General features: G+C 40.4%; 3 protein-coding genes across 8 annotated transcripts; 2 read left to right on the plus strand and 1 right to left on the minus strand.

The window, feature by feature from the left end:
• Window positions 1-2,195: 2,195 nt before the first annotated feature.
• LOC119739940 (probable indole-3-acetic acid-amido synthetase GH3.8) lies at window positions 2,196-13,112 on the minus strand. Of its 4 annotated transcripts, XR_005272638.1 has the most exons (8): window positions 12,734-13,112; window positions 10,102-11,127; window positions 9,409-9,544; window positions 5,734-5,898; window positions 4,567-4,715; window positions 3,874-3,959; window positions 2,987-3,394; window positions 2,815-2,847 (listed from the first exon to the last, which is right to left on the minus strand). XR_005272638.1 is itself a non-coding variant. In XM_038215082.1 (7 exons), the coding sequence occupies exons 1-7, from the start codon at window positions 12,852-12,854 to the stop codon at window positions 3,176-3,178; spliced, it is 1,902 nt and encodes a 633-aa protein (XP_038071010.1). In that variant the 5' UTR covers window positions 12,855-13,112; the 3' UTR covers window positions 2,196-3,175. The 4 variants fall into 4 exon arrangements, 3 of the variants coding, with proteins under 3 accessions (XP_038071010.1, XP_038071012.1, XP_038071011.1); XM_038215082.1 differs by having other exon boundaries at window positions 2,196-3,394; XM_038215084.1 differs by lacking the exon at window positions 12,734-13,112 and adding an exon at window positions 12,649-12,685 and having other exon boundaries at window positions 2,196-3,394.
• Window positions 13,113-63,115: 50,003 nt separating this feature from the next.
• LOC119739737 (TBC1 domain family member 14-like) lies at window positions 63,116-96,180 on the plus strand. The gene is given in 12 exon segments (XM_038214776.1): window positions 63,116-63,528; window positions 63,531-64,879; window positions 79,871-80,149; window positions 82,542-82,624; window positions 84,579-84,696; window positions 85,986-86,173; window positions 87,283-87,368; window positions 87,653-87,724; window positions 88,694-88,822; window positions 89,681-89,790; window positions 90,675-90,778; window positions 91,872-96,180. Coding segments are annotated over 12 exon segments (2,757 nt in total). The 5' UTR covers window positions 63,116-63,477; the 3' UTR covers window positions 92,060-96,180.
• A 2,348-nt stretch (window positions 96,181-98,528) lies between these two features.
• On the plus strand, window positions 98,529-225,373 carry LOC119739790. Of its 3 annotated transcripts, none has more exons than XM_038214864.1 (42): window positions 98,529-98,874; window positions 115,150-115,634; window positions 138,594-140,079; window positions 142,020-142,210; window positions 145,719-146,618; window positions 150,224-150,479; window positions 153,753-153,964; window positions 157,971-158,213; window positions 158,939-159,466; window positions 162,834-163,640; window positions 188,045-188,345; window positions 194,218-194,483; window positions 195,435-195,577; window positions 197,514-197,769; window positions 199,224-199,381; window positions 200,525-201,230; window positions 201,770-201,922; window positions 202,361-202,589; window positions 203,306-203,518; window positions 204,788-204,937; window positions 205,618-205,829; window positions 208,358-208,480; window positions 208,655-208,759; window positions 209,523-209,630; window positions 210,068-210,184; window positions 210,535-210,693; window positions 211,570-211,705; window positions 212,394-212,547; window positions 212,930-213,081; window positions 213,998-214,135; window positions 214,325-214,478; window positions 215,281-215,405; window positions 215,810-215,973; window positions 216,638-216,896; window positions 217,926-218,128; window positions 218,612-218,737; window positions 219,289-219,495; window positions 220,334-220,480; window positions 222,558-222,704; window positions 223,428-223,631; window positions 224,244-224,403; window positions 225,063-225,373. In XM_038214864.1, the coding sequence occupies exons 2-42, from the start codon at window positions 115,230-115,232 to the stop codon at window positions 225,239-225,241; spliced, it is 11,082 nt and encodes a 3,693-aa protein (XP_038070792.1). In that variant the 5' UTR covers window positions 98,529-98,874; window positions 115,150-115,229; the 3' UTR covers window positions 225,242-225,373. The 3 variants fall into 3 exon arrangements, with proteins under 3 accessions (XP_038070792.1, XP_038070793.1, XP_038070794.1); XM_038214865.1 differs by having other exon boundaries at window positions 197,535-197,769; XM_038214866.1 differs by lacking the exon at window positions 220,334-220,480.
• The last annotated feature ends 227 nt before the right edge of the window (window positions 225,374-225,600 follow it).

A 225,600-nucleotide genomic window follows, 5' to 3' on the forward strand; every position in this document is an offset into this window, starting at 1 on the left:
GGATTTGGGTTCAAACCAGCGTGGCTGGTGGCAATGCTATTGTTCAGGTTATTGAATAGGATTAAAGTAGGGATTATTGCAGTTCAGAGATTTATGGTTACGCCACATTGTTGCTGATTTGTGGAAACCACATGAAAAGGCCTCAGGTCCAACACATACAGCAGAGTCAGATTCATAACTACACATAACTTTCTTCCCAGTTCTGTTTTGTCAAAGGCATATTTTCTCAGTAAAAGTTTGCACAACAAACCCCAAAACAAACCCTCCCCGCCTTTTCTGATGTGCCGCTTATAACTCCCGCCCAAAAAATCATTTTCCATTTACTCTTTGTAAAATTTCCTACATGAACTGACCAGTAATTGCCATGGCAACTGCCGCATTAACCCTGACGAAAAAATTGTACGCGAATGAACTTTTCAAAATACTTGATTTAATGGACCATTGTAACCTATTAATAAAGCTTGACTCACATGTTTGTAATTTCGACAGGTCGAAAGGGCAGTCAATATGACCCTATCATTCTGATTAATGACACCTCGACAAACACCATAATTAGTGTCACCGCGGTGCCGCGGTATACTGATGTTTGTTGACCGAAATTGAGAAATTTGAAAAGCATTTTGATTAATGTTCTGATATCAACAGGACATAAAGTAAGTAATCACTTTTCAAAAAAGTTGGAGCGTCCAGGGAATTCTTTTGTGGTCGTAAGGTTGTTGCTTTGTATAATTCATTTAAAATATTTACGAGGGGGAACTTTTGTTATATATCAAACAATATATTTTTCTTTTTTCTCTTTAATTAGAAAATCCAGGACGCAGGAAGGCCAGCTATTTCTTGAAAAAGATAACAGATTTTTTTGGGCAAAATATAAATGCGGAACCAAAGCTAAGTAATGCTCAGTTAACTTGCAGTTTATAAATTAGAACTATTTGGCGGGAGAAATATCGTCATAATATCTCAGCGTGCGGTAATTTGTGGCAATAGGGGTATCACTCTACCGCCCTCATGCGACGGGCGCTGTGTCAATAGTCGGCAATGCATGCAGTGACATTTTTAACAAACAGCATGCGAAGGGGGCACATAAGAGTGTAAAAAAGTTATTCCGTTGATTTGATTGCAATTGGCATTATTTCTGTTACAGTTTCTTCACTTGACAACATGCTTTTATACCCACACCCCATGGTTATTCGGGTTGAAACTTAATGCGTACTCGAAATAGCGCCCTCATAATATTGCACTTGAGGGGTTGTGAAAAAGGAGGGTCCGGTTGTTCACCGGACTTTTTGTCTTTATACAGAAATTGGATAAATTGTGGCCAAAAAGTCGCTCTATATTACAATAGAGTGGATTGATCGTTTTCTTTTTAAATGGCGATAGGCTTCGGGACAACTTTTAGGGGAGATCGTATTTCAAAATCTCTAACCAAGTCACTGGTTTACAACATTGATTGAACAAAAAGTTATGATTTTCAAAACATTAAACTGAATGTTGCAGTACACCAAAATCCGTTTGAACAAGCACCATAATATACTTTAATCCAGTTGACCACTACCTATTACAAACGTTTACTTACGTAAATAAAGAAGCGCCTGACATTAAAGTCGTTTGTAAAAATATTATCGCGGGCTTAATCATTGATCGTGTGCAAAGACAATTAATATGGGTTATCATTCTTCTTCCCAACCTCAGGTAATGGCCATTTTTGTTTTCTGTTCATGACATTTTTGATTTGGTTAAAATAAAGTCGGTGTGTACGTGCTTTCTGGGTGTGACACCTTGACAAATAGTTCAGTTGAATTGATTACTTTCTAGCATTACACTGTTATGAGCTTTCCAATGAGACATCGCATGAAAAAAATCAACCCACGACAAGTAATCAATTAATTAATTTCAACTTTGAATTGAGAGCGGGACGCTCCTAATTCGTTCTTAAAGGGAAAATACAACATTTGCAAACATCAAAAAACGAAATGATCAAATTATAACGAAATATCTTACTGGATTGTTAGTGAATGACATTCAAAAGCATTCTGTAAAATCGTGGCTCCTGGTGTGCTGACATTTTCAAGAAAACTTGTATTTTTCCAACGCTGGTCGGCCGACCATCGTTGGAGAAATCTGGCTTTTTTTCAAAAATTGCTCCTAATTTTTTATATTCAGTTATTCCACATTTTCTTTGCAATTGATTTCACACCTGTGAAGGGGTACAATCCTGCTAGACTGATTCTCTGACCTTACAATTCCCCAAAGTCTGTAAATTGCTCCGTTTCATCTTAAGTGGGGTCAGGGAGCCAGACTACAAGAACAAAATTGGTTTACTTGCTTTTCCCAGCATTTACAAGCCCAAAAGATGAAACAAGTCAGTTTAACAATATTTTCTATAGCATACTAATCCTCCAAATCCATTTATTTCTGAAAATTAGAGCAAAACCAAATGTTGTATATCTCCTTTAATAGTGTGCACAATTTCTGAACTGGAGCGCGCAATTTACAGCCACCTTTTTAAAACAGTAAGCCTGCAAAAATTAAACAAGCAAATGTATTTGTTGCTGGACATTATATTCCTTTAAACTTCGTTCGGAAAAGAAAATCGAAATTTTGAAAAAGCATGCACGTAGGCCCATATACCAACTTTAAATTGCCTCAAGGCCCAATTTTCTAGTTTAATCTCAATTAAGAGTTGAGAGAATACCATGCATCGTCAGTCACAGATTTTGCTCTTTGTGCAATTTCTTCAACACAAAGTCGTCATTAAATCTGGGTGAAAGATCTACAATCGACAAGACAATGAGTCCTATTAATTAATTTTGTAAGTATTCTTTCAATTATTATATGTACATGTACCTTGACTTAAACATTTACTTTGTCTCATTGTTCATAATTGTTTGCACTGATTTTAGTTTGACTTTGAAATACTTTTTTATTTATTGACGACTGAATCAATATTACGAAGACTTTGTGAGGCGTGTTTTCTCTGCAATACCTTGACTTAAACATTTACTTTGTCTCATTGTTCATAATTGTTTGCACTGATTTTAGTTTGACTTTGAAATACTTTTTTATTTATTGACGGTTGAATCAATATTACGAAGACTTTGTAAGTCGTGTTTTCTTCGCAATTACAGATTAAGTAAACCAAATTTTTGCTTTGTTTAACGATAATTTGAGCTGATTACATAATGTGGGACATCATCAGTTCCAGGACGTCTGTATCGCGGAGTTTCCGTGGTGACTTAAATTGATTGACAGAGGCTGATGAGTTTGCCACGATGAATTCCTTCAGCTTGTCGAACGAGCCTGGCTTCACCTGGTGCACATGCGCCATGGCGAGGGTCGCGCTGTTGCGGAGGTAGTTGTAAAAATGGTGATGTCTCCGCAAAACTTGGTCAAACTGCAATAAAGACAAAGTAATTCAGAAATGACATTTTGTGATTTATAAGTCGATTGAGAAGACACCCTTGTCAAAGAAATGAACTCAACAAAAATGAGGATAAGCAGAGGTGAAACCTTCAAAGCACAAAAACACAACCATCACCCTAAAAACAGATTGGTTGAAAATAACCAATATACGTGTCCAACCAAACCGAGATTGGTTGGACACATATCTACCAATCCAACCAATTATATTGGTTATTTCAACCAATCTGTTTTAGGTGCACGTAGACCCAGAGCACTGGCAGATTTAGGAAGTCATCGTGAGCAGGGCCTGAGTTTCAAAGCTGGGCCCGAGTTTCAAAGCTAAAAGTAGTTAGTCAAATGGTGTGCAAAACTTGTATAATCTGCAGTGCTGTAGCTATTATAAAAGCTATACTCGTTTGCGTTCGTCAAATCCGCTCGACGCCAATTTAGAACTTTATAATGAAACTATACCTTTGGTGCCCATTCCGTTGTGTTCTCAAGTGGTGAAACGTTTTCCACTTCTATAAACACGAGATAGAAGATTTCGTAGCTGTCACCTGTGGGGAGAACAACGCAAACCCTTCTAGTTTAGGTAATCTCGTCCCCTTGTAACAAACTTTTCGGTTCTGCTAATTTGCACTCTTTATGGAAACGGAAGTGCATTTGTGGCCTATTTCTTTTGCATTGATATACAACATTACACGAAGATCTACTTCAATCAGAGTTCGACATGAATGTTGATGAGATTCGAAATTATTTTTACGATAATAATACCGAGTGAGATAAAATGAGATGTGGCTGTTGTTTTTTATCACCAACAAAGGTACAGTTGTATTTCTCAATTTGAAGACTTTCCCGGATTTGAGATTTAAACTAAAACTTTATAGGCTCCAAGCGTTCAGCCTGCAAATAAACTTTGTCATGAATGGCTGTAAAGAGTGACCAAACAAAATGTCAATTACTGGCCTATCAATAAATACGACTGCCCATCCAATCCAAGACGTCAGTTCTTCATCTAAACGGTTAATTGCGCAGATGTGATTGTAAATCGCACCAATTTGTTTTTCTTTTTCTGTTTATCTGCCTGCATAATATAGCGCGTTGGGAAAACAGGATTCGATAACCAACTTTCGCTACTTTATAAGGGAGCAGTTAAATGTATACCTCCTTTGGTATCAGAAAGCAGTGGACTTTCTGCACACGTCCAATTGACAAGTCTGGCTCCTGGAAGCTGGGACATGAATTCCTGCACCACCGTCTGCATGGTGACCGCCGTTACCTTCTCACTGCGAAGATTCAGCAACTCCGCTTTCCTGCGGGTAGGATGGGCAAGAAAAGGTTCATTAAAGGGAATGTACATCATTGGCTTTTGCTGTAATTTTCAGAAATGAACTATTTGAGAGGTTAGTATAATAGATCAAATATTGTTACACTGACATGTTTGAAGTTTTGTGTTCGAAAAGGTTGGAAAAACCAAGAGAAACAAAAATGTTCAAGAAGTTTGGTTCCCTGACTCCACAAAAGATAAAATGGATCAATTTATAGATGATGGAAAATTGTAAGGCAAGGGAACCAATCTAGCTGGCCTGCACCCGTTCATGAACATGTAACCAATAGCAAACAAAATTTGGACTGAAAAAAATGGTAAATTTGGAGCAGTAGTTGAAAAAGTTAGGTTTTTCCAACGCTAGTCGGCCGACCACCGTTGGAAATGTTAACAAAAATACCATTTTCTTGAAAATGACTTCACACCAGGTGCCATAATTTTAGAAGATGCTTGAGACTGTCATTTACCAACATCCTAGTAAGGTATTTCGTAAAAACTTGGTAGTTTTATTTTTCGATGTTTGCAAATGTTGTATATTCCCTTTAATTTTGACTGCGAGAGGGAATTGTCACCGCTTGAGGGCAGCAGGCATGTTTGCCTCACTTCATCAAGTATTGTCGGACATCTAGTAGTATAGTACAAGTTTCGAGAAAAACGGAGTTTGACGAATTCATTAATCATGCTGTAACGAGTCACTGAATTTTGTGATCTAAGTCACGAAATTCAGTGACCTTTGATTCATGGAGTCTTCTGACGAGGGACTTGAGTCGAGTCAATTACTTACAATGACTCGAGTCGAGTCGAATCAGTTTCACGTTGGGACTCAGTCGAGTTGGGACTCGAGCCATTGTCTCGAGTCGTTACAACTCTGCCATGTAGACCTCGCGTAGTTCTAACGAAAATCATCTCGGGAATACTCTGATTTATCCCGTAATAAATGTTCTTAAGATATTGACAAATTGCCACCTGCAGTTCGTGGTCTTATTATAGTTTGCATCACCCACCTGTATTCGAACTTAATGACCGGGCATTTCTCGTGGATGCCCACAACCTTGACCACGTCGCCATTCCGGTAGCGGTACAAGCCACAGCGAGTCGTGAGTACGAGTTCGTACGTCTGCCCAACTTCCACCTCGTCGATCAGCAAAGTTTGTGGGTTTTCGTCTTTGCTAACGTAACAAAAATAAAACAGCAAGTACGATGATATTATACAAATAATGAATGTTTATGAGTGCAATGGTAAGAATAATTTCATGAGGTGACGGATGAAATGTTCCATTCCACGAGGCGAAGCCGAGTGGAATGGAACATTTCATCTGTCACCGAATGAAATTATTCTTACCATTGCACGAACGTGAAACATTCATTATTTGTTTTATATAACACCTGAATAAATCCTCGTCATCTGATTGGTTGACTTTTAATAGCCAATTTATTCAAGTTCAAAATTGTTTACAAGTTTGACAAGTTCAGAGTTATCATATTTAATTTATGCAAACTGTTCAACAATTTAAAACTTGTCCATAAGTTTAGAACTTAAACAGTTCAATAAGTCCAGAACTTTTATTGCCAATTTAAACACCACAGCGCCACCTTTGGCAACATGTGCAGTGACAGTGCAATGGTACTTCTAATCACAGTGCAATGGTACTTCCATTGCACTGTGCGCTGCGCGCCACGTGCGCGCCGTGCATTGGTACGAATAACATAGATATAGAACTTAAAAAACTAGAACTTAAAAAACTAGATCGGACGCGCGTATGATATGCGCGTTTTCGACAGGACGCTGCCATTGGTCACGTGAATAGGGTCAAAAATTTAAACACGCATTTCTTCGGCATGACGATCACTTGTACTCCATCACTGCTTGCAAATGGTGGCAATCTGTGCGGCAGCAAAGTTCAACTAAGACGGAGAAAGGGACCCGGAGGACAGTCTCTCAAGAAGTTAACATCATGTGTGAGTAACTTAATACACAGAATTTATCTCTTGAGAGTGCATTTCGAACAAGACAGCTTTTATAAAAATTAACTTAATATAGGCTACGCCTACGTTACGCAATGCCAAATGGGCATAAATCACAGGAATGGGTGTGGAGAAAAATCCCAATGTGTGATCCAAAGGATCCTCCGAATTTTGTAATAATCGCGCAGGGCCTACTTAAAAATATTTTCAGTGCATTGTTTTAAAAGTTAAGATGGTACTCCTGATCCTGAACATCGAATAACAATTATTTCTGGCCTAACATCACCCTCCCCTCTCCTGCTTTTCAATAATAGTCCGACTCCGCGGGGGTACGAGGATTGGGAGTCACTTTTTGTTGTGGGATGTGGGTGATTAAAGAAAATGCACCATTCTCCTAGTTTGAACACATCAATGAGAAATATTCCAAATGGCAGCAAATGGAATCCAACAAAGCACGATCGTCTTTGCAGCGACCATTTCCCTGCAGAGTGCTTCAAGGGGGAATGGGGGGAAAACACGTCTGCGTGTCGATGCCGTACCGTCAATCTTTGAAGACTACCCGACTCATTTGAAGCCTGTAAGTATTACAATGAGCCTTGGGGCCAGGATAGGCTATCGATAATTACTGTCATGTATTTAAAGGCCTAGCATGTGCTTTATTTGTTTTATTTCGTAGGAAGACTACAGTCTCGTGTATGGACTTCAGCACGAGAGAGAAAAGCTGCCAACGGCAAGGAAAGAACCGACCCAAGCCCCCGTCGAAGATATTGCTTCAGTGCATGGCTGTACCGGCAAAACAAACATCAGCGATAGAGCATGCATACAGTCTACCACCAGAAATGGATCTACCCTCGGAAGTAGCAGGAAGGCTATATAATCCAAGCTTGAACAGGAAAACAGACAACTCCGGCAGGAAAATCGACGATCATGTCGAAAAAGATCTTATCCGTCAGAGAGGTGGTAAAAGGCCTGTAAGAGGAGCAACTTGTTACTCCAGAGACGGCCGACCAGATGGAAACACAGTTTCCTATCCTGCAATTGGAAGTCACTTTGCTGGAGCTGGGAAAACTGCGCCTTGCTCAACGAATCACAATCATAGTGATGAAGAAGTTTGCACTGCTCGACATACAAAAGCGTACGTCTTCGTCAGAAAGAAGATTGCACTGCCGACTGTGCGTACAGTGAGGAGATAGCTGGCCACGCATGCATAACTGGGCCTCGTGCGTGGACCATAGCTAAAATTTAACAAGTTTCGCTTAGTATTTCGTTATCGTCTTATTGTTGCTCCTCAGAAATTGAAAGATTGAATAGCCCTCTGTTTGCGTTCATGCATATGAGGAAGATATATTGGATTACTTATTCTGGTTCATAAATTTATGGGAAGCAATACTCACCTGCTGGTAGTTGCATAGGCTAGACCTTCACATAAATATTCGGATGGTGACAACCAAATGTATTTTTTTCATGAGCAATGATATTCTTGACATCTTGATTAAATGGTTGATATGGATATGGAACTGCCATTTCATCAGATTATTTATTAGCTAACGAGTAAGTTTTCACTGTATATAAATTGTTTATTACCTAAAAGTTATTTAAGTATTAGTTTGTTCAGTACTCACAACAGATGGCCAGAGACTTGTTTTTGTAGTCATCCATTCATTTCAAATGTAATGTTCCTATTGAGGTTAGCAGTATTAATTGATGGCCCATTGAAAATCATCTGTCAGGTGACATGGCTACCATCTGTAAATAAAGCTATAATTATTATTAAAGCAACGCAATATTTCGAGTGCCCGTTTTTATCGTTGCTCATTTACAAAACGATTTTCTGTTATTTCATTTTGATGTTGGTAAAATTAAAAGTTTATGTTTTGTCTGATAGGCAAGTAACGGTTGAGTTTTATTGCACATTTTAAAAAAGAGGGGGAAATCTCATGAAACAGGTTGACATTTAACTACGCTTTTGACATTTGTGTGAACACAATGTGGCTACTTTTCGGTACAAATTAGTATTCTTGGCTGAAAATCAATTACCTTCAACACAGTCGCCAATTTGGCCCCAAATAAGACACAGAGGCAAACTCGTGTGTAACTTTTCAAAGGAATATGAAATGTCACATTGTCAAAAATCGTCGTTAAAAATGTCAACCTGTTGTTAAGAACTTCAACGCATAGCTGAATTCAGGTGTGGGTGTTGCCGATATTTTTTCCGTCCAGCATTCACCAGCTGCCCTTTGCGCATGGCCCTATTCACGTGACTTTGCAGCGCGTCCATGAAGAACCCAGAAGTTTGGTGCACAGTGAATGGCGCGTTCAAACGCGCGTCCGATCTAGTTACATTAAGTTCTATATCTATGACGAATAATTCAATGACATGTGATCAACGATCCACCAATCAGATGACGGGGATTTATTCAGGTGTTGTATAAAGATTTTTAGAAAGCAGAAACCTTCAAAAGACAAGATGACAGTTTCAATGGGAAAACGACAAATAACCGACGATTCCAGAGACTTTGGCGGATCTTTTGTGGGATAAAAAAACTATATATGTATTTTTCCTTTTTTTAAGGGGGGGGGGGAGGGGAATGCTATTTCCTGGCTTACTTCTCGAGAAACATGAATAGTGAGTGCCAAGGCCCCCGAACGAAACATTTTTCGATGTTGTTACTGTTTTTGAAGTTTTGTATGAACTGAAAATGGAACTGACTTACCAGTTTTCCTCGCGAATGAACTCGTATATATTTTCGTTGACGAGCAGGCTATACTTCGCTTGCGGATCAGTCGGCCACAAATTCATTCCAATGCAGGTCTCCGTACACATGTATATTCCTTGGTAAATTGGCGTTCCTGCAAATGGAACACAAAGGATACCAATCACGAAACTCTGTGGTGAAGCCATTGTAACAGCCTGCCATACATTTTGTCTCCGTGACAAAAAGGGAAAGACTTATGCACCTATCAAGGGTTAGTGTTCCCCCCGGCTGCCCCACCAAAGACGTGGGGATTGTCACTTTTGAAGTGACAAAATGCCTACTATTCCCCTCGGGCAAAATTTGTAACTGTCTCCGACATATACGTTGGGCGGGGTAGTGATTGCCTTTTCATGTAGTACGCCAACTGTAACAATGTTTTGGAGTGACCAAAATCCCCACCCCTGGGGCATGAAAACGTGATGTAACCGGGGAGAGTGGAATTTATTAGTTTAAAATGTGGCACTCAACATCGGACCTGGGGCAGCAGGGGGCATCTGTTTGAATTAGGCGCATTACTAAATCTTTGCAAATTTAAAATGAATGTCAGTACTTCAAATTAATGGGGGGGGGGGGGGGCGGGGGAATGTGCAACCGACACTGATTGCTTTCATGATAATTGCTTGCCGTTATTATCGACGAGATGTTGAATACCTTTCGTGTAGGTCTTGTCCAGTTTAGTTCGAAATCCACCCATTTCAACGGAGAATATGTGCTTGAAGTTGGGCCACATCCTCGAAACGATCCCGACAAATCCCTTGGAAAACTCGGCGCGGAGTTCCCCAGCTCTCTCGGGATTTGGAGAAAGAGCGGCATTCAAATCACGCCGAATCTCGTCCGATATCGCGAGCTCCGGGTTAAGTCTCCCCTTGGTGATGTCATCGAGCAGGGTCTGCCAGTTGTCCTCGATCAGTTTCATTGCTCTGTACACCAGCGCCGTGAAAGGGGCGAGGAACGTCCCGATATGTCTATCCCGGAGGGCAAAGAGGAGGTGGACGTAGTTTGCCTCAAAGTCGGTGGAGATCTGGAATCCAGCAGGCGGTGTGTTACTCATGTCCAGGGTAAACTGGTCACTGGGCGAGACAAAGAACAGCGGCGAGACGACACGACCAGATTTGGTCTGATTCAGGGTAGGTTTGCAGTACAAGGTGCACCTGCGCTGCAGGGGACTCGGCCGGCCGAAGGCTTCATTGGCCGGGAAGACTACCTCCGACAACGAGAACCAAATCACGTTTGTTCGTGATGCCACGATCGGGATCAGCTTACCGACTCCGGTTGTACCGGAGGTGATACCAAATCTGACGACCTCCTCCCCGACACACACGCCTCGCTCCCCGTCAGCCAGCCTCTGCATGTACTCCCTGTAATCCTCGTAGGAAGTCAGGGGATGTTTCCTCTGAAGTTCGGCGACATTCTCTATGTCTCCCAGGCGGAACTTCAGTCCGTACTCGGTCTCGGCGTCTCGGGCGATGAGTTGACGCAGAAATGTCTCCTGGGCACGCTGCGGGCTTCTCCACTCTCGTCTCAGCTTGGCTTTGATGAATGGGTAGCGCAAGGAGTAGACTTGGTTGCTCACGTAGCATCTCAGGAGCGACGGCAGAGTGTGGTCTGGAGAACACGGGATGATGCTCATGTGGAAAGCAAACACGGAGGCCAACAGGAGGAGACTTGCTACCAGTCCTGGTCGAAAGAAAATGGCGGAATTCATGAGGAATACAAGACTGCGTCCTACGAAAGCGGTCGTGTTAGTGTGTTAAGAGCTGCCAGATGCAGCTAGTTATTCAGATGCAACTTCAAATCGGCAATCCCGACAATAAAATATGGATACAACTAATATAATACTGGCGTACATTATATATGACATTCTCATTGAAAATAATGAGAATGACAGCCATCATAATTATCTCTAAAAAATTAAGACACTGAATATATTTTATTTTAAACTTTGAACTTAACCCGCAAAACATACTCCGCAAAACTGACCCAATGCCAGTAGGCAAGCAACATCCACGTGGGACAACATAGGCAACATGTCCACAGTCTTCAAACTGACACTTTTTTTCTCCGGAGTAGAAAATCATTCATTCAATTGCATTAATGTGTGTTGTCATTTCCCCAGCTACATTTCGTATAAAATCACAAAGAGATAACCGTGAAGTTTCCAGGGTTCGAAACTATCGGTAGCCCGCTTGCCCCGCTAGCCAAATGCTAGTCAAAACAGCGGCGGGCTAGTCAAACTTGTCCTTAACTAGCCCGGCTGGCGAGTGAAAAATTATTGGGATACGGCAAAGATGAACGTACAGGAAAAAAATTAATCATTAAATTCAGAAAGAAAACCCCATCAATTTGTGTCTAATTTTATCAACTGTTTTAAAGGGTTAAATTATTAGATCTGTTAATCAAAAACACTGACAAAATTGCCTCAGAATTGAGCCTGAGAATACGCCATTTTGTATTTGAGATAAGAAAAAAATGCAGGCTAGTGAAAATGCCCGCGGGCTAGTTAAGAGTCCGTTTCTAGCCCGGCTGGCTAGTGAACAAAAAAAGTTAAGGTCGAACCGTGCCGTTAACCGTTCGAATCTCTTGACATCATGTTCAACTTTGAGCCTGCAGGGTTCAATGACAATTTAACAATTAGGTCAGTTTGTTTTCAGATACAAAAAAAATATGAAGTAGATCAGGGTTCGGAATACTTCAAAGTATATGCCGCTGAAAAGGTCACGAAGTGTAGACATGGCTGGCTACATGTTTAGTTAGAACTTTAAGTCTGTATGTGCCTTTGTATACAAAACGTTTCGAAGGACATTTTCATTTGCAGATTTATTGGTTTATCGATCATAAACAACGGGCGTTATCACTGGACCCGATAAACAATGGGATAGTTTTCGTATCATCAGTTGTCGAATTTTCTATGAAATGACTGTCCAGTAATATACATGTATGTAAATACTATATTATGGACAATTGGTTTGGTTAAAATACTTCTTGAGATGGATTTTGTTTGGTCAAAACTTGTCTGTATCTTTTGAATAATCTGTTGCGGGTTTCAACCTTTCCAGACAACTTCCTGTTTTGGTTTTAGAAACAAAAACAAAGTTTAACTGTGAAATAAAAGAATCGTAACATCAGATGGTTTGGGTCCAGCATTCTGCACAGTTTAGGCCCAAGTTATAAACGATTTTCATCACTTCTAAAACCAACCTTAAAGTTAAACTTATCATAGCTACAGCCGACAAGCCGTATAGCCGTATACACAATGGTCTATAATGTCTCTCTATACACTTACCCAACAGACAGCTTCTCATATACAGACCCATGTTGGCGGAGTCGACCAACAAGCGGATCAGCCAAGCACCTACAAATGCCAGCACGGTGCCTGCCAGTCTGAATCTACCGCCCCACTCCATTGTTACGTAACGGTCGCGTCAAACTTAAAAACTTCTGAACATTAAATGCACCGATCGCTAATGAGTTCGAGGAGCCGCGAGCAAATGGTGAGCTGTGTACTTTGTATTTGATAAAGTTCGTTGGTCCAATATTAATTTATGCACGCATGCGAACTGTGGGAGTCAACATGGCGATGGGCTTCACGACCGCTTTTAAAGGGGTGATCTAAAATTTGATTTTTATTCCCCAAAATGTCATCGGCTAACCCTTCCCCCCCAAAAAATACGATCCAATCTATTTTATTGATATTTTGACTGACAGCATTTTTAATTAAGACTATTTTTAATGCAGTATTTTTAATTTGATGTGTGTCTCAAACACCTTGGAGAGTTCTGAGTATTTTGGAAGTGGGTGATTTTAACTTATTTTTCTTCAAACCTTAGACTCATCTCGCCTCGAGTCAGCGCCTGTTCAAAGTTACTCCCGTTGTTCAGTAATACCCTGTAAGTCGAAGAAAAGAACATTGCATGTCTTTATGCAGCAGTAAATTAGTTGCCATGAACCAATGGTAAAATCCCCCCCCCCTCGGTCAAAAAAGTGTTAAAGTGTGTTCAAGTCAGTGGAACTAGGACTTTACAAAATATCAACTACAATGAATATATGAAATCTGCTCAAAATCGTAAAGTTTAAAAGCTCCAGGACATATGGAACAAAACAGTACTGAATTTTAACTAAAACATATTTTTTGACATAAATGCTTGAAATTTAACCTTTCTAAAACGTGTTTTAACAACCTAACAGATACGTTACCACTATTTTATTTATAGAAAAGTTGTCTTTGAAACAAAAACTGGGAAGGCTTAAGTCAATATGAATTTCGGAGCTACACATTGTGAAAGACGGACTAAAAATAGAGGGATTTGAGTGACAGTATTTGACAGGTACATTGGAAATCATCGTGTTTTTTCTAGATTGTGAAAACAAGGCGCATAAATTGTCTGTCTCGATTTGCTATGCACATAATTTCAGTTGCTACATCTATCACTTTGCATGTTGCAATTTCGCATTTATTTGCCATAAACTAATAATTAGTCATTATCATTTCGATGAACAGGTAATTACACAAATATTCCCATGAGATTGAGATAGTGAGATCCACAATGCCAGGCTGCTTTGGTAACATCTGGCAAATCAGATTTATAATTAAAACACCATATACGGGATGACGTAGTAAGCAGCACTTACACAAAACTTTATAGCAGCTGCTGTAATCAACTTATATTAAAATGATGTTGTTGAAAACACCACGCGCTTCATACACCAAAGTTGTTGTCAAAATATAAAAATGTGTAAACCCTGTAAACGAACAAAGTTGGGGGTGGGGGTTCCCATGGGCATCGCCTGCCCCTCCCCCCCCCCAACACTTTACGACTATTTCTCCTGCATTTTAATTTGAAAACTTAATTTAGGAAGTATGGTATCCATTCTATTATTTTGGCCAAATTTACATCTTTCAAAACATTAGTCAGCGTGGGGGGGGGGGGGGGGGAGGGGTCCCGCTACTGATCTTGTTTATTTTTTATAGGCTGGAGACTGGTTTTTCACTATCAAAGAATCATTTTCCAAATCGCTCCGTTTCGTAATCTAAAAGTGCCAAACATATTTATCAGCAGAATGTTAGGTCCCGTATTAAACGCTATTTACATATAATTTATATATCTACATAAATTACCCACGCGCAGTGACGTTTTGTCAATTATATTCAAGTTTTAAAGCCAATTACCGCTAACCGAATTCATTTCAGTAATATTGGAGGTAAACTGGCACCGATAATTTATTAATATTTTTTTTTGTTTTTTAATGATTTATTAATATACCTCCAGAAATTTAATCTAACGTTAGGCGGCCAGCTTTAAAGTGGAAAACTCTGAATTGTTTTCAAAGAATCGCCATTATATTAAACAGTAGAGATGTAAGAGGCGCAATAGTCATTTTTAAAGTTGTTTGATATTTGAAAAAAGTGCAAAATGGTCGCAGGGGGTTGATGCTTCGCAGACGAAATGTAGCGCTCTCTGACGATCTTACTCCAACCACACTCCAATCTGCGAAGCAATCAACATTTACATTACAATACTACGCTATTTACATATAATTTACATATCTACATAAATTTCCTAATAATTAACCCTACACCCAACTAACCTAACTAACTAGGCCTACACTACTGGATTCGAACCCGCGCTGGTGACCTGATGGGCTGGCCACTGTCCTGGACTTATACTACTATAGAAAATTGGCCTGATAAATATGACATGGCCCTCATTTTGAAATTTGGCTAAAACACGGCAAAATTGTAATTCAACGTGCCCATATTGCCGTGCGAAAACAGTCTGAATACTCAAAATACACAATTTCTGAATTAAAAACGAGAAAGAGTTTTTTTCGTTGCGCAATAGTCAAAATGTTAGCGATGAATAGTCAAAATGTTAACGATGGTCGCAAAAATCGGCTGCGGACGAATCGCAAGTACGAATTCGATTTGGTGTAATCCGAATGTTGTTTAGATTTTTAAGGATCGAGATTATTGCAGTCGATTGAAATTTGGCGTCATTGAAAATGAGCATTAAGTTGACATTTGTGAACAAGGATGCACTCTCACACAATCACGAGAAATCCCGTCGACCGTGAAACGTGATTGTAGAATATAACTGCTGCGACCGTTTCGTCAAATTTTGCCACATTGAAAATTGTCGTCTTATATTTCAGGCATTGGCTATTTGATAAAATCCAAGATATGTGTGAAATTTTCAGTCCTAATTAAACCTCGCGCCAAAATGTTAACAATAAAATAATCAAAATGTTAACAGTGAATGTAAAAATCGGCTACGGACGAATCGCATGTACGAATTTGATTTGGCGTAATCCGAATGTTGTTTTGATTTTGAAGGATCGAGATTATTGCAGTCGATTGAAATTTGGCGTCATTGAAAATGAGCATTAAGTTGACATTTGTGAACAAGGATGCACTCTCACACAATCACGAGAAATCCCGTCGACCGTGAAACGTGATTTTAGAATATAACTGCTGCGACCGTTTCGTCAAATTTTGCCACATTGAAAATTGTCGTCTTATATTTCAGGCATTGGCTATTTGATAAAATCCAAGATTTGTGTGAAATTTTCAGTCCTAATTAAACCTTGCGCCAAAATGTTAACAGTGAATGCAAATATCGGCTACGGACGAATCGCATGTACGAATTTGATTTGACGAAATCCGAATGTTGTTTTGATTTTTAAGGTTAGAGATTATTGCAGTCAATTGAAATTTGGCGTCATTGAAAATGAGCATTAAGTTGATATTTGTGAACAAGGATGCACTCTCACACAATCACGAGAAATCCCGTCGACCGTGGAACGTGATTTTAGAATATAACTGTTGCGACCGTTTCGTCAAATTTTGCCACATTGAAAATTGTCGTCTTATATTTCAGGCATTGGCTATTTGATAAAATCCAAGATTTGTGTGAAATTTTCAGTCCTAATTAAACCTCGCGCCAAAATGTTAACAATAAAATAATCAAAATGTTAACACTGAATGCAAAAATCGGCTACGGACGAATCGCATGTACGAATTTGATTTGACGAAATCCGAATGTTGTTTTGATTTTGAAGGATCGAGATTATTGCAGTCGATTGAAATTTGGCGTCATTGAAAATGAGCATTAAGTTGACATTTGTGAACAAGGATGCACTCTCACACAATCACGAGAAATCCCGTCGACCGTGAAACGTGATTTTAGAATATAACTGCTGCGACCGTTTCGTCAAATTTTGCCACATTGAAAATTGTCGTCTTATATTTCAGGCATTGGCTATTTGATAAAATCCAAGATTTGTGTGAAATTTTCAGTCCTAACTAAACCCCGCGCCAAAATGTTAACAATAAAATACTCAAAATGTTAACAGTGATTGCAAAAATCGGCTACGGACGAATCGCATGTACGAATTCGATTTGACGTAATCCGAATGATGTTTAGATTTTAAGGGATCGAGATTATTGCAGTCGATTGAAATTGGCGTCATTGAAAATGAGCAGTAAGTTGACATTTTGTGAACAAGGATGCACTCTCATACAATCACGAGAAATCCTGTCAATGGGAACGTTATTTTATAATATATTGAAGTTGCGAACGTTTTCGTTATAGTTTGCTACATTAAAAATTGTCGTCTTACGTTTCAGGCATTGCATATCTAATAAAATCCAAGGCTTGTGTGAAATTTTCAGTTAGTAACAAAACCTCGCGCCAACACGAAATCTCGGAAAGTAACGCGCTACGCGTAATTTCAAATTGAGGGGCATGCGCTTGCGTGCCATTAAATATAGGCCCGAAATTGCCTAGGCCGGCTAAATAATATTTTTTGATGTGTAGCCGAGCATTTTGTGGGCCATGAACTTGAGGATTTGCAATTAAGGGTGCAAGCCGTGAACGGGACTGCCTAATCGTATTTCTGTGAAATTTGGATGGAATTTGGCCTTAAATTCCTGTAGTGTGCAATGTAGCGTACATATAGGCATTATTTTACAACATTGGGATGGCCTCAAGGACCGCTTTTATAGGGGTTATCTTCGCATGGATTTTCCCCAAATGTCATAGGTACCCCCATAAACAAACAGAAAATAAAGAACATTGCATGTCTTCATGCAGCAGTAAATTAGTTGCCATGAACCAATGATACAATCCCCAGCCCCCCCCCCCCCGGTCAAAAATGGTGCTCCATTCTTTCGGCTATTTTCAGGGGGGGGGGGGTGTCTTACTTTCAGAAAACGGGGACGGGGTAAAATAAAGGGAGTTCGGGGATTGAGTCCAAAGTCGGGGAGGGGGTGGGTTTGAGTCCATAGTTGGGGGTGGGGTTCCCATGGGCATCGCCTGCCCCCCCCCTCCCGCCCCCCGCCCTCCCCCACCCAACACTTTACGACGATTTCTCCTGCATTTTAATTGGAAAACTTAATTTAGGAAGTATGGTATCCATTCTATTATTTTGGCCAAATGTACATCTTTCGAAACATTAGTCAGCAAGGGGGGGGGGGGGGGTCCCGCTACTGATCTTGTTTATTTTTTATAGGCTGGAGACTGGTTTTTCACTCTCAAAGAATCATTTTCCCAATCGCTCCGTATCGTAATCTAAAAGTGCCAAACATATTTATCAGCAGAATGTTAGGTCCCGTATTAAACGCTATTTACATATAATTTACATATCTACATAAATTACCCACGCGCAGTGACGTTTTGTCAATTAAATTCAATTTTTAAAGCCAATTACCGCTAACCGAATTCATTTCAGTAATATTGGAGGTAAACTGGCACCGATAATTTACTCATTTTTTTTTTGTTTTTAATCATTTATTAATATACCTCCAGAAATTTAATCTAACGTTAGGCGGCCAGCTTTAAAGTGGAAAACTCTGAATTATTTTCAAAGAATCGCCATGATATTAAACAGTAGAGATGTAAGAGGCGCAATAGTCATTTTTAAAGTTGTTTGATATTTGAAAAAAGTGCAAAATGGGTGCAGGGGGTTGATGCTTCGCAGATGAAATGTAGCTGCTCTCTGACGATCTTACTCCAACCACACTCCAATCTGCGAAGCAATCAACATTTACATTACAATACTACGCTATTTACATATAATTTACATATCTACATAAATTACCTAATAATTAACCCTACACCCAACTAACCTAACTAACTAGGCCTACACTACTGGATTCGAACCCGCGCTGGTGACCTGATGGGCTGGCCACTGTCCTGGACTTATACTACTATAGAAAATTGGGCCTGATAAATATGACATGGCCCTCATTTTGAAATTTGGCTGAAACACGGCAAAAATTGTAATTCAACGTGCCCATATTGCTGTGCGAAAACAGTCTGACTACTCAAAATACACAATTTCTGAATTAAAAACGAGAAAGAGTTTTTTTCGTTGCGCAATAGTCAAAAATGTTAGCGATGAATAGTCAAAATGTTAACAATGATCGCAAAAATCGGCTGCGGACGAATGGCAAGTACGAATTTGATTTGACGTAATCCGAATGATGTTTTGATTTTTAAGGATCCAGATTATTACAGTCGAATGAAATTTGGCGTTATTAAAAAATGAGCATCACGTTTAAATTTGTGAACAAGGATGCACTCTCACACAATCACGAGAAATCCCGTCGACCGTGGAACGTGATTTTAGAATATAACTGTTGCGACCGTTTCGTCAAATTTTGCCACATTGAAAATTGTCGTCTTACATTTCAGGCATTGGCTATTTAATAAAATCCAAGATTTGTGTGAAATTTTCAGTCCTAACCAAATCTTGCGCCAAAATGTTAACAATAAAATACTTAAAATGTTAACAATGATCGTAAAAATCGGCTACGGACGAATCGCAAGTACGAATTCGATTTGGCGTTATCCGAATGTTGTTTTGATTTTTAAGGATCGAGATTATTGCAGTCGATTGAAATTTGGCGTCATTGAAAATGAGCATTAAGTTGACATTTGTGAACAAGGATGCACTCTCACACAATCACGAGAAATCCCGTCGACCGTGGAACGTGATTTCAGAATATAACTGTTGCGACCGTTTTCGTCAAAATCTACCACATTGAAAATTGTCGTCTTATATTTCAGGCATTGGCTATTTGATAAAATCCAAGATTTGTGTGAAATTTTCAGTCCTAATTAAACCTCGCGCCAAAATGTTAACAATAAAATACTCAAAATGTTCACAGTGAATGCAAAAATGGGCTACGGACGAATCGCATGTACGAATTTGATTTGACGTAATCCGAATGATGTTTTGATTTTTAAGGATCCAGATTATTACAGTCGAATGAAATTTGGCGTCATTGAAAATGAGCATTACGTTTCAATTTGTGAACAAGGATGCACTCTCACACAATCACGAGAAATCCCGTCGACCGTGGAACGTGATTTTAGAATATAACTGTTGCGACCGTTTCGTCAAATTTTGCCACATTGAAAATTGTCGTCTTACATTTCAGGCATTGGCTATTTAATAAAATCCAAGATTTGTGTGAAATTTTCAGTCCTAACCAAATCTTGCGCCAAAATGTTAACAATAAAATACTTAAAATGTTAACAATGATCGTAAAAATCGGCTACGGACGAATCGCAAGTTCGAATTCGATTTGGCGTAATCCGAATGTTGTTTTGATTTTTAAGGATCGAGATTATTGCAGTCGATTGAAATTTGGCGTCATTGAAAATGAGCATTAAGTTGACATTTGTGAACAAGCATGCACTCTCACACAATCACGAGAAATCCCGTCGACCGTGGAACGTGATTTCAGAATATAACTGCTGCGACCGTTTTCGTCAAAATCTGCCACATTGAAAATTGTCGTCTTATATTTCAGGCATTGGCTATTTGATAAAATCCACGATTTGTGTGAAATTTTCAGTCCTAATTAAACCTCGCGCCAAAATGTTAACAATAAAATACTCAAAATGTTCACAGTGAATGCAAAAATGGGCTATGGACGAATCGCATGTACGAATTTGATTTGGCGTAATCCGAATGTTGTTTTGATTTTGAAGGATCGAGATTATTGCAGTCGATTGAAATTTGGCGTCATTGAAATTGAGCATTAAGTTGACATTTGTGAACAAGGATGCACTCTCACACAATCACGAGAAATCCCGTCGACCGTGGAACGTGATTTCAGAATATAACTGTTGCGACCGTTTTCGTCAAAATCTGTCACATTGAAAATTGTCGTCTTACGTTTCAGGCATTGGCTATTTGATAAAATCCACGATTTGTGTGAAATTTTCAGTCCTAATTAAACCTCGCGCCAAAATGTTAACAATAAAATACTTAAAATGTTCACAGTGAATGGAAAAATGGGCTACGGACGAATCGCATGTACGAATTTGATTTGACGTAATCCGAATGATGTTTTGATTTTTAAGGATCCAGATTATTACAGTCGAATGAAATTTGGCGTCATTGAACATGAGCATTACGTTTAAATTTGTGAACAAGGATGCACTCTCACACAATCACGAGAAATCCCGTCGACCGTGGAACGTGATTTTAGAATATAACTGTTGCGACCGTTTCGTCAAATTTTGCCACATTGAAAATTGTCGTGTTATATTTGAGGCATTGGCTATTTGATAAAATCCAAGATTTATGTGAAATTTTCAGTCCTGACGAAATCTTGCGCCAAAATGTTAACAATAAAATACTCAAAATGTTAACAATGATCGTAAAAATCGGCTACGGACGAATCGCAAGTACGAATTCAATTTGGCGTAATCCGAATGTTGTTTTGATTTTTAAGGATCCAGATTATTGCAGTCGATTGAAATTTGGCGTCATTGAAAATGAGCAGTAAGTTGACATTTTGTGAACAAGGATGCACTCTCATACAATCACGAGAAATCCCGTCAATGGGAACGTGATTTTATAATATATTGAAGTTGCGAACGTTTTCGTTATAGTTTGCTACATTAAAAATTGTCGTCTTACGTTTCAGGCATTGGATATCTAATAAAATCCAAGGCTTGTGTGAAATTTTCAGTTAGTAACAAAACCTCGCGCCAACACGAAATCTCGGAAAGTAACGCGCTACGCGTAATTTCAAATTGAGGGGCATGCGCATGCGTGCCATTAAATATAGGCCCGAAATTGCCAAGGCCGGCTAAATAATATTTTTTGATGTGTAGCCGAGCATTTTGTGGGCCATGAACTTGAGGATTTGCAATTAAGGGTGCAAGCCGTGAACGGGACTGCCTAATCGTATTTCTGTGAAATTTGGATGGAATTTGGCCTTAAATTCCTGTAGTGTGCAATGTAGCGTACATATAGGCATGATTTTACAACATTGGGATGGCCTGACCGCTTTTATAGGGGTTATCTTCGCATGGATTTTCCCCAAATGTCATAGGTACCCCCCATAAACAAACAGAAAATAAAGAACATTACATGTCTTTATGCAGCAGTAAATTAGTTGCCATGAACCAATGATAAAATCCCCAGCCTCCCCCCCCCCGGTCAAAAATGCTGCTCCATTCTTTCGGCTATTTTCAGGGGGGGGGGGTGTCTTACTTTCAGAAAAGGGGGACGGGGTGAAATAAAGGGAGTTGGGGGATTGAGTCAAAAGTCGGGGAGGGGGTGGGTTTGAGTCCATAGTTGGGGGTGGGGTTCCCATGGGCATCGCCTGCCACCCCCTGCCCCCCTCCCTCCCCCACCCAACACTTTACGACGATTTCTCCTGCATTTTAATTGGAAAACTTAATTTAGGAATTATGGTATCCATTCTATTATTTTGGCCAAATGTACATCTTTCGAAACATTAGTCAGCAAGGGGGGGGGGGGGGGTTCCCGCTACTGATCTTGTTTATTTTTTATAGGCTGGAGACTGGTTTTTCACTCTCAAAGAATCATTTTCCCAATCGCTCCGTATCGTAATCTAAAAGTGCCAAACATATTTATCAGCAGAATGTTAGGTCCCGTATTAAACGCTATTTACATATAATTTACATATCTACATAAATTACCCACGCGCAGTGACGTTTTGTCAATTAAATTCAATTTTTAAAGCCAATTACCGCTAACCGAATTCATTTTAGTAATATTGGAGGTAAACTGGCACCGATAATTTATTCATATTTTATTTGGTTTTTAATGATTTATTAATATACCTCCAGAAATTTAATCTAACGTTAGGCGGCCAGCTTTAAAGTGGAAAACTCTGAATTATTTTCAAAGAATCGCCATGATATTAAACAGTAGAGATGTAAGAGGCGCAATAGTCATTTTTAAAGTTGTTTGATATTTGAAAAAAAGTGCAAAATGGGTGCAGGGGGTTGATGCTTCGCAGATGAAATGTAGCTGCTCTCTGACGATCTTACTCCAACCACACTCCAACCACACTCCAATCTGCGAAGCAATCAACATTTACATTACAATACTACGCTATTTACATATAATTTACATATCTACATAATTTACCTAATAATTAACCCTACACCCAACTAACCTAACTAACTAGGCCTACACTACTGGATTCGAACCCGCGCTGGTGACCTGATGGGCTGGCCACTGTCCTGGACTTATACTACTATAGAAAATTGGGCCTGATAAATATGACATGGCCCTCATTTTGAAATTTGGCTGAAACACGGCAAAAATTGTAATTCAACGTGCCCATATTGCTGTGCGAAAACAGTCTGAATACTCAAAATACACAATTTCTGAATTAAAAACGAGAAAGAGTTTTTTTCGTTGCGCAATAGTCTAAAATGTTAGCGATGAATAGTCAAAATGTTAACAATGATCGCAAAAATCGGCTGCGGACGAATGGCAAGTACGAATTTGATTTGACGTAATCCGAATGATGTTTTGATTTTTAAGGATCGGATTATTACAGTCGAATGAAATTTGGCGTCATTGAAAAATGAGCATCACGTTTAAATTTGTGAACAAGGATGCACTCTCACACAATCACGAGAAATCCCGTCGACCGTGGAACGTGATTTTAGAATATAACTGTTGCGACCGTTTCGTCAAATTTTGCCACATTGAAAATTGTCGTCTTACATTTCAGGCATTGGCTATTTAATAAAATCCAAGATTTGTGTGAAATTTTCAGTCCTAACCAAATCTTGCGCCAAAATGTTAACAATAAAATACTTAAAATGTTAACAATGATCGTAAAAATCGGCTACGGACGAATCGCATGTACGAATTCGATTTGGCGTTATCCGAATGTTGTTTTGATTTTTCAGGATCGAGATTATTGCAGTCGATTGAAATTTGGCATCATTGAAAATGAGCATTAAGTTGACATTTGTGAACAAGGATGCACTCTCACACAATCACGAGAAATCCCGTCGACCGTGGAACGTGATTTCAGAATATAACTGTTGCGACCGTTTTCGTCAAAATCTACCACATTGAAAATTGTCGTCTTATATTTCAGGCATTGGCTATTTGATAAAATCCAAGATTTGTGTGAAATTTTCAGTCCTAATTAAACCTCGCGCCAAAATGTTAACAATAAAATACTCAAAATGTTCACAGTGAATGCAAAAATGGGATACGGACGAATCGCATGTACGAATTTGATTTGACGTAATCCGAATGATGTTTTGATTTTTAAGGATCCAGATTATTACAGTCGAATGAAATTTGGCGTCATTGAAAATGAGCATTACGTTTCAATTTGTGAACAAGGATGCACTCTCACACAATCACGAGAAATCCCGTCGACCGTGGAACGTGATTTTAGAATATAACTGTTGCGACCGTTTCGTCAAATTGTGCCACATTGAAAATTGTCGTCTTACATTTCTGGCATTGGCTATTTAATAAAATCCAAGATTTGTGTGAAATTTTCAGTCCTAACCAAATCTTGCGCCAAAATGTTAACAATAAAATACTTAAAATGTTAACAATGATCGTAACAATCGGCTACGGACGAATCGCAAGTACGAATTCGATTTGGAGTAATCCGAATGTTGTTTTGATTTTTAAGGATCGAGATTATTGCAGTCGATTGAAATTTGGCGTCATTGAAAATGAGCATTAAGTTGACATTTGTGAACAAGGATGCACTCTCACACAATCACGAGAAATCCCGTCGACCGTGGAACGTGATTTCAGAATATAACTGTTGCGACCGTTTTCGTCAAAATCTGCCACATTGAAAATTGTCGTCTTATATTTCAGGCATTGGCTATTTGATAAAATCCAAGATTTGTGTGAAATTTTCAGTCCTAATTAAACCTCGCGCCAAAATGTTAACAATAAAATACTCAAAATGTTCACAGTGAATGCAAAAATGGGCTACGGACGAATCGCATGTACGAATTTGATTTGACGTAATCCGAATGATGTTTTGATTTTTAAGGATCCAGATTATTACAGTCGAATGAAATTTGGCGTCATTGAAAATGAGCATTACGTTTAAATTTGTGAACAAGGATGCACTCTCACACAATCACGAGAAATCCCGTCGACCGTGGAACGAAATTTTAGAATATAACTGTTGCGACCGTTTCGTCAAATTTTGCCACATTGAAAATTGTCGTCTTACATTTCAGGCATTGGCTATTTAATAAATTCCAAGATTTGTGTGAAATTTTCAGTCCTAACCAAATCTTGCGCCAAAATGTTAACAATAAAATACTTAAAATGTTAACAATGATCGTACAAATCGGCTACGGACGAATCGCAAGTACGAATTCGATTTGGCGTAATCCGAATGTTGTTTTGATTTTTAAGGATCGAGATTATTGCAGTCGATTGAAATTTGGCGTCATTGAAAATGAGCATTAAGTTGACATTTGTGAACAAGGATGCACTCTCACACAATCACGAGAAATCCCGTCGACCGTGGAACGTGATTTCAGAATATAACTGTTGCGACCGTTTTCGGCAAAATCTGCCACATTGAAAATTGTCGTGTTATATTTCAGGCATTGGCTATTTGATAAAATCCAAGATTTGTGTGAAATTTTCAGTCCTAACTAAACCTCGCGCCAAAATGTTAACAATAAAATACTCAAAATGTTAACAGTGATTGCAAAAATCGGCTACGGACGAATCGCATGTACGAATTCAATTTGACGTAATCCGAATGATGTTTAGATTTTGAGGGATCCAGATTATTGCAGTCGATTGAAATTTGGCGTCATTAATAATGAGCAGTAAGTTGACATTTTGTGAACAAGGATGCACTCTCATACAATCACGAGAAATCCGTCAATGGGAACGTGATTTTATAATATATTGAAGTTGCGAACGTTTTCGTTATAGTTTGCTACATTAAAAATTGTCGTCTTACGTTTCAGGCATTGGATATCTAATAAAATCCAAGGCTTGTGTGAAATTTTCAGTTAGTAACAAAACCTCGCGCCAACACGAAATCTCGGAAAGTAACGCGCTACGCGTAATTTCAAATTGAGGGGCATGCGCATGCGTGCCATTAAATATAGGCCCGAAATTGCCTACGCCGGCTAAATAATATTTTTTGATATGTAGCCGAGCATTTTGTCGGCCATGAACTTGAGGATTTATAATTCAGGGTGCAAGCCGTGAACGGGACTGCCTAATCGTATTTCTGTGAAATTTGGATGGAATTTGGCCTTAAATTCCTGTAGTGTGCAATGTAGCGTACATATAGGAATTATTTTACAACATTGGGATGGCCTCAAGGACCGCTTTTATAGGGGTTATCTTCGCATGGATTTTCCCCAAATGTCATAGGTAACCCCCATAAACAAACAGAAAATAAAGAACATTGCATGTCTTCATGCAGCAGTAAATTAGTTGCCATGAACCAATGATAAAATCCCCAGCCCCCCCCCCCCCGGTCAAAAATGCTGCTCCATTCTTTCGGCTATTTTCAGGGGGGGGGGGTCTTACTTTCAGAAAACGGGGACGGGGTGAAATAAAGGGAGTTGGGGGATTGAGTCCATAGTTGGGGAGGGGGTGGGTTTGAGTCCAAAGTTGGGGGTGGGGTTCCCATGGGCATCGCCTGCCCCCCCCCCGCCCCCCGCCCTCCCCCACCCAACACTTTACGACGATTTCTCCTGCATTTTAATTGGAAAAACTTAATTTAGGAATTATGGTATCCATTCTATTATTTTGGCCAAATTTACATCTTTCGAAACATTAGTCAGCAAGAGGGGGGGGGGGGGTCCGCTACTGATCTTGTTTATTTTTTATAGGCTGGAGACTGGTTTTTCACTCTCAAAGAATCATTTTCCCAATCGCTCCGTATCGTAATCTAAAAGTGCCAAACATATTTATCAGCAGAATGTTAGGTCCCGTATTAAACGCTATTTACACATAATTTACATATCTACATAAATTACCCACGCGCCGTGAAGTTTTGTCAATTATATTCAATTTTTAAAGCCAATTACCGCTAACCGAATTCATTTGAGTAATATTGGAGGTAAACTGGCACCGATAATTTATTCATATATTTTTTTGTTTTTAATGATTTATTAATATACCTCCAGAAATTTAATCTAACGTTAGGCGGCCAGCTTTAAAGTGGAAAACTCTGAATTATTTTCAAAGAATCGCCATGATATTAAACAGTAGAGATGTAAGAGGCGCAATAGTCATTTTTAAAGTTGTTTGATATTTGAAAAAAGTGCAAAATAGGTGCAGGGGTTGATGCTTCGCAGATGAAATGTAGCTGCTCTCTGACGATCTTACTCCAACCACACTCCAATCTGCGAAGCAATCAACATTTACATTACAATACTACGCTATTTACATATAATTTACATATCTACATAAATTACCTAATAATTAACCCTACACCCAACTAACCTAACTAACTAGGCCTACACTACTGGATTCGAACCCGCGCTGGTGACCTGATGGGCTGGCCACTGTCCTGGACTTATACTACTATAGAAAATTGGGCCTGATAAATATGACATGGCCCTCATTTTGAAATTTGGCTGAAACACGGCAAAAATTGTAATTCAACGTGCCCATATTGCTGTGCGAAAACAGTCTGACTACTCAAAATACACAATTTCTGAATTAAAAACGAGAAAGAGTTTTTTTCGTTGCGCAATAGTCAAAAATGTTAGCGATGAATAGTCAAAATGTTAACAATGATCGCAAAAATCGGCTGCGGACGAATGGCAAGTACGAATTTGATTTGACGTAATCCGAATGATGTTTTGATTTTTAAGGATCCAGATTATTACAGTCGAATGAAATTTGGCGTTATTGAAAAATGAGCATCACGTTTAAATTTGTGAACAAGGATGCACTCTCACACAATCACGAGAAATCCCGTCGACCGTGGAACGTGATTTTAGAATATAACTGTTGCGACCGTTTCGTCAAATTTTGCCACATTGAAAATTGTCGTCTTACATTTCAGGCATTGGCTATTTAATAAAATCCAAGATTTGTGTGAAATTTTCAGTCCTAACCAAATCTTGCGCCAAAATGTTAACAATAAAATACTTAAAATGTTAACAATGATCGTAAAAATCGGCTACGGACGAATCGCAAGTACGAATTCGATTTGGCGTTATCCGAATGTTGTTTTGATTTTTAAGGATCGAGATTATTGCAGTCGATTGAAATTTGGCGTCATTGAAAATGAGCATTAAGTTGACATTTGTGAACAAGGATGCACTCTCACACAATCACGAGAAATCCCGTCGACCGTGGAACGTGATTTCAGAATATAACTGTTGCGACCGTTTTCGTCAAAATCTGCCACATTGAAAATTGTCGTCTTATATTTCAGGCATTGGCTATTTGATAAAATCCAAGATTTGTGTGAAATTTTCAGTCCTAATTAAACCTCGCGCCAAAATGTTAACAATAAAATACTCAAAATGTTCACAGTGAATGGAAAAATGGGCTACGGACGAATCGCATGTACGAATTTGATTTGACGTAATCCGAATGATGTTTTGATTTTTAAGGATCCAGATTATTACAGTCGAATGAAATTTGGCGTCATTGAAAATGAGCATTACGTTTAAATTTGTGAACAAGGATGCACTCTCACACAATCACGACAAACCCGTCGACCGTGGAACGTGATTTTAGAATATAACTGTTGCGACCGTTTCGTCAAATTTTGCCACATTGAAAATTGTCGTCTTACATTTCAGGCATTGGCTATTTAATAAAATCCAAGATTTGTGTGAAATTTTCAGTCCTAACCAAATCTTGCGCCAAAATGTTAACAATAAAATACTTAAAATGTTAACAATGATCGTAAAAATCGGCTACGGACGAATCGCAAGTTCGAATTCGATTTGGCGTAATCCGAATGTTGTTTTGATTTTTAAGGATCGAGATTATTGCAGTCGATTGAAATTTGGCGTCATTGAAAATGAGCATTAAGTTGACATTTGTGAACAAGGATGCACTCTCACACAATCACGAGAAATCCCGTCGACCGTGGAACGTGATTTCAGAATATAACTGTTGCGACCGTTTTCGTCAATATCTGCCACATTGAAAATTGTCGTCTTATATTTCAGGCATTGGCTATTTGATAAAATCCAAGATTTGTGTGAAATTTTCAGTCCTAACTAAACCTCGCGCCAAAATGTTAACAATAAAATACTTAAAATGTTAACAATGATCGTAAAAATCGGCTACGGACGAATCGCAAGTACGAATTCGATTTGGCGTAATCCGAATGTTGTTTTGATTTTTAAGGATCGAGATTATTGCAGTCGATTGAAATTTGGCGTCATTGAAAATGAGCATTAAGTTGACATTTGTGAACAAGGATGCACTCTCACACAATCACGAGAAATCCCGTCGACCGTGGAACGTGATTTTAGAATATAACTGTTGCGACCGTTTCGTCAAATTTTGCCACATTGAAAATTGTCGTCTTACATTTCAGGCATTGGCTATTTGATAAAATCCAAGATTTGTGTGAAATTTTCAGTCCTAATTAAACCTCGCGCCAAAATGTTAACAATAAAATACTCAAAATGTTCACAGTGAATGCAAAAATGGGCTACGGACGAATCGCATGTACGAATTTGATTTGACGTAATCCGAATGATGTTTTGATTTTTAAGGATCCAGATTATTACAGTCGAATGAAATTTGGCGTCATTGAAAATGAGCATTACGTTTAAATTTGTGAACAAGGATGCACTCTCACACAATCACGAGAAATCCCGTCGACCGTGGAACGTGATTTTAGAATATAACTGTTGCGACCGTTTCGTCAAATTTTGCCACATTGAAAATTGTCGTCTTACATTTCAGGCATTGGCTATTTAATAAATTCCAAGATTTGTGTGAAATTTTCAGTCCTAACCAAATCTTGCGCCAAAATGTTAACAATAAAATACTTAAAATGTTAACAATGATCGTACAAATCGGCTACGGACGAATCGCAAGTACGAATTCGATTTGGCGTAATCCGAATGTTGTTTTGATTTTTAAGGATCGAGATTATTGCAGTCGATTGAAATTTGGCGTCATTGAAAATGAGCATTAAGTTGACATTTGTGAACAAGGATGCACTCTCACACAATCACGAGAAATCCCGTCGACCGTGGAACGTGATTTCAGAATATAACTGTTGCGACCGTTTTCGGCAAAATCTGCCACATTGAAAATTGTCGTCTTATATTTCAGGCATTGGCTATTTGATAAAATCCAAGATTTGTGTGAAATTTTCAGTCCTAACTAAACCTCGCGCCAAAATGTTAACAATAAAATACTCAAAATGTTAACAGTGATTGCAAAAATCGGCTACGGACGAATCGCATGTACGAATTCAATTTGACGTAATCCGAATGATGTTTAGATTTTTAGGGATCCAGATTATTGCAGTCGATTGAAATTTGGCGTCATTAATAATGAGCAGTAAGTTGACATTTTGTGAACAAGGATGCACTCTCATACAATCACGAGAAATCCGTCAATGGGAACGTGATTTTATAATATATTGAAGTTGCGAACGTTTTCGTTATAGTTTGCTACATTAAAAATTGTCGTCTTACGTTTCAGGCATTGGATATCTAATAAAATCCAAGGCTTGTGTGAAATTTTCAGTTAGTAACAAAACCTCGCGCCAACACGAAATCTCGGAAAGTAACGCGCTACGCGTAATTTCAAATTGAGGGGCATGCGCATGCGTGCCATTAAATATAGGCCCGAAATTGCCTACGCCGGCTAAATAATATTTTTTGATATGTAGCCGAGCATTTTGTCGGCCATGAACTTGAGGATTTATAATTCAGGGTGCAAGCCGTGAACGGGACTGCCTAATCGTATTTCTGTGAAATTTGGATGGAATTTGGCCTTAAATTCCTGTAGTGTGCAATGTAGCGTACATATAGGAATTATTTTACAACATTGGGATGGCCTCAAGGACCGCTTTTATAGGGGTTATCTTCGCATGGATTTTCCCCAAATGTCATAGGTAACCCCCATAAACAAACAGAAAATAAAGAACATTGCATGTCTTCATGCAGCAGTAAATTAGTTGCCATGAACCAATGATAAAATCCCCAGCCCCCCCCCCCCCGGTCAAAAATGCTGCTCCATTCTTTCGGCTATTTTCAGGGGGGGGGGGTCTTACTTTCAGAAAACGGGGACGGGGTGAAATAAAGGGAGTTGGGGGATTGAGTCCATAGTTGGGGAGGGGTGGGTTTGAGTCCAAAGTTGGGGGTGGGGTTCCCATGGGCATCGCCTGCCCCCCCCCCCCCCCCCCCCGCCCTCCCCCACCCAACACTTTACGACGATTTCTCCTGCATTTTAATTGGAAAAACTTAATTTAGGAATTATGGTATCCATTCTATTATTTTGGCCAAATTTACATCTTTCGAAACATTAGTCAGCAAGAGGGGGGGGGGGGGTCCGCTACTGATCTTGTTTATTTTTTATAGGCTGGAGACTGGTTTTTCACTCTCAAAGAATCATTTTCCCAATCGCTCCGTATCGTAATCTAAAAGTGCCAAACATATTTATCAGCAGAATGTTAGGTCCCGTATTAAACGCTATTTACACATAATTTACATATCTACATAAATTACCCACGCGCCGTGAAGTTTTGTCAATTATATTCAATTTTTAAAGCCAATTACCGCTAACCGAATTCATTTGAGTAATATTGGAGGTAAACTGGCACCGATAATTTATTCATATATTTTTTGTTTTTAATGATTTATTAATATACCTCCAGAAATTTAATCTAACGTTAGGCGGCCAGCTTTAAAGTGGAAAACTCTGAATTATTTTCAAAGAATCGCCATGATATTAAACAGTAGAGATGTAAGAGGCGCAATAGTCATTTTTAAAGTTGTTTGATATTTGAAAAAAGTGCAAAATGGGTGCAGGGGGTTGATGCTTCGCAGATGAAATGTAGCTGCTCTCTGACGATCTTACTCCAACCACACTCCAATCTGCGAAGCAATCAACATTTACATTACAATACTACGCTATTTACATATAATTTACATATCTACATAAATTACCTAATAATTAACCCTACACCCAACTAACCTAACTAACTAGGCCTACACTACTGGATTCGAACCCGCGCTGGTGACCTGATGGGCTGGCCACTGTCCTGGACTTATACTACTATAGAAAATTGGGCCTGATAAATATGACATGGCCCTCATTTTGAAATTTGGCTGAAACACGGCAAAAATTGTAATTCAACGTGCCCATATTGCTGTGCGAAAACAGTCTGACTACTCAAAATACACAATTTCTGAATTAAAAACGAGAAAGAGTTTTTTTCGTTGCGCAATAGTCAAAAATGTTAGCGATGAATAGTCAAAATGTTAACAATGATCGCAAAAATCGGCTGCGGACGAATGGCAAGTACGAATTTGATTTGACGTAATCCGAATGATGTTTTGATTTTTAAGGATCCAGATTATTACAGTCGAATGAAATTTGGCGTCATTGAAAAATGAGCATCACGTTTAAATTTGTGAACAAGGATGCACTCTCACACAATCACGAGAAATCCCGTCGACCGTGGAACGTGATTTTAGAATATAACTGTTGCGACCGTTTCGTCAAATTTTGCCACATTGAAAATTGTCGTCTTACATTTCAGGCATTGGCTATTTAATAAAATCCAAGATTTGTGTGAAATTTTCAGTCCTAACCAAATCTTGCGCCAAAATGTTAACAATAAAATACTTAAAATGTTAACAATGATCGTAAAAATCGGCTACGGACGAATCGCAAGTACGAATTCGATTTGGCGTTATCCGAATGTTGTTTTGATTTTTAAGGATCGAGATTATTGCAGTCGATTGAAATTTGGCGTCATTGAAAATGAGCATTAAGTTGACATTTGTGAACAAGGATGCACTCTCACACAATCACGAGAAATCCCGTCGACCGTGGAACGTGATTTCAGAATATAACTGTTGCGACCGTTTTCGTCAAAATCTGCCACATTGAAAATTGTCGTCTTATATTTCAGGCATTGGCTATTTGATAAAATCCAAGATTTGTGTGAAATTTTCAGTCCTAACTAAACCTCGCGCCAAAATGTTAACAATAAAATACTTAAAATGTTAACAATGATCGTAAAAATCGGCTACGGACGAATCGCAAGTACGAATTCGATTTGGCGTAATCCGAATGTTGTTTTGATTTTTAAGGATCGAGATTATTGCAGTCGATTGAAATTTGGCGTCATTGAAAATGAGCATTAAGTTGACATTTGTAAACAAGGATGCACTCTCACACAATCACGAGAAATCCCGTCGACCGTGGAACGTGATTTTAGAATATAACTGTTGCGACCGTTTCGTCAAATTTTGCCACATTGAAAATTGTCGTCTTACATTTCAGGCATTGGCTATTTGATAAAATCCAAGATTTGTGTGAAATTTTCAGTCCTAATTAAACCTCGCGCCAAAATGTTAACAATAAAATACTAAAATGTTCACAGTGAATGCAAAAATGGGCTACGGACGAATCGCATGTACGAATTTGATTTGACGTAATCCGAATGATGTTTTGATTTTTAAGGATCCAGATTATTACAGTCGAATGAAATTTGGCGTCATTGAAAATGAGCATTACGTTTAAATTTGTGAACAAGGATGCACTCTCACACAATCACGAGAAATCCCGTCGACCGTGGAACGTGATTTTAGAATATAACTGTTGCGACCGTTTCGTCAAATTTTGCCACATTGAAAATTGTCGTCTTACATTTCAGGCATTGGCTATTTAATAAATTCCAAGATTTGTGTGAAATTTTCAGTCCTAACCAAATCTTGCGCCAAAATGTTAACAATAAAATACTTAAAATGTTAACAATGATCGTACAAATCGGCTACGGACGAATCGCAAGTACGAATTCGATTTGGCGTAATCCGAATGTTGTTTTGATTTTTAAGGATCGAGATTATTGCAGTCGATTGAAATTTGGCGTCATTGAAAATGAGCATTAAGTTGACATTTGTGAACAAGGATGCACTCTCACACAATCACGAGAAATCCCGGCGACCGTGGAACGTGATTTCAGAATATAACTGTTGCGACCGTTTTCGTCAAAATCTGCCACATTGAAAATTGTCGTCTTATATTTCAGGCATTGGCTATTTGATAAAATCCAAGATTTGTGTGAAATTTTCAGTCCTAACTAAACCTCGCGCCAAAATGTTAACAATAAAATACTCAAAATGTTAACAGTGATTGCAAAAATCGGCTACGGACGAATCGCATGTACGAATTCAATTTGACGTAATCCGAATGATGTTTAGATTTTTAGGGATCCAGATTATTGCAGTCGATTGAAATTTGGCGTCATTAATAATGAGCAGTAAGTTGACATTTTGTGAACAAGGATGCACTCTCATACAATCACGAGAAATCCGTCAATGGGAACGTGATTTTATAATATATTGAAGTTGCGAACGTTTTCGTTATAGTTTGCTACATTAAAAATTGTCGTCTTACGTTTCAGGCATTGGATATCTAATAAAATCCAAGGCTTGTGTGAAATTTTCAGTTAGTAACAAAACCTCGCGCCAACACGAAATCTCGGAAAGTAACGCGCTACGCGTAATTTCAAATTGAGGGGCATGCGCATGCGTGCCATTAAATATAGGCCCGAAATTGCCTACGCCGGCTAAATAATATTTTTGATATGTAGCCGAGCATTTTGTCGGCCATGAACTTGAGGATTTATAATTCAGGGTGCAAGCCGTGAACGGGACTGCCTAATCGTATTTCTGTGAAATTTGGATGGAATTTGGCCTTAAATTCCTGTAGTGTGCAATGTAGCGTACATATAGGAATTATTTTACAACATTGGGATGGCCTCAAGGACCGCTTTTATAGGGGTTATCTTCGCATGGATTTTCCCCAAAGGTCATAGGTAACCCCCATAAACAAACAGAAAATAAAGAACATTGCATGTCTTCATGCAGCAGTAAATTAGTTGCCATGAACCAATGATAAATCCCCAGCCCCCCCCCCGGTCAAAAATGCTGCTCCATTCTTTCGGCTATTTTCAGGGGGGGGGGTCTTACTTTCAGAAAACGGGGACGGGGTGAAATAAAGGGAGTTGGGGGATTGAGTCCATAGTTGGGGAGGGGGTGGGTTTGAGTCCAAAGTTGGGGGTGGGGTTCCCATGGGCATCGCCTGCCCCCCCCCCCCCCCCCGCCCCCCGCCCTCCCCCACCCAACACTTTACGACGATTTCTCCTGCATTTTAATTGGAAAAACTTAATTTAGGAATTATTGTATCCATTCTATTATTTTGGCCAAATTTAAATCTTTCGAAACATTAGTCAGCAAGGGGGGGGGGGTCCTGCTACTGATCTTGTTTATTTTTTATAGGCTGGAGACTGGTTTTTCACTCTCAAAGAATCATTTTCCAATCGCTCCGTATCGTAATCTAAAAGTGCCAAACATATTTATCAGCAGAATGTTAGGTCCCGTATTAAACGCTATTTACACATAATTTACATATCTACATAAATTACCCACGCGCCGTGAAGTTTTGTCAATTATATTCAATTTTTAAAGCCAATTACCGCTAACCGAATTCATTTAGTAATATTGGAGGTAAACTGGCACCGATAATTTATTCATATATTTTTTTGTTTTTAATGATTTATTAATATACCTCCAGAAATTTAATCTAACGTTAGGCGGCCAGCTTTAAAGTGGAAAACTCTGAATTATTTTCAAAGAATCGCCATGATATTAAACAGTAGAGATGTAAGAGGCGCAATAGTCATTTTTAAAGTTGTTTGATATTTGAAAAAAGTGCAAAATGGGTGCAGGGGGTTGATGCTTCGCAGATGAAATGTAGCTGCTCTCTGACGATCTTACTCCAACCACACTCCAATCTGCGAAGCAATCAACATTTACATTACAATACTACGCTATTTACATATAATTTACATATCTACATAAATTACCTAATAATTAACCCACACCCAACTAACCTAACTAACTAGGCCTACACTACTGGATTCGAACCCGCGCTGGTGACCTGATGGGCTGGCCACTGTCCTGGACTTATACTACTATAGAAAATTGGGCCTGATAAATATGACATGGCCCTCATTTTGAAATTTGGCTGAAACACGGCAAAAATTGTAATTCAACGTGCCCATATTGCTGTGCGAAAACAGTCTGACTACTCAAAATACACAATTTCTGAATTAAAAACGAGAAAGAGTTTTTTTCGTTGCGCAATAGTCAAAAATGTTAGCGATGAATAGTCAAAATGTTAACAATGATCGCAAAAATCGGCTGCGGACGAATGGCAAGTACGAATTTGATTTGACGTAATCCGAATGATGTTTTGATTTTTAAGGATCCAGATTATTACAGTCGAATGAAATTTGGCGTCATTGAAAAATGAGCATCACGTTTAAATTTGTGAACAAGGATGCACTCTCACACAATCACGAGAAATCCCGTCGACCGTGGAACGTGATTTTAGAATATAACTGTTGCGACCGTTTCGTCAAATTTTGCCACATTGAAAATTGTCGTCTTACATTTCAGGCATTGGCTATTTAATAAAATCCAAGATTTGTGTGAAATTTTCAGTCCTAACCAAATCTTGCGCCAAAATATTAACAATAAAATACTTAAAATGTTAACAATGATCGTAAAAATCGGCTACGGACGAATCGCAAGTACGAATTCGATTTGGCGTTATCCGAATGTTGTTTTGATTTTTAAGGATCGAGATTATTGCAGTCGATTGAAATTTGGCGTCATTGAAAATGAGCATTAAGTTGACATTTGTGAACAAGGATGCACTCTCACACAATCACGAGAAATCCCGTCGACCGTGGAACGTGATTTCAGAATATAACTGTTGCGACCGTTTTCGTCAAAATCTGCCACATTGAAAATTGTCGTCTTATATTTTGCCACATTGAAAATTGTCGTCTTACATTTCAGGCATTGGCTATTTAATAAAATCCAAGATTTGTGTGAAATTTTCAGTCCTAACCAAATCTTGCGCCAAAATGTTAACAATAAAATACTTAAAATGTTCACAGTGAATGCAAAAATGGGCTACTGACGAATCGCATGTACGAATTTGATTTGACGTAATCCGAATGATGTTTTGATTTTTAAGGATCCAGATTATTACAGTCGAATGAAATTTGGCGTCATTGAAAATGAGCATTACGTTTAAATTTGTGAACAAGGATGCACTCTCACACAATCACGAGAAATCCCGTCGACCGTGGAACGTGATTTTAGAATATAACTGTTGCGACCGTTTCGTCAAAATCTGCCACATTGAAAATTGTCGTCTTATATTTCAGGCATTGGCTATTTAATAAAATCCAAGATTTGTGTGAAATTTTCAGTCCTAACCAAATCTTGCGCCAAAATGTTAACAATAAAATACTTAAAATGTTAACAATGATCGTAAAAATCGGCTACGGACGAATCGCATGTACGAATTTGATTTGACGTAATCCGAATGATGTTTTGATTTTTAAGGATCCAGATTATTACAGTCGAATGAAATTTGGCGTCATTGAAAATGAGCATTACGTTTAAATTTGTGAACAAGGATGCACTCTCACACAATCACAAGAAATCCCGTCGACCGTGGAACGTGATTTCAGAATATAACTGTTGCGACCGTTTTCGTCAAAATCTGCCACATTGAAAATTGTCGTCTTATATTTCAGGCATTGGCTATTTGATAAAATCCAAGATTTGTGTGAAATTTTCAGTCCTAATTAAACCTCGCGCCAAAATGTTAACAATAAAATACTCAAAATGTTCACAGTGAATGCAAAAATGGGCTACGGACGAATCGCAAGTACGAATTCAATTTGACGTAATCCGAATGATGTTTAGATTTTTAGGGATCCAGATTATTGCAGTCGATTGAATTTTGGCGTCATTAATAATGAGCAGTAAGTTGACATTTTGTGAACAAGGATGCACTCTCATACAATCACGAGAAATCCCGTCAATGGGAACGTGATTTTATAATATATTGAAGTTGCGAACGTTTTCGTTATAGTTTGCTACATTAAAAATTGTCGTCTTACGTTTCAGGCATTGGATATCTAATAAAATCCAAGGCTTGTGTGAAATTTTCAGTTAGTAACAAAACCTCGCGCCAACACGAAATCTCGGAAAGTAACGCGCTACGCGTAATTTCAAATTGAGGGGCATTTGCATGCGTGCCATTAAATATAGGCCCGAAATTGCCTACGCCGGCTAAATAATTTTTTGATATGTAGCCGAGCATTTTGTCGGCCATGAACTTGAGGATTTATAATTCAGGGTGCAAGCCGTGAACGGGACTGCCTAATCGTATTTCTGTGAAATTTGGATGGAATTTGGCCTTAAATTCCTGTAGTGTGCAATGTAGCGTACATATAGGCATTATTTTACAACATTGGGATGGCCTCAAGGACCGCTTTTATAGGGGTTATCTTCGCATGGATTTTCCCCAAGGGTCATAGGTAACCCCCATAAACAAACAGAAAATAAAGAACATTGCATGTCTTCATGCAGCAGTAAATTAGTTGCCATGAACCAATGATAAATCCCCAGCCCCCCCCCCCCGGTCAAAAATGCTGCTCCATTCTTTCGGCTATTTTCAGGGGGGGGGGGTCTTAATTTCAGAAAACGGGGACGGGGTGAAATAAAGGGAGTTGGGGGATTGAGTCCATAGTTGGGGAGGGGGTGGGTTTGAGTCCAAAGTTGGGGGTGGGGTTCCCATGGGCATCGCCTGCCCCCCCCCCCGCCCCCCGCCCTCCCCCACCCAACACTTTACGACGATTTCTCCTGCATTTTATTTGGAAAAACTTAATTTAGGAATTATTGTATCCATTCTATTATTTTGGCCAAATTTACATCTTTCGAAACATTAGTCAGCAAGGGGGGGGGGGGGTCCTGCTACTGATCTTGTTTATTTTTTATAGGCTGGAGACTGGTTTTTCACTCTCAAAGAATCATTTTCCCAATCGCTCCGTATCGTAATCTAAAAGTGCCAAACATATTTATCAGCAGAATGTTAGGTCCCGTATTAAACGCTATTTACACATAATTTACATATCTACATAAATTACCCACGCGCCGTGAAGTTTTGTCAATTATATTCAATTTTTAAAGCCAATTACCGCTAACCGAATTCATTTGAGTAATATTGGAGGTAAACTGGCACCGATAATTTATTCACATATTTTTTTGTTTTTAATGATTTATTAATATACCTCCAGAAATTTAATCTAACGTTTGGCGGCCAGCTTTAAAGTGGAAAACTCTGAATTATTTTCAAAGAATCGCCATGATATTAAACAGTAGAGATGTAAGAGGCGCAATAGTCATTTTTAAAGTTGTTTGATATTTGAAAAAAGTGCAAAATGGGTGCAGGGGGTTGATGCTTCGCAGATGAAATGTAGCTGCTCTCTGACGATCTTACTCCAACCACACTCCAATCTGCGAAGCAATCAACATTTACATTACAATACTACGCTATTTACATATAATTTACATATCTACATAAATTACCTAATAATTAACCCTACACCCAACTAACCTAACTAACTAGGCCTACACTACTGGATTCGAACCCGCGCTGGTGACCTGATGGGCTGGCCACTGTCCTGGACTTATACTACTATAGAAAATTGGGCCTGATAAATATGACATGCCCTCATTTTGAAATTTGGCTGAAACACGGCAAAAATTGTAATTCAACGTGCCCATATTGCTGTGCGAAAACAGTCTGACTACTCAAAATACACAATTTCTGAATTAAAAACGAGAAAGAGTTTTTTTCGTTGCGCAATAGTCAAAAATGTTAGCGATGAATAGTCAAAATGTTAACAATGATCGCAAAAATCGGCTGCGGACGAATGGCAAGTACGAATTTGATTTGACGTAATCCGAATGATGTTTTGATTTTTAAGGATCCAGATTATTACAGTCGAATGAAATTTGGCGTCATTGAAAAATGAGCATCACGTTTAAATTTGTGAACAAGGATGCACTCTCACACAATCACGAGAAATCCCGTCGACCGTGGAACGTGATTTTAGAATATAACTGTTGCAACCGTTTCGTCAAATTTTGCCACATTGAAAATTGTCGTCTTATATTTCAGGCATTGGCTATTTGATAAAATCCAAGATTTGTGTGAAATTTTCAGTCCTTATTAAACCTCGCGCCAAAATGTTAACAATAAAATACTCAAAATGTTAACAGTGAATGCAAAAATGGGCTACGGACGAATCGCATGTACGAATTTGATTTGACGTAATCCGAATGATGTTTTGATTTTTAAGGATCCAGATTATTACAGTCGAATGAAATTTGGCGTCATTGAAAATGAGCATTAAGTTGACATTTGTGAACAAGGTTGCACTCTCACACAATCACGAGAAATCCCGTCGACCCTGGAACGTGATTTCAGAATATAACTGTTGCGACCGTTTTCGTCAAAATCTGCCACATTGAAAATTGTCGTCTTATATTTCAGGCATTGGCTATTTGATAAAATCCAAGATTTGTGTGAAATTTTCAGTCCTTATTAAACCTCGCGCCAAAATGTTAACAATAAAATACTCAAAATGTTAACAGTGAATGCAAAAATGGGCTACGGACGAATCGCATGTACGAATTTGATTTGACGTAATCCGAATGATGTTTTGATTTTTAAGGATCCAGATTATTGCAGTCGAATGAAATTTGGCGTCATTGAAAATGAGCATTACGTTTAAATTTGTGAACAAGGATGCACTCTCACACAATCACGAGAAATCCCGTCGACCGTGGAACGTGATTTTAGAATATAACTGTTGCGACCGTTTCGTCAAATTTTGCCACATTGAAAATTGTCGTCTTACATTTCAGGCATTGGCTATTTAATAAAATCCAAGATTTGTGTGAAATTTTCAGTCCTAACCAAATCTTGCGCCAAAATGTTAACAATAAAATACTTAAAATGTTAACAATGATCGTAGAAATCGGCTACGGACGAATCGCAAGTACGAATTCGATTTGGCGTCATCCGAATGTTGTTTTGATTTTTAGGGATCGAGATTATTGCAGTCGATTGAAATTTGGCGTCATTGAAAATGAGCATTAAGTTGACATTTGTGAACAAGGATGCACTCTCACACAATCACGAGAAATCCCGTCGACCGTGGAACGTGATTTCAGAATATAACTGTTGCGACCGTTTTCGTCAAAATCTGCCACATTGAAAATTGTCGTCTTATATTTTGCCACATTGAAAATTGTCGTCTTACATTTCAGGCATTGGCTATTTAATAAAATCCAAGATTTGTGTGAAATTTTCAGTCCTAACCAAATCTTGCGCCAAAATGTTAACAATAAAATACTTAAAATGTTCACAGTGAATGCAAAAATGGGCTACTGACGAATCGCATGTACGAATTTGATTTGACGTAATCCGAATGATGTTTTGATTTTTAAGGATCCAGATTATTACAGTCGAATGAAATTTGGCGTCATTGAAAATGAGCATTACGTTTAAATTTGTGAACAAGGATGCACTCTCACACAATCACGAGAAATCCCGTCGACCGTGGAACGTGATTTTAGAATATAACTGTTGCGACCGTTTCGTCAAAATCTGCCACATTGAAAATTGTCGTCTTATATTTCAGGCATTGGCTATTTAATAAAATCCAAGATTTGTGTGAAATTTTCAGTCCTAACCAAATCTTGCGCCAAAATGTTAACAATAAAATACTTAAAATGTTAACAATGATCGTAAAAATCGGCTACGGACGAATCGCATGTACGAATTGATTTGACGTAATCCGAATGATGTTTTGATTTTTAAGGATCCAGATTATTACAGTCGAATGAAATTTGGCGTCATTGAAAATGAGCATTACGTTTAAATTTGTGAACAAGGATGCACTCTCACACAATCACGAGAAATCCCGTCGACCGTGGAACGTGATTTCAGAATATAACTGTTGCGACCGTTTTCGTCAAAATCTGCCACATTGAAAATTGTCGTCTTATATTTCAGGCATTGGCTATTTGATAAAATCCAAGATTTGTGTGAAATTTTCAGTCCTAATTAAACCTCGCGCCAAAATGTTAACAATAAAATACTCAAAATGTTCACAGTGAATGCAAAAATGGGCTACGGACGAATCGCAAGTACGAATTCAATTTGACGTAATCCGAATGATGTTTAGATTTTTAGGGATCCAGATTATTGCAGTCGATTGAATTTGGCGTCATTAATAATGAGCAGTAAGTTGACATTTTGTGAACAAGGATGCACTCTCATACAATCACGAGAAATCCCGTCAATGGGAACGTGATTTTATAATATATTGAAGTTGCGAACGTTTTCGTTATAGTTTGCTACATTAAAAATTGTCGTCTTACGTTTCAGGCATTGGATATCTAATAAAATCCAAGGCTTGTGTGAAATTTTCAGTTAGTAACAAAACCTCGCGCCAACACGAAATCTCGGAAAGTAACGCGCTACGCGTAATTTCAAATTGAGGGGCATTTGCATGCGTGCCATTAAATATAGGCCCGAAATTGCCTACGCCGGCTAAATAATATTTTTTGATATGTAGCCGAGCATTTTGTCGGCCATGAACTTGAGGATTTATAATTCAGGGTGCAAGCCGTGAACGGGACTGCCTAATCGTATTTCTGTGAAATTTGGATGGAATTTGGCCTTAAATTCCTGTAGTGTGCAATGTAGCGTACATATAGGCATTATTTTACAACATTGGGATGGCCTCAAGGACCGCTTTTATAGGGGTTATCTTCGCATGGATTTTCCCCAAGGGTCATAGGTAACCCCCATAAACAAACAGAAAATAAAGAACATTGCATGTCTTCATGCAGCAGTAAATTAGTTGCCATGAACCAATGATAAATCCCCAGCCCCCCCCCCCGGTCAAAAATGCTGCTCCATTCTTTCGGCTATTTTCAGGGGGGGGGGGGTCTTAATTTCAGAAAACGGGGACGGGGTGAAATAAAGGGAGTTGGGGGATTGAGTCCATAGTTGGGGAGGGGGTGGGTTTGAGTCCAAAGTTGGGGGTGGGGTTCCCATGGGCATCGCCTGCCCCCCCCCCGCCCCCGCCCTCCCCCACCCAACACTTTACGACGATTTCTCCTGCATTTTAATTGGAAAAACTTAATTTAGGAATTATTGTATCCATTCTATTATTTTGGCCAAATTTACATCTTTCGAAACATTAGTCAGCAAGGGGGGGGGGGTCCTGCTACTGATCTTGTTTATTTTTTATAGGCTGGAGACTGGTTTTTCACTCTCAAAGAATCATTTTCCCAATCGCTCCGTATCGTAATCTAAAAGTGCCAAACATATTTATCAGCAGAATGTTAGGTCCCGTATTAAACGCTATTTACACATAATTTACATATCTACATAAATTACCCACGCGCCGTGAAGTTTTGTCAATTATATTCAATTTTTAAAGCCAATTACCGCTAACCGAATTCATTTGAGTAATATTGGAGGTAAACTGGCACCGATAATTTATTCACATATTTTTTTGTTTTTAATGATTTATTAATATACCTCCAGAAATTTAATCTAACGTTTGGCGGCCAGCTTTAAAGTGGAAAACTCTGAATTATTTTCAAAGAATCGCCATGATATTAAACAGTAGAGATGTAAGAGGCGCAATAGTCATTTTTAAAGTTGTTTGATATTTGAAAAAAGTGCAAAATGGGTGCAGGGGGTTGATGCTTCGCAGATGAAATGTAGCTGCTCTCTGACGATCTTACTCCAACCACACTCCAATCTGCGAAGCAATCAACATTTACATTACAATACTACGCTATTTACATATAATTTACATATCTACATAAATTACCTAATAATTAACCCTACACCCAACTAACCTAACTAACTAGGCCTACACTACTGGATTCGAACCCGCGCTGGTGACCTGATGGGCTGGCCACTGTCCTGGACTTATACTACTATAGAAAATTGGGCCTGATAAATATGACATGGCCCTCATTTTGAAATTTGGCTGAAACACGGCAAAAATTGTAATTCAACGTGCCCATATTGCTGTGCGAAAACAGTCTGACTACTCAAAATACACAATTTCTGAATTAAAAACGAGAAAGAGTTTTTTTCGTTGCGCAATAGTCAAAAATGTTAGCGATGAATAGTCAAAATGTTAACAATGATCGCAAAAATCGGCTGCGGACGAATGGCAAGTACGAATTTGATTTGACGTAATCCGAATGATGTTTTGATTTTTAAGGATCCAGATTATTACAGTCGAATGAAATTTGGCGTCATTGAAAATGAGCATCACGTTTAAATTTGTGAACAAGGATGCACTCTCACACAATCACGAGAAATCCCGTCGACCGTGGAACGTGATTTTAGAATATAACTGTTGCAACCGTTTCGTCAAATTTTGCCACATTGAAAATTGTCGTCTTACATTTCAGGCATTGGCTATTTAATAAAATCCAAGATTTGTGTGAAATTTTCAGTCCTAACCAAATCTTGCGCCAAAATGTTAACAATAAAATACTTAAAATGTTAACAATGATCGTAAAAATCGGCTACGGACGAATCGCAAGTACGAATTCGATTTGGCGTTATCCGAATGTTGTTTTGATTTTTAAGGATCGAGATTATTGCAGTCGATTGAAATTTGGCGTCATTGAAAATGAGCATTAAGTTGACATTTGTGAACAAGGATGCACTCTCACACAATCACGAGAAATCCCGTCGACCGTGGAACGTGATTTCAGAATATAACTGTTGCGACCGTTTTCGTCAAAATCTGCCACATTGAAAATTGTCGTCTTATATTTCAGGCATTGGCTATTTGATAAAATCCAAGATTTGTGTGAAATTTTCAGTCCTAATTAAACCTCGCGCCAAAATGTTAACAATAAAATACTCAAAATGTTCACAGTGAATGCAAAAATGGGCTACGGACGAATCGCATGTACGAATTTGATTTGACGTAATCCGAATGATGTTTTGATTTTTAAGGATCCAGATTATTACAGTCGAATGAAATTTGGCGTCATTGAAAATGAGCATTACGTTTAAATTTGTGAACAAGGATGCACTCTCACACAATCACGAGAAATCCCGTCGACCGTGGAACGTGATTTTAGAATATAACTGTTGCGACCGTTTCGTCAAAATCTGCCACATTGAAAATTGTCGTCTTATATTTCAGGCATTGGCTATTTAATAAAATCCAAGATTTGTGTGAAATTTTCAGTCCTAACCAAATCTTGCGCCAAAATGTTAACAATAAAATACTTAAAATGTTAACAATGATCGTAAAAATCGGCTACGGACGAATCGCATGTACGAATTTGATTTGACGTAATCCGAATGATGTTTTGATTTTTAAGGATCCAGATTATTACAGTCGAATGAAATTTGGCGTCATTGAAAATGAGCATTACGTTTAAATTTGTGAACAAGGATGCACTCTCACACAATCACGAGAAATCCCGTCGACCGTGGAACGTGATTTCAGAATATAACTGTTGCGACCGTTTTCGTCAAAATCTGCCACATTGAAAATTGTCGTCTTATATTTCAGGCATTGGCTATTTGATAAAATCCAAGATTTGTGTGAAATTTTCAGTCCTAATTAAACCTCGCGCCAAAATGTTAACAATAAAATACTCAAAATGTTCACAGTGAATGCAAAAATGGGCTACGGACGAATCGCAAGTACGAATTCAATTTGACGTAATCCGAATGATGTTTAGATTTTTAGGGATCCAGATTATTGCAGTCGATTAAATTTGGCGTCATTAATAATGAGCAGTAAGTTGACATTTTGTGAACAAGGATGCACTCTCATACAATCACGAGAAATCCCGTCAATGGGAACGTGATTTTATAATATATTGAAGTTGCGAACGTTTTCGTTATAGTTTGCTACATTAAAAATTGTCGTCTTACGTTTCAGGCATTGGATATCTAATAAAATCCAAGGCTTGTGTGAAATTTTCAGTTAGTAACAAAACCTCGCGCCAACACGAAATCTCGGAAAGTAACGCGCTACGCGTAATTTCAAATTGAGGGGCATTTGCATGCGTGCCATTAAATATAGGCCCGAAATTGCCTACGCCGGCTAAATAATATTTTTTGATATGTAGCCGAGCATTTTGTCGGCCATGAACTTGAGGATTTATAATTCAGGGTGCAAGCCGTGAACGGGACTGCCTAATCGTATTTCTGTGAAATTTGGATGGAATTTGGCCTTAAATTCCTGTAGTGTGCAATGTAGCGTACATATAGGCATTATTTTACAACATTGGGATGGCCTCAAGGACCGCTTTTATAGGGGTTATCTTCGCATGGATTTTCCCCAAGGGTCATAGGTAACCCCCATAAACAAACAGAAAATAAAGAACATTGCATGTCTTCATGCAGCAGTAAATTAGTTGCCATGAACCAATGATAAATCCCCAGCCCCCCCCCCCCGGTCAAAAATGCTGCTCCATTCTTTCGGCTATTTTCAGGGGGGGGGGTCTTAATTTCAGAAAACGGGGACGGGGTGAAATAAAGGGAGTTGGGGGATTGAGTCCATAGTTGGGGAGGGGGTGGGTTTGAGTCCAAAGTTGGGGGTGGGGTTCCCATGGGCATCGCCTGCCCCCCCCCCCCCCCCCGCCCCCGCCCTCCCCCACCCAACACTTTACGACGATTTCTCCTGCATTTTAATTGGAAAAACTTAATTTAGGAATTATTGTATCCATTCTATTATTTTGGCCAAATTTACATCTTTCGAAACATTAGTCAGCAAGGGGGGGGGGGGTCCTGCTACTGATCTTGTTTATTTTTTATAGGCTGGAGACTGGTTTTTCACTCTCAAAGAATCATTTTCCCAATCGCTCCGTATCGTAATCTAAAAGTGCCAAACATATTTATCAGCAGAATGTTAGGTCCCGTATTAAACGCTATTTACACATAATTTACATATCTACATAAATTACCCACGCGCCGTGAAGTTTTGTCAATTATATTCAATTTTTAAAGCCAATTACCGCTAACCGAATTCATTTGAGTAATATTGGAGGTAAACTGGCACCGATAATTTATTCACATATTTTTTTGTTTTTAATGATTTATTAATATACCTCCAGAAATTTAATCTTACGTTTGGCGGCCAGCTTTAAAGTGGAAAACTCTGAATTATTTTCAAAGAATCGCCATGATATTAAACAGTAGAGATGTAAGAGGCGCAATAGTCATTTTTAAAGTTGTTTGATATTTGAAAAAAGTGCAAAATGGGTGCAGGGGGTTGATGCTTCGCAGATGAAATGTAGCTGCTCTCTGACGATCTTACTCCAACCACACTCCAATCTGCGAAGCAATCAACATTTACATTACAATACTACGCTATTTACATATAATTTACATATCTACATAAATTACCTAATAATTAACCCTACACCCAACTAACCTAACTAACTAGGCCTACACTACTGGATTCGAACCCGCGCTGGTGACCTGATGGGCTGGCCACTGTCCTGGACTTATACTACTATAGAAAATTGGGCCTGATAAATATGACATGGCCCTCATTTTGAAATTTGGCTGAAACACGGCAAAAATTGTAATTCAACGTGCCCATATTGCTGTGCGAAAACAGTCTGACTACTCAAAATACACAATTTCTGAATTAAAAACGAGAAAGAGTTTTTTTCGTTGCGCAATAGTCAAAAATGTTAGCGATGAATAGTCAAAATGTTAACAATGATCGGACGAATGGCAAGTACGAATTTGATTTGACGTAATCCGAATGATGTTTTGATTTTTAAGGATCCAGATTATTACAGTCGAATGAAATTTGGCGTCATTGAAAAATGAGCATCACGTTTAAATTTGTGAACAAGGATGCACTCTCACACAATCACGAGAAATCCCGTCGACCGTGGAACGTGATTTTAGAATATAACTGTTGCAACCGTTTCGTCAAATTTTGCCACATTGAAAATTGTCGTCTTATATTTCAGGCATTGGCTATTTGATAAAATCCAAGATTTGTGTGAAATTTTCAGTCCTTATTAAACCTCGCGCCAAAATGTTAACAATAAAATACTCAAAATGTTAACAGTGAATGCAAAAATGGGCTACGGACGAATCGCATGTACGAATTTGATTTGACGTAATCCGAATGATGTTTTGATTTTTAAGGATCCAGATTATTACAGTCGAATGAAATTTGGCGTCATTGAAAATGAGCATTAAGTTGACATTTGTGAACAAGGTTGCACTCTCACACAATCACGAGAAATCCCGTCGACCCTGGAACGTGATTTCAGAATATAACTGTTGCGACCGTTTTCGTCAAAATCTGCCACATTGAAAATTGTCGTCTTATATTTCAGGCATTGGCTATTTGATAAAATCCAAGATTTGTGTGAAATTTTCAGTCCTTATTAAACCTCGCGCCAAAATGTTAACAATAAAATACTCAAAATGTTAACAGTGAATGCAAAAATGGGCTACGGACGAATCGCATGTACGAATTTGATTTGACGTAATCCGAATGATGTTTTGATTTTTAAGGATCCAGATTATTGCAGTCGAATGAAATTTGGCGTCATTGAAAATGAGCATTACGTTTAAATTTGTGAACAAGGATGCACTCTCACACAATCACGAGAAATCCCGTCGACCGTGGAACGTGATTTTAGAATATAACTGTTGCGACCGTTTCGTCAAATTTTGCCACATTGAAAATTGTCGTCTTACATTTCAGGCATTGGCTATTTAATAAAATCCAAGATTTGTGTGAAATTTTCAGTCCTAACCAAATCTTGCGCCAAAATGTTAACAATAAAATACTTAAAATGTTAACAATGATCGTAGAAATCGGCTACGGACGAATCGCAAGTACGAATTCGATTTGGCGTCATCCGAATGTTGTTTTGATTTTTAGGGATCGAGATTATTGCAGTCGATTGAAATTTGGCGTCATTGAAAATGAGCATTAAGTTGACATTTGTGAACAAGGATGCACTCTCACACAATCACGAGAAATCCCGTCGACCGTGGAACGTGATTTCAGAATATAACTGTTGCGACCGTTTTCGTCAAAATCTGCCACATTGAAAATTGTCGTCTTATATTTTGCCACATTGAAAATTGTCGTCTTACATTTCAGGCATTGGCTATTTAATAAAATCCAAGATTTGTGTGAAATTTTCAGTCCTAACCAAATCTTGCGCCAAAATGTTAACAATAAAATACTTAAAATGTTCACAGTGAATGCAAAAATGGGCTACTGACGAATCGCATGTACGAATTTGATTTGACGTAATCCGAATGATGTTTTGATTTTTAAGGATCCAGATTATTACAGTCGAATGAAATTTGGCGTCATTGAAAATGAGCATTACGTTTAAATTTGTGAACAAGGATGCACTCTCACACAATCACGAGAAATCCCGTCGACCGTGGAACGTGATTTTAGAATATAACTGTTGCGACCGTTTCGTCAAAATCTGCCACATTGAAAATTGTCGTCTTATATTTCAGGCATTGGCTATTTAATAAAATCCAAGATTTGTGTGAAATTTTCAGTCCTAACCAAATCTTGCGCCAAAATGTTAACAATAAAATACTTAAAATGTTAACAATGATCGTAAAAATCGGCTACGGACGAATCGCATGTACGAATTTGATTTGACGTAATCCGAATGATGTTTTGATTTTTAAGGATCCAGATTATTACAGTCGAATGAAATTTGGCGTCATTGAAAATGAGCATTACGTTTAAATTTGTGAACAAGGATGCACTCTCACACAATCACGAGAAATCCCGTCGACCGTGGAACGTGATTTCAGAATATAACTGTTGCGACCGTTTTCGTCAAAATCTGCCACATTGAAAATTGTCGTCTTATATTTCAGGCATTGGCTATTTGATAAAATCCAAGATTTGTGTGAAATTTTCAGTCCTAATTAAACCTCGCGCCAAAATGTTAACAATAAAATACTCAAAATGTTCACAGTGAATGCAAAAATGGGCTACGGACGAATCGCAAGTACGAATTCAATTTGACGTAATCCGAATGATGTTTAGATTTTTAGGGATCCAGATTATTGCAGTCGATTGAATTTTGGCGTCATTAATAATGAGCAGTAAGTTGACATTTTGTGAACAAGGATGCACTCTCATACAATCACGAGAAATCCCGTCAATGGGAACGTGATTTTATAATATATTGAAGTTGCGAACGTTTTCGTTATAGTTTGCTACATTAAAAATTGTCGTCTTACGTTTCAGGCATTGGATATCTAATAAAATCCAAGACTTGTGTGAAATTTTCAGTTAGTAACAAAACCTCGCGCCAACACGAAATCTCGGAAAGTAACGCGCTACGCGTAATTTCAAATTGAGGGGCATTTGCATGCGTGCCATTAAATATAGGCCCGAAATTGCCTACGCCGGCTAAATAATATTTTTTGATATGTAGCCGAGCATTTTGTCGGCCATGAACTTGAGGATTTATAATTCAGGGTGCAAGCCGTGAACGGGACTGCCTAATCGTATTTCTGTGAAATTTGGATGGAATTTGGCCTTAAATTCCTGTAGTGTGCAATGTAGCGTACATATAGGCATTATTTTACAACATTGGGATGGCCTCAAGGACCGCTTTTATAGGGGTTATCTTCGCATGGATTTTCCCCAAGGGTCATAGGTAACCCCCATAAACAAACAGAAAATAAAGAACATTGCATGTCTTCATGCAGCAGTAAATTAGTTGCCATGAACCAATGATAAATCCCCAGCCCCCCCCCCCCGGTCAAAAATGCTGCTCCATTCTTTCGGCTATTTTCAGGGGGGGGGGTCTTAATTTCAGAAAACGGGGACGGGGTGAAATAAAGGGAGTTGGGGGATTGAGTCCATAGTTGGGGAGGGGGTGGGTTTGAGTCCAAAGTTGGGGGTGGGGTTCCCATGGGCATCGCCTGCCCCCCCCCCCCGCCCCCCCGCCCTCCCCCACCCAACACTTTACGACGATTTCTCCTGCATTTTAATTGGAAAAACTTAATTTAGGAGTTATTGTATCCATTCTATTATTTTGGCCAAATTTACATCTTTCGAAACATTAGTCAGCAAGGGGGGGGGGTCCTGCTACTGATCTTGTTTATTTTTTATAGGCTGGAGACTGGTTTTTCACTCTCAAAGAATCATTTTCCCAATCGCTCCGTATCGTAATCTAAAAGTGCCAAACATATTTATCAGCAGAATGTTAGGTCCCGTATTAAACGCTATTTACACATAATTTACATATCTACATAAATTACCCACGCGCCGTGAAGTTTTGTCAATTATATTCAATTTTTAAAGCCAATTACCGCTAACCGAATTCATTTGAGTAATATTGGAGGTAAACTGGCACCGATAATTTATTCACATATTTTTTTGTTTTTAATGATTTATTAATATACCTCCAGAAATTTAATCTTACGTTTGGCGGCCAGCTTTAAAGTGGAAAACTCTGAATTATTTTCAAAGAATCGCCATGATATTAAACAGAAGAGATGTAAGAGGCGCAATAGTCATTTTTAAAGTTGTTTGATATTTGAAAAAAGTGCAAAATGGGTGCAGGGGGTTGATGCTTCGCAGATGAAATGTAGCTGCTCTCTGACGATCTTACTCCAACCACACTCCAATCTGCGAAGCAATCAACATTTACATTACAATACTACGCTATTTACATATAATTTACATATCTACATAAATTACCTAATAATTAACCCTACACCCAACTAACCTAACTAACTAGGCCTACACTACTGGATTCGAACCCGCGCTGGTGACCTGATGGGCTGGCCACTGTCCTGGACTTATACTACTATAGAAAATTGGGCCTGATAAATATGACATGGCCCTCATTTTGAAATTTGGCTGAAACACGGCAAAAATTGTAATTCAACGTGCCCATATTGCTGTGCGAAAACAGTCTGACTACTCAAAATACACAATTTCTGAATTAAAAACGAGAAAGAGTTTTTTTCGTTGCGCAATAGTCAAAAATGTTAGCGATGAATAGTCAAAATGTTAACAATGATCGCAAAAATCGGCTGCGGACGAATGGCAAGTACGAATTTGATTTGACGTAATCCGAATGATGTTTTGATTTTTAAGGATCCAGATTATTACAGTCGAATGAAATTTGGCGTCATTGAAAATGAGCATCACGTTTAAATTTGTGAACAAGGATGCACTCTCACACAATCACGAGAAATCCCGTCGACCGTGGAACGTGATTTTAGAATATAACTGTTGCAACCGTTTCGTCAAATTTTGCCACATTGAAAATTGTCGTCTTACATTTCAGGCATTGGCTATTTAATAAAATCCAAGATTTGTGTGAAATTTTCAGTCCTAACCAAATCTTGCGCCAAAATGTTAACAATAAAATACTTAAAATGTTAACAATGATCGTAAAAATCGGCTACGGACGAATCGCAAGTACGAATTCGATTTGGCGTTATCCGAATGTTGTTTTGATTTTTAAGGATCGAGATTATTGCAGTCGATTGAAATTTGGCGTCATTGAAAATGAGCATTAAGTTGACATTTGTGAACAAGGATGCACTCTCACACAATCACGAGAAATCCCGTCGACCGTGGAACGTGATTTCAGAATATAACTGTTGCGACCGTTTTCGTCAAAATCTGCCACATTGAAAATTGTCGTCTTATATTTCAGGCATTGGCTATTTGATAAAATCCAAGATTTGTGTGAAATTTTCAGTCCTAATTAAACCTCGCGCCAAAATGTTAACAATAAAATACTCAAAATGTTCACAGTGAATGCAAAAATGGGCTACGGACGAATCGCATGTACGAATTTGATTTGACGTAATCCGAATGATGTTTTGATTTTTAAGGATCCAGATTATTACAGTCGAATGAAATTTGGCGTCATTGAAAATGAGCATTACGTTTAAATTTGTGAACAAGGATGCACTCTCACACAATCACGAGAAATCCCGTCGACCGTGGAACGTGATTTTAGAATATAACTGTTGCGACCGTTTCGTCAAAATCTGCCACATTGAAAATTGTCGTCTTATATTTCAGGCATTGGCTATTTAATAAAATCCAAGATTTGTGTGAAATTTTCAGTCCTAACCAAATCTTGCGCCAAAATGTTAACAATAAAATACTTAAAATGTTAACAATGATCGTAAAAATCGGCTACGGACGAATCGCATGTACGAATTTGATTTGACGTAATCCGAATGATGTTTTGATTTTTAAGGATCCAGATTATTACAGTCGAATGAAATTTGGCGTCATTGAAAATGAGCATTACGTTTAAATTTGTGAACAAGGATGCACTCTCACACAATCACGAGAAATCCCGTCGACCGTGGAACGTGATTTCAGAATATAACTGTTGCGACCGTTTTCGTCAAAATCTGCCACATTGAAAATTGTCGTCTTATATTTCAGGCATTGGCTATTTGATAAAATCCAAGATTTGTGTGAAATTTTCAGTCCTAATTAAACCTCGCGCCAAAATGTTAACAATAAAATACTCAAAATGTTCACAGTGAATGCAAAAATGGGCTACGGACGAATCGCAAGTACGAATTCAATTTGACGTAATCCGAATGATGTTTAGATTTTTAGGGATCCAGATTATTGCAGTCGATTGAATTTTGGCGTCATTAATAATGAGCAGTAAGTTGACATTTTGTGAACAAGGATGCACTCTCATACAATCACGAGAAATCCCGTCAATGGGAACGTGATTTTATAATATATTGAAGTTGCGAACGTTTTCGTTATAGTTTGCTACATTAAAAATTGTCGTCTTACGTTTCAGGCATTGGATATCTAATAAAATCCAAGGCTTGTGTGAAATTTTCAGTTAGTAACAAAACCTCGCGCCAACACGAAATCTCGGAAAGTAACGCGCTACGCGTAATTTCAAATTGAGGGGCATTTGCATGCGTGCCATTAAATATAGGCCCGAAATTGCCTACGCCGGCTAAATAATATTTTTTGATATGTAGCCGAGCATTTTGTCGGCCATGAACTTGAGGATTTATAATTCAGGGTGCAAGCCGTGAACGGGACTGCCTAATCGTATTTCTGTGAAATTTGGATGGAATTTGGCCTTAAATTCCTGTAGTGTGCAATGTAGCGTACATATAGGCATTATTTTACAACATTGGGATGGCCTCAAGGACCGCTTTTATAGGGGTTATCTTCGCATGGATTTTCCCCAAGGGTCATAGGTAACCCCCATAAACAAACAGAAAATAAAGAACATTGCATGTCTTCATGCAGCAGTAAATTAGTTGCCATGAACCAATGATAAATCCCCACCCCCCCCCCCCCGGTCAAAAATGCTGCTCCATTCTTTCGGCTATTTTCAGGGGGGGGGGGGGGGTCTTAATTTCAGAAAACGGGGACGGGGTGAAATAAAGGGAGTTGGGGGATTGAGTCCATAGTTGGGGAGGGGGTGGGTTTGAGTCCAAAGTTGGGGGTGGGGTTCCCATGGGCATCGCCTGCCCCCCCCCCCCCCGCCCCCCGCCCTCCCCCACCCAACACTTTACGACGATTTCTCCTGCATTTTAATTGGAAAAACTTAATTTAGGAGTTATTGTATCCATTCTATTATTTTGGCCAAATTTACATCTTTCGAAACATTAGTCAGCAAGGGGGGGGGGGTCCTGCTACTGATCTTGTTTATTTTTTATAGGCTGGAGACTGGTTTTTCACTCTCAAAGAATCATTTTCCCAATCGCTCCGTATCGTAATCTAAAAGTGCCAAACATATTTATCAGCAGAATGTTAGGTCCCGTATTAAACGCTATTTACACATAATTTACATATCTACATAAATTACCCACGCGCCGTGAAGTTTTGTCAATTATATTCAATTTTTAAAGCCAATTACCGCTAACCGAATTCATTTGAGTAATATTGGAGGTAAACTGGCACCGATAATTTATTCACATATTTTTTTGTTTTTAATGATTTATTAATATACCTCCAGAAATTTAATCTAACGTTTGGCGGCCAGCTTTAAAGTGGAAAACTCTGAATTATTTTCAAAGAATCGCCATGATATTAAACAGTAGAGATGTAAGAGGCGCAATAGTCATTTTTAAAGTTGTTTGATATTTGAAAAAAGTGCAAAATGGGTGCAGGGGGTTGATGCTTCGCAGATGAAATGTAGCTGCTCTCTGACGATCTTACTCCAACCACACTCCAATCTGCGAAGCAATCAACATTTACATTACAATACTACGCTATTTACATATAATTTACATATCTACATAAATTACCTAATAATTAACCCTACACCCAACTAACCTAACTAACTAGGCCTACACTACTGGATTCGAACCCGCGCTGGTGACCTGATGGGCTGGCCACTGTCCTGGACTTATACTACTATAGAAAATTGGGCCTGATAAATATGACATGGCCCTCATTTTGAAATTTGGCTGAAACACGGCAAAAATTGTAATTCAACGTGCCCATATTGCTGTGCGAAAACAGTCTGACTACTCAAAATACACAATTTCTGAATTAAAAACGAGAAAGAGTTTTTTTCGTTGCGCAATAGTCAAAAATGTTAGCGATGAATAGTCAAAATGTTAACAATGATCGCAAAAATCGGCTGCGGACGAATGGCAAGTACGAATTTGATTTGACGTAATCCGAATGATGTTTTGATTTTTAAGGATCCAGATTATTACAGTCGAATGAAATTTGGCGTCATTGAAAATGAGCATCACGTTTAAATTTGTGAACAAGGATGCACTCTCACACAATCACGAGAAATCCCGTCGACCGTGGAACGTGATTTTAGAATATAACTGTTGCAACCGTTTCGTCAAATTTTGCCAGATTGAAAATTGTCGTCTTACATTTCAGGCATTGGCTATTTAATAAAATCCAAGATTTGTGTGAAATTTTCAGTCCTAACCAAATCTTGCGCCAAAATGTTAACAATAAAATACTTAAAATGTTAACAATGATCGTAAAAATCGGCTACGGACGAATCGCAAGTACGAATTCGATTTGGCGTTATCCGAATGTTGTTTTGATTTTTAAGGATCGAGATTATTGCAGTCGATTGAAATTTGGCGTCATTGAAAATGAGCATTAAGTTGACATTTGTGAACAAGGATGCACTCTCACACAATCACGAGAAATCCCGTCGACCGTGGAACGTGATTTCAGAATATAACTGTTGCGACCGTTTTCGTCAAAATCTGCCACATTGAAAATTGTCGTCTTATATTTCAGGCATTGGCTATTTGATAAAATCCAAGATTTGTGTGAAATTTTCAGTCCTAATTAAACCTCGCGCCAAAATGTTAACAATAAAATACTCAAAATGTTCACAGTGAATGCAAAAATGGGCTACTGACGAATCGCATGTACGAATTTGATTTGACGTAATCCGAATGATGTTTTGATTTTTAAGGATCCAGATTATTACAGTCGAATGAAATTTGGCGTCATTGAAAATGAGCATTACGTTTAAATTTGTGAACAAGGATGCACTCTCACACAATCACGAGAAATCCCGTCGACCGTGGAACGTGATTTTAGAATATAACTGTTGCGACCGTTTCGTCAAAATCTGCCACATTGAAAATTGTCGTCTTATATTTCAGGCATTGGCTATTTAATAAAATCCAAGATTTGTGTGAAATTTTCAGTCCTAACCAAATCTTGCGCCAAAATGTTAACAATAAAATACTTAAAATGTTAACAATGATCGTAAAAATCGGCTACGGACGAATCGCATGTACGAATTTGATTTGACGTAATCCGAATGATGTTTTGATTTTTAAGGATCCAGATTATTACAGTCGAATGAAATTTGGCGTCATTGAAAATGAGCATTACGTTTAAATTTGTGAACAAGGATGCACTCTCACACAATCACGAGAAATCCCGTCGACCGTGGAACGTGATTTCAGAATATAACTGTTGCGACCGTTTTCGTCAAAATCTGCCACATTGAAAATTGTCGTCTTATATTTCAGGCATTGGCTATTTGATAAAATCCAAGATTTGTGTGAAATTTTCAGTCCTAATTAAACCTCGCGCCAAAATGTTAACAATAAAATACTCAAAATGTTCACAGTGAATGCAAAAATGGGCTACGGACGAATCGCAAGTACGAATTCAATTTGACGTAATCCGAATGATGTTTAGATTTTTAGGGATCCAGATTATTGCAGTCGATTGAATTTTGGCGTCATTAATAATGAGCAGTAAGTTGACATTTTGTGAACAAGGATGCACTCTCATACAATCACGAGAAATCCCGTCAATGGGAACGTGATTTTATAATATATTGAAGTTGCGAACGTTTTCGTTATAGTTTGCTACATTAAAAATTGTCGTCTTACGTTTCAGGCATTGGATATCTAATAAAATCCAAGGCTTGTGTGAAATTTTCAGTTAGTAACAAAACCTCGCGCCAACACGAAATCTCGGAAAGTAACGCGCTACGCGTAATTTCAAATTGAGGGGCATTTGCATGCGTGCCATTAAATATAGGCCCGAAATTGCCTACGCCGGCTAAATAATATTTTTTGATATGTAGCCGAGCATTTTGTCGGCCATGAACTTGAGGATTTATAATTCAGGGTGCAAGCCGTGAACGGGACTGCCTAATCGTATTTCTGTGAAATTTGGATGGAATTTGGCCTTAAATTCCTGTAGTGTGCAATGTAGCGTACATATAGGCATTATTTTACAACATTGGGATGGCCTCAAGGACCGCTTTTATAGGGGTTATCTTCGCATGGATTTTCCCCAAGGGTCATAGGTAACCCCCATAAACAAACAGAAAATAAAGAACATTGCATGTCTTCATGCAGCAGTAAATTAGTTGCCATGAACCAATGATAAATCCCCAGCCCCCCCCCCCGGTCAAAAATGCTGCTCCATTCTTTCGGCTATTTTCAGGGGGGGGGGGTCTTAATTTCAGAAAACGGGGACGGGGTGAAATAAAGGGAGTTGGGGGATTGAGTCCATAGTTGGGGAGGGGGTGGGTTTGAGTCCAAAGTTGGGGGTGGGGTTCCCATGGGCATCGCCTGCCCCCCCCCCCGCCCCCCGCCCTCCCCCACCCAACACTTTACGACGATTTCTCCTGCATTTTAATTGGAAAAACTTAATTTAGGAATTATTGTATCCATTCTATTATTTTGGCCAAATTTACATCTTTCGAAACATTAGTCAGCAAGGGGGGGGGGTCCTGCTACTGATCTTGTTTATTTTTTATAGGCTGGAGACTGGTTTTTCACTCTCAAAGAATCATTTTCCCAATCGCTCCGTATCGTAATCTAAAAGTGCCAAACATATTTATCAGCAGAATGTTAGGTCCCGTATTAAACGCTATTTACACATAATTTACATATCTACATAAATTACCCACGCGCCGTGAAGTTTTGTCAATTATATTCAATTTTTAAAGCCAATTACCGCTAACCGAATTCATTTGAGTAATATTGGAGGTAAACTGGCACCGATAATTTATTCACATATTTTTTTGTTTTTAATGATTTATTAATATACCTCCAGAAATTTAATCTTACGTTTGGCGGCCAGCTTTAAAGTGGAAAACTCTGAATTATTTTCAAAGAATCGCCATGATATTAAACAGAAGAGATGTAAGAGGCGCAATAGTCATTTTTAAAGTTGTTTGATATTTGAAAAAAGTGCAAAATGGGTGCAGGGGGTTGATGCTTCGCAGATGAAATGTAGCTGCTCTCTGACGATCTTACTCCAACCACACTCCAATCTGCGAAGCAATCAACATTTACATTACAATACTACGCTATTTACATATAATTTACATATCTACATAAATTACCTAATAATTAACCCTACACCCAACTAACCTAACTAACTAGGCCTACACTACTGGATTCGAACCCGCGCTGGTGACCTGATGGGCTGGCCACTGTCCTGGACTTATACTACTATAGAAAATTGGGCCTGATAAATATGACATGGCCCTCATTTTGAAATTTGGCTGAAACACGGCAAAAATTGTAATTCAACGTGCCCATATTGCTGTGCGAAAACAGTCTGACTACTCAAAATACACAATTTCTGAATTAAAAACGAGAAAGAGTTTTTTTCGTTGCGCAATAGTCAAAAATGTTAGCGATGAATAGTCAAAATGTTAACAATGATCGCAAAAATCGGCTGCGGACGAATGGCAAGTACGAATTTGATTTGACGTAATCCGAATGATGTTTTGATTTTTAAGGATCCAGATTATTACAGTCGAATGAAATTTGGCGTCATTGAAAAATGAGCATCACGTTTAAATTTGTGAACAAGGATGCACTCTCACACAATCACGAGAAATCCCGTCGACCGTGGAACGTGACTTTAGAATATAACTGTTGCAACCGTTTCGTCAAATTTTGCCACATTGAAAATTGTCGTCTTACATTTCAGGCATTGGCTATTTAATAAAATCCAAGATTTGTGTGAAATTTTCAGTCCTAACCAAATCTTGCGCCAAAATGTTAACAATAAAATACTTAAAATGTTAACAATGATCGTAAAAATCGGCTACGGACGAATCGCAAGTACGAATTCGATTTGGCGTTATCCGAATGTTGTTTTGATTTTTAGGGATCGAGATTATTGCAGTCGATTGAAATTTGGCGTCATTGAAAATGAGCATTAAGTTGACATTTGTGAACAAGGATGCACTCTCACACAATCACGAGAAATCCCGTCGACCGTGGAACGTGATTTCAGAATATAACTGTTGCGACCGTTTTCGTCAAAATCTGCCACATTGAAAATTGTCGTCTTATATTTCAGGCATTGGCTATTTGATAAAATCCAAGATTTGTGTGAAATTTTCAGTCCTTATTAAACCTCGCGCCAAAATGTTAACAATAAAATACTCAAAATGTTAACAGTGAATGCAAAAATGGGCTACGGACGAATCGCATGTACGAATTTGATTTGACGTAATCCGAATGATGTTTTGATTTTTAAGGATCCAGATTATTACAGTCGAATGAAATTTGGCGTCATTGAAAATGAGCATTACGTTTAAATTTGTGAACAAGGATGCACTCTCACACAATCACGAGAAATCCCGTCGACCGTGGAACGTGATTTTAGAATATAACTGTTGCGACCGTTTCGTCAAATTTTGCCACATTGAAAATTGTCGTCTTACATTTCAGGCATTGGCTATTTAATAAAATCCAAGATTTGTGTGAAATTTTCAGTCCTAACCAAATCTTGCGCCAAAATGTTAACAATAAAATACTTAAAATGTTAACAATGATCGTAAAAATCGCAAGTACGAATTCGATTTGGCGTAATCAAAATGTTGTTTTGATTTTTAAGGATCGAGATTATTGCAGTCGATTGAAATTTGGCGTCATTGAAAATGAGCATTAAGTTGACATTTGTGAACAAGGATGCACTCTCACACAATCACGAGAAATCCCGTCGACCGTGGAACGTGATTTCAGAATATAACTGTTGCGACCGTTTTCGTCAATATCTGCCACATTGAAAATTGTCGTCTTATATTTCAGGCATTGGCTATTTGATAAAATCCAAGATTTGTGTGAAATTTTCAGTCCTAATTAAACCTCACGCCAAAATGTTAACAATAAAATACTCAAAATGTTAACAGTGATTGCAAAAATGGGCTACGGACGAATCGCAAGTACGAATTCAATTTGACGTAATCCGAATGATGTTTAGATTTTTAGGGATCCAGATTATTGCAGTCGATTAAATTTTGGCGTCATTAATAATGAGCAGTAAGTTGACATTTTGTGAACAAGGATGCACTCTCATACAATCACGAGAAATCCCGTCAATGGGAACGTGATTTTATAATATATTGAAGTTGCGAACGTTTTCGTTATAGTTTGCTACATTAAAAATTGTCGTCTTACGTTTCAGGCATTGGATATCTAATAAAATCCAAGGCTTGTGTGAAATTTTCAGTTAGTAACAAAACCTCGCGCCAACACGAAATCTCGGAAAGTAACGCGCTACGCGTAATTTCAAATTGAGGGGCATGCGCATGCGTGCCATTAAATATAGGCCCGAAATTGCCTACGCCGGCTAAATAATATTTTTTGATATGTAGCCGAGCATTTTGTCGGCCATGAACTTGAGGATTTGTAATTCAGGATGCAAGCCCTGAAGGGTGCACTGAACCAATTAAATCCGCAATGAAAACAGTGTCAAATTTACAAAGTTCAGGGCCAAATAACATGCTAGCCGACATCACTGGGGTTTTTCAAACAAATATTCAATCATTGTCTCGTCCTTCATCTTTTTATTTCTTTTCAATTATGGGTAGTCTAGCCAATTACATTTTTAATATTCACACCAAAACAAAATCACCTCCCGAAAAGTGATAGTTCCCAAGCCTGCATGTAGCCATTTTACAAGTGGTATCCTTCCACTTTCTTAGGCAAATAGGACCCCGTTTTCAACCGTAATTTTATCAAGTCTGCCCTCAGATGGAAGCCCCCAAAACCAGGGAGTCGATCCTTGGCCATATTTACACAATTCCACCGTTTCTAAAGCCAAACGGTCTCCGTTTTCAAAAGAAATTGTGGGGGTACCTTTCATGCTAATGAGCTGGCGTATAAATTCTCACTTGAATAAGTTCACTGTACCCTGAACGGGACTACTAAATCGTAGTTCTGTGAAATCTGAAGTCCATCGCCATTTTGAACGATTCCTACGCTCCATTGTCAGTTAGAGCTCTGTTTTGACCCAATTTCTTCCAAATGTCACAGAAATTCAAGCCCACGGTCCTGTGCATGGTTTCCATCCGTCTTCTTTACAAACCCTAAAGTTTATTGCCCACAAAATGCTCCAAAACGGAAGAATTTGAGGGCATGCAAATCGTGATTTGGCCGGCGTAGGCAATTTCGGGCCAGTCCGGACCCTTAATTTAGCCCACGTATAGTACGTTGTTATAAATTTCCGAAAGGTAGGCCTGTATACGAGTTCGAATACACAAATAAAATCTACACCGTTTTGGAGACGAATTGGGTTACTGATTTTCCCTATTGTTTTTCTAGACAGCTACCTCACATTATGTTTCCGTACTACTATTCCAATTTAATAAAACTTCCAGGTTTCTAGTCTTATAATTTTGTAAATCTGACTTTATGTAGCTTCCGCGTGAGCCTACTGCGGTGTATGTTGGCTCCCAGCCGGGCGGTATCATAGAATTTAAAACCTAAGTTTCCTTTTTTTTAGCGCGGCTCTTTTGAGTTTACATATTATGTTGAAGTTTTCATCACCATAAAAACATTAACCTTGCTTCAATGCAGTGGAAGTTTTACTGTACTTTTCTGCACGTATAAAGATGAAGTGATGGTAACTGGATGTTGTTTGTAATATTCCGTTTCCTGCATATGGGCGTCGTCAGGATTATTTCTAGAGGGGGCAAAACATATTTTTTTCCCAAAAATTCCTGTATTTCTCAACATATTCTCGATTTCTCAGTTTAAGAGGGGGCAGGGACATTTTGCCCCCCCCCAAACTCATTAAATTTACACCACTATGACTTCGCGCATCTTTTTTTTTTTTTTGCTCCCCCGTTGGCCCCCTCCCCCCTCGCGACACCCATGGTTATCTGTATTGGAAGTAATAATCCCTTGATTTTATGACCGCAAAATCTTGTCTGGTTTCTTGTTATGTTCCTGGTCGCCATATATTCAGTCAAAAACTTTTTTCAAAAGAAAACGAAGATTCAGGAATGATCGTTTTGGTAAATCACACTAAAAAAAATACTTGATTGTTATGTTAAACAATGGATAACAAAACAAACAAACAAATAAATTAACTTTAAAAAAATAAAGGACGAAAAACAATCGAAGCAGGAAATACAAAAACATGGAGCTTTAACAAAGTTAAAGGTCAGAGTTCGTAACTTATACTTTTCAGCTTTTCATCTTTATTTTTCAACTTAACTACTCCAAATCTGCCCACGATAGTTTATTAAAATAGGCGTTCTTGCGGGACTCATTTGCAAAAAAGTTAGTACCCGTGTTTTTTTTACTTATAACTCATCATCCTGAACTAACTCCCTTACAGCATGGAGGAAGGAATTAATTCCTTCCTCCATGCTTACAGTAAATTCCCCAGTTTCACCCACTTCCTTCCACCTTACACCCCTCCATGTCACCCCGCCCCCGTGTTTTTTCCTTTTCGAAGATTAGACATGAAACGCCCTCTGCACTTTCAGCTGGTGTCCACACGCGCCACTTTGCAATGGAGCTAGCTGTGCGTAGTACCAGCTATTCCCATTGAAAATGGCAGGTCTGATGTGGAGCGAATGGAGGGGGAGTTGCGGTAAGAAAGACATCGGAAATTGTGGGGTTTTTGGGTGGGATTACGAAAGCACTTGGTGATGGCGATCGAGAAGTATTTCGTCTGTTCTAAACCCTCATTCTGGGCTGTGGAATGGGTCGTTTCATGTGATTTGGCGAGTAAACAACACTTGGGTGGCAGTCGTGCGCCGCCACAGGCTGTATTGCCAGCTGTGCTGTGTGTTTTTATGTAGGCCTAGGGGTCTAACGTTATGACATTGACAGCAATTCATGAATGCGGAAGTCTATGTAACTGATGAAGCGAACTTTGAAGCTTCTACTAATTTCCAGCCATGGACTCCCAAGCTGGGACATTAGCTGGCAACATTTGCAACAACCCGCCACATTTACCGCAGTCGGTGCGCGTCACGGCAGGGAACAGCGGCAGCGAATTCAGGGAGGTCTTCATCTCATCGTCGGAGATCACTAACCAGTCCGCAGGCATGGGTGTTGCAGCAGAGCCACCACAATTTACAACGGTTGCCAGGTCCCAGGAACAACAAAATGACGGCCAAAGAGTTAACGGTGTCGGCGAAGGACCGATTTCTAGAACCGCTGTGCGTTGTTCGGGAAACGAGTCCGTTGCAGCCTCAAATGAGACACCTGGCCTGTCAGATGGCCAAAGAATCACAACTAGGATGGAGGATGTTTCACTTGATTCACCGACGACAGTTGAGAATCTTCTGACGAGTGCATCCTCAGACACAACGACGAACAAATCTGACACAACGTCATCATCATCAAGCAATCCTTTACAGGGACCGGTCAAATTATGCAATAGAACTAGTAGCAGTTTAGGTAATTTAGTCATTACAGAAAACAATGGCAACCAAGCCATCCACAGTTCTTGTGATGCAATAGGGAGTGATCTTGCCACGGCCTCACCACAGGATGCAATAAGATTAGAACCAGATTTACTGAGGCAATGCGGCGAACGCATGCCAGGGGATGGACAGGAGCATCCGTCGGACTCGAACCCGAACCAAAGCTGCGGGACGACGAGTATCGCATCTGCTCAGTCCGGGGAGTCTTCTCTGGAACAGCCTGCAGTTTTGGACGTCACCAGTAGCGAGGAGCTCATTCTGAGCGACATCGAGCTGTCTGGGGAGAGTCCCGCGTCCCCTGCAACTATTGACGTCATAAACCTGGGCTCCCAGTCGCCCATTGGGTCCAAGCTGAGGAGACCGAGGTCCCTCGAGGGTTGCCTAGATCTGGATGACAGACCTTCCAAGTGGACAACCCCAAACAAATCCCAGTCTCTCAGAACCACACCCTCAACGAGCACTCCCCGGTTCCTCGAGGAACTGAATGAAGCAGGAACCGCTGTCATTGAACTGCAGGAGCCAACCTTGGAACCATTGCAAGATGGTCAGTCGGACTCCAGAAACCCCCGCCTCTCCGGCATTCTGCAGCATGAGCTCAGGTCGAGGGCGTCCTTCACGAGCGTTTCGAGCCTGAGCACGGACTACTCATCTTCTCTCGCTACCGACGACCTCAGCGAGAACAGAGACAGCCTGGAGCCGGGCTTTGTTGAAGTGAACTTGCACAGTCAGTTGAGTGGAGGGGACCACTGGGCCTACACAACCCAAGGAGCAAAGCCTAAAAAGAAGGGCTTGGCTGGATTCCTAGCAAGGTTAGTCACTCACAACATCACCTTGTCTGAACATATGAGAGCAAGTATGTTGCATCCTAATGCCACCGAGAGTTTGCCATGGAGAGTCCATTGTTTTTAGTTAACGGTCGACAAAACATGGCCCATTTGAATGAGTGTCAGTGGACAACTTGAGCTAATTTTTTTAAGGATTGGGGCATAGCATTCTGTCGCCTTACAAAAAGCAGAATATTGATACAAAGACAAGAAAACTAACAATTTCAATTAGCCTGCTCTGTGAATTTGCCGACCTTCTTCCACAAAGCACTGGGAAAAATGAGCTCTCCGAGGCAAACTCTTGGTGCACACTACATTGTGAATCACCCAAATTGTCACTCAATTTAACCCTTACCCTACTAGACCCTCCAACGCATGCCAATTGTGCCTCAAGAAAATCTCCTATGTTTTTTGCATGGCCCTCCAATACCTGCCATGTCATTTCAAGGGTAACTGGACAGGCACTCCAATACATGCCACAGAGAACAATGAGAGTCCTCTGATAACAATCAAGTGCCCCCAGCTGGTCAGTATCAGGCACCCTCCAGGGCCTCCAACTCCTGCCAATTGGAGCCTTCACTGTTAAGACTTGTTATCTGCCAAATAACTGCAGCTGGAGGGCATTGGCATAACCAACTGACATGCAGTAAACTACCCTCAGAGAGTAAGGGTTAATGAAAAAACAAAGAGGTCTATTCAGATAAGGCCGAGTAAACAAAAACAAATTTGTCCTGACTTTTTCAAAAAATGAGGGAGGCAGCCTCCCCTTCCCCTTTTTTGCACCCTAAGATGGCGGAATTATCAAGATGGCGGATTAATTTGTTTCATTTTCTTGGCTCTTTCGTTGATACAAAATTTTGTCCAAAGGAGGCGCCACCCTTTCTACATGGCTGCAATTTTGTTTGAAGCAAATGACAAGACAATAGGTACATACTAACAAAATTTGCAAAATACTTTGCAAATGTATGAATAAGAAAAAAAGGGGGTAAAAACATGAAACTGGTGAGCAGGAGAAATGAAGTGGGCGGGGGCAAGAAACTGGTTTATTTTTTTACTGGGCCTAAGGCCAAAAAAAAAAATCTCCGGTTTCTGGTATGGAGCTTGCCCAAAAAGTGGTGCGGTGACGCGGCTTTTTTTTTTTTTTTTACCTGTTTTTTTTGCTTCAAATGTCGGCTGATGACTGCAAATGGTGCCCGACTAAACAAATATATGGGAGTCCAGAGAGGCCCCATAAAGCTTATTCTCGACCATAACCCAATCTAAAAACACGTTAAAATTGTGCAGCAGCAGGATTCCAGTCAAACCAGTGAGTTTAGCGGTTTTGAGACATCATCTTTCATTGAAAAAAAAAACTTTTTCATTTTGTCGACGCGCATGGCTACGGCGACGCGCGCGCATACCAGAAACCGGAGACTTTTTTTGGGGGCCTAATGAGACAAAACAATACATATTCTCTCTATCCGATCTTCGCCATTTTTGTTCATTTATTTTGATACTAGTACTTGTGATTCTTTATTGAAAAAAAAGTACCACACAAGTGTTTGAATTATGTACATTTATAAGTAATTTATGCTTGTGGTTCCTGCCTTCGAAAACATAACCTGCAATAGTCAAAGGGCCTACATGTATCGGTACCTACTTGTGAACATGTACATGTAGGCTCATTGGTGTGTGTAAATATACATTTATACAATGTAAAGAATGTAGGTTTAGATTCATCTCCCCATCAAAGGAAATGGATTATCAAGAGCACCACTTCTGCCAATCAGTCACTGTATAGAGCGATCACTTCTCCATCCTGTCATGAGGCACTTTACATCGTACATGTACCATTGTTTAAGTCGTTGGAACTTTAGGGGAATTCCCAGTCCACAATCTGACTTCCTCTGCACTACCGGTAGTTCATGTATACAAGTTTTTGTATGCCTGTTAAAGTTTTAATAACTCCCTCTGAGGCATTCTTGCTAGATAACCTCAATCCTGCAAAATCCTCCAACTGCCTCCATGTAAAAATACAAATTTGTAGCATACAGCCTCAATCCTGCAAAATGCTCTGTTATTTCTTGAATGTGGTCCTTGGAGGGGTGACCACTGCCTGCAAAATTGTGGTCCTTGGAGGGGTGACCATGACTGCTTCAATCCTGCAAAATCCTCTAGCAATCACTGTCAATATGTTGAGGCAGAGCCAGTGACACAGTGAAGCAGAGCAAAGGATTTCAAGAACAATACATGTAGGCCTAAATTTATGCACAACTGAGCGTAAACAACATAGGTCCGGCCCAAGACGTTGACACAGTGCATCCTCCGAAATCAGCCACACATTTTTGTCGTAAAGCCTCAATCCTGCAAATTCCTCCACTTATCTTGGCGGATTTGAGAAGGTTGGGTTAAATGTGGCTGTCAATAAGTGTGTTCAAAATCTGAACTTCTTATTTCCAAGATTTTTGTTTTACATGGTAAATCAGCTTGCTGTACATGTACAATATATGTAAAGGGTTTGAGTTTTATAGTCATACACAATTGCCAATCAATGCATTAGGTGGAAAACCTTTGGAAAAATGTAAAATAACCCCCCCCCCCAGCCCAACCTTTCACAATGCCCATTTCACAATTCACAATGCCCATTTCAGACGTGCCAGAACAGAAGTTTTTGATATTGACACATGGCGTTAATGTATTTGTAATTCCTAGACTATTTACGATCTTCGTTTCCTGGTTTGGGCCCCATGCCTTGCTCGTTACTGCTCCCAGCAGGCTCCGCCGTGACCTGCAGTTGAACCAGAAACAAATAAATAACCAATGTGATTATAGGCTGAATCGCAAGCAAGAAGGTGACGTCAAACAAACATGTACATGTATGGACCCAACTGTACTGTACACAGCGAACACCATCCAATTAATAAGTGAAAGGGGGGGGGGGTGTACATGTACATGTACTACATGTATACATCGTGTACAATTTAGGGTGTTATGATACTTTGTACGTACATGCTTTGTGTTTCATTATAATTTACATCATACATGTACATTACATGTACATGTAGGTAGGGGAAAGATTTCCATATATACGAAGTTCACTAATTTTCCTCTGTATTGACTAACAAGCCCCCAGATAGCAATTTCATGTCATCAAAGTCAATTTGAGCAGTGAGAAAATACAAGCATTTTCTTAGAAAACACTTAGAATTTTTCAGTCCAATCTCATAGGGTTTGTACACAGGGTGTTGAGTGAACTTCGTATATGGAAATCTTTCCTAGGTACATACAAGTGTAGGGCTATAGTTTTAATACTTGGCAGTGAATTTGCTCTTTTCACACTTCCGCCATGGGCATGCAGCGCCTCAATCTGGCAACTTTACACAATAAATATAGCCGGTTCAGTGATTCCCGTGTCGGGTTCAGATCACTGAACCAGCTAGTTTTATTGTGTAAAGTTGCCAGATCGAGGCTGTGCATGCCCAATGGCGGAGCCTGAAAAGAGCGAATTTAACTCACATGTTGTGAAAGACAGACAGAATGAGTTTTTTCAGGCATTATAAGTAGGGCTCGCGCACTCGCTGTTTGCTGCCGGTGATCACTATGTGTACAAAACGAATGCGCGCAACATACACACGCCCGGTGATTTTGTTTCAAAAAGTCGGATGTTTTCATTCCCCATTTATCAGTTAAAATTTTGAAATATTCCTCGTAATTTATAAAGATAGTTCAATGATGTAATAAACTTACATATTTTCCCATTGTGATTGTGATTTGAGTCGAAATTACACTTATTTTTGCTGTTTGAAAAGTCTCATTTTAACTCCGAGTACGAAAAATGCTGCGCGCATGACATGTTACGTTCACGGGCCATGCGGCACGCACAGACCGGTCCATGCGTTCAAGATCCACGGCAAGAATTGTCTGCCCTGGTGACTGTGTTTAACTCGGTCTCGACGGTAGTGTAGCATAGCAGACGTCAAGAAACCATACGTCAGTCGAAAGCTTATTGAAAATGCCATTCAACCATCCACGTTCCATGATAATCGGCCTATGCGTTGCAAAGTTATGATTCTTTTTGTTTTTCCCAAAACTTTTTCGTAACGAAATACATTGAAAATAATAGTGGAACCTTGAAAATTGTAATTAGTGATATCGAAGCTTGAACTGCTTTTTTTAAAACCTTCAAAATATGATTGTATTTTAGAGTTATAGACACATTTGTGTCGCGATGGATTTTCATCATGGCGCCTTCTGTTTGACAGCGCGCGTCGTGTAAGCATCACATTTTCGTTCCCGGCACGCGATAATGTAAGCGCAACAGAAAATTATCACGTTTGAGATCGAGTGCAGCCAAAACATTGTCACGTGATGCGTATTACTGTCGCGTAAAGCATATTCTACACTGGTTCCCTTCATGGCCCGTACGGTCAGAATATATTAGTGGATACCAGTGTAAGTCCTTCGTTTTCGGGAACCGTCCAGACTCCATCGCACGTGGTGTAAACGAAATGGAACTCGGAGTGTTTTTGCTACCGCAGCACCGGCGATCATTTCACTTTTTGCCCACATCGTAGTTCCTCGATCTTAATAATCGATCTCTCCTTGTATCTCAGGTAGCATATATCTAATAACTTTGTGGCCGTTTTAGAGAGTGAAATCTGATGTTTTTAAAGTTTGTTGGGTGGCTATAGCATGTACGATTTTTGTGCACAAATGTGATGGGCACTGACATGACTGATGTAACGTTAGGCCATTGGAATTACGCAGGAAAATCATTACGCACAGCGCATACTTTTTTTTACTAAATTACTAGGCTTATGAGATTTGCACCAAAATGGGATAAAATAACCCAAATATGAGAGAAACTTCATTTTATAACCTAAATGGGATACCCAAGTTTTATATCTTTGTTTAAATTGGGGGATTTTGGGCATTGAGAATTGGACTTCGGCTTGGGCCAGTTTACACGTTTACGCATGCCAGACTGAAATTTCTCCATTTTGGCCAAAAATTTGCCAAAAAAAGTAGGTTTTTTTTTTAGATTTTAGATTTTTTTGTGGTCTTTTTTGAGTCCACATGCTGTATCTACACACAATCCTTGTGTCATCCAAATTTGGTGAAAATATGTTGTAGTGAATGGAAGTTTTGTTACTTTTAGTGCTTTTTGGGTAGGACTTAGTCATTTTTCAACCTTGCCGTTCATGATTTTTAGTGTAAAAGTACATTTTTAACATTCATTTTATTGCATATCAAGTTTTTTATCAACTCAAAACCAACTGAAACCAATAGTATTTGTGATAAACAATGGACAAAAACAAGTTAAAGTTTACCAAAGTGTTTATTTACACCATAACAGATGTTCAAATATGCCTTTTTATTCAATTTCACAAAAATTCACCATTTTCGTACACATTTCCTATACAAAATAACGTCATTTGATCGACATATATTTGGCCATAACTTTAGATTGCATGGGTCAATTTTTGCAATTTTACCATCATTTGTTTTCTTTTTGGGTGGGCTTTACAATGAAAGCAATCTCTTAAACAAATACAACCATTTAAAAAAAAGTTCTTAATCATGGTTTGGATTTAGTGACAGTTCATCTTGAAGTTGTGAAAATCACATTCAAAATCCAAAATATACGTTTGAGTTCACACAATGCAGTGTGGCTAACATCAGACAGTGTGTGAATGAATACAACGAGTGTGTAAAACTAACATTGCATGTTAAAATGCTTCCATAACTGCCACACATCTTAAATTCACTTCACGATACAAATCGTCGTGACTCGTGATACACGTACAGTACAGTGTAATAAAATTTAATGTATCATGAAAAAGTAGTATTGTTACAGTGTTATCGCAGCTATGCATGATTGGTGGAATGGATATCAAGCATGATTGTGAAGAGGTACAATGTACTGTATTATAATGGGCATAAGTCCTTTTAAAGGGAATGTACAACATTTGCTTTTGCTGCAATTTTCAGAAATAAATGGATTTGGAGGATTAGTATGTTATAGCAAATATTGTTACACTGACTTGCTTCACGTTTTGGGTTGGAAGATGCTGGGAAATACTTGTAAGAAAACCAACCGTGTTCTTGTAGTCTGGCTCCCTGACCCCACTTAAGATGAAACGGAGCAATTTTTTTTATTATAGACTCTGGGGAATTGTTAGGTCAGAGAATCAGTCCAGCAGGCTTGTACCCCTTCACAGGTGTGTAATCAATTGCAAAGAAAATGCGGAATGACTAAAATGTGAAAAATTAGGAGCAGTGTTAAAAAAAAGCCAGTTTTCTCCAACGCTGGTTGGCCGACCAGCGTTGGAAAAATACAAGTTTTCTTGAAAATGTCAGCACACCAGGAGCCACGATTTTACAGGATACTTTAGACTGTCATTCCCTAACAATCAGTAAGGTATTTCGTGATAATTTGATAATTTTGTTTTTTGATGTTTGCAAATGTTGTATCTTCCCTTTAACTGCCTGAACACTAATCCCACTGTCTGCGTTATAAAGATGTGGAACTAAACACCGTCGATATATCAATATTATTCGATAATCGATATTGTTTTGATATCGATATCGCTGATAGTAATTTTTGAATCATATCGAAAAATCGAACATTTCGATACTGAGGAATGATATTATCGTCAAAATAGATTATCGTCAAAATAAATCTCCTGTTTGTGCTGTTACTTTGTGTTTATCGTTTGCTGTACAATGATATAAAACCCAGCCGCAACTTGTTCTTGGACAGAAAATAAAAACATCGCGAATTCCAAGCGGCGTCGCTTTGTGCTCTGCGTTTACTGGAATTGCGGTGACGGTCTCCCTCAATGTAAAACCTGAAAAGAAACTGCTCGTTTTGGACATTTGTTTAAAAACGTTTGAGCAATATGCTCCAGAGAAAGCCATGGAAAATTGGGACTTAAAGGGAAAATACAACATTTGCAAACATCACAAAATAAACTAGCAAATTATTTTGAAATACCTTGCTGGACTGTTAGTGAATGACAGTCTAAATCATCCTGTAAAATCATGGCACTTGGTATACTGTCTTTTTTAAGAAAAGTGGTATTTTCGTATCAATTTCCAACGCTGGTCGGCCGACCAGCGTTGGAAAAAACTGGCTTTTTTCAAATACTGGCACCAATTGACCATATTTAGTTAGTCCGCATTTGTTTGCAATCAATTTCACACCTATGAACGGGTACAAGCCAGCTAGACTGGTTCCTGACCTTATAATTCCCTAACATCTATGAATTGCTCCGTTTCATCTTAAATGGAGTCGAGTCCTGAGCCAGACTACAGGAAAATAATTGTTTTTCTTGGTTTTTATAGCATCTATGAACCCAAAATGTCAAAAAAGTTAATGTAACAATATTTGCTATATATTACCAACCCCCAACTCCATCCATTTCTGAAAATTACAGCAAAAGCAAATGATGTATATTCCCTTTAATATTCTTGTTTTTATTTAATCAAGTGTCGTCTTTATGGTCTTAAACTTTGACTTGGGGATGATTGATACATGTATAGGCCCCCATCGAATAAATTATTCTGATATATCAGTTAGTGAAAATTTTGAAATCAATGGTGCTTATCTGGAACGTATTGTGGTTTGCATATTTACAAAATCCGTCTATTGTATTATTTTTCCGTATAATCTTAAATAAATATGTATGCATATTTATGCTGTACCAGCCCATGCTTGTGGTCTGCATTTGTTCAAAGCAAGGCCATATGCTAAGAAACAGCCATGAGAATACATTATCACAGAGATAAAAATATTGATAGCAAAGCTGATAATGATATCATGGACGACTACCAAAAAACCCCCAGTCTGCTTAGTGATTTGGCACTTGTGCACGTGTACATGTATACATGCACATGGGCAATTCCACGCAAAAGGGGACATTTTGTCATAGTACCGGTAGGCCAGCCAAATGTGGAAAAGTTCACGTGAGAATAATTTCACGGCATTTTTGGGTAATAGCTGGCATCCATGCTAGATCATTTCTTTGAACCATAACAAACAAGATGTGGGTGGATGCCACCGTTAAATTTGACCCTAAATATAGCTAATTTACATAAATCTTTAATACAGTGTATCTGCCGTGTAATATATTTGACTCTTATTTGGGTGTACATGTAGGCCTATCTTTCATTTTTTGATTTTTTGAAAATTTTATTTTGGTGATTCTACTTACACATCCTTACTTCAATAACATTTTTTTAATGCATATAAGCGACTGAATATCGTTTCGGTTTGCGGTAACACCATGTGGTAATAACTACTGCTTAGAAGATATTAGTTCTGAAAAGAACTTGTCCTGCTTATTATCAACTTTGCTAAGTAGTTTTTTTGTTCTGATAAGAACAGTCTCCTGACGATGACTAGAGCAGGCTAGTTGAAACGTTGAGACCAAAGACAAGTTTGTTTAGAACTTACAGCAGGACTGTTCTTATCAGAACAAAAAAACTACTTAGCAAAGTTGATAATAAGCAGGACAAGTTCTTTTCAGAACTGAATATCTTCTAAGCAGTAGTTATTACCACATGGTGTTACCGCAAACCGAAACGATACCGATACCCCACCATGCAAAGCCTCAAATCTTATAGCGACTGAATAATTATGAGGATATAGTAACAATCCAAAATGGCTCCTATTTTACCCAAAAGTTGCGCGCATTTTACTTTGACTCCAGATATCATCATGTAGTCTTGCCAAACATCATCATTGTTGGGCTTCAAATTCACCAAGTTGCTTACTGGCACAGTTACCCTATTAAACCTTATGGAAAATCATGTGTACAATGGTAACATTGTGATATACTCATAAACGTAACTCATAAACAATAAGTTTTTCAAAATATGAAAGGGAACATAAAAGGTAATACATTTTATTTTCAATTTGATTTTTCTGAAAGAAAAGTTCTTTTCGTTTACAAATTACCCGGTAGGAATAACAATGATGTCTGTTAGTACGGAATGACAAAAGGTCCGCTTTTGCGTGGAATTGCATGTATTGTTGAGCAACAACCCTTTTACTTCCCACACTGTAAATCACACCATGTTATTTATTTTACACCGCTGTAAGCCTTTTTTTGTACTTTAATATTATTTTTAGATGTCATACATGCCACTAAATTCCAAGGTTGATGTGATTTTCTGATGTTTTCACTCCACCCCACATGGAGAGATTCGATGATAGCTCAGTGACCAAGGTTAAGGTCATAAGTGTCCAGATGGTGTTGTTAAATTTTTGATGTTGGAAAGTTTTTTTTTATCGGCTTTCCCTGGATAAAAGTTACAATGTTCCAAGTTCCATCTGACATTATGAACCGTATCGGTACATGTTGTTTTGCACTATTGAATAATCATGACTTTGTTACCCTCAAATGCAAACATTAGGCCTGGGCGACTAGTGAATTTCAATAGTCGCGACTAGTTGTGATAAATAGTCATGACTAGTAACACATTATTTATTTATCAAGTAGGCCTAAAACCTCCAATCAGTCAAGCAATACATCTAACATATCAACGTGTAGGTCTTCGCATATGTGCAATGAGCACGCGGGGCAGAAAAAACAACAAGGAGGTCAGTTTGATGTGATCAGACGGTTCCGTAATGTTTAGGGGTATTTTGACAGAATTGATTATTATAAAATCGTGTAAAGTCATAAAGCCTTTGATACGCTTGCAAAGTAATAACGGAATCACATGTCATGTGAGTAAGTTACGTCATTTATTGTAGGGATAAACCCCGATTTATTCAGTTGTGAGTGTTCACATACACTACCTCTGAAATTGGCATTCAAGTTCTGTCATTGTTACTATTAAATCCTTCTTTGAAATATCACTATTGGGCCGTCTTTTTATTACTTGGATCATACATTTTCAGGTGTGGGTGACTTGTGAATTTCGTTTGTCACGACTAATTTCAGTAGTCCCGACTAGTCACGGTACGCGACTAGTCGACTATTCAGAAATTGATAGTCGCGACTACCAATGCTTTTCAGTATTGTTGACTAGTTGCACCATGGTCGCACAGACCTAGCATTCTGTGTCAAGTTGTCCTTTCACTAGTTTCAGTCAAAATCAAGTGACTGTTTTGATTGAACAGTTAAGAATTCCCAGCCTACAAAAAGTAGGATTGACTGGCTGTGACTGGTTATGGAACTTGAGGGAGCTTTGCTTTGACTGTGAGTGATTGATAAGCCAGCTGTTCTCTCAACTTGACTGCTCTGTCCATTCATGGTCTGTTGACTGAGTTTGACTAGTCACAGTGCTTGCTTGACATGCCCACATACATGTACACATACATACATACCGGTACATACCTTTTGTACCGTCACATTTTCAGAGAAATTGGATCAACTTCCCAAGCGATCAACACCAAAAATGAATCCCTGGAGAGAAAAATATTCACATGTACCGGTACATGTTCAGGTACATAAACATGTACACGGATGTGATACAGAATCACATGATCTGCCCACAACCATTGAAACCTCACCCAGTGATACCATACCACATGTGGTGTACTAGATCATTTGTAAACCAGGAAGTTAAGTTCGGACTCGGAGGGCCTGATGTTTTGGATTCTAGACTCAGGATCACTTACAAAACAAGCACTAAAAGAACCCACGGTACATGTATGCATACATTTACATGTACATGTACATGTACACGTATGTAGTTCATATGAGCGTTTCATACATACTTCATGTGTTCATGTATTTCAATGCGAAATGAATTTGTTAGGGCAATGGCTCACTGCACAATGAAGTTTCAGTTGTTGACGACATGAAATTCACTTCGCTTTTGCTTTCTCATGAAGTCTGAATAGGCTATACATATTTCAAGTACTGTGTAAGAAATTGTACACCTTTTTTTATACAGTGTGTACATTGTATCTTGAATTAACCCTGCCCTAACCTTGTTAACTCCATCCAAATTTGGGGGAATTTTGGCAGAGGAGCCATGAGTACCAAGTCCATCAAAATCCACCTAGTGGTGGATTTGTGGTGGGTTGTGGCAGATTTGGTCCTGAAGCATTAAGCAGAGTCAGTTGTGGATTTTGGCAGACTTGGTACTGATCTTAGTAAAACTCAGTGGGGAGTTAGGTTAAAGTTGCAATTGTAATCATGCTGTCTTAAAACATGCCAATAACATGAATAACATACATAAAACGCCGATAGTGTTTGGCTCAGCGGAAGATACTGTGTATAATTTCTTCGTAATAATGAAGTTTCGGCAATCCTCATCTTTAGGACACCTCTATTTTTACGAGTTCTGTTCAAAACTGACTTTTGCAGATGACTGTCCAGTACCAAAGTGACTTTTGCAGGCTAAAGCAGTTTTTTTTCTTCAGATAAACTCATGTTAGTTGTAATTATGAAAGCACTTTCAAAGAAAATGTGACTTTCCTACCTTTTTTTGTAGTTCGCCATCTTGCTTTTTAAATATATTTTCTGTTTGTCATCGTCGTCTTTAACCCCTCATAAATCAAAGCCCTGCCCTTTATCTACAAAACTCAACCTGTTGACATTCAAGAAGGTGTCATTACCAACTGTTCAAACGTGTCAAGAAATATCAGAACGTCACTTTTGAGTGTCATTTAGTCAGCTGTTTTGGCGAGTCTTTTAACCTTATATAGGAACGGGGTCTTTAAGGTAAGGATTACCGAAGATTCTTTATTCGTGTACTACAACTGTGTCATTGTGTTTAAAGGGAATATACATCATTTGCTTTTGCTGTAATTTTCAGAAATGGATGGAATTGGGGGGTTGGAAATATATAGCAAATATAATTACACTGACTTTTTTGAGGTTTGGGTTCGAAAATGCTATAAAAACCAAGAAAAACAATCATTTTCCTGTAGTCTGGCTCCCTGACTCCATATAAGAAGAAACAGAGCAGTTTACATACATTGGGGAATTGTGAGGTCAGGGAACCAGTCTAGCTGGCTTGTACCCGTTCATAGGTGTGTAATCGATTGCAAACAAGTGCGATGGTCAATTGGGGCCAGTATTTGAAGAAAAAAAATCCAGTTTTTTCCAACGCTGGTCAGCCGACCAGCGTTGGAAATTGATGAAAAAATACCACTTTTCTTGAAAATGACAGTATACCAGGTGCCATGATTTTACAGGATGCTTTACACTGTCATTCACTAACAGTCCAGCAAGGTTTTTCAAAATGATTTGGTAGTTTTATTTTTTGATGTTTGCAAATGTTGTATATTCCCTTTAAGGTAAGGATTACTGAAGATTCTTTATTCGTGTACTACAACTGTGTCTTTGTGTTTAAAAATTGGAATCGCCAATCCATTGGTTATACAGCTGTGAACGATGTGCCAGACTTTGTTGGACGCATGACTCACTTCCATGACCCTGTGGTGGGTTCCATTGTATTCAGAGGGAAGTTTGCTGTTGAAGACCAAATCATTCAGGATTTCTGTGACGTCACAAAACTTTGCTGTTGGAGTACACATAATCCTCTCCCAATCCCATTGTGATGTACACATTGTTGAAGTTCTCTGAAAGTACGGTACAATTGTATGTGGGCACAGATTTAGAGACTTTACAAAACGTGCATGCGCTGTCGTGGGTTTAGTACATGTATGTTTGAAGCCAGTTTGCATTTATAGTACTTTCTGTTCAACAATAGAGTTAGGTGAGTGTTGGTACTGTACCGGTAAGAGTATTGTAAATGATATTGCAGTCATTCAGTCATACTGTATGTTTTCAATGACAGAACTTTTGTGTAAAAAAAAAAAGAAGGCAGTTTTAACTAGTTTGCACCGGGGTTGTTTTGACAAGAACGGAACGAGGCACGGGATAACTTTTCATTCGACCTCAAGCCAGGCAGGTTGAAGCCATCACCCTCGGGCAGCACACTCAAATATTCAGTTTCGCTCGCTGTGAGCCGGTTGCTGACAGATATTTCCGGCCTCGCTCCCTGCGTGTTTATCCGTCATCTGTACTGAATACTGCAAAACCTTTGTGTGGATAAAAGTCATCCAGCGCAAACTGGCTACAAAAATTAAATATTGTATGGTCAGTCATACTTGAGTTTTTATACAAGATTGCGTGTAATACTGGAGTTACGGCATCTTACACTGATAAGCATATTGCTTTTACATGTGCACATGTAAGAACTACATTGCTTGTTTGTCAGTCTTGAAAAAAAAGGATAGAAACTGTAAGGACATTCTACGGTACTTGTACATGATTTGGATACGTGTCCGTGCACACATACCCGTACGTTAGCACTGTCCATTTTTGAATAATTAAGCATTTGATTACTCGAAACTGTGTTTGACCGAAAATTCTGATATATTTGACACTTCCAGTAACATCACAGCCGTGTGTGTATTGTGCGTAGGTTTTTTGCTTTGAAGCGCCAAAAAGCGGCAAAAAGCTATCCGAATATTCTGTTGATGATCAAATATTTGAGTTTGGGACAGCCCTAAAAGTATGTACTTGTACATCTTACTCTTACTGTAGTAGTGTAAGTTGTAAGACGATACATGCATGCATCACTGTACGTGCAGCATGTACAAATACAGTAGTACTGTGAAGTTGTGAACAAATATGGTAAAAATATGCAGTCCATCATGCTTTGCCCTTTAAAAGGACTTCGTACTGTATACATACATGTACATTGTAATACATGTATGTACACATACATGGGTCTATAACATGTATGTACACATACAATTAAAAACATACACAATATATTTATTGGGCCAACAAAAAGAAATTTGTGTTTTTACGGTAACCCGACCTACATGAAACTGGATTTTTTAAGTCCAGATGCGACCTAAAACTTCTTATCATTTTGCCATGTTTGGCAAAAACGTTATAAAGAAAGCATACTTTTTAAAATACAAAAGCCACCCCTCAGACTGTTAGTGTGCTTTTGGTTAAATAGACAATTAAACAAGTTAATTTAACGGAACAATGTTAAGGGAAACATAAAGTAACCACAGTAAGTATAAAATATCAACAAACATAACAAACTTGCAAAATAAATATAATCCAACCATGTATATGTACTCTACCTGGAATTTTTTTAGGACGTTACTGTAAACACCTTTTTTTTCGCGGCCTTATGTGATACTCATTGACTTTTGCTCTAGGGGGTAATTTACAAAATGTACCTGTATTATACATTGACAACTCATGTACATGTACAGGTACATGTATGCATTGTGTTCAGTTTTCATTATACAAATTGGCCGCAGGTGGAAATATACGTAAGCATCTTCAAAGTGTAACCATTATTGTACTAAGTACAGCAATTGAATTGCAAGTTGGAACGGAAAAGGGACAGATAGGCCTACACCGAATAGAAGGGACGGGTATCTGATTTACTGGAACCCTACAATGTGCATAATCCACCAACCCTTCCTCACTGGCTGACAAATACAGCTACGCCATCAAAATCAATCAAGTGACTGCTTTTTATTTGTTAAGAATTCCTTTGTTAATTTGACATAGCCATGCTTTGACTGGAGGTGATTGATATGCCAGCTCTACTTTACCTCTTATGTCTGTTGATGGAATTTGACTAGTCACAGTGTTTACACGAATGCAGTCTTACTGCTTTTTATACTGGCCTGTATACAAATGTATGGCAAGGGAATTGGACGAAACTATTGAAGGGGGGGGGGGGGGACATGCCCTAGGGCCCCCCCTGGAAACTTCATTGATTAACTACCTTTACATTTTTGCTAAGAACCATCCTGAATCCTATAAAAAACCAAAATAGTGCAGAAAACCAGTTGTAATTTTCCAAAAACTTTAAGGACATCAATCCCTAAATTCAAAGGGGCTGGGCTTTCCCCTTCTCAATCCTGTTAAATCCTCTTCTGGTGAACTTTGAAAGGCTTGGGAGAGTTAGCGTTTAATAAGCTTCATATGCCAATCTCACTTCTCCAAATTAAAGCAATATTTTGGGTTACATGTATTTGTCCTCCAACAGAAACCTTTTCCCCTGGAAGACGTCGGCCAAGTCATCCGTGGACCAAGTGGACGGCCCGCCGGCCAGCTCCGGATGGAAGCTCTTCAATCGCAGCCCAGCCAAGCACGCCGCCCAGCACCCCGCCCAGCACCCCGCCCAGCACCCCGACCCCTATGACAGCAACTACCCGCCCAAGGGCAAGACGCACCCGCCCACGCTGTCCCTGAACTGGAAGAAGAAGCAGGCTGGGATGCGACCGGCGACCTCCACCACAGCGCTAATCCTGGAGAACAGGCCTCAGTAAGTATAAATGGAGGGCTATAGACCTTTATCATGCTGCCACCATTTCAGTCATGTTCCCTGTATCAAATAACAGTACTGATTGATAATGTTTTTTGCGCAAAAGGAACCAGACTATTTTTCCTTGCAACCTCGCTTTGGTTACGTTGATTTGAATGGGGGAAAACCAAGATGGCCGCAACATGATAATGGTCTATATAACTGCAGTCTTGCTGAGTCATTTTTTTTCCTGGGTACCTCAACTATACTTGGATATAAAGTTGCATAGCAGGACCGTCAAGGCTTTGCTGACTGAGTCCTTTGAAATATGCATGTTTGGACACACAGCTGGCACAGAATTGTTTGCAACAGGACTCGTACTCAAGGTGGAGTCCTTTTGCTACTTGTCGTAAATTTTCACCTATGTAGAGTGGAACGCCGCTATAACGAACATCGTGGGATCCACAGAAATTGTTTGTAATAGCGATCGTTCGGTATAGCGATTTTAAGCCGATACTAACCAGCTTGTAGTTTTCACATATTAGTAGGTCTTCTTTTGACCATTGTTATAGTGGAGTGGCATATGCAAATCACGCACTGAGTTGCCAAACTTGTCCATTCATCTTTCTAATTCCGTAAGCAGAACTTCACCCTGTATGTCCTGGTAGTTACTGAAAGACGACTTTGAACACATGCAACTTTTGAATCATGTAATCACACAGTTTTTGAGCTTATATGGACGCTTTTCCTTTCTATTCCTTGGGGAAGTATTAGCCACTTGTCGCTCTTCTGTTGTCATTTTTCATCCAAATATGTGATGCGATCAAGCTAAAATGAGTCGTTTGTTGGGAACTCTCATTTGGAGATTCAGGCCCAAAAAGGGCCACTTTATCACATCACTTCATCACATCTCTTGGTGTTCAGACTTCCATAATTTTTGAACTAAAGTTGGTATCAGCATGCAGTTTTCACATCAACAATGCTGAGATTGTGCTCTTTTCAAAACTGTAGAATAAAAAAAATTAACCAGGGTCGACAAACGACTCATTTAGCTTGAATGCATCACATATGTTTGTATGTTTTGTACACAAAAATGGAGAGCCAATGATGATGTTCGGTATAGCCGAATGTTCAGTATAGCGATGTTCGGTATAGCGACGTTCCACTGTACTCCGTTAATTTCCTACCGATAATAAAAAGTCTACATGTTTGGACCACTTTGTCTAGTTTCTTAGGTTTAATTCCTACCATACCAGTTCAGACACTTATTTATGCCCAGATTGGTTCCTTCAGCCATATTCTCTAAAAAAATCCAAGTGCAGACACTGGTAAAAATTACCTATTCTGCTTTCACCATTAGTCCAGTGCGAACACGGCTTTTGTTATTACCAAGAGGAAGATGTGGAGTACATAAATTTAATTGAATCAACCAGCAATTGGTTGTGCTTCAATATAATATTTATGGCTGTCTCACTCGCCCATACTTTATTCATAACACAGTTGGTATGTGCAGGTACACGTACAATACATGGATTATGTTATGCATGAAGTGATACAGACCGGTGTACACGTAGTGTGGGATTTGATTGCTGTACATGTATGCGTGACTGGGAACTGTCACAAAATGTAACACAGCTCATTCCATAATTGTGAAGTTAACCATATGTGACCAGCTCTGGTAAAAGGTGATGTCTGCGATGAACAATTTTTAAAGGGAAAATACAACATTTGCAATCATCAAAAAATAAAACTACCAAATCATTTTGAAATACCTTGCTGGACTGTTAGTGAATGACAGTGTAAAGCATCCTGTAAAATCATGGCACCTGGTATACTGTCATTTTCAAGAAAAGTGGTATTTTTGTATCAATTTCCAACGCTGGTCGGCCGACCAGCGTTGGAAAAAACTGGCTTTTTTTTCAAATACTGGCCCCAATTGACCATCGCACTTGTTTGCAGTCGATTACACACCTATGAACGGGTACAAGCCAGCTAGACTGGTTCCCTGACCTTACAATTCCCCAATGTATGTAAACTGCTCTGTTTCTTCTTATATGGAGTCAGGGAACCAGACTACAGGCAAATGATTGTTTTTCTTGGTTTTTATAGCATTTTCGAACCCAAAACCTCAAAAAAGTCAGTGTAACTATATTTGCTATATACTTCCAACCCCCCAATTCCATCCATTTCTGAAAATTACAGCAAAAGCAAATGATGTATATTCCCTTTAAATGTATGAAAACTATTTGACATCCCTTTTTGGTTAATTTTATGGAAAAGTGCACTTCTTGAATGAACATGTTAACAACTACAATATTGTGCCTGGAGCAGGGAGATTTTGCATTTCATTTCATGCTTGATTTCATTCATAAAATGTTCAATTCATTTTTTTTTTTCATAATGTCTTTTCCAGACACCTCCCGGCCAAGAATCCTGACGAAGAACAAAAGCACAAAGAGCAATATGAAGAGATGGTCAAAGGAGCCAAGCAGAAAGGTATGATGAATCCTCGTTCTGTAAATTTAGGGTCCAATGTGCGACCTTTTTCCTGTCCCTGTTACCTTGGTACTTGGTCATTTGTCATTCAAGTATCATTAAGAATGACTTCAAATGATTATTTTAATTTGTTGGGTAGGTAGTTTACTATTCATAATCACTCATTAAAGCTATAGTCCATCATTTGCAGCCATCCAAAAAGTAACTGGCGTAATTATTGTTGAAAAACAAACTTGGTTGAAAGATAGTACGGGAACTAAACTCCCTGTGAAATTATTCTTTCTGGGAAGGTGTCATTTTGAAGTAATCAACGAAAGAAGGCATTTCCAATGGTGCCTCTTAAGAAGCACCGTAGGAAAATTTAAATTAGTAGTTCGTTTTTTTATTCAACGCAGCACGCACAAGTATTGGAATGACGCACACGCGCGCGCGGTTGTTGTAATTCGTTGGATCAGTGCGCGACGTCGCGTATAGCTGCAATTCAAAACAATTCAAAACATGATTCAGTAACTTTTGATTTGAAATTGAGATCTTAGAATGCTGTTTTTCTCGGAATGTACAGCTGGAGCTTAGCTGAAACTTCATCAGGTTAGTTGCTCAGTATCCTTCATTAGATTTTGAACTCTTTTGTTGCTTCAAACGAACAAAATGCACAAATTACAAATGATGGACTGTAGCTGTAAAGGACGACTGCATTAAGGCGTGCATCAGAATGATAAAACCTGTAACAGGGACGGGAACAAAAGTGGACCTCAAATTTATAGAATGACTACGTAACTCTATATACAAAAATCCCCTTGGAGGAAATAACGAATTGCGAAATGTTGAATTGCGAAAGGAATGATATGATCAAAAAGTCCCTCTTCATGTAGTTGTGTTGCACAAAGTTTTGATTAAAGATTGTGTGTCTTGATTTGCCGTTTCACTCAACAGCTTACAACCACCACCATTTTCAGACATTCTCTTCTAAACAAATCCACTCCGAAACTGTTCTTTTTAACCCTAACCCCCTAGGCCCTTTCGGCTAGGAACCATCTTCAGTCCTGCAAAATCCGCCTATTGCCACCATGTAAAAATTGGATTCAGCCTCAATCCTCCAAAATCATCCGTTATTTCTTGAATTTGTTCAGTGGAGGGTTGACCCTTGCCTCAATCCTTCAAAATCCTCCAACAATCACCATTAATGGGTTCAGGCAGTGCCGATGACATTCAGAAGCAGTGCGGATGATATCGAGCATAATGCAGGGCTCAATTATGCATGGCTGAACATAAACAATGCCAGGTACTGCCTACAAACTCGACACAATGCATCCTCCAAAATCAAAAGACACTTTTTAACATTCAGCCTCAATCCTCCAAAATCCTCCAAAACTGCCTGGAGGATTTTGGAGGATTGAGGTACCGGTAGATTAGGGTTAATGAATGGCTACGCATTTCTGCTATCAACCCTAACCGCCCTGAATCCTTCAAAATCCTCTTTGCCAAAGTGGAGGAATTTGGAAGATTGAGGTTACATGGCAAAAGTGCGTTACTGATTTCGTAGGATGCACTTTGTCAAGGTCTTGGGCCGGACTTTGTGTTGTTTTAGCTCAGCCATGCATAAATATTGGCCTGGATTATGCTTGAAATCTGCCATACTGCTCCAGGATGTCACTGGCCAAGCCTCAACATATTGACAGTCACTGCCGCAGGATTTTGCAGGATTCAGGCCGTGGTCACCCCTCCACGGTCAATATTCAAGAAATAATGGAGAAATTTGCAGGATGGAGGCTATATGCTATTTTTCCATGAGGCCAATTGGAGGATTTTGCAGGATTGAGGCTACATCCTAGCAAACAGGCCTAGGGAGTTAGGGTTATATGTCATCAAGATTGGCCAGTCGTTTGATACTTTGGCAAATGAAATTGAGTTTAAACATTGGAAACTCCCAATCACATTATTTTGCAACTTACAGAAATCAAGGTGTACAAGCAACAGATGAAGAAGTTAGCCAAGCAGCTCAAGTACGAAGAAGGGATCAAGACGCTTCTCCACGTTTGGCAGACTGACCTCCTAAAGAACTGGGATCACTCGTAAGTAATGAAGTCTTTGGTAGAGATTCTTCCCAATGTTGTCATGACTTTTTTTTATTAGATACATTGTTTTTGCATCTTCAACTCTCTAAATTCTCGTGGTATTTTTTTCTTGCATCGTACTCTAGCTCTGTACGCAACCAATAATACATTCCATATACTTCAACCCATATTCCCTGTACTGCCCAAAACCGCCCTGCCTGTTCAGCCTGTACTAACACCCTTAAAAGCCCAAGAACTCTCTGGTTTTAATGGATTCATTGGCGAATAAATACAATGTAACACAATGTAGTACAGGTCTGAAGGATTAAATTTCAAGATTCATCAAGTCCCGTGTACAATAATATTGGCTTGGTGCAACTGTCAATAATTCCTACAACATCGTCCAAAAGAAAATACACTGCCGGGCTAAGACAAATACTCAGTGCCTGTTGTAGTGTGCAACCACACACATAATAGGGAGTTTATGTGCTTAATGTGTACGGCAACTAAGTTTGCGTTCCCATTCGTGTACACAAAAAGGAACTTAAGCAGGCATTTCATAGAATGTGTGTACGCCAATCTTTTTAAAAACATTGAAATGTACTTATGTTTTAATGAGATATTTGTCTCAAGCCTATTGATTAGGACTCGTGTATGCTACTGTGCATCGGGAGTCCTGTTTATTACGTCACGATTTACTGTGTTTTGTTTGCTGCCCGCAACGACGACATTTACACAGTTGCATGTTCGGGTCGAAACTGGACCTTAAAAACAGCTCTCAAAAGTACCTTTTGTACTCATTTCATGACAGAAACAATAGTCATTTTTATTTCATCACACCTTAGGCTACATATACCCGAAAAATGACGGAAATGTCTTCGAGCATTCCACATCCTCTTTAACATTTTGCGTGCGCGAACCGTCACGTGCACGGGATGTTTTCCCGTCCATGGGGCTCTCGAAAGTTGTCAAAAAGCACCCGATCTTGTTCGCACACAGAGTGAATTGACCTTTTGACCCATGCCTTTTCAGGAGGCAACTGAACATCTAACATCCTATTTTCAGCAGTTCTTTTGTTCATTTGCCTACATGTACATTTATGTTTTCCTTCTGTATATTTTGGAGGTGCCTCAATTTTAACGAGACATGTGCATATTTTAGCCTGCTACATGTAAATGTGTCATGAATCGGAGCCACAAACACAGCAGTGATTCTGTAAAAGTTGTGAATACCCCTAAAAGAGTTAAAACATTTTTTAATGAAGACATGAGACAAATTCTCATCACCTCTCTTGCCTCTCTCGGCAGGAAAACCAACAAGAAGACGAGGGAGATGTGGTGGCAGGGCATCCCGCCCAGCATCCGGGGCCGGGTCTGGATGCTGGCCATCGGCAACGAGCTCAACATCACCCCGGAGCTGTTTGAAATCTTCCTGGCCCGAGCCAAGGACCTCATCAAAGTCTTCAACGAGCCTGACACCGAGGACTCTGAGGAAGGTGGGGCCTTGAAACAACAACTGCCAATCATATCACTGTTACTCATGATCAGTATTTGCATATCAGACCTATTAGATGTTTATTGGTTGGAGAAAAAGCGGGTGAATGAATATTCATGAAAAATGGAAATCTGTGGCCAGTTGATCTTGTGTATTAACATGAGGTATTGTGCATTTACAAACGATCAATCTTATCACCAGCACACTATGTTATTCTTGATATCATTTGGATAGTAGTCACATTGAAATTGTATTGGCTGAAAAAGTAAAAAGAAATTTAATAAATACATTTACCCTAACCTTCCCAAATCCTCAAAAAATCCTCTTTGCAAAATGGAGCATTTTGCAAGATTGAGGCTATATGGCAAAAATGTGTGGCTGATTTTGGAGGATGCACTGTGTCAAGGTCCAGTGGACTGGACCATGTGTTGTTTATGCTCAGCCGTGCATAAATTTAGGCCTAGATTATACTTAAAATCCTCCGTACTGCTTCAGGATGTCACTGGCTCTGCCTCAACATATTGACAGTGATTGCTGGAGGATTTTGCAGGATTGAGGCAGTGGTCACCCCTCCAAGCACCACATTCAAGAAATAATGGAGGATTTTGCAGGATTGAGGCTGCATCCTAGAAAAAAACAATGCCTAAAGAGTTGGGGTTAATATTTGTAGAGACATAGAAATCTATTTCCTATTGGTCTTGTGTATTGTACGCAAATTCAGGTGCCTAATTCTACAGATTAAGTGCCCTAAATAGTTATTGTGTCCATGGGCAAGATACTTTGTCAGCATTTGGTTCTGCACACTTAAGAGTAAAATGGATACTTGTATGGGATGTAGAGGATATGAAGACCACTGAGGCAAATCCGGATAAAAAGTGGTTTATGTAGAATATTTTCAGAACTCTACATTGGTGCTTGAATGTGCTTGTTGTTTATTGTAACAGATCTTCAATATATATATCCGTTCTCATATTCAGAATTAAGCAATACCAACGCTTTGTCACATATTTGGAGTAAGGTTTTCCGTTTAATCATATATGCCAAGTGACTTGGACATTTTGTTATTAGTGCTGTTGTTAGTCATATTTGGTTTTTCTTTTTCCCCACCAGTTCATGAGGCCAGCAGAGAAGACAGCGTGGACGTGATACGACTGGATGTTTCCCGGACGTTCCCGCATCTGTGTATATATCAAAAGGTAAGATACCACTCTTTGTCCATCAACTGATCGATCAAAATCACTTACATTCCTTGATTTCTTCTAAGTGACGGCAAGCCAGAAGAAATAAGTTAATCCAAGTAACGTTTTGATAATAATTTGGTAGGTTACTTTTGGGATAAATGCAAATTATCCTATTGCGAACACTAAGTTTTGTACATGTAACCCGAATACATTTAAATTTGACATGCCACACCTCCTTTTTTTATTACAGAACAATAAAAGTTTGCCCTTTAACTAGGTTTGTATTTCTTCTACTGCAGGGTGGTCCCTACTTCGACCGTCTTCATAGTGTGTTAGGTGCATATGCATGCTACAGGCCAGATATTGGTTATGTAAGTAGAAAGATGTTTTGTATTCCATCATCTTTGTCCTCTCTAACAGCAGCATCATAAATACCTAAGACAGTTTATCAATTCCTATTGGTTGAGAGCCCGTCACAAAGGTGGTTTTGACCTCCATTAAAGCACTGCTGCGTTCTGCGCCACATGGCGCAAGACGCGCAGTGGGCCAATTTAAATATGAGGGGATTTGTAGCACCTTGGGCGCAAGGCACATACCATAGACATGGCTAGAGGGGTGTTTCACAAAACATGAGCTAAAATTGTTGAACAAAGTTGTTGGAAATTTTTGAATTTTGACTTGTTTTGACTTTTTGATGAAAGGTATTTATGAATGGATATGTGCTTGTTTAAAACTGGCCAGGCACATAATTATTTGGGGTGGGTTGCTGTGGTCCAATTGTTACGGCGTTCGACTCGTGTGCCGTGGTACATGGGTTTGAATCCTGACAGTGGGAACATGGTGCTTGTGCTCTTAAGCAAGGCACTTTACCATTATTGCTTCGTCCTCCGGATAGGACGTGAAGCTGTAGGTCCCGTGTGTTGTGTAATGCACGTTAAAGAACCCAGTAACACTTATCGCTAAGAGAAGGGGTTTGGTCCAGTGTTTTTGGCAGTGGCTGCTTAATGCGCTGCAGCACCTTGTAAACCCTTATAAGGTGCTACATAATGGGTCTCGTATTTCTCATAGACTTCTACCTGTTTTTAATAATAGACATAATTACCAGCGCCTTGAGTACCTAATTGTTGGTAGATACGTGCGCTATATAAGACTCCGGTATTATTATTATTATATTATATTCCCTTTAACTGCCTTATTGCAATCTTTTGTGACACACACCATTTTTTGTTGATACATGAAGTATCATCAAACTAGAATGTAACTTATTCCACCTTTGGTGCCATAAATGGCAAATAAACAAGACATACTATTAATCTCAAGATCTGTTTCCTCTCTACCAGGTTCAAGGGATGTCGTTCATCGCCGCAGTATTTCTCCTGTATCTGGAACCGGCTGATGCGTTTTGTTGTTTTGCCAACGTTCTCAACAAGTCATGCCAACTTGCCTTCTTCCGGCTTGACCAGCCCGTGGTATGTCAACATTAACCCTAACCCCCTAGACCCTCTGGCTAGGATGCAACCTCAATCCTGCAAAATCCTTCAATTGCCACCAAGAAAAATTGGATTCAGTCTCAATCCTCCAAAATCATCCGTTATTTCTTGAATTTAGTCTGTGGAGGGTGACCACTGCCTCAGTCCTCCAAACTCCTCTGCCAATAAGTGCTATGGTTTGAGGCAGTGGGAATGGCGTTTAGAAGCAGTGCGGATGAAATATGAGAAAAACACAGGGCTGATTTATGCATGGCTGAACATAACCAATGCAGGATATGGCCTACTGGCTTGACATAATGCATCCTCCAAAAAAAAAAGCGATACATCTTTGCCATTTATCCTCAATCCTCTAAAATCATTCAAAACCGGCAGGAAAATTTTTGAGGATTGAGGAGGGTTAGGGTTAAGGGCCAATTTCTGATCTTTTTCTAACATTTTCTGCTTTGCTGCGTCGTGAAATAGGCCTTAGAGGCCAGTGCAGTCGCACTACCTAATCTTAGATAAAAAGTTGACCCGATAGAAGGCGCCTACTGAATCTCAATGTCAAGACGAAGTCTTGTTTTGCGTAATTAATCGACAGACCTGAACGCTTGTATGCAAGTGGGTATTCCATAGACTATGGTAACCGCTGCCAGTCTTGAGTTTATGAAAACAGCCTATTCCAACTTAAACCCACTCAAAACACTGCTTCTTCCTACCCAGAGTGTTCCATGTTCAGAAATGGAGCATTATCAAAGAAGCAACAACATTCCAAGTGTTGAGAATATCTATATTCTCACTAGACGAAGCCTAGCAGACTTTTGACAGGTATTGATTTTTGTTTAACCTGATTTTCAGATGCAGTCTTATTTTGATACCTACGAGGAATATTTTGAGGATAACCTTCCTGATCTGTACAACCACTTCAAGAGCCAGTGCCTTACTCCAGACCTGTACATCATTGACTGGTGAGTTTACTCAAATCACAACGTCCAGTCAATGCAAGTTGTAGCCTTGGTCAAGGCGTTCGATGACAGTGTCCGATGATCGATGGTCTGCAGCTAAAATAAACAGTAGTCGCTCTGTATGCAGTCGCTTGGAATAACCGTACGCCTTGGCTTATGTATTTCTTTATTTTGTCGCTGGATTTTCAGCGATGATCCCTTATGCCAATAAAGATGAGATTATCATTCAGTACTTGGTCGTTGAGGCTCATATTTTACATGGATAGAGAGCTGGATATTATGGTTACACTCTCCAACAAGTTTGGAGTCTGCAGACTAATATAACTTGATATAAACCCAGTGATAAAATAAAAAATTGCCCGAAAAAGATAGGCCATCATGACCTTTGTTCCAAGGCGTTCGACCAGCACCAACTGATTTGCATATATTGTAGCCTAGCCAGTTAAGGTCGCTGTTCTCGCTTCGTACAGTACGTGGGAGTGTAAAGTGCGCGGCTACTGCATATGTTAGTGGCCAACCATCGATTATCGGACACTATCGTCGAATACCTTGACCAAGGCTAAGCAAGTTGAGGCTTTGCATTATGAAGTGTACAGGAAAAAAGCAAACCTGGTTCTGAAACAGACCTGAGGTAGAAATACATGTGGTGCTTCTCAGAGTTGCTTTTGGGATAAATGCAGATGATCTAAGTCTAGGGGCCCACCTGAGAAAGTCTGTGATTTTGTTCTCAAGAATTCTCAGACAACACTGAGGATACAGCGTTTCTGAAACTGTAACCAAACCAATATTGACAATTTTTGACATCGTATGTTGAGTAAATTATGTTTAAGTTGTGGTTCCAATATCTCTTATATTTTCCTTTTTGTCTGCTCTCCTACGTCTCGCAGGATGTACACTCTGTACACCAAGTCTCTACCCTTGGATGTCGCCTGTCGCTTTCTAGACATCTTCTTCAGAGATGGCGAGGAGTTCATCTTCCGCACAGCGCTAGGTAAGACGGTTCTCAAATTGCTCCCAGTTTCAAGTGTTACACATCCTTTTCAATTTGCTGCTCTGAGCCAATGAGAGCAGTGAACAATGCCACAGTTGTATCCTGCTGCGGACTACAGACTCTGAGGCAGTTTGGCCTTGAGACTTTTGACCTGATGGATCTTGCTATCTGAGCAGGCTTGTCATTTTGAGGGTTTCTAGCCAAAATACCCTAGGGAATATGTTTAATTGCTCTTTTGCTGGCAAAAAGAATGTTATTCACTTGTTAATGAGACTGCCAAAAATAAATCTGCCAACTTCTAAATATGGAATAATTACTTAATAAATTTCAAATTACTTGAAGCCTGAAAAGAAATCAGGTGAATCTGTTTTGTGTATTCAGAGGTGCAAAATCAGCCAAATACAAATTCCTTTCTCAAAGGGTTGCAGACCCCCAAAAAGGGGGGGGGGGGTGATTAAAATGAAACATACAAGTGGAAAATGTGTGAAGAGAAAATATAATTAATTTGCTGAAGAGCACTGGAGGATCATTCAGAATCCTCCAAATTCCGCCAGGATTTTTACTTTTCATGGGGTTCGATGCCCCTGGTGGATTTTCCAGTTTGGGCCCTTCCCGTGAAGTACTCTAGATAAAGCAGGATCTCTGCTTTAATCGTCAGCTTATCTGTAGCTTAAAGATATATTCTCCGTGCTATATTTGCTAGCAATAAAAAAGTTGTTCTCTTTTGAATAAGGCATCGAACGAAAAAATCCACCCACGTTTAGTTTTTGAATTATTTCTTCACAAAATTCAAATTATTAGCTGCCAGACAATAATTCGGTTCTCGCAGGGTGGGTTCATTTGTGCGCAAAATTAAAGCCCTTTTTCAGGGATATACAGATGCCCAGTATTGAGAAAAGTAATGTTTTCCCCGTAAAACAAAACATACAAACTGAAATTTTTTTGAGGAACATGAGGTACACGTCTTTAAATTGCTCATATAAAAGTTGCAAACATTAATTGAATTAAACAAAGCTAACCATCATTCTGGAAAATTTCACACTTCATCCTGTTCTTCGTTTCTCCCCAAATTCCCTCCTCCCACCTCCTCCAGGCATCCTGCATCTCTACGAGGACATCCTCATCTCCTTGGAGTTCATCCAGCTGGCCCAGTTCCTGACCAAGCTGCCGGAGGACATCCAGTGTGATCAACTCTTCAAGAGCATCGAGGTCGTCGACATGCACCAGAAGAAGTTCAGCCAGGTCCTGGCCGTCCACCTGGCCAACAACAGCCACAGTTAAAACAAGGGGTATGCATTCGTTCCAGCGGCCGACACGCTAATGGAGTAAAGTCTGTCACAAGCCAATATAGCCTATCAGGCCAGAATTGTTTTCTTGTTCCTTGGTATGAAGGAAGAGAATATATCTCTTCCCCTGGATAGGATACCAGTCACATGTTACTCCCCAGCTAATGGCAGTACCCAGTTGTACTCCTGGGTGGAGAGTGGCAAGTTGGGGTAAAGTGGCTTGCCCAAGGACACCACATATGGATGGACATCATCATCATCGTTGGTTTTAAGGCCGTTGTCCAGTCTGTTCTGGGTTGACCTGCTTTCTCCCTGTGGCTCCTCTCCACTTGGCCCTGTCCGTTGCGTCCCTCACATTGACTCCAAGCAGTCGCATGTCAGCTGACACAGAGCTCTGCCTCTTTGCCGTGGTCGGCCAATGGGTGTGGGCCCATCCGCAACTATTTTAGTACACCTCTTGACATATTTTTGACAATTCAGAGCAGATCTTCCAATTTCCACAATTATAGATCTGGTTTTAATGACAAAACTAAAATCACAAGTGGAGCAGAAATATTCTCCCACATGAGCACATATATACCCCACTTATATGTTTGGGTTTTGCCTCCATTTTCAGCCCCCCCCTTCCGTAAATGCTGGATCCGCCACTGTCATTTGAGACTGGATGACCTGTGATGATGTTATTAAACTCAGAGGAATTATCTTTAAATCAGTTATCTTGTCACAGGCTTCATATACAGTATTTAGAAGAGGCTTCAATTTTTTTTAATTGTAATGATGCCAAAAACGTTCCTCATAATTAAAGTCTGAGTACGATGCTTGGCCAATGCAAGAAAATGTTTTGCGTTTTTGTTTTTTTTGCAAAACTTGTCAAACATTGAAAAAACAAATCATTCCTTTTTGGTATATTTAAAATTAGTCCTTTATGGGAATGAGTGTCGACACATGTTGTAAACGGCACACAATTAACCCTTTTTTAAGCAAGAAATGAAATTTTGTTGTATATACAATGTAATAAAATATGAGACAATAGATTCCGTAAATTATGGTAATTGCTCTTTGAGTGACTAAGTACAGACCAAAATAATATAGAGGTATATCAATGGAGATGAATGAATTTCTATTCTACATATTATTCTAGAAAAGCAGCTAATAAAATTAATGCTTGTTTTCATTCTCGCCCCATAGCGCAGGATGACAGTAATTTTTATAATCCATTTATGGTTAGTATCCATAGAAACCCTTTATATTCCTTTTCTTTTTTGTTTCCTGATTCATAACAACAAAAAAGTTTCATGTAAAATTTTATATAAACCACTACAACACAAAGGTATGCATTATATTATAAAAAATAATAATTTATATATCGTATCAACTTGTACATAGTGTAAAAGAAATGAAAAACAAAAATTGTGATACCGATAAAAGTAGCGCGAGTACGAAAAGGCACATTCTTTTAAAGGAACAAAACATAGTATGGCAATTTGTGCACGTTGTGTATATATTCTGATTATGTGGTATATTTTTTATGTGATATTCAGGATTAGCCTGTATGACGAATGCGGTGTGATGTACCATTCTGAAAAAGGCTCATTTCAAACGCAACAGCACAGGGCTAGTTTACATCATAATATGCTCTTTTTTTTATGACGGCCCTTGGTTTCTTGTATCATATGCTATATGTATCGATCTTTTCAATGTATTATCTTAAAGTACCTAAGTTTTGTAGTAACAACCACTTCATTAACATTAATGATTATAGTGTTGTTTTCACGGCATTAGTTACTTTTAGGACCCCAGAATGAAAATGCATTAAATGTGTTTTGAACTTGCCTAAACAGCTGGCGAAGGCCAGATTTAATTGTTGATCACTGAAGGATTTTTTTTAAAGGGAAGTTAAGTTCGAGAACCACTCGGTTGACAACTGACCTATGAACAACATCAACTTCCCAAGGAAAAAATATCCTTCGGCGAAAATATAGAGGAGTCCTAAAAGTAACTAATTCCATTTTCACCTTACAATCCTCTCAGCAATGTTTACTTTGTCATTTATATGTGCATCAAAAAGATTCCTACCCTATTCCAAATTGTGATTTATTCAATTTTGTATATTCCAACTTCACGAGATTGGAGGCTTTTCTTTTCGGGATAACACTTCACCATTATGCGAAATTGAAAAAAAAATACCTCCTTTTGAATACGTGAAAATTGAAGAAAATATTCACATTTTCTTTTTGATTTCCGCACGGAACGCCCATGGGTCATCATTAACCCCATAGAGTTGTGTATACTTTTATCTGATGTGTTCATCCCGAAGTGAAATTGTCAAATCCTGACTTGTACGGAATGATACGCAAAGGCCTACCGGTATTATAGCCAAACTGTGTAACGCATGTGACCAAGCGAAAATCTATTTTATCTTCTTGCGAGATAAAAGAGAAAAACAGATGACAATCGAGGTGTTCTAATTAGTACAAAACATTTTGTCATCCTCATCCCATATTTTCGGTTCGGGGAGAAGAAATTTTAAAAGTTTATTGGCGTAACTGTACTGTATATTATAAATTGAGATTAGCGAGCGATTTGTATTTTGTATACCGTAACCAATCACTCAAAATGTGTCATCGAAAATGAGCATAACAATCGAAGACATTGTTTATGACAATTAACAGCTCAGGCTTAAAATAATATCAGGATTCTATCCCCGTCGTGGGTGATATCAACTGATTTCCAAAATATGTATTTGCGGGAATGATTTTATGATTGACTCGAAAATGTGAATCTACGGACAAAGGATAATTGTTTTAAATGGTCAAGCCGTATAGATGGTTCAAATTTTGTTGAGGAAAAAATGAAGACATCTTGCAGTTTCCAAGTCTCAACCGCACTGTAAATCGAACGTTAATCACTACACACTGATATTTTATCAATTAGGCCTACTTAACTTTTGTTTTAGTATTTGCAGACTTTGCCTGGATTCGGTGTCATTCAGAATTTGGGCGGGACATTTAGTTGACGCGCACCGTTCCTTGTGTGTGACGCACGTACGTACACCAGGGAATTTGTACTATGTACACGCAGTGGTACGGCCGCGCCTAGCGGCAAAATTTCAGTCAGGCAAGATGGCGTCGGTCAGTCACCCCCAACTGTACTTTCTTTGCCGGTGAGGGGGTACTTGTGAACGGAGCGGATAGTGAACGACAGTAGGTCCTCTCGACTTTTCGGCTAGTTTGCAATTGTCACGCAAGTCGTCTTACGACCACAGAAAACTGGTCAAAATGTTGAGAATCTGGTTACAAGCTGTCAGTTCAAATCGATTCTGGTACTTTCAGTTGTGTGCGTAAAAGTTTTGGTCGGGGATAACTCTCAAACGCAGGCTGTGTTACTCCGCTTTTTTGTACCCTCACCGGGAGTTTTAAAGTTCGATGAAACATTGTTTAATGTTGGCTGTGATTACCTTCATCGAACGCACGCTAGTCGACGATGGCTGGACTTTCCAGATGACCTTTTTTGATCCGGCTGATCGAGGTCAGCTGCTTCGCTGGTTACCAGCGAACTATGGTTAAATGTGGTTAGACCTCGCCTGAACTTGCTCTATGGTGACGTTTGACAGTAATCGACTTGCAGATCTAGGGACCGGGCGACTGTAAACATTAGCGCGCAGTCGCGAGGTGCATCACAACACCACCACAAGTAACCAATAGTCCTTGCTCGAACTCGTTCCATCCTAAAAGCTAAAACTGAATTCTAGCACGTCTTACCGAGAATTGGTCTTCACGAAATTGCTTCTTTATTCCCGTGGCTGAATGACATTGTATTATTTCTTTGGCCAGAGGCAGAATCTATGGTTTCTTGTCGTTCGTATATTTTGTTTTTATATTTGGATAATAAATTGTTAGTTAAAATTGTAAAAAAAAAAAAGCAAAACGATGTGAATTTGAAGTCGCACAGTCAGTGGGGCCCTTTTGTCCATGTAGTGTAATCAGTGCATTATGTACAAACAGTAATTTTTGTATGTCGCTCATTTATAAATATACAAACAATGAAAGGCACAAATTATAATGTACAGACAATATACAGATGGAATAAATATAAATGGTGCCATTGCATAACATACAGATTGTGTGAATGATTGTTTAATTTGCGTCACAGGGTTGTAATATCAGGATTTTTTCATGTGATTGTTTTTCCAAAAGTTTCTGGCGCAAAATATCAGCTCGCTGTTTGCTCGATATCTCTCACGAAACAAACGCTTTCCAGTTTTCTTTTGCAGATGTGACGAGTGGTCGAAATGAGAATATTTTGACCAAGAATTTTGGAAAGGAAATACAATTTTTCTTTATTCTTTGAATGAGTGTGGATCGACTTTTTATTTCCTACGCAAAAGTTTTGTTGCCGATTTCTTTCCATAACTGACCTGTGAAAGTACATGCTAAAATGTTTGAAATTTTCGGGTTTTTTTAGGCAAAGTAGACCTTGGAAGTTGCTGCTGATGAATATTTCGATTATTTCAAACCGATTATTAGGAGCAAGCTTCTGCTTTGTTCCTAGCGTGTTGTGTGGGATCTTACGTCAATAAATGTCAAAGCGTGGGCGGAGCTTAGGCTGCACCGACCCCACATTCATCTCAACAATGCGAGCCGGATGCCCACCGGTCATGTCCCCGGCCCACCGTATGAGACGGGCTCTTGATTTCGATAGCTTAATGGATCTGAATACTTGTCGACCTTCAAATGTCGGAGAGCTTCTAAAATTTCCCTGTATAGTCACGGTGGTTTTAAAAGTCACTTGTTTGGGGGTACAACAATAATTGGTGCGACACTTGGAAATGGAATTAAATTTGTAACATTTTTTAACGACAAAAACAGATGAATGTGCTTTGAACAAGGTTTACATCACGTTGCTCTTACAACCGATTTGTTGTGCTGCTTAAATCGGACATGAGAAATCGGAAAACCTTTCCCGGCATAGCAAGCTAGCGAAGTCACGCTTTAAATCAAGTGTGTTCCAAGCGCACGCAACCCTCGTCTCGGATTGATCGCCCCCATCTAATGTCTCTTCAACCGCTCTTTCGAGGCAAAGATCGGTACTAAACCTTCGTCTTGCCCTCTCCATCAACTCGGGGACGGCCATGATGGATTCAAGTACCAACAAGTAGTTTAGGGGAAGCTCAGCGCTGGAGGAGGCTTTGTAGTGATGGGGCTCCGTATGCCCTCGACTGATGACGGTAACATCGGATGGGATTCGCCATGCACGCATCCGGTTGCTGCCCCCTCCCCATTGACGTATCGTACGTGAGCACTCATGATGAGAGCTACGGGCAGTCTGTCATTCTTGAGCGGAAATGTCGTTGTGTGTGTGTGCGCGCACTTTTTGCTACAAACAGAACAAGGATTTGAAACTTATTCATTTGGGGTCGACACTCGGAGGTCGCTCTTAAAGGCAATGATAGGATCATCCGCTTTCACCCCAAAAGCCTGCCGATATCAGAAAGCTGACTTGGATTATTAAGGTCTAACTGGTACTAAACACCCCGTGAAATTATTCTGTCTGGCTTGCTGTCATTTAGAAGAAATCAAGAAATGTATGTGATTTCCAACGATCAGTCAATAGACCTTTTTTTTTGGAGCAAAAGAGTTAAAATGACGAAATTGTGTTTCGTGATCAAAAGGTTGTTCATGGTTTATTCACTTTTTTTTTCTCAAAAAGTGTGATATCCACCGAGCTGAAACTTCACCAGGACCGGTTAGGATTTCAACTCTTTTGTGGATTTTGCGTGGCTTTATTCTTTGAAACGAACAAAACGCATGAACAGCAATGATCCTATTATGCCTTTAATGGCAATGTATATTGGAGGGGTGTTTTTGCGATAATCATACGGCATTGGGGACGAGCAACGCGATTCCTATTGAAGTTTGCGAATGTTGTCAGCATTTTTGTACAGCGCCGTTAGGTATTATGAGCAGAAATAATGTTAGGTGGTGTACTAGTACTTGTACAGACCACCGATCTCCGAAGAAAAAAATATGGATAGAACATCGATCGTCTGTTAGAAATGACGTCACCGTCCGCCATATTACCACTCCTATAACAATGGAATTGTAAACAAATCTATTCTAATTAGAGCGTAATCTTTACCTTTTTTATTAAATGTATTACATTTTTAAAATAGTAAAAACTGGCTTTTGACAAAAAAAATTTAATATTAAATTCTGTAGAGAAAATAATTGTTGAATATATTTTAATTTATTTGTAAGTTTACTATAAATGTACGATGGGAGTGGTTCTACTTGTTCCCGTATTACCATATTCGAATTGAGAATCGGAACCAGCGCGTAGCTTCAAATTGTGTGTACAGCGGGCAATGGACAAAGAGCTACAGCCAGATTGTTAACCAGTGGCACCCCTGTGTTTAATTAGCGCCCTCCTCAGTCGAACGGCGGGATCTCCGAGCTGAAGACGTGGATTCGATGAGTTGGGATGTACGAACGGAACGAGCGCAATCGCCGCCGTGCCATTGCACTGTGGACCGCGAACGGACACGGATTCACCGCCAATCGAGGGTTAAAACGCTGTGGATTGACATAGATGCACGCTGGATGTTCCTCACGTGTGTATAAACCTGCGTGCGCCTATGTGTGAGTGCTGGTCGAAGCCTTCCTCCACCATCTGGATTTGGCCTTACGAGGGAAAGTAATCCGTGACATATAGAGTATCTGGCTCAAGGATATTATCGATTTAGACCGGCTTCCGTTCGGCCATAGCTGAGGAATTCCCGTACCTCGCGACATGGATTAACCATCGAAATGTGTAAGTTTTCCTCAGAGAACCTCATTACTTTCTCCACTCCCGCTTGGTATCTATAATACCTTTTTTTGTTGGTTGGGGTGTTAAAAGGTCTCGGGCATTCATGCGGTTTTTTTTCTAAATTCCTGAGATTTGCATCCCGTTTGCCAAGTGTTACGCTTGAATTGGTGGAAACGCCAAAGGTCTTTCGGTGAGCTTTTTTTTATTTATTCAAAATCAATTGTATCGAGGGTCCGTATAAGGAATTTACATTTTATGACAACGCATCGATTGCTGGCCGCATTAAGGAACTCAAACCCAAAAGTACGCCAGGGGCGTGCCATCATAGATATGCAAAATGACTGAAATTTATGCACCACCAAAAATAAATAAGGCTTTCCTGTTTTAGGGCAAATGATCAAGAGTTTACGTATAGTATTCGGAGTTAGGGCTACACATTAACGAGCCAAAGTGACCAACAACATATCTGGCTTGGAGAGCTTCTCAGTTTTTGTTCAATCAATCTTTCGCTAAATATGGCAAGTCCAATTAGAATTCAGTCGCGCACGTTATGTTACATTACGTAACCAAAATTTAAGTCACTAAGATATTCATGGATTTGGTGTTTTCATGCCAATGTTTAATTGACATCTGCGAGGAGAATACCTACAAGATTGTTTCATGTTATTGGTCTTTGCGATGATTATGTAGTTAATTAAAACATGGTATTACGTATGGGAAAAAAGGGGACCTTTTCTTGGACTAACCCCGAGTATTGTAAGAGGTCGAGCTTGTTTTGTTTTTTGGCTAAGACATGAAGAAATACAACTGACATCTCAATTGATCAGATTATTCAAAAGGCATTGTTGCCAACTGATACAACTTATTGGCATATTACTTTTTAAGTTCTTACCTAAGAACAAAAAACCTCCTTATTGTTTTCTAAAGACCAAAAAACAAACAGAAATTCTTTAAAATTTGATATTGTAGTCAAGTGAACATTGCGATCACAATAATTGTGAGACCCCGGGCAATGTTGTGCAAATAAGATCGACGCCGGCGCCGGCACCGTATACCGGCATATCCAGTGGCGCAGGTAGGACATTAAACTATGAGCCATCCCGTACCTGCCATAGGGCTCATAAAGACATTCACCATATGGCTCTAACTATTTGCATTGACGATTTATTAAGGACAATCATCGAATTCTTGGCGCGCATTTAATTCAAGCGCTGGCTTATACTGAGGAGCCGCTCGCTCTTATCGGAATAATTGCAATAATTAACCCCGCGGTATGTCGCGCACGAGAATATTTTTTTTCGCCATGCAACGCAAATCGTTTAAGAATTATTTACGGTACAGACAGTGGCGAAGTATACAAAAGTGGGTCGTTCTATTAAATATAGGGTCCACAATGTGACGTTTCTCCTGTCCCTATTACCTTGGTACTTTGTAATTTGCCATTCAAGTATTTTTTTTTAGAACGACTTCAAACAATTGGTTATTTATTGGGTATAGTTTGCTTTTCATCATCACTCTTGGAGGATGGCTGTATTAAGGAGTGCACCAGACTTACTCAATCATAGATGTCAGATGTAACAATGACAGGAAAAAAGTGGGCCCTAAATCTACTGAATGACCCAAATTGGTATTTTTTTTGAATGATCATTCTGTTTTAAGACCTTTTGTTTTGCGCGCATGTTTAAGTAGGCCTATATATACACTCTCAAAACACTGTTTAAAATGGGTTGGTTAAAGTTGGTTAAAATTTTAACCAACATTGTGTACATTTGTCCAATTTGACCAATGTTTGGTACATTTTACCCAACGTTGGGTAAAATAAACCCCCCAAAAAATTACACAATGTGTGTTTGAATGTCGCGTTGCTCAGAGAACAATAGCAGCTAATATGCACCAAGAATTCCAACCGCATGACCATCCACGCCGGTCCATTGAATTGTTCAGAATGTTTTTGTTTTTTTCAAACCAAGCTCAACTTTTCGACGTAAATAACGTTGTGAAACAAGACGACACTGTGATTTAGCATGAAGAAAGAGGCCTCATTCAAAATTAATACCAGTGCATTTTCAAATAATCCTTATTTCTGCAACGAGGATAATTTAGGTTGAGCGTGTTTGTTGTAGGGATTGGGTCATGTGAACGACATATTTTCTGCTGCGGGTTTGCGCTTCGCAGCGTTGTCTACGTTTATCTTTCTGTTTTGATATATTTTTTTGAATTCCAGTTGAAAGAATTCCAGTTGAACTCCCAAAAGTCGGGTTATCTCCAAAAATCTCCGTTGGTATGTGGTAGGAATACCGAATAGTAAAGGAGAGGGTGGTTTTTCTTTTAAAGGCACGTGAGAACATTTGCAATAGACCATTATCATGTTGCAGCCATTTGATTTTTTCTCATTCAAATCAATGTAACCAAAGCGAGGCTTGAAAGAAAAATAGTCTGGTTCCTTGTTGCACAAAAGAACATTATCATTCCGGCTGCAAGGGAAAATAGTCTGGTTCCTTTTTGCACAAAAACATTATCATTCAACACTGTTATTGGATACAGGGAACATGACTGAAATGGTGGCAGCATGATAAAGGTCTATTACCCGAAAACGTACCTGCCGATTTGAGGAGAAAATCCTTTCTTAAAGTGAAGATAGGACTGGTACCAAATACCCTGTGAAATTAGTCCGCTTGAAATGTTGTCATTCGGAAGAAAAACAATCGTTGAAGGTGGTTTTAGAAAATGTGCTCGCATGCATACATTTTAAAGTGCGTTAGCAACGGAAACCAGTAACGACACCCCAAATCTATGCACACATTTTCTCAGTTTTCTCAAAATGTATGGTATCCACTGAGCTGAAACTTCAACAAATTAGTTGTTATACTCCTTCTTAAGATTTTGAGCAATTTTGTTGCTTCAAACGAGAAATATAACTGCGCAAAAAGCAAATGTTCCCATGCATCTTTGATATTTGTTGAAAAGTTGAACAAAGATATAATAATGACAAATCTATTAAATAAAGATCAAATAAAGATTTAATAATGACAAATGAATTGGCACAGCTTTAAACTGAAAATTATTAAACAGAGTTCCGTATTTTTCACCAGAAAAAAACCCAAACGGATCGACTTGCAAAGAAAGAATGACGTCACGTTATCTTGGAGGAGTCAAGTTGAAAGACCGTGTTAAGCTGGTTATCTATAAAATGGACACGCTTTCCCTGCGGTCGTGTATATACGGCGACAAACATGTCTCCATCCTATCCTTAGCAGACAAAGCGCCAGTTTTTGAGGGTACTTTCCCTTCTATTCCACAAGGCATTTTCGCTTCTCTTTTTTTTTGGCAGGGGAAATATTGTAAGGAAAAATAGATAGACACCAGAACCCGTACTGGGTTTCCCCGGTGTCGACTATAGATCCCTTGTCTATATAGTTCCATGCTTGGGGCACTGTATAGGCAGCTGAAATCTTTCCCGATTGATTGCTATATGATACCGATGTTTCACACGAATAACTTAAGGCTACTGCCTCCAAGTTGGAGGAATCTTTTCGTCCAACCGAAAGATAAGATGCAATCGCAGGATCAGGTTCGTTTTCGTTCTATTTTGTATTGTTTTCAAGCCATTCTATTTTTATGAACAGCTAGAAATCATCTTTTTTCCGTTTTACTTCGAAATTAGGAAAGTTATTTATAATTCCGATTTTTTTTAAAAATAAAATAATGTCAAGCGATTTTAATGTCAAGCAATTTTAAATCCCTTTTTTTAAATTTTAATTACATCGATACGATTGGATGTTTGCTTTGAGTAATTCGGAAAGTAATTTAAAATTCGTATTTTTTTAAAATAAAATAATGTCAAGCGATTTTAACCCCCCCCTTTTTTTCTAATTACATCGATGTGATTGGATGTTTGCTTTGAGTAATTCCTGTTAATGTACCCTTAAGGAGACATTTTCCCGTCATAATTATACCTTATGGAGATACCGGACATTAACCCTAAAGGGGCCGGGGGCGGAATCCGCCCCCCCCCCTCGACTTTTTGCACGATAGCCTTAAAAAAAATTTTCGCGACCTGAGCTGTTATGACTTTTTAGCCTCGAGCCTTGCGCATCTTTTGACACCAAAAATATAAAAATCGGACCAGGGGTTGTCGCGCAGCGAAAATTTTTCCGGCGCGCCGTGAAAACTGAATTTTCCCATATACGTCGTGTATACAGGGCAGAATTACCATTCGTACATATAAATAATTAATTAGCCATAATTCCAAAACCCTTTGACCTATAGTCATGAAATTTCTTGGGTATATTTATGAAGAGTTGCTCTATGCATGTACCGAATCGTCACTCGATGGCCCCGGCTGAGAGATGGTCAAAATAACCCAGCCCCTTTAGGGTTAAGGAGACATATCAATGTCCTTCTAATGTCACAACTCCTATTTAGAGGCAAAAGTTATTATCGCAAATAGGCTAGATTGATTGCTCGTGGTCCAAAACATAAATATACCAACATTCGTGAGGGTATAGGACAAGGGAAAAGTGGGGTTAGGGGTAATTAAAATTTGAAAAAACATTGTGCACACAATTTTGCAAAACCCTATGGGAATGTCTGCCATTTCCCGTAATAATAAATCACATGATCATCTGTCTATTTCCGTGAAATTAAGCCAGAATTACCGTAATATCCAATTAAAATGACGAGAAACAATCTGTGCCTAGAGATACCCAAAAGCAACAAATATTATAAAACCGACTATTTAGTCGACACACGAGGCAAAATTTTATGGTAAAATGTATTAAAAGTATATTATAGGACTTTTCGCATTTATACCAAAAGTAATCTACCGTTTTATCATCAAAAAGCTTACTTGGATTAAAGATCGTTACTGGTACTAAATATCCTATGAAATTGTTTCGTCTGGTTTGCTGTCAATTAGAAGAAATCAAGAATCTAGTTAATTTTCAATGATTAGTCAATTGATTGTTTTTTTTCTAACTGTATTATTATAAAGAGTGCTAATGACGAACTCGTGCTTCGTGATCAAATGTTGGGCATGGTTCTTCACTGTATTCTCGAAAAGTGTAATACCCACTGAGCTTAAACTTCAACAGGTTAGGTTTTGAACATCTTCTTTGGATTTTGAGCGGTGTTATTAAAATGCATGAACAGCAAATGATCATTTGTGCCTTTAATAAGGAGCCCCGTTCCTGTTGTAAAATATCAGGTCCATACAATCTACATTTCTTGGCACCATTTGTCCTTTTTTGTTCAAAGCCAGCTTGGCCTCTCGGCCCAACGGTTAATAATAACGAGACGAGCTCCGAGATGCCACTGTTTCGATCGTGGGCATGCTGGGTGTATCGATTCTCAGGTAGTGCGATACCACTGAGATTTACTTCATCGGATTGGTCGAATATCGATTTCTTTTATCTGGGTGGCGTTATACTCGGAAATGTCCCACTGGAAATTGGTTTTGTACTCCGTCGCTCAGTCGAACAAATCTTCAGCGAGAACCGACCAAAAAAAGTCACCCTTTTAACAGATTTCTTTTATTCCCTGAGGATGATCTTAGACGCGCGCTGTTTGACAACCGTGTGAGCAAATGTAGATTTATTGGTCAACATGTTTTGGGATGGGAGGCTTTCAGCGGAAAAAGATTACTCCCTCGATGTGAGATGTCGCTCTGGAGAATCGCCTATATAGGGTGAGTAAAAAAAACCACGAAACCCAAATGTCGGGACCATTGTTTTATGAAGTTGTAAATGTAGCACTTTAAAAATCTAGGATATGAAAGCCCAATTCATAAGCTCTCTTTTAGTATAAGAATCATTCAAATCACTTAAGTACTTTTCAAGTTATGGAATTTTATTTAAAAAAAACCCACCGTTTTAAAGTTCTGTCCACGGATCACACAAAAGGTGTGCGTTCTTTCAGCAAAACGAAAACAATTCACACACATCCTTATGTGATTGTTTTCGTTTTGCTGAAAGAACACTTACCGTTTTGTGATCCGTGGACAGAACTTTAAAACGGTGGTTGTGTTTAAAAGTCCGTAACTTGAAAAGTACATGAGCGATTTGAATGATTCTTGTACTAAAAGAAAGCTTATGAATTGGGCATTTATAATCCAAGATTTTAAAAGAGCTACACTTAGAACTTTACCAAAACAATGGTCCCGACATTTGGGTTTCGTTTTTTTTTACTCACCCTGTAGAGACGTGCAAGCAGACGTTCCATCAAATAGTTAATCTCGTTCAAAATGGGCATTTTGTACCGTAATTTTTCTCTCCCTCTATTTTCTGTATATTAATTAACCCTAACGATCCCCATCCAGTCAAACTCAAACACAAGGGTTTGGTGGAGTCAAGTTGTTTGTGTGTACAGTTTAATACCACGTGGTGTTGGAATTTGCGAGGGTGAGGAAGGTTGCTAGTATATCAGTCTACGGGTTCGTTAGAATTTTCATTTCATTTGGTTTTATTTGTCTCAGATCGTGGCCCGGGGCAAATTACAAGATACAATTCCGTTGACTACAATTAATAAAAACAACATGTTAAAATTTACATGAAAAAACTATATAATGAATAAAATGGAAGGTAATTCAATAAAATGCATCTTTAACAACACCCACTAAACCAAAGTAACCAGAACAATACACCGATACTGAAATTTTGTATCCTTGTGAAGACATTTCTTTGTTCTCGTGTACTAAAGTTTTAGAGTTTGAAAGCACAGTTTCAAAATGCTCTTATTTTAACCAGAATTAACTTCCTTGAATTTGGCTGAAATTCGAACTTAATATCCCTTTTCTAAAACTCTACCATTTGCGACGAATCAACATACCTTGGAAATTCTTTTTTTTTGAGTAAAATCCATATATCTATTTCGTGAAAACCTTGTGGAGACGTATTCATCTATAGAAATTGCCCTGTGGAGACGTATACAATTGTTTGTTCCCTATTGTGTGCATGTCTCCAGAGGGCACGGTGTATCAGATCAACATACAGCAAATACAAAATTACACACATTGAAATCACACACAGCCGGCATTCAAAATGTTTATAAAGTAAAGAATGGGACCTCGTTGAAGGCGCTAATTAGTTCTGATGGGGAGTTGAGTTATTTTGTTTACTGTTCCTTAATATTCCTACCAATTGAAGCAAAAAGCTATCGATAAAGCAAAAACTAAAGAAGGAAAATCCCTCAGGATCAAGTGAATAAATGGTCAGTAAATAAAGTGAATAAATGGTCAGTAAATAAATGTTCAGTAAACCCAAAAAACATTCATGAATCTTCATGCCTTTAAAAATTGATGAAAAGTGTAAGACAAGAACATCCCCGTCAAAAAAAGGAGATAGGTCTATATTTCTCTCATGTTTCCCTGGAATATTGTCCCCGCGGCTTTCGAATTTGAAGTCAAACCTCGCACCACATATTTACCTAAGGATCTGTTTCTACATCTCAAGTCAAGTGCAAATATTGCCGTCTACTTCAGCCCCTCTCTTCTCTATCTATCTATATATATCTATCCTCCTCCACTCATCCCATTGCTATGGGGACCAATAAGCAACCAGGCAGGTAGAACCCTCATTTCATTTTCTATATTATACGCCATTCGTTCACGGTAGTCAGGCGATTCGGTGATGATTCTCATTGTGACTCGGGAGAGGGGGGGAGAGAGAGAGAGACTGCCAACGCGTGTCTTATTATTGTGTCTGTTCCCAAGAGCATGTCTTCGGGATTAAACCGGCCAACCTTGGTGTGTGATTCAGTTTTCCTGAGGATTTCGCGTCGACAGTGTTGGGAAGGGTGGGGGGATTCACAACTCCTTTTAAATCATTTCTATATAAGTCGCTTGGCATGGGCAGTGCATCGGGCTGTATTGTCATCCATGCCTGTGAAAGGCAAAGCACCGGGTGTGTAAACATAATTTCTATGACATTTGGCGCAACGGCAACGGAACGTTTCTCAAGGTGTAAGAGTCTTAATTAATTGATTTTTTTTTCAAAGTTGATTTTTTGTAGGTGGGAGGCTTAGACACCACTGGTCTTAACGTGTGTTTGCATTTAGGCTTAAGCTTATTTTTCGTGTTAGATAATTTTTTTTTTTTTATATACTGATATATTTTTTATATAGGTCTACTCATATCATCACGCCCACCACTTCCCTGCGTTCTCTGATTGGCTGCATAGAATTGTTCTTGTACTTCTTCAATGATTGTTATTCTGAAATGTCATAGCTCATAGCCGATTTACTGTTCGACGTCGGATGTCAATGCCTCTCGAGGTCACGGTAAGGGCGCCCTCAAGAGATATGCACCAGGCCTAACATTGGCTAGACTGCTTCCCGGGGACCGGTAGCTAGTTCCAATTTAAGGTCATTGATTGGATCACCTCTGAGCGTGCGCAGTGTGATTTTTTACTTTTAAAAATGATGTTCACAACTTTGCGCATGGATGACACTTGAACACGTGGCTATCAAAGAAACTGATTCTTGCCATAACCAGTAGGCAAAATCGCCAGTGTCTTCACGAAGGTAACTTTCAAGTATTTCAGTCTTTCAAGCATATATAGGCTTCAAAGTAAGTAGCGCCTATCTCTTCATTGATAGTTACCCTAGATACTTTCTAATTCAGCGAAAATAGAAGCTCATCACGCACCACACAAACTGCACATTATTGATAGCCTTGTCACCATTTTGCAATAGGCTGGTTCCGCGCTAATGTCGTTGTGATATTGCATTCAGGGGCGGGAATCAGACCAAGGCTTGCCCTGCATATAATTTGCATACATTACGAGAACATCCTCCTCATGTTTCCTAAAATAAAAACCGCTACTGTCCCTACATTCGAAGTCCGATGGACAATGGAGGGACCGGGAGCCAGTCTAAACATTGGCAAAATGTCTAATTACAAATATAGATCGCCTTTTTAAACTCAATTAATTGCGAATCCATTTTCTTTAACTTGTGCAGAAGCAGTCAACTCTAAATGCCAAGGAAGTGTAAAAAAGTGTGAAAACACTGCCCGTAAGCCACAAACCTGTTTAATATAACAGCACACGCACAAGAAACCACCAGCCTATCCTGTATTCACTATGGAGAAGACTGTTCAAATCAAGTGGCTCGATTGCCTTGGGACTGACAGATACCCAGGTGGTGTGTGGTGCCGTGATCAGACGATAGCCACTGCAAGTGTAGGTGGTTTTCCCGCCCACACATCCCTGATAAATTGTCCTTTTTTTGATAACCTACTTCGTACTTTGCTGTCAGGATCTTCCTGCGAGCGTGATTCCGGACCCGCCAAAACGGGTCGAGCGTGTTGCTGGATAATTATTGTGACTGTGCGTCTAACGGTTTGGTCAATACGATTGGTAAGCGTTTCGTCACGTACCTTTGGCGAAACTGTAGTCATAATGATTGTTATGATGGATCTGTCAGTTCCGAATTCTGCACAATTTGATAAGTTCATTGTTGTTTTGTCAAGATCTACAGTTCGTTGATTACGAAGATCATCGTACTCTTCACATGTTTACACCTATTTTAAAATAGTTCAATCTTCAATGATCGAAAGGTTTAGTGGACAATAGTTTTCATTTGAATAGCATGATTTTGTACACGTATCAAGACGAAAATTTCAAGACATTTTCAAGGTTGTTTTCTCTGACAATTTTCTATTTTTCTGTGACTTTTTTTTATCATTAAAACGATTAATTATGACTACCTCCTTAACAATACCATTGAAAGATGCTAATTTACGGGAATTCGATCTCAACAATATTCCATTTTCCCGTCTTTAGGGTCCCATTAGGGTCCCATTACCCCACAATTTGTTTTCAGTCATGTGTAAACATTTAGTTGTGTTTGTTTTGTGCATTTCTTCATTTAGTCTTAATTTAGAATTAAAGGTAGCGACGTTACTTATTATCCAGTGAAATTCTGCTGCCTGAAATGAAATCGTTCTGAAGAAAATAACAATTGAAGACGGATAGAAACATTTTTACGTGTTTTAGAAACGGAATCCCGAAACGAGACCCAAAAATGTGTGCGAATGTTTTCCTTAAGATTTTGAGGAATTTTGTTACTTCAAAAGGGGAAAAACACAGAAAGTAAAAGATATAAAGGGTGAGTCAAGAAGTAAGTGTCCTGTATTAATGATTTCTTCCACCTTAAAAAGCAATTAAATTTGATACACCAATTAAGCGTGCACTGAACGAACATGTTCTTCCACTCGTGTGAAAAACAGAATTACTGAATTTGATCAATGCTATTAGAAGTTATGCATGCTTCACTAAAAGAACCAAAAATAGCTATTGATCTGAGTGAGAACTAGAGATTACATATACAGGCAATAATTTGAGTCAAGACTGAAACAATATTGTTCCGTCAGATTTTGTGTTTTGTTAATGAGGAACAAATAAAATCTTTTTTCTGAAAGACTGAAATGATGATGGTGATTTTTGTCTGTTTTCCTTTTCAAGTTTTCGTTCATTGAATTTCATGGATGTGGGAAAACCTCCATGGCTCATTTTATTCAAAAGGTATTCATCAATGCGTATCGGTAAATGCATTTTGTGGTATTTCTATTAAATAGAGATAACTTGTGATTAGAGTATGCAAATTACCGGAACTTTTCAAAGTTACTAGTCAATAACATGTACTTTGCTCCTATATTTTTTTTTTTATGAAATCGAGCGAGCCAAATATTTTTTTAAATATTTTTTTCAAACTAGGCCCTTTCTTTTTGACCTGCCCTGTTCTGTGTATACCTTTAAATGAAGTTCACCTCTGTGCACGGTGTTCATTAATGGGTGCATTCTTTCAATTGCGACGTGCAAACTGTGCAGGTAATTTGAGAAAATTCAATAAAGTTGTCGTGAAAGGATTTTTCCTTTAACCAAATCGAGCAGCTTTAACAATTCTTTCTCATACACAGTTGAACACGTTCTTTGTTATGGTAAGCATGCAATAGTCCTACATACGTGATATTGCTTGAGCGTGCAACGATGGGCCTTATTCATGAATTGAAATTTAGGTAAAATCTTAATTTTTAGAACTTGCGAAGAGAAATGAAAGCAAGTTAATGTATGATAAATTCCAGTCTGCTTCAATGAATAATATAAAATTGGTAATTAAACATTCCCTAATGTTTGAAGCCATATTAAAAAAAAAATGGCAGTAAAATAAGGCTGCATTTGTGCCAGAATAGTCTGACGCCATCCCATCACACAGTTAACAATTAAATACATTCAGGGAACTCGACAAAAATGGCCAACTCGCGAATAAGGCCCATGGCGAGTAATGGTACAAAATGACCAGCACGATGGCGTACAATCTAGCCGCCTAGGTTTCGTTAATCACCTATCGTGAACAGCTCTGTCATTCCAAATCGGCATCCCTGAACCGTGAATTCCCGCCAATTAACGCCAGAGGGTGACTCCTAGTGTGTCATGTTGTCGCGTGATTTGAAATTCCCCTGGCGGCGGCTTCACACAATCTTTTTTTACACGTGGTATGGGTGCGTTGTCAGAAGTTCAAGTTATGACATTAGGGATGATTAATTCGGACAGTTTAAGTGGCGGGCTGGCGAATTTGGCTCACTCCAGTGATATTTTTATTGACAAACACGCACCATAATAGTCAAAACAGAATGAATTTTGGGAAACACCTTCATTAATTATCGTTAATTATAACTTTTTTTTCCAAGATGGGGCAGATTATTCTAACAACGGTGAATGTACGACTGCGAAAGCACTGTCTTTTTTATTCAGATAAAATATTGTAAGGACATTGCTTAGGAAAGCTTAAATGGCACCTTCTTGTGGTGTTTTTTTTTTCCTTGTTTTTTTTTTAACTTTTTTTTACAATGGGTAGTATTAATTTTGAACCACTCCACCATGGGGGCACTATACAGGAAGTCCCCCCCCCCCAAAAAAAAATGCTGTGCAAGCAGATATCCTTCAATTTCTCAAAAACTACTTAACATGAGTATTTTCATTTCGATGGAGCATATTAATTATACTCTTGTGTATAATCAGTGAAAATGCCATGGAAAACCGTTCTTGCAAACCAGAGATCTAAAAGATTATAAAAGGCTATGGGTTTTTCACCCATTCCAATGGGATGGGATTTACACAGTAAACTTAATTTACATCAGAGTGGAAAGGCCCATGACAATCTGATGCTCTGATATCATAACTGTGTAAATCCCATTGGAATGGGTGAAAAACCCATATCCTTTTACAATCTGTTAGATCTCTGGTTTACATGAACGGATTTCCATGGCATTTGCACTGATTATACACAAGAGTGTAACTAATATGCTCCATTTAGATGAAATACTCATGTTAAGTAGTTTTTGAGAAATTAAAGGATATCTGCTTGCACAACTTGTTTTGGGACACCCTGTGTAGAACTGCTTCGATTCTGCTGTCGAGAGGACGAGTTATGTTTCAAGGAATATCCGAGCCCAAGTTGTCTTTTTGTTGTTGTTGCTAAAACCATAGAGCTATAGGACATTCTCGAGGGATTGGAATGTTTTTGGTCAAAATGTAAATCGCCCAAGAGTTCTGACTCCTTGGGTCCTAGCTCTAAGCTAAAACTGAGATTCCCCCGACTGTTGTGGCTACGCGCAACCATAATTTGACGCTCAATAAACATACAATAGACTTCGGGTTGAGTGTATAGCCAACACCTGTATTCCGCTCGGAAAAAAATTGCTCGACCTGCGATATCGATTCGGCACGGAGACAAATATTATTTTCTAATATTGTTTTAAATACCGGGCGTGCTTCCCGGCCCATTGATAGCGATGTTGACAAAGGACTTCTCGCGTCTAGTATTGCGCGTGAATGTCATAGGTTATCGTTTCTCCGATAAAGTCAGCAAGCGTCGAGCCCACCCTGGACAATATTTTGGTCTTCGTTACCAGGAATTCAAAGTCTTGGTGACAAAATAGAGCCAGATAGACAGGGATACAACTGTAAAATGATGAGGCAAAATTTGTTATCGTAAAAAATAGGCATAACTGTTATACTTGACATATAGCCTACGGTAGTAGATACGAATTTCAGCGAAGTCCCCCAACTTCTTGATCATGACTATAGTTAGTCCTAATAGCTATTTGCACGGATCATGTTACCCGGTCGGAATCATGACTTAGTTAGTCATATTTGCACAGAATCTCCATATTAAAAAAAGAGCAAGGCTCAGCAACTGAAAAACAAAGACTTTTTCCACGGCGGTATTTAGGTTAATCATTTTGTTTAACCTAAAAATCTATTAAAGGGGCCATGCAATTAATTTTTCTTAGGAATATATTCCCTGCAAGATTCTCCTCCTCTTAAATGTATGAAAACTATTTGCAATCCCTTTTTGGTTAATTTTATTGAAAAGTGCACTTCTTTAAACATTAAAAAAATCTTCATGCTTTTCCGGAAAACTGAGGGTGCTGTTGCTGTGATGTCATTTCCGGAAGACAATGTTCAGTTTAGGCGTTTTGTGCTCAAATTGTGAACCCCCAAATTTGCTCATTGAAAACATTTGTGGGAAAAGTTTGCTTATCGGCTCACTGCCATGTACTGACACAACAACGAATCACCAAAGAAAAGAAAATTTACAACAGCATAATATCCCAAATTCTGGCAACTTTTGGTGCTGAAATAACTGTAGCAAGGACATCACACTTTTGCTCATGATTATGGAAATTCGCATTAGCATAAAACCCCAAAAGGCACCAAAATACCCTAAAAATTACAAAGCGCAAATTGAAAAGAAGGTTAAATGGGACACAAAGGTAAACTTTCAAGGATTGCATTTAAAAAAAGTACATTGCAGCCCTTTATAGTGTCTGAAGCTTGGTAGTACGTGGAAACGTGTCCTCAACACAACCGTGCAATGCTCCATTTTACATACATGCCTTGGTGGCCTACTTTAAAGCGAGGACTTTTTGGCGCATTGTGGAATTCATATGATACCAGGATATATGTGCAGATCCCTGGCGTCGTGCCAGTCACGGTACAAACGTGATCCTTATGGCATGCTCCATATCCGCTCCTCATTACGTGCATGATTAGGTTGCCAAGACATGGCAGGCAATAGATCCGGGAGCACATAGCCAGTGTGCTGGGCAAACATCATCTTAACGACCACCCTGCACGAATTGCTCTTCTGGTATATAACTGTAACATCAAACCTACCATGGTTGCTAAATTCGCATTTTGCAAACTCAAGACCTTTTTGACGTTGCTATAATGCAGGTTGCCAACCTGTTACGTAAGGGGGATCAGGTATACTTTCCTCGCCTTCCACCGCTGTGACTCAGGTTCGAATCCCGCCTGGGCCAATATGTGGATTGGGTTTTCAGTCCCTACCTGACTCCGTGGGTTTTCCCTAGAATATCATTCTGGGGTTTTCCTCCCGCCACAAAAACTGTAATTTACTTCCACATTTTCTATACCATGTCTTACCCATTATGTTTTGGTGCATGCGCCGTTGGATGTTGATGAGTCGAAATGAATAGTAAAGTTCACATTCATGGCCAAAGCGTGCCGATGCAATTTCCTTTTTCGAACTGGTTTTTAATCTTGGCATAGATGGTCCCTCATTAATATTGGCCTTTCCTAATTGGAACGGGTATACTGCTGGTGTTTTTCCGAAACCATCTATTATTGTGACAAAGAAATTTCAAGCTACCCAGTTCAGTTGCCAAGGCTAAACATAATTACCTCCGCTAAGGAGGTTACGTTTTCATCGAATTTTGTTGGTTGGTTGGTTGGTTGATTGGTTGTTTTTCTGTCTGTTTAACAAGATAACTCAAAAATTTATGGACGGATTTGCATGAAAAACGTTTTAGGGTTGGTCCTTGGTACAAGTACAAATCGATTAGATGTTGGGAGTGATCCGGATCTAGGTTTGGATCCAGGATTTTTTAAAGGATTCTTCACCATTTTATGTGAGTATGTCTTTGGGGTGTACTGACAATATGGCGGGGAAGTGTTTAGCCTTGGCGGAGGTTTGCGCTCTCTGAGTGCTTTCTAGTTATACTTGCAACTGAACCGATACAACAGGTTGCCTGTCAATCATTTTTGTCACAGTTTTCGCAAACTCGGAGACAAAATGTAGTGTACCGAGGAAAAAAGAAAGTTGACTCTTAAATTATGATGCCTTGTAATAAAAAAGAAAACGAAAAAGTAGGGTTCCTGCGAAACTTATTATTTAAAGTTTTTAGACAGTTTATAGCACAACTCGAACGACAGACACCATCCTTAAGTGATAAATGAAGGCTTCCTTTAGTAAGATCGTAAATATAAAAAAAAAAAATCAGCATTTAAGCCGGCACGTTGCAGTTCTAAATGGATGTAAGATCGAGGCATTAAAAGAGATATCTGGTGATTTGTCTTTGTACGTGTGCACCGTTCTCATCACATAATAGCCCTAGGCCATTTATCTAATTGAGGCAAAAACCATCAGTGAAACATGCGTGTCTGTAGGAAATGAAAACTACAACCTCAGGATACAATTTGCTGTTTTGACTTGGTTCTTCTTGCAAAAGGCCCAGTTTGAATATTCCCTTACGGGATTGCCTACAAAATATTCATTTTGAACACATTTGCTGCCGGGTATTCTCACCTGTGCCTTTCAGGACGCACACGAAAACTTGTTGTTCGGAATTTCCGTAAACTTGACGGCTTTGGAGTCACATCGGGTACCACTTCAACCTTTAATTTCTCAACAGTTTTATTGTGCTCTTAAAAATGGTCACATTTGACTAAATCTAAGTCACACGTGCGCACTGAGTCCAATCTGACTTCAGGTATAAGCATCTGCCCATAACGTCTTTAAGAATTTTGGGGAACGTTATCAGGAGCAGGAGTGATACCTTTTCTAGAGAATCTCATTACCATTGAACTGTATTGAGTACCTGCCCTTAACGCGAAGCAGTCAGTGTTGCGGAGTCCTTAGCGAGTTTCAGGTGTACTTGAAATATAAGGTGGTAGGCTACAGAAGGGATGTGTTGACTGGGTATTCTGAAAAAGGAATGTGATGAGGTTTGGTACACAGCTTGCACATATGTCCAAGAAATTTTCCACAAAGTCTCAGATTTTTCACTAGAGTCTGTCCTGTGGCCATTACTTTTCCTCAAAACTGAGATTCCTATACACACAATCAAAATGAGTAACCAGACCATTTTCAACTGATACCTTACCAAGGTATTGCATAATACTTTTCAGACTTGGCTCGGGAAAGGAACCAACAACACTGGAATCAGTTACATTATTTTGTCCTTTTTCATTCTAGGTCTGATTCCTACGAAGATTCCGGTGAAGCGATGAGGTGACCGGTGATTCCTACCAGGCCGTCTCCATTCAGAGACGTCCATGGCCATGGGGGACCCCAGCAGTACCGTGGCTTTGTACTACCTGGGCAGCGGGGAGGTCTGCAGTCCCCTACCGGGCAAGCATGTCGAGGGCCTGGTCCACCTCCTCCTCCTGCGCCACCTCCGAGAGGAGAAGGCCTCGGATGGTACCGAGGGACTGCCACCTCCTGGTAGACCCCTCGGGGAGACCTTCGGCAGGCGCGTGGACCTCCTTCAGAGCGGGGACTCCAACGGTCTGCGGGCGGTGGACCACGAGACGGGCGTGGCCTTCATGGGGTGCAAGTGGTACGCGGTGGGGCAATGCTCGGTGAGCTCCACGCTGCGACAGTGGTTCACCATCACGGTCGGGTATTCCGATGACAAAGAGTGGACCTGCTACATCTTCAGTGCTCCGTCAAGACGGCAGGTAAGTTATTGTGTGCAAAACTCACCTATTTGTGCACATTGGCACTACTTTTGCAGTGTTGAAGCATAACGAGACTGAATTGGCAGTACTTGCTTCGTAGCTGTAATCTAATACAAGAACCCATAACTGTAAGCTTGCCATGTAACCTCTGTACGGAAGCGTACAAAAAGCCCAAAGAGTACATCACTGGATCCACGAAAATATGAGTGAACGGCGTGCTTGTACCATAATAGTGAGGCATCCAAACAAGGTATTCGTTGCAACCAAATTGTTCATACAGTGGTGTTTATTACTGCAACACGTTAATACTGTACACTATTATTACCTTAAACTCAATTGGTTTGAACTGGTGGGTGTAGTTTTTAAAACATTTCAATTTCCTTTATTGCAACGGTGAATTCCAATCACATCGTTTAATATTAGAGTCCGTTGCGGTTTTATTGCAATCAAAATGTTGGGCATACTGTTGATAGAATGAGCACTCTCGCTTGAATTGGAATCATTATAATGTGCCCTTAAAGCTCTTTGGGCAATTCCGGAAATTCGGACGTACATGTCAGACACTTTAATGAGCTGTCGTCGGAAAAGTGAATGTGATACATCACGAATGAGAAGTAAACAATTACTGACCAAACTAAGGTACAGCCACATTATCGTGCCTTGTACATCAGTGTGGTCGGACCTACGCAGAGAATTGGATTTTAAGGAATTGCTGCTTTCTCTAATGAATGCTGACCGACCGAATACTCCGTCAACTCGTTTAGAAAAAGCAACGCAGTCCTACCTTTAACATCAACACGGAGCGATATTGTACTGTAATTAATCAGACTGAATTCGCCGCTTTGAAGACGACACCCTTGGGGCAATTCATGTCCACGCCGCTAATTTGGTAGATGCGTCGTCTCTCGGCTGCATGCCCCGTACCGACTTGGACTTGTCACCAGTCCTCCATGAGATCGGAGGGTGCATGTCCACCCATTATGCGTAAATGATGACATGTCTGCTGCCCCCAAGAGTCTCCAAAGGGTGCAGCGTTAAAGGGTACACCTGATCCCAAATTCTGTCATTTAGCAGAAGCATATAGTGTCATAAACCCCCAGTAACTTTTGTGTGGGGAGCATTATCAGTACAAAAACAGTTGACTATTGACCTCATTTCGTGTCGTCAACTTTGAGTTGTATCGGCACTTGCATGCGCGCAAAATGTCTACGTGTACGTGTCATTGCCATTCATTATTATCACACGAGAATGTAGTCTTGTAACGCGAACCACAATTCCACCTTGCCCGGATTTTTTTTGTTCGTTGAGGCGAACTAAACTGAGGAGGGAACGAGTTCAAGTTTATCGTTATCTGTAACCACCGCTGGGCGATTACGCAGGAATTGTAAATGGTCGTAATCCAAGCGGCTTATTAGCGGCACTCGCGCAGACAGCGACTGAAACCATAGATAGACCACGGAAGATCTTCCCACACTTGAATCATGCATGCAACATTATTCATGCTTGTTAAGGCCATGCTTGGAAAAGGGTATATCTCGGTATCTCCGAAAGATAATTGGAACAATTAGAGATAGTCTCACGTCGGATGATGAGGCGCCAGATAATTTTAATGTTGGCTCCAACATTCTAAAGTTTGAATGCCATTTTACTCCCTGGAAATTGCGCCAAACTGTTTCAGATATGGCGTTTTTTCTTCTTCAATGATCACACTGAGATGTAATACTAAATTTGAGCACACCCTCAGGAACTGTAACAACTTTTTATCAGTGTATACAAGTTTGAAGTTGTTATTACTGAGTGGAGGATGTCGCCAGACGAATTTCAATTTTGTGTGTTGCAGGGGGGGGGGGGGGGGGTTGAACCATTTTTGCCGACTGGCCATCCCAGACAGCCAACTTAAAGGTATAGGCTAATATACAACATTTGCCAAAATTACCAAATTATTATGAAATACCTTACTTAACTGTAAGTGAATAATAGTCTCAAGCATCCTCTGAAATCATGGCAACTGGTGTGCTGTCATTTTCAAGAAAAGTGGAATTTTTGTATCAATTTCCAACGATGGTCGGCCGACCATCTTTGGAAACAAACTGAGTTCTTTTTGTTTCAAATACTGTCCCCAATTTACCAGTTACTGCCAGTTAGTCTGCATTCTGTTTGCAATCTGTTATACATCCAGGAACGAGTGCAAGCCAACTGGTCAGGTTTCCTGACCTGATAGTTCCCCGATGTCTATAAATTGTTGTGTTGCGCCTGAAGTAGGGTCAGGGAACTAGACTACAAGAAAAGCATGTTTTTTCTTGGTTTTTCCAGCATCTAGGAACACAAACTTTAAAAAAAAAAATTCCTAAAAAAAATAGTTACCCCCAAATCCATCTATTTCTGAAAACTACAGCAATAGCATATTACCTTTTAGGCATATAAAGACATTGACGTTTGCGAAACTGGCTTAAAATTTAAGTGGGTGCTTAAAAAACTTCCATTTTACAGACTTCACGTTTGTCTTCGCGGAAGTTAACGTTAATTAAACTTCATAAATATTTTGTAATTGGTAAGACTTTAGTACACAGACAAAACAGAATATTCGCCAGCCGTGACATTTACAAATTGGCCTACCACCGTAAAGAACTTTCATGGGACTCATTAAATGCATTCGTTATCGCTGCTCTAACCATGCACGCAATTACCCGGCCAAATACAGCTCGCCTTTTCTCCGTTTTAAAGACGGACAACGTAATGGGATGGGGTTGCATAATCACTGTTTCAATTCGCAAAGAGGTCCCAGGCGGCATTTCCCGGTTGTCATGGCGATTCTGGAAAAATAAATGAAGCTTCCCCGGGGTTGTTTCCTTCTAGGAGAGTACAATCGTCCCCGTGTGATTGCACTTCTAATTATGGCTTGTGGACGCAACGACATTAGTCCAAGTGTAAGACGGGGTCATTAATCAAAACTCGCTCAGTCCCCGTACATAAACATGCCTCCCCTATCCATTTTAATGATAAGGCCAGCGTTGTCTTCCTCTTTCTTTTATAAAAAAAGAATGCTCACAAGAGAACGCTCACAAGAAAACGCCGCCAAGACGCCGCCAAGAAAACGTTCACAAGAAACGACGCTCACAAGAAAACGCTCACAAGATAACGCTCGCAAGAAAACGCTCACAAGAGAACCCTCCAGAAGACTCTCACAAGAAAACGCTCTCAAGAAAACGTTCACAAGAAAACGCTCACAAGAAGACGCCCTCAAGAAAACGCTCACTTGAAGAGAACGCACTCAAGAAAACGCTCTCAAGCCAACGCTCACAAGAGAACGCTCACGAGAGAACGCTCAACAAGAAAACGCTCCGTAGAGCACTTCGTTCACAAGTGAGCGTTAATAAGAGAACGTTCACAAGAGAATGCTCTAAACTTCTCAGGAGAACGCTCACAAGAAAACGTTCGCTCTCAAGAGAACGTAAACAAAGTTTACACGAGTACGCTTTCAAGAATGCTCACAAGAGAACGCTTTTCATATATTATAAGAGAACGCTCACAAGACGATGGCTTTAACGATGTAAACACGACAGTGATATATAAGTCAAAAGAAAATGATGTATCATAGTCTGTGTTGGATTATTTTATCATTCAAACCCCATTTCTTGTTCTTTTTTATACGGTTGCAGAAAAGATTTTAAAAAAATATTTCATTATTTACTTCTATAAGTGCCTCGTTCAAAGTTGTATTTTCTTACCAGGTCTTTCTTTCAAAGGTTGACCCCTCAACTGACGTCATTCGCCTAAAAATAGAACCCTTTGCGTCAGGTTTTCCTCTACTTTAGATGCTATCAAACAAATGATGTGCGAAGCTAGTCTCCGGTACACTGGACGATACAAAAAGTTGTTTTTGCCAGCCATAGACTTTTGGAGGTCCTTATTTGATGTATGGCTCGGAGTATGAATTAGTGTAATTATAATGCCCTGGTGTTTATATAAGGATTTCTTCTGCACTGTACTGATCGAGACTATCTGGCGATGTTTCAGTGACATGGACTTACGCGGAGTATAGATCGGGTTTCGCATTGCTCTACCAGGAGCCGAGAGTATCGCCGTGCTAATATTTCTTTCCTAGAAACAGGTGTTTTGTTTTAATTCTCGCAAATGACCCATTAGGGAGAAACGTTTAGCTGAAAAGTTGTACATTAGGGAAATAAGGTAGATTAGGGAGTTTATTATAAGTGTCATTAACGTTTTGAATCGTTTGGTGCACACGTCCATGGGAATGTCTAAGGTACTATTTCCCGTAATCATAATCATTAATATTATATCCTCTATATGATCGAGTGTTAAGTGAAAGCTATTCGTTATTTTTGTCACCTTAACGTAAATTGTCACTTTTCATGTTAGTTGATTTCGTACAGTTCTTGTATTTACAGCATTGTTTTTGTCACCATCATCGGTGATGTCAAGAATATCAATCATCAATATCGTCTACTGCTACCCCTGCACTTGTCTTTGCCGATTACCATCGATATCAAAGTTGAATGCTGTCATCGACATCATTGTTGATATCCACATTTTGTTTGTCTTCGTCGTCACTGTTTAATTTTTTTCACCTTCTTCATCACTGACGTTGGCGTTGTCATGGTCGTTACCATCACCATCTGCGTCATAATCATCCATTTAGCGTACCGTTTATTTCAACGGTATTCGCTATCAACAACATGCACCTGTCCTCTCGCACTTCTATATCGACGTCTCGACCGTTACCTACAGTGGCAGGAGCATCAACAGTTTACCAATTTTATTACGCACCCGACCGTACTCCCAATAGAGCGTGCAAGATTCGTCAGACCACGTTCACTTTTCTGTGAACGTCTTGGTACCAAACGCTGACTAGTCTAGTCACAGACTCCCGTGTTTGAATTTCGATTGAACGGAAGTCGAGGTCAACAATTTTGTAATTTATATTAGTAATCAATTCGTATTATTTTCAACATGTTGTCAATGGTGAAGCTTTTTTTTTTTTTAAGTATAGCCCATCCGTTCATTGCCCTGGATTGGATAGGCCCAGTCAGGAAACAAAATAAGTGCAAAGGTTAGGACGTTAACACAGGTTGTAAATCTTATATCCCCCCAAAAAGAGCGCAAGTAGATATCTTTTAATTTCTCAAAAACTACTTAACATGAGTATATGATCTTGATTGAGCATATTAATTGTGTATAATCAGTGAAAATGCCATGGAAATCCGTTCAATGCAAACCAGAGATCTAACAGATAGCAAAAGGCTATGGGTTTTTCACCCATTCCAATGGGATTCACACAGTTAGTGATATCAGTGCATCAGATTGTCATGGGCCTTTTCACTCCGATGTAAATTAAGTAACCTGTGTAAATCCCATCCCATTGGAATGGGTGAAAACCCATAGCCTTTTATAATCTGTTAGATCTCTGGTTTGCATAAACGGATTTCCATGGCATTTTTTTTGTTATTGAATATACACAAGAGTATAATTAATATGCTCCATCAATATAATACACCCATGTTAAGTGGTTTTGGGGAAATTTGGGGACACCCTGTTCATGGTGCCCGGATGTGCTGCATTCTCGTAAAATCTCGCAGGATTTTGAGGTCCACGTGCACGCTCTGTTGTCGTGCTTGTCCACAATTCTGCCAGGATGTACCCTGATCTCAGATGACCGTAGCATGGGTGTAGGTAACCGTGAGAACTTTGACGGTGTTGAGGTTCGGAATATGACTCGAGCCCTGTCAGCCTACACTCTTGTCCCATTTTTCTCCTATGACATCAGCGTCCTGTCCCTCACGCGAAGGCGTCGTGTATTTTACACGCTCCGTGGCCGTTGCGTCTCGCATGTATTGATTCCGAGGCAGGTGGTCCAAAGTAGCTTGAAATCCATCCCACTTGATTCAATCCAAGGAGATAGTAGATATAGCCTATCCCCGGAGCCTAATTCAGCGGAACGATTCCAAAGCCATCTCGCGGGGCCGTTTGGTATCATGTGAGTGGACATCATAGGGCGAATGCACGGGCACGTGGGTAGAGACGAGAACAAGCCCATCTGAACTGACAGAAACAGACGCGTGTAGAATACACAAAAAACGAGAGGTTCACTTCACCTTACAGACCGTGTCACTTTTTGTTTCGAACCTTGAATGTTGAAATCTCACGATGCTGACTTTCAGAAAACTAAATATCACGTGAAATATGGGTGGTTTGAAAGCATTGACATTGAAGATAACACGAACAAGATTGATGGTTTAGCTGTTTTATTTCTGTCGGCAACATACAGCCATTACGCCCACGGTCACCTGGTCTGTAATTGAAACTGTCATTCACATTCACATTGTCGCTGATTCCATTGTTGAATAATTCATAAGGGGATTATAATGTATCGCCACCTATCACCAGACATGACAGATTCGGAGCACATTGTGTAAACTCAGTTCGACATTATCATCTTCATCCATAGTTCTTTTCGTTCAACATGATGGTTATCAATATCATGTTCATGTGGTCAGTCTCTACCATCGTTTGACCAATCGGAATATCCGGATTTCCCAAGACACTTTGAATATCTACTTGGAATATATCCGTTTTGTTGCGGTACCGGCTGCTATATGTCGGATTCAAACCAGCCAGGCAACCCCGCCGGCCATCTCGGTGGTCGTGTGGTACGGCATCTGCTCTAGTGCATGAGGTCGTGGGTTCGAGTCTGTGAATGTTTTTCTCACAATCACTCGGACAACACTGAGTAAACAGTGTTTATAAAGAAATACGTCGGTGACGGACAAAACCCAATATTGAATATTTATAAAATAATTCATAAAATAATGTTTAAACGGCCAAGTACGCACGATCCTGGAAAACAAAATTCCATCCCACTTTGTACAGGGTTCATATCCCCTCACTACCACTTTGTGGGTTTACTGATGATGAATATCTAGGCACTAATTGGCCCGTAATTATGTTTTTCCACGCTTGGAATCGTTTTTGCCTTCTGGGGGACAAGCGCATGAAATCACGGAGCTGCTAATTAAACTATCGCTCAGAAAATCAATACCCTGAACACAATTTCAGGCGCAGTATGTGCACCAGCTGCTTTACCTATTTTTGCCGAGCAAATTACGTCGGTGATTACCACATTTCTGCCCCATGAGCAGCTCCGCAAAATGGTGCCTGATACGTTAAATATAAGTTGCTCTTGGGTTTTGATTCAGCTTTGAAATCTCCAGGAGTAAGCGTTTGCTAACGCTAACAACATTTCCCGGATAGTGAAGCATTATTATTAAAGTCTGGCCGGCTCAACCAAATCGTCTCATCTAATCTCTCGGAACACGCAGAGCCATAGAATTTCAATTTCGTGGCATCCGAGGTAGGCCTAATGGTTCTATATAGCGCGGTGCTCTATCAGTGATTTTTCCAGGCTCGTTGTGCGGCATTGTAGGGGAACAAGGGCTACGTGATGAGCGACCCAACGGCAATGGTCGTCAGAAGTATAATTTCCAAACACGATGATGGACGACCAGCAGCGGAGCTCAAGCGCGATGCTTGTCTCGAAATATTGATGGTTTCTGGAATTAAACTTTGTCGCCGCGTCCAAACGGTTTTGTCTGCCGCGCACCGCGTGAAATCGCCCCCCATGAATCAAAGGACGGATGTATCCGTGGGTTTGGTGATTTTAGAAGAGATCGTGCAACTAGCTGTATATCGTTACCTTGGTTTGCTCCCAAATGGTTCATAACCTCTTTATGAGGAGTAACGGTTGCGGATATGGTATTCATTTCGGTGTTCAGCTACATCGGAGGCAGGAGGTTTGAGAATCGTTGGCACTGCCAATCATCACCGTCTAGTCGCATGAATCATGCCAGAGCTTTTAGTCAGTACATTGTACTGAACAGCTGGCCGGCGTTCCACTGTGTTTCTTCTTAACGGCCCTGGTATGAACGTTTTCTTGTTAGCGTTTATGAACGTTTATTTTTAACACTACTAGTAAAGCGCCGTGGTCTAATGGTTATACTGTGTTCGACCCATATGCCATGGTATGTGAATTTTTGAACCCTGACGATGTGTTTAGAAGGTGGCTTTTTAACAGTGTTATTGGCACACTTCTCCCGCTGTGCCGTGGCTAGTCGTGTCCCGTTAGTCTAATACACTGATTACGTGTCCAGATTCGTGTATACAACGGAAAGATTAAGAATGCCTAGTGGCCTAGAGCGCCCTCTGTCGACGCTTCTTCATGGGATGGCCAGCTAAAACCGGGGGGGGGGGAGATTATCGCCTTTTATTGTTATGCAACGTGAAAGTTTGAAATGTCGGTTGGGTTCGGGTGAACGGAATTACAATAATCTTTCAAGGTGTTTCAGATTCTATCCTCGGAAGTTTATTTCAAATTAATTTGAACAATCATTTGACCATCGAAGTGCAGATATCTTTGAGTTTGACACCCTGAAGAGTCTGTGCACTTTTATTTCAAAAGAACGGGACCATGAAAATATGGTGTACAGGCACAACTATACGCAATGCTTTCTTCTAATTTTGTTAGGTTACGTCACCCCCGCGCATGCACGCACGCACACGCATTTTAAAGATGCTCTTCAGTTTGTTGTATTTCCCATTCGGCACAAATTGGCGACTGTGTATCGACGCCGAGTCAAATCAGACGGAAGAGGCTGAAATCTCCGTATACCTCATCACTTAAAATGCTACGGGACGGTGTACGGTGAAGTCTGCCGTTCAAGGGAATTTCAATTAAGCTTAAAAGCGTGGGGCACCGCTTGCTATTCGCATATAGCCACAGTGGAAACCCTAAACGGTTGGCAGTAAATAGTGGCGGGGGAAAATGGGGGAAAAGGATATCACTTAAATAACGGCTCATGACCTCTGGGTCTGGCTCGAAGACGGAGGTGCGTTAAAGCGAGGAGGGTGTACACTATAGTACAGGGTTAGTCAAGAAAAATGACTGAGTTAGAAAACAATATTAAACATTGATGTGGCTGAACCCATTTAGTAAAAATAACACAGGAATAAGGTACATGTTATTGACTTATAACTGTGAAAGTTTCACGTAATTTGCGTTCTCTATTCAAAGGTTATTAAAATCCAGCTGTCCTCCACTGATCACTTTACCGATATGGATGAATACCCTTCAAATACAATGAACGAAAACTTGCAAAGGGAAACAGACCCCAAAAAAACCGCCTTTATCATTTCCGAAAAGTACAAGTTGATTGATTCCTCATATAGCATACAAAACACAAAATCTGACAGTAAGATCAGACTTGACTCAAATAAAATCTCATTTGAATTTGAATGCCTGTGCGTAATCTCTGGTTCTCACCCAGCTCAAAAGCTTCAAAGCATTTAGCATTCCATGGACAGCTGTAAAAATGGGTTCTATTAGTAAAACACGCATAACTTAAAAAATTTCAGGTGAATGGACTTACACACCCGTTTAATACGTGATTCACTGGTGTATCAAATTTAAATCCATTTTTTTTTTGGGGGGGGGGGAGTCATTAATCAATTAGTCATTAATCACGCTGTAAAAGGAAGCGCTACTAGAGGTTATAGTCCTTGTGAAGAATCTGGTAAAACGGACCGGCATCTATATTAGTAGAAAAGATTCTTACATTTTCGGTTTATTTATTTATTTATTTATTAATTTTATTTCTTATTTACCCTGGGGAAACCTCTTAGTGGTACACTGTTTTCCAGAGGTGCCCAGCAATTATACAGTACAATTTGACGTAAAGTTAGGCTTCTGGCCATAACCTGAAGAAATTGAACATATCTTAATTCCCACGAATTTAAAGACCGTTACGGCTCCGTCCACATAAAATCACTGTGCACTGACTGGACACCTCCTTCGTGATAAAAGCATTGTGGGACAATAGTTCAAAGTCACTGCTAAAGCTAATCTAGTGTTCCATTGGCTGGTATGCCCAGTCCTGTAATTGGCTGTTTTTTTCTGCTATTGGATGAGGATAATAAATAAAATAAAATAAAATAAAATCCAAATACTTCCCGTGGCCAATAACTTGCAAATGTCAATAGAAAACGTATTATTCACAGCCGCTCTCAATGAGCTCTCGCAGATCGCTGCTTGGGCGCCAATTCGGAACTGGGCTCTTCTATAGAATCCTGCGAAGTTGCAAACCGGATAGCTGTATCACACAAATCCGAGCACAATTTTTCTCGAGTTGCCTTTGGTTGTCTGTGGATCTGTTTGTTATTTTGATCAAAGATGGGCGCGAGTCTAGACTATGATTTGCCGCTCAAGAAAAAGGGCAGGTTAAAATTACCTTAAAATCCTGACAGAAATGTAGGGGGGGGGGGTTGTCAACGACTTGTTTATTTTATCCCAAGTGCCCAAAGAAAATGAAAAAGCCTTCCCCGTTCCTCTGCTTATCACATATTTTCTAGAGGTCTTTTTGTTTTGTAAATAAACGTTGCTTATCAAATCACCGTTGTGCGTGGTTTGTTTCATCTGGCACGCTATGGGCAATGTGCATTTCACATCAAAATGTTAAGATGTGGTTTTTATGAAATAACCACACAAATTGTGACATAACCAGCTATAGTATTTCTGAGCCGCATATACGTATATCGTATACTCGCACTATTTCTAAAGGTCCCTAATGGTGCAGTAACAGACACAAATGGACGATAAGATGATGTCCATTTTTATGTAAGCGCATTCAATGACCGTGATGAGATTGGCCTGTTGCGAAATATTTTTTTTCCGGTAAAGGCTAAGACAACGTGTGTACATGTGTATTCCCGTTGAACGCTTAATTGGGGCTACGCGTTGGTCACTGAGGCCTACAGGCAGAAATTAAAATGTTTTCTCGCCATGATAAGCCTCTTAATCAACTCGGCGACCTTTCTAGGTGGATTTCGTGGGTTTCATCCCTAGTTATAGGGTCTGTAGTTTTGGAAGACAACATTATTTTTTAATGATGGACATTTCCGCAGTGGTTGTGGCTGTTAGTGTGCTCGAGTCATTGCTGTGTCCTCTTATAGTCCTATACACCCAATCCGCACCCTCAAAAACCTTGCGATATTTCATCCGATCCGAGGTGTTTCTTTAGCGTGGGATCATCGTCTACCAGCCTCGGGCAGTACTTCCTGGGTGAAATGGTATCACGAAGCGGACACCGTTGGAGGTAAGGTGACCGGCAGATTGCACCGGGCTCTCCCCGTCATTAAGCTCGGCGATTATTCGCCTTCACGAGGCGCCCACGCACTTACGCAGCGCCGCCCGCGCGTCACGGCAAAAAAAAAAAACACGAGACGAAAACCCGTCATCTTTTTGACTGAGTCGATGGGTAAACGGATACGGTATGGGCTTCAATCACGATGAATATTAAAATGGTGTGCCCAGTCGGTGAAATCCGGGCCCCTGTGCCTCGCAGCTAGAGTGCCGCGATGCAGCGAGGTGAAAATGAAAAAAAAAAATATGCACAGCGATTTACTGTGCGATAGAAAGAAAGCCGTTTCGTCGCAAGGGCGTTGTAGCTAGGACCGATTCATACGTAACGCGCACGTAAAACAAATTTGAAATCAGGAGATTTTCAGTGGAAATGTATATTCACACAATTCTAGCCTGACTATTGCTTTGAAGAGAGACCTCCAAAACGAAGTCAGAATAATATCTTTGAACTTACCAAATTGTAATTCACAGAATTGAAACAAACTCTTTCGTATCGACGTTTAGCCTACTCCAAACGTTCAGGCTGCCATAGTTCATCAATTTGGAGTTAGTCATCTTGTTTGACTATCTGACTGAATAAAGAATGTAAATCCTGCTACTTAGTCCCTTTCAGGTTTTTTCCCAAAGATTAAATCTCCAGGCAAATTTTTGAAACTTAAATTCATAATAAAGTGGTCTTATATAATTTTCGTACTCAGCACTGCATGAAATGAGAAGTGATAGTCTTGTATCGGTGATATTATATTCCGATTTAATATCACTGGCATTTACTCCCAGCGTTCAGAGAAGAAAAAAATTGCGTGGGCAAGTTCTGTTAGTGTCGATTCTTCTGATATCGAATGTATAACTTCCCGCCTCCCGAGAGCCCACCAGATCTACTTAGCCATGATAATGTTGACCCAATAAACGTACACGTCCAATTTCATTTGCACCCCGCTTCAATAATCAAACGCCAGTTGTGTCCGATAGCGCGCCGTTGCAGTGTCTCGTACGCGCAATCACATTAAATACGAGGCGATGTCGTCAAACACACGAAGCGACGGACGATATAGGCGGTTGGGGGTTTGGCTCAGCTCCCCCCCCCCCTCCCCTCCCCCTCTCCCCCCCCCCCCCATCTCTCCTCTGTTAATTGCGCGTCACCCCGCTTGCTCTCCCAGCCATTCAGGTGTGCCGTGATTTCGGTGGGCACAATGACGGAGCGCCGGAGACACAAATTGTATTGATTCAAAGAGCGAAGCTGTCACCTTGAAGTAATATTTTGGCCGTCAAAAAGGAATCTCGTGGCGGTGTTAGCTAGGTAGCTTTCGTTGCTTGTAAATTGTATGTGCTGTCATCTTGTTTTAATATGATACGCAGGGGGGATTTATGTATCTGCAATACACACGTCAAAGGCTTTGTATATCGCCGTCAGTCCCTTTTTGATTATGTACATTTTATATTTTTGATTCGCAGAATGTGTCCATCAGCGGATATCCTGTTATGGAATTGGAAAATTAATAGCCAAACAAAATTGAACTTGTTAAACCAAAAAGCCGTTTAAGCCGTAAGCATTTAAGCCGTACAGTTGGTGACAGTTTTGCTCCAAAGAAAATGTTCTTGCTAAGCTGAGAACCCGTACCAAACAAAAATAATAATGTAATGTATCGTCTGATAATCTATTTCTGCTGCTCAAACATTCTTCTGTTATAATCTAATTTGCAGTAGCATCGTGAATCTTGGCCCTAAGCAGAACTAAATCAAGCACACAGCTCTGTGCACACATATTCTAGATTGAATGATTGCGTTTTTATTTATTCATCGCACAGTCGTGTCCCGAAAGCCAAATTACTTTACAATCATTTCAAAATTACAAAAAAAAATTAACGTAAAAGACGATAGTCCTTTAGAAAGAAGAAAACGAAAAAAAATAATTTTGCTCTTTTTTTTTTTTACTTTTTTTTTTTTACTTTTTTTTAATACTTTTAATGTTTAAAAACATTAAAAGTAAAAAAAAAATGTTTTAAATCACAAAGATAGTTAAACATAATGCAGTAAAAAGATGTAATGATAAACTAATAAAGCACAAAACATTAAGCAAGCAAGAACCTATTGAATGAAAAATATAATGTAAGATCAAATCTAGCCAAAGACAAATTAAAAAATACAGGAAAAGACATACAAAAATCATCCGACAGAATAATTATTTTATTTGAATCACAGCTATGATTGACAGACGTTGAAATCTTGATTGAAAATATAAATATCAAATAATAATTAATAATTAATAATTTAAATTTATATTGCGATGTTTCCATTGTTAAAATGATTGAAAGTGCATATAACAAGCATTCTTTGAAAAATAACTTCCACAAAAGCCGCTTTAGAAACTCAACTTAAAGTAAAAAATACATCGACGATCCCTATCAAATAATCGTATAATACACATACACAAAACAATGATACTAAAATACAATTAATTTACAACCGCATCAGTAAAAAGAAATGTCTTTAACTTACATTAAAGAACAGGGAGACTATATTTTTGTCTTAAATGACTTGGAAGTGAGTTCCACATTGTCGGGTAAACTATGTGCGCCAGGAATATCTCATCATTTCAAGTTTCGACCAAAACACATTTTTGTTTAAACTGCTATGTTTTTCTTCTAGCAATTCAGAATATACTTACTAACGAAAAATCCTTAGTTAATGAATGTATACAGTACAAAATTCTGAATAATTATGAGACCCGACGGTAATCCAGGCGTATATTATGCGCATTAGAGTTTTTTTGGTAAAGTTTCCTCAAAATGGTTGAACACATTTGAGCTAAGGTATTTACAGTAAAATCATTGTCCATCGCCTGCAGTCATTGAGAATGTAGATTGGATCCATCGATATAACCTAAATTTGAAAAGAAATCGTTTACAATCTCGTTAGATGGAGGGAAAAAGCCACAGGCAATACCCGTGTGAGTGCACACGCATAAATGGTTGTGCAGACAGAGAAGTATTTTCTCAGACCAATTGGAACGTAAATTGGGAAGATGGCTTCCCAAAAGTGCCCATTAAGATGTAGGGTACGGATTGCATTTGACTGTATCGCGGTCGCTTCAATTGACTACGAAACAGAAAGATCTTGCCGCCTATTAATGCACACTCACACGGGTTTGGATTTATCTAAAGTCTTCGCACAGAGTCTCGACAGAGAAAAGAAAATTGACATCTGCATCTATATTCATGTTCTTAAAACGGTGAGGCTGGCCGAATGCATTCCTATATACGATAGAGAGGTGAAGGTTTCGACATCAACCGGCCCTTTTAAGCCCCCTGAGTTTCATTTCCATTAACCCGAGTAAACCACCGTTTTACTTGAGAACACATCTTCTCCCGCCCAGGTGAAATAAAAGAGCCATGGACAGGGGAGAAAAAGGTTGACATTTGCAGGCCGGCTTCCCTATTCCTTGGAGGAAACCGCCCGGCGGCTTTCTTGCCGAAGTAACGAGATTCGGTGAATGGGTCTGCGCGGCATTAGTTCCCCGGGCGTTTCTCGCATTGATTCCCGTGTAACTCCACGACTGGTTATTGTATATATACGCTGCCGTGTGGAGTAGATTACACAGTCATATGCTTCGATATGTAGCTGATCAGATCTGATTCTTGCATCGCACATGCTGGAAAGTATTATAAAAAAAATGAATAAATCCCGCCACTTCATAACGCTTGGCGCCAAACTAAATTGGGAAAAAGTCACACCGGGGCTTACTAAATCAATGTTCTTTTTTTTGTGGGGACGATTTGCGATGGTGTTATCCCAGAATCTGTTTGAGATGTAAGGCTTATTAAACTCATCTTGCCATAGTAATCCGAGTTTTCTTTCGAAATGAAAATGTCGAGAGTGATTTCTATCAATCGTTTTCACCTGCCAACTACAATGAAGCGAATTCTTCGCGTCAATCGGGCGACGTGCCCGGCACATTCGCCGCAGATTAAGTTGGTGATCCTGAAATCTCGTCCCAATAACCACAGAGTGCAGATATATTGTGTTGACATGATCCCTGTTTACACGATTCGAGAAACTGTCTGTACACACTCACACTGATTACACAAGCTGTGACGTCAGCAGGTTGCGTTGCCATGGGGGCCGCGTTACTCAATTTTGCAGTTTCGTTATCAATTACCAGAGGCTGATTTACGCGGCGGACCTTTAAAGCACATAGGGTCATTTGCATTTGTCCCAAAAGTAATGTAACGAGTTTTTATCCAAAAGCTTACTTGGATTAATGATCGTACTGATACTAGTAGCCCAGATGAAACTTTGCTATAGTTTGTCTGAAATCTTGACGACGCTCTTATGGAAGATACCTGATACTGAGTAGCAACCAGACTGTACAGGCTAGGGCGCCCCCAAGCGCAGTTATGAAATTCATGGTTTAACGGCGGAAATGTCCATTGATCGAATTTCTACATTTGAATTTGCAGTCATGCTTAAAGATTGCTCAATATGCTACAAGGATTTCAGTGTCTGCATTCTCTACTTATTCCAACGATTGGAATAAATTAGGTAGCCCATCGCTCCCGCTCACTGCACGTACGCCGCGCCCATTCATATCAATATTTGCAGCAAATGATATCACTGCGTCAACCTAAAATAATCGGCAAGTGCTGGTTCAAGAATGGCCCAGTTAAAATGGATGCAAGTGAATGAGCATATGCATCCGACTGGACAGGAGACCATTATAATGCATCGATGAATCATATCAGCCACATTTGATTTTGACATGATTGCTGGGTTACTAGTAAGTAGGTTGAAAACGAAAAACAAAATATTGAAAAAAATATAGTTACTCTATGTGAAATAAAGTTACTCTTAGTAAAATTATTCTGTTAAGTGAAAAGCTGTGGTTGTACAAAGAACCAGTGGTGGGATTTTTTTTAACCATTCTCACCTTCGGTTCTCTCCCTGCTCTTCAACAGATTCGATGTTCTTTTTCTGAAGAATTTCAACAAGTATGTTTTGTTTTAACAAAAGAAACTGAACGGCGTTTATAACGGATGGGTTTTGCGCACATAAGCTCCGCTCCCGAGTAAACTGGTTCCCGATCCAGTACATTATCGAAGCTGATTGAGGACGGGAACCAGTGTATCAGGCGAGAACCGAGTTAGCGTCATGCCACAAATAGTAGTACAGTACATTTTACTAAGTAATTATACCGCAATTAAGCATGGGCCAACTTTTTCGTTGATGTCTATTTCATTTGGAAGTGACTTCTAGTATTTATAGGTAAAACAAATGGGAATTAAAAACTAGTTTTCGGGTTGGGAATCTATCTTAAAGTTGAAGTTTTATTTTGCATCGCAAGCCTTCGGCGATGTCGCTAACCGTTATTCCAGTCGCTGCAACTTAGTGTTGACATCGATAGATCGGATGCTCAATCAAACTGTGAAGATCAAGTTGGCGCGCTATACGGCGTTTTCAAACAAAGAGGGCGTTCTTTAGGGTTACCGTTTGTCATTAGATGGAGGCCCGGCATTGTCAGATGCAATTACTATCAGCGGGACACAAAATGCAATATCGCATTTTTGTTTTGTGTGTGGGTGCCGGGGTTATGCTGCATGGCGCTTCGAAGTGTACCGTCAATTCAGCTCATCAACACCGACAGGAATGCAACGCACGGGCGGCATTTTTGACAGCTGAGCCGAGTAAATTAGACAATTTCCGGGCATTTTTTTTTGGAGAGAGAGAAGAAATTGTGTACGGAGATGGCGCTGTATCAGTTTTAGTGGGAAAATTACAGTAAACTATAATTTTAAAGCGTTCCCCTCTAAATCCCCACGATACAAAAGGAGACAAATCGTAAGATTTCGAACGTACGTGCTGCAGTCATTTTGATGTAAATTTGCCAAGATGGAAATCGATGTCCTAATTGGTAGTCCAGGAAAGATCACCCGTCGTTCAACAGAGCCCTCCGCAACCAACGTCTGATGCAATGTGAGCAATGCGACCCCGCGCGCCAGCCAATCGGAGTCGGCTTTAAAACTTGTGACGTCATTTCGATAAGAAATAGGGGCCTATATGTGGACTATAACTAAGCTGTTGATTGGTCAATTATAGGCAGTAATTTTTTTTGTAATACTACAATGGGTTACCGAAAACCCGATAGAAGGCGCCTGCTGAATGGTCAGAATCTCGAGGTCAAGACACAGTCTTGTTTTGCGTATTAATCACCGAATCTGCTGGCATATCATAGACCCTTGCTGTGCAAACGGATATTCCATAGAGCATTAATTTTCAGGCCGCTTTGGCATGACCGTCAGCCTGCAAATTATTTCGTTTTTATTATCATTATTATTAAACAAAACGAACCAGGTAGAGTGGGAAAAGTGCAAGCACTATAAGTTGCTTAATACTGAGCAACCCCCACACACCTGAAGCGTCGACGAAGAAAACAAAATCAAGAGACAAAAATTAAAAAAAAAACCCGAGAAAACAAGAACAGTGTGATCGACACAAAAAATGGACAATAACGTGCAACACGCTGCCGTTTGAACTCGTTGCACCGTAATTTAATTACGAATTGGTAGGGGCTGAGCCATGGTCACTTCGTGCATTCCAATTAGTTTTCATTATTGTTAGCAACATTGAAATTCGTCTGTAGAATTCGCGTCAATTTACTGAATATAGGCCTAATGCACGATTCTGCATCGGCCTATCTGTGCTATAATGTTTGCCATCATCCCCGTCTTGAGACATGGCTTCAACATCAATGGGGCCAAATAGGCAGCTCATCACCACTTCACTATCCATCGGCATATTATGCATTTATTCAGGCTGGTCACGGATGGAACTTTCCCCTAACAGTGACTGAGATGTTCCATTAAAGCAAACGGTTGTCCATGATAACATGCGGCAGTTATGTATCGCACAATTTAAAAATACTCTGCCGGGCAGTTAAAAATGTTATAAGGGTATTTTTGACAACAGTTTAACCTCTGTTGCCATCGTTTCCGAAACCCCAATGTCTATTACTCGTCATGTTGACGCACACCACGATATCGGGCAATACGAAACAAATATTTACCGCATTCTATTTGCCGGAGCTATTTTGGCGCAGGCAGGATTGTAGTTTCGCTTCCGCTCCACGTGCGAGCTGAAGCTGGGTCCAGGTTCGAAGTAGGCCGGCCAAAGGTCTCATCTTAATAATTGACGATACGACGAGCTATAAACTTGCTCATTCTTGACACGTGTACACTATAGGTAGGGGGTTAAAGCGGCGGTTGCATGCAGGTTGTCTTCACTCGGTAGTAATTCACTGGACTATTGCGAATGGCTGAAATCTTAGGTGGCCTATGTGCTGGCTTCTATTTTTTTTGCTAGACTCTTGACATTACGGTAATTCTGATTTGAAATATATCAGGAGAGTCTGTGGCCGGTCCGGGGCTTCGAGATTCGTCTTGGAAAATGAGATGTTTTATTTTAAGGGAATTCTTTTGAAACTGATGGGCTGTGTTTTCGAAGATTAGTTGAAAATGAATGGTGACACCAATGTATGTCGTTCTGTTTATTCGAGGATTCAATGGAGCGAGGGAGGGACTAGCTAGTTATTGGGCGGGGTTAAGTCTTCTAGCCTCCCTCCCCAACACACACAAATACATACGTGCCTACCTTACCTACCTGACTACCTAGTGTGGACATTCCTTTGTCCACACTAGGTAGGTAGGTATTTCCGAAGAAAAGACTTATTTCACTCGCACTGTGAATACTCTTTCAATCCATTTTTTATATCATGATTTCCTTGAGTGCTCCACTTCATTTTGCGACAGATAACCCTAACCCAAAATGCCTCTCACCCTGTTTTTTTTTCAGAGCGAGGGAACCTTCTGTGGACCTGGCTTAGTCCACAGAAGGTTTACACAACCTGCATCGTGTGGACCTGTTTTGTTTTCAGGTCCACACAAAGATGGCAAGGTTGGCACACCTCTGAAAGAACCTCGAACCAGTGACATGGGTTTCAATTTGCCAAGTGGGAGGGATATTGAGGACCCCATTTTCTTGGAGCACCCATCTATAGGTTTCAATTAATAAATAATGTTGTGGTCTTCTCCCTACTTCTGAGCGGGAAAGAGGTAGAAAATGGGTCAGGCCTCACGGAGGGGCGTGTCCCCGTGCGCGCCACCTCTTTGTTTCGCAAATGCCTCCCGCTTGGTCCGAATGTGGTGCCTAGTTTTACCCCTTTAATACAAATTCCGGTGCCTTCGATTTTGAGTGAATCAAGTGTGAATGCTACGATACATGCATCCAGCCATGTGACATCATCTGTACCGTATACCTGTCGGGTCTAATTTGGCCTGACGTCCCCCCGACATCCCGCCGACTGTGCCCGTCTCAAGAATTTCTGTGACAAATAAGCCGCCCGGCGAGTCGCCCCAACATTTTTTTCCTAACTCCCAAAAAGTAAATTCCACAGCATTGGCACTATGGCCCGACCAATTATATACCGTCGTGTACAGAGTGAGCACATGCACATGTACAATGTACAATGTACATGTATGGGTGCCTATACGAACGTGTGTATGTACCACTGGTATGTACTTGTGCAGGTTTCCTCTCCATTGTGTGTCACGGCGTTGGTATTTTGTTCTTTTTAAGTAGAGGGCGCTCTGTGTTTGACCAAAAGTCAATAACATAGAACTTAGAAGTGGACACTACTGTGTTTGAGTTTGTCTGATAATCGGTCTGAAAAAGCTAAATCGAAGCTGTTTGTCCCTTCGGGGATTTCCGTTCGTTGTTGGCATGGCCTAGATCTCCCCCGACCACTTCGGATGCCTAACGCGGGGACTTCAGTCTGGCCTCTCGGCATAGGTAAGGTATTCAAGAAGTTATAGCGACGTATTTATTCAGCTGTGTACATTGCATTATGAAAGACAAGACACTGACAAAAAAATGATTGCATCAAGTCTGCTGCGTATTGCACATGGACGTGCATGTCACCGTGAGAACCGTCTGTATTGACTTTCTTTGGTCTGAAATTCCTGTGAATTCTCGCGGTGCAGACGTGCCCCGCTGAACGGACTCTCAAAACCGCAGCTGATTCGGCACGGAACTGAAGAGGGACCCGATTGGACGCCATTTTGAGCCACACTTTCCCTTTAACTTCCATCACCAAACCTTGAGCAAAGTATTTCATCACGCGTCTCCCCTCAAGGTTTTGCGTGTGCAGTGGCATTCCTAGAATTAAAATCCTGTACATGTTAATAAAAAAAAATCATTTCGTCCTTTAAAGGGGTACTGTTGGAAGGTTTCCTTCTCCCATCTTAGTAACTTCTTTGTTTTGATAAGTTATCTGCTTAATGTTCCAAGCTGTAATTACACTTCCATTTTAAACCATTTTTATTATTTATTGTACCTTTCCTTTAAAGATCAGTGCTACATTGTTAATATTGCATTGGTCAGTCATTGTACACATAATTATATTGACAACATTTCGTTTTACAATGTATCGAAAAAATAGAGATAAATAATTAACATTTCGGAGCTACATTGATATATTATGTTATGTTACTTCCGGCTTGAGGTAGGTTCAGACTACGTGAATTTGGGGGCAAAGCGAGTTGTCTGAACAAGGACGATTGTCACATTAGAAACGCAGAAATTATTCACACCATTCGCATCGCTTTCGCTTTTCGTTCATACAAAGAGTATGGGGAGTATAAATTATGCTGTAATGGTATAGATCATGGAGCCCACGATTAAAGGCATATACGGTAGGCTTATTTGCATTTATCCCAGAAGTAACCTGTCGAATTATTATCAAAAAGCTTACAAAAGATCGTACTGGTACGGTACATTAGCACGCCGTGAAATTGCTCCGTCTGGCTTGATGTCATTGAGAAGAAATCAAGGAATGTAAGTGATTCCAAACGATCAGCCAACGTTACTTTTGGAAATAAAGAGTGTTAATGACGAAAGCGTGTTCCGTGATCAAAAGGTTGTGCATGTTTTTTTCTTTTTTTCTTAATGTTTTCTCGAAAAGTGTAAAATCCACAGAGCCGAAACTTCAACAGGTTAGGTTCTGAACATTGTGCTTTGGATTTTTAGTGGTATTATTATTGGAAACTAACAAACCGCGTGAAAAGCCAATGATCCTGTATGCCTTTTAGAAAAGGGACATTCCGCCAAAAATATGATATGGCTTCGACACCTGCAAAAAATAAAGATGTTGATGTTCCTAAAATTGTTGGAAATGAGTATAAATATACGGACTTTAAACGTTATTTGTTTCAGAAATAATATTCCAAATACATGTAATGGGTAGGCCTATGTGAATATGGGCATTGCATGAAATTTAACTTCATGCATCCATTCTATACTTCCTGTATTTTTTGGACAAGAAAAAAAAGATAAAAAAGTATTAAAATATGCCATCGAGCCACGTATTGAAATTATTGAAATTATTTATTTAAGTAAATCATGTTAAAATTGGTGTATACGTGCTTTTTGGGTGTGGCACCTTGAAAAATAGTTTTTCAAATTGAATCGATAATTTTCTAGCATTACATTAGTTATGAGCTTTCCAATGAGACATCGCACTCAAAAATTTTGGTCAATGACAAGTAATGAATTAATTAATTTCAACTTTGAAAGTGCGGAACGCACCTAAATTCGTTCCGCATTTTCTGAACTTCAGCGCGCCACTTAAAACCAATTTTTAAAACTGTATAAAGGCCTGCAAAAGTAAACAAGCAAATTTATTTGTTACAGTGCATTATATTCCTTCAACTTTCGTTCGGAAAAGAATATCAAAATTTTGAAAAAGATAAAAAGTAACAAGTACATCGATTGGTACAGCTTAAGCGTCTGCGTATACACGCTCTTCTGTAATGGACAGCGCCACCACTGTTCAGATAGTGTCCAACAGCCCCTCCTTTTGTTTTCAAATACCACCAACCCGGTGAATGTTATTTTTGGGAACTCGCCAGCAATATTTATCTAAATTTTGATTGGCTCAGTGTCCCTGCCCGTCAGTCACTGAGTCGTGATGAAAGGTCAGACAAAAACACCCTCTTCTTGCTGCCCGAGCAAAATATTTGCAAACATCAAGCCTAAACTTTCCAGTATTGAGGAATTTCACGTGACGTCACAAGTGGTCACCCACACGCCCGCCATATTTGACGTCTACTTCATCTTTCATGTTCTGTTCAATTTTTGGGGGTTAGTCAATGACTTTTTGGAGAAAAGTCCATCCAAAGGTGATCAAAGCAGTTAATAATAACGCGATGTACATGTGCCGAAAGATCAATCGATCGAGCGCCGCGCTAGACGTCCGAAATGTCGGATCTTTATCCGTTCAAGTGATAAAGTCACGTGGATGCAAAACCTCAATACTTCTGCAAAGAAGTGAAAGAAAGCTTCAAATCTTACTTGGAGTATTGAGGATTGTATCAGTTATGAATGGAAATTAATGTGTGGTCGGTAAAGGGTAAAACCACATATTTATCGACCGTCGCAAATTATAGCAAAAAAACATTGATTTCCGGTATTTCTTGTATCGGTTTTGAATCTGTGAGCTCGTTGGTAGAGCTGTATGATTATGTGGACCAGTATATGCAGGAGGTCTTGGGTTCGAGTCTCACCTTAGTAAGTCTGTGGTTTGCATTCTCACAAGCTCTCAATGTACAGTGTTTTTTTTTATACGTCGGTGAAGGACGAACCCTATGAAGATAAGAATGTACCGTTTTAGTGTTAACATTTCCCTTGGTGTGTTTGCCTCTCAGGCCAGGCGTATGGTAGAGGTGATAGCGATGAGAATGGACGGAGTTGACCCGAGCACCAAGGATCTACCGTGTCGACGTGCGTCCCTTCAACCCACCCTCCTCAGCCACCGCCGCTCAACTTCCCTCGCTCCCAAGGCCTTGCTGTCAGGCGACGGCAGCAGCCGAGTCGAATTGAGAAGCCCCCTCCTGAGCTCCAGAAACCTCCCTTCCAGGCTGCGGAAAGCCTCCTTGTCCAATCTGAGAACCATCCCCTGCATTACTGCCCTGACCATCAACATGTCTCTGCTGGTGAGGCAACTCCAGTCCGTGACCGGCAACCCGAATGTGGACGCGGACGTTTTGCGAATGGCCATCCTCTTCAACGATGTAGCCACCGTGTCGCGGGTGCTCCACACCCACTTCAACCTCTTCAATGTCAACTACGACGTGGTCGGGCCGGGGACCAGCAAGGCCCGACCTCGGAGTGACAGTCTGACCGTCCAGGTGTTGCTGAATCAGAGCACGGCCCTCATCAGCAATTGGGAGAGGAGTCAGGAGGACGGTACCCACCACGACAAACCCAAACCGTGTGTGTTCACGAACGCCTTGCATCTCGCTATTGCCTGCGGATCGACCGAGGTGGTTCGCCTGCTGGTGAAGTGCGGTGTGGATCCCAACTGCCAAGGGGTGGAATTGCCAGAAGACCTCGGCCTGTCGTCCTGTCAACAGACCAACGGTACGGACCCAGACGGGTTGCAGTACTTCGCTAACCAGATCAAGACCGTCCGGGAGTGGTTCGTCAAGCCGGCTGTACATCTCGCTACAAGGATGGCAAACTGCCTGATCGTCAAGACCTTGCTGCGATACGGCGCAGACCCAGAGGCTGAGGACTCCCGGGGCGCCACGCCGCTCCACGTTGCCGCTCAGGCCCCTCTTGAGCGGTGGGAATGCGCCGCGATTTTTATCGAGCACGGCGCTAGGATATTCAAGGCCGACAACAGGGGCCAGCGGCCGGTCGACGAAGCCCCCGGACTGGAAGTACTCCAACAGAAAGTGGTCCAGGAAACCCTGGATGTGTTTTATCCCGACAAGGGTCCTGACGATCCCGAAGAAGACGTCCTGCAGCAGAGAATCAACTCGGTCCGAGACAACCGCAAGGTGTCCCTTGGGCTCCTGGCCTTGCCGCGCTTCGTGGCCAAAGTGGCCCGGTCTCGATCCCCGAGCGCTCGAGACCGCTGCGCCACGGTCTGCATCCCACAGGAGGCCAACGCGGAGAGGGAGACGCCAGAGCAGATAGCCGCAGTAGAGAAGCGAAGCCGGAAGATGAGTCTTGGGCTGTGGCACTGGCTAGACCGACGGCGAAGGTCTAGAGAGGAACCGGTGAAGAGCGAGCAGGACCATTCGGATTCCGTCCCGGCCTCTCCCATCGAGAAGATGCCACAGCCCGTTGCGAGTGAGCCAAAATTGAGTAGATCGAGAACGCACACTCTGGATGATATTGAAGAAGGTAAGACACATAATAAATCTTGTATTTGTAAAACACGTTGATTTAAAGTTTGTCATTGCACGTGCTTTCTACCCTACATTCATTTTATAAGAGAATGGTCGAAACTTGCAGCGCATTATTTGAAATACTTCAGTATTCCTATCGATTGTTTTGATGTGGTAAGAACAAGTCAGTATATAAGCTTAAACACCGCAGTTATTTTTTTTAGCACAAACTCTGAAAATGTCTTCCTGGATACGGAAACACCTCAATTGCAGCAATACGGCGCATCAGAGACAAAATGACAAACGCAGAAGCAGTGACTATGGTGTGTTTTTATGAAGTTTATGTACAATTCGAGACCTAGAGCCAGGTCTGTTTTTCTCTGTATCGCACAACGAGTCCAAAGTTTCCCTCACCATAATTTAGCACCTGTGCGAAGACTTACTGGCTGTATTTTTTTTCCGTAGGCCTACTTAGGCCCAATTTGGAAATCCTCAGTCCAGAATTGGCGCAGTGCAGTACGTGTGTCTGTCGGCGTAGACACCGAGACACGCAGTATTCCACATCAGTGTGTATTCATCTGTGGAATTACTGATAATAAATCGAATTTCTGACCCGGTAATCAAGCCAAACGAAACCGCGGGGCCACACACGCGAGGATTATACCGAACCGGGGATCTCATAACGAGGGGAAATTATACGTGATCAAAATACCCGGATGCAATAAAGTGGCGACTGCGGCAATCAAGTGGCGACACGGTATTATATTATGATTGCTATATACCCGAGCGCTGACTTTGGCCGTTGATGGCGTGTTTGGTAGATCTTTCAACGGACTTATCTCCAGAGGGGCTCATTGGTACGGGAACCAGTATAACCACTCCCATAGTACATTTATAATAAAGTTAAAAACAAACGATTTGTTTTTTATTCTCTACAGAATTTAACGTAAAGAAAACATTTAAATCAACAAATTAGTTGGCCTGGCCTTGCGGTCTTAACAAGAAGGTCTTGTTAAGACTGCAACGTCAGGCCAGCTTATTTTGTTGATTTGTATATTTCAGGTCTTTCCAGTCGGTAAGCAGTTTGCAGCAGCTTAGAGTCATTTTCATGTAAAAATATTTAAGTCACAAATTAATTTTTACTATTAAAAAATCAATAAGGACCCACATTTTAATAACAAATTAAATTACAGTTCTAGATAGAATAAAAATCAGGATAGATTTGTTTTCAATAGACCTTTATTATGCTGCCATTATTTCAGTCATGTTCCCTGTATCCAATAACAGTACTGAACAATAATGTGTTGTTTTGTGCAAAAAGGAACCAGACTATTTTTTTCCTTTCCAGCCTCGCTTTGGTTGCGTTGATTTGAATGGGAATAATCAAGATGGCCGCAACATGATAATGGTCTATTCCATTGTTCTTGGAGTGGACGATGACGTCACTTCCAATAGCCAATGGGTTGTCAAGATGTAACAGACTGTTAATATGAATATACCCTGGCGAGCTTACGCCGTTGCAAATATAAAGGCCTTATAGGTTTCACTGCATGACGTTTGATTCATGATGATTAGGTAGGGAAAAAACAAGAAACCTATACGCATTTCGCTTGACCACGTGATCTACAGGGTGAGTAAAAAAACACGAAACCCAAATGTTGGGACCATTGTTTAAGTGAATTTCTGAATGTAGCCCTTTCAAAATCGAGAATATGAAAGCTCAATTCATAAGCTTTCTTTTAGTACAAGAATCATTCAAATCACTCATGTACTTTTCAAGTTACGGACTTTTAAACGCAACCACCGTTTTAAAGTTCTGTCCACGAGGCGTTTCAACGCCGTTTGCATGCGTTCAAACGCCATTGTCTGACACAACCTTCTTTCGTTTCGGTTGCTTATTGTGAGACGTTTTAATGCTGCTTTACGCGTTCAAACGCTTTTATTTCTCCATTTCAGATGCTTGTTGCGAGACATTTGCCGCCGAGAGGAGCATTCAGATCGCCCAGCGACTGTCAGCCAATCGGGAATGTCTTCCGCTTCTACTGGAGTATCTGCCCGTGTGCCTTCCCAAGCTTCAACCCCTGACGACCAGCCTTGGTGGGCAGATTGGTCTCGGCGTCGGCAAAATGCTCCGGAATATACTGCAGGTGATTTGATTTTGGGGAGAGATAGTCCTTGAAACCACCCAGCGCAATTTAGAACTTTGTAAAATTAAAGAACTCATATATACTTTTATTATCAAGATGTGGTTAGGGGTAGTATATATCAGTTAGATAAAAATGGTTGAGCTAGAATCGTTTCCGCAAAACATATATGTTTTAAGGGTTTTTACAAACAAAAAACAGTCAAAAAAAGAACCGTTTAAAATGAAACTGGCTTGGTATAATTGCTTTATTAGCGTGCTGCGGTGCTGCAAAAGCATGAAAATCCATCATTTTAACTCACAAATGGCTTTCAGTAATAGGTTTGCTGAAAGATCTTTTCGCCGCTGCCTGTAAATATTGAACAGTGTGCATCTTTTTCAAGAGGTACGAAACGGAAGCTTTCCTTTGCCAATTAACGATCGAGTGATTTATCATCCCAACGAATGAAGGCCTTGGACGAGGAGGTAATTTAATTGTCCCACGTGCAGGATACTCCATTCATTCCCCAAATTGTGTTGGTTAATGATTTGAATATCATGATGTCCATAGCGCAGATTGGCCGTATTGTAATATACAGACTCTTCACCGTGGGCGTCGCGAGGGGGCGGGCAAGCACCCCCCCTCCCGGAATAAAAAGAAAAAAATAGAAGAAGACGAGGTGCGAAGTCACATTGCTGTTAGTTTTATGCACATTTAACAACATGGGCTTTCGCAGAGGTGTCAATGGGGGTGGGGTGGGCAAATGTCCCCCGCCCTCCCTCGAGAAATGATAAACTGAGAATATGCTAGAGAAAGTACAAGGATTTGGGGAAATAATGTGCTTTGCCCCCCTTTAGAAAAACAATTCTGGTGACGACCTTGCTCTTCGCTGTTTAAGTTTCCAACTCTCATCATCGCTAGATTCATATAAACCAACTAAGCAGAGGGTCTATCGCCGTCCGCATTTCAGATTTGTTTCATAAGCAATATTAATGTCGAACATCTGGACATTTACATTGAACTTGGTTTGGGACTTCGAATAGCGAGGCAATAGTCTTACATTGTGTGTTTTATACATGGCACAATAATTGGCAAAGCTGTACATCACTAAGTTTCAGTTTGTCTTTACAGCCTTCTTTCGCATGCAAATCCATATAGGGTTTGACCTACTTCGAAACAGAGTGTAGGTATAACTATCATCTCATTTGCAGTATACTATGAACATCTATGGAAATGTAATCATTTGGTCTACACTGTTTCACATGGCTGGGCAATTCCACCAAATATGGAAAATGGTATATCAAAACTAAAAAGAAGTAGGCCAATATGTGAATATCATCTCAATATGTGGATATATATCATAATTATTATTTGCAGTTCACTGTGAAAAGAAAATCATTCATTTGGACCCCTCTACGTCTGATTTCACATTCGTGGCAGGTTCGCCGGGCATGGAAAATGAAAGAAACACAAGAAGAATGAAAATAGGACTTAATGATGAACCCAAATGCGATGAAACAGACTTGTGACTTCAGGGCCTAATGTCTATAGCAGCCCGCGAAATGACATTGCCAGTAGCTCTGCGTTTGGCGTATATAACACTGTGTGTTTATATGGGTTGCCGGGCAATGGAGAAGTTTAATAGACCTAATGAAGTGGCTCTAATGTCGGCGGGGACTGGGCAATGTTAGCACGCAACCTTCCGCACGGTACTGCATCTCCCATGTGTCTCCTGGTAATTTTTTGTTTCCAAGTCATTTAAAGGGGCGATGACTGGTGCATTTAGCGTCATGTTTTAAGTCTAGGTGTTTTTTTTTTGGAGCTTCATGTTCATTGGGTAAAGTAGAATTTTTGCTGTGTTACATCAAACGTCGCAAAAATAACTCTGTTGTTTACCAATGGAATTAAACAACAATTTCAGATCATGTAAACAAGGCATGACAAATTTTACGGATACTCACTTTCAGAATCTGCCATTTGCGACTTGGCGTCCTCCCATGTCGATACAGCGCTGGAGACGGTGGCGGAAGGCACGTGCTGCGGCCGAAAGCTTATGAAGGAATGCAGGATCACCCCTGATGTCATTGCTCACCTCCTCGGTCATGTGTTGCGCCAAACGACCGAGGGGGTGTGCAATGACATCAGGGGTGATCCTGCACGCCTTTAGCTTTCGGCCGCAGAACGCGCCTTCCGCCACCGTCTCCATTGCTGTATCGACATGGGAGGATGCCAAGTCGAAAGTGGCAGATCCTGAAAGTGAGTATCCATAAAAAAATTTCATGCCTTGTTTACATGATCTGACATTTTACTTTAATTCCATTGGTAAACAACATTGTAATTTAGGATCAAAAGTAGGACATGTTTTTTGGACACGCAGTACCTTTTTATTCAGAGGGTACAGGTTTGTCTTGCCATACGCCGTAGAAATGGTTACGTCATACGCAACCGGGTTCACGCGTTGCCCGGGGGGATGAGTCTAAACAAACCTGTCCTTACGTATAGCAATAGCTCGGTGCCCAGTTTTTCAATTTTGTTCCATTAGAAAAGAAAAATAAAGGAATCCGTTACATTCTTAATGAGAGCTATATTCAACTACGAAGCACCGTCTCATCTTTCCGGTTTTATTTATTCTAAATGTCTGAGAAATTTAAACTTGTACAGAAAATGTTCACTTAAAATCGCCTGTGCAAATCCTATGGCAAAAGTGGCGGACGATACATTGTTTGGACCGATCAATTTTGGTGACAACACCGCGTGACGTCACACTTCTACAACGTATTGACGGAATTTCAAAAACAAACGCAAATTGCAACGAGCTTAGGTTTCTGTAAATGTTTGACACGTAGTTCTGGATGCTATTTGAAGAAATCGGGCCTAAGAATTCTTTGCTTGGCGAGTGACTTTAAACCAAAAAAAAATCTGGCAGGTGCGGCGTATTGCTTCCACTGGACCAGATCAAACATCGCGGGTTGGTGCTCTCTTCCGCTCAGCGGAACCAATATTAACAAATTAAAACCCACCGCTTCAGTTTTTAATAATGGAGCGGTTTTAACGCCAGGGCAGTAGATCGGGGTTGTACGATGTAATATGCATTGACTTGTGATTATATTATCACTCTTACCAAACGACAATTATACTGATACTCATCAGGTTAATTCGGTATCCAGGCACTCTCGTGCGAGCTGAAGCGAGTTGAGTGTGGTACGACAATCTTTTAAGAGGTTGCGTGTTAAGACGAGGTCTTGTACTATCATAATTGGGGATACAGTAACAAAACAGTAACAGCACACTTTAACATGGCAACAAGGAGGAGTGGGTTCAAGGCAGTGCGCTTCTGTCAATAACCCATATAATGTTGGATTGAGGTACGGCTATACATTGTGATGCTGCAACACCTAGACTATAGGCACAGTCAAGTACAGATCGATAAATTAATTTCGCTCATGTTTCATATTGGACTTGGATAACTTAATGGTGATGTGGTTTTTTAATATCGCCAGGGTTTTTCTCTGTTTGTTACTTTGAACGTTAGGCGTGCACGGCGCCGGCTGCCGGGGACGGGACCTTAGAAGGACTGGAAGCAGACGGTAGTCACCATGGCAGCGGGTCTCTGGAGGGCATCCGTGGGGAAAGGCTCGGTAAACTGTTCCGCATCGCCCTGCAGTTCGTCCGGTGCGGGCAAGGCGTCCGAGACGCGGCTCTGAGCGTCGTGAACACTGTGCTCAAGCTGCATCTCAAGATGGAGGAGAGCCGGAATTCGTGCAGCTTCGCCTGCAGCCCGAAGAAACCCAGCCCCGGGGCGGACAACGGGACACCCAAGCGCGCCCTGAGACACCCGCATGGCCAATCGGGCGAACACCTCTCCGTAAGCTTCAATCGAGGAGTAAACTCAAAGGAAAGCGAAGCCCAGTCTGCCCCGACCAGCCCATCCCTAGACCGGATCCGGTTGAAGGTAGACGGTCACCAGCAGCCCAAGTCCGCGTCTCCTGGACTGACTAGGAAGCCCAGCTTTCGCTACAGCTCCAACTCCTTCTACGCCAAGCGGTTAGTGCTCCGGAAGAGTGTCCATTCCAAGCTGGGAAAGTTTGCCCGGAGTATTGGCCGAAGCGCCAAGACGAAGCAGACATCCTCGCAACCGGCAGCACGCAGCGTGGTGCGGCTCTTGACAACCGTCGACATAGACATGTTGTTGGATTGTCTCCAGAGTGTCTCCAAGTCGTCTGACTCTGAAGAGGAGTCTTCGAGTGAGAATGAGAAGTCCTCTCCTGTGAGGTCTCCAGCGGAAGCCGGCCCAACGCAAGTTAAGCAAGCCCAGAGGCTGGCAGCCAGAGCTCTGTTGACAATCGCGAGCTTACCGTCCACGCGTCGCGCGCTCATGCGCCCGGAATATTTGTGGAGATTGTTAGCTGTTCTGGAGCCGACGTGTGATCAGGTAGGAAACACTTTGGCTTTTCTTTTTTTTTGCGTATGAAAAATTCAACGTTATTTTTGTTATACCATTGTGAGTTTGTTAAACTTCTTGATGTCAAATAACAGACATTGACAGAATTTGAATCTTTTTTATTTGTATTTTTTTAAATATTTTTTAAATTTCTGGTACTAAAACCAAGGATTCCTCAAAAGCGCCCTAGTAACTGTAGCTCGCAAACTTGTGTATAGAGAGAAGACAATGAGAAGAAATTACAGTTTTAGAGGTGGGAGGAAAAGCCCAGAAGAATATTCTGGGGAAAACCCACGGAATCAGGTAGGGACTGAAAACCCAATCTACATGTTGGCCCTGGCGGGATTCGAAACCGGGTCACAGCGGTGGAAGGCGAGGAAAGTACTACTATAGGCCTACGCCAACCTGTCGCCTTTTGGGAAACAACGCACTCACACAACAATGAACCCTTGAAAACCTGCACATTCAAATAAGAAACATTGGATGCATATATTATACTTCCCATGAAAATTCGCAGGTGTTTTTGCTTCTTATTGAAGTGGTATAGGTTTGTTTATTATCTACACGGTTTTTTCGTGAGGAAATCATGCGTGGGCATATTTCTATAAAGAACAGATTTCCCTTGGGTTTCGGAGATGAAGGCAGACTTTAATATATACCGCGCTGCAAATCCACCACTTCATGTACTTTGCATTTCCCGCCAGAAATAAAAGAAGATAAAAAAGAGGACGATGTGCATGTCCCGTGATGTGATGTGAGCAGTTCATTTTCCCTTCCTGTTCCTTTAAGCGATCACCCCAAGGAGCGGGTTGTTAACTGCTTAAAGCGATTACGAGATTTCGGAATATTGCCGGTGGAGTGCCCGGGAGTCGATTCCTTAAGGTCTCGAGCCCATCTCGCCTGCTGCCGGCCGCGAGTTTCATTCCTTTTTTCCCGCTGTCCCTCGGTGTTTGTTCAGCACATTTCGCAATCATGGTTGGGACGCCGCCGTCGCTTCTTTGTAGGCTTAGGGGCGAGATGATCTTCGATGTGGCCGATAAGGAAGCCTCACACAGACACCTTTGAGAAATAAGATTATCAGTTCTTGTTTTATCGTGTGGGATGTCGAAAGGTTGAATTGAGATACGCATCTGCCAAGCAGTGCGCAATCTGGAGCACTGGTTGTTAGTGCAAGCTTATAATATAGGTCATCAGATTTAGCGATATGAAAATTCCGGTATTTAAGGCGAAACCTGTTATCAACTAGTCATGAATTCTTTTGACAAAGCCTTCATTTTTGCACCTTTTTGCACACATTGATTTTTTTTTGTAACGTGAAAATTCTTCGATATCCGTCATGCTGTGCCTTGCAACAACTTACTATCAGGATATCGTACGAGAATACCACGCCACTTCTTTTATAACGCTGGCAGACCAAACTTCTTATTACATGTACTTGCATAACATAATTATGTTGTCTTCCATTTTTTGGTATAATTTATCACTTTGTGGTCACGTTGTCTGCTTGTTAGCCATGTGAAAAGCACAGTTTCCGTCCGACATCTCTATTGGCAAAAAAAACGGTTGTAGGTCCAGTCTTGAAATGAAAAAAGTTATTCATGAAAGATCAACAGACCCTTTCATGGATACCGCCATCTTTGTAGTCACGTAGTAACCTTTTTGGGCATTTCTTTTAAAATACATCCCATAATGCTGAGGATACAATGCATGATAGTTTCCAGGATCCCCCCCCCCCCCAAAAAAAGATTACCAAAATTATCACAAATAATGACGGTATCCCCAAAACGGTCTTTGGAGGTTCACTTCAGACATTACACGCAGCTTTCCAGCGCAATTTTGGGTAGAGGAGACGAGATAGGCCTAGCTGTGGATTTATTTCCCTCATAAAACGAGCGAATCGAACAATTTTGCGTCTGATTATGTTCAGCAGCGCATCCGCTGGTATCAATTACCTCCGCGGACATTACACAGTCCGCAATGCGATCCAAACGTCAAACATTTTCTCGGTTTCGCGTTACGCGTTCTTTCATTGATGAGGTATAGGCGACCAGCGATTAGGGCCAGATAGGCTGTATGTCTACTGCCGGTCGTGTCCAAAATCGTTAGCGCGCCTCGTGGTTAAAAAAGAAGAGAAAATCGGCGGGAATCAAAGATCACAGGTCACGCAAGTGACAGCTTCGCCAGATTGAGAAAGAGTACAGGGGGAATTAACGGTAATGAACGCCGTGCGGGGAGCTAATGGGTAATCGGTCATATCGTGAAGGTCAGCAGACGCCAAGAATTATTTGTTTTATCGGTCTTAGTTTAACTTTTATAACTGCAAGGCTTTTCTCTGAGTCAACTCGCAGATGGCAGTGATGCATTCGCAGTTTGAAATCGCAGTAACAAAAACAAAATCATTAGCATGATAATGAGCTCCTTTATAAGTATTACCGACAATAACACCTTAAAGCGCCCATGCCATGTAATTGTGTTTAATGGTATCCTTTAAAATGTACCTTTTTACCATATTTCACCTTATTTTCAAATTTCGTTTTGCCATTTTGAAAGGTATTTTGGTGCCTTTTTGGTTTTTATGCTGATGTGAATTTCGATATTCATGAGCAAAACTGTGATGTTATTCCGGGCAGAAACCCCAATGTTACAGCCATTTCAGCTCAAAAAGTTCATAGAATTTGTTGATATCTTGCTGTCATAAATTTTCTTTTCTTCGGTGATTCGTTGTGTAAGTAAAGTGGCAGTAAAGCCAATGAGCAATCCTTTCTCATCGTGTTTTCAACGAGCAAAGTTGGGGTTCACAATTTGAACAGAAAACCCCTACACTGAACATTGTCTTCTTGAAATGACATTACAGCAAACGTCTCTCTGTTGTTCGGAAAAGTATGGCATTTTAAAAAATGTTTAAAGAAGTGCACTTTGAATAATATGAACCAAAAGAGATGTCACATAGTTTGCATACATTTAAGAGGATTAGAAAGTTGCACAAAATGTATTCCTAATAAATTTCATCGCATGACCCCTTTAAGGAGACATTCTAATAGACTTATGAACAAACAAATACCTTCCTATACAACTCTATCAATAAATTTTGTAAATACTCCCCCTCCCCAGACTTTTTTAAATCATAAACGGTACTAAGTCGTTTTAAGCAACTTGCGGCTACAAATTCGGTCTAGAAGTGGTATGTAAAATAATTTAATAGAAAGTGCCTAATGTACCATTACTGTTGTAATATTTTTAAGTGCATTATAGACCGACGCCATGTTACATTCCCGTACTTCAGTGTTATTTAATGTGATTTTAGACTGCTCTAATGTAGCTCTTAATACCGACAAAAAATAAAATGGGTCATTTGTACATCTGCACTTTAAAAAATGAGAAAATAATATGAAAATAATTCGAGAAAAATATGTATAGAACTTGCGCAATATGCGCACCGTCACAGAAATATGTTAGACTTGTGGGATAACTTACTATGCAATGTATTAACATATCGATACTTATTTTTTTAATTAACCTGGTAGGTCGAACTACAAATTTTTCGCTTATGTGATTGAAGATAACTAAACTTGTATTAACTCGTTTTGATTGGACAGGACTTCCTGTGCCTCGTCCTTCAAGTCGTTGAGGTCCTCGTTCTGGATCCAACCAACCACGTGGCCTTGATGTCGGCAGGATTGGCCCAACGGATCGACAAGATTTCCCGCCATTTTGATCGGGCGTGCGCGTCAGACGAACAATCTCGTACCTTTGGAGCTCTTTTGGTGCTACACATGACGCGGATCCGGGTATACATGGGGCTTCTAGATCACATCGACCACAGGATGTCCAAAAGCCTACTGGGCATGGAAGGTATATCACGGATGAAATGTTTAGCAATTAATGTGCCTTCTCTTTCTTGTGTTTGCTGTTACGTTTCATTTAAAAGGCATAGTATAGGATCATTTGCTTTTCATGCATTTTGTTCGTTTCCAATAATAAAACCACGCAAAATCCAAAGAAGAATGTTTATAAAAACCGTACCTGTAAAAATGTCAGCTCAGTGGTTATTACAAATTTTGAAAAAAAAAGAAAAAGAAAAAAAAATTCACAATTATTATTTGATCACGAAACACGATTTCGTCTATAGGACTCTTTATTTCCAAAAAAAAATCAGTCAATGTTATTGACTAATCGTTGGAAATCACCTACATTCTTGATTTCTGCTAAATGTCAGCAAGCCAGACGGAATATTAAATTTCACAGGAGGTTTATTTCTAGTACGATCTTTAATCAAAGTAAGCTTTTTGATAATAATTCGGTAGGTTACCTTTGGGGAAAAATGCAAATGGTTATGCACTTAATGTGTTATTGGCTGCTTATGCTGTGTTTGGCTTCTGACGATACTACCTCTAATGGTATAGCACATGCAGCAGAATTTGCTACTGTGCTACTGATGCTGCTGCTGCAGTTGCTGATGTTGCTGGTACTTTATAATGCTTGAGATGCTTATGTCTTGCGCTTCTGCGACTGCTGGTGCGCTTTGAATGCTGAGGTTGCTGCTGATGATAAATACTAAAGTTGCTGCGGCTCTGCTTCTTCTCAAACTCTGATTCAGCTACTGCCTTCTCGTATGCTTCGGTGAAGACGTTTACAGCCTCTGACCGCGGCTATGCTGATCTATGCCTGCGTATTAAATTGTTAGGGAGTGTGCGCCTAGTGGTTAGGGTTTGTGACTCGTGATCAGAGGTTCAGGGGTTTGAATCCAGCTGCTGGCCATATGCTGTGTCCTTGGGCAAGCTACTTTACCCCTACTTGCTTCTCTCCACTTAGGAGTATAAATGGGTACCGGCATTAGCTTGGAGTAACCTGCGATGGACTGGCATCCCATACCCATTTAACCATGTATAGCTTCAAATCATATCTAACGTATTGTTATATTTGTACCCCTGGAGATGCATCGTTAATCATGTTCATTTCCCATCGATCGCTCATATTGGTCTTTTCAAACCATTTACCGTCCCATAATTATGGCAGTGATAAACTATTTATGAACGTGCTTGATTTACGTTCCATCATCAAATGATTGCCGTTCGTCACTCTGTTTACACGGCACGCTGCAAACGAGGTGCCTCACCATTTTGACTTGGTGTCAATGTTGACCCTCGATATCACACTCCGATGAGCGATGTCTGGCATGATCGCTCGTGCGCGAGTGGTTCGTGCATTATGGACGCCGGCCAGTATAAAAGGCCCAAAGTTGCCTGCACCGGCCAAATCACGATTTGTTTGCCCTCTAATTCTTTTTTTCCCCATTAGAGCATTTTGTGGGCCTTGAACTTGAGGGTTTAAAAAAAAAAGGTTGGAAATCGTCAACATGCATGACTGCGAGCTTGTATTTCTGTGAAATTTGACGAAATTGGGCCCTAAAATAATTGCTCTATTTTGCAGTTGAGCGTAGGCATAATTTTTCAAAATGGCGATGGGCTTCAGGACTACTTTTAGGTGTGATCATATTTTTATTTTTGCTTGAAACGAAAACAAATGCACAAATGACAAAATTAATGATGTACTCTACCTTTAATATTGGGGAGTGTTACACATTCATGTTCAGCACTTTAGTAAATTGCGGGCTGTATTTTTCTTTTCCCGGGACACCGAACATGAGGTGTTATGATTACGTATATATTCATTTACTTTTCGGCCGATAATTTATTGACCATCTACCGGGCGTGCGACTCATACCTGCGTCAATTGTGCGAATTAAAGTTGATTAGGCGAAACGTTAACGCACGGCATCTTCGAATCTTCGTTCGTGATGATTGACGACGGTGGCCTGGATTTGCCATGCTAAAGAGACCCAGACACGTTTAGTTTGATTGCTGACGTCACGATGTCAAGGGAGATACACGGCACTCAGTGCTCATGATATGTAGCAGGGCCATGGGCCTTATTTAAAGACTGCTTTTATTGGATGGGATCGTCGGTAAACTGTTCACTGAAGCCTTTTCTGACGCTTGGTGGCAGCACGCAATGACCTCGGGTTTAATATTGTCATTCAAGCTTCCTCCCTCTTTTTGTGCGGTGTGTTTTGGGATGTTCCTATTGGCACGACCAGTTTATCAGTGATTGGGCTGATGTAGTGCTGCTCTTACGTAAAACGATCAACCATGGACATTTCCCGACCGCAATCCTCTCTCGAATAGACATGTTCCACCTTTATTGCCGATTCACCATCGATGGTATCAAAATATCGACACGTAGTAAACGTACAATCTTCTCTCATTTTCTGGCAAGGGTTGAACAAAGGGAAAGGTCCCAATTGCCCAATATAATAACCCAACATAGCGAGCTGAGATCTTCGGTTTCGTTGATTAATCGAAATTCGCCGTGTAGCGAAGATTGTTTACGAATACATGTAATAGAAATCTTGGCATTTATTAAACTAGTGGGGGTTTGCGGTAACACAATGTGGAAGAATCTCTGTTGAGAAGATGTGTGGCTCTGAAATAAAAACTGGTTGTATTGGTTGTGAAACTCGACGCTCCAATCAGTATGTCCCGATCGTGTTCAGGAGAAAGAAAAAAAATGGCATTTATTTTTCCCAGAGGAACGCACGTCCTAATCTTACCCGTTATACCGAGCGCATTGGGCGAGTCATATAGGCCATGCACAACCGAAACTCGGCCTTTATTAAATTCAGATTTATTTTCATGGATTGGAAATTGATGCCAACAGTGACAGAAAATGTTATGAGCCGGTAAAACCACAATTTCCCTCTCGGAATGCCACTGAAAAGAAGAAGAAGAAGAAAAACAGAGTGCAGATGGATATTCATTTCAATGTGGTGTGGTTGCAAACACGACGAGTTTATCTTGATACTTGTATCAAATATCTCAGGTTTCCACTTAAACCGACTGCAAATGGAAATTCTGTAGAGAAAAATGACAATAATGGACTGGGCTTAGGATACGCACTCAGCTCAGAAAGCAAGCCAACCTGATCTTTCAGAGGTTTCATTTTCAAGATATCGGTTTCACTGCACATTCCACAACCACATCAATTTCTTTACATTGAAGGTAATTATAAAAAGTGCCAAAGTACAAGAGTGTTCCTTCTTTCTCTACCCCCCCCCCCCCATTACAGCTGAAGTTAGGTCGTCCAAAGATGCTTATACGGACGGGAACCCCGCCAGCCCGATCCATCGCGACGCCGGCACGGCCAAGGGGAGCGACGGCCGGGGCCGCGCCAGCTTGTTGCTGAAGATGCCCACCGCGACACTCGAGACACTGGTTGCTATGGCAATTGGGCATCGTCCCTGCACGGAAGGCGCCGACAGGGACTGCCGGTGTCATTCAGTGAGTGTTACCCTAGAGGAAATCACTTCATCTTTTTTTTTTTTGGAGGGGGGTATAAATTATGAATTATGATAGTGACAGATCATAAAAAACACCCGGAGGGACGGGTCTGCGAGAATTTAAAACCCCCATAAAGAGCCTGAAAATCGATTTGCAGTGGCTGTCATAATTATCAAGGTATATAGCTTCAAGGTCTTCTTTAAGCTGTCGAATCTTACTGAATGAGAGGTAGGCTTATAGAAATGAAGTCATTTAAAAGTTGAAAGCTTCGGTTATGGCAAAATGGGAAATCAATTAATGTTGTAATCTCCAGCCCCTGGCATACGCGCGCATCAGTGCCAGCTATACCGCGTCTTCACACTATAAAGAAAGTGATGGGGATTTGGTATAATTACTCCGTGTATTGGTTATATGTATTGTCAACTGGGAAATAAGCCTCTCGATTCAAAATATCATCTGGCTTCCGCTTAAGACAAATGGCAGGGAATTGAGCCTGAAAGTTCATCCCTAGTGGCACGCTTCCGGAACCTTGAATATGCATGAAAATGAACGCGCAAAAATCCCAAATTTGCGATTATTTTTGGTTCAATGATTTCTTAAGAAAATCAACTTTGAAAAATACGCCTTTATTATTGTTTTCAGCATCTCAGTTTTTGAAACTGAAATATCGCCTGGCGTGAGAGAGAAATATTGTGCCAAAAATTGACCTGTCACTTCCGAAAATCTAACATACATGTGGAGTAGTGGAACTCGTTCTACTCGTACAAGGTGAAAACAATTATGAAATAATTTTGTGGCGGTCATTGGGTAAAAACCGAAACTTAAAAAGAGACTAATTTTTTTTCTTTAGGATCATTATACAATTTTTTTTGAACAAACCTGAAGAACTCGGTGGCATTTTACAAAAAAAGTTCTAAAATTACCGCTGATAAGGACTGCATTTAAGTCAGCCCGACAAAATCTAGAACCCATCGGCTGTGGGTAGGTAAATCTTATATACATTTTTCGTTCGTAATAAAACGCAAGTACGGGATGCGAAAACAAACCGTTCCCGTGAACGAACAAGGAGACCTAGGAACGAAAATGCCGGATGTGAAATGTCCCAACGGTAGTATAATTCGTTTTTTACCCATCTCCAAGTGATTTCTCATCATTTTTTCTTGAGGAATACCAAGATAATATTCTAATATATATGCTTCTTGCGGTGATTACGTTTAGATATCATTGTGTCAAAATTATAGTAAGAAAAAGGGCAACCTGTAAGCCCATAGGCGGACCGCGCGATAGTTCTGGAGGCTTGCCGCGTGACATGGTACTATTGGTAGAGTAATCCCATGCAACCCAATTTAGGCTAAACTTGGCTGTTGTACAGAGGTGACGTCAACAGCCAGATAGATAAGGTGACAAAATGAAAAAGGGTGCACTTTTAACAGGTGAAAGAGAAAGACAAAATTTACAGGACAATAGTGCCATGGAGAGGGCATCGCTGTGATGGCAGAGATGGCTGGTATTGGTGTACGTGTTTGGAAGGCCTTTTCCGGAATTAGAGGGTCAAGTTAGTAGAACGATCAAATTTTATTTACACCCCCACCCCAACAAAAAAAATGTTCACGAATGCCCTTTTTTTTAGCGAATATCCTTTATTTACGTCACGCGAACGTCAGGTCCACTCTTAAAGAAAGTAACAAACGGACAGAAAAAGCGCCACCTGGAGGCACTCAGGGGCAAGGTGGTGATTGGTTATTCACTGGAAATTAAAGATTACAACCTACAGGGCAATTTTCTGCCAGAACAGCCAATTTGAATTTTTTTTTTTTTATATATTCCCCTCCCCGAAACTACAATCTCCGGCCCAATACTAGGGCCGCCCGATGTTCCCAGGGCCAATAGATCCAGACGTTGGGGCTTTTTGTAAACGGAATACCGGAATACCCCGAGTTGGATGCTTCAAGTCTCAAATGCTTGATCTCCGAACTATCATTACAATATGTCCCAAGTATAATAGGTTTGCAAGGACCTCTTAAAGAGTCTTATTCAAAATTACCTGTTGGATCACAAAATAATAACGAGCTCGCGCGCAGGAATTTATAAAGATTCTGGTGGAGTGCACCCAAGAGTGCACCCCATGCCTTCGGAGAGCGCCACCTATTATTTCCAAAAGATCGCAAAAAAGTGAACTACAGCGTCAAAAAATTAATAACGGCTTTTTTGAAATTTTGAAACAGAACTCGGGGGGGGGGGGGGGGGGGGGGAGAGGGGAGGACAAAAGGTGCCAGGTGCAATGATGATCATGCCTCGATGTCGATGTTACAACAAAGAGATCAAGGGGTCTCCCCAATATGGCTTCACATTACTTCATGCGCTACATATCAGCGAGTCGTAGTCGGGCTCCCAGCTTACAGTACTAGTACTAGTGGAGGTGCGTGATCTGGGAAACGATCTCGCATGCACTGTCTGCATACGTACGTACATATTGTATACGACATACGGCGCTTTATTTTGAAAAGTACACACTTATAGGTGGATTACCTTTCAGTGAAGTTTCACCAACTGGATAAATAATCTCCTGTGAATATAGAAGGTTGTTATTAGGGCTTAACTTCTACTGTTAATCTGGTTTTGACTAGAATATCAGTGATGTTGAAAAGACAACGGAAGTGTTCTGGTTTAATACACCTGCCCAGTTTCCGGACATATAGACGGACGGGATGACGGCGCGGCGCGCGGCGCGCGGTGGTGTAAAAAAGAGGCGATTTTCTGTTCACAACTGAGGTTCAGGTGGTTCATTACATGTATACCTAGTAATGCCTTGATCTCCACAACACAAACCAAGCAGAAGCTATGTGTGTTGCAAAAATATTTCCTTCCTCATGTTTAAAAGGATAAAATAAGGCCAGAATTTTAATATGACTAGGCAGACAGAATCATGTTGTTGCATCATGGCATATCATGCATCCATTCCTGACGCCACTTTTTTTCATCGTAGTTAATAAATAATATCTTAATGAAGGTCAGTCATCGCAAAAATGTTGACAAAACATGAATTTGGGACTTTGCTTACTTTATTTTACTTTGTTCCATCTCATGCAGGGTGACCGTTTTAGCCGAGTGTTTGGCTAACTTTGACATACATTTTCAGGGGAAAAAAACAAGTTTGACAGAAAATTTAGCACTTTTATAGCAGAATTAATTTTTTAGCACATTTCTAAATTCTATCAAAATTCTGTAAGCTATGATCTGACAGAAAAATATGGCAGATATGAAAAATATAGCTGATTTAGTCCCACTAACTGGGGCGCTAGAACTCCTTTAAAAAAAAAATTTGGGATGTTGGTCTGTTGTACTAGCACGTACGACAGACCAACAGTTAGTGGGACTATAGCTGATTAGTTTTGAAGAAGCTTTCAATTTGAGATTTCCCTGATGTGTAGTATTTGTACACAGTGAAGTTATTCAAGCCAGGCTAGAAACATACAAAAAAAGTTATTTTGTTTTTAAATGTAATTTCTTTTTAAGGGAAACTTTACAAGATGTTGAAGAAAACTCTCCTTTGAAATTGAAAATTGAAAATTGAGACCTCAAACTTTGCCTCATGAACATTTTTGAGAATTTTGTGACTAGATTAAGTAAAGTTGGTCTGATTTTGTTTTGCATGTTTTTCTGCACTCGATGTCCCAGTCTGGACTTTAATTCCATCCCTAATAATAATGCAAGGTTAAATACAGAAATGACTGAGTGGGATTTGGATTCTGGACCAAGAACACTATACCCAAACCTCCGCCAACTTACCTGTTTGGCCCTGTAGTGGCAAACAGTGCAGTGTTGGCTGAATGCAAGTACTTCAGTGACAGGACCCTGGTACATTGGTCAGAGGTTGGTTGTGTGGTCACAATCGGTTCTAGTCTTTTCCTTGTTCTACTATGCTGATTAAATAAAAGTCTTCTAAATCAGTTCAAAGTTTGTGGTGTATTGGTGATTAGTTTCGGTAATGTTTATCTTTTTTTAGCATCCAGAACCACATGCCAACACCCGCCATCACCCGCTGAAGAACCCACGATGCAAACCCTCTGGCCGCTGTCGCTTCTGTTGCTTCCAAGACACTCTCTTGGAGACCCTGCCCATGAGTGTTCATCCCGTCATCCTGCTGCGTGTCTTGGAGCAGACCCTCCTCTCGACGCTACGCAGCCCACGGAATGGGATGCAGGATGAAGCTGAGGCAGCCCAGAACAACAACAATCTGCAGACAAAGGCAAGGGATTTTACTTTAAAACCCTCCTTTTGTTTGATCAGTTACAGATAGTCAAAATTCAATCCTGTTCCCCTGCCATGCCTACACAGGCTAGTCACCAACAGTCGGATCGTATTTCTTGTAGGCACTGTGACAGTCGAATTCTGTCAACAGACAAAAGCAGGTGACTGGTAGGCACAGCTGACTTATCAATCTCCTACAGTCACAGCATAGCTATATGAGGTTTCATAACAATCACAGCCAGTCAGTCCAGCTTTATGAAGGCAGGGAGCACTCAACTGTGAAAAACAGTCACTTGGTTTATTTTGACTGCTGGGCTGGCCTTGTTGAAATTGCCAGCCAGAGAGGGAGGGTTTTAATTTAAGGCTGACATTTTTGGCAATCAATGAACTGGCTGACATTCTTCAGGCATGCAACTATTCCTCGGATCAGCTGATTTCCTCTTTTTTTTTTTACTTCCCATGTGTGCCATTAAAAATAGAAAAACACTGTACAAAGTCTGGGAAAGATTCGAATTTCCTCTTTTTTTGCGTCTTCCCAGTTGCATGCCTGATTCTTGTGTTCAACTTTGTACTTGAGTTATCAAAAGTTCATTACAAATCATAAGTCATTGCAAGTCTTCACAAGTTAATCACAGATCTTACAGTCTCGAGTTTGTTTTTGGAAAAAAACTGCATCTTTGCACTCAGTAGCAAACTCTGCCTTTGGATTGTCAACTATTACAGATCCTCCTGATGCTGACAAGATGGCTGGACACCATTCCGGAAGATTTCCACTACAATCCTTTCATCCGCCGGGAAGCGTCACTGCTGATGCGACGGCTCCCGCCCCTCAACGAGCGCTTCCAGCCCCTCATCAAGAAGATCCAGGGCATTCTGACCTCCTTGTCCGAGGCCCCTCCACGGCTGAAGAGGACGCCGGACAAACCGTCCCACCCACACCAACAGCAGCAGCATCAGGACTTTCCCAAGCACAACCCTAGCATCTCCTCCACAGAGAGCCTTCGCTTAGCCTCCCACACCCCAGAGCAGGAGGACACCGCCTCCGTGGGCTCCAGCTTCTCCCGGCCAGGCAGCCGGTCGACCGCTGTTACCAGCCCGCTGAGCCGCTTCAAGAGGAACGCCTCGTTGAACTCTCAGGGTTCCAGTTGCTCCTCTGTCAGCGGTCTGCAGAGCGTCGGAGGCCTGCCAACTGCGATGGTCAAGAAAGGTAGCCTGGTGTATGGGGAAGACCTGGACCAACTGTATCAGAAGGTAAGATTCAAAAAGAAGGATTTCTGAATAAATTCCCTGCGATTTCGAGAGGAACTTTTCCCATTGTCTTCATTGCACATGTTTGGTGGTTTGACTTCATCCCCATGTTAGGTCAACAGAGTTTGGAGGCATTGCCTTAGAAATCTCTCTGAGACGGCATTCCCGTTTTGTTCATGTGAGGCACCTTCAAGCTCCAGCGCCTGTTATATTTGCTTTGGATGTTGCCATGCAGTTTCATCATGGTCAACTCAATAACATAGAATCGTCACAAGAGGGCAGTAGACTGATATCACAAAGCTCCAGTTCACTGTTATAATGATAAAGCCTTGCATTTGCTGTTTGAACACTTACAGGAGAAAATGTTGATTTTCTTTTTCTAAAATGATTGTTTGTCTAGTTTTCTCGAACGCATCTTCTCAGACAAGAAATGTAAAGTGTTGTAGTGTCATTTATTTAAATGTCTGCTAAAACTCAAATTTCTGAGAAACTAAAAAAGTGAAAATTTAGTGGTACTGGTAGTCAGTTGGACTTGACTGAACTTAAAAAGTGCTGGGCTAATTTCATGGAGTTATAAAGCACAATTGGTGTTTAGCAAATTCATGTGTCAAGCAAAAGTCAGCTTGGAATCAATTATGTGGACTTGCACAGGTCCACACAGTGTTTTCCACTTTCTGAAAAACGGTGTTGGAGGCATTTTTGGGTTAGGATTATCCGTAGCAAAATGAAGTACATGTACCATTGAAGGAAATTAGGGTAAAAAATTCACATTCAAAAAATGTTTGAAATAAAAAAAAAATAAATAAAACGTGCTATTTCTTAATTGCACAAGAACAAAGGAATGTCCACATAGTATACAATGTACCGGTATGTAACGCAAACATGCATGTAGGTTAGTGTAAAATGTAAACATTTCAAAATGTACTCCAACATTTTTGACAAATCAGAGATGAAACAAACATTCACGACAATTTGTAAGGAATGGACATTGACGCAAACTGTACCGGCTGTCCCCCATGGCATTTAGAATCAGCCAAACAAGCAGCGCCATTAGCTCACATAGACCGTTAACTTGAAAAACTATGTATACAGTGATGAGTACATACACCTGTCCGCATGTACCTGTCCTGCCTGACGTGCCGGCGCCCAGACAATGCACTGCGGGGCAAAACCAGTCTGCTCACCTGACTCCATAAGAATCCATCTATATCATGTCCGACACTGCAGGGGGTTAGTTGGCCCCAGAAATCATTTAGTTTTTGGCCGTCACATCTGTGGCATCACTCTGAAACGTGTTCTGTGGACTTTTTCCTGCCCGTCATAAACAAAATAGGAATCAAACAACAGAAAACAAATATTTACACCTTCAAAAAGCTCATACCGGTACATAAATAATAATGTACTGTATGAAATTTGCTTGTAAGTTAACAATCTTGCAATTTTTCCTCGGATCAGCTGATATCTTCATTTTTTATTTCACACTTATATGTATGCCTCAATTAAATTGAATTAAAAATTGGAAAACACTGTATGATAAATTCTTGTAAAGCTTGGCATATATCCTTTTTTTGCTACTTCCCAGTTGCATACTGAGTAAGTGTTGAGTTGAATTTTGTTTTCAGGTCTTTCTGAATTGAACAGTGAATCTTATTCATAATTTTTTCACTGTATAGAAATTAAGTTTTTATGAGTCAGTAAACACACTCTATAAATATTAAATCAAGAGAAAATGTGACACTGGTCATATAAGTGGGACAATTTCCCTTTAAATTTGGATGTTGTGGTGAATTATTGACGTTTTTACAGTTTTCTTTTAACTTTATTACTTAAATTAACGGTAGATTTAAGTTGTTTAAGTATGGCCTTCTTAACTATAGTAGGATCACATGAATAATAACATTAGTCCATCGGCACTTTGAATTTTAATTTGAAATTAAAAGTCTCTTGTGCAGATGAACTATCCATTTAGAGGCGTTTAGGATATTTTTCATGCATACTGTATACATGTTCACAATAATAGGCCTAATCCCACTCAAAATCCAAAGAAGAACGTTCAAAGAAGAATGTTCAAACATTAACCTGTTGAAGTTTCAGCTCAGTGGATATTACGTTTTTTGAGAAAACAGTGAAAAACCATGTACAACCTTTTGATCACAAAACATGATTTTGTCAAAAGCACTGATTTCCAAAAATTAGTCAATTGACTGGTCGTTGAAATCATATTTCTTGATTTCTTCTAAATGGCAACAAGCCAGACGGAATAATTTTACGGGGTATTTAGTACCGGTTCCTGTACGATCTTTAATCTATGTAAGTTTTTTAGTAATAATTCGGTAGATTACATTTGAGGTTTATGCAAATGATCCTAAATGCCTTTAAGAACAGAACCCTCTTAATATGATTGTTGTTAAATAAAGACATGTCAAGGAAACAGAAAAATAAATCTGTATACGACAAGCATGTATGCTCTGTTTTAGAGAAATTCAATATGAAAGGGTGACAAAAATGACACCATCAGTAACATGCTCGCCAGTTTATCAGTGAACTGGCTCAGAGTTCAAGGAATGAATTGGCTCAGAGTTCAAGGAATGAATTGGCGCGACTCTCTCGGGTTTCCAAGAGCTGGCTTGACCAAATTCTTGCTTAATGGTGTTTTGAAATGGTGACTTGACGCTCCAGCCGTGTGCTTCATCAGCCCCAGAAAGGTTAGATGCTTATCGTCCGCGTCAGGGAAAACCCTCCCTAATTCTCCTCATTAGCCTCCGCGGTGTCATGTTGCGAATAAGTCGCGCGCTTGAATCTGTTGCTAGGGCATTGAGGTGCCTTCACCTTCACAAATCATTCTGTGGCCAGTTTCGACGAAGTCGGCACACACGTGCATTTACTTGTCAACTGTCTTTGTTGTCGGATTAGTTATTATTAATATTTTTTTTTCTGGTGACTGTTTTCACTTCCTTGTTTCTCTTCTCATTCATGGACTTTGGTTGGCCATGTTTACAAAGCACACAGCAACCACCAACGGGAGAGGAAAGCGGAACTTACCACACTTTTTTGGCTCGGTGTTGAAACATGTACGGTTATCATTTGAATGTGATGTTGACTCAACGGGCACAGTTTTATTGTGTTTTTCTCCCACTCTTTGTCGCATTTATCCCTGAAGGAGTTTTGAATGACCGTACGAGCCGGTTATATTCTCCAAAATCAGAAAGCACACAAAAAGATCAATAGTTCATGAACATACAGACATTCGTGTCTGATTGTAATAATCCATTGTTTATTACATGTACAATGTATGTAGTCAAATTGTGTATTGAAGTTTGATAAATGGTGTGTTTACATGAGTGGTTTATTTTGATGTTCTTCAATGCAGCTGAACCGTGAGATTATTGAAGAGCATCTGCCATGCAGCCAGGAAGATGCAGTGAAACTAGCCGCTCTCCAGCTGTTGGCTGAGTCACCGGCCCACCACACGCCGACCACACATGCCCGGCAGCAGGGCCAGCAACCCCACCATTACCACCACCACAGCAACCCCAACCAGCCGGCATCCACCACAAGGCAACCAGCCATGGGCCTGCCCACAGTCACACTGGATATGCCCGCTGAAGACATTGAGACCCCAATCATCGACGACTTTATCTTGGAGGACGAATTTGGCCGTCAGAGCCCCGTCCCAGATGGTGAGACTCACCACGGCCTGCACCAAACTCCTCTTCCTCTTCACCACACTCCCCTTCCTCTTCATCATCATCACTACAGCCAGAGCTCGGATGACAGGTACGACATCCCCAAGACCTCCGGATGTCATAAACCCAGCCCTGATATCATCAGTGATGAGGACAGCCCATTACCGTGGACAGGCGGAGCGGTATCTCGAGGTGGCCCCAACATAATCGTCACGCACTCCAGCAACATTCCAGAGGATGCGGCGGACAAACTCTGCTTGGAGAAAGTAAAGAAATGCCTGCCGCACGGCTACAGTAATGTCCGGGCCGTGCAGAAGTCCGCCAAGAGGTGCTTCCAGTGCTACTCCGGCGCTCTGGTGGATGTACGGGACCCCAGCGAGCGAGGTTCAAGGGCAAAGCAGATGTACGTGGAGTTCTGTAAGCAGCTACCATTGTATGGAAGTAGAATGTTTCACGTGAAAGAAATGGCGGGGAGTCGACTTAAAAAGAAGGTAAGAGTACACCTACTTTAAAACCGGAAAGCCTAAAGTTTCATAGATATCACTGCATGTTCTGTTAAAAGTCTATATTAAACAAACTTTGGTTTCATTAAAATTAGAAAACATTAAGTTATTTTATTTTACACTTTAAATACAACGTTCGAGCAAAAATTGTAAGTGTCATTTTCTAATGCAGACACACTGCGCCGCCATGTTTGAATGGTTTGATAAACGGAAAACTCATTCTTTCTTTTTTTCATACAATAAATATTAGCAACTGTTGAATCATTATAATGTACAAGTTTTAATTTTGCATAAAGGTATTATTATTAATCTGTTGTATAGTACAAAATGTCATTGCTGCAAATTTTAGAAAACTTTTTTCTGCTGGCCAAGCACGTTGATCGGCACGTTGTCGCTCGGTGGTCAGAACTAACACATGTACCGGTACATGTATGTTGGAAAAACCCTACATACTGTGTAGAGCGGAGAAAATCTCACCAAATTTTTCATATCAATTTCAGGTGGCTTACTAGGTACGGCTGATCAACTCATGGTCCTTGTGAATTGTGAAAGACATTTGGGGGGGGGGGGGGCTCAGTTTTTTTTCACCAGTAATATAAACTTAACATTTATTTTGACTTTGTCTCTTGTTAACAACTTGTATACAATTTTTATACAATTTACTGTTATTCTGAATTTGGACTACTGTTCAGGCATGAAATTTTTCCTCGTATCAGCTGATTTCCTTTTTTTTTTTTACTTCCCATGTGTGCTATTAAAAATGGAAAAACACTGTACAAAGCCTTGGAAATATTTGAATTTCCTCTTTTTTGGGGGGTGACTTTCCAGTTGCATGCCTGACTGTTGTATGGCAAGCGTGTGTAGGAAAAAAGCGACATCAGCAGGAATTATATGCTGGCAACTCCATCATTATTTAATGTCAGTGACAAAGCTTTTTTAATGAGAGCTCAGTGAATAAACCTGAAAAAAATGTACTTTTCAAACCCGATACATCCATACCTAGTAATGCTCAAGGAGATTACAGACAAGGAGTTTTGAATCATTTCTCTGAATCATTCCACTGCCTTTCATAATATTGGAATTGCATACATACATCCATCGTAATGCACAATGGATTCTTTGAAATCACCGTAGCCTGAAAATCATAAATTTGGCTAAATACATGCTCACACGTAGCGGAATTAATCTGGCTGATCTGGTAGCACTCTACACTCATAAGTTCATTGTTTGATCTCAGTGTCCCAAGATTTTTTTTTTAATACACCATGTTAGTTTTGAGTGGGAGTATTTGCATGACTCATTCTATTCAACTGACACTTGGAGTCTAGACATGCCAGAAAATAGAGTAAACTTTAATCGAGTAACTCAAGAGGACCGTGGCTTTGCTAAGCAAGACACAGAAGCCACAATCACAACATGTTTTGGCAGTGAATAGGGCCTACAGGATTTGGTGGATGCTGGGGGAAATTGGTGGTTTCTCTTTGTTGACGCATACATGTGCATACATACATGTACAGTGTATGCATGCTGGTACATCTTCTGGAGAATGTGATCTTAGTAAGGATTGTATTTAACTGTGCATTTCCTAAATGATAGGCCTACATGTATATTTAAAAATACAGTGGAACTTCGCTATCCGCTCCGTTCACAAGTACCCCCTCACCGGCAAAGGGGTTGACCTACCGACGCCATCTTGCCTGACTGCAATTTTGCCGCGACGCATGGCCGTTCCACTGTGTGTACATAGTAAAAATCCCCTGGTGTACGTACGGCACACACAAGGAACGATGCGCGTCAACCAGCTAAATGTCCCGCCCATGGGACGTCGTTGCTAGGTAAAAAGGCGCCCTCTTTTTTGGTGCACGGAGCCCATACCAAACACTGCCATGCCAAACATTCGGCTATACCGAACATCATGCTTGGCTCTCGTTTTTTTTTTACAAAACGTACTGAACATTGCTCTTCAAAACTGTCAGCAGATGTGATGAGTGGCTATTATTTCCCCAAGGAATGGAAGGGGAAAGCCACCCATTGCTGTAGGCAGTAAGCTAAAAAACTCTGTACATAATTCAATAGCTGGCACGTGTTCAAAGTTGTCTTTTCATTAACTACCAGGGTGTGAAGGGTGAATTTCTGAAGGGCGCTATTTATTGAAAAGTTAGTACCGGAGCACCAGCAGCTTAAAATCGCTGTACGGAAAGAGCGCAATTATTATGAACAATTTCGGTGGATCCTGCGATGTTCGTTATAATGGCGTTCCACTTTAGTGAGAAAAGTTACAGTTATGAAAACCTAAGACATACACAGTGTAACAGCTTTCTCTAAACTCCATTTTTCGCTGTATTGTTTTCTTAAATTGTGTTTAACCGTAGAACAGCCGTCCAAACTGACTTTGGGCAAGGGGGCAGGATTTCAAAAAAGGTGAAAAAAAGGCGTTTATCGCGTTTTGGTAACAAACTCTTCACATGAACGCGTGGAATTTTTGCTTTGAAGTAGAAAAAATGAATGAATTGACGAAATGGACAGAATTCCGCTTTTTTAAAGACTAATTTGGTGACAGCCATTTTTTTTGGAGGCACCAGGCTCACCCGAGTTGTGCTGAGCACGCACTCCGGGCTCCTTCAACCAATAGGGTTACAGAGATGCGCGCACCTCGTCTTTAAGAACGCGTGCGGCATGTGCGCGGGCATGGGACCAACTCAAGAATGGCTTCTAATTTTGTTCAGGGAATTACAGTATACAGGAAACATTGTCATGTCATGTCCATTCCAAGTACAGGATGTTCGACTTTGTGAGAATTTTTTTTCTTCAGTTCTGTGGCCGTAATGTTTGAATGCATTTCAGCCATTTTCAGTTGACATTTGCAACATTTATGTACATGGCAGAGTGTGAAATTTGAATATACTCTTTATATTTTCACATTTCTTAAAGCCAAAACCGACTTTAACATGTTCCCTCCTTTTTATGCTAGGTTTGGAACAAAACCTGTGAAATTATGCACCGTCTGATTTTCTTTTGAAATTAAAACACAATTTGTGGGGAACCGCCAACATAGGGCTGGATAGCTCAGATGGTGTAGCAGCAGAACGGCAATCCGGAGGTCATAGGTTCATACCCCACCCCAGTCAATTTCTTTGTTCAACTTTAAAATGATTTTATACATTTGTAAATAAATAATGTCCACTTTGCAACCCAAGGAATAAATTCTCCTTGAGCAGTGAGCACACTTAGCAACACTGACCCATATTGACCCCACTATTTTTGTTTCTCAATGAACTTTAGTCATCAAAATTCTTGTAAGCGAACATGTTGTTAAATACACTCCACATTTGTGTAAAAATCTGGACAAGCCGGAAAAAAAAATAATTGAGGATTGAACTCCACGAACATTAACTTGATGGATTGTCATAAAGCGTAGAAGTGGCACGCATACGGAATGCGCATCACTTTTGATAAGAGCCAATATAAAAAGGGCTTCTCTGCATCGTTGCGCCACGTCGGTTATATTGCTCCTTCTCATGGACATGTCTGTCGCTTGGGTTTCACCCCAGCAAATCTCTGCGCAGCAGGGGTGCTTTTGACTTCAGAAATTGCGAGATCAGATTCTCTGATGACACAGCGCAGAGCCATCCACTTCAGAGAGGAAGAATTTTGAGTGGTATCACTAGACAGTTTTAAGACGGCCTTGCCTCGAGAGTTCATCCTAGGTGAATGCCATGCCAAGATTCTGCTGTAAAGATAATGGTTGCCTTGAGACTCTTTTGTAAAGACCCCCTTTTGAGTTCTCAGAAGAATCCTTTTCTCCCAAAAGATAAGAAAAAAAAATAATTTGATAAGGGGATTGACCGGAAATTCATTCTGATTGGATTGAATTTTCTGCTGGACTCATAAAAACCTTGAACTTGACAAGTTATCCGGTGTCCAAGTAATAGGATTCCATTTGCTTCGTGTTACTTCCCAGAGGCATTTTCTCGTGGAGATTTTTGGAACTGTGTATAATCGGAGAACCAAGTAGGAAAAACCAAAATTAAATTATATAAAGTAACTGAAAGCTCCATCCAATTTACTTTGTGAAATGTTATTGCTGCCTGTAAAAATATCCAGTTTCCCCTTTTTTTTCTTAAACAGGAATGCGCAAAGTGTGCAAGTACGTTTGTATGCGTGGGCAGGCCGTCACTGTGTTATTGGGAAGTTTTTCATTGTTAGGGTAATTAGGACCGAGGTGTGGGATTTTTTGACTGTCCCCATAGCGTCTTCGGTCAGTGAAGGTCATTCATTGCAAAAATGATGATAAGACATGAATCTGGGACTGAGAAATATTTCCAATTTTGTTAGGAAATACTTAAAAAAAATTCTTGACTCTCCATACTGTCATAGACTTTGTGCACAATCGCGGAAGTGGCGTCAGGTTGCAAATTTTTTTTCCAAGCTTCCCCTTTCTTGCCCAACCTATCATTTCATCATTTCTTTCCATTAAAAATCCCTCAAATCTAACTGTTCAGCTATTGCAAACTGCAGGGTAATTTGTGTATTTATTAGGAAATTTATCAGTTCACATTGACTTCACAATGCAGCTGTCTGCCATTTGAAAATTCTTTCTCCGTCATGCTTCAGTTTTTCTTTCCTGTTTCAGATGTGGCTGAGAATCAAATATCAGGGACAACGTATAAATTGTGTCAAGGATGCTTAATTTTACTGTGGGTCTAAAATCTGATGCGTTTTTATTTTAGTCAGTGTTTCTGCTTACCGGTACATTTTTTGTTTGTTTCAAAGAGGGAGGTCTCAGATTGCATCTTAAGTGTCCTGAACAGTGATGGGATGTGGTTTAATTGGGATATATGATACAGAGGTAATGGCCAGAGGAAACGGGACTCTCTATTGGCCGTAAATCACAGCAGACGATGGTGTACCCTCTTATAAGCAGGCGTGCAACTTTTCCTCGGATCAGCAAGATTTCCTCTTTCTTTATGTCCCATGTGTGCCATTAAAAATAGAAAAACACTGTACGAAGTCTTGGTAAGATTTGAATTTCCTCTTTTTTGTGACTTCCAACAAGGTGGTGTTATTCGCAAGAGATGGTTGATAACCAGGGTTCCCAGCCACGCTGGAAATCAGGGGAACCTTGAAAATGGATTTCCATTTGTCCTAGTCAGGGAAAACACAGGGAATTTGGGGAAAACTCAAGGAAAACTCAAGGAATTTGATAGTGACTCAGAAGGGACAGGTTTTCATCAGTTTGGCAAATGTGCATCTTGTGTCCAAGTTGTGTTCATCGACTGACTGGCTATGGTGGCTTTTTCTATAGTGTTTATGCAGTGTGAATTTTACACACCTCTCCAGACAATCACAATTGGCTGTGCTGCACCACTTCTTGACTTCCCAGCAACCTCTTAAAAGTGGAAATATTTCTTATGCAGTTTTGGAAATTGCTCAGGGAAATAATGGGGAAAACTCAGGGAATCTTGTTTTTATTAAGTGCTTTGAACCTCTGTTATTAAAGGGAAAATACAACATTTGCAAACATCACAAAATAAAACTACCAAATCATTTTGAAATACCTTGCTGGACTGTTAGTGAATGACAGTGTAAAGCATCCTGTAAAATCATGGCACCTGGTATACTGTCATTTTCAAGAAAAGTGGTATTTTTGTATCAATTTCCAACGCTGATCGGCCGATCAGCGTTGGAAACAACTGGCTTTTTTTCAAATACTGGCCCTAATTGACCATCGCACTTGTTTGCATTCGATTACAAACCTATGAACGGGTACGAGCCAGCTAGACTGGTTCCCCGACCTTACAATTCCCCAATGTATGTAAACTGCTCTGTTTCTTCTTATATGGAGTCAGGGAACCAGACTACAGGAAAATGATCGTTTTTCTTGCTTTTTATAGCATTTTCGAACCCAAAACCTCAAAAAAGTCAGTGTAACTATATTTGCTATATATTTCCAACCCCCCAATTCCATCCATTTCAGAAAATTACAGCAAAAGCAAATGATGTATATTCCCTTTAAACAGATGTTGCAGATGACCTGCTTGTGTACATTCTTGTTAATGAAGACTTTTAATTAGTTTCCACACTTTGGTTGTGACTAAAACATTGAGAGATTCTACAATCAGCCTGCGAGAAAAGAAATTTACAACTTGCCTCCAAAACGTATAATGTATACAAATGTGTACATTAAAACAATGAAATTTAAAGGTATGTGTAACTTTCCATTTTCCTGTGTACTGCATTCTTTGCAAAAGAGAATAAACCTATCACTCATCAGAGTATTTATTAGTAAGGATTTATCCCAAAAAAGCACAGGGTTCTTGTGAACTTACTACAAATATTACATTGAAAAAACAATAAACAAACTGTTACACTTGAAATATTCCAGAAGATGAAACCAAAAACCACTAGAAACAAATATCTCTCTTCATTAAAAAACAACAAAAACAAAGCAATTGCCTTGGGTTACACAACCTGAAAAACATCTCCCATCGTGGAGAATTCCTGACAAATGGAGTCATAAACTGTGACTCAGTTTCTGCTCAACCGCCCTCCCGTTGTGCACCAAAGGGCAAATCATGGTAACCCGAGGGGTATATGATCCAAGTTGTTCAGACACCTGCGGATGGAGACCCGTAAACCTGGACCCAAGGCCAGGACGGATCTCCAACCCAGTCTGGTCCGGCTAGAATTCCCAGATTTTCCTGCCCCCTGTTGTGTTTTTTTAGCTTTATTCCAATCTTTGTAAGAAAAGACGGTGTGCATTTTGGTTTGAGCCTCAACTTGCCTCAGTCCAGTATTTAGGCCCTAATACTTGCTGGTTTGACTTTTCTAAGTTTTGAAGGGAGATTATCCGATTTGTTTTCTGTTTATTGTGTAACCTCTTGCAACCTGAATAACAATGCTTGCCCAACCCCCACCCATCCCCCATCCCCAACCCCCATTCCTAACCCACCCCAACCCCCATCCCCAACCCACCCCAACCCCCATCCCCAACCCACCCCAACCCCCTATCCCAACCCACCCCAACCCCCTACCCCAACCCTCTACCCCATGACTACCCCCAACCCCCTACCCTATGACTAGTCCCTACCCCCTACCCTATACCCCGCCGGCCTACCACTTACCCAACCCCCTACCCCCACCCCACCCCACCCCACCCACCCATACCCCATATACCCCATACCCATCCCAATCCCAACAAACCCCAACAGCCAGTGACATAAATTCCAGCCAAACTGAGACCTACATTGTACCAACCAAATTTCAACCAACTCCAATTTAACCAACTACATTTAACCATGCGTGATGTATTTTAACTAGCCATATCCACTACCAATTTTGTTTCTTCCAATATCTAAAACATTAACATACAGATATAAAGAACATTGAACAAATTACCAGCTGTAGTAACCAACTACATGCACCACTAAACTACACATGACAATATCTGGACAAAAACAGTTGATTTTGCCAAATTGGACATACCAGTATCTGGCCAGCAACATAACCAATGTCTCAAAGACAGCGTGACACCATGTTCGATCACTCTGACTTTGGTCCACCTATGTTCTCAAATCACTTGGGGAAGCCGATTTCTAGCCAGCATCCCTTTGGATTTTGCAGTTTTCATTTTCAACAACAACTCGACCGCAAACTTTCTTCCCCAAGGCCCTGTGGCTAGTCTAGGAGTAGGAACCCCTTGATATTGGGCTTACATACTAATGCACCTGATGATATACAGCCACCACCACTGAGCCTCAAACTACATCAAACAAGAGATAGAGTGGGTGTAGTTTTTGTGAAGTCTGGTCAGGGCAACGTTGTCTTGTGCACACACACACACATACTCACACACTGGTTTTTAACTCGGTATGGGCCTAGTTACACGCTGGCACCCCGGTTGCCAGGCTGCACAGTGATTGACTAAAGATGATGGACAGTGATAATATGCAAAAAGGTCAGCGGATGGTATACCCAGCATCAGATCACCCCGGCCCCAGAATGGGCTACCCGCTGTACTCCACCTCCAACACTTGGGTTTAATCTCCGGCCCCGACAACGGTTGCTTGCTCTAGCTGGTTCCATCAACTTCACCACCGCTGTCTGCACACATCCAAAGGCTCGGGACCTTTCTCAGTTGAACTCTCCAAGAAACCATGGATTATTCTTACACATTGGCGGCCGTAGAAGACTCCGTTCACTTAGTGTTAGCATAGGAAGTTCTGGTAACTTCCATTCGATTCGACGAAAGGGATACCATTACCACCTGTGCTAATCCATAAAAGGGTATCAACTTAAGGTAAGACTACGGTATGTATGCAATTGTGCAACTACATACGGTTTTTGAACATGTAGTATGCACAGCAGCATAGCAGCCAGATTTGTATCGAGGAGGGACAGGTTGCTGACTGATTCATTTGGCCTGGTTTCTGGTTGCATGTAATTTGTTGTTTCAAGTTTGCAAAAGCTTTGAGCTAGAAAATCCTCCCATTTGTGTAAACATCACCATGCACTTTTTTTTTTGTCTGAGAGTTAACCTTGATTTACATTGTGGTTTGATAGTTCAATTTTATAACACCGGCAAATGTGCATAACTGTCCTTCATTATTCATGATGAGCTTTTTAAACTGATAAATGTAAATGTTCATCAATAGATGTATGTATACATTGTGTAGATCATCCTTTTAAGTGGGGGGGGGGGGGCAAAGGGGACACTCATCAGCAATCAACATTTAGAAATCAGATATTTGATTCTAAGCCCCCCCCCCTAAAAAATGTCTTTGCCTCACACTTCCACAGTTACTTGTACCCCCTTCAATGCTGCCACTGATAAACAATGCCTTTTTTTTTATTGTTGAATGATATGTAATGTACATGTACAGCACAGATAAAAGTTGCAATTGTGTAAAACATCTACAAAATTGATCGACTTCTTATCAAAAGTACAGGTGCCTTATTTATGCCGTCCCATAAACCTGGCTTGGGCGTGTTTTGCTGTGAAGTGTGGACTTCGTCAATGTTTCAGTTTAGTCTGCTAGAAATCTGAACTATGCGACATTCGAGTGGATCACTATAGAAACCGCAAACGGGGCAAAAAGACTTGAAGAAGAGAGATAGTGGTAGAGTTGGACCTTGAACCCTGGGACTCGGGAGGCTAACATGGCACCAGAAATGTTACAGTGTCTGCTTCCGTGACTGATAACCTAAGCTGACAGTCAAAGGGAGTGATTATTAATACAGGTTTTTGCACAAGCTGATTAGAGGACTTTATTTTCCAGCTGGTGGATCAATGGTCGCAATCAGTGACACTTTATGCTCCTGGGGAAGGGGGAGGGGGAGGGGGGGAATGGATAATGGTATCTTATTAAAATAGGTGAGGCCTTTTCAAATTTTGTCCCGAGGAGTAAGATGGTCATTGAAATATTTGTGGTCAAGAATTTGAAACAGGGACCTCTCTTACAAAATTCCTGCACAAAATGCCTTTCTCAACTGATTGTGGAACTGAAGCTCTTTGCAAAAGATGTAGAAACTTAGGAGCCTTTTTTTTTAGATTTGTTTTACTCCCGTTTAAAACAACAGAACAAAGTTGAACCTCTAATGATTGGGCTTACAAAATATTTTTTCAAGTTTGTTTGGTTTCATTATATTGCCTGGGGTACAGTTCTGAAGTTGACACATTTAAAAAAAATAGCCTCCCTCTCGCTGACAAATTCAGCTATGCCATCACAGCAGTCAAAATCAATCAAGTGACTGTTTCTAACAGTAAGGAATTCCCTTGTGAACTTGATAATAGTCATGCTTTGACTGAAGGTGATTGATATGCCAGCTGTGTAGTTAACTCTTCTGTCTGTTGATGGTATTTGACTATAGTCACAGTGTTTACACAAATGTAATCTGACTGATTTTTTACTAGTCCGTATACAAATACATGGCAGAGGAAGAGGAATACATTTTTGACTGTCGGTGACTGATCAAACAATAGGAAGGTCAATATGTGATTCAAGCTGAAATGGGTGCGTTTACGACCCAGTAAGGGCCCTGTTTTTGCATGCATTTAACATGTACAGAGTACAAAAGGTGCAGAGTACAAAAGGAATGCCAACTAACATTGCCAGAAAGTATGTAATACCACCTAACCATTTTACGAGTCACCTACTTGTAACTTTGAAGCAAAGCCTTCCCGCTTATTTAAAAGAAAATCAGTCATGAGATTTTTCAGACTTTAGTTTGAAATCAGACTGAAAAAAAAAGCTGAGAGAAAAAACACTATCAGTTAAGAAAGAAATGCATCTTTCAGACCTTTCATCCGATTTTCGGACATTTTCTTTACATTGACAATAATGTCGCTAAAAAAATGGGAAATATTTTTTCTAGCCTTCAATATTTTCCTTTTGCCATTGCATCCACTCCAACCTCTTTACCAAAACCACATACATGAACATGAACAAGCCTTACATTTTGCACAATTAAAAATGCTCTGGTATTTGCATCTTTCAGACCTTTTATCCAATTTTTGGACTTTTTTTTTACATTGACAAATTCATCCCTAAAAAATTTGGGTTTTAAACATAGCCTTCAATATTTTCCTTTGGGCATCGTATCTACTTCAACCCCCTTTACCAAAAACCACATACACGAACATGTACGAGTCTTACATTTTGCACAATTAAAAAATGCTGTGGTATGTGGGCCAGCGCAAAGGGGTGCTTGTTTTTCCCACTTTGCACTTGGCACTTTCCCGTCACGTCTTCTCACGCTGGAGGCAGCACCCCTACAGACAGCATGCCAGCAGACAGGAAGAAATTCCAGATGACACTGTGACAGCCAACTTGAGCGAAGAAGAAAAAATTATCCGTCACTCTGACAGTGGAAATAATGTTATCATCTCAACATTTTTAGCTGCAGGTAGCAGATCATCGTGTCTCTTCCTTAGTTATTTAGTTAGTTAGTTACATGTTGTTTAGTTAGTAACAAACGTTGACATAGTCTATTGGTCCTACATATTTTGACCGATTTCAACCAAACTTTGTAAAAAGTATCAGCAGCCCAACCCCAACATGTCACGTGACCAAACTTGGGTCAATTGTCATCACGAGGTCACTGGGGTCATAAGTCTTATTTTTTTTTTTAACTCAAAACACTACTCATTCCAGAAATTACTTGGCACAATCACGCGACTCATGCATGAACACGAATTTGTTGGCCCACAGCTTCCGAGATCTGAGAATCAAGCTTGTTTGTTTTTAATTCCCAATAGAATACATGTATTGATTTTTCTGACTCAGATTTCAGTCTTGATTTGACAGAACAGGATTACACTAAATTATATTTGGCCATGAACGCATCGTATTGCTTGATTACTGGCGTGTCGTCACATTGTTGCGTTGTTAGAGCGTGTAGCCTTGTCCCTTTGTACCCCGATTCGAAGTCTGCATTCTTACATTCTGAAGACTTATTTCAAGAACGGAGATGAATTTAGCATGTGTTCTGAAACTTACGCGTGCAGCCATGTACACGTGCAGCGGATGAATGAAGAAGATTGCTGTGAGGAAACTGTGCCAATGTCCTTCGGATGCACTTAACCATACACGTGTAGGAATACACGTAATCAATATTCATCTTAAAGGGGTGAACTGCGTGTTTGTCCAGTTTTGTACTCGATTACAAATTCAATACCAACTCTTCTTTTGTTCACAATTTCATCGAGGCCGGGTCAGGACAGGCCAGGCACACAAAAGTAGGGCCGATTTAAACAAATAATACCTAGCTAGGTTCTTCCATAGCAAGCATTGGCAGGGAATGCATCAATGACGGCAGGTTAACATCAAACGTCGGCAGCCTCAAGTAAAACATCAGGTGACATTTTGGCCTGTAACACATTATTACTGAGCGAATGTTCTCGGCAAATGTGAGTGCTTTACACATCTCTGTGATATGGACCTGTGGTTTTTAGATACATGCATGCGCTCATCTCATGTTGAAGACCAGGGTGAGTTCGTTGCCCTGCCCTAAACCTTCCTGCCTCAAATCTTCAAATCTCCCCAGGCTGTGTTTTCCCATACCCTTCACCATCTCTCGGTAGACTGATGGAGGATTCCCCCCTTCCCCCCCCCCCCAAGTCCGTGAACTTGTCATTCAAGACGGCGCTGCTGGTGGAACTGACAAGCTAACCTCTCTCAACATAAACCTGTCCTCAGGGAAAATGAGTGCCCTAGCAAGAACCCAAAAGTTATTTATGTGCAGATAATCCTGAAATTTTCAGGTTTTTTTTTTTGCTTTTACTTCTGGATGTTTTTTCCCTGTAACTTCTTATAAGTAATTATTCTTTTCTAGATTCCAAAGTCTTTGTTCACCTTTTTCCTTATTATTTTTGTATTATTTATTTATTTATTTGTTTATTTTTTGTGAGTCCTAAAGATTCATTTTAGGTTTTACCAAGAAAGCAAGCTATCTGTTCAAGTCTGTTGTTTTTTTTAAAGATTTTTTGAAAGATTTGTTTGGGTATGTATCTGGAATAAAACGAGTGCACACATTTTTCAATTTTACAGAAAATTGCTGGAAACAAGTTTCGTATTAATGTAGACATATTAAGGTTCATTTTATTGTCCTTTACCAGAAATTTATTGGCATGTTTATTTGCAAACTTCGCAAAGATCCCATTTTGAGGCTCAGAACAGAATGGTCGTGTAATGTAGATAAAAGACCAGATGCATGATTGAAAAAAAAAAGATTAAATTTAAAAGAAATCAGTTGACATCCTTCAGAGACCTCATGACTAGCCTGACAAACTCATTCCAATTAAGGCAAGACTGATTCCTTACAAGTTTTCTTTTTACTGAACGGAAAACAGAATTCTCGTTTCCTGTGGCCTGATAGATGTTGGTGAAGTGTCTCGGCCTGAGATTTATGAGGCAATTTAGACATGGTCATTGACTTTGATGGTTTGAATACCCCTGGCTATCCTTTCATTGAGAGGTAGGAGCAGGTCATCATTCATTCAACAGGAAAGATATGGTCCCAATGTCCCCATCCAAAAGACACCTAGGGCTCAAAGGGAGGAGAACAGCTCTGAAAGGCCAAATAAAACAATATACCAGTTTCTCATCCCCACCTGCTTCCTTTTTTCCTGCCACAGTTTTGTGTGTTAAATTTTCACATTTGTTTAACCTTAACCTCCCAAACCTTGGTCCATTACTTAGTAAAAGACAGTAGGGAGATTGGGTTAGCGGCGAAATCTGCTGTATTTTCTGATATTTTCACCATCAGAAATATCTTGAGTCTTAATATTGGTTTCTGACATGATGAGAAGCCATTTTGAGGTTGAAAAGCTAGTCTTAGAAAAGTGATGGCAATTTTGAGGAAAAAAAATCATCTGTCTTGGAAAAAAAATCTCTCAAATGAGGTGGATTTAAAAAAAAAGGACAATCAAAAGCAATCTTGGATCCGTCATTGGCAAAAAACCAAAAACATTTTGCCTGCATACTCCTTTTTTTCAAAAAGCTCGGGTGAGAAACTAATTGTTTTTTTATTGGGCCTAAGCTTGCCAATTTTGATTGCTTCGTGGTGGCAAAAGCTTGAATTTTTATGATCTTCTAAAAAGGCACAAGGATGTGTGATCATTCTTTGCCAGCTGGCAGCAGCGGACATCCAATCATCCGGATCTAATCAGTGACCAAACCAATCCCAATCAAAGGACTATTTCATTGGGTTCATTGATGATCAGAGCCACGGACGTCCACATGTGTTAAACTCATTTGGGCGATTGAAAAGCAAGGCCTAGGGTCATTCACACTACATTTGAGTGAGAGAGAGAATTAGAGAGTTTTCCAAATTTTGCTTTTGCAGGAGAAAATGAACAAGCAAAACTTAAAAGTTACGAACTTTTGGTGAAATGGTGTCTTTAATTTATGCAATAAAATATGTTAAGGGTCATAATTTGGGATGTATGTACTTGGTCGTTGAGAATGTCATCCCTAACAGCCCTGAATCTTTCAAAATCCTCTTTGCCAAAGTGGAGGAATTTGGAGGTTACATGGCAAAAGTGTGTTATTGATTTCGTAGGATGCACTTTGTCAAGGTCTTGGGTCCGACCTTGTGTTGTTTTTGCTCAGCCATGCATAAATATAGGCCTGGATTATGCTTTTAAATCCTCCGTACTGCTCCAGGATGTCACTGGCCAAGCCTCAACATGTTGACGGTCACTGCTGCAGGATTTTGCAGGATTCAGGCAGTGGTCACCCCTCCACGGACCATACTCAAGAAATAATGGAGGAATTTGCAAGATTGAGGCTATAGCAATTTTTCCATGAGGCCAATAGGATGATTTTGCTGGATTTTGTAAAAACAAACATGATTTGATGTGTTTGGCTTGTAAACCTTAAGTTTTGGCCAGACCTGACCTGGCCAACTTGGAGATTTTGTGGAGATATCAATTAAATAATTTTAACTATTCATTAATTGCTGGAAATGCATACATGTAGACCGTAACCGCCCCCCCCCCATGGCCATTGTATTGAATATCAGTGTTTCAGTTTTTTAAGCATTTTTCAAAACACATAGGCCTAAATGCTCAAAAAGTTCATCTAACCCAAATCGGTATGGTGAAGTTGTCAAACCAGAGAGACAGGAAGTTCCAGATTCTGGATTCTGGACTTCATCCATGTAGAGTAAGCCCCTTAAATGTCATCGTTGATATGCACGCTGCTATCAACTGCTCCAATATTTGCAGCGGCTGTAGATGGCATTTTAGATATTGATTGGGTTGATAAAGATGATTACATTACCGATGTTGACTCTGAAGGAGATCTCCCGATTAGCCAGAATAAGTAAACGAGACAACCTTGCTGTCTGAAATCAGGGTGGGTAATGCGGTAGGCACGTAAGCAAATGTTTGCATCTCTGTCCCATTTCTTTGCATTAATATTTAATATATTATAATTGTAAATTCAATTTGAAACTTACTCCAATTTGGAAATAAAATGGGGCAGCAAGTATGCAAGAAATTAGATGGAACAGAGTGACCACCAACACTACCCCAGGGGCGGATGTTTTTTTTTGGGGGGGGTTAGGTTTAAGAGGAGGCGTTAGTAGGCACATACTACTTTTTTCTGTATGATTTTCCTATTTTCTGCGGCCCAAAGGGGGAGGGGGTGGGGCTTAGAACCCCCCTAGTGCTACCCCTTATCCAGGTCTTCCACTCATCTCATATACATGCAAGTCTACTACAACGCCCATATGGAGACATTTTACAAATTGAAGTGCATACAGTCATGCATACCCATGTACACTAATTTCCGTACGTTTTCAATCTCTCATCACATTTCAATTCAGTGTATGAGGGTCTGTGGAACTTGTCCATGTTGCAGTATGTAACACAGAATTGGTCTCTTTGCAGGGCCTTTGTGTAAATGAATCAGTTTTCAAATTCGGTTTCAAAAATAGAAATTAAAAAGGCTCCATATATTACATTTAAATCACATTTTATTAAGAAATTTCCCAGAGTAGTTCTCCGAAGTTCCTAGTTGATAGATCATAGATGATCATAGATGATCATAGGGATCTGCAGACCGCCTTTGGCCTGTGATGTTAAAGGGCACACGCAATGTCATTTTTTTTAATGCAGTCCTTGAAAATGCCCCTTTGTGTCCCATTTAACCTTATTTTCAATTTCCGTTTTGCCATTTTCAAGGGTATTTTGGTGCCTTTTTGTTTTTCATGCTAATAAAATTGTCATATTCATGAGTAAAAGTGGGATATCATTGCAGGCAGAAACCTCAATGTTACAGCTATTTCAGCACCAAAACTTCCCAGACTTTTGGATATTTTGCTGTTGTAAATTTTCTTTTCTTTGGTGATTCATTGTTGTGTCAGTGCATGGCAGTAAACCAATGAGCAAACTTTTCTCACCAATTTTTTCAATAAACAAATTTTATGGGTTCACAATTTGAACAGAAAACCCCTAAACTGGACAGTGTCTTCCTGAAATGACTTCACATCAACAATGCCCTCAGTTGTTCAGAAAAGCATTTGTTTAATGTTTAAAGAAGTGCACTTTTCAATAAATTTAACTGGAAAGGAATGTCAAGTAGTTTTCATACATTTAAGAGGAGTAGAAAGTTGCACAAAATATGTTCCCAGAAAAGTTCATCTTGTGACCCTTTAATACTGTGGAGATACATGAACACATATCTTGCATGCATCTGAACACAACTACATGTATGCGTACCACATGTGCGTGTATGGGTGTACGTGTATGTACATGTACATGTACATGGGTGAGTACTCTGTTCCAACATGGGATCCCAATTCGCTGACTGTTCTGCTTCGACCATGTCGACACGGAATAAATTGAATCAGATGGGGTCATTAGTTCACCCCAAACAACATCCTTCATGTGAAAAGGGGTGTCGAAGGGATTTCGTTAAAGGGATGCCGGATTAACTTTTCATGTGCGTGAGTGTTCTTTTCTTTCCCGTGCAATTTCCCGTGGCTTCCCATGGTTCCCCTGGGAGATGAGGGATTGGCAACCCGATGGGATACATCATCTTAAAGATTACTTGTACTTTTAAGAGACCTCATTAACTGTTTTCTATGGAAATGCCACCTTGTGCAAAGATTAGCCTGGGCTCACTTTTTATTTCGGCCCTGCATGCCAAAACTATCAAAGGTAATATACAACATTTGCAAAGATCAAAATAGAACACTGCCAAATAATTATGAAATACACTTGACTGTAAGTGAATAATAGTCTCAAGCATCCTGTGAAATCATGGCACGTGGTGTATGTGCTTTCATTTCAAGAAAAGAGGAATTTTGTATCAATTTCCAATGATGGTCGGCTGACCATCCACTGAGCTCTTAAGATTAGGAACAATTTTACATAATCAAACATAATGCCAAAAACACAGTTTATTGGTCAGCCCACCTCCTCAAAACAGGAAATTAAAGTTTGTCAACTGGCCTGAAGCCCATTGATTCCCTGTCCATCAATCTGATATACCCAGCACAATATGTGACAGGGTTCCCCCATCTCCCTAAACACACCCTAGACTATATTGTTACCTAACACATCCCCCCCTAGATCTCAAAAAAAAAAAATCTGAGATTGTGGTAACACGATGACCAACACAAAAGAGGGGGGGGGGGTTCCCTCTGTCACATATCGTGCTACATACCAGCATGCATCCTGAAGGTCACCTTGATTTCAGGTCACAGACTGAGAGAAAATCAAGTAAATTGACAGTTATTTTCACGCCCCATCAGTCAACAGTTGGGCAGGTTTTGTTGTTGTGGTTGGCTGGTGGGCGCATTGAGCAACCAGGGCATGTATTGTGTTCTGCTTGGATGGTGGATAATTTGTGGATTAGTTTATTGTCAAGCTTGAGGGGGAGTAGCAGGATTATCATAGCTGTTAACTGATGTGGTTAATTGAGCACTGCACATCCTATTGATTGGCTGGTAGTCAGCTATGCACATGCATTGTGGTCTGCTTTGTGGACTTCATATGTAAGTAACGGATTAGCACTCAGAGGTAATTCTGCTGTTGTGAAGCTTCAGTAATAGTAGAAGCATGGAGCTACAGTCTGTCTCCAAAAAAAATGGTACAATCAGAAAAAAAATTGGTTAAATATGAAATTTCAAAATAAGTCATTCTTACTTGGCAGAATATTAAAGAACAAAGACTGGGCTTTCCAATAGTGTTTGTTTGATCTTATTTGCTTTTGTCAATTCAGAGATATAATCAATTTAGTGCGATGCACCAAAATCGATTTTGTGCCACTTTTATGCATGGGCAGAGTTGTTTCGAGTACTGTGCCATGCTGTCTTGAAGCTCACAACAGATTGCAACTTGGCAAAAGAAACAAACTCGATTTTTGTGTTCCGCAGTAAACTGGAGTTATCTCTGGATTGACAAAAGCAAATGAGATGAATCAAAAAGTATTGGAAAGCCTGGTCTTTTTTCTTTTATGTGATGCTCAAAACGACTTACTTATGTTGAGATTTAATATTGAAAAAAAAAAATCGTTTTCGATTGTACCATTTTTTTTGAGACAGGCTGTATAGTTACATATTGTAGAAGTGGAAGTCCAAGAAGTGGGGCCTTATCATGCCGGTACGGTAAGTCGACGCCTCATAAGTCCGACGCCTCATAAGTCCGAAATTTCAGACTTACGAGTCGTCGGACCTATGGAGTACCGAAGTGTGACATCATTTAGAACCAGAAAGTGTAGTGCAAATGAATGGAGTATGCGCGCGTGTTGGTTCATGGGCTGAATCACGCGCTAATGTCACACACATTTTGCCTGCGTGACGTATTCACTTCGGTTCTTCATAAAGCGTCGGACTTATGATTGGACCCCCAAGAACTTGCGCACGTTATGAAGGGGCATCGCTGGAACATTTTCAATGGGGGGGGGGGGGGGTCCGACCAACTTTGTGACAAGTTTGCATACAAAGCATCCGACAAGCAAAAAAAAAGTTCCTCAAATTTACAAATTTGCCGATAGAAAAATCTGTGGGAGGTGTGAAGAGTACAATTTGCTGACAAGCTTGCAACAAAATATTTGACCAAAAAAAAAAAAAGGGTCCTCAGATTTCAAAATTTGCAGGTAACAGTAAAACAGCATAAAAAAGGCCCTCAGTTTTATAAATTTGTGACAACAATAATTGATTTGCCGGCAGATATTTTGAATTGGGGGGTCACACCCCCTCTAGCAACAGCCCTGACGTTATGTCCCATACATACAAAAGTTTAATCCTCTAAAAAGCGATTCAGATATTCATGGATTTCAGTGTTTTACTGTTGGGCATCTGTTTGGAGAACACCCACCAGAATCTTTGCGATCCCTCTTACACAAACACACAAACTGTGCCAAGTACGCAGAGTGTGGGAGGATTTTTCTCAGGATTGAGTTTGCATCCTAGCCAAAAAATGCCTAGGGAGTTAAGGATATTGTAAGCTCTAGTCCTTAAAAAAGAACTTTTATTTTAAAAGTAACGGAATTTCCTCTTTTTTTAAAAATTGAGACGGTAAAATATGTAAAACTTGATACATTTATTGTAATTTAAAGAAATTTATTGTTGAATAAGGCAAGTTTCAAATAAACGTACCGGTATTTAATACTATGGCTTTAATCGAGTCAGAGCTTTTAAGTTTTGATTTTTTTTTTTTTAACTAAAACAAGGAGACGGATGATAAAATAAATTCCTCGCTTTTTGCAACATGTACTAACAAAACCACATAATTGCTGGTAATGGAACATATTTTTTTTGCATTTTGAACTTTTTCACCCACATCATCCGTCATCGTGCATCGTGCATTTATTTCATTTGCAGTAAATAACCAACAAATAAAAGCCAGCCACCCGTATCGAATCGTCAGTCTGTTATAGTTGAACTCTGTAGTAAAAGCAGCAATGCATGCTCGAAAATGGAAAAATGTACTGCCTGTGGACAAGTTTTTTGGAGCTTGTTGTTAGCAGACATGCAATTCATCATGACCTGGAGGAACTGAAGTTTAATGGATCGCCGCCTGAGGTGCAGCTAGGGTAGAAGTTGTGCAGCTAGATTGAGGTACTTCCGAAATCTGAATGCAAACCCAGGTGTAATGTTTAACAGGGACTGTTATATTCTTCTGAAAGGCAGGTAGTTATAAGCAGGGGCGGATCCATCTTTGGCTCAAGGGGGTTGGGGGGGGGGTAAGCTGTCAAGGGGGGGGGGAGGGTTAGTGGCGATTGTGTAGTTACCGACCACTCTTTCTTTTTGGTCCTTAAAATGTTTTTGTCATTCCAAAATGACTCCTGCAACCTAACAGTCCTTTAATTCTTACAACCCTATTTTTGTTCAGTTTTGTTCAAATTTTGAACAGTATTTTTTTGGTAGAAAATACAATTTTCTTACGCATTTTTCAGTTGAAGCCATGCGAGTGAAGGCGGTTTTGCGCTATAACGTCGCGGAGTTGGCCATTTTGATTTTCGTGTTGGTGTTGTCGTCTGCATCGTCATTTATACCCCAAAATTTACCTTAAAAAAAAAAAATCAATCACCCGCCCTCTATCCATAACATTCCCACTTGGGTAGGTCCAATAACCTAAAAGTGGATTTTTGTTCTCTTATAGGAACGGGGCCCATAACTACACAATCGCCGGTTTAACAGGCATGTGCTACTCTGTTTTGCATGATTTTCCTATTTGTTTTGGTGGCCCGAGGGACATGTACGGTACATGTAGATCTGCCACTAAGCCAACGCATGTATGCCTTATTCATGATACATGTAGACCAATATAATAAGGATGTTGCCTTTTTTCCCCCGTAGAATTTAGGATTCTCTCTAAATGGAGAATGAGTCGTCTTTCATGGAGTGTAAAATCACCACCATATGTCTTTCTGGCTATATAAAAAAACATTTCACAGACTCTGCTGTGCATGCATTCTCCACATGTGATATTTCATGTGAGTCTGTGATATTGCTAAAGATCTGAAATCCTTCCCGGCTAATCAATTTCTCCAGGGAGCAGTAGGGTTTATATCAGGCCACCGGTAAGCCATCAATATGTTTACATTTATTGAGCGCGGGAATACACAACATTTGCCAAGAATGTCTGATCTATTCAAACGAGCCGACCGAGGAGGTCGTGGACCTGCTTCTGCTGCTCAAGGATCAGGATCGGCCACGAGGGACTTCCGACATCACAGCAGAACAGTAAAACTCAGTCCTGTGAGGACTTCAACCAACCCCTGACCCACATGCAGTTTTTCCTTTTCTTTTGGTCTGCCTTCTTTTTCTTAACATAATGCAGATACTTTGCTCAGTTACTCACTTACGCGCTGGCACAAGCAATTTACCAAAACGGAAGACCGGATCGAACTCCATGTCCTGCCAATCAGTCACTCGGACTCGGACTGTGCGGCCCCAATGACGGACTGCACATGACTTGGGTTACATATGGCTATGTGTCACTGTCACCAAGTTATTCACATCCCATGCCCCCACGCCATTAAGGGGCTATTTTAAGACGCTGGCTGACTTATCCGGCAAAAAAAATTGGAGAGCACACTTGCGGATGTGCACAGTCGCTCGAGGTGGATTGTGTTGGCAAGTGGTTTTGTAGAAATAGAGATACGCCGCATGTAAGTATTTTTATCCATCTGCTGTATCCTGTGCATTAATGTAATGTGCCACTAAACGTTTATTTTGCATTTCGGTATCGGGATGTTTTCATTACTTGTGTGAGCTTCTCCTTTTAAACACTTTAATGCGCAGTTGGGGATTCTCTGAATTTGATTGATTAAAATTGTCATTTCTACCAAGTTTTGGCTCCCAGACAAGGCAATGTCTTTCATAAAAAAAGACTGATCATCCCCATCGTTGCAAATATTCAGGTAATTCAACTTTTGGTTTTATTGGAAGATTTTCCATCGCTCGGCAGGTGTTCATGTCTCACAGGTGTATGAAGTTGTACCCAGAAGTGAATGAACCACATCTCATGGACTATAAATTTTCGAGGCACGCCTTCCCACGGGCCGACTCAATAACCTGATATGGCATCTGTGGTTGGATCAAGAGCAAACACACTTTCCTCCGTGTTTGACAACATGGGATTACAACTACAGACCGACAATTGCTTTGTACTTGCCAACATGAAAAAATGGAAGTTGGACAGGACTTTACAAATGGTCCTTTTGTAAACCAAAACAAGCACAAATTTAATACACTGACTGCAAATTCTTGAACGTAGAAGAGACGAGACAAAAAATCCCGGATCGAATTTCAGCCGTGCCGGGTGAAAGGAGTCCCGGTGGGCGTTTCAGAAAAAAAACCTGGCTGTATTGTGTTGCGATCTGATCAGGACGAGGACCCAGTGCCTGTAGATTGAGTTGCATTCATCGGCCACTGTGTCAATGTTTGGAGAATTTTCAGAGCCCCCGTTTGCGATTACTCACAAATGACAAGTGAAAAAAAACAACTTCAGGAAATGCCTGACAGGGGTTTCTCTCCTCCCGTGCACCTCATTCCGGATATTAAAGTGGATTTAGGCTACTGCTTGATTTGAGCGCACTGCACATACAGTTGTCGTATCTGCAGAACGACCCCGAGGACAAAAATCAGGCCAGTGTCAGCTGAACAGGGACACAGTTGTGGAATTTTTTTCCGCCGGTTTTAAGGTGCCAGCTCCTGGTTTTGATGTTTGCTTTTAAAGACTTTCCATGAAAATATGAGGCCCAAATGTGGAGTGAAAAAAGGGTAAAGGGGACGAACCTGTGTTCACAGGAATGGAGTGCCCATCTCTCTTTCGAAGCGATTGGGCCAGACTCGAGTCCATGAAATGCTGGTGTGGGGGGATCTCCACACCTCCACAGCAAGTCTGTTACCTTCCCAGCATTGAATAATGCCGGTATACCCACTTAACACCTGGGTTGTGAGGAGTAATTGAGGTAAAGCGCCTTACTCAAGGGCACAACACGCATGGCCACGGCGGGGCTCGAACCCACAATCTCACGATCATGAATCCTTCCGGTATGCTCAACCGTTAGACCACACGTACACCGAATGTGGTGTAAATGCAAAGAATATGCCATTTATACCGTAGGTTACTGCGCAGTGTAGATTCTGGAAAACAAGCTCGATCGGAAATATTTCGGAAGCTGCAGGCTAGCGAATTTGTGTTCATGCATGAGTCACGTGATTGTGCCATGTAAAATCTGGAAGGAGTAGTGTTTTGAATTTTTAGCCTAAGTAAACTTATGATGACCTGTGACCCCAGTTTGGTCATGTGACATATTGTGGCTGGGCTACTGATACTTTTGACAAAGTTTGGTTGAAATCGGTCAAAATATGTAGGAGCAATAGACAATGACAACAAACTACTAACTAAAAAGTTAGGGTTTTGGGTTAACAAGGATAGTGTGTATGTGTAGATTGGTAGATTTACAGGTATTTGAAACTGAAAGTGACAGTACTATTAGTATGGAGTATAATTAAAGAATTTCTGGAAATGATACTGGTACATGTCATAGACAGACGTGTGATATTTTATTTATAATGAATTAGGTTGCCTGCCTGTGGAGTAGTATAGACATACACATGTAGTACCCTTGGGCCAAGTTATATTGGTATATTGACAAGTTGTCCAGGGGGAATCTTATCTGCAAGAACTAACTGGTTTTTGTGTACATACATTTGCTCAGCTGTGCTGACAAGGCCATATATTAATTAATCACTCCAAATGTAGTCCCGATACATGTCCCTCTCTGCCGAAAAGTTTGCACAAACAGTATCAAGTGTCCCTTGGGTCACTGGCACGATCTTCAGTGCGATCTTCAGTGCTTGGCAACATAAAATTACTGATTGCACCCAATGCATGTGTATGAGCCTTTCGTGGATAGTAAACATTTTGTGAATGTTTAATATTTAAAAAACACTTCGCAGTCGGTCTGAAAGTTCAGAACATGTCAGAAAATGTTCACAGAATTGCAGAAACATTTGAAAATGTTGTCATTACCACAGGTTTGGTGTTTTCGGTGAGTGGCGGTGGTTAGAGCTGTGGGGGAAGGGGGTCTGAAACAAGATCAATTTACCTTAGCAACTCCCATTTTGCACAACATATCTGCCCTATGGTTAGGGTTTTTTTCAGCTCTGTTCTACACTATTTTTTTTGCCAAGTTCTTGTAAGTCAATTTGTTACTTTGTGAAGTCTTTTCTTCACTATAAACTCAAAGGTTGACACATTTTCTCTTCATTCTCCCACGAATTGTGCGAGAGAGGGTTTTTTCCCCTTGGGTTTTGGGGAGGGTGAGATGGTACCCAAATCGACGGTACGTGGACCTGAAACTGTGTGCTCACTTGAGCATTTGACTTTCTTACATGAATGCACACTTGCAAGATACAGATACACGTACATTTTTGTCTCTAAACAAATGCGGGATGAAATGGTGTCGGAATATCTGATGTATTTCTTAAACTTGGTGACTTTTTTTTGCTACAGAAACATGTTCCAAATGACGAGAAAATGTCCACACTTAACACAAAATACAATGACTTTTTGTATTTATTACTTTTCCTTGTAATTTTCTTTGTGAGGTGGTATTTGTAGTAAAAAAGCCTGTGGTGGCTTCTAAACGTTGCGAGGTGGGCCACCACATAATGGAATTGGCAGGGGAAACACATAGGCCTGTAGGGAGAGTACAACAACTAGCTCCATCTGCATGTGCACTTCCTCCACCGCCTTGGCATGCATGATGCATGCTGGGCAAGTGACTGTAACTCCATTTGTCACTGTCAAGGTCTACTTGTGTACGGGGTCCATAGCAGTTGTCAGTTTGAAAGTCATCAAGCTTTCCTTCTCTGAACTCGAAGGGGTAACCCTTTCTTTCCTTCCTTCCTTCCTCTTCCAGGCTCCTCGCATCCTGTGCATAGGACCCAAAGACATCTCTCTGCTCCACCCTTCCTCCAAGTCAGTCCTGCGCTGCCACCGCACCGCCTTGCTCCAGAACTGGCACATCGGGGCCTACCGGCACGGCATCAGCCAGCTGGTCTTGGAGTTCCAGGGCAACGCAAAGTGGGCCGTCCAGCCGCTGACGTTCGTGGAGTTGAAGGCCATCTGCGCCAACTTGACGGCCGTCATGCAGAAGACGCAGGAGAACGGGGACGTTAACGGGGAGGTGCCGGCAAATGAGGGGTCTCCTTCCACTCTGAGTAAGTCACGGTTAGGACCCCGTAATCCCTGATTCATTGGCAGATTTTGCCACAAATCGGGACCTTCTTAAAACTTCCAAAATCCACCTCTGCTTAGGAAACCAATGACATTTTTTTTATTGTACCTCTATCGGTTACCTGCTTCCTGTACAACCCATTGATGCACACCTCTAGAATCAGTTGTTCTATGCCTATACCGTTTAAAATCCAACATATTCATTGAAATAAAGTTGAAAGTGACATTCGTAATAGTAGACGTAGTGGGCCGTATCTGTCAGATGTGGCATTCCTGGCGCAATTGCGGGTGATACGCAATATTGCAATGTTGGCATAAACATGTCCACGTACATGTTCAGTCTCCTAACAAACAAATCATACCAATTGCATTCCATCACCTTTAATTTGCGTACACCTGTAAAATGCAGATCAAAACAAATCTGTCCGCAAGTGGACGTACCTGTCTCTCACAGCTAAATTGTCTCCAGATTTATTTACAAATTTTCCAAAATTGTTTTCAAGCGTGTTCCCGTGTTCCAAGACCATTTTTGACATTTACGACTTGCGCTTTCAACCATTACCTTACCAAAACATGTGGCACATGTGGTGGTGGTACGTGCACTTTCACACACACAGTTATAAATACTCGCCATGTTGGAGAGAAGTAACATGAACGTGCATCATGAAGTAGAAACACGGCATGTTGCAGTGTCAAGTGGCAGCATCTTGTGATTGATGCTAGCCATTAGGCCAAGTAAACAAGAAAAAAAGTTCCTTGTCCAGGTTTTTTTTAAAGGGAGGAGTCAGCCTTTTTTTTCTTGCTCAGTGAGGAAAACAGTTTTTACAAAAATTCCCAAGGAACTATTGATGAAAAAGCTATTTGCATTACACCTGAATGTTTTGATTGGCACCTCAATTGTGCCAAGATGATCCGCAGGAATTATTGTATGTATTTTAAGATTTCTACATCCCTTTTGGTCTGTCATCATCCAGAAGTCAGTTTTCCTGTGGCTTTACCAAATCCAGATGGTCCAATCCATAGTTATGCAGAAAACTATATACATATAGAAAGCCGATTTATTTTTAGTAAGCCATGCCATAATTGTATGTAGTCGCAAGGGGTACATTTATTTGCATTTTACTGTCATGTGTTGCATCTTTGTCAAATCCTTCAAATGTTTCACAGCATCAAGCTGACTCTCTGCATGCCTTCCAGCACAGACATTGTACATTTATGTAGCAAAAACTTCCATTTTTTCCGCCGAAGTCTCTTCATAGATTTTGAAGGATATGTGGATAATATTTTGTAACATGCTTTAGGATTTGTGGTTTGAAATTTCTTGTTGATTTGTTGGATGGACCTGGGCCCAATTTCATAGCACTGCTTAACAGTTAGCAGAAAAGTTGTGCTTACTATAGCAGAAAATCATGCTGCTGCTTAAGCACTATTTCATGCTAACGGTTGCGCGCGCATGGAGAATTCTATTGTTACGTCACTGATTTAAGCAAAGTTTTCTTCTGGGGTTAAGCGTGCTTTTGCTGTGCTTACTGCTTAACGATCCCTATGAAATAGATGGAGGCTCGTTAAGCACAAACCGCTGTTAAGCAGCGCTATGAAATTGGGACCTGGGCTTATTCCAGTGTTATGCAAGAAAATGCAATGTCCGTGACAGAGCCAAATTAACCATGATATCTAATGAATGATTCAGAAAAATGATCCCAAACTCCTAGTCTGTAATCTCCTTGACCATTACTACATGATGGATACAGATCTGAAAGAAAATACATTTTGTAAAAATACATTCTGTTAAATGTTCAATTTGTATGTTTTATTCTATTTTTAGACGCCTGCAACCCTCTGATTTTTTTTGGGGGGGGGGGGGCACAAATAGATCTGCTTTGCTTCCACAGCGCTGGAGTTGCCACTGTACAACAAATTTCTCAATCTCAAAGATATTCATGTAAAGATGAGGAAAATCTGAAGTACACCAGAATGGTGAAAATACGTGCTGATCATATACACACATGCATGTATGTATGCCATATAAATCCAAACCGCATTAAAAATTATGGTGTCGACGTTGTGATACCCCTACATATGTATTGTTTATAGATATGTCAGACACTGGTTTTTTTAGCAATATTTATGATGTGTGACAACAGTCTGAGATTTTGATTCATAGCTCGCAGTTCAAACACGTGGGACTTCCGGTGAAGACGGATAATTCATTTCACGCAGGGCCAAGTATGACAAGTATGCACTATGAAAGACTGTCACTGCTGGGGACCATATCTCGCCTCCCGACCCCCCCACTCCCCCCCCCCCCCTTCATGCATTCAAGACAGGTGATGACAGAGTGCATGCGTTTACATGTAAGCATTCAAAGAATTGTCAAGGTTATGCTTATAGCCCTCTTCACACTAGAGCCTCTCATCCCGGGTTGAACTCAACCCCGGGCGAACCCATGCAGTGCCGCCCCGGGTTGAGTTTTTGATTTTTCAACCCCGAGTTCAACTCCGCATCGTTTCACACTTGTTTCATGCAAATCAAGCTTATCATGCTCAGTTACTACTGTTTTGAACCCTGGCAAGAATTTCAACCCGGGTTGAAAATCTCAACCCTGGTCTTGAGCAGGGTTGAGTTTAATCCGGGGGGAAATCAATCTCGGGGCTGACGCAGGGTTGACGCAGGGTTGAAATTCTTCAAGTGTGAAACGATGCACGTTTTCCCTGCGTCAACCCTGCATCAACCCCGAGATTTGTCATAAACAGTGCGACTAACAAAAGCTGGGCACTGCAGCCTGGTCAAAAAGTTGAAGGGTTGCAATGAATAGGAAAGGGTTTCTACAAAACCTCAGGAAAACAAATTAATTTTATCAAATTCTCCACTTATTCTGTTTACTAGTGGTTTGTAATTTGGAAAGTTTACCTCCTGCCTGCAATTCTGGAAAGGAGAATTTAAAGCCATAAAAATTCAGTTATGAGCAAAACAGCCTCTTGTGAACTTTTACAAACTTCAAGCTTTACGATTTTTAACACATTTTCACCAAGACATTTTCTCGGTTCTTGGACCAGTTTGTGTAAATAATGTATGGAGATACAATGTAATTTTTCTAGTTTTTATGTTAATAAAGATTGTCATTTTGACAAAGTTCTATATCACGGTTTTTCATCACAGTTGTAACTTAAATATGGGTTTTCCCGGCCAATTTCCAGAAATGTTCATTCACTTCTGAAAATCGGTCATTCGTTTTCATCTGAAATTGAATGTACGTCTTTAATCCCCTTTCAATTCAACGAGAGTTCAAACGTTTTCATTGTCCGTGCATTCGGCTTTGAGAAACTGACGGCCAATTACGTTACCTGTGCATTCATTTACGCAAGCATTCCTTTTCGCAGAGTTCTGGAATACAATTTCGTGACTGTACAATCAAAAGTACAATTTTCTCATTCAAAATAGCAGATTACGTCACATCACAGAGCATTAAACTAAAAGTGAAATAGAATGGTCAATGTTTGAAATCGCCCTCTAAAAGCGAAAAAGAAATCTTATAAACGAATCAGAATGGACATAAACGAAAGGTGCTGCTCAATCACTTAATTGATTGAACTGAAATGGAATCGAATGCTCTGGTAGCGAAAATGAAACGGGTGTGCAGAGTGATTCTCAAATTCAGACGAAAATGAATGGCCGATTTTCAGAAGTGAATGAACATTTAAGGAAATTGGCCGGGAAAACCTATACTACATGTAAGCTGTGTCAAATGCTTTTCTTCGTACATGTATAACCAAATCTCTTAAAAGCAGTCACTTTGCTATCTCAGAGTTGCTACACCTTTTGCACTTGAAGAAAAAAATAATACATTCTTTTTAGTTATCTACAGTCTACTTCAGTTTCCTGGGTTGTTATTTTTGAAAAACTAGAAAGGGGCAGTTCTCCATTCAATTACCCACTGCATCAGCGTGAACAAATACGCCCCTCCTTCACAGTCTTGAAAATTTTCTTGGAAAAACAGACTTCTCCTCAGATTCAATTTCACCTTATTCTCGAATACGTTACGCAGAGAGTTTATACACCAGCACGGAGGCCTATGGCGCGCGGCGCGGCCGGCCGTGCACAACCTAAAGAAAACCATGGCTTTCCTTTTCGAGCTGGCCCAGCCTGGCTTCGGGACTTCCCGCGGGGTTTCCAATTTGGTCTCAGGTTTTGTTCATTATCGGGGTGTTTAACATAAATTCAGCTCTCTCTGGTTCGGATTGTTTTTGGGACTTGCCAATGCAGGTTCAAGTTACTAACTGCAAGTGTTGCAAGAATAATGACAAGACTTACTGTGATTGTAAAAGCAAAACATGTTCAAAACAATGTTTTTCCACATCATGATGTTTTTATGAGCTTTTTTCATTAATTAATCCTGTAAATGTAAATTTTCAATTTCATGTAGGAATACATACGTGTACGTTCCTGTCAATGTACATCTTTCAACCTGATAAGATTTGAAGATCTCTAGATAATGGACTTTGAATAGATAATGCACCTTTAAGATCAAGCCCGTTTAATGTGACATCACATGACATGCGATGACGTCATATTATCATGACGCCACTTCAGTTTTTATCTGTAACACATCCTGGTAATGAAACAAATCAAATTCTTCCATCTAATGAGAAATTAATCAACTAAAAGTGTTGCGTAGTGCACATGTACTTGTTCTCGCTGTAAATTCGGAAGCCTGCACGTATTCACTGGCTTTATCTTTAGATAACTTTTCAAAATTCCCCTAGCAGAGCAGTGTGTCATAGTTCCATCTTTTTGACTGCAAGATATGCACGCCTTCTCTCCAGTGGAAGACAATTCCTTGAATTACACATTCTCGGTTTCATGAGATTTTTTTTCATCGAAGCTAAAATCCTCCCTCTCAGTTATGAATGTTCAGCTGAGTCAACAATTCACAAGTCTATAGAAACTAACACTCCTACAATATATTTTTTTCCAGTCATTTTTATAAATGAATTTCTGGTCAGATCATTTTGTCCTCATGTTTATCTTTGTCCCTGACTTAATTAATTAACTATTTAATTAGTTCATGTCTTTGTTTTCTCTTCTAAAGGCACTCCGCTACAAGCCTTGGCTAATTAGGATTGTGCCTCCACAATATTGCATTTTGCTTTCTGTTATGTTATTGTTCAGTATGGAAATAAATGTAATATTGAGATTGAGATATTTGAGGGACATCTTTTACTGAGGACCTTCTGAATAGTAAGTGATGTGTTGGAGCATATAGAGCAACGTCCTTGCTCTATGGTTGGAGTAAACTACACAAAAAAGGGAAGAAATGCTGAAAACTAGATATTCTACAATGCCCAACTTAATGTCTCTGTGATTGTAACCATGTACATTTCCAGGTGTCTGCATTTTTCAGTGAACATTTTGGGGTCCAACCAAAAACAGAACATTAGGATAATTAGTCTGCATGGTTTCTGGTTCCCTAGCCCTGCTGGGATTTAGGACTGGAATGCACTCAGCGGACGTGGTATGCGGTTAAGTGGAGATTTAGCAGCTAAGGGTTGAAGGAGACGAGCAAGGGCGTAGCTAAGGACAGCTTAATTTATGCATTGCCTTTTTTTTTACATACACACAAATCATTTAGCATGTTAAACCTTTACGCAACAAAGTCATGCGACCTATTATTCTAATTTTTCAAAATCAAATTCGAAGTGATTTTATCGTTAGCTGTGTGCTAATTTCAAAACTGGACATATCGCATAGTTGTGGACACACTCGCGACAAAATCGCGTATGTGTAAATGTGCTACTTAAATTGAAAATCAGAACCAGATGTATCATTTTTTTCGTCTCTGTCCCCCTCCCCCTACAGACAAAACTGGCCAAGATGTCACCCGCATTTTAGAGACCCAGACGTCGCTATACCTGGAAGAATTTGAGTGCTGTCGCAAGCTGCTGCACTTTCCCGAGGAGGTCGCGCTCATCCTGACTGAGACAGAGCACGCCCTGTTCTGCGAGGTGCCGCCGGCCAGCTACGTCAGGCAGGTCACCAACGGCCGCAGCCAGGCAATGGAGTTTGTGAACGGCGAGGAGACGGGGAGCAAGACCGTGAGGGACTTACTGCTCCGGTTCAGAGAGGTATGAAGGAATTCGCTGATAATTAGGAGACAGTTAAACTTGATTTAAGGGGTCATGTTACCAATAACTAGCCAACTTTCAGTCCTTCATATGACAATGGGATCCTTTTCTTCTTGTTATATGTGTACATTCCTACGTAAATGGACAACTTTACTAATTGGTTTTTCAGTCGACAGTAAATTGCATAAAATAAACTTGAAACTTGGTACGGACATCATCCCATATCCAAAGGTGTGCATATCACTGTGATGTCGTTTGGATGTCTGAATTTGCCTGAATTGGAAGTATTTGCACAAAGTACTCACAAAATATTGGAACTCTCCATTCAAAACAAGTGTTTGCACATTCCAGCAAAAAATTATGCCAAGGATTTGCACAATTTTTAAGCTGAAGTGTTAGTACATTCCAGCAAAAAAGTATGCTAAGGATTTGCACAATTTTTCAGCTGCTGTTGAGCAGTGCTGTGAATTACAGCCCCCGTTGAATTACATATATACATGTACTGTATCTTTAAAGGTAATTTTTTTGTGTGAATTTTTTTTCTTTGTTTAAAGCAACATTGCTCAAAAGCTTAGAAAGGGTTCATGACAACTGACTTGTTGAAGTTTCAGCTCAGTGGATACTATACTTTTCAAGAAAACAGAGAAAACGAATGCGCAATTTTTGGGGTCTCAATTTTTGGATTTCGTTGCTGACGCACGTAAAAAAAAATTGTGCCAATGGGCACATATTCTTAAACCACCTTCAATGATTGTTTTCTTCCGAAAGATATTATTTCAGGCAGAAATTGTTTCACGGGGTATTTGGTACCAGTCCTATATCTTCACTTTGAGCGATGATTTTCTCTCGTTAAATCGGTACATGTAGGTACATTTCAGTGTAATTCAAATGCCCTACGTACTTTTAAAAATATGTCATGAAGTGATGATGTTTTTCTTTCCTGTTACCAAGGTGAGCGACTGGGTCACTGAACTCATTGTAACCGAGGGCGAGGAGAACAAGACAACACTGCTCATTAGTCTGGTGCAAGTAGCCAACGCCTGCTGGAACATGGGCAACTTCAATGCGGTCATGGAGATACTAGACGGCCTCAGGTATATAGCAATCATTATGGTCAGCATGAATATGCAAGCTCATGAATATTCAACCTTCATGAGATATTCTGAATGGCAATAGGCATTCTGTTTCACCCGTTGCACAATTTGTCTTTGCACCGTGTGTTTTATATTTTTTGTATCAGTTGCGTTTGAAATATTCTGGGAGCAGGAATGGGCTGGGTAAAGAATTGCCTTTGCCTCAGTTTTCGTTTCAACATTGCACGCAGTTGCTGCCATCATGCATGTGAGGTTCATCTGTAGAAATTGCAATGGGCATGTTTGTTTCATCTGCACGTCCATGTACTCTACATCGTTGCTTTGATTCAGTTGCTCTTACCAGACACAAGTACCAAGCTGAATTGGACTCTTTCTGTGAATTTGAAGGAGTTATTTGTCATCAAGGAATAGCTCTTTTTATCTTAATGCATGCACGATTGTTAATTCCTGTAAATGTACCCTTATTAAGGAGAAATTTTTTTCGTCATAAGTTATACCTCAGCGAGACAACGTAGATAATTGACCTATCGCCGTTTGTGAGTTAGCCACGCCCCTTAGACAACCCAATGGAATTTTTGTACGCTAAGTTTTGTTTGTCTCAGATGTTGCGCGTTCCGCGTCCATTTGTATATCATGTAATTGGACAATATTTCACAAGCTGCGTTGACGCGATTCTACCGCGATTGTACCGCGATAGGTCAATATCCCATTTAGAGGCAATATGTTACATGGCAAATAGGATAGATCGATTGTTTGTGGTTGAAAACATCAATGTACCAAAATTGAAGGGGTTGGGTAAGGTAAAATGGGGGTTAGGCTGGTCATGAAAGTTTGAACAATTTTGTGCACAACTCTGTGGGAATGTCTCTCTATTAAGTTATCATGCCATATGTCCAAGTTGTGTCCGTTGACTGACTGGCTTTTGAGTGTTTACGCAGCGTGAATATTACACACCAAACCAGACACTAACAATTGGCTGTGATTCACGTACCTCTAACCATTTGCAGCTATCCAAAAAGTAACCAACCGAATTGTTCTTAAAAAGCTTCCTTTGTTTAAAGATAGTAATGTTACTAAACTCCTTGTGAAATTATTCCTTCTGGCATGCTGTCATTGTGAAGAAAACAATACCGGGGTTTGGTAATACGTTATGTGAGAAAAAAACATGGGGGTGAACACGCAAAGTCTTGCGCATTTGCTTATATGTTTGCATTGATGCGCTGCTAAACCTCACTATTTAAAGACGGTAATTTCCAAAGGATATGCTGTTTTAAACTTTGTATATTTTCATCCTTTTTCAAAAGTACAGGTTATTAGCATTATGAAGTTGAACAAGATTTGTTTTCTTCAAACCTGCCGGAAAATGTGCTCGGGAATTAAACCATTCAGCAATCCCTAACTCATATTATGAGATTTGGTCACAATCAAAGGCCAAGTTTGGGCAAGGACCATTAGTCGACCAGTGGTTGATTTGTGACGTACCTTGCGCCTGCGCACTGATAGCACTGTGCGAACGTCTCTAGTCATAGCTGGTCAAAATGTCATCGCAAAACTTCTGGATCCTGGCTCTCTGCTAGCGTTATGAATGCACGCGGCATTGGTTACCAGCGATGCAACCAGCCCCAGTAGGTTGGTTCCAAATAGTCGACTAGCGTAGTCAACCACCATCGACTAGACAGAGTTCGGGCAAGCGTTAGTCGGACTATGGTTAGTCATTGGTCAACTATAGTTCTTGCGCGAACCTGGCCAAAGCTCAAGCTAGTTTAACTCACAATAATAAGAATTAGTGCTTGTATTTTAAACACATACACAAGCCAAACAAAAGAAATTCATGATTAAAACACTTCCATGCCTAGACTAACGTGTGCTCACGCCATTTTTTTACCCATCTTCTGCCATGTGTGCGCATCGCGGCCCTACCCCCTGCCCATCCCAGGAATTTTTTCGATTGCTCCAGGTCCATGTTGGTCCGGCCGCTCTTCCAGGGCTCGGACGAGGGGGACGTGGAAGCCATGATGGCCCTGTACGAGTCCATCAACAGCAACAGCATGGAGTACCGGGACGCTGTGGACCGGGCCATCTGCATACCGGGCTGCAAGGTGGTGCCGTACTTTGGCGCTTTCTTGCGAGAGCTGCAGAGCATTTACGAGGAGAATTCTCCCGTGGTGGCTGTTCCTGACTCCACAGACAAAGTAAGATTTTTTTTGAGGAACCACATTTGTGAGATGTTCTAGCAAAATGAGACAGAAGTAGGCAGAGGTCGAAATGAGTTTGCAAATATAAGGAAAGAGAATAAAATTTTCCTTACAATGGTGTTTGTTGCACTTCAGTCGGACATTCCGTTGACAAGTTATGGCTGTTTAAAATTTGCATGTATCGGCATGTCAAAAGTGTAAAATACTGAGAAAAAGTCCTTTAAAGTTTTGTGGTTTGTATTCGATTACATTTTTAAAGGAAACTTTTCTTCAACATTTTGCACCTGAGAGTGAAGCCAAGTGATTTCATTTTGAAATCTAAGACTCGTCTAGACTGGTACTTGTCCAACTTTTTGAAAAGATTGACCCTTCAGTAGTCTGGTGGCACGACTATGTGTAGAAATAGAGAATGTGTAGAAATAGAGACTGGGTACCAGATGTTTCTTTTGACATGATTGATTGATGCAGTACTAAATGGGTGGTGGACTGGTTGTTTCATGTGCCAGTCTATTTTCTTGTGTTGCATGTTTTTACTGTCGTAAGTTTTGGGACTCTCATACAGAGTATTGAGATTCCCAAATGTTCAGACTAGCGCAGCCCCAATGCAGCAGAGCAGTGGCTGGCACAATGCCAGTCACTCCTGTGCTCTGTATTAATATTGTTCTTCTCTCTGGAGACGACGTCTGGAGGGACTTATCCGGAGGGGGCTAAAAGCAGGAATTCCTGGTTGTTACATGGTGGCTGTCATTAACATTTTTTACATATATAGGTCATTCTATAAACTTGGGGTTCCCTTTTTTCCTGTCCCTGTTACATCTGACATCTATGATTTTTTTATAATTCTGATGCACTTCTTAATGCAGTTATCCTCCAAGAGTGATTATGAATAGCAAACTACCTACCCAACGAATACGAAATTGTTTGAAGTCATTCTTAATGATGGGCCTTATTCACGAGTTGGCCATTTTTATCCAGTTCCCTGAATGTATTTCATTAATTGTTAACTGTTGAATGGGATGGCGCCAGACTATTCATGCAGGCACAATGCAGCCTTATTTTACTGTCATTTTTTTAAATATGGCTTTAAACATTAGGGCATGTTTAATTACAAATTTAACATTATTCATTGAAGCAGACTGGAATTTATTATAAATTAACTTGCTTTCATTTCTCTTCGCAAGTTCCAAAAATTAAGATTTTATCTAACTTTCAATTCAATAAGGCGCAAACTTGAATGGCAAATTGCTAACAGTAATTGGTAACAGGGACAGAAAATATGTAACACTTCAGGCCCAAAAATTTTTGAAAAAAATAACAAAAAAGTAACTGTTTGGGGTTTGCATGGAGGAGTGGGGGACAATGTGTGTTCAAAGTAATTATTTTGATAATACTGTGATAAAAACCTATTTGATAACAACTTTGGTTTTTTCCCCCCTCGTTTGGTTATCTAGGATTCTGAAAACGGAACCCCAAAAGATGCCACTGTAGAATACACTGGTGGTCTGCTCCACACGGAAAAAATGATGAGAACACATTGGGTGCTGACCGACATCAGATTATGCCGAAAAGCAGCTGAGAGAAACAACAGCATGGAGAAAGACACTGACAGGTAATATTTGTGTTGTTGTACTCGTACTTGGTACTCGTACTCAAGTACATACTTTTTGAGAATACTCGTACTCACACTTGTACTCGAATATCAAAATACTCGGACTCGAATTAATAGCGGTACTCGTACTCGAGAAGCAAAGGACTTGGACTCAACTATATTTTTGAAGTACATGGAGGAAGAGGCTACCAAAAGACAACAACATTTTTTTATGCCCCGCGGCGAAGCCGAAGGGGCATACTGTTTCCGCCTTGTCCTTCCGTGGGTGGGTGGGTGGGTGGGTGGGTGGGGTGTGTGTGTGTGTGGGTGGGTGCGTGTGTGGGTGTGTGTGTCCGGACAAATCTTGTCAGCGCGATAACTTGAGAAATACTTAACATATGAACTTCAAATTTGGTTTGTGGATTGTCCTTGGTAATCCTAAGAAGCCTTTTGCATTTGGGGCCGAAAGATCAAGGGTCAAGGTCACAGTGGCTGAAACAATAGAAATTTTGTCAGCACGATAACTTGAGAAATACTTTACATATGAACTTCAAATTTGGTTTGTGGATTGTCCTTGGCAATTCTAAGAAGCCTTTTGCATTTGGGGCCAAAAGGTCAAGGGTCAAGGTCACAGTGGCTGAAACAATAGAAATTTTGTCAGCGCGATAACTTGAGATATACTTTACATATGAACTTCAAATTTGGTTTGTGGATTGTCCTTGGCAATCCTAAGAAGCCTTTTGCATTTGGGGCCAAAAGGTCAAGGGTCAAGGTCACAGTGGCAAAAACAAAAGAAATTTTGTCAGCGTGATAACTTGAGATATACTTTACATATGAACTTCAAATTTGGTTTGTGGATTGTCCTTGGCAATCCTAAGGAGCCTATCGCATTGGGGGTCGAAAGGTCAAGGGTCAAGGTCACAGTGGCTAAAACAATAGAAATCTTGTATTTATTCTGAGATCATAGGGATTAGGGATTAATTCATATAAAACCTACAGAAGACACTAATGCTGTCAATGAACGTTCCATTTGACCAAGGTACATGTAAGTTGATGTTAGAGTGGTGTTATGTCATGGAAACAGTCACGGTTGCGGGGCATTTGTGTTTGTAAACACACCTGACTTGTTTGTAATTTGTCACCTTTTTTTTTTTGATTTAATAGTGAAGGCAAAGATGATGATGACTTAAAGTCAACTGGCAAGACGTCTTACATCACTTGCGATGATCAAGAGTATCCCTACGATCCGATCCACCCCGTCCCCACCCCCCACCAAATCGAGATCATTCCACATCACCTGCTAGAGAGGGACATACACCTCTTGCAGTGCATGCACCACGGCACCACAGCCATTCACTGGGACGAGGAGAAGTCGGCTCTGTGCCAGCTGCGTCTGGATCCCACCAACAGCCTCCTGGTCTGGTCCAAGACCTCGCCAGCCGGGGAGGACACGGAGAGCTCCTTGGAGTCTGTGCTGAGCAGCAAGTACAGCTCCGGCACCGTGATAGCCAACGGTCTCGAGGAAGGCTACCTGGACCTGATGAGTGCCAAGGATGTCTTCTTGGGGGACCAGGAGGTGGACTTTGGGGCTATGTCCAAGCGCCACAACCTCCCGGGGCTCAGCCCCAGCGAGAACGCCTTCACGGTCTTGTACGGCGGTGGCATTGCGGACAACAGACTCTTGCATTTTGTGGCGCCCAAGAAGACCGTCTTGCTGTGGGCTTACGGCCTGCAGGCCCTGATCAGGGCTATCAGGAAACACCGGATGTTTAATGCCGATCGGAGGATTGTCTGGCTGCAGCGAGAGTACCTGAACTTGTTCTTTGAAGATGGGAAGTGTGTTGGACCAACTCCTCTGGAAGCTATCAAAGTGAGCATAACATCTTGCCCCCAAAGAATATTACAAAAGAATCTCCTTTTTTTCCTTCAGATTTGGCGAATCCGTACAGTGTCATCCTAGTTTTCATTAGGATGGTTAAATCAAGATTTACATGTGAATCTTAATAAAATGACAACCTTTCAGAGATGAAACTTTTCTGATTTTAATTTGAAATCCGACTTTTTCAAATGAATTTCCAAAATTGTGATATTTCTGACGATCATTTCCCCGTAAAGTCTGATTTTTAAAATTAAATTTCAACGAATTTCATGAAAACGGCACAACGAAATTTGTATATTGCGAGCGCAATTTTAATCTGTTCTACCAGTCGTCAGCGCACAGATTGTATGGTAGACTCATACAAGCAAGCCCAGATTGGAGGAATTTACAGCTGGAAATGATTTACAGCTCGAGTTGCTACAAAAAATGGTCACATAGCCTGATGAACAGGGGTTATAATTGCAATATATAAGAGCCACATTATTATTATTTATCACAACTCACCCTTTCAATGACCCACTATTCTTCAGGTTTTCGGTGGCAGGAACCTAGCAATGAAGAAACTGCCGAACGATCGGAACCAGAATGCCGACTCTGGGTCCACGCTCAACAAACCGTCGACGGGGTTCAGCACACCGACCAAGAAGATTGTCATCAAGCAAAAATCTCTTGTTGCTCAGAAGGTAAGAATAGGATTCGTCGGTTGCGTGGAAGAAGGTCGTTAGGGCGAAAAATGGGTCAAAAGGTCAAATTTGGATTTTTCAAGTAATCGATACGGCATGGAAATACCTTTCATTTGATATACAATCTGTCTCAGGGGGCTACGGCATTCTGATGCACTTAACAGTATGAAAAAGACGGAAGGAGGTTTTTCATTATTTTTCCCCCTGCAAAAGGACGTTAGCCTGTAATACTAATGTAACAAAATATACTCCAAGTGCGATAGCGACCCAATGAAGTGGGTAGGTAAAGCCAAGTTTATTCCCGGGAAAAGGATGTTATGATTTAACATGCCGGTGAAGTGCACGTTTTGGGCAGGTGTGGTTCCCGGTAAAAGGTCATTAGCTAAAATTGTACATAATTTCAAAATTAAGAAATGCTTTGATTAAAAATGCTCTCAGGGCTCTGACGATGCCAAGCTAAGAAACCGAGGTCGCAAGACTCAGAGTTTCAAGAAGAAGGCCATGAAGAAAGTCCAGACGCGCTCCGCAGCCAGCGAGGCCTTCCACGGCTCCATCGACATGGACGATTCACCGTCATCAAGCATGGATATACCGGACGGGTCTCGGACGACAAACAACGACGACAGCGGTATATCTGAACCGAATGAGTCGGCACCTGATAGCAAAGGTAAAAATGTGGAGGAAAACTTCACGAATCAGCAGAATACTAATTTTTTGTTGTTGACAATTCCACTTTTAATATGTGTAATAAAGAGATACATACATTTGTACATTTTGTAAGACTAAATACTCTGTAGTCGGAAGCCATTTTCTTTGAAAATTTGTAATAATAAGCTGTAACCTCTCTGAGTGATCCCCGTTTGCTATTTCCTGGGTTTGCAACATTGATACATGGCATACACGGGTTTATGGCTTCTGACTAGCGTCCATTGAACAAAGACCATTGCCAAAATTGGGAACTGCAAACATCGGGCTGGATAGATCAGTTGGTAGAGCACCGGAACGGCAAACTTGGAGGCTGTGGTTCAAACCCCACTCCAGTCAATTACTTTTTGCGACCACAAAATAGTTACATGTATAATGCACCTAGTCAGTTTCCGTATGTTGTTTCTTTGAAAATACTTAAAAGACAAATAGTTGCTTTACCTTCCCCGAAAAAAAGGTAGCACAAGCATTTATTATGAAACCTAGGCCCAATCATGTACTCTTAACCTAGAAGATTGAAATCCCAAGTTACAAGCCAAAATCGCCATACCAGACACCAATCAAACAATCATTTCATATGTAGATTGAGCTTGTGGTTGCAGACATGGCGTTCTTATGTTACCCGAGCCAAACAAACTCACCATTTGTTCCCCTTTGTTTGTCCCTATCCCCCCCCAGATTACGACTCAACGTCAGTCTCTGCCTCCATCATCACAGACCGGAGCCGGACTGACTCCACGCGTAGCTCCACCAAGAGCCGGACTGATTCCAGCTACAGTGAGCTGGGCCAGGACATTCCGTTGTCTTACTATGCCCGGAAGAAGACCCATAACGTCTCCACCGCGGGAACCCAGGGCCTGCTGACTATGAACTCCCAACTCACCTTCGCCGGTAAGCCCAAACTGTGACCATGTCATGGTAAGCTGGTGTGGTAGTACTGGTACTCGTACTTGAGTACAATTTTTGGTACTCGTACTCACAAGAATGTACAAGGGATGTAGTCTAGTCCTTCACAAGTCCCTGCAAGTCCATCACAAGTCCTCCAGTCCCAATTCAACTCGCAAGCTTTTCAAATGAGCTTTGACAAAAGGCATTTCTTAAAATTATTGGTCATCCACTGTTACTTGTGACTGGACTTGTAACTAGACTCATGATTTACTTGTGACTGGACTTGTGATGGACTTGTTTAAGAAAAAAACTATTCGCAAGACAAAAATACTTGTACTCGTACTCATGATAAAGTACTCGTACTCTTGCAAATGTTCGCCCGCAAGAAAGAAAAAATAAGTAAGAGGTATATGCTTGAAAAGAACCAGTTTTCTACTGTTTGGGAGGCTTCTGCATTTGTTTAATGCCTACTTTCACATCAAAAAGCCTTGAGAACACATGTACCCGTTGACACTTGCATCGGCTCATGGAAAGTACTTGTTCTTGTACTCATACTCGTGGGAAAAAATTGCCTTGTACTCGTACTGGTACTCGTACACATGACAGAGTACTCATACTCGTACTCATTGTAAAGAACTCATACTCGTACTCATAGAAATGTACTTGAATACAACACTGCTGTAGACCATTAGGATATTCCAATAGTAAGGTGCTAAACCTTTCTCAGGATATTTTTAGTATGGGAACATGAAGGAGTTAATTTTGATAAGTAGTTGGGCTTTTATAAGATGGAATTTTTGCGTCGGGGTGATATAAATCAAATTAGGTTTTGCCCTTCACCGACGTTTTTTAAACACTGTATACTCCGTGTGTTACCTCCCGAGTGAAAGTTGGAAAAAATCACTCGGGTGGGACTCGAACCCACGACCTCCTGCTTTCTAGTGCAGATGTCTTACCACTCGACCACCGAGCTAACGGGATCGGTTGGCCGGTTCGAATCTGATGTACATAGCAGCGGGTACCGCACAAACTATTATAAGATTATAGTTGGGCTTTTATTACTTTAAGTCTTAGAGTCTAAAGGCCAAACTTGGTAATCTCCAAACAAGGCAAAAGATCCCATTTTTTTATACGCAAAGTCCATTTTGATTCATGGGGACTCTGTGCATATCTAGTGTAATCTGCTGTTTATGCAGAGAATCCATCGTAAACTTCAAGCACTGATTACTTTGTATTTTATTATAATCATTGTTTTGTTATCTTTGCGTGCAGAGTTTGTGGAGTTGTTCAAGTCTTTCAGTCTGCGTTGTAGGAAGGACATCAAGGACATCTTTGACTCTTACTCCAAAGCCTACTCCGCCAACAAGGAGCAGTTACCGGCAAAGAGTGATGACGGTGAAACGGAATACATGCAGGGAACCAGTATGTATCCCTCTGATAGCCTTTTCACTGTTGACAAATCTCGGGTCGATGCAGGGTTTAAAACATGCATCATTTCACACTTGAAAATTTTCAACCCTGCGTCAACCCTGAGATTGATTTCACCGAATACCGCAAAACGTTTGTGTGTATACACTTCATCCGACATGAACTAGTTAGAAACAAGGCTGTTTTCCGAAATCATGATATTAAGTAAAATAGAAAATTTTCAGTTGCTACATGTACGCCACCCAAAATAGCTATACCATAATTTTTTGTGTAATTTGTTGTGCAACTTTCGTGAAATGTGTTATAAATAAAATGTTGCGCAACTTGTGCAGTGACATGCAACAGACCTGCAACTTTCTGTTGAATCCGCTGATTTCCTCGTTTTTTACTTCTCGTGAATGCCATTACAAATTGAAAAACACTGTACAAAGTCTTGTGTGGTCTGGAATTACCTCGTTTTCCTTATTCCCAGTTACATGCCTGAGTTAAGTGGAGTTACGTCAATGTGCACAAATTTGGTGAAATGAGCTGCAGGTTCAAATTCCACCCCAGTAAATTTCTGTGCTCAACTTGCTTGACCCTAATTGTAAGTGGTGATCACCTGTGATGGTCTAAGCAACTTGTATCTTAGATTTCTGCACTTGTTAATTCTGCTCTCTCTTATGCACCCGTAGTGTTCAGCTTGAGCAGGAACATGTTCGTGGAGCCTCTCACCGACAGCAACCGGCGCGTTGCCGACGCCATCGCGGCCTCCAGCGTCCAGGCCAACAGCACCGGTGTCCAGACGGTGACCACCCACGTGATGGGCGCCGAGGAACTGAAGCAGTTCCTGAGCCGGGAACAGGAGGAGGATTTGGAGGAGGACGCCGTCTTGAGAATCATCCAGGTTGGTAGATGAAAGAATGTCCAATCGGATCACTGTACCGGCGATTGTGTAGTTACGGGCCCTGTTGCTAAAAGAGAACAAGAATCCACTTTAAGGTTATTGGAGTTACCAAACTAGTTGGCGATGTTTAAAACCGACAGACTTGTCGTGGATAGCAGACAGGGTTTGGATTTTTTTGAGGGAAAGTTTGGTGTAAAACGACAATGAAGACGACTTAACCATACAAAAGGCAACACAAAATAAAGATAGCAATCACAGCAATGCTTCCGTAATGATTTGCATGGCCTCAACTGTAAAATGTGTAAGAAAATTGCATTTTCTAGAGAGATACTGAATTCAAAATACCAAACATAGTGTCATCAGAATTAAGAACACAGTCTGCTAGTAGATTGCAGAAGTCATTTTGGAATGATAAAAAAGACAAATTTCTCATTCCATAAACACTGAAGAGACTGGAGAAAATAGAATTCAGGATTTTAAATAGATGCATAAAAAACCCCGAAGTTGCCAAGTGGTAACGGCATGTGAATTGAGATTGCGAGAATGTGTAGTGTGCAGTAATACTCGCGAGAGGTTCAGTTTGTGGTACTACAAGGAGTACTTAAATGTTAGTTAGGCCCAACTGTGCCATTTTCACACAATCAGTATCGAATGTTGTCCTATCTAACTCTAAATTACACCGTCTAACGCTTCACTCTACACTGACTGTCCTCAATTCAGTTAGGGCAGTAAATTCCAACTGCCTGGCTCCAATGCTTGGCTCATTATATACTGAATCCCGGACCAGATAAACGCCGTAAACAGAGCCCACTTTTGCCCCAGGCCCTGCCCCGGATGCCTCCCCGATCATTACAAATTTATTTGAAGCTCCGATGGGGTGATGGAATCCAGGCCTGATTAGTATTCATCGTGTCATCCAAGCATGGCAGTCCGATCAGTTTGTGGCATCAGAGGAGACGTTTTCCGATATGCAAAGGGGCTAGGTATTCTTGGATTTTTTTTCAGGGAGTTCAGCACCCTGTGATCTTTTTCATTTGTCTCGGCTTTTGCATGGAATGACCATCTCCTCGTAAGGTCTCTGGTGGCTGCTGTTCAGTTTTAATTTGAAAAGAACTTTACGTGGCTTAACCTAACTCCTTAGGGGGTGTGCAAAATCGTATTAAACTTGGAGGATTCGGGACTGTTAGGGCTACTAATCTGTTGTCATGTAATATGACATGAGAAAACATGCCTACACCAAACAGAAAGTGTGCGAGGGCTTATTTTCTGAATCGTGTTCTGAGATTTGTCAAGGTGAATTGGGAGTACCATGTGGCCCTTTTTTTCACCCTTCTTGAGTGGGGCTTGCTTTACACCGGCAGAAATATCTTCATTTACACACTTATACCCCCCAAAAGTAGTGGAGAATGTTTTCCTTGGATTTTTGTTTTGTCACGAACAAAATGTCCCCCCTTTTTAGTTTCCCTTTTTTTTTCAATTTAGAAAATACATCTTCCGAATGTTCAACTGATTTTTCCTTTTTTTCTGAAACCTTCATTCCAGAAAATGTGTTGTTAGTATACTTACTTGCTTTGTAGTGATGCCCCTACAAGGTTATTTCAAAAGGTTTTCTGGTCAATTAGAATTCTCAAGCTACTCTACGTGTGTATGTAGGCCCATGGTCATACAGGGTTCCTATTCCTGAAATTCAGGCCCTTCTTATTCCATCATGCCATTAGAAGGGTAGTATTTCATCATCGGTTTCACGGCCTGAGGCTTTTTGGTTTTTTTTTTTGTGGCTTGTTAGCTGTGCAGACAAGTTTAACCTAACTGACTTCCAATTGGACTGAATTGATCAAAAGGTCACTGGTGTGCGTGTCTTAAAGTAGATGCCAAGTGAAAAATGGCAATCAAAAATGTTCATGTCCAGCAAATTTGGCTTGATTATTCAAACTAAAATTCCAAAAGTCATGCTTGGAATATCAAGAAAGTTTGCTCGATTTTTGTTCTGTTTTGGTATCTCTTTTGCACATAAACCATGGATCCAAATTTCGTTGTGCTACTATAAAAACAAAAAAATGGGATGATTAGAGCCAGTCACAAGCAAAATTTGTTTTTCTGAAAGTTTTCATGAAACTTTTATTTTTAACAAAAATGTTTCAGTACTCCACACTTTTTGTTAAGGAATCCATGAGCCAATTTTCTGCCCTTTCTAACTGTGCGTGGTGTATACAGGGGTGTGAAATCTCAGCTTTAAAGCTGATTTCAGCTTTTTTTGTTTTGGATTTCAGCTTTCTTTCCCTCACTTGCTGTGAACAAAAGTATAGGAGATCTTCAAAGTTCAGCTTTTTTACACCTTTTCCAGGTGTTTTCAGCTATTTTTATCGGTGGCCAATCACACCCCTGTGTATATCATTGCTGCTTTCAGTTATAGAAGATATTGTGAGGTGACAGTTACTGTGTGGTCGGGGATTTTCCTCAGGACAAAATATTTATGATTTGTTATCATACGTGTAGCGGCTTTTTACCCTTTTTTTCTTTCAACCCAGCGCCATGAGCCGACGGCTTCCGTCAGAGACCAGCAGTGCCTGTCTTTCGAAGGCTTTGCCCGCTTCATGATGGATAAAGAGAGCTATGCCTTCAACAACGAGGAGCGTGCCTACAAACAAGAGGTACAGACTAACAGTGCAGACCTATCCATTTAGGCCCCACCCACTGTGGGCGTGGTTAGCAGCACGTGCGCCTTAGGTCTGTCCATTTTCCAATAATTTAGTATTTGATCACTCAAAACTGTGTTTGACCCATTTACTATGTTGCGATGTTGTTTCTTACATTTGTATTGACAGGAGCAGAATCATCCACTGAGCCATTACTTCATTGACTCCTCCCACAACACCTACTTGACAGGGCACCAGTTAAAGGGTGAATCCTCCGTTGAGATCTATGCACAGGTACATGCTTCCAATTCCTTGGCTGAAAATTTGGAGTTTTTTACAGCAAAAATCAAGTTATATAAATTTTGTCTGTTGATTTTTGCTCAGATTTTGGCTAAGCAATATTTTTCGCCTAGAATGATATCCATAATAACAGCAATAAAATAAATGTAATTGGCGATATTATGGCTTGCGATCAGAATATTCTCATGGTGATCATTTTAAAAACTAGGATTGAGACTTAACAAATTTTGTTTTAGAAAATTCCAAAGCAGTTTTATTCATAAATTTTTTTTCACAAATGTAACATATGACTCTGTATCAACCTAATTAGCCCTCACTCAATAGGATGTACACACAGAGTATTCGGCCTGCAAAAAATGTTGATGTTTCTCAAAGTGTTTTCTTATTCCTAGGGGTGTGCATTTACGGGTAGTACGGGAACCGGATACCCGATTGAAGAAACATGGGTACCCTTTAAAAACCCATGGAAAAACATAACATTGCGAAAATGCCATTTACACTGTAAAGCTAAAGAGCTCACTGTACACACACTTGAACCTTGCTGTATTGACGCACCGATGTGGCAGTATTATCGTGCAGACCTTTATGAACAATGTGAACAGCAACTTCCAAGATTTAAATCTTGGGATGAGGTTTCTTTAACGGGTACCCTTGTTTTTTTTCAATCGGGTACCCGATTCCCATACTATCCGTAAATCCACACCCCTAGATCTGGGAGGATTAGGGTTTTAGTGTCTTGGCTAACCCCCTCTTGCAGATTCTACTGACTGGCTGCCGGTGTGTTGAGCTTGACTGCTGGGACGGCGATGATGGTAGTCCAATGATCTACCACGGTCACACACTGACATCCAAGATCGTCTTCAAGGTAAGATAAAACCGCCAAGAACAGAAGAAGTTTGCTCAGGAAAATCAGGTTCAGGCCCAAGTGCCTTTTGATGAGTTTTGCTTGTTTCTGAGCTTACGTATTTTCTCAGGCATGTTTTATCTGCCCTTATTGAAATTGGCTGATACTGAAAAGGGGGAACAGGTACCCCAATCGCCCCATTTTACTAGCTTTTAACCAAGTAGTTTTTCCTTTTTCCCCCCACCTATCTCCAAAAAGAAAGAACACATGTAAACAAAGCACCCAGATCCATTGCTACCAGCTTATCTCTAGAATTTACTGAAAAAAATAACACAGTCTCTTTTTTTAGAGGAGTGCCAGTTAATTTTGGGATATAAGCTTTTGTTTAACTCTGTTACTCAAGTTATGAAGTAGTGAAAAAATATGTATAATTGAACTTTTTGCTCTTGGTATTTTAGGATGTAGTCGAAGCCATCAACAGGGCAGCGTTTGTGACCTCGGACTACCCCATCATCCTGTCCATTGAGAATCACTGCTCCCTGCCGCAGCAAGCAAGGATGGCCCAGATCTTCTTGGTAAGTCTAGAGGGTGCAAAGTCCCATCAGCCGTTAAAAACCAAGAAACCTTCGTAACTGCCCGAGGATATTGTTGGTAGATACCATCCAAACTCCTTCGATGACAATACCCTTGATTACCTATTAAGCTCATGGAATTAACTTGAAATGTTAGAATTACAGAAAGAACAGAAGGACTACGGACAAGAGACCTATACAAATAAAATACAGAACAGAGTTGGTATTTTTTCATAAGCAAAGGAATTCTAAATACTTTGGTGATTTTTTTTCTGCGGAGTAAAATACTCTGCAAAGTCAAAGTAAAAAGAGAGACGAAGCCCTAAGTCTGTTTGTGATTTGTACCTGCACAGGATGTGTTTGGGGAGAAGCTTGTGACTAGATTCATGTGTGAGACAGACTTCAGCGACGACCCCCACCTACCCAGCCCGGAGCAACTCCGTGGGAAGATCCTGGTCAAGAACAAGAAGATCAAAGCCAACCAGTTACCCCCGGAGCTCCTCAAACACAGGGTATAACCATCAGATGGTTTTAGATAGATAGAGAGTGGAAAATTGTGATAGTGGATTTGTGTCTTCACCGACATAATTTTAGAAGGACTGTATATCCACTGCTGGCGAAACTCCTGTGAGAAATATTAAAACTGGGCTACGTTCCACTTTTTTTAACAGCGCCAATGTTAACCTAGGTTAGCAACTTCTGTGCAAGTGGGACCGACTGTTTTCCACAAACGGTGTTGAACAGTAGCAAAAAAAGGCAGGCAAACGGTTCTGAGTCATTAACTGCAATTCCCAAAATGGTGGACACATACATTGATCCTGTTGGGGCTGAAACCTACCATTTTCTATGTTCTGAAATCTACCATTTTCATTTTCGCCAGTGACTAAGTTAATGAATTTTTCAAGTATTTTAAAACTGCTTCCCAAATACTGACACTTTTTAGGATTTGCAAACGGGGTCCATTTTTTACAAACGTTGTTTGAGGACATTTTCATTCTATTTAGGGTGAGCAGGTTCGCAGAGATAACGAACACAAACACGTTTACATGCGTGGAATGCAGTCCTGGTAAATTTTGCCATATTAATCTTGTAAACTGTTTCCTCGCAATCTACTGACTAGTAGAACGTGTAGAGTGCTTGTAATGTTATCACCACGAAGGGGAAACCCTGTATAATCAAAGTCGGATAAGTATGTGGAATAGTAAAATCTAGTTTTAAGATGTTGATGAAGGAAACATACTACTACGCACAAGTTGATAACCTTGAAGGCCCATTGAGAAAACTATTCATAACAGAACGTGGTATTTAAAAATTGCTACATGATCAAAAGACGATTTTTCTTAATGAAAGATGTAGAAATTTAAAGGGTCTTGTTTTTGAACTTGTAGATGATGCAGATGGCAGGTGAGCAGAAGAGCCAGTGGGGGGCGGAGCTAGCCGCAGCCACCGCCTCCATGGGGGACATCTCCGAAGAAGAGGATGATGAGTTTGAAGATGCGTATGAGGATGTCCTGCCAATAGACGGTCAGTAATTTAATAAAAATTACAATATGTGATAGTGTACTTGATGTCTAAAATGAGTCAACATTTTGTTCATCTGGAATTAGAAAATTGTCAACACTCGCAATCTAATTCCAGGTTGATGGCAAACACTCGCTCAGAACGATCATTTGTATCATCAAGGAAGTTTTTTGTTCGAGTAGTTTACATGGTCGGATCCAGAAAACAATATTTTATTGGGGGGGGTGCCAAATTTTGTTTTTGTTCCCTAATAAGTGGGTCCAAAAATGTTACGCCCAAAATTTAATGTGGAAAGGAAGGGGGGGGGGCACTAGGACAAATCATGGCATTGATGCATTGTGGCGTATTTTAATGCTGTACGCAGTTGCTGACTTTTTTGCAATGTCACTAAAATTTTAAAAAATGGGTTCGTCATTGGCCTCCCCTGGATCCGCCCTTGGTAGCTTACTCGTTTCCTGTCATGAAAATGTGAAGAAAACCACTCCTAAACGCAATGTTGGTTGTCATTTTCACCCCTTCTCAACATGTATTTCTTCAAACAGCAGCACCATTTTGTTTTGTTCTGTTTTGTTGTTGTTTTTTTTCTTTTTCTTTTACTTTTTTTTTTTTCCTAAAGGGGTCATATGTTTAATGTATTTTAGGTGAAAAGCCCCAAATGATTTTGTGTTTGTTCCAACTTCCAATTTTGCAGAAACTAGCGGCGAGGGTCCGGATAGCAAGAGCGGCACGTTATCCAGAATGGAGTCAACGGCAACCGATATATCAGAGCTGTCTGACGATCCCTCCAAGTCCATCTCCATCAACAACAACAACACCGCCAATGCCAAGACCTACACTTCGCAAAAGTAAGTACAAGTTTTTCGTTGCTGGATCCAGTGAGAAGAAATTACCAACACAGTTTTTAAACAAGAAACTTTTCTTTTCTTTGAAAAAAAAGGTAAAAAGTTAGAGATCTTGGTGGGCACAAAAGGTTGTCAATTGTTTTCTGCATGCCCCAAGACATTTCAAACCTTTAAGAGCCAAAAATCAAGCACTTTTTATCGCAGGAGAAAATCTTAGCAAAAAAAAGAAAGAAAAGGAACTTTTTGAAGAGTACAGGGAATACAACTTTAATATTTCAACTGAATAAGTAAATTTGCTTTCTGCTAAGAAGCTAGGATTTTGTGTCGGGAGCTTGTTGAAGTCAGAACATAATGGCTTGCTCTGATTGGTTTGCTTTTTCAACAGGAGTAAGACAAGCACCATATCGTCACCCATCGGGGCCGGCGAAGACATGCACAAGATGGTGCAGGCCAAGCACAAGAAGAAGAAGGAAGGTCATCAGATAGCTGCCCAGCTCTCTAACCTCGTCATCTACACCCAGGCGGTCAAGTTTCCTGGTGGGTCCTAGTCTTGGGATAAGACACTTTTGTCAATTAGATAGCTATCGAACATCTGCCGCAAGAGGGCCTTATCACAAAGATTCACTATCACCCACAAACTGCTAGCACAACAACATCTTGGGAATCTTGTAAAATCTCCCCGTGAAAAATGGGGTAATCTAATGTGCGCACTTCTTCTACAGGCAACCTCAGTCCATTTTTGGCCACAATAGACCTTTATCATGCTGCCACCATTTCAGTCATGTTCCCTGTATCCAATAACAGTACTGAATGATAATGTTTTTTGTGCAAAAAGGAACCAGACTATTTTTCCTTTCATCCTCGCTTTGGTAATGTTGATTTGAATGGTAAAACATCAAGATGGCCGCAACATGATAGTGGTCAATATGCAATACATAGACCATCTGCTCTTCGTGTACAGAGAGAATTTTTAAAGACTTTATTCTATGGGTGCTTTTCTTTCATTTCCCCCTTCTTTCATAAAAATTAATAGTTTACCACTATCTCCAGTAGCAATTGCTACTGTCCCCGTCCTCTTTAGTAACATATCCAGACCCGGAATATGATCTTAGTTTATCCTACCTGTGGGCTAAGTGCACAAGGACCCCTCAGCGGTCAGAAATTGAGAGTTTGGGAAGACCGCTGGAAGAGACATTCGCCAACGATGCCTGACGCTCGCAAAGATGCTGTGGCTTTGTGCACATTCAGAATTAAGCTGTGTGTACTCTGCGCCAAATGCCTGCAAACCATTGCATCTGGATCCTTTCCACTGGGCTCGTGAAAGTGGACAAGAAGCTCCCTCTCTTGCTAGCTCTCTTGAGCCCATGGATAGAAATGACCAAGTTCTAGCCACTCAAACTCACCTCTGATTGATTGATGTTTGTCTACGATCTTTCCCTCTTCGTTTTTGAAGGTTTTGCAGAGCAGCCAGGCTCCAGTAAAGACAAGACTAGTAAAAACCGAGAGAAGGAACGTAAAGGAAGCACGTCCTCCAACGCCTCCATTCCAGGCAGCCCCGCCTCGTCGGTCAAGGAGCTCAGCTTAAGCAGAGGTAAGTCAAGAACACAAATGCTACATTTTAGTTCCTGCAAACAGAGGTTTTGCGATGCGATGTGATGGTACTGGCATGTAACTTGGATTTTTCTTGGTTCTGGCAACCAAACCACACAACGCCATCTATAGCTCCAGCACTGTTTCTGATGCAAACCTGATATAATGCCGTTCCATTTTTGCCCCCCAGGCGAATCGTTGGACATGGATCGAGGCATGTCGGACAGTCTTCCCTCAGATCAGATCACCAGCCTTACACAAACACCCAAGTGCTACCACTGCTCCTCTGTCAACGAGAACAACCTCAAGAGAATGTTCCGCAAGTTCCCTGCCCAGTTCATCAAATATCCTTTTGGAAAAAAAATCCATATTTCATTAGTCTGTTTTCACAAACAAAAGATTTGCCAGTTAACACTGTGTATGTTCTACTAGAGCAAGTAAACTGCACAGCAATACTTTGTGTTAAGTTCCACTTGGTAGTTCTATCATTGGTTGACCGAAATATATCCTCTTGTCAGGGTGGGGCATACTATGCTCAATTTAATTTTATTTTCAATTCAGTAACATTTATTTCCATCAAAAGCAGAGAATAACCAGCAGTACAGTAAATTGTGATTAGATATTGGCATGATCATGAGAAGCCGCAACTTGTAGGGGCAAGCCTTTACATAAATCACGATACATTCAAACATGGTAAATATATTGAAAAAGTGAAGATTTAAAATATAGAAATTACAGAAAGACGGACTGACCAACATGTACAGGAAAAATTAAACAAACTTTGAACAGCCCGACAGACAGACAGACAGACAGACACGTGGTAAATATTGACAGATAAATGCAGACGGAATTGACTAGTTGGAGTGAGACAATGAGAAAAATGAAGAGGAAACTATGTAGATTAAGTAGGAATTGTTTGTCGGAATGTTTAAAGATAGCTTACTGTTGAATGCATTTCAACGGTGTGCTATCTTCAGAACTACATATCTGATCGCTCTGCAAATTTCCATTGCACCGTATGTATATTCTATCAGTCTACAACATTTCATGAACATGCCTAAAAAATGCCGGAACAGCCCTGTGTTTGTCACTTACAAACACACGTCTAGTTTCTGTTGTATCAGAGTATTCCTTAACACGGTCCACGCATACCGAGTACCAGTTGATGCGGACCTACCCAGCGGGCATGAGGATAGACTCATCCAACTACAATCCTGTCATTTACTGGGCATTTGGAATTCAGATGGTGGCTCTCAACTACCAAACAGAAGGTGAGTGGACAAGTTAGCTTGGTCCATTTATCCTTGTCAGATATCTTGTTGTTTTTTCCAATCAAGAATTTGAAATAAGGGAATAATAACGTGGTAGGAGTCTGGGTAGGGGTCTGGCCACCGATCATGACCAGAGCTGAATGTGAGTTCATTATCAGCAACCAGGCCTGGAATTTCAGCATTACGAAAGGGAAAATAATGTCCATGACAGAGCCAATTGACCATGACATCTAACCAATGATTCAGAAAAATGATCCAAAACTCCAAGTCTTTAATCTCCTTTGACCAATACCGGATGATGGATGTCTCAGATTTGAAAAACACATTTTCAGGTTTATTCACTGAGCTCTTGAAAGTGTGTGAGCAAGCAGTTTATGGACTTTGATCCTCATTTCCCTCCTCAGACACCAACCAGATCACCAACAAGACCATGTTTGAGCAGTCCGGTAACTCCGGCTACGTCCTCAAGCCAGTCAACCTGTGGGATAAGACTAACCCTCTCTTCCAGCGCTTCAACGCCTACGACAAAGTCTTTGATGGACTGCAGGCCAAAGAGTTGACCATTTCTGTAAGTCATTACCTCCATCCCATGCAGTTGAGTAGTGGGGGAGTGTTTGCAACCTGCGTGTAACTGCAATGATATTAAGATGACTGGCATTAGTTGGCGTTCAAAAATATCAACAGTCACAAAGAGTAGCAAAATTTCCAACTTCTGCGCCGTGACGGGACGTTGTCCTGACAGGCAGGAATAAATTACAGTCGACCTGTGTGAAGTTATGATGTCCTGCTTGTATCGGTTATCATCTTATTATATTGTGAATCGTCATCACAGCATTGGTGAAATGAACATGGTTGCTATTATGTTGTATCGAGATGCCGCTCGTTCCACGATAATCACATAATTTCTCAGTTTTGTGACCCGAGCATGATTTTTGTGAGCATGACGGTTCTGTTGCGGCGCAAATAAATCACAGGTCGACCAGAGGCCTGCTTAAGGCAGGGGTGTGAAATCTCAGCTTTAAAGTTGATTTCCGCTTTTTTGTGTGTTGGATTTCAGCTTTTTTCAGCTTTTTTCCTCACTTGCTGTGTACAAAAGTATAGGAGATTTCCTAAGTTCGGCTTTTTTACACCTTTTTCCATCTGTTTTCAGCTATTTTTATCAGTGGTCACTCACACCCCTGTTAAGGATAATGTACTAAGCTAACAAATTGTGATGTCCCCCTCCTCCCCAGATTGTCTCGGGCCAGTTCCTGTCCACCACCAGCCCCAACTCCTCCTACAGCATCGAGATCGAGACCATCGGCATCCCGGCCGACTGCGCCAAGTGGAAGACCAAGCCCGTCTCCCGCAACGCCGTCAACCCCATCTGGGACGAGACTTTCACATTCCAAATCTACTACAACGAGATTGCATTCCTGAGGCTGAGCGTGGTGGACAGCGGGGGGAGCACCGTGGCCCAGCGGCAAGTTCCCCTCAAGTGTCTCAAGACAGGTCAGTGGGTTTTTGATTTTCGGCATCTTAATGTAATACAAGTGTTCCACATGGATCTTCTAACATTATTTGCCATTTGACATTAGCCTAGACTCCCTTGGTATTATTTTTTCGTTGGAGCTTCCTGATTTCTTACAGAGTCAACACCTAAAACTATTTGAAGCAAAATATGCAACGGAGAGGCCCCCCCTTCTTTTGTTTTGGTCATTGTGTTCCTGGAACCTCAGGATCTCTTTTGTGATATTTAGGGGGATTTTGTGATATTTATAGGGTATAAGGACACTTGGGGGACCCCTCTGTCTCAAATGGTGTGCGGTATACCTTAAACTCGGCTGTTACAATGTACGTTCCAGAAATTGCTCGAAAACTGAATTGTACCAATTCTAGCTGTGTTCCATGTTCGCCTTAGCACTTGAAGTTAGACTCAAGGATTTGAGCACTTTGTTAGTATTCATTAAAAAAAAAAAAAAAATTTAACAAACTTTGGACTAAATTGGGAAAGCCGGCCTCGGCACATTAGCACATGTGTCTGTATTCCACTTCCTCAGTCCAAGGTTCCCAGCTGCTCTGGAAATCAGGGAAAACCTTGACAATGAGTTTCTATTTTTCCAGTCAGGGAAAACGCGGTAAAGTTTGGGGAAAAACACAAAAAATTGGATTAAATGCAGGGAAATTGACAGTGGCCCAAAAGGGGAAAGGTTTTGCCAGTTTGGGGAATGTGTGTCTTGTGCCATGTGTCCCGGTTGTGTCCATCGACTGACTGGCTGTGGTGGCTTTTTAGTGTTTATGCAGTGTGAATATTATCAGTGTCTTAGTTGCTTTGCTGCAACCACCTCTTGACTTTCCAGCAACCTCGTTAAAGTGAAAACATTGCTCATGGAATTTTGGAAATTTCTCAGGGAAATATCAGGGAAAACTCAGAGAATTTTTTTTTCATAAAATGCTGGGAACCCTGCAGTTGGATGTTGCAAAGTTGTCCGAGGTTGATTTTGCCGTGAACTGTACCGTTTCCTCTTCCCATGTTTCCAGGTTTTCGGCACGTCCGGCTCCGCTCGCCTCAAAATGTCCCTTTAGAGCTGGCCTCACTGTTTGTCTTCACTCGCCTGGAGGACATGAAGGACATGTCGGACAAGACCAAACTCCTGGAGGCTCAGCAGAAGCGCCAGATGCTATCCAACATGGTCTACTATCACATCGGCCGAGAGCGCAGCTCCAAGATGGAATTCATCGAGGTAAGACAAATTCCTTCTCTTCGTCATGAAGGCAAGGACGGACAACTGGAATGAAGCATTTCACTTCTAAAGAATAGAGTTTGAATCTGATAGGACAGTGGGCTTGTGGATTCCATGACATCTGACAGTGCTTGACCTACCAACTTCAGTAGTTGGATGTTAAAGGCATATAGGATCAATTGCTTTTGATGCATTTTGTTTGTTTCCGATTAATACCACTCAAAATCCAATTAATTTATTTACTTGTACATTGATGCAGGGAAAACACTTGCAACAAATGTCGCTACAATCTCCATCAAATCTTCTGGGACAGTTTCTGTAGCAATCATAAGCAATGAATCTCAGTGCAGTAATCAGTTTACAGCTTCAGAATGACCACTTAAGATATTACAGGGGAATTTAATACAACCTGCTTTTAGGCGACAGCAAAGTTGCCGAAAAAAATCAAGATTTCAGATGGTAAATTTTTTTTTACCGTTACAGGTTGTTGATGGGGCTGAGGTCAAACGGGAGGCTCATCCTGTCATCATATACGGCATTATACTCCACGACCAAAGCACAACACTCAAAGCAACGCAAGAAACAAAAGTCCATGAAGTCATTGCCCAGGTAAAAATCTTAACCTTATACATTATCATTGTTCAACTAAAATGGAAAAAAAGGTCGTTTTTTCGAGGGAATGTGGTCTAGTGGTTAGAGCTCGTTATCAGAGTGTCAGGGTTTCGAATCCAGCTGCTAGGCATTTGTTGTGTCCTTGGGCAAGCCACTTCACCTTCACTTGCCTCTCTCCACCCAGGAGTATAAATGGGTACTGGCATTAGCTAGGGAGTAACCTGTGATGGACTGGCAACCAATCTAGGGGGGGGTAGAAATATTCTCCATTGTTTCATGCCACTGAAACCGGTGATAAACCCTGGCCTGATTGGCCACGCTGGCTCTTGACAGACTTCACTAACTTTGAGGAAAGAATTCAGTTTTGAGTTTGCCTTTTGCACTCCGAATGGTATCTCCTCAAGTGCAGTTGGAATGTTTTGTAACTGCTGTAGCATCTTTACAATTATGAACTCTTCTTAATTTCTCACGACAAGTAACAATATATCCAAGTTTATTCAAGTCCTGTCTTCCAATTTTTGATTTTTAAATTTTTCTTTATTGTGAAGGCTCTAGGGTGGGCCGAAAAGCCCTTGGAGGATATCGCTCTGTACGCATTGATCGAGGACGTGCAAGAGAATTGGGAGGAGTACCCAGGGGAATCCAAGCTGGAGAGCCGGTCCGAGGAACGCACCTTAGAGATGGACGAGAGGATCCTGGAGGTACAGGCTGGCTGGTCTGGGAAGGGAAGGTTCATCCTCAAACAGATCACAGAGGTTAGTTCAATCCAGTCTGGATGTTTTGGAAACCTTAGCTTTTTTCCTCGGGGGTTCAACAGTCACTGGCTTACACTCACGTTACCCGTAGTGGACTTTATGCACAAGCACCAGTGTCCTCTTTAACAAGCACCATTAGAAATGGCAAGGGCAGGCCTTCCAACTCTCACGCATTGAGCGTGAGACTCGCACATTATTCTCACGCTGTCACGCCCACACAGGATTTCTCACGCTTAAAAAAACCTCCAAAATGATGTTTAAATGATGATCTTTTGCTTAAAAAAATATTGGTTAAGGTGGTCATAAATTGCCTCAGATCACACCACAGAGTGTCCAGAATCCAAAATTTGTGGGGGCCCGCTTCGCGCTTAGCGCTCGCATTAGTTCTGATCGAGCTCTAACACCAAATTCTCACTCTCAGCTATTACTCAAAGTTGGCAGCCCTGTAAGGGTACGGTATACGTATGTGGCTCAGAAAAACTACCTGGTTATATCACAATGCTATGGGCTTCGTGCACAAGTTCATGCTCAACAGTAAGAAAGAGACAGTTTGGGGAGACCACTCTGAGAGCCATTCCAACACGTTGCTGAAAACCTGATTCTTATGCGAAGACGCTGACGCGAAGACTCTCATGCCTAGACACTCATGCCAAGACACTCACGCCAAGATGCTATGGCTTTGTGCACATTCAGAAAAAACTGTAGTCATGGGTGATCCGTGCTGTAATGGGCTCTCCACTAGGCTCTGGAAAGTGTTTGAAAGTGCCCTCTCTTGTTCACGCACGGACCTCATTAGCACCCCTAATTTGACAACGCTTCCTCCCACCGTCTGTCACAGCTGCAGCAGGACCCGTCTTACTGTCACCACTCACCGAGTCACTACCCACCAGGTCACCACTCACCCAGCCACCTCAATCACCTCAATCATCTCAATCACCTCAAGACGTCTAGTCTGCGATCACCGAGGTTCCCCAGGAACCACAGGGTACACTCTCCCGACGATCCGCGTGGCACTAACCAACATCACCGCATGCTTAACCGCATTTCATTTTTGTGTTCATTTTTTTTCTTAATGCGGAAAAAAAGTAGAAAAGATATTCGCTCATACCAGCATTTTTACTAATGTTGCTTTTATTGATTGCAAATTGAATTCATAACTTGTGCAATTCTCTCTCAATTTCCTACAGGTTCTGGTAGCAAAAAATCTCAAATGACTTTTTTTGCACTTTTCATTTGTTTTGAGAACGAGAATGATACCCAAATTGATTGTAACGTCTGGATTGGCAGGTTCATGATTTTTTTTTCTTCAAGTCAGTGAACCAAATAGGCAACTTTGACTTTACCGTCAGCAGCAGTAGTTCGATGGAAATCCTACCGTAAAAATATTTTTTTTTAAAATTCTAAGCCTTCTATTTGTGATTCGTTTAATATTATCCATGATGTTTCTTTTATATATCATCATCATGATCGTTAATTTTTTTCTTGACCACTGATTGCCTTTATTCTTTAACTCCTGTGATTCAAGTAACTAACTGTTTGCTTGGGTGTTAAAAAATTCAAGGGCAACTCGTTAAGTCTGTCAATGTTTCCCTCTTCATGATCTTTCCAGTATTCTTGACAATGCAAGTTTTAGGACAGGAGAAGGGAGAAAAAAATCCGCGATTGCGCACCGTGACCTCTATTCATTATCGAAGTGTCACGTAATAGTTAGCGAGAAGTGTTACGTAATCCTGGTGACGGATCATGCCACACAAAGCGAAGTAAACCATTCAGAAAATTGGTCAATAAATGCATATCACGAATCATACAAATAACAGTAACACCTACAGATTCTTTTCTAACTAAACAACACAAAAATACTCAGAAAATACATGAGTCCATAGTGAGTGGTTTTGGCAGGACTTATGTAATCACTTCGATAGTGAATTGGATCCCAAGATCCGGCGGCAAATAGTTTCTACATTCAGTGATACTAGTAGTCTTTAGAACAAGCTCATGTACTGGTCTAGCCGTTGTAAACCAGCCATGTTGTCAGACAAACCGTCTTATTCAACATTTGACAAACGACATATCCCCCCCCCCCAATTTTGACACACAAGTTGTGATAATTCTACTTGATGCAGTTACTGTATAATTCAGTTGTTTAGGATATGATAACAACTTTAAGAGTTGGTAATGTTGCCCAATTTGAAACTCTGCTTACTGAAATGCATGCAAATGTAAAATAAAAATTCCAGCCAGTAGTCAAATTTTTCTAGAATCATACCCATCTACCCTCTACCGACCTGCCATTGATACTCCATCAAATCCTCCGCTTTTCCTGCACACCATCAACAGCTCAACTCAGTCATTCACCATAAATCAATCTACCGATGACCATTTCTGATATTTAGAATTATTGCATATTTAACCCCTTATTTTCAGTGTGAAAAGTTGTTATCAACTAACAATATTGTGCTACAAAATCGATACATTTTGCAACATGTGACCTGATGGAGGATGGGCGGGCGCATGCAGACCCAAAAATTTAAAAGTTTAAAAGTTAGGTTTTGATTAATATTTTCCTTTTATCAGGTCACGCATCTAACATTGCTGTGTATTTGCAAAATGTTGCTTCAGATGTGGTGTTCTTTCACCTAAACTAACCATGTACACAAATTTTATTTAATTTTGGCAATTCCAGCTTTACAATTTCAGCTCTTTCAATTTTGCTCTGCCATTTTCCTCAAGATGAGACAACATTGTTTTCCGAAGAGACACAATCTTAATGATTTCTTTCAAACTTTTCAAACTGATTGAAGTTTCTCTTCTCTTGGAATGCATCTCACCTCTGTTGAAAACTTGCGCAAGTTCCAGCCTCCTGCTTAATTTTTCTCACAAAAAAAAAAAAAAAAAAAAAAAAAAAATCGCAAAATATATATCCTACTGACTTTTCCCCACAAAATTGAACCATGGGAATCTGTTGGTCTAATTGCCATTCTCTCGGAGGTGTTAGAGGTGATAAGAACCTTTATTTCTCAGTCATCTGACTCTCATTGAATAATCTTTTTGTTCGAATACAGAGACATCGCTCAGACGAATGTGCAGCCCTGGACGCAAGCAGCGCTGAAAAGACCTTTCTGGTCTGGGTTTACAATGTGTCCCAGGAGCAACCCTACACTGTATTCAGAGCGTTGGTCGCCAGCACAGCACAGGATATCATAGCTCAGGTAATAAAATGTGCTTTAAACTTTGATATTCTGATTTTTTTTTATAGGAATTTGAGCTCGGTGGGGGTTGGGGGTTGGGGGTTGGACCTCAGTTGACACTAGGGGGCGCTGTTTTAATTGCTCCTTTTTATCTCTTTATTTATACGTGTTCCATAAATCTGTAGGGTGAAGGGAATTAACATCGAGTTACTATTCGTCTACATTCCCCTTTTGGTTAGTTTACTATAAAAAAGACACTTTGTAGGCTATGGGCAAATTTTTTTTTTTTTTGTGAGGGACACCTGGGGGACTCGTGCCCCCCAGGTCCCCCTTTGCCTATGACACCGGTTGTGATTACATGTGATTACATGTGATGACTTGTGATGACTTGTGATGACTTGTGATGATTTGTGATTACTTATAATGACTTGTGATGACTTGTGATTACTTATGATGACTTGTGATGACTTGTGATGGCTTGTGATTGACTTGTGATGACTTGTGATTACTTGTGATTACTTGTGATGACTTGTGATGATTTATGATGACTTGTGATTACTTGTGATGACTTGTGATGACTTGTGATTACTTGTGATTACTTATGATGACTTGTGATGACTTGTGATGACTTGTGATTACTTGTGATTACTTGTGATTACTTATGATGACTTGTAGGACCATTGATTGCGTAATTACTACTTGGACTCTTAAATCTATACCTTGTACTTTTGCTCACAATTTCAGGCGATGGCCAAAGCCCACCGGCTGGACGCAGACCCCAGCAACTATGTCCTGACGGAAGAGGTCTACAAGGACTGGAAGGGCTCGGAGAAGAAGGACATCCAGGAGAAAGTTACAAGCCGCGTCCTGGAGGACACAGAGAGGGTCTTTGATGTGCAGAATCAGTGGAAGACACCCGGCAGGTTCACCTTGAGGGAGAGAGATGAGGTACATGGTCATCTTAATACTGAGCACTATTGGCTCAGGCTTCCTAGCCACTCTGCAAATCTGGGAAAACCTTGGGGAAAGAATTTCCATTTTTCCAGTCAGGGAAAACCTACAAAAATCTGGGAAAACTCAAGGAACTTGACAGTGACCAAGAAGGGAAGGATAACTCTAAGGGATGAAAGGAGGCCATCGCTCGTCAACAAGTTGCCTGGGTATTTTCAGTATCTTAGTTGCTTTGCTGCGACCACCTCTTGACTTCGCAGCAACCTTGCTAAAGTGAAAGTATTTCTCATGGAATCATGGAAGTTTCTAGTGGAAATATCAGGGAATTTTGTTTTAGTGAAATGCTGGGAACCATTGGCTTTTGTGTGCATTATGGCTCTATAGGTGATAATGAGTAATTTATAGGTCAAGTATTAGTTTTTACTGCGTTTGTTTCATGCTCAAGCCACGCTGCTCACGTTCTTAAAGACAAGGTGAGCGCGCATTTTCCTTTATACCTCAAATTTCAGGCACAAACGTCAGAGTCCTCTTGCATCCCTTTTATTTCTAGTTGAAGCCGATGATAATTTAGAATGTTTTTCTTGATGTAATTTTGTTATGACTCTGTAGTCTGCTGTGTCTCAGTACCTGCCCAACGTCAAGGCAGCCGTGAGCAGCGTAGTCGGAGGCAGCGGCAAGAAGTCCGGCTTCAAACGCCTGACCAGCATGAAGAACCGGAAGGCTGGCAAAGAATCGAAGGAGAGAGACGGCTCGCTACTCAGCATATCTAGTAAGCTAGACAAAGGGATTAATTGAAAACAGCTCACTTTACTTAGAATAGACAGAAAAAAAAGGAGGAAATTCCAAATCACACAGACTTTGCACAGTGTTTTTGAATTTGTGATGGCATTCATGAGAAGAAAAAAACCGAGGAAATAAATCAGCGGATCCGAGGAAAAGTTGCATGCCTGAATAGAAGGGATTCAGTTTCCATTGCACTTTCCAACTTAAGGGTTGAGTTCCTACAAATATGCAGGAAAAATTCCAACTTCACTTGAGTCAATTTAATAAACCTAATAAAATGGCCAAGACTTTGTCTCTTATTACGAAATGAAAACTGTTTCGACTACAAATGGATGTCGACTTTATCCCATGATGCACAAGGTGAATTGCTCATGTATGCTTGTTGTGTTATTGAAGTATCCAGATTTGGTTGAAGTCACGAACGGGTGGATTGTGAAGTTTGGAACGTTTTCATTCATTAGTGATATTACGAGTTACACCCACTGCTGAGGAAATAGCTGCGAATGATAACATTGCTACCAGCTGACTATCAAACTGGTGCATAATATCTTCGCAAAGTCTCAATTTTTTTCCGAAGGCAGAAATCGTCTCGAGATTTGGAACCGAGAATCTGGGGGATTCATTTTACCTGTACCTCATTCCTAGGTGCAGCCAAGAAGTCCTCCACCCTCCCGCGAGACTTCAAGGCCGAAGATTTCAAGGCGGAGTTTGAGAAGATGGAGGAGGCGGACAAGAGTTCGTCCCGCTCCTCCAAGAGCAAGCTACTGTCCTCCAGGAGCAATCTGGTGGGCAAGCTGAAACGATGGAAGACAGAGAGCTCATAGAGTCAAGAGAACACTGCCATGTAGTACGGACCTTTGTTCAAGACCTCATGCAATTTTGTGGTAAATGAAGAAATTTGGGGGCTAATCATCCTTACTCGCAGCAGAAGCTGAATTGCAAAGGACGCAGCTACAACATGGTCGAGTCATAGGCATGTGAAGGCGCCTTAGGCAGCCGCCGCACAACCCATGTCTTACCACGGAGCACAGTCAGATCAAAAGTATTCATTTTCGGGCAGGAGGAAAACTGGAGAACCCAGAGAAAAACCCTCGTTGCAAAGGGGAGAATCAATGAACAACTTTACTCGCATATGACCCGAGTCGGGAATCGAACCCGGGCCACCGCGGTGAGAAGCGAGCAT

Source organism: Patiria miniata, unplaced genomic scaffold, assembly GCF_015706575.1.
Source record: "Patiria miniata isolate m_02_andy unplaced genomic scaffold, ASM1570657v1 HiC_scaffold_4, whole genome shotgun sequence".
In the NCBI taxonomy this organism is placed as follows: domain Eukaryota; kingdom Metazoa; phylum Echinodermata; class Asteroidea; order Valvatida; family Asterinidae; genus Patiria; species Patiria miniata.

Excerpts from the sequence above, each read along its gene's own strand:
- LOC119739940 (XM_038215082.1), bottom strand. The coding sequence starts at position 12,854 with ATGGAGTGGGGCGGTAGATTCAGACTGGCAGGCACCGTGCTGGCATTT. Across the intron at positions 5,899-9,408 it reads TTCATTCGCGAGGAAAACTG|CAAAGACGAAAACCCACAAA; the intron begins GTAAGTCAGTTC and ends TTGTTACGTTAG. Across the intron at positions 3,960-4,566 it reads GCTTTCTGATACCAAAGGAG|GTGACAGCTACGAAATCTTC; the intron begins GTATACATTTAA and ends TTCTCCCCACAG.
- LOC119739790 (XM_038214864.1), top strand. The coding sequence starts at position 115,230 with ATGGCCATGGGGGACCCCAGCAGTACCGTGGCTTTGTACTACCTGGGC. Across the intron at positions 146,619-150,223 it reads TGGAGCCGACGTGTGATCAG|GACTTCCTGTGCCTCGTCCT; the intron begins GTAGGAAACACT and ends TTGATTGGACAG. Across the intron at positions 219,496-220,333 it reads TCCTCAAACAGATCACAGAG|CTGCAGCAGGACCCGTCTTA; the intron begins GTTAGTTCAATC and ends CGTCTGTCACAG.